This window comes from Podarcis liolepis (genome assembly GCF_965112155.1).
Source record: "Podarcis liolepis genome assembly, chromosome: 8".
NCBI lineage: Eukaryota > Metazoa > Chordata > Lepidosauria > Squamata > Lacertidae > Podarcis > Podarcis liolepis.
The window spans coordinates 36,302,703-36,559,205 of NC_139560.1; the positions used below are offsets into that span (position 1 = coordinate 36,302,703).

At 41.8% G+C, this 256,503-nt stretch overlaps 2 protein-coding genes across 18 annotated transcripts; one reads left to right on the forward strand and one right to left on the reverse strand.

Annotated features, from left to right (window-relative positions):
* Positions 1-26,108: 26,108 nt before the first annotated feature.
* Positions 26,109-126,792, forward strand: ASPH (aspartate beta-hydroxylase). Of its 17 annotated transcripts, none has more exons than XM_083517898.1 (28): positions 26,245-26,449; positions 42,878-43,027; positions 43,495-43,539; positions 45,861-45,929; positions 63,043-63,132; positions 65,669-65,749; positions 66,685-66,831; positions 67,700-67,750; positions 71,137-71,193; positions 73,043-73,087; positions 74,019-74,066; positions 76,106-76,144; positions 77,307-77,348; positions 78,149-78,181; positions 78,996-79,040; positions 80,805-80,855; positions 95,833-95,868; positions 98,043-98,128; positions 99,523-99,609; positions 100,663-100,813; positions 102,342-102,478; positions 106,374-106,472; positions 107,681-107,770; positions 109,515-109,652; positions 115,988-116,123; positions 117,755-117,846; positions 118,750-118,883; positions 124,700-126,792. In XM_083517898.1, exons 1-28 carry the CDS (start codon positions 26,395-26,397, stop codon positions 124,848-124,850), a joined length of 2,385 nt encoding a protein of 794 aa, XP_083374024.1. In that variant the 5' UTR covers positions 26,245-26,394; the 3' UTR covers positions 124,851-126,792. The 17 variants fall into 17 exon arrangements, 16 of the variants coding, with proteins under 16 accessions (XP_083374038.1, XP_083374037.1, XP_083374024.1 ...); XM_083517907.1 differs by lacking the exon at positions 26,245-26,449 and adding an exon at positions 40,443-40,630; XM_083517908.1 differs by lacking the exon at positions 43,495-43,539.
* A 1,391-nt stretch (positions 126,793-128,183) lies between these two features.
* CLVS1 (clavesin 1) lies at positions 128,184-190,849 on the reverse strand. The gene is made up of 6 exons (XM_083518017.1): positions 190,546-190,849; positions 182,295-182,922; positions 168,460-168,634; positions 141,424-141,534; positions 137,294-137,529; positions 128,184-130,385 (listed from the first exon to the last, which is right to left on the reverse strand). Exons 2-6 carry the CDS (start codon positions 182,681-182,683, stop codon positions 130,298-130,300), a joined length of 999 nt encoding a protein of 332 aa, XP_083374143.1. The 5' UTR covers positions 182,684-182,922; positions 190,546-190,849; the 3' UTR covers positions 128,184-130,297.
* Between the last annotated feature and the right edge of the window lie 65,654 nt (positions 190,850-256,503).

A 256,503-nucleotide genomic window follows, 5' to 3' on the forward strand; every position in this document is an offset into this window, starting at 1 on the left:
GCTCTACATTGTCTACATTGACTGACAGCAGCTCTCAGGAGTCCTTCTGAGTCTTCCTTGGAGAGCCAAAACATGAGGTCTACCACTGAGCTACAGCCCTTCCCCAAGAAAGGACTCCTTACCGTGTTTTTCCAATAATGTAAGACTATAAAAGTAATATGAGGAAAATTGGATTGCATCTCTTTTGCACTATTTAGCTCAATGCTAGAAAAAGTTTTGCTTGGTATTTCCCTGGCAACTAAATAAAGCAAAGCAAAGGGGGCAGTAATAGAGAAAAAGCAGTGCAACTCTAAAGGCATATGATTTAATGCTGCTCCTTTCCTTTTCTCAGCAAAGGTGCTAAAAAGATTGCTGTGTGGAACACAGGTGCCATCCCGAGCATGGAAATAAAGGCTGTGTTCTCACCTTTCACTTGTATTCAATATAATTACCCTTCATTCCATTCTTCCATTGCACTCTGTGTTAACTGGCATCACCATGGTACTCTTCCCACACACCTATTGAACAGTAATGTTCCTCTTTGAAAATATGCTTATGAAAACCAGGTCCCAAATTACATGCTATAGGGAGAGGCGTGAGTGCTGCTGACCTGCATTTGTGCCTGCCTGACCCCTGGCACTATGTAGCTGAAAATGTCCTCCTAATTCCATGTTACTGGGGAGATGGAGGTGAGGATGAAGTGCCAGTGTGTATCTTCATAAGGTGTAGCTTGGACTTTAGGAAGCGCTGAAGGAGATATTCCTCCTGAGACAAACTCTGAATAAAAGGACTGCTGGAAGTTATCAAAAGATGATATATATATATATATGTGAGTGCATTGGCTGAACAATGATTTATGCTGGTATGAATAAGCGTTGTCTTCCTAACAGCCAGTTTCCTTATGCTACCATATGCTGCAATCTATTTATAGTTCCATGTTTATGATATCATCATGGATTGATACGAAAATGCAAACGCAAATATTGTGCTGTTAGTGTGAAGCTGTAAGAGAACTATGCTAAGGAACAACAAACTCAAATCAAGGTCACCCCCATTTCCCCTTCTCTTCCCTAATCATAAAGTCTGAAATACTTCTGAGATTCTTCCAGAAAACTATAGCCCTAAAGTTATTTTGCTTGTATTTTATATAGGAACCCATCTGCAGAATATTAGAAGACAGAACTGGGGGGACAGAATACAGATACCCTGTTGGAAAAGATACCCTGTTGCATTTGCAAAATAGCTCCAGTGTTTTGGCGCTAGTGAAAGAGACTCACAGGACTAAACCCTCTATTGGCTAGAGACAGACAATAGTTTTTTCAAACAAATGACAACATCATTTTTCATTGTGTTTATATTTATATTACTATCACCTCTGCTGCTGCCTGTTTGATGATCTATATTTGGAAACCTGAGTCTTTGGCAACAGCAGCAAAACCAGTGTGTGGGAAGGAGAAATGGCAGCTGGATCTCAGCTGCTTACATCTTTGGGGACTCCAGTGGCAGCTGGTGCTCATAGGGACTGGTATGGTGGAAGGCATAGGGACCAACTGCATCATTGGTCAGGGCCAATGATAGGCACAGCCAACTCCTTCTAGTTTTGTCTCAGTCCTTCTCCCTGCTGAATTGTAGAAGGGGAGGGGGAGGAGGAAGCTGTCAGACAGCTCCACCTCCTAGAAGGCTTGTGAATAAAAAGGCAGGCAGGCAGGGTTGGGCAGAGGGCAGACTGAGGTTGGAATGGCAGTCCCTTATTTGCCCAACCAAATAATCCTCCACTGTTCCATTATCTGCTTCTGCCTCTCTGGGTAGGCTGGAAAAGACCCCTTCTTGAAATCTGGGAGAGCTGCTGACAATCACTGTCAACATATTTAGCCTAAACGGACCACTGACCCAACTCAGTGTAAGACAGCTTCCTGTTCTGGTTGGTGGGGAGGGTGGCTGCCTTTTTCTTGGAGGGGATGTTGTCTCCTTTTTCTCTGTGATATTTTTGATGATTTTTAAAAAATCATTTATACCCCAGCCACTCTGATTTGTGTATTTAGGTAGATTGTTTGGGGGGGGGGTTGGAGGGAGGTGGGTTTCTGAGCATTCCCAGATTTTCTTCTGTGAAATTGATATTTTGTAGTGCCCACAGCAGTTTACTAGATTTCCAAATGTGTTCCTGAGCCCCTGCCTTATTCAGTCACCACCCAAGGCAAGCAAATCCCACAATTCAGTGTGAGGGAAAGAAAGGATTATATTTATTTATTGCGTGCATGAGTCACTCTATAGACAAACAAAATCAAACAGCTTAACAAAACCATAAAATACAAACAATAATACAAAGTAATAGCAAAATCAGAACAATAAATATATAATAATACATGCTGACATAAAATTTAAGCATGCAAGAAGCTTCCTTCCTCATATATCTAAGAAATTTCACCAGTTATCCAAAACCTTTAGCTTTCCATTGAAATTCCCCAAACATTTTGAACAAACACACCAGAAGCAATGTGAAGAAAGCTAATTGACAGTACATGGATAGAATACAGTCTGGTGAAATTGTCTAAATACGGTGTTTTTTTACTAAAGTCTACGGCTGAAGAAGTCACCACCCTTTTCTGGGATCAGCTCTATGATTCTTCCAGTGGAATTCTAAATGAATATTGGCAGATTCATTCAGGGTCAGCCCAAGACATTTTGCTGCCTGAGGTGAAGGATACGATGGCACCTCCCTCTGTTATTTCATATATTGAGGCCAACTGGATCTTACTTTAACATTGATGATAGAGAAGAGCTCAACTAAGGACTGGTCCACCTCATACAGTTAAAAACATGAACCCCGCCCCCCTCAAATCCTGGGAACTACATTCCCCCTCCAGATCTACAATTCCTAGTACACTGGGGGAAAGGGCCACAGTCCTCAGCCTACCTCTGATGTTGGGGTGCTGTGTGGCCAGCTGTGCATGCATAAGAACATAAGAGCTTGCTAGATTGGGCAGTGGCCCATTCATTCCAGCATCCTGTTCTCACAGTGGCCAACCAGGTGATTGTGGGAAACTGGCAAGCAGGACCCAAGCACAAGAGCCCTCTCTCTTCCTGTGGTTTCCAGCAAATGATATTCAGAAGCATTGCAGCCTCCAACTGTGTAGTCAGAGCATAGCCATCGATAGCCCTCTCTTCCATGAATTTGTCTAATCCTCTTTGAAAGTCATCTAGGTGGGTGACTATCCCTGCCTCCTGTGGGAGTGAGCACCATAGTTTAACTGTGGACTGCATAGTCATGCAGGCTTTTTCTTTGCAGATGACCACACTAGCACATGGACATGTGGAGGCAGGGTGTCCTGAGCACTCCCAGCCCCCCAGTGAGGACACACAATTGGAAGTCTAGTTTTTTTTATTGACAAAGCACTCAATTGTGTCATCTCCTAAGGGGAAAGAATTGCATGCATCATTGCTGCTAAATGGCTAGTTTTGCAAGCAACTGACAACTTCTCCTGCAAGGCATCTCTAGCTGCTCCTGTACTTTAAGCCCCTTTTCATCCTTGGATACAATGGGGGATGGGACAGAGGAGATCCTAACAGGCCAACTCTCTGGGAGCTTCTCTTTCACCTCTGCACCTCTCTGCGGCTTTTTCCCTGCCTCCCCTTCTCCCATCTCTGACTGCCCAGCCTCTTCCTCTTCCCCCACATAACAGGTGGCACAGAACCCCACAAATCTCTGGCCCCTTCCCTGGATCATCGTCCTGCCTCTTCTGTTCACCCTCTCAACTCCTGCCTGCACCTGACATTGGGTCAGGCAGTGTGTCTGATTCCAGGGGCAGGAGCACAGCGCCACTCCCCAGTACTTGTGGGATGCTGATGAAGTGAACTAGGGAAGAAAACAACAGAGATTACTGTATATACTTGAATGTAGTGCACCATCAAATTGAATGTGCACCCTAATTTGGAAAAAAAGATGTGCATTACATTCGAGTAAATGTGGCAGATTACAATGATCCAGTCTCAGCAATCCTAAACACCTTTTCATCTCCCTGGAATTTACATTTTAATTATGCATTTTTAGGATCAGACTGCTGCACTCAGAACAATAGCAAACCTTGGGGGATCAGGCACAGCTTTCAAACTGAATGTAGAATGGAAATGGTTGTTTATGATGCCTACTTCAGTGCAATACAAAGCAGCAATATATTCCAAGTATTGGCTTTCAAATAAAAGTTCCAGATTGGGGAGATTTTTATTACTTTTCACACAAAACCTGTGTGCAGCTTCAGACTTAAAGAATCATGGCTTTTATGGACAATCCTATGTGGTTTCCAGAGCTGGGCAGAGGAGTCCATTTTCATAAATGATGCCTTTGCAGAATGGAAATGGAAACAGTTTCGAGAAAGCCCAAGTTGTCTATTTATCACAGAGGGAGGCAGCATAAGTGAGCATCTGAGCTTCAAGGTCAGAGATACAGAAAAGCCACAGAGTTTCTGCATTGTTAGTGCAGAAAGTGAGCAGCATTATGCCAACCAATCAGCCAAAGGAACCAAACACTGATGTGACAGTTCAGATGCTGACTAGAATGTGTAGCAGTGAGCACCAGTTTGGAATGTGAGAAGTTGTTTTATACCAAGTTGGTCTAGCTCAGTATTGCCTATGCTAATGGATAGTGGTGCTCTAGGATTTCAGAAAGTGGGTTCTCGCAGTCCTACCTGGAGATGGATGCCAGTCCTTGCTCAAAGGAGCACACCGAAGGAGCAATGGCCGATGGATGGTGTGGAGTAATTCACAATGAATTCGGGCAATGTAGTGTTACAAAGAAAGGCCCCAGCAGCAGAGGTGACACTGAAGAAGGGCAGTGGCTGCTTGCCATGTACTAGGCAGGATATATAAATGTCTTGTTCTGTGATTAGGTTTTGGTATTCTGTAGGGTTTTCAAATTTTATGGGCACTTAGCTGCCTAATTAAAAAGGATCATGGAGCCAACCGAACTGGGAGCGTATATTGTAAGCATGCCTGAGGGGGAAGAGATAATTGTGGCTACTAATGGCTTCTGTGAGATACTCTCATAGGACTGCGCAATATGGTGCAATGTGCTACCATATTCCAAGGTTGTGATGGCCTGGGAATCCGATTCAGAGGCCGAACCGGAGGAACTCCAGCCTGCACAGGAGTCCCCGCCTCCAGGGCCGGCTGAGCTGGGGCAGGGCCTTGATTCTGAAGCGCCTGCACCTGTGCCGGATCCTCAGGAGCAGGCACCAGGTGAATCTACTCTGGCTCTGGAGGTGGTTGAGGACTCAGTGCCTACAGGTGAGTCTCCCCCTGGGTCCAGTAACCCTTCAGCCTCTCCTGAACTGCAGAGGCTCAGGGCAGAGAGGTGGAGGGAACTGGCTTCTCCCAGGAGGAGTGCTCGCCTTAAGGCCAGGAGAGGCGGGTCTCCTGAGGGCCGGGACCGCCCCTGGCCTCAGAGAAGATAAAGGCCAGTCAGCCTGGTCCCAGGTTGCGGGAGCAACGTCATTGAAGAGCTGTTTCGGCCAGCACCCAGTCCAGTTCCTCCAGAGTTCCTGTCCTTGCCCGGCTTCTCGCTGTGGACCCTGCTTCGCCCGTGGAGGACTGTCTGCCGACCCTCGACTCAGGTCCTGGACCTCGCCCCATGGTAACCTCCTCCCCCCCCCCGGACCAGCACAAAGGTTCTGGTCTCATATGGGATTCCTAAAGCTCATTAAAGGGAGAAGTTAATGGCAAAAGCAGTAAACTGTTGCTGAATTCTTTAAATGGCAAGATGGACACATACTATCCTAACTGATTGGTGCAGGAGAACTAAAGTTCAGGACAGGATCTTATTTTAACTTGTCTTTAGCAAAACTCTACTAACTGGACAGAAAGGAGTAGAGAAAATTTTCAGGTATTCTTCCTTCCCCTTCACACAAAATCTGCTCGGAGAGTTCAGAGTCCCTCTGGGGCCACTGTGGGAAGTGACACGGAGAACTGCAGGGAAAAGGAGAGAGAGACAATAACCTATTTCTGCCCGTTCCCATGGGAAGCATCCAGTTGACGGATTTAAAGCCATTGCTGGATGGGAGCTTCATCCATGAATAGAAAGAGTCCTGCTCATGGAGGGAGATGTCTGGATCCAACCAGTGCTATTTTTCTAGAAAAAGAGGTGCTGGAACTCACCATGAGTGCCTCCTTTGCTCTCTTATAATGACAATGGCGCCCATTGCCAGAACTGAGTTCTGGCTGAAAAAAAGCCCTGGATCCAACCCAACATTTTCCCCCCTTTCCCAGTTTTGTAGTGTTGACTACATTTCAAAATGAAAGCATGGGAATATCCTTCAAATCATCCTTTGGGATGAAAACAAACAGAAGCATATTATCCAAATGACAAGACATGCATTTGAAGCTAAGCTAGATATGGGGAAGAGCCATAGCTCAGTGGGAGAGCATCTGCCTAGCATGCACAAGGTCCCGGGTTCAATCCCTAGCATCTCCAGGTAGGGCTGAGAATGGCCCCTGTTGGAAACCCTGGAGAGCCTCTGCCAGTCACTGTAGACAGTTCTGAGCCAGGAGGACCATTGGTCTGACTCAGTGTAAGGCAACTTCCTGTGTGGTGGCAGCAGGTTCATGTCCCCACTTCATTTCAGTCTAATGACTCTCCCCCCCCCCCCCACTTTTTGTACTTAGGGATGAAGAGCAGGAGAGAGAAACGTAGGAATGGTGGCATATACATATAATAAATAAAATGCAACTTGATTTGGGGCACATTTTAACCCCCCAAGTTGCTCTTTCTGAAACAATAGGTGAACTGAAGCTCAGCTTCTTTTGAAACCCACACTTCTCTGAATTTTGTGATGCAGTTCTCCAGCTTGCTCCCCCACACTGTGTGACGCTTGCCCCCTCAATTGGCTTGGGGGTGGTCAAGGGAACCCCTGGGACAGCAAACAAGGGGAGGAGGGCACAGATCATCCCATCAGGCAAGCTTATGCTGATGGAGCAATCTGCTTAGCACTACATTGAATTTCTCCAATAAACTATAGCAAGGTAAGCTATGAACTGGCAAGGAAGAGTTCTGCATTCCTCTTATGCATACTTCCACACCCATTTCCTCTCTGAGGCAATTCTGTCTTTTGTCTGTATCTAGTCTGCCCTTTAGTTCAAGTGTAGGTCCAGGGTCAGCCAAAGACATTTTGCTGCTTGAGGCAAAACAGAAAATGCCCCCACACCACCACCTCCTAAGGCAAATGGCAGTGACCCACGGAAGCCATGGTGCACTGAAGGTAGCAGGGGTGGGAAACAGGCTGGAGAGTAGCAGGCACTGCTTTTCAGAGGAGGCAGTGAGTGGCATGATCCTCAGGGGGTTTCAGAGCTACAAGAAAAGCGGAGGAGGAGGAGGAGAGTCTGGGCGGGCAGGCAGCTGTTGAGGCTCCTTAGATCTGCCCCACCTCCATTGTGTCCCCAGCCTGCTCCCTGAACTGACTGCCTCAGTGGGACTAATGGGCCCGCCTGGCTTGGCTGGTCTTGCTTTATGACTAGCACCATAACTTGTCATTGAGATAATATGGTCCCATGTACACACTCAAATGCTTCTTCTTGTTCTTCTTATTCACAAACAACAACAACCCATCTTTTTCCCTGGCAGGACTCAAGGCAATTTACAGATAAAAATAAGAACTAAAAAAAAAATCATTAAAAGACAATTAAACATTGATAGAACTGAAGCATGATAGTACTTAATGGTGTGTACATTCTTGGCAGCAGATAACCAAACAAACACCTATGCCTGAGATCTTAGAAAATCACAGCACCATTTAAACTGAAGAATCAAAATAGCGTATGATAAGATTTATAGGCATGACCCATTCATCTCATCAAGTAAATATCAAGGAATGGGATTACTTAAAAGCTCCAAAGGATGTGCTTTGAAAACAGGAAAGAATAATGAATTTAGCAAGGCTTTCCCCATGAGCTGAATAATGTGCCACAAACTGTCTGCATTCCCCTTTAGGATTCTGTGGTGATGGTCTGATTCATGAGTCTTCCTAATGGCTCTGCAGTGCTATTTAGAGGCTGAGAACTGCAAAGGAAAGCTAGCGCTGAACATTCAGAAATGGCAGCTGTTGCTAATGCCAGCCAAAGAAGTCACACTGGTACAGAGCTTGTAGATTTCAAAAAGAAGCTAGAACCCCAGTTTTGGTCAGAGAAGAACCCCCAAGTGGTCAAAACTCAGCTCCACTCCCTGAATTCACCCCACATCGCTGTTTAGCAGAATGTTGTTTCTGAGTGCTCAGAAATATTACAGGACATTACTGCTGTGATTGCCTTTAATTGTATTACTTCTCTCCTAGGAAGGAGAGCACTCTCTAAAAGAGAAAAAAAAGACAGATCAATCATGAGCACTGTTTGACTGCTTTTAGCAGTTCTGTCTTGGGCTCCTGCTCCTGAATGCTAGCTTCTTAAAATTAGATTCCCTGCCTTTCACATAATCTTTTGCTGCTCTAGAAAGGGGAAATTAGCAGAAGGAGAAACTACCGATTAGGTTATTGTTTTGTTATTGGACATGAACATTAGAGCAAGATGCAGAAGAGGATCATATCTGATTATTTAAAAATTCTAACAGTTCCATGTGTTCTGATAATGCAGTTACCTAATGACAAGTGTAGAATGAAGCCTAATACAGAATAAATTGGTAGAGTTACATTAGAAAGTAACCCCTCAGTCGTCCAATAGTTTAATTGCACACACTGAAGTAGGGATGAACAACCTGGGCATTCCAGTTGTTGTTGTTGGACTCCAAATCCCATCAGCCTCAGTCAACATAACCAATGGTCAGGGATTATGGGATCTGGAGTCCAACAACATCTGGAGGGTGAGAAGTCAGTCACCCTTGCATTAAAGGAAAATACTTGGCCCACAACAGACTTGAACATCCAAAAAGTTCAATAGTTCTACTTTTGATTAAGACAAAGTGGCCTGACAAGTTAAAACAGCCTACAACCAGGGGTAGCCAACATGGTGTAATCCAGATGTTTCTAGATTACAATTCCCATCAATGGTAGCCCACATGGTCAATGGTCAGGCATGCTGGGGAATGGATTGCTATATTCCCATTCAGTATCAGAGCTCCCATGCCTGCAATTTGCATGGGGCAAACATTTCCATCCACTTCCATTGTATTGAACAACAGTTCATGGTGGGCAAAGGTTAAAGCCTACCAAGACTACACAGTAAGGTCTTGATCAGGGTTGGATCTCTGTGCTGGCAATTTATTGCGGAAATCATCACTTGTAGTTTGGCCCGTAGGACCGGGCAGTCAGTGGGGAAAAGACTATGATGTACTTGCATGCATGGCCTTTCACCTGAGAAACTGATATGCATCCACTCAAATTGGGTGAAAACACATTGTTGTTCCAGAGACTCTTTGTATATTTCAGTGAGACACAGGCTGCAAGGCAACACAACACCAGACCTTGAGCTTATAAGCTGCCACTTCTTCCGCACAATTTAAAATAAAACTCAATTTTTTTACCCTCTGAGTGCTCATAAACAAGTTTTATAGTGCCTTCAACTAGAGTCTATTGTATATTGCTGGTGAATTACAAGTGGCTTGGGTTTAAACCTCTCTCCTAAGTCATCAAACAGAAACAGAAAATGTTGCAGTTTTTATCTTTACTGAAAAGCTTCCCAAACTTCTTAAAACTGAGAGTCAGCCCCCCCCCCACCCATGTAATTCTGTACTTACATATAGGCATACAAACACAACACCTTGTAACGGAGAAAGATTGAGAAGTGCATGTTTTGCCTAATTATCCATCTACCGTACATTCCATTTAGCTCTGATACACAACACAAAATTCAGATCAAATTTTTAGTTTTCAGGGCCCCCCTATCCTTCAGTTAATTCAGTGTTACAGATTAGTAACACTGACTGACAGCAGCTCTCCAGGATTTCAGACAGAGAAGTGTTTCCAGCCCTACCTGGAGATGCAGGGATTAAACCTGAGACCTTCTACATTTTTATTTAGTTATTGAATTTATATACAACCCCGAGGTCTCAGGGAAGTTCACAGAATGCAATACATGCAATACAGTGGTGCCTCGCAAGACGAAAAGAATTCATTCTGCGAGTCTTTTCGTCTTGCGATGTTTTTCGTCTTGCGAAGCACGGTCCGTCGCAACTGCGCCTCTTCAAGCGGCTTTTTAAAAAAGCGCAAGAAGTTTTCGTCTTGCGAAGCAAGTCCATAGGGAAATTCGTCTAGCGAAGCAACGCAAAACCAAAAAACCCTTTCGTCTAGCGAGTTTTTCATCTTGCGGGACACCACTGTACAGATGCTCTACCACTGAACTATAGCCAGTGGCGCAGCGTGGGTTGTCAGCACCCGGGGCAAGGCAAGTAATTTGCGCCCCCTAACCCATGGATTTGCGCCCCCTAACCCATGGATTTGCGCCCCCTAACCCTAACCCCCAAATGTTGCGCCCGGTGCGGCCGGCCCCCCCTGCACCCCCACACTACGCCACTGACTATAGCTTTCTCTGTGGTGTTCCTTTGTTATATTTGCCTCTGTCCTTCATCCCCTCCATCTCCTCTGTTGTCTCCACCCTCAGTTAAAACTGCCCTAGGTCTTTCTGCTTACATTATGTGGGTAATGCTAGAAGCTGCTTGTCTGGTGAGGTGGTTACAATGGTAGCTTCCTGGCAGCGGTGTTGCTGTCACTTACCCAAGAGGAGGAGAACCAAAGTGGTGAGGAGGACAGTATGTCATGGGCATACTGGTGGGGGAACACAATTTTGTTGTGTGATTTAACATTATTTTCTGTTTTTCCACAACAATCTCTATATTATTTGTGCCCCTTAGTTTTGCCATGAAGGTTCAGTACTTTTGCTTATGCTGATATAAATCTTCTGCTCAGGATATGAACAATTACCCTTAGTTAATAAGTAAGTGATTACTACATGACCAGCCCTTTGGATAGCTCAGTTGCTAAGAGCACGAGACTCTTAATCTCAGGATTGTGAGTTTGAGCCCCAATACGGCTACAGATTCCTGCATTGCAGGGAGGTAGACAGGGTGACTCTTGTGGTCCCTTCCAACTCTATGATTCCGTGACCATTTTCTGTTCTACTTTTGTATGGCCAAAGCTTTGTTCAGAAGAAGAAGAGTTTGGATTTGATATCCCACTTTATCACTACCCAAAGGAGTCTCAAAGCGGCTAACATTCTCCTTCCCCTTCCTCCCCCACAACAAACACTCTGTGAGGTGAGTGGGGCTGAGAGACTTCAGAGAAGTGTGACTGGCCCAAGGTCACCCAGCAGCTGCATGTGGAGGAGTGGGGAATCAAACCCGGTTCCCCAGATTACAAGTCTACCGCTCTTAACCACTACACCACACTGGCTCTTTGTGAATGGAACTAGTTAGCTCATCTAAACTGGAATATCAGAAGTAGGAGTTCAAAGATGAGGGGAAAACAACTGATGCTGCAAAGGCTTTTGTAAACACTTGCCTTCCCAAAGCAACCTGAGGATTGGGGGGGGGGGAGCTTCTCTGAACCATTTATCCTGTTTCACAGTTTTAAAAACCAATCTGTTTGTAATCAACTATTTCAGAGGGCTGCCTAATCGATGCTACTTACTTGAGGCCTCACATTTTCTACAATTTTATGCTTACACCATCAGTGCTGCCAGCTCAGACCTTAACATCCCCCCCCCATTCACTTCTGTGATGCCTCATCTAGTGTGGTGTAGTGGTTAAGAGCGGTAGTCTCGTAATCTGGGGAACCGGGTTCGAGTCTCCGCTCCTCCACATGCAGCTGCTGGGTGACCTTGGGCCAGTCACACTTCTTTGAAGTCTCTCAGCCCCACTCACCTCACAGAGTGTTTGTTGTGGGGGAGGAAGGGAAAGGAGAATGTTAGCCGCTTTGAGACTCCTTAAAGGGAGTGAAAGGCGGGATATCAAATCCAAACTCTTCTTCTTCTTCTTCTTCTAAATATAAAAGAGCCTTTCTCAAAGCAGCCTTCCTGACAGGGTTGCCAATGGTAAAACTTTTCCGAGGGAGCAGGTCTTTTTGACTTCACTGCTTCTCCCATATGTACGTTCAGGTTTTGTAGGAGCTTCAGCACGAGGGAGTCTGTGCTTGCAGACAAGAAGCAAAAGGAATCAGAATCAGAGGGTCATGGGGAAAAGCGAAAGAACAGTCAGTTTGTGTCTGCCTGCTGAAAGTCTTATAAGGCATGAAGTGCTAGGAGAAGAGGCAGAGTCAACAACCTTCCAAGCCAAAGAGCTAATTCAAATGTACAAGCATTCATGTGGTATATGCCTGTACAAGCATTCATGTGGTATATGCCTCTGACTGTAATGCTTCTGGGATGTACATAAGAGATCAGAGTGGTGATGTTTTGTTTTGTTTTTTGAATCACAACCTGTTCAAGCTCTCTTCTCTGACATGGACATCCTCCAGACTTCATTTTTATTGTGTATTCATGATGATTTGTGCTTGTGATGGTGTTGGGGTGTGGATACATTTCCAACACAGTTTATTCCTGCAAAGGTTTTGGGGTGGACATACTGCCTCAATTGTTCTTGTTCAGCTTCCTGCTGAAACCCTGACACAGAATGCCACAAGCGTTCTGCTCTTGCTGTTTTTCACCCTCCTCTTGTTAACACAAGTGTCCCCCTTAAGATGGCAGTAATGCAATAACATTGGGGAAATGTCTCAGAACAACTAATAAAGCAGAATGTGGACGGCCCAGTATAAATCCACCACTAATGTACTAGTATTGCATCAATGGCACTTTGTAAAATATATCTGCAAGAAACTCCACTCTGAAGGAGCTGATGTAGGATGAATATTTCCTTCTTAGGTATTTATTTGCTCAAAATCACAGGAAGAGCATCTACTTTGCATACAAAAGGTCCCAAGTTCAATCCTTGATATCTCCTGGTAGGGCTGGGAGAGAAACCTGCCTGAAACCCTAAAGAGGCACAGCCTATAGATCAGAGGTGGCCAACTCCCAAGAGACTGCGATTTACTCACAGAGTTAACAACTGGCAGTGATCTACTCCCTTTCTGGGGGATTCAGGTCAAAGTTGTTGAGCTTTTTTTAGGGGAGCCAAACTTGTTGAGCTTCTTTGGGGGGAGCCAGTGATCTAGCAGTGATCCAACACAGACATCCAGTGATCTACCAGTAGATCACGATCATGTTGAGCTAGATGGACCATTGGTATGACTTTGCATAAGAGAGATTCCTAGGTTCTTGGATTCCCTATTGCATCCCCCACAAGCTGCTTGTCTCCCTAAGAGTTGAAGTATCATTTTCCATTAGGAAAAAAAGCAACTGTGTTTAAAATTGAGTAGAGAAATGGCTGATAAGGATAGGGCTGAACAGGCTCTCCATCTCCTGGAGAGGACAGGACATTGGTCCTGTCCTCAGTGTGATGTCATATGGAGTTGTTTTACCTGATAAAAAGGAACCTTATGGGTATATATGTTGGATCAACCCATCAACCTCTGATGGATGATTGAGAAGGATTGGGTCCAGCATCACTCTTGCTCTGTGTGTATGCCAGTATCCATACCTAGCAGAGTTACATTTCATCACAGCTCCTTCCTTGGAAGTGTATTCAGGGTAACACAGTAGGCAATAAACACTCATGGACACCATAAAGATTCAGTCAAGTGTAGATGTTTACACTTCTACATAAAAGCATAAAAGCATATTGGTAGCAAATATATACAGACATTCAGCACTGCCATGGTCAAGGCATGCTTAGAGTCCAATAAGAGCCCAAGACACTCACTCTCTCTGCTTCTCTCACTGCAACACGCAAGCAAGAGACTCACAAGTTACAACAAGTTACACAGAACCGTTATCAGTACTTCCTGTCACACCGCACATGTCCAAAGAACAGTTCCCACAGAAAATGTCCTTGCATAGACAAAACAATCTCAGCCTGCTGCTGCTGCTGCTTGAAACATCTTCTCTGTTTCTGGAACAAATGATTCTCTCTCACACAGAGAGAATATCCAACAATACACCAAAGCTGGTGAACCTGTGGCCCTCTGGATGCTGTTGGGCTCCAATTCCCATAAGCTCCAGCTAACATGGGCAATGGTCAGAGGTGGTGGAAGTTGTTGTCCTACGTCACCTGGAATGTGATGTGGATTTCCATCCCTGGCATAGACCTCTCGAATCACATGTAGCATGTAGTTCCATTCTCTGAGCCAGTGTGAACCAGTTCTGTTTGCATGTCCCACCTTTTCATGCTTAAAGGAGCCTTGTGAAGTCATCCTGCCCAAGACCTCCAGTATCCCGGAGGAGGCACTGCACATTAGAGGTCAGTAAGAAATCAATGATTTGTTTGTTTCCTGTATTCAGTGCTCATTACAGTGGCTGCATGGAAGCAGCTCGCTTTTAATTATGGCCGAGGCAAATTTATTTTGTAGCATCATTGAGTGATAAGTCAGCCTTTGCCTTTCAAAATGTGAAACTGTTTATTGTTGGCAATGAAACCACTGAACAGAGAAGCAAGTCTGAAAATGGATTTGTGTATTATTTTGCCCAGATCTTTTGTGGGCAGATGATGAAAGAGAAATTAATGTGGACTTCAAAACTTGCTCCGTCTAAAGATGCAGTTCAATAGTTGTGTGATATAACTGGCCACATGCCATTGCTCCATTCAGTTCTACCATCAATCCATAGGGAAGAAGTATATAATAACAATAACAATATAAAGCAGGACATCTGGTGACATGCAGGTAAACAATTTCATTTCACAGTTTTGGTAGTGTGATCCTTGCCCTGTGTAGGTCTCTACACAGATCTGATTTGAATTGTAAGTAGAATAAAAGTACATTTATAAGTATCATGGCTACAAGACCCCCATCAAGCTTCTTCTTCTTTTAATTACAAATTTCACAAGTCCAATAACATTTAACGTTGGCCAGGGCATTTATATCTAATGGCAAACCTAAATTTTGGGGGAAGGACTTTTGTAGGAGGAAAACACTGGCACCCAAAGCACACCCAACCTGTCAATCTGTTCTTCTCAAACAAGGATAACCACCATTTCATTCTCTCATTTCCCAAATACCCTTGGCTGCCATAATCACTGATGAAAGGAAAATAGAGCATATGTTGCTCATGAGGTTTGCTTAAGTTAATGGTGCAATTGGTCATTAGTGTGACTAATGGCAATGGGCCCCCTCTGATGAATTATTTGTTCAAAAGGCTCCAGCTGCTTCAGCTTGGCATTAGTCCATCAGGTGCTTCCTGGTGTTTTAGAAAGTGATATTTGTATAAATGACAAATATTTGAGCTAAGTTGGCCTTGCGGATATTTCAGTGTTCTGAGCTCCCCGCTCCCTGCTCAACAGGGGAGGCAAATGTCTGATAGTTAAGTCTTCACTGACAAAGAAGCACTTACAGCAGTTCCCATGGTGCTCTGGACACACACACACACACACTAGATTCTAGGCAGCTGTCCTCAGATTTGGGCTCAGCTCTGTGGAGCAGTTGCAGCAACTGGAGGACCATGCCCCCCCCCACCAGCTTAAGTACCCTCAACTGATGGAGGGGTTTGTGTGTAACCTGAGGCTCCTCCTACATGGAAACTGTCACTGCTTTTTCCTCTTCAAGCCCCTCCTTTTTCTAGGAGACGGTGGAGTAGGGAGTGGCAGGGAGTCTACTGGTCCATCCCTTGCCTGAACAGTCTCTTTCTCCTCTGACACATCCTGCACGCCTCCTTCCATCTCAGACTGTCCTGCCCCCTCTTCCTCTTCCTCCTCCAGCTCATGCCTTGCAGGCAGCATCAAACCCCATAAAATAAACCACTGACCCATTCTCCTGGGTCACTGTCCTGGCCCCTGCCTCCACCACACATTCTTCCGAGCCTTGCCAATTCCTTACACACAGCTGTTATAAATGTGCTTGTATTCTAGAGGGTATTGGATAGCAGTTACCCCAGGAGCACCCTATAATGTCTACTCCAGGCATAGGCAAACTCGGCCCTCCAGATGTTTTGGGACTACAACTCCCATTATCCCTAGCTAACAGGACCAGTGGTCAGGGATGATGGCAATTGTAGTCCCAAAAACATAGAGTTTGCCTATGCCTGGTCTACTCCCAGGGATGGGCCACAACTCAGTGGTAGATCATCTACCTTGCATGCAGAAGGGTTTTTTTAAGACACCATAGTGCCAGTTATAGTAATATAGTAATATATTTAAATTTTTCCCTCCCCCCCAATAAATTCTAATTGTTATTGATACAAAATTTCATTTATGGTCACCAATCTAAGCAACACACACTATAATGCATCATTTCATAAATGTGATGATTGTAATTATTTTGGAATATACACTTTGACACAACTTTGTTAATATATTCAAAAACATTTGAGCTTTCGTTGTTGTTTTCTTTTCATTTTCATGTGAGTGTTGCATGTCACATGCTCTCATATAAACCAAGATATATTTCAATGCAACCATGTTAAACAGTATAAAGAAGAAAATGAATAAAAAATATGTTACAGACACACATCCCAGTCACAACTGAAATGCTGGAAAGCGGCTGCCAGTAAGTGCAGACAGTATTGTACTAGACAGACCAATGGTTCGACATTGCTTGGAAGCCATTCCCCTTGCATTCAAGTGGGACATACACTATGTTTTTTTGCTTAGGATCACAATCTTAAAGCAATACATCTTAATCCTGTGCACATTTACTTAGGACTCATCCGCACTCCTGCTTGTCTCGTTCCCAGAAAATACAGGTCTGAGCACTTTTCTGCTTGTCCCATGCTTTGTGGGCACAATTCTGAGTGGTTTTGCCTTTGCTTCGCCACTCCCCAATGCCCTCACAGAAAACCTGATCTTTAGTGGTGCCAACTTGGAACAAACAGCAATCTTTGGAAAACTCAGTTGTTGTTTGTTCCAATTAAGCACTAACCACATAGGTAAAGTTAAAGGGACCCCTGACCATTAGGTCCATCATGACCAACTCTGGGGTTGCGGCGCTCATCTCGCTTTATTGGCCGAGGGAGCCGGCGTACAGCTTCCGACCAGAGCAGTGCACGAAAACGCCGTTTACCTTCCTGCTGGAGCGGTACCTATTTATCTACATGCACTTTGACGTGCTTTTGAACTGCTAGGTGGGCAGGAGAAGGGACCAAGCAATGGGAGCTCACCCCGTCATGGGGATTCGAACCGCCAACCTTCTGATTGGCAAGTCCTAGGCTCTGTGGTTTAACCCACAGTGCCACTAACCACATGCAAGCATACAAATGTGATACCACACGTCTCCATTGCAATGGCTGGCAGTGGCAGCAGCTCCTCTTCTTCCTCCTCCTCTCTGCAGCCAGCGAGGCACCCTTTTCCACTAGGAGGGCCCCCATGAAAAGGGTGCCTCACTCCCTGGCTGTGGAGAGCGGAGCTGAACTGCTTCTCTCTCAGAGGCAGCGCTAAATTGTGAGCTCTAAATTGTGGGTTTTTCCAGGGAAAAGAGGCAGAGCAAATGGAGGTGTGGCTAAGCCCTCAGAAGTAAACCTATGTTCAGCAATGCTTGGTCCTAGTTAAGTGGGAACGGGATCCAATTTTAATCTATGTAGTTTAGGGGTTTTTGGGAAAAGGTATTAAATATTTTTTAGGGTGGTCTTCTTATAAAGGCAGAAATAGGTACCATATATTTGGTTCACTGCTTTCTAAATCACAAGGACCACCTAAATTCAGTGACAGTACTATGAACATCGGCTATGTAGCAACAAGGTGGCTGTAAACGTACAATTAATATAACAGTTCAACAACTTGATTGCTTTGAGTTACCAGATCTATTTCATCTTTGTTTGAGAACATAGGAGAGATTATTCTCTCCCACCATCCTTGTTGGGAGTTATTCTTGTATAGAGCTATTTCTGTGAGGAAATACAGAGTAAAACATCAAGAAGTCTCTTTTGCTTAGGAATTAATGATCAGCAGAATCTGCCACTGAGGTTATGAATAAAACACCCACACAACTCTGTAAGAGCTTGGGGCATTGGCATCAAACTGTAAGGTCAAGTTAATCAACCTGACACGCAAAGTCTTCAGAAAAATGAGCTTGATCTGAAAAGAAATGTGTTTGGGGATCTGCACAGTAGCCTTTTGGGCACAAGGCAGTCCCTGAAGCATTCATTTAAAAAAGAAAAGAAAATTACCATTTCTCAAAAGTGAAAGCTGACATTGTTACGCTCTGTAACAATGTGGACATTTTTTTTTATACCAGTGCAAGCCTTTAAACAGGTCACCTAAAACTGTAAGATCTTTAAGTAAGAGAAATGATTTGGTTTCCAAGTTACAATATTTGCCCACAAGAATGCTCTGCAAATAATTCATTGATGAAATAATATACAGTAGGTTGGGATCCAGGAAGCTATTGGTGACTTTATTTCTTGGAACGACAGACCTTCATGCTATGTCACAACTGGCCTTTGAAAGTCCTTTAAAAAAAAGCCATTCAAGAGGCTGCTTTTGTGAACAAGAACTCCAAAGCCTCCTTAGCTGCATAGTACTAGTTGTGCAGTTAGTTGGGTCCCAGCTGTGTGCTCACAAATCAGGTGCACAAACAAGTCCTTTAGGCCCTTGGGTGACTATCATGTAATGTACAATATGCTGTGATACCTCAGGTTACAGATGCTTCAGGTTACAGACGCTTCAAGTTACAGACTCCGCTAACCCAGAAATAGTACCTCGGGTTAAGAACTTTGCTCCTGGTTGAGAACAGAAATCACACGACGGCGGCGTGGTGGCAGTGGGAGGCCCCATTAGCTAAAGTGGTGCTTCAGGTTAAGAACAGTTTCAGGTTAAGAACGGACCTCCTACACCAACCCCTCCTTCCCCATCCCCAGCTTGCCCCAGTGTATCCCAGTCCTGGCTACACCCTTCTCTGGAATTCTCTTACTCCTCTCTGTTGTCCTGCCAGTTAATGACAGGCTATGAATAGAACGAGCACCTCTTTCTGCTTGCATGGCATGGAAAGTAAGCAGTGGTGACAGAGGGTGACAGAGGACGAGGAGGGGATGGGGGTCAGTGCACAGGAGCCAGAGCAGCAGGACCCATCAGCAGATGGGTCATTCAAAAGTGGCATTGATACAGAAACGGACAGCAGTGGTCTAAAATTTATGTCAATCAAAAATAATATCTCGAGTAGAACTACAAGCATACCTTGTCTTAAAGAATAATTTTATAATGCAGAAATTATAATCAGTACTGCCCCAATTACTTTTATTTTGTATGCTTTACAGGAATTTCATATAGTTATTTTCATAGATAATACTTATCAGGTGGCCCTGTGTGCAGTCCTACGCATGTCTTGAATTAATTTTCCCAGTCAGAAATTTATGGAGAGACTCTTGCTAACAGAGTCATATTTGGTATGATCTCATGAGCTTGTCACTTGGTTTTGTACTTGCCCTGTGTCTTCTGCAGTGAAACTGATAAGCAATTAACATCAACTGTGAACATCAACTCCAAGCTAAAATACAAGTTCTAAAAGTGGGGTTTGATAAAGAATGGTCATCTCAGAGAGGGTGACTGTAAACAGCTTCAACTAAAGATGACTGATGGCAACAGAAGACTCGAGATTGTGTTACTTCAGTCTCTAATATGAAATCCTATGTATGTTTACTTAGAGACAACCCATGTTGGATTCAGGGTACTTTGTTCTCTCTCGCTTCCTAAATACAGTATGAAAGCTAGTTTTCTGCTGCAACACTGACCTCTGGTGAGCAGCTTCAATATACTGCAGATTCCAACTGCAATCCAACCTTTCCAAAATGGAAAATCACAGCAGGATTACAATGGCAAACTCTTACAAAAATTTCAATTCAGTGAGCATCAGATTCCCAGTAAATGAGAAGCTATACACAGGGAGCTGGTATCAGTAGCAATCAAAATGTTGATAAAGGCAGCATAATTCTGGACTTCAGACCACTTCCCATATGCAACATTTCCATATAAAGGCAGACTTCCACACAGCCCGGCACATCAAGTATTCTTCACCGCCACCTGCCTATAAAGTTGAATTCTGCTTGTGCTGGATAACCTCCAGCAGACCATATATTTCACAGAATTACAAAAATTGCTACTATATTATTGTGATGGGGGGGAAATGTCATTACCCCCCACTTCAGGACAAAGCTCACCAGCTTCATATTTGATATTTCCCAGATTAATAGACCACCACAACAGATGCTTCAATTTGGTTGAGGCTGCGAGAAGTGAAGCTACAAGGAACCAGGCAGAGGGCCTTCTTGGTGGTGGCGCCCGCCCTGTGGAACACCCTCCCATCAGATGTCAAGGAAATAAACAACTATCTGACTTTTAGAAGACACCTGAAGACAGCCCTGTTTAGGGAAGATTTAATGTTTGACGTTTTATCACTTTACTTATTTATTATTATTTTCTGCTGGAAGCCGCCCAGAGTGGCTGGGTGGGGTATAAATAATAAATTATTATTATTAATACAAGTTCAGTGTGGAAGTAACAAACCTGCACATCTATGGGCCAAACTACCTGTGATACTAAAGCCTGCCCTCAGCCAGTCCCCATCTGTCTGCCTTTCTTACAGCTAGTCCAGCAGGTAGCACTGGCCATCAGCTTCCTCCTTGTGAAAATCAGCAAGGGGGAAGATGGGTTCAACACCAGAAAGAGTTAACTCTGCCTATCATTGGCTCTGGTTCTACCTACTGTTGGCCTCCCTGCCCTACCTGTCTGAATGTGTAATCCATACTTTTGTGTTTGGGTTTTTTGTAAATACAGTTGCAGAGGTTGCAAGACCTGAACAGGAGAGCTAGGCAGAGTACTACCCATATATTTTCCACCATGGATGATGAAAAAACAGCTTGGTGGGGAACAATTAATTTTTAAAAAATGACTGGGACAAAAAGGGTTAAGAAGCTCCCCACTCTAAGTGGATCTTTCACTTCAGTATCAGTGGCTTGTTTGCAAACTGAAAGTCCCCCCCTACAGTTCTGAGAGGAAAACTGCAACCCATTCAGCATCACATGTAGATCGGTCAACACTGTGTGTTTAGTTTCAATATTTGACTATCAATCTGAAAGCGTCTATTAAAATATGTCACTTAAAATAATGAAAATCAATAAAATTTGCAAATGAAATTCATGAGTTACAGTTTATACCTCTTTGGTTGATGAAAAACTTTTTACCCATCATACTTTCTCATATGCGTCGTTTGATATAAACAGTTATTTGCTAGGATTAACAGGACTGTAAACTCTTCCAGAAATGTACAATAATATTCTTGTGGCATCTACAGTACTTCTGATGGTGGCAAATGTTTGCTTTGCACAAAATCCTCTTCACCAAAAAGGAAAAGTTCGTACGTCACAAAGTAGGAAGCAAAGTAATCCATATCACTACCTATTCAAGGTACTATAAAAAAATTCCTTCCAGTAGCACCTTAAAGACCAACTAAGTTAGTTCTTGGTATGAGCTTTCGTGTGCATGCACACTTCTTCAGATACTTTCGTGCATGCACACGAAAGCTCATACCAAGAACTAACTTAGTTGGTCTTTAAGGTGCTACTGGAAGGAATTTTTTTATTTTGACTATGGCAGACCAACACGGCTACCTATCTACTATTCAAGGTACTGTAAAGGTTCTAACAAAATATTTGCATAAGATACAATCTCTTCCTTCTGAGAGTGAGACTAGGCCTAACTGATAGTTTGATGTAACCTTTGACAGGTGGTTATGATATACTGAGTTAGACTTTACAACTGGCCAAACAACCCAAATCTGGACTGTTCAGATCAAATGTCAGTGCCTGATAAGTCAAAGTATTGCAGCATGATGCTGTCAAATGAAGCTTGGGGCAAGGCAAGTGCTATTGCCCATCCTGTTTAAGCAGAGTTAAGCAAACATGTTGACAAGTTACGAAGGTTGCCAAAAATGAAAGAATCTTATAAAATATTGCTGTTACTTAACCAGTAAAGAGGATTTCTGACTTTGAATACTTTAGTAACAAAGCAGGGTTTTTTTTACCATATCTCTCCTTATGACCCAAATGTAAATTAAACTGGTTCCTGCAAAATACTTGCTCACATAATGGGGTGGGGGGTGTCTCATGTACCATAGTAGTTAACAGTAAAAACTGTTCAAGTATACACTTCCATGAAATTCAAATAAATGATTGATCTATCTTTTAAAGGGCTGAAAGATTTTGTGATTATTTAAATGCACCTACAGCAAAGCAAGGTTTGAACATGAGAACAGCTAACTTGCATAAGATTATAAGCTCGAGGGCAGAAGCTGATTACCTAATGAAATCAGGATGGAAATTTCCTTAAAGTTACAGAGATGTCGGAATACATTATAGTTTTCTTTTTGGTTTCAATAACTCTTAAGATCAAAATCCTCACAGCATTTTTCCAGGAACAAATTATTCTGACTATAATGGCTTTGCTGGCTTGTGCTACAAAGCTTAATTTAGGAACTACTGGATATTTCTGCACCCGAGATGCTGGATTTGAAGAAACTATGACCCACGTTTGTATTCCAAAATGTTTTCCCCATAATAATCTAATCTCAGTATACCAGATGTCATGCTTTTAAAAGATCTTTTTACACATCATCAACTTGATCCACCAACTCCAGCTGTTAAAATGGTAGGTTATGATTTATGTTACTCTCACTAAAATCTGTGCTTTTTTTCCCAAGAAAAATTGCTGCTGAAACTCACCATGAAGTTGGTCCAGTAAGTCACTGGGCAACTTGGGACAGCTCTAAACGGATGCTTGTTTAACAACAGCTGCATTCACCACTTGCAGACGTGCTAAAAACTCTGACAAGCTGTTTTCCTAGTTGGTTTGGGGGTCGCCACTGGTTCTGGTGCAGGTCAAATAAATATACCCTCACTTTCCTTAATTCTCTTAGATTCAGGAAGATGTCTAGGGTAGCTTGGAAGGGCCTTTGTGAAAACATGCAACTGTAGAGGCCTGGCCCTGGAGATTGACCAGTTGAAGCTAGGAGTGGCTAGGTGCAATCATACGTGTGTGTGTGTGTGTGTGTGTGTGTGTGTGTAGGCACACGCACGCTGGCCAGCTTTCGCTTTGACTTGAAATGTTCGTTTTGGGCTTCTCAGAAGTACATACATACAAAGAGTGCCAGCCTGCAATGACACCCACTTGAGAGGTGAAGGACCTGTGCGCCAGCATGCTGTGGCTGAAAAGAAGCACTGATTAAAATTCACTTCTGCTGTCAATGCAGTTGCACTGGTTAAAATTCAAATACTCAGGGTTTGACTCTTCAGTCAATAATGCTGAAGATAAAACTTAAAAGTTCCGCAAAGGGTACTTGATTGAATTCCAGCTGTACTTTCCAGCAATCTTCACATATCACTAGATAATTCATTCTTACAGGGGTTTTGAGATCAACCTTTTGTTTAGTTATCAGCAACAGTTTCAGTAGCTTGCGCTAGAAGGTCACAACACTTTATAATTAAGTGTGGGTGAGGCAAATCTATTCCTTCACACTGAAGACAGATGAGGCTTCTTATTGAGTTTGCTATAATTCCTCATTATGCTTTACATTTTAAATATTAATAAGAAGGGTGTCACTGGAGAACAAAATACATTATTCCCATTCATCAAAGTTAATAGTGATGTATATGTGTCGATTTATCAAGGTTAACAGTGATTTATATGCATTGTTTCCAACATATACAACAGTTTATCCTCAGAAAATTAACTTAAGGACATTGTTTTTCTTGTACACTGTAGAACATTTTACAGCAGTGAAGAGCCTATTAAGCTCACTGATAACTGAGGAATGTCATTATCAAAATGAAAGAAAACTATTGTCTTCTAATGGTAGGAAGCCAACTTTGCAAAACAGGCTGAACAAAAATAAACAGAAACAATGGGACTTCAGAATCAAGGTAGCTGATTTGCTCGTTTGGACATTAACTCTAAACCAGCTGCTCCATGGTTTGTTTCCATACTTGGCTAAGGCAGGAGCAAAGCAGAAGCACTAGAGATGTGTGCACTAGCATGTAGCTCAGGCATATTAAGGGGGAAACAAACTGTACTTTGTGGCTTCTCATTATGCTAAAATGCAACCAGTATTAAATAAGTTGATTGAGTTGCAGTGGTCTTCAGTGAGTGTACTGGAATGCTAAACAACAGCCTCCCACTACCTGGGCTCTCCAGATGTTTTGACAACTCCCATCAGTTCAAGGCTGGGAAAGACTGAGATAAAGTCTTGTAAACCTACATACTGCTTTACTGTACTGCAGTTACAAGCAAAACAGCTTTCAAAGGCTGGTGTACAACTAAGTTCTACTCAGAGTAGACTCACTGAATTTAATGAACACAGCTAAGTTGGTCCATTAATTTAAATGGGTTTACTCTGAGTAAAACTTAATTGAAAACCACTAATATGTCTAATGGCCTATAGCCACAGCTGTCTCCCACCTCTTTCTTTTGGGTGACTCAGAGTAGATCAACTAACACTAATGGAATAAATTAAGTCATGGCTAATTTGACTGATTTCAATGGGGTTTCTATTAATGTGGGTCAGCCATAGCCCCACCCCCATTCAAAATTATTTCATTTTTACTGTTTTTCCCTCAGTATTCTAGATAGTGGTAAATTTCCCAGCTTTATATGCTGTAAACATTCCAGAATTCTAAAAGTCACAATTTATTTTGAGAAGTCCCACAATATACACTCTCACAAACTGATTTAATCTCCAAGAACAAGATCAGCATACTTCAAGTTTCCAGAAAATTCACGTTCTCATTTAAACCAATATTGAACAGTTTCTCAGAACATTTTAAACTTTAAAAAATTCAAAATATTCAGGATTTAACTGAAATATTTGCTGTTCAGCTACTGAAAGTTAAGAAGCCTAAGATGCCATTGACGAGTGTATGAGCTAGACACTTGCACAAAATTTTTGTACAAGAATGCACACCCAAGTTTGCTTCTTAGTAAATTATTAACATTATTATTTTTTCTTGTTGAGATTTCACTCTACCCTGTTACTTATCAAACCTTCTTGTTAAGGGAGAGAAATTCTCAAAAGAGTGTGCAAAAAATACATTTATTCCTCTTAGATTTTCAAAGCGTTTACTGTATCCTGGTGGAAAGAAATGTTGCAAAGATATTTCCTGCCTGATTTCAATAACTTTGAAATGTTTATGCAACATTACTGAGTTTTTATTTGTTTATTTATTAAATTTATACAGTAGCCTCCTAAAGGTTCCCAGGTTTGCAATGACCTTGGTCATTCATTAAAACATGTTCAATGAATGTCTCTGGATTATATACAGGAATAGTTAGAAACTTTTAACCCAGCTACATCTTTTTAAAATCAGCAATGACCTGATTGGGGATAATATGCAGTCTTATCTGCATTTCTCAAGAAAAGCTGACTGATTTTTAGCTGAAGGTACATAAGCATGTATGTCATAGTCAATACAAAATATACATGTGTACAAATCAAATGAAACAAATAAGACTTTGATGGTATCAAAGTATCATTAGGATTACAGTGCTATTTTGTAACATGAAACTTGCAGGATCAGACTTGACTGCATTACACCAAAGATATTTCAGAGGAGCAGATATACTGTAATATGCTATGCAATGCACTTCAGCAATGATTGCAAAGGGACCCAGGATGCATTACGGTACACTTTGCCCTACAGTTAAGCTCACTGAACAGAAATGTAGTTCTACAGGCCTAAGTAAATGAGATGCTAGGCATGTGATTTGAGTTTCTGCTCACTAAAACAAAGACACCTGTGGGGCGGGGGAGTGATTCTGATGGGAACCACAGTATGGGAGGCGAACGGATGCAATCTGACCTGAATCTCCACCCTGCAACTGATATATTGACCCAGCGGTTGGGGGGGGGGACCTCGGCAGCAAATCCCGCTGAATGGAATAGGGTGGGAATTAATTCCATCTGGAATGTGCGCAGGGCAATGGGAGCTCCTGCAAGCTGAACAAATGGTTCCGGGGCTGCACTGACGAGACACAGAACCAGAAGCAGTCGCTCCCAGGCAGACTCTCTCCCGCCCTCCACGTGCCCCCTCGCTCTCCCTTCCCTCTCCTCCTGCGTTGCCACGTTCCAATCGATGCGTTCCCAAGCACGGTCCCCGCCGCCGACGCAACGGGCGCGCGCGCGCGAGAACGTCGGGGAGGCGTTCCCCGCGGCCCGTACCTGCCAATCACGTTCGAGCGGCTCCTCCCCCTCCCCCTCGCGATTTGCTAGGAGCAGCTGCCAGTCGGGCAATAGGGGCTCCAGCCCAAGGGTCAGCTCGGCGTGCAGAGAGGAGCCGCGGGCGTCCGCCTAGCCCCGCCCCCCATCGCGAACGAGCTTCCTCCCCCCCCCCGTCGCGCGCTCCCTCCTCTCTCACTCTCCTCGGCGGCGTTACCTGACAGGAGGCGACATGGCCCCGCGCAAGAGCCCCAAGAGCGGCAGCCCCGGCCCCGGAGCCAGGAGAGGTCAGTAGTGGCCGCCCTGTTATGGAGGGCGCGCGGGCGAAGAGGTGCCTTCCTGGGTCTCCGTTCCCGGCGGTCCCCCGGAGGCGGCGTTGCCGGGCGGGGAGGGTGGGGGTGGGAGCGGGGCCTCTCCTCTCCTGTCAGCGCCGCGCTTTTCGAAACTGGCGCCCTGAAGTCCTCTTGCAGCCGCCTCGCTGCCGGTCCCGAGGCGGCCCCTCAGGAATGCCTGCCCTGGTTTCTGAGGAGGAGGCGGCTCCCTCCCGTTGGGGAAGGGAATGAGGGGCCTGGACGGTGCTGCTGGGACCAGGGGCGGCGAGGGGAATAAAATGGAGCCCGGGATTTCCTCAGGCGGTCCTCCTTCTGAATACAGTGGTACCTCGGGTTACATTCGCCTCAGGTTACAGACTCTGCTCACCCAGAAATATTACCTCGGGTTAAGAACTTTGCTTCAGGATGAGAACAGAAATCATTCTCCGGCGGCGCGGCAGCAGCGGGAGGCCCCATTAGCTAAAGTGGTACCACAGGTTAAGAACAGTTTCAGGTTAAGAACGGACCTCCGGAACGAATTAAGTACTTAACCCGAGGTACCACTGTACCAGTCGCTGGCAAAACCGCGGGAGGCGAGAGGGCTCTTGTGTCCGCGAGAGCAAGAGGGGGGACTCAGTGGGCCTTCGGTCCCGATCCAGCCCCGGGCTCTCCTTGCGCTGCTCGGCTGCAGGTTGTGAAAGCGCTCTCGAAATCCCTTCGCTTCTGGGCTCCTCCTTGAGCACACAGACTCCGAGACAAGGAGGCGAGGAGCCTGGCTTCGTTTATTTCCCCTTCCACTTGTGTACACAGGTCACACCTCTCAGCTGGGTAGATCCGATTTAAAGAGGCTGCCATCCTGCGCGCACCTTCGGAGCTGGTGGGCTTTCTTGCTCTTTTGAAAATGTGTGGTTTTATAGAATATAGAATTGTAGAGTTGGAAGGAACCCCGGAGGATTAACCCCCCTTGCAAGGCAGGCATATGCAACCGTCCCATATGGGGATTGAACCTGCAACCTTGGCATTATCAGCATCAAGTTCTAACCAACTAAGTGATCCAGGCCGACTCTTGTGGAAGACAGTGGGCCTCAATTCCATATAGAGAGACATAGGATTGTGTTGCAGGGTTGCAAACCAATGTATTCTGGAGTGAAATGCCACGGCATTCAATGAGGCTTGCTTCTGAGTAAACATGCACCAATTCTTGATGATAAACACTTGGGGCTGAAATAGCTACTTCATGCACAAACTGGCACAGATCAAGTGTTGACTGACTAGGTTCATGTGCAGGCCCCTGTGAAATATCCCTAACTCTGAATTCTTTCTATCCCTTTCCTTTTCCCACCCCAGCTTTTTGTTGTTCAATTGCCATTGCTTTCTGTAATGCCAAAATTTTGTTCCATTCACAGCCCATTTGGGGACCATCTTCAGGACACATGAGGAGAGGCTAGCTAATGTGGCCTTTTCTTGGGGGATTATCATCCTGCAAGGGTATCTGCATTGCCCATAAAGTGCAAGTTACTGTGTGTAAGCAGAATAAAATTCTGTTCCATTCTGTATTGAAACACTGCAAAATATTTCATACAGTTATTTTGAGTGTCTTTCTTTACACAGAAAGATGGCTATCAGGTGCTTCTGATGATTGCTGCCTTGCTGTACGATGGTTTTGTGCTCTATCGTACACTAACTATAGTCCACTGGGGGAAGATCTTGGAAGAATCTATTTCAAAGTGGTATGGTGGCACACCTTTCTCTTGAAGTGGATGTTGTTAACTTTGTTAACTGGTGGTGTTGCATAAACCCACAATAAAGCAAAACTATTGTATCAGAATGGAATCCTTAAGATATTTATCTGAAAGTCCCGTTGATTTTAGTTAGACTTACATGCAAATAAAAGTGCTGGTTTTATACAAAGTTCTGAGGCACTTTTCTAGCACAGTTATCTTTGGGAATCTGTAGTGGATAATCTGATTGTTGGTCAGAGGTTTTTTTGTTTGTTCAACACCTCTGTTCTGCTGGACACTAAACTGAATTACACAGATGAATTTTGCTGTGATTTGTCCAAAACTCTGTGTAATTCAGTTTAGTACAGCTTTGTGATGCTGCTATGGTGGGAAACATAGATTTTTCTACATCATTAAATTAGCTGACTAAGTGCATTTTCTAGGACTTGACATATGGCAGCCTAACCCACAATCTATCTCATTAAATCACCATTGTAGTTTGTTGCCTGTAATCTGGCATCAAGTTTCATGTGTGAGTATAAAATGCTTTCTCTTGATTGTGTGGCAAGACTTGTATCCCTTGCCAGTAAGGTATTTTCACTCCTTCTGTTTGGTTACTCCCTCATCTCTTCCAAAGTGTTTACGTGTCAACTGCCCATTAAAAAAGGGTGAGGTATGACCAGATGGTTTACATTTGCTGCTTGTATTTAAATCAATCTCCCCTCCTTTTCCTTCTCTACTGGCAAGGTTTGAACTCTAGATTGGTATACAGATTTTGTGAAAATTAGGATTTATTTATTTTTACTTAGCTAGTAAAGTGGAGTGTTAGCTGGCAGGTTTTTCTTTTCTTTCATTTTCATTGATTTCATTTCATTTTCTCAACATGGAAAGTGTGCTTTCCTCCACAGATTTTTGTTAAGTAGCTCAGAATTCATAAGGTTAATATCTCTTTCCTTCTGTGACAAGGGAGAATATCCTTACCTAAAGCCCAACCCTAAATGTGTTCCTTCAGAAGCAGGTCCTAAAGGGTTCAGTGGCACTTACTTCCGTGCAAGTAAGTGTAGTTAGAATGCTGGCTACCTCATATGCATGTTTCAGAGTTGGTTCTGTTTAGATCAGGCTTCCTCAACCTCGGCTCTCCAGATGTTTTGGCCTACAACTCCCATGATCCTTAGCTAGCAGGACCAGTGGTCAGGAATGATGGGAATTGTAGTCTCAAAACATCTGGAGGGCCGAGGTTGAAGAAGCCTGCTTTAGATCAATTGTACATATATTTACTTAGAAATAAATCCAACCTGTAGCATTGATGTATAGTTAGCCTAACATGGCCAAGATTTGGTGGCATTCAGGGCATTCAGGCATATTTCACCCATCCATCCTATACCTGCCTTCCTCAGTTTTCCCACATTGATGATACCTTTGTGTGCCTGTATGTGTTGGTAACAAGCTATATTGAAGATTTTAGAATATAATTGAGTAAACTGCTTTATGTCATATTATCATTCTGTTATATAGACACACACACACACACACACACACACACAACTGTTCACTGTCTCTGAAAAATGGCCATGGCTTCCACAAAGATAAGTCCTGTCCCACTAACTTTTTAGTGTTTTTTTGAGTATGTCAACAAGCCAACATGAATAAGGATGATTAAGTAGACATTGGGTTTTATTCAGTGTTAGTCCTACTCAGAGTAAACCCTATCCAGAGTAGACTCATTGAAGTGTATGATAAAGGAAACGTCAATGCTGTATGTTAATTTTAATGAGTCCTCTGAGTAGAACTTAGATACAATCTGTATTTAGAGTTTCAAACACCTAGGTATCCTGAGTAAGTTTAGCAGTCATGGGATAAGAGGACAGGTCTTTATGCACAGAGTAGGGATAAATTGACAGTTTGTACAATGGAGGGACATAAGAAGCAGAAATGCCTGCACTTCTTAATTCTTTGCGCCATCCATTCTCCTCTACTCTCTCTGATCTCCACACCCACCCACCACTTAACTCCTTGCAAGGCTTCTCCTAATTCGGTTCCACCATGTAGTTAGCTAGTAAAGTATATCAAGTTTCTCTGCAATATAATGTGGCATTCTCACAGTTTACTTTGTTAAAGCAAGACTAAGACCAACATTCATTAAATATAATGGTGGCATACAGCTTTATTGTGCTCAGTTTTGCCTTTCCCTTTAGAACAAACATGCTATGCAAGGAGGAAGGGCCGCTTGGAGTTTAGACAAAACATTGTATCTTTTCTTGGCAATTTCTTACACCCCTTGTGAAACAATGTACACTTTGATATTTCTCTGATTTTTCACTTCTGAAGAAATACTATAGAATATACACTATTATTATTTATTATATCTGAACAATGAAGTATATCTCATGCTAATGGTTTATTGGATTCTTCATTATAGGCCATTTGTGCAATGTTTTCCTTGCACCAAGGTGATTGTTCCCTGATGAACATCATATACTGGTAAAGTGTGACGATTGCTGTGACTGATAACACTGTTTATTTTGTAACCACACTCATGGATTGATTTGCTGCATGAGAAGTTTTTGTTTGTGTGCTTTAAAATGCTGTGAAATGAGAGATCTAGGGCTGGGAAATCATTCAAATTCATAAATGCTACCTCCAGAGGCTCTAGCCATGAAAAAGATTCAAATTTCTAATCACCAACACATTTTTTCAAACAACTTTAGGCACATGATGATTGCTTTATTTGATTTTCCAGCCCTGGAGAAAAGAAAAGCATCATTTTATAATTCTTTTTAAACCTATGTTGAAGTAGTTGTATTAGTTTTCCTGAAAATATTACTTGCAGTGTTAAATGCTTGCATTGAAAGAAAACTACTAATGAGTGGTGTGGTTTCGGAATGAACAAGAAAATAATCAACAATAGGATTCTACTTTTAACTTATTTTGAAGATTTATACTCTGCCTTTTAATCAAATGATTTTCAAGGCACTTATTACAATAAACAATCACCATCACCAAAAAGTCACAAATATACACACCGCCCAGCACATAGCTGCCTTCAGTTCTGCAGTCTCAGTACAACTAGCTGTTGAAGCAGAGTGTTCTTTTGTGGTAGAGTGGGGAAGCAAACTCACTACTGCAGCTGCTCCTCCTCTATTTGACAGTTGGGCTCAAACTGTGTCTTCTTGCCATGGTATTCTACTGGTGGGGCTGGGAGGGTGTACTGCCTCCTAGTGGCCCTTGGCTCCCTGACCAGTGACAAAGGTCAGAGTGCTTCCTGTCTGCTCTGCAGTCCCAAGCAACTGGAGATAATCACTGAAATGCAGCATAGTTGGAGGATGGATGGCGGCTAACAGATTGAGGTTGAATCCTGACAAGACAGAAGTACTGTTTTTGGGGGACAGGAGGCGGGCAGGTGTAAAGGATTCCCTGGACCTGAATGGGGTAACTGTGCCCCTGAAGGACCAGGTGCGCAGCCTGGGAGTCATTTTGGACTCACAGCTGTCCATGGAGGCACAGGTCAAATCTGTGTCCAGGGCAGCTGTTTACCAGCTCCATCTGGTAGAATGCGGCAGCTAGACTGGTGACTGGGGGCGGCCGCCGAGACCATATAACACCGGTCTTGAAAGACCTACATTGGCTCCCAGTATGTTTCCGAGCACAATTCAAAGTGTTGGTGCTGACCTTTAAAGCCCTAAACGGCCTCAGTCCAGTATACCTGAAGAAGCGTCTCCACCCCCATCATTCTGCCCGGATGCTGAGGTCCAGCGCTGAGGGCCTTCTGGCGGTTCCCTCATTGCGAGAAGCAAAGCTACAGGGAACCAGGCAGAGGGCCTTCTCGGTAGTGGCGCCCGCCCTGTGGAACGCCCTTCCAGCAGATGTCAAAGCAATAAACAACTACCTGACATTCAGAAGAGCCAGTGTGGTGTAGTGGTTAAGAGCGGTAGTCATGTAATCTGGGAAACCGGGTTCGTGTCTCCGCTCCTCCACATGCAGCTGCTGGGTGACCTTGGGCCAGTCACACTTCTGTGAAGTCTCTCAGCCCCACTGACCTCACAGAGTGTTTGTTGTGGGGGAGGAAGGGAAAGGAGAATGTTAGCCGCTTTGAGACTCCTGAAGGGAAGTGAAAGGCGGGATATCAAATCCAAACTCCTCTTCTTCTTCTTCTTCTTCTTAAGGCAGCCCTGTTCAGGGAAGTTTTTAACGTGTGATATTTTACTGTATTTTTGGTTTTTATGGAAGCTGCCCAGAGTGGCTGGGGAGGCCCAGCCAGATGGGCGGGGTATAAATAATACAGTGGTGCCTCGCAAGACGAAATTAATTCGTTCCGCAAGTTTTTTCTTCTTGCGAGTTTTTCGTCTTGCGAAGCACGGTTTCCCATAGGAATGCATTGAAAATCAATTAATGCGTTCCTAGGGAAACCGCTTGCCAGGCTGGCGGTGCGGAGAAGGGCTTTTCTCCCCACCGCAAGCCTTCAGCACAGGTACGGGAACAGAGGGGAAGGCGCGCAGCGCTTTCCCTCTGTTCCCGGGGCTTGCGTGGGAGGAGGGTTTTTCCTCCCCACCGCCAACATTCAGAACAGCATTCTGAATGTTGGCGGTGGGAAGGAAAACCCTTCTCCCACCCCAAGTCTTCAGGACAGCCATCCGAAGGCTGGCGCGGGGAGAAGGTCTCTCCGCCCCCCCCCCACGCCAGGCTTCGGTGCATCTTTCAGAGGCTGCTGCCATAGTCACGCGTCACTTCTCCAGCTGGGAGAGGGTCGCGGGGCTATGGCTTCTTTAGCCCCGCGCGCGCTCTCCCGGCTGGAGAGGTGACGGGCGCCTATGGAGGCTCCTGCCATAGGCGCGCGTCACCTGGGAGAGGGTCGCGGGGGGCTTCTTTAGCCCCGCGCGTGCTCTCCCGGCTGGAGAGGTGACGGGCGCCTATGGAGGCTCCTGCCATAGGCGCCCGTCACCTCTCCAGCCGGGAGAGCGTGCGCGGGGCTAAAGAAACCCCCCGCGGCCCTCTCCCAGCTGGAGAAGTGATGCGCGCCTATGGCAGGAGCCTCCATAGGCGCCCGTCACCTCTCCAGCCGGGAGAGTGCGCGCGGGGCTAAAGAAACCCCCCGCGACCCTCTCCCGGCTGGAGAAGTGACGCGCGCCTATGGCAGGAACCTCCATAGGCGCCCGTCACCTCTCCAGCCGGGAGAGCGCGCGCGGGGCTAAACCAGCCCCCCGCGACCCTCTCCCGGCTGGAGAAGTGACGCGCGCCTATGGCAGGAGCCTCCATAGGCGCCCGTCACCTCTCCAGCCGGGAGAGCGCGCGCGGGGCTAAAGAAACCCCCCGCGACCCTCTCCCGGCTGGAGAAGTGACGCGCGCCTATGGAGGCTCCTGCCATAGGCGCGCGTCACTTCTCCAGCCGGGAGAGCGCGCGCGGGGCTGGTTTAGCCCCGCGCGCGCTCTCCCGGCTGGAGAGGTGACGGGCGCCTATGGAGGTTCCTGCCATAGGCGCGCGTCACATCTCCAGCCGGGAGAGGGTCGCGGGGGGTTTCTTTAGCCCCGCGCGCGCTCTCCCGGTTGGAGAGGTGACGCGCACCTATGGAGGCTCCTGCCATAGGCGCGCATCACCCGGGAGAGGGTCGCGGGGGGGGCTGCTTTAGCCCCACGCGTGCGCTCTCCCAGCTGGAGAGGTGACGCTCGGCTATGGAGGCTCCTGCCATAGGCGCGCGTCACCTGGGAGAGGGCCGCGGGGCTATGGCTTCTTTAGCCCCGCGCGCGCTCTCCCGGTTGGAGAGGTGACGCTCGGCTATGGAGGCTCCTGCCATAGGCGCGCGTCACCTGGGAGAGATTTCCCTATGGGCTTTCGTCTTGCGAAGCAAGCCCATAGGGAAATTCGTTTTGCGAAGCGCCTCCAAAACGGAAAACCCTTTCGTCTAGCGGGTTTTCCGTCTTGCGAGGCGTTCGTCTTGCGGGGTACCACTGTAAATTATTATTATTATTATTATTATTATTATTATTATTATTATTATTATTATTATTATTTTACTAGGTCAGACAATTTGTTCATCTCACCCATAATTGTCTACTCTGATAGGCCATGGCTTTGGCTTGCCAGAGTCTCATCCCCATTCCTATCACCTGCTACCTGATCCTTTTATCATAGCAGGGAAGGCCTGGGGGAGGGGGTTGAAAAGAGGCAGGTCTTCCCCCCCCCCCCGCCACTCCTGAAACTCCTCCCATGCTCTTGCTTGAGCAGGAGTTCAAAGCTCCTGTTTCAGGTTGTATAAGCACACCTTCGCAACTGAAAATTGCAGAGTGCACACATTTTGTTCTTGTGAAATGAATAGGTTTGAACATATCTGCAGTCTCCTTGTATGCCACGCAATCATGGTGATGTGTTAGAAATAAGGCATTAAAAGCTTTGACCGGATTGAGCAAACTGACAAAAGTCAAACCTATAGGCTGTTTATGCAATTTACCCCTTTTCTCCCTTAAGCAAGGATTTGGAAATATTATTTAATTATGTGATCAGACAGGACTCTTATCTCATAGAGCTATTTAGGATTGCATCTTTTACTCATGTTGCAACAATGGGAAACAGATAGTGAATGCAAAAGAGCATAGAAAGAAAATAATGGTAGTGTTAAAATGCCCTTTTAAGTTTTATGTGTGTCCCTGTCTTTCCCGCTTGGCCTTCTTTTAAGCAGGCTGCCTGAACAGGCTTTCTTGGTGTTCATAGTGTGATAATGATGAATATATCACACCCACACCCACTGTACAGTAGAATGAAATATTGCAGGGATGTCCAACCATTAGATCGCGATCTACCCGTAGATTCCTGGTTGATCCTGGTAGATTGTGGCAATCCACTCACCCCATGCACACTCCTCCTCCCTCCAGTGACAATGGGTAGATCACTGCCAGTTTTTTAATACTGGGAGTATGTTACAGTCTCTTGGGAGTTGGACGTTCTTGAAATATTGGATACAAAAATATCTTATGTATTCTTCCTTGGTGGTGTTGCCATTAGTTGAGGCACAGTATGCAACATGCAGAGGGAAGGCCTTTTATGTGCTGGTGCTTACTCTATAGAGCTCCATCCCATCTGAAAGGAGCTTCCAGTATCTGCTCCAGACCTTCCTATTTACTCAGGCCTTTGCATGTGATTAATTCCTAGCTTGGAATAATATATATTGCTGGCTACAGTGAGTGAAAGTTTACACAGTAGTTTATTGTTTTAAAGTGTTGTTTTATTATATTTTGTATTTTGGTGAACTGCTCTTATATTCTGTCTACCTTTTAAAAAAATATTTATATACCACTCTTCATCTGTAATATATGTGTTTTTGCATTCAATTGGAGGATGAGGCCCATTGTGAACCTAAACTGCTCTAATAACATGAATATATACTAAAACTGGACGACTGAGATCTGATGTCTCAATAAAACTCATCTAGTTATTACCTAGAGATTTTAACTAAAACAAGAATTCTGTAAAGCCATGTGCTGGGGTATTTTTTGAGGCCTACATTGCTCTCCACTTTTAAAGCACGCTATATAGTACTAGGAGTACTTGGATTTCAGTGTTAAGTGCAAATTATTCTTCAGCTCCTTCATAGTCTGTGGTGCCAGTTTTGTCCTGGCATCTTTGTAGAGTATGTGGAGTTTGTGTTGCTGTTTCAGTTCCATTTATAGATAGAATGGGAATCATGGCTTCATAAGAATGGAAGTAGCAGCAGGAGCAGAAAAACTACTTGAATATAGCACCTGTTGCACCCTCAATCTATCTTCTAGACCCACTATCTCACATCTACAAACATAGTCTTGAATCTGCAATCACTTGTATTCCATCCTTTACTCTGTTAATTCTCTTAAAATGAATTGTGTGACTTTGGTTGGTACAGATTATACTTGGCCTTGAATCAATGTTTGGTAGTAGCAGTAGTACTTCTATCCTGCTTGAGACTTGTTTAAATTATCATTATACCATCTCCTTAAAAAAATATGAAATGAAATGTGTTATTACATTTACATCACAGCTTTCCTCCAAAGAGCTCAAGGTGGCTTGCTCACTTCTCCCCGTCCCCATTTTACTCTTACAACAATCCTGCAAGGTACGGTATATTAGATTAAGAGACAGCAATTGGCTCAAGGTAATGTAGTGAGCCTTATGTCTGAGTAGTAATTTGAACCCTGGATTCCTGGCCCTGTTCCAGTACTCTGAATACTATAAACGCCACATTGGCTCTCATCTGATTTTTCTCCCTTGTAATCTATTGACTAAGTACAACTTTTCAAACAAATGTATGTATTTTATGAACTGGAACGAGTGATAAAATTGAGATAAAATGATTTTTAGTGTTGTTACTAATTAATTTTCCAGCCTTTTGCTTGAGTTACTTCTCTGGATTAATTGATGAACAAATACCACAAGAGGTGAGCAGTTATGTGATTAGGGGTTATTGTGTCATTTATTCTCTTCAAAGAGCTGCTTTTATACAACTAATTTGTAATCACTTTGTTCTATTGACAGTGATGCTTTGTCCCATGAAATGCAAGTAGTCTTTGTGACAACATCTATAACCACTTTTAAAGTACTTTTTAAGATGACTCAACGAGGGTGGATAATCTGTGGACCGTACCCTGCCCCCAAGAGTTTTTGTTACTGCCAAGGACCCCTCCCTAAAAATACCAATAAAAAGAATCTGACAATTTCTGTAGGTCCCCTGCTTTTATTCTTTGATGGGCAGATTTCAGTGGAGGATGGGAAGTTTAATTGCATGAGGAAGAGTCATTTCACTAATGCAATGCATGCTTTGGACACAAACCTGTTCTGGAAAATGTCAGGAAATTTAATTTCATTGGGTGACCTTGAGTTCTTTGTCAGTCTTTCTCCATTCTATACTGTTATATGAAGAATTCTCCCTTAGATCTGCTTTTCCCCTAACAAAAAAGGTTCCAAATGCTAGCTACTTCTGGCCAGTTGTTTATTGTGTGAGTTGGGTTATCTTGACAATATTCTAAAATGAAACCTATTCAGAAACTCCTGCCTATTCAGGAACTCTAGGAGTCACAGTTTCTCATAGGAAAACTTGATAATTTTACTTGCTTTGAGACATCTATGGGGGAATGGCTGTTTGACTTTTACGTGCCATGTCTATGGGATCCTCTCTTCCCATATATGAGGGGTGGCTAAAGGTTCAGAGCTGCCTGTAGTATTTGCTTGCTTTAAGTTGTGGCATCTCAGAGAATATATAGAGATCATGTCTTTGTAACCATCCTCATCTTAAATGTTTCATTCCTGTAGAAAGCCAGCATTTAGGATCCTCAATGTTGCAGTAGAAGTTAGAGGTGCTTCAAATGAGGGGTACCACTGTACTTGAACTATCCCCAAGATAACTCCCAAGGTCAAAATGTAATTCTATATTGATTATGAATTGTAAAGGTAGAACCCATAAAATATACAGTGGTACTTCAGGTTAAGTACTTAATTCATTCAGGAGGTCCGTACTTAACCTGAAACTGTTCTTAACCTGAAGCACCACTTTAGCTAATGGGGCCTCCCACTGCTGCCGCACCGCCGGAGCCCGATTTCTGTTCTCATCCTGAAGCAAAGTTCTTAACCCAAGGTACTATTTCTGGGTTAGCAGAGTCTGTAACCTGAAGCGTCTGTAACCTGAAGCATCTGTAACCTGAAGCGTCTGTAACCCGAGGTACAACTGTAGTTGCATGCCCCTAGTTAAGTTTTTGTAGAAAGTGTTAGAGCCATGGAAAACCTTTATGGTTGTTCTCTGTGTAGCAGGTGTAATTTTTGAAAATACTGTACTAATTCTGGTTGCCCAGTTGTATGAGGCATTTTGTATTAGCATTGCACATTCCTAAGTGATGAAGTGCTGCACAATGTGAGCTGACAGATGTGGTAAAGAGTTTTCAGATGTTTTGGATATCATGTAGAACAGCACCATGTTGAAAGTTTCCTGCAGCTTACACAGTGTGGTTATAAAACTTACACTAGCTTCATGTACAGAAACCAGTGAGATTCACATGATATTTTTAAAGCAGTAGTTTGTCTGGATATTCTCCTGTGTAATGACTAGACTAGGGCCATACCTGAATCTAGACTTGCAGGTTGTGCCCTTCTGCTGGGGGGGAGGGGAATCAAAAGCCATCAGCTGGAGCTAAAGTCAGGCAAGTTGGAAGCTGGTTCCCCAAATGCAAAACAAAGGTGTTGACCAGTCAAGAGAGTTTATGCTGTCTTTGAGTTTCAGGGGCCAGTGTTGGTCTTGAATTTTTCCTTCTCTGCCTGAAGAGGGCTTTGAGGCCTGAATAAGGTATGGGAGAGAAATTCAGTTTCGTTCACATTTAATGTGACTCTACCTAATTTCCACTCTCTGAAACAATACGTGAACCTAAATGCAGCTTTCTTTTGAAATTTGCACTTCTCTGGATTCTGCAGCAAAAAAGAAAAGTGTGTAAAAATGTACATATTGTGGGAACATGTGCATAATAATAATTCTGTTAGTAATAGGAAAATTGCTTAGCAAAGTGCATTTTAGGAGAAGTGCACATTAAAATGTTGATTTGCATTTTCATGACTTTAACATAAAAAATGGCAAACTATTACTGAAATGTGGTGAGCTGAACTTAAGATTTAAAAATTGATAGACTCATCCATCCCTAGGCCTGAGTTTAGGAACGAACCATGGAAAACTGGAGTCCCTGATATCCTTGGATGTTTGCTGCTTAGTTCTGCATTGGGAGCACAAATACTAACCTGTTATAAAGGACCTTGTGAAAACTGTATAGCTGCCAGCTAGCTATCTCAATATTTTTTTCTTTACAAGGAGTGGCATTTAATAAATGAAGTTATTTGGCTCACTCTGTGACCTATATTATCGTTAACTACTCTTTTGTACTTAATGATTCAATTAAATTAACTGAGCCATTTATTAACTTATTCATAATAAATTGATTTATTGCCTGTTTCCTTGTGTATGCATAGCCAAATCACACTAGTTAAGGTCTAACGTTTTACTCAGTTCGTACCAAAAAAACATGCTGCAGCCGTATAGTGCAGTTGCTTCAACTGATTTTCTTGCTGTTCCTCCCTATAAAATTGTTCTGAACTTCACATTGATGACGGGTCCAATTTATCTACAGTCAATAAATATATGCATGTATGGATTATAGTTTTATTGTTTAGGTAGATTTGCTAAATGGGATTTTTGTACCTTTTTTCTAACATATTTAGATTTGGCTGTTAGAAAACAAATGCCATAGCTTCCTGAGGAGAGAATTGTTGAGGCATTAGCAGGCAGGTTTTGCCTCAGGGCTATTGCACCCTGCCCTACAGGAAGCTGGGTTGGTCCCATGGTGCTGTCACTTTTGAACTACTCAGCTGTGTACTGGAATGTAGTTTCTTTGAGAATGAAAGGGTTTTTTTATAGGCATTCTTTGGCTGCTCTTTACCATTAGCATGTAGGCAAATTATTCACTCCTTAGTTGTGAAACCCTCTTCTCCTAAAGCACATCGGAATTCAAGCCTGCAAATCTTCCAAAAATGCCAACAGTCTTTATTCAACAAGTTAGCTGGGGGGGGGGGTTGTGTGTGTGTGTGTGTGTAATCTAATGTTTATACAATGCTTTCTAAAAAGCTATCAGAAGGAAGTTTTCGAAAAATTGAAAAGGGGCTATTGACAATATTTCGTGCTTGAGGAGAGCTACAAACTAAAGCATGTTTATAAATATTAGTCTTTCACCAAACGCCATTACCTTCCAGTTCAAAGCTTGGTTTGCAAACGTTGAATCAGAAGGCAGCCTAGCTGCATGTGCCTTTTTTTCTTGCCAGTGACACACCATCCTTAGTAGTACATAATACATGTGTTAGTGCCATTCTGTAATTGTGGACTACAGTTGTGTCAGGTTTATAGCTAGAAATGCACCCAAAAGTCATCCGATGGCTGACTGTCAGCATCATGTAAATGTGTGTGGCTGTTGCCCAAATTGCACAGACAAGCTTTGTGTCCTGACTTTTGTTTGAGTTTGTACAGAAGGTTTAATGCTCTTAGAATTTAGTCAGTGAGGCATGCTTTCCTGCAATCATTTTTTAAAATCTGTTCTGTTTTGCGTCTCTGGTATGTTGGTGTTTAGAGATTAAATGAGACAGAAAAGATCCAGGATGCTTTGTTAGTAGGAGGGGGCAAATTTGATTGTCGTCAGCACTGGGTTTCCATATGGGTACTTAAAAGCATTTGGCTTGCAGATGATTGCACTAAAAATAGCTTTTGAGCAGTTTGCAGCAGGGTCCGATTTCGTGCCTTAGCTGAGTTGGCTGTAAGAAACTTTCTTTGTGGCTGTAGGAAGGCTTACATGAGGGACATTTTTTGCTGATTCTATCTGGACACTTGTTTTTTATATTAAGATTTACTTAATTCATGGATAAAGGACACTGATGCCATGGCTGAAGATTCAGGTATACTTCTAGCAGCTTGGAATACCTACTGTATTTGTGACTCTGGGGGTGAGCAGCAAAACTGTAAATGTATTGTGGTATAACTTTAATCTGATCATTAAATAGTTTAAAAATTATTAATATTTGGAATTTCCTCTTCCTAGCTGTATAGCTTTATGAAATAGATACAATGCAAACAATGAGATTTATTTTTGACTACATATATACAGTATTTATGACTTCATGTCTAATTAGAAGCATATCTCAACTTTGTTCAGTAGGGCTTAATCTCATGTAATAAATGGATTACATTTTGTCTTCAGATTTTGACAGTGGGTGCCATTTTTTCTACTTGAATCTAGAGAATGAACAGAGATCCCTTTATAGAAAATGGGGCATATTAATCCTGAGGTGAATGAATATTCACGAAGACCTAGTTCTTCACATTATTTTATGAGCTTTGAAAGTGCAGCACTGTATTTTACATGACTATGGGATCTGTATAGACATATGGTAGGTGAAAGTAAAGGCTTACCAGATTTGGAAATTGACCTACTTTCTACATGGCTGGCAGTTTTTTGCGTGCAGGGCTGCATCCTTGATTTCGTTTTCTGGAATGAGTTTAAATTGGTATATAAAATATGCTTTTAGCTCTCAATTGGCTCTTAATTATAAAATGTCATATGATAAAACTTAAAGGGAAAAAAAATAAGGTTCTGATTAGCATAGCTCAGAGGAGTCTAGCTGCTGCTTGCAGTAAAAGCTTCACATCATAAATTGTCTCACATTGGTTCTTGAGTGGTATGTGTTTGCATAGCAGTCAACAGTGCTTCACAATTTCAAAAATAAATGTTTATAATGTGGCATTTTCCATGAAACTGAGTTTAAGTTTTTGCTAAATCTCAGGGGGAACTATCTGCTGCTGAGATCATTTTTACTTATATAGACTATGAAATATCAGTTGCTAAATACTATATTTATCTCTGCTTTGGACTCTACATTGTAAGTGGCTTCACTATCCATGAAGCTGCTGGATCCAGTAGTGTGCTATATTATATTCCCATGACTTGTGCTACGGAAATATTTAAATATATTCATCTGTAACATGAGCAACTACTGTATATAATACTTGATGCTGCCCCTAATGACTGTTTAAGGCCAGGCTGAATGTGGAGAAGCTACTTCCTTGATTCAGTGCTAAATTTCTTAGTGTGCTTTAAAGACTGAGAATTTTTTTTGGGTAGTTTTTCTTCTGGACCCAAGATTCTAGAGTAGAGTGCAATCCTATACATTAGTGACAGCCAACCTGTGGCTCTCCAGATGTTGGACCTCAACCTCAGTCATCTCTGGCCATTGGCCAGACTGGCTGGGGCTGAAGTTGGCATCCACAAATAGCTTGAAGGCTTGGCTACTTCTGCTATACATGTTTACACAGAAGTAAGTCTCAATGTGTTAATGAGTCTGATTATTTATTTATTTGTTTGTTTATTCATTTGATTTATATCTCACCATTCCTCACAAAGGAGCCCAGGGCAGCAAATAACTGTACTGAAATTTTAGCTTTATTTCCACAAGTGAGTTAATGACTAACTCTCTTCTGAAACTAATGGACCTATGAAAAATGGGAGCTGATAAAGTAATGATTACGTTTCTTTGCTAAGTAGCCAAACCTAGGGGTCACCAGTTCTTCATTTTTAAACACCCCCCCCCATAGTCCATAAATTTAATAACGTTCTTAGTTGAGTATCTTGACATCTCTGTGATCATACTTATAATATCCAGTTTAAACACCATGAAAATCAATAATCTTGCACATAATAAAGAATTATGAGATCTGTTCTAAACAAAATAATAATATAGTATTTACTATTCTGGGTTGGGTTGGATCCCAAAAAGGTGTGTATTACATTCAAGTTAATATGGTAGTCTTTTCCCCAATACCTTAAAAAAAAAAAGAAAAGATTTAGGGTGACACAGAGCTGCAGAGGGATGGAAGAGGCATGAGCATAATGGAAAACAGTTCAAATAATGAATTACAAAATGGGAAACAGGATTTAAATAAAGGATAAGTTTTATCTTTTTATGTTTGATAATTTTAAATGACTTTGATTTAAATTAACCCACCAGGCTTGAATCAGTAGACAGCCTTTTAAATAATTGCATGAAACCCTTCATTCTGAATTTTGTGTAATCAAATAATATATTTGCAGGAATGTATAATTGTAAGCCTTGCCTTCTAGTAGTAATTTCACTTGCTTTATTTTACAGAAGCAAGACATGGAGGGAACAAGAATGGGAAGAAAGAAGGAATTTCTGGAAGTTCATTTTTTACTTGGTTTATGGTAATTGCACTGCTGGGAGTGTGGACATCAGTCGCTGTGGTTTGGTTTGAACTTGTTGATTACGAGGAAGTGCTAGGTAAGCATTCCAACAGCATTTGAAATGAAGTAATTTTAATATTTCACATTTCCAAATGTCATTCTTTTGCAACTTCAGGATTTTGATTAAGAACCATGGATCATATCCAGCTCTGTGGCTCCACTGGCACAAGGGACTTTTGTAATACACTTGAACTTCCTCTACCTCTCCTGTCTCCTCTAGCACCCCCTTCACAAAATCAGCTGCAAAGAGTTGAGGGACCCTCAAGAGCAAATTTTAAGGGGGCACAGGGGGAGGAGAGGAAACCCAAGTCTCATTTCCTAAGTGAAACCTCACTAGTGCAACATTGGATTTAACCTTTCAACAATTACGGGTGCTTATTCATTGTTCACTATCAAGCACCAGATATTCATGAAAGTGTTGATTTAAAGAGTAAATCATGTAGTTCATCTGTTCAGGTTTTGACAATGTGAATAATGGTTTCTATATTTTTACCACGCATGCAGCCAAAGCAAAGGACTTCCGTTATAACTTGTCAGAGGTACTCCAAGGTAGGATTATAGAGAAATAAACTATGCTTATACTTCTTGGGATTGAAATACCTGACTGTTGGCATACTGCTGGAGTAAACAAAATATGCTTCATTATTTTATCTTCTGCTACACCCTTCAATCTTTGCTTTCTTTAAGTGGTTTTCAGATTTTTAACCTTATTCAGCTGCTACTCTTTCTTTTAGGGTTGAGTGTTGGTACTTCTTTATTAAGCAAATTTATGAACCACTTGATAAATAAACAAATTCTCCAAGTGTACAAATAATAAAAAGCTCAGGAGTAGGAGTTGGATCATGTGAACTCCATGATTTTTGGGGGAAGTGTATGGGCTAAGTTGACTTTCCCATTTTCCTATGAGAGTGGAAAGCTGATATAGGTATCACCTGGCATGCAGCCTGCTCTCTGCTTATCTCTATATGAAGCTGCTTTGGGGCATTTTGCTTCATTTGATTTGATTCTAGAGACTGTTGGAGCTCAGTGCAAATAGAAATGGTGTAACCATTTGCACTTCATGCCAAAATTATCTATAGGATTGAAGTCGGAGGGATGCAGGTGGGTGAGAAGACATTTCAATTGCCTGCCTTTCCCACAACTACCATTAATTTGGTTAAAGTCCACATGTAGTTGTGAAATGGAAGGTAGAGGATTTGGCTATGTGTAAAAGTGTAATCCAGCCAATATCCAGACTACAAATATTTTTAAAGCGGTGAGCCTTAAGAACAAAATGTGACTTTTCAAAGCTCAGAATTGCAGATTTTAGCTGATTTATTACAGTGTTTTGACATCATGTGGAAATGAGTAATTGTTTCCAACTGAAATGTAGCCATGAAAATATTAGTATCTGGGAAGGTTAAATAATTATAAAGATTCCATAATAAATTCATTAAAATAAATTATGCAGGGTTGTGTTTAACCAAGTTATACTTTCAGTATACTCTTTGAAATTTATGGGCCCAAGTTAGATAGGTCCAGTAATTACAGTGGGTCTATGCTGAGTAGGATTAACACTGGCTGCAACCCACAATCACTATCTGTTCTGTTTAGGCAAGATTCCAAATCTTATGGTTTGCATAGCTGAGAGCATAGCATAGCTGAACTCAAAGAATCAATCAAACTGGTTTAGAGCTGTTTGCCTGCTTTTGTCACCTGTCTGCTCTGCTTTCCTGTCTCTGGCTATATTGGCCTTTGGAAGCAGAACAATCTCCTTAATTATGGCTTGTCAACTCAGACATCAAGCCAAACCATAGCTAATTTCCTTTCTTATAGTGCTGGTTTATTATATTGTTTTCAATTCTGAATTGAATTGAATTGAATATTGTTTTCAGTATAACAATTGAATGTGTTGCTAGAATTTTCAGTTTCATTCTGGAATATTTTGATTTTTGTTGTTTGGGATAAAACAAATATGCCCTTTGAGCAACCACCTTGGCAGGACTCTGTTTTAGCTTCTTCTCCGCATGACTGTTGCTTCTGCCTTGTTCAGTAAGCCGTGGCAAAAAATGAGCTCAAACTATGCTCTCCAGTTTTTAGGATTTTCTAGCAATTAATCTGCTGTATCAGCCAGCTTGGCATGCATTTCTCTGATTGAAATTGCTTCTGCCTAAATTTCTTTTGAGTCTTTAGGGCTATGGCTCTGCCAGTATCCCAAATGCAGCAATTGCAAATTTCCATAGCAGCAGGAATATTTCTATGTTGCATGCATCTGCATTATTCCTGAGTACACCAATTTACTGTCTGAAACAGATGCATTGAACGTTGTGTTTGATATGCTGCTTATGAAGTATTGTACCTTTGACATTAGATAGGCAATTTTATTAATAAGCAATCATCATGTAGCACTTAGCAGTAGATTTTTTAGTTCTTTCTTTCTTTTTCTAAAAATACTATTCCAGTAATCTAGACAAATACTATTTAGTGAACTGGTAGGTGCAATTCTGTTCCTATTAAAAGCCAATACCATAACTTCCATTAATGTGAATGGAGCAGGATTACAGCCATTGTGTCACTTGACTTACATAGTCATTTCAGATACAAAATTGTTACAGTTCCTTAAACACAAACAAGTAATGAAGTGCTGATTTAGCAATCCAAAAGGATTTCAGATTTGCAGAAAGGTACGCTATCTTTTAAGGAGTTTGGTTTGTTTATTTGGAAAAAATGTATATCATCTCAAAACAGTTAGTAAGCTTGCATTTGTGTTTTGGAATGACATCTTTTATAAAATGTTGAGGCTCATGATTTCTTGCTACATTCCATCACACATTCAACAGATTAATATAGCAATAGATTACTAAATTAGTTTCTTTCTGTCTCTGCTCTAGGAAAACTTGGGATCTATGATGCTGATGGAGATGGAGATTTTGATGTGGAAGATGCCAAGGCTTTGCTAGGCAAGTAGACACTTCTAAAACTGTCTTAAACGTTACCTTCTGTTGCAGCATTAAAATAATGAATCTGGTTTCCAAAACTTCACAATATCATTATTTATTATATATATATTTAAACAAAAAGTAACCCAAAGTGTTAAAATAATCACAGTAATTGCTTAATATTGGTGAAATTACATTGCACAGCACAGTGTATTCCTGTAGTCCTGTTGTTTTCTTATACAGTATGAAACATTTAATACGATAAATGTTTAAAGTGATAATATATTTTAAACTTTTTAAGGTACCTGTATAAAAGATTCCTGAGAAACATTGGTCAGAAATCCTAAAGTCCTTAAGCCTATTAAGCCGCCTTGAGTTCCATCAGGGAAAAAGGTGTAAAAGAGAACTGGAACCATTTTATATAGAGAAACAGTCATATTATACAATGAAAACGAAAACAGAAGAGAAAAGCATAAGATTTAAGAGGGATGAGAACTGATGTAAAGTGTGAAGTTTGATTGTCAAACATACTGAAGCACATAACCTAAGATACAAGTGAAGTAAAACTGGAAAGAAGACCTATATAAGGCAAATCAAGAGGAAAAAGTAGCAAGACGTACCTAAAAAGCCAGAAGATTGACAAGACAGAAAAGGATGAGGACTTTGCAAAGGCCAGTCTACAGAGTGAGACGTGAGGGAAAAGGGCACTTAGGACAGTGCATCTGATTTGAATAGCTAGGTTGTAAAGGTGAATAGTATAATACTAGATTAGTAAGAGGAATTACATAGGTTGGAAGTGGAATGGGATGTTAAGTCTAGAAGTGGAGAAAAGACTAAAAGAAGAAGAGAACAAGTCCTGGGACCTTTCTCAAATAAAAATAATTATCTATATCTTGGCATTTTTATGCTATATTGACATGCTGTTTAAAGGCTCTGTGTTGCTTCCTTATGTACAGGGATATTGATTTAACATTCAGATGTTCTCTAAGATCTTCAGCTTGTCTGGGAAACTTAATAAATTTAGTTTGTGTTGCTGCACTGGGCAAATATATTCCTGTGTCTTCAGATACCTAATTCATTTGATCATGTACAACCTTTAACCCAAATTGCTTTTATGTATTCTGACTACTTGTGATTTAACAATGTACAGATATCATAGAAATCTACTGTATTTTTTGCTCTATAAGACTCATTTTTTCCCTCCTAAAAAGTAAGGGGAAATGTGTGTGTGTCTTATGGAGCGAATGCAGGCTGCGCAGCTATCCCAGAAACCAGAACAGCAAGAGGGATTGCTGCTTTGCTTTCACTGCACAGCAATCCCTCTTGCTGTTCTGGCTTCTGAGATTCAGAATATTTTTTTTTCTTGTTTTCCTCCTCCAAAAACTAGGTGCGTCTTGTGGTCTGGTGTGTCTTATAGAGCGAAAAATACGGTATATATTCAGGCACACCCCGAATCTCCTCCATTCATGAGTCGACTAATTACCTATACAGCATAAACAACCCCACCCCCAAAAAAAAACCCCTGAGGGGTGATGGAGTGATAATAGGCAGGTGCTATCATTGTTATTTGTGATTAATTCTTTCCCCAGTTTCAAGGTTTACATTGCAGAACTTTGTCTATTAAATATGAATAATATGAACAATACTGATTTAGTCATCCACCAAGATGCTTACCCAATACCTTTACATGCCAAACTTTGGCTTTATGTTAAAAAAAATACATAAACTTTGAGTAGCAGACCTTTGGACAATAAGATGAGCTGTGTGTGTGTGTGTGTGTGTGTGTGTGTGAGAGAGAGAGAGAGAGAGAGAGAGAGAGAGAGAGAGAGAGAGAAGGAGAGAGAGAATGCATATTGATTTGTTTGGGCAGGTGTCAGTAATTTACTGGTTCAGGAGCCTAGTCTTTAGTGGTAACATTATTTTGAAACTGACATAAAAAAGAACTGCACAGTTGTAAAGACAAGATCATGCTACTGTTTCATAGATGTACATGTAATTAGAAATCAGATACTCCCCAGTCCATGACCATGACTGGTTCATATGAGCAGGATAACAAAAGCTTTGCCTCCCTCACAAGGTACGTCTATCTCTTCATCTCCTAAAACAACCTTGCTGGTGTGATTTTAGGGGTGTTACCCTTACTTTATTAATTGCTCATTTTTGTACTAGTAATAATAATAATTTTATTATTTATACCCCGTCCATCTGGCTCGGTTTCCCCAGCCACTCTGGGTGGCTTAAAGTATATATCGAAACATAATAAAACATCAAGCTTTGGGTTACAGACACCCATTTGCTTTCTCCTTTTCTTTCTTCTTCAGTCTGTAGTTCCAAGATAAATGCAATCTGACAGCAGTGTTTTCCCAGTAAAGGGAATAAGCTATAATGGGGATCAAGGTTTTTCTAATTCTCAATCACTGCTTTATATAATTCTGCAAGGAAAAAAACAACAACAAAATCATCCTTTAGAAAGGACTCATTTCTTGGTTACTGAACCAATATGCTTTTGCGCTTAGGATATGTTTCCAGAAATGGGGGATCTTTGGCAGTGCTAGGCTTGCAAATTAAGGGTATGGGGAGAGGAGTTTGTGATGGGTTTGCATCTGCCTGATATGAATGGTTTGCCATATAAATAATGGGTAGAAGATGGCAGTTTTCTACACCAATAACAAACTGTTAAAAGTGGTTATGAGATGCTCTAATAAAACCTAGCTTGCTAGGTAGAATGTTGAAGTGCAGGAACATGGCATTTTCAGAAATGCTACCTGTTTCATGCAGAAGGCCAGCAACATGGAAAGATGGTAGGGGTTTGAATGACACGGTAATGTCAGGAAGAATTATTTAGATTTATTAAACATTGGGGAAAACTTTCGGAGAAGCCATGCATGCAAAAGAGAGGGGCTATATTTGAATTACATTGAAACCAGGCTGCTAGTGTTAGAAGTGGTGCTCATAAAGATTGTAGAATTTCCCCAAATTTCTTAGGGAAATTGGTCAGGCTGGAGCGCATCCAGTTTGGGATAACTCTTACCTTAGAGAGCTGCTATATCAAGAGATCGCAATCTCTTTATATAATTCTGTGGCAATTTATGAACTACTATGTACAGTTCTAGATACTCAGTATCAATAGAATATAATGCTTGAAAAGGTGAGGAAAGGGTTAGAACCAAAATGATACAAGTTGTTGAGGCACCTTTTCTGTGAGGAAAGGCTACAGCTTTTGTTGCTTTTTGCATAAGCATGTGTTTAATCCTCTCCCCATTAGTGGCCTCTAATAATCAGCCATCTTGGCGAGGTCAGTAGTAGGAATATGTCTTGGTCTGTATTTTTTAAATTTCTTCAAATGGTTTGTTTCTTGGGTGCTTATTAAAACTTTCAGATTTCTTTTTTACTAATTTTCTTAACCATACTGTTTTAGATTGCTGATCATGAAACAGGCTCTCTTAAATCCTTCTACTTCAGTTTCTTTTTTTCCACCTAACTGCTACCTTCTCTCTCTCTCTCTTTCCTTTTATTCTTGTGTAGGCTTGACCAAAGATGGCAATAATGAAAATATTGATTCACTTGAGGAAGTCCTTAATATTTTAGCAGAGGAAAGTTCTGATTGGTTTTATGGTTTCCTCTCATTTCTCTATGATGTAATGACTCCTTTTGAAATCATAGAAGAAGAAGAGAGCGATGCTGCAGATGATGTTGATGGTACGTCACAGAATGAAGGGGTTCAGGGAAAAAAGACATGTGTTATTGTGGATTTACAGAACCAATGACTTTAGTTCAGGGATCAAGTTCAATTATAAAAAGCAGCAGGCTACTGGGGTAAAACCTGATGTAACCCCTTACCCTCAATGGACATATCAGCCATGTGATGTAATTCACTTGTCAAAAAGCCTTTTTGAGAGAGAGACTGGGGTAAGACAAAAGTGTCTTCAGTAGTATGATTGGTTTCTGTATGGCTTTGTGTCAGTTTGTGCTTTCTTACACTAACTTGTGCTGTGTATTCTTAGCACTAACCTGCACAAGCTCTATGGTAGTAACCTACACTATTAACCCTTAAATGATTCACCTTTCTAATAAAGTGTTAAATTACTATAGACTATTCTGGCATGATTGACAAATTATGTATATATTTATATTTTATATTTTAAGATTCTGCCTACTATTGCATTAAATAAGAAAACTATTACTGAAATTATTTGAATTTGCTACCGATGAGTATTCCTTAATTTTATAATTTATTACATGCTTTTACAGACTTATACAGCAGAATACTGAGGTTACTCAAATTTGTTATGTTAGTAAATCCATTTACTATATGAAAGAAATAGCATGCAATTGTTGTATATTTTGAAATGAAGCTTTCATTCTTATTTTCTTTATATACTATTTTATCTCTTAAAGGCAGATTTGTTTGTAAAAATTTAGTGGACATTTTTTGAAAGCGAGAACCTGTAAATATGTATTTCTCCTGTAATATTCAACTAATTAAAGCTGATAAATGCAAACTGTCTTTTATGTCTTGCTAAACTGAATGGCTGACTCAGATTTGCTTTTTGATTTTTCTGCTCCGCTGCACCCTCCCCCCATCTCATAGTGAAGGGACTGATTATACAAATGCCTGAGTTCAGCAAGTTTCCATGCCCAGCTTTGTGTGGAGCAAATTAACCTTCTGGAACAGATATGTGTGCAAAATTTTGTGCTGTGTGTGTGTGTGTGTGTGTGTGTGTGTGTGTGTGTGTATGATAAAATCTAGTGCCTGTATTTCATGCACACTGCTGAATAATACTTAGGCTTGTTTGATCTGATATTGCTGATCAAACCTTAGACTGCAGTCCTTTACACACTTTTCTATAAGTAGCAACCATTGAACTCAATGGAGCTTACATCTGAATAAATATGTATAGAATTGCACTGTTTGTCTCAGAATTAGCACATTTGGTAGAAACTTTCATGACTTATAAATGTGAGTGTTTAAGTAAAGTGCTCAAGTAAAGTCTACAGCCTGAGGAAGAATTCTATGGATTTTCAAAGCTTGCCTGACATAATATTGAGCACATAATGTGAAAAAGCTACTTTACATTTTGCACAAACTTCTGCTTTCTTTGCTATGGCAGCAATGTGTAAATAATTTGGAGAAGATGCACTTTGCATTTTATTTGTTCCAAATAAAAATACCTGAGCTGAACCCTGGATTTCTGTGACCATCCTCAACTGTATCTGATGCAAAGCAAGTCCATATCTTGTAAAATGGTTGTTGTAGAAATATATTAAAACAGTGGTTTTTTTATTGATAAATGATATATACTTTCTATGTTTAGCCACAGTGGAATAAATTAATAACTTTTGGATACCACAGTATTGTAAGAAAAGAACTTGAAAATCTTGAAGAGCTTGCAAGGAATGTACCTTCGTTTGTTTGGAGTTATCTTCGCTAAAAATAGTTTTGTATACCTGAGAGTTAGAAGTTATTTAGTTGCGACTGATGAAAAGGACAGTTACTCATAAAATGGCAACCAATAATTCAGGGCTTTGTGGGGCAAAACATAGCCTTTGTCCTTTTGTCACCAGATGTTCAGCAAGAAATTTCATTTTCTTTTCAGTTGCCTTTTCTGTTCTTTGCGGTGGGGTGGGGTACGTAATTTGAACAATTGTTTCAGTTTTGAAGCAAAGGTGAGGAAGTGGAGATTTCATTGGTTTTATTTATTTTGCTAAACTTCAGGCTCTTCTAAAATAATAGATTGCTATAGCTGACCCAAGGCTATAATATAACAGATTTCAGACCCTTTATTATTGGTGGCTAAAATTTAATTCTTATTGGAAATGGGTTTCACAGTTATAAACATCTGAGCAGGACCATATAAATAAATGTTAGACAAAATTTGTATTCTATTATGTAATAACAGCAATAATGGTTCAGCTGTGGAGTTTATTTCAGGGACTAGATTAGTGATTGTCTTTTAAAAAAATGTATTCGTAAGATTTGCTTGTCTGAATGTTTTGTTAACAAGTTTTTTTTTTTATTGCCCAATGTTTTTAAAACTTCTGGACCTTTAATACCACTTCCACATTCCTTTGGTGATGAAATGGTAAAACTTCAATCATGTTTGAGGTAACCTTGTTTATGATCTGATCTAAAGTTCATTTGTTTTTTGCTTTTTGTATAAAAAGGAAATAAAGGGAAATCATATAGGTTTGAATCCAGAGAAATGCTGGTGGAAGAGGATGGGTGAAAGGTGACTTCTCTCTCTCTTTGTCCCTACAAAAGTTTTTCCTGAGGTGTACATTGCTGAATGGAGTAGGCTGTGACACGCCAGATTAAGTGGGAAGAGGGGGGGTTACTGAAAATTGGGAGGAGGCATCTTCTGTGAGGCTATTTTTCCTTTGCACCCAGCATAAAAATAAGCAGGTGGGCAGAGGAGGCTATGTTAGCCTGCTATATTACTAGCCTACATTTATTGCTTGCCTGCTTCTTATTCATAAAAGAGGACTAGAAGAGGTGGGACCAGAGTGCTACTCCTATGAATAAAAAACAGACTTAGTAATTATTTTTGTAGGCTATTAACTTTTATGGGCTTATCTTCACAGCTTGCCAAGGTCTTTGAGAGCATGATATTCAAAAGAAACCAGTAACTTAATAGCATATCACTGGATCTTTTCAGTTTAGATCTACAGTTTATATCTAGTACAGTATTTTGAAATCTTCTTTCAATCACCATGCTTATTATTTTATTTTATCTTTATGCTCCACCTTCCTACCAAAGCACTCAAGATGGTTTTCAGTTTAAAATAATGTCTTCAGTCTCAGGTGCATGTTTCAAAAGGAAGGAAGAAGAAAACAGGCAAACTCAAATATCAACCCATTCACACTCTTGCGCTCTGTAATTTGAGAACTGGTTGAATAATGAAGTTATGCGGTGACAAGGTAGAATGGTCATTGCAGTAGGCACTTTGGGGAAGGAAGGAGCCGAATGGTAGTTCCCAGTCAGCTAAGGCAGGGAGCCAAGCTGCCTCACTTTAGCAACTAAGACAGCCAGGTGGCATGTTTAGGAGTAGACGTTAGTATTCAGAAGTAATAGTTCTTGTTCATTTGGAAAACCAGTCCCAAATCTCCTTTTATATGGTCAGTACCTGCATTTGTTCATGACCCACTTCACTATAGCATTTTGAACTTTTGTCTATCTCAGCAGCAGTTACACATGGCTTTCTGTTGCATCTGAGTTTAGAAAGTTTTAACTAGCTTTAGTTTCCTACCAAGCCAGGATATAAATACATGTTTTAAAGTTTAAATACATGTTTTAAAGTTTGCTCAATATGAGGTTAACCGTTGTTTCTTAGTTTGGACATAATAGAAATCTTCCTAGCTTGCTTCCCCACTTGCACAAAGGAAAGAGTGAAGAGTGATATTCCAAATGCATCAATTGTGGTCGTTTTAGTCAAGTAATATATGCTGAATACAAATATCATTCATAAAATAAGTAAGAGTAAAGGATATTCATACTGGGGGGAAACAAGCTTTCATTTTTGTGATGTATCAATTTTTTAAACATCGTGTTTCTTTTTCTGCAAAGTGAAGTCATTTAAAAAGTTTTGTGACTCAAGTGTTCCTTAATTTAAGTCTTATAGTAACATGGCCACAAAATGTTCCACTAAACTAATGTATGCCATTCTTAGGTACGGAAGATTCTTTCACATGAATCCATATGTTTGGAAACAGATAAAATATTAAAGCATAAGATAGCATCCTTTTAGTTTATGCTTTCCCATACTTGGTGTTACATAATCCAAACAGCACTTTTTCATAATTGATAGTTTAGCTTATGAGCCAATTACCAATGAAAAAATCCTATTTGGAACTCTCTTTGATTTTGCGATACATCTTTCACTTTCTCTTTGAGAACCACCAGTTAGAAAACCCATACAACAGTATTATTGATTTTTTTCCATTAGACACACACACACACAGAGAGAGAGAGAGGGAGAGAGGGAGAGATGCTGTTCTCGGATCAATTGAGATGGTGATGACTAACTGGAGAGCTTTAAAAGCCAGAATAAAAGCAAATAAAATAAGACCATAGATAACAAGATTGCAATACACTAAAAGTCTAATGGAATAAAATGTATTTACCACCCTCTCATCAGAATGGAATTTCGTTACTGGGGTACTGCTATAGAAAAGGTCCTTTCCTGTGACCTTACCAATTACAGCTTTCATATTTGATGAAATGAGAGAGACTGGGCCTATTATACCTGTGTATGGCTTATTTTGAAAGCTTTGTTTAATGGAAAACTTCCAGAAAACAGAACAGTCAGGTATAAGTATTTTTTAAGGTCTGATGTAATTTTGGTGCTGTTTTATACTGGGTCATCTCTCTCTCTCCCCCCCCCCCATGTGTATAGCATCTTAAGACTTAAAATAATGTTTGTAACTTGTTTTCATCTTATGATAATCAGGGGAGCCACCAGGAGGGGTTGCCAAGAGAAAGGCTAAAGTCAAAGGTACTTTGCTACTGGAGCATTAGTGACCTCTTGTGCACACTGATTATGAATGCCTGAAATGCATGTGTTTTACCATCTTGTTAAATGTGTCTACTAATTCTGGATGCAGTTCGTACCAGTGTGATTTCACATTCAAAATGTACTGAACAACAACAACAAAAAAAGCATTAGTTTTGGGTGCTCTTCAGCATCCTACATAATTAGATCTACAGTACTTTAAAAACTTAATTTCTAATCCAGCTGCAGGCTATGTGTGTGTGTGTGGATCTGCATATTTCTCCTGCTGGATGAAGAATCCTGTGTGCAAATTGATGCAGTGCATGCGATTCTGTAGGATTTGGGACAAGGCATGTGCAACCAGGGGCAAATATAAAGATTGGATTCCTACTAGTCAACTGTCTGGGAAGGAAAAATAGGATGCTACATTCAGTCTTTCTTATCAAATATCTAACTAGCAGAATTCTAGCTGAATTTTCCCAGTGATGCATGAGAATTTCTGATCACTGAGTGCACGCCTTTGGATCAAGGCCTTTGGGCAAAGAATTCAATCATTTGGATAGATAAGGCTTCTACAATGTGCATGGCATATGAAATACTATATGGTTTACATATTGTTACCCCAAGCATTCTGCTCAAAATATGCTGGGCCTTTCTTAATTAGAGTTCGTGTCTTCCTGTTGAAGGAGAAATGCTCCCTTTTTATGTCTCATTGTAATATCATAGTCTTTTTATTCTCAGGGCTTTATTTATTTCTAAATTTTATACACTGTGAAATATCTTAAAGCAGTGTACAAAAAGAATAAAAGAATAAAATTATTGGCTAAACCAGTTAACAACAACTATTAAGAAGAACTTTTTTAAAAAGCAAAATCAGCAATAAACTAAAAACATCCACTACAGTCCTCTCTACCACCTTCCTTCAAAAAGGAGGTATTTGCAACTGGTCAGTAGTTGTTCCAGTCTAAGGGGCCCAGAGCCAGTTTCTTTAGGAGCAGTTGTACCACTGCCTCTTTCAAGGCAGGAGAAACCATTTCCTCATGCAATGAAGCATTAACCATGCTCTGAACCCAACAAGTTATTAATGCTAATCTTAAAAGATTTTTATTCCAAATGCATTGCTCCTATTTCCATTCACGGTAGAGGGATTGCAAATCACTCGATATTTTATTGTAATCACCTTTCGCAATTTTTTTTTAAAAAAAACAGGTGTAGAAGAAAAGGCCTTGTTGGGAAGAGTGGACTAAATAACGTTTAGCACATGTTTGTTCTCTATCTCACAATTGCTGGAGAATGTGAGCTGGAGAACATATTGGAAGGAAAGACCAGCTAGAAGGGTGCTTTTACCCCACCTGAACCTCCTGAATCCTCCCTTTCCCCGAAATTACTTCTGACATTAGAGTTTGGCTGCAAGAGGAGAGGTAATTACCTAATGGGGAAATTTTTGGCAGGTTCTTAATTCTTGCCCCAGTCTGCAGATCCTCCCTCCCCCATGTTTCCTCATAATTTCCTGAATATTTAATTCAGAAATGCCTGCATGTGTGTTGGTGGTTTTCTTTTCCATATTAGCTAGTACTTGATTGGATTTGAGTTTTACCTGAAGTGGCATTTTTGTCATGTAATTAAAACACTAATTATGGTATCAGCATTTTTTTTTAATTAAAGGCAGCTACAATACTTCAGATCTATTTCAGTATTAATATATTGAAATAATATTGTCAGTTTTAATTGCAAACTGAATGCACATTTGTGTGACTCAATCATTTTCATAAGTCTCTGCATATATAACTTTTTAACTATTTTAAAACCATTTTATAACGATATAGTATTTTTGGCCTCTAATAAAAAATCGTCTACATGATGGTCATCATTAAAATCAGGTGTTTTCAGTAGGATCTTATTTTTATCTTGTGTTTACAGCACAATGGAAATACTCCATGCAGTGTCTTCTTTACAAATCATGACCTCTGGAGTCAGTTTAACATTTCTAAAATTAGCCTATAAAACGGGTGGGGGAAGCTGTCATCCTTCAAATGTTGATGGATTTTAGTTCCAATCAGCTCCAACCAGCATGTCCCAAGGGTCAGGGATGATGGGAGTTGTGGGCATGTACAAATTCCTCATTCCTGTTTTATGGGGTCACAGCCATTTAACTTCAAATGAGTTACAGTACTCGCCTAGGGGTGCCTAACTTTGTTTTTCACTTATCTTTTTCAAATATATGTAACATCATGCATAGTTTTAGCCAGTGGTTTTTTTTCTGGGGGGACGCAGGGGTATGCATACCCCTAAACATTTTGTGAATCTAAGTTTGGCCTCATTGAGGGGCAGTATTTCAATATGAGTAGGAAAATGAGAATACCCCTAAACATTTTTTTAAAGGAAAAAAAGCACTGGTTTTATCATTTGTGAATTGAGATTAGTCATGTTTTCTGTTAGTTCAATGATCCAGCCCTATGAGTACAGGATAGCAGATAGCACTGCCCTTTGCATAAGGGCAGAGGTCAAGGAGATCTTAAGATAAAAGACCAAGCAGATGTAAAAAGTACAGTAGCAGAATGATTGAAGTAGGGATGGGGAATCTGCGGCCCTCCAGAAATTGTTGAACTACAGCTTCCATCATTCCAGCCACAGCTTCCCCACCCCTGACTTTAAAGTATGCAAATTTAATTCAGCGTATGTTTGAACTGCTTCCTCTCTTTTACGATATCCCCAACCCCTCAAAATCCATGGATTGTATAAAAGCTGAGTGAACACAGTTCTGCTTGCACGGTGGGACTTTTACTTGCCTCTCCTTTCCCTGTGCACCCCCAAAATGTGCTTTGGAGGGTCCCCCAATCCTCTCAAACAGATTTTGAGGGAGCTACAGGAGAGGAAGGGGAAGTTTCACTGTACAAGCCAAAGTCTGTAGCATGAGCAAGATGGCAGTGTTGGATATGCAAATTTTAGATACATTATAAGGAGGTTATGCCAGTTATAGACCTCTTGTAAAATAGGCGAATACATTTTATAGTCATTGATTTCTATTTAACAGTGTGTCTCTTTTCTAATTTTATTTAGTAGCTCATCAGGTAGCATGAAGTTTTTTAAAAAGCTGGCAGCCGAATCATTTTTCAGGCAATTGAAAATTATTTTAACATATTTAATTAAGAAATGTATACGTCAGTTTCTCTAAGGCCACTTACAATACATAAACCCCTTGAAATAGGAGAACTAGTTAAAGTTGGGGAAATAGAACAGTTTTCATCTGATGCTGAAGAATAAGTTTGGGGAAGCCCTATAAAATAGAAAGTTATTTCCCTTGGCACATCCCAAGTAAGGATTGCTACCTGCAATTCTTTTGTCAGTACTAATACTGTGTGATCAAGTTCTTTTGAATTGCAACTATGAATTTGTGATGTGAAGTTGGAATGTGAGTTTGATTTACTAATATCCAGTGTCTTGATGTGTGTTCCTTAATGAACATTTCCCCCTTTTTAAAATGGGAAAATAGAAAAAATAAAAGAAATCAAAGAACCAGCCAAAAAATTGAAAGAGAAGCAAGAAGGAAAGAAGGAAACCAAAGATGAAGAGAGGAAGAAAACCAAGAAGAAAGTTGATGACTTGGAGAGAAAGGATAAGAAAGTTGTTGATGATAAATCCAAAAAAGAATCTGAAAAGGTTAAGCGAGACAGGAGAGGTGAAAAGGAGAGATCAGGGTTAGACAAGAATCTTAAAAATAAAGAGATAAAAGAATCAGCTAGTGGCAAAGAGAAAGAAATTAAAAAAATAGCTAAAGCCCTTTCTAAAGCATCTGATAGCTCAGCAAAGGATGAAGAGAAGAGGAAAAAAGTAAAATGATACTATTTTCATATCTGAATGTTGCTTCAGTTAGAACTGATAGCACGAGAATGTAATATAGCACCACTAAGGCAATTTGTCTTTAGCTTGTTAGAGTAAACAAGATGACAGAATCATTTGCACAAACAGCCTTAGAATATGTATGAAATTGTAAGCATGAAATAAGATAGACTGCTATGAAATTCCAATTTGTACATAGTATGTCTGATAATGTCTTGTACATTCTTATTGTACTGAGATCATTTATATAATGGAATGTTTTTGGTACTCAGTATGTCACACATAAGGCTAATACAAAAATAAAACACTGAAATATTTGTAAGTGTTGTTTTACACTGGGAAGTAGAAGTATTAGGGGGAAATAAGGTAGACTAGTTTTCAATTTTTGTGTGTTCAATGAACATGATCCAATTTATACACTTGGAACGATGGAAAATCTTATCAATATGCATATCACTCTAGAAAGTGCAACAAAACACATCTTTTTCATCTGTTCAGAAAATAAATACATGGAAGAATGAAAGCTCAAATGGAGCAATGAAAAAAAAGTGAAGAACAGGTGTAAAATAAGTAAGAACATTTCCTACAAATTATATCTTCATTGCTACCCGCTCTGTTTGCATTTTACAGATGGCACTGGGTTTTGTTTCCTGTTGGGTAGAAAGTAGAACATACTATTATATATGTTTTTAAATAAACCTTGAATATAATCTTTTCCAAAATGATATTTGGAATAAGTCCATTTGCTGTTTTAATCTTGACATGGAGAATACTGTGTCAAAAAGTATTTGGGGCGAGGGGGAAATCTAGGAAATCTAGGGCTGAACAGACATTGGTATATGTGCTATGATCAGTGCAAGGTTTGAAAATATTGGTTGTGTAGCTCTTTGTGTCTCTGGTCTTACCACAAGAAGTGCTCATATATGGGTGACAAAGTACAATTTTGACACAAAAATAAAAGCAACATATTTTAGCCTTGTTTTTCAGTAATACAACACATTTAGAATTCTCATGAGATATAATGCTTTACTTGATCATGTGAAAAAACCTATGCAATTTAAATTTTAGACATCTGTGTGGGTCTTTCTGGGACCATCTCTTCCATGTTTTCTGAAATGTACATTGGATTATGTATTTGCATCCCATTGTCAAATTTTCACTTTTGTGTGAACTATTGCATAAAATAGTGGATATACGCTATAGTAACATAATTGAATGGCAGAGAGATGAGTGGGGAACAAAGCGTAGAATACAATAATAAAATACCAGCACTTCCCTAATACCAGGGGTTATATATTTGGGTTGATCAGTTTATAGCTAGATATATTTTTTTTAAGGGTGGTGGAAGTTGGAAATTAATCTCCCAATGTAAATGGCTTCTATCCTTTCGTTGTGAGCCAACCCAACCCTATTCTGTCGCTTCTCACCCCTTAGCTTATAATGCTCTGCATGAGTAATCAAATTTAGGTAGAGCCCTTGGGTTTTGCAAATTTCAGGTGCTGCTGTTTTCCCTTCCACCTCCAGCTTACATTTTGGGAAAGCTTTTAGGAAAGAGAAGAGACTGGCAAATGAGCTGGTGATTGGGGAGCTTTTAGATGTTTCCAAGCTTTGAATGATGTTTATGAGAAGCCTGAGTTTTTAAAAAAAGAAAATCCAGAAAAGTGTAGGTGGACTCAGCCCATTCACAATCAAGGCAAGTTTCTCTCCAAACTGATATGAGTGGGTCTAACCATTTCTCACTCAGCTGAGATTGATATTCCGTCAGCAAAGGTCAGACTGTCACTTTTCCGTATAGCAAAGGGGATTTGTGCCTATAGCACACATAGGTAGTACATAAATGCATTGATTAGTGTTACAATTTGTCCACAAAGACAGGTTCCTGCAAAGCAGTATTATAGGGCCTGAGGACCAGGGTGGACATGGAACTTCTGGCTTATTTATATGTTTCTGAGAATGAAAAACTCCATATGGCGTGAGACCTTCCTGCTTACCTCAACATCTGTACATTTGGTACTGCATCTGAATGGTGTGGATGTACAGAATTTATGGTTACAGACATTAAGGGCTGCCTCTCCCCCATATGAACTGACCTGGACCCTGTAATAATCATCTAAGGCCCTTCTTTATGTGCCTTCTCCACAAAAGGTCAGAAGAGTGACAACATGAGAACAGGCCTTTTCCTTGCAGTCTTCCTGTTTGTGGAATGCTCTTTGAGGAAGGCTCATCTGGTGCCTTCATTACATATCTTTAGGTGCTAGGTGAAAACATTTCTCTACAACCAGGCCTCTGGCTGATCAGCATTCCATGGCCTTTTAAATGTGTTTGTGGGAGGGGTTTTGTTTTGTTATTTGGTTTTTGTTTTGTTTTGTTTTGTGCGTGTTGTGAACTGCCCTATGATCTTTGGATGAAAGGTGGTATACCAATTTAATAAATAATAATAATAATTTGATCTTTACCTCTAACAAATGAAGATTCAGCAACATGAAGACTGAGTGTGTACCATTTAGATGCTACATCTAGTTCATGGCAACTTTTAGGGTAGTTCATATTTTATTTTATTTTGGATTGAAATATACAGGTTGAATTTTTTGAGAAACTATTTTGCAATTCTACATACAGAAAATCATCAAAACCATGCACATTCTTGTATGAAATGAGTTTACAGTAATATTCCCTTTCCAATAAAGTTTAATGTACCAGTTTGTTCTGAAAGAAGAATGAAGAAACTGACAGTGCAATTCTATATACATTTACTCAGAAGTAAAGCTCTTTATGCTCAAAGGGAATTACTCTAACATGGGTGTGAGTAGGATTGCAACCTTAGTGTCCATTTAGTAAAATCACAGAGTGCCCTGTTCTCTATGACATAATCCACCAGAAAATTATGGATGTTCTTTTATGCCACTTCTGTTTACTGCAGTAAGGGTTGCACCAAAGGTTTTGGTGGACTATACTAGCAGTTTGTAAACTTATAAATGCTACAGAAGATATGTTAAAAACACTGCTCAGAAATGCTTCCCTTTACTTTAAAATTGCAATGGATAAAAATGAGTCCATCAAATTCCATTTTCTTGAAGTGGACAATGATCACTGTAAATGTGCAGGCCTTTCCTACTGAGCCAACTCATGATTTTCTTTGCTTTGTTGTGCAGTATTGATGGAATATTGCCAATGTGGTCGAGTTCATGCCGAATATGAATTTTGAGGAATTGTCTTGACCAAAGATGCTAAATGATAAGATTGTAGCATGGTATTTGGATTTGACAGGTCAAGTGGCTGGATCTGTAACCTGTCTCCCATTTGAAAAATGTTTACATCCATTATTTAGATCAGGGAAAGGAAACTGTGGTTCCCCCACAACTATTAGCCATATTGATTAGAACTTAAAGGAACTACAATGCAACATTTGGAGAGCCACAGGTTCTCTTATCACTGGTTTAGTCATTTGATGGAAATGCCACTAATTTATACCACTTCTAGCTAGAAAAACATGTTTGTTTTTAGTGGTGCAAAATCTATTAATTGTATGTCAGGAGCATTTTACATGTGGAAGCATTCAAAATATATTGCCTCCTTTTTTTCTGCCTGTAATCTGAAGTAGTACAATCCAGAATTCTATTTGTATGCTGCCTTATTCTGTATAATGTATAGATTAGCTCTTCCTATCTTTCACTCTCAAAAGTGGGCCATGGAGAATGTCCTCAGAAACAGTTTAGGGGAGGTTGAGACATTGTTTTCACTCTTCCCCCTGAGCCCCTCAGTCTAGAATCTTAACCTTGGAAAGATACCTTCCTCCTTCTCTACCCATGAGCTGGCTTTGAGTGGGAGGCAGTATTTTCATTAGACATACATTGCTTCACTTCATTCTTCTTCCCTTTAACCCAAGCCAGTTCTTCTTGTTTCATCAATGGTAATGATCTCTATACTGGATAGGGGAGGTGTTGGTGTGTGGGGTGGGGGTTTAAATAAGGAATGAAGCAAGGGTGAAGGGTTAGGAACAGAGAAGAGCTTCAACCTTCATTTGGAAACAGCTACTATCCCAAATCCACCTTTGGCTTCTGCTTAACAACTAAATACCGTATATATTTTAGAAGAAGTGGCCCTGATGTTTGTAGTACTATCTTTTGATGCTCTAAGTAATTAAAATTTAAGAGTGCCATCCAGAGACACATATAAGTTCACAGCAGCATTTGGAGAGATTTCCTTGAAGCAGCCCATAACCCCATATTTACAGAGCAACTTTGGGTTTTGGTAAAAGGAAACTGATTTAAAGGCAGCTGGAAATGAAACCAGTTCATACAGAGAAGTTTACCTTTAAGAAGATGCTGCAACAGGCTCCAAAAAACTGGTTTTAAAAAATGAAAAAATGTTGGACTTTGAAATACAATGTGGTACTTCTGTAGGCTGTGTGTAGTGTGTACTCTCCTTTTTGGTAGTCTTTAGATTTGTGGGCTTGGATCCAGACTTTGCTCCCCGTGGTGGGAGACTCCTTTGAGCAGAGTTATGATCAGGGGACTCCTTCACAGACAGAAGGGGAAGGTGGCAATTCCTCTTTCCTTCCCTTAAAGCCCTCTGAAAAAATATTATTGTGTGGGGTTACAGGGAAATCAGGGATGAGTGGATGTTTCCTCTTCCCTCTTCCCTCAGCATGATCCCTCCACTGGATCAAAAGCGTAAATGGAAGGAGCCGTTACAGTCTTTCTAAGTTTGGATTCAACCCCTTGTCATTATCTCAGTGATACCTAAGAAAGCCAAAATGTTGAATCAGAAAGGCTAAAGTTAACTTTATAACTAAACAATGCAGGACTTAAAGAAAGATCTGTCCCAGAACAGCAAAAGCCAAGAGATGCTGAAGAGGTTATCCAACCTACAGAGGAGCCACATGGGAGAGCAGGTAGGTTCTCATGCAAACTAAGTCATAGAAAAATAAAGTCCAGTCTTGCCTATCTTTTTGTATGGTAGAAGCTTTACAGCATCTGCTCTACAGCAACTTGTCCTCAATGAGAGGTTTGCAGATCTTGTCGTATTGAAATTCCTCTTCCATAATGTTAACACTATGGGAGTGCTTTCAGAATGGTTCCATTGAGGTAGCGATATGCATAATGTCACATTGAATTTCTTTCTATTTAGATCTTTCATGAAAGATTAGTCAGCAGGACAAACCTAGTTTCATTTCTGGTTCATGAATTGTTGTGTGTACTTCACCAGCACATTTACACAAAATCATTCTGAACTCATCTCTCAGGGAAGTAAACATTATATGAAAATATTCCCCAAATCAGAAAAGATAAAAACAGAGGGTGGCATCCAATGTCATGTGAGTGGACTTCTCCTTCCTTGCTTCTTCCCTGAAGCACCATGCCCATACCCCAACTTCTCTGCAGCCCTTCAGAACAGATTTGGGGGGGGGGGTATAGGAGGAAGGGTGTACATGTTCTACCAGCAGTTTGGGTTCCCCCTGGCAGATGAACACTGTTGGACTGCACCCCAAAATGAAATAGCTATTGAAATCATCTTTGGATGTATATTCATTTGATAGACTAGATTCTCCATATAACCTTTAAATCTTTTCAAATAAAATATTAATTAGCTTAAATAATAAAAGTAGTTTCTTTACTAGAGTTCTTTATATCAGGGATTGAACTGTAGAAACACCCTAAACAGCTATCTGTTACACCGTATACATATGCCAGTGCAATCATTTATTTTGTTTTTGTTTTTTGCCACTCCTAGCATGACAAATATTTTTCTTTGTTTCAGGCACTGAGTACTGTAAAAAGAAATGAGTATTTTCTATAATGGGGTGGGTCCAGGTTAAATATTTTAAAGACACTTAAAACAATATGCAAGTTTCCTAGTATTTGGAAGTCTTCTTGCAATATGTACATACCACTGATTAGTGCTACATTCATTATGTGCAATGTAAAATTGCATCGTTGCATTGGCATACATCTGTGCGGAAAATAGTCAATCACTTTACACGGTTAACTTTACAAACATTCAGGACTTGTAATTAGCTGTTTTCACTTGGTCACTATTCAAAATCACATTATATGAATCTATGTTCCTTTTTTTAGAATTATGGAAACTTTTAACATTTTATTTATTTATATATTTGAGAGATTTCTATACTGCCCAGTATAAAAAATGGCCACAGGGCAATGTGCAACAAAACAATACAATGCAGTACATAGTAAGCAACATAAATATCAAAAATCCCAGATCCATATTAACTTGGCTGTAGATTTGTATTTCTCTGTGTAGGTTTTTCCAATATATTGCTCTTGTGGTACAGTAAGTAATTGGTTCTGCTTCATAAGCTCCCATTGTTGCTCTAATTCCAGGTTGTGGACCTTGGGGTTCTAGTAAAAAACAATGTAGATTCCACAAGCCTAAAGTCTGCCTTAGTACGTATGATAAAACCTTGCAGGCTGTGCTTGCTTATATTCAAACATTTTCATTGTCATGAGGGCTGCCAAAGTGCTTTGTGTAAAAAGGAAAGCTAAGATCCTCAGGAGTCTAGATAGTTCAGCATAGCAGATTCTACCCCATACTCCCAGCTCATGGAAGATGCACTGTTAATCATGATGGATAGTTTCAAATTATTTAAACTTAGAGGTGACTAACCTGTGTCCTTCAGATCTTGGATTCCAACCCACATTCACTCATGGACAGTGATGTGATGCGGAATGCTTCGTCCATCTCTACGATATTTATTTTATTTTACAAAACGTATACACTGACTGTAAAACAGCAACAACCCCCCTCAAAGTTCTGTACTATAGCCTTGTGCTTAACTATAGTCTCATACTGTTAATTTATGGAATCACAGAATCATAGATAACCAATGGTTATCTAGTCCAATGCTCTGCAATGCAGGAATCACAGCTCAAAAAATCCCTGACAGATAGCCATCCAATCTCTGTTTAAAAACCTTCAATGAAGGAGAGTCCACCAGCTTCTGTGGGTACATGTTTGTGAAATGTACAGGCACCACCCCACTTATGCATGTTCACGTCATGTGTGACTGCACATATGCATTGTATCAGGAACCCAGAAGTAGGGGAAGAGACCTGAAGGGCCTCAACAAAGCCCTGCTGTGCTTCCAGCTTGCAGGGAGACGTTCCCCAGAGCCCAAAAAGGATGTCCTCTTTGAGCTCTGGGAGGGTCTCCTGGTGAGCCAGAGGTGCAGTGGGGTGCTTCTCACTTAAGGGCATTTCACTTATGTGTGCAGAGGGCCAGCACAGGCTCCCCTGTGTAAGTGGGGAGTCACCTGTATATGAAAAAAGCCTGACTAAAAATGCCATATATCATGTTTACCAAGTCTATAGGGAAACATGCTCACTTTCCCTAAAAGTATTTGTTTTCTGGTTTTTGAGTTCAGTCTCTTCTTTCTGCTGACCTTTGATGTATTCTCTAAAATAATGTAGAACACAAGAGTGCTGAAGCAGAACCAGAAGAGGAAGATGAAATGGACACTTTGCTACGTCAAGTTCTTGAATCAGAGTTTGGTATGAATGAATACTTTGTCCATGAACTTCTAAAAAGAAATTTTTGAAGTAACCAATTATTTTGAACAGTTAAAAATTGTATGTAGCTAGTTACCAATCTTTCAAAACATTCTTGCTGCTGGTTGGAAATAACTGTTTGCTTTCCAAAATGCAATAATGACTGTAGTGGCTAATGACCTGCCTCCCATGTGTTTGTCCAATGATACCAGTTTATAGAATTATCCCATAATAACAGTAAATGCTTGAGGCGCAATATCAGAGCTAAGCACTCTTAAGATCCACTGATTTCTGTGAAAGGAGTAATTTTAAACTTGTGGGTTGGATGTGGACATTTCCCTCCACAAACAGAAGGGCTCCAGTCCAGCAGAGGCTTTCATTCCACTTTACTGGATGCTCCTGCTGGCAAAAGGGGAAGAAGACGATTTTTGGCAGGACCTAGAAGATCAGGGTTCAAATCCCCACTATGCTATGAAGCTCACTGGAGGATCTCGGACCAGTCACTGTCTCTCAGCCTAGCCTACTACACAGGGTTGTTGTGAGGATAGCATGAAGAGGGGGAGAAATGTGAGCTTTCTTGAGTTCCTTGAAGGAAATAAATGTAATAATAATAATAATAATAATAATAATAATAATAATAATAATAATAAATTACCAAGGAGTCCCCTGTGCAACTTCCCATACGATTCTTCAGGGTCTCCTAATACTCTGGGACAGATTTTCAAGGTGCACAGAGAGCTGTCTGAGGAAGGGGGGGTCTCCAAAAATGGTGTCCCCTTCCTCCAGTGGGAGCATCCAGTTAGCAAAATTCCATCTGGATTCAACCAAGTGGGCCTTAAGTGTGTTTGGATTGTACCAATGATCTGTTTAGAAGGGCGGTGATTACAGAATGCAATTGAGACTGTTTTGTTGATATGCTGCTTTTCTAACATTTTAAGAAAAAATAAATGAAGTGGATGAAGAAACAGATTTTCAGGAGGAGAATAGTGAAATACCTGAAGTTCCCACAGAACAGGATGTCTATGATGGAGACCTTGAAGATAAAGTGCCAGAAGTATTAGAAACACCAGAATCTTTCTATGAAGGTACCTGAAATATTAAGAGTATTCAGCATGTTTTTCTTTTCTTTTTCTTTTTTTGAAAGAGATTAAGAAGGTGGTGAGATATTTTACTTAGACTTTTATGGAATAAATATATGTCTTTGAGTTCATTCAGTTCAGTCAAACATGGTATGTCATCAAGTCTGTTTTAAATGACTTGTATACTGTATTGTGACCCGGTTTGGACGTAATTGGAAGGAGAGTTTAGTGAATGGAAGAAGACTGCAGCACCATGTGTGCCCTTCCTTCTGCCTTCCCCCTCTCATGCATGAATTCCTCCCATGTTCTTGTATTTAGGCATACATCTAACCTGAAGCCTAAGATTCTGAAAATTGTGGTTTTATCAGGATGTTCAAAATATTTAGACGTATGCTTGGATTCATTTTAACCTGAATTGATGATGCTCAAACCAAGATGCAAGGAGGCATGAGGAAATTCACTTGCAATAAAAGAAGTATTGGAAGACAGCACAAATGGTTCTGTGGTCTACTCCAGTCCTTACATTCTAGTTCCAGGATTATGTCTACTCCAAGCATATGTGTCTAAAAACTGTTAGATTAATTGGGCACTTTTCTGAAAATTGACAGTATTTTCACATAGCAGTAGGTGGTATTCAACAAAGTATTTGCAATAGCATAATGGGATTTACTTGCTCTATTCCCCCCCCACCTCCCACAAGCCCTGCCCTGTCCCCCAATGTGCTCTGGAAGGTTGGGGGAAATCCCCGAACAGCTTTTGGAGACATAGAGGAGGAGGAGAAGTGCGCTGACGAAATGTTCTTCCTAGTGCTACACTGAATACAATCTTTTATGTACCTTCAAAAACCAAATATTTCCCTTATTTTTCATTTCAGAACCTGCAAGTGACTATCAACCAGGAGAGTCAGACACAGATGACGGTCATGGTATGTCTGCTTTTCATAATAGCTTTGAGATGTTGTGAAGTGATACATCAGGTGATGAACATGTGAACTGTGAACTGATCCTAAATATTTGCAATGGGAGAGATGGTTTATATGATGGAATTTTCTAAAGTGTTGGTTTTCAACCTCTACCTATTGTATCTGAAGAAGTGTGGATGCACACGAAAACATATACCCAGAACAAACTTAGCTGGTCTCTAAGGTGCTACTGGACAATTTTTTATTTATTTAAACTGCGTCAGACCAACACTTCTACCTACCTGGAACTTTACCTAAGACAGATTGCCATGATTCAATGCCATTTCACATTTTATGTTATTTAAATAATGCATTTTCTAAGCCAGGTGATGATAACTTATGTGTGGAGAAATATTAGTCAGGGCAAAGATGCCATACATAGGCGACTCACTCGACATTTGAGGGAAGCATGGTTCATGTACTTTCACAGTCTATAATCCTAATAAGTCTTAACTAGAAAGACCAATGTTAAAGTGGCTATGGCAAGCTGCCTTTTTTGGATTTGGCAAATCTGAAGATAAGATTCCATCAGGGTTGAGGTCTTTGTAAGGTCCTTTTGGGGAAAAAATGACAGATAAGTGACAGATAAATTTCTGTTTCGGTGCTAACATTTGGGTTTTTTTTATAGAAATTTTTATTGGTTTTTCACCTTTTATAAAGACAAATACACACAAAAAAGACAAAAGACAAAAACATGTATAGTTTCAGAAAATCCTACTTTCTTAACCTTGTTCCCTGACTTCCCCCCACCCCCCTTCATGCATCCCACTTCCCAAAATTGTGTCAGCAAATTGGTATTTCTCTTCTTAATCATCTTAAAGTTTATAAATACAAGTAAAATAAATTTTTCTAAGTTGGACTCAGATTCTCTTCCATTGATTTCCCAATTTGTCTTAAATAAAAATCATATTAACTAAACCCAAAGGTCTTGAGTGTTTTTAAAATTCTATTCTTCCCTCCCTCCCATCCCCGGTTTTCGTCCCTTCCCAATACATGTCCAAAATATCAGTTCTTAGCCTGGGTTCCTCACGTCCGAGGCTTTCAAATCTCTTTCAGTCCCTCTCCGCCGGTCTTGTTGGTAATCCTTTATGTCGGCCATCGAATCTCGAAAAAATTCTGTCACCATCCAACCATTTTCTCTTCCCACAAGGACATTTGAAAGCAGCTGCTGGGAAATTTCCACAAAGTCTGCATCTTCAGAGTCAAAGTCAAAGTGGAGGCCCCCATCATATTTCTTCATTTTAAGTTCCTGTATTCCATAAGCTCCCGGGGCCTCCTCCTTCATCTTTTGCTTCTTTCGCAGATTTGTGGTAGATATAATCCAAAGGTCTCCTTGTTTATATTCCACAGATGCCAACTTCTGGTTGGTGCTTTCCAACTTTACTTTCTCTTTTTCTTGTTTAGTCTCTTCCACTTCTTTAGATATCATTTCCAATTCAGCTGTGGATTCTTTCTCATCCAGGTCCTCAATACATTCAGCAGAGCTGCTTGTTCCAGAAGTCAAGGTCATGAGTTGTTTATTCATAGCCAGACTCTGCTCTTGTAAGATTCCCACCAAATGAAACATTCTTTCGATTTCCACCAGTAACTTTCCATCCACAGCCATTGTAATTTCACAGACTTCCCCCTAGAGGGAATCTGGTTACTTGGTAATCTTTCTCCAACAATCCTCCAACTTATTGTTATTACTTTGTTTCCAACAATTTTAACTCAATTGTAACTCATTTTAGTCCAGAGGGATCTTAAATAGCAATTTTTCCACTTAAGCTGTCCGTTTGACAGCTTTGACAGCTGTCAAACTCCGCACCTCTTCCACAAGCTCAAGGGCAGGACGCTCCCGGGCCCGGGAGGGGGGGGTTGTTTACAACAGAAAGAAAGCCTTCAACACTCCACTCGCCAGCTCAAAGTTTCTTTTTACCAAATCTTGGAAGTTAATGTCTTTTTCAACTCACCCCACAAAGGGTAGGCACTCCAGCTTAGTTCTTATTTCGTTGCTTTAGATCGTCTGCAAGAAGGGGAGGTGCGGACTTCCTTTTAGTACACCCCCCGGTCGTCTCAAATTCACGGGATAATATTCATAAAGTCCAATTTCGTTTTACTCACGGGTTATTCTTTTCAATCCGAATTTCAAGGAAGGGAATCAGCGCTCTCCAGTCATGGCTCGCGGCTGCGCTCAACCAAGGTAGCGATCGACTCTCAGCACCACGCCGCCCTCCGTATCCTCTCCGCAGCCTTTAAAAAGGCTCTTTGTGAATCGGGGGGGCGCTTAAGGTGCCCGACGAGTCTTCAGTCCGCAGGCTTCAGCGCCTGCGGTTTTTGAGGGTCCCCGCGTCGCCGGCGCGGCAAGACCCGTCCTCAGTTGAGCCGATTCCCTCCGCAGCTCGGAGGGAATCCGCCATTTCCAGATCGCGCCAACCCGGAAGTCTTTGGTGCTAACATTTGAGGCAGCAGTTATGTGAAGCTCTGCGCAGAGGAACATGATTATGACGCCTGTCTGTAGTTTGGGTAGAGACAATCCAGTAAAAGGGAGACCCACAAGTGGGGATGAAATGCCCATACATAGAGAATAAAGATCAATAGAGCAAAGGGGAGAAAGGAAAAGAAAGATAGAGAATCAGAGAGAAAATATATAAGTGGGTCCCATGTTAGAGGGGTTTAATGAAATGCCAGATCAAAATATTTGAAGATAGCTGTTCTGATCAAAATATATTGTATTTCATAATACTTGTTGAAATCTATGTGCATTCATTAGTTCATCTACGCTTACATTCTATACACAAACTACACTGGAGTTCAAGTCCCATTAAATGCAAAGGGACTTGCTTCTGAATTGACATGCACAGAATCCTTCTGTTAACTAGTTATTAAATGTTTTGAGGTAATATCTATTATTACTTTCTTTGACAGTCTGTTCCTGGGGGGAAATTTTCTACTCCAAACTTTTCATGGCTAGTGTTGATAAAAGCTGGGCCTTCCCAATTATAGTTGTGTGACTTTCTTTCCCATCAATCTTGAGTTAAAGGTAAAGGGACCCCTGACCATTAGGCCAAGTCATGGACGACTCTGGGGTTGTGGTGCTCATCTCACTTTACTGGCCAAGGGAGCCAGCGTACAGCTTCCGGGTCATGTGGCCAACATGACTAAGCCACTTCTGGCAAACCAGAGCAGTGCACGGAAACGCTGTTTACCTTCCCGCTGGAGCGGTACCTATTTATCTACTTGCACTGCGTGCTTTTGAACTGCTAGGTTGGCAGGAGCAGGGACCAAGCAACTAGTTAGTCTAACTCATTTAAACCCTCCAGCCTTGACAACAGTATTAATAGCTATTTGTGATTTAATGTAATTTTCAGATACATATGAATATCATGCACATACGGAAGAAGCTACATATGAACCAGAAGGCCAAGGTTTGTCTGGTTATTATTCACATAGAAGTAATAGGTTATATAGAATGTGTCTGTTTCTCTATGCTTAACCAACCTTGTGAGCAATGGAAGTGCAAATGTGCACATAGTTTAGATCAAGGAAAGCTTGTCTTTTGTCTTGGTAGGCTGTTGATCTTGCATTCCTGTTATCTTTAAAATAAATGCACAATGTGCATTTAAAATGCCCCATCTGTGAAACAAAAAGGCATTCCAGAAGAGGGTTAAAAATAATGCTTATTGTAATATAGCAGTGAAAGCTCCTTGTGCTCCTATAAATTATTATTTTAATTTGTGTATATATTTATTTGTGAAATACATTGCAGTGCAGCAGTTACAGTTAATACAAAAAGATTAATAAAATACTATAATACATTTTTAATATTTTTATATACTCACATTCTCAAACTGTTAAATATTTTTATAAATGCTAAAGAAAAAGAAAAGTTAGAATCTTATGTTGCTTATTAACTATTTCACCTATACTTCATACCATTAACTTTTCCTCAGCAAATAATATGCATTCACTGAGTCTTATATTTTTACTTTGTTCCAATAAGAAATAAACAAATTCAGTTTCTTCCATAAAAACATTTTCTTCTTGACTCTTTCACTTCAAATCAGATTTGTGAACTTCTATCATGCATGCGATATCCCAGACTTTGACTACCCAAGAATCTTTTTTTGTGCTTTTCCAGTTCTGACATATTGTAATTCTGTCTGTTAGAAAATGAGTAGATATTTATGTATCTTCCCCTAGTATACTATGTTTAAGGAAACCAAATAGTATTACTACTGTATCTTTGGTGAGATCACAGGCAAAAATGTTTTTTAGAGAGCCAGTGTGGTGTAGTGGTTAAGAGCGGTAGTCTCGTAATCTGGGGAACCGGGTTTGCGTCTCCACTCCTCCACATGCAGCTGCTGGGTGACCTTGGGCCAGTCACACTTCTCTGAAGTCTCTCATCCCCACTCACCTCACAGAGTGTTTGTTGTGGGGGAGGAAGGGAAAGGAGAATGTTAGCCGCTTTGAGACTCCTTAAAGGGAGTGAAAGGCGGGATATCAAATCCAAACTCTTCTTCTTCTTCTTTATTTCCATCAGTGACTAAGGACTTTGATTGAAAGACTGACTCCAACTATAAATAATATCCTTAAAATAATAACTGGCAGCCTAATTGCTGTAATAAGAAACAAGGGGAAGAAGGATGATTAATATCTGTTTTAAAAAAGGTTTTTAATTGAAACTAATGAAAAGAGGAAATGGCTTCTGACTGTCAGATGGTCAGGGCATGTGCTTGTCGTAAGTGATGTGTGATGCATGAAGCCTGTTCTCTAATACTCATTTCTGTTTTGCTTTGGAACAATTTGTACAATAAAAATACTGATTTAGTATGCTAAGAAAATGGTGATGTATGGGGGCATAATACAAATTATACACTATGATGCTAAAATGGTATATGCATCAATATATTAATAATAATAATAATAATAATAAGTAGTAGTAGTAGTTGGTTTATATATCACATTTGTATCCTATAATGCCTATATGCAGAGAGCCATATCCAACTAAGTAGTTATAAGTAGAAACTTAGAATGGAACTCTTCCATTGAATTCTGCCGTATGAGGCTAACACGTAGACTCAAACACATAATCCTCAAAACATGAATTTAGAAGTGCAGGCCTCTTTGCAAATATGATCAATATGTTAAATTGACTGTAGGAGACCTAGTGCAGTCCTGATTCCTTCCTCTTTCATCCAATCAGTCAACCAGCTGTATAGAAACATGTACTTTGATTTGCACAAATTAAAACACATTTTTGTCTGTCTTCCACAGATGACACAGAACTAAATCTAGAGGATGCTCTGGATCATAACACAGGTATTACACAGAAGTCTAAATACCTGCATTTTACAGTTGGATTCTACTTAATTTAAAAGTCAGGTTATGTTACCCAACAGAGCAGGGGTTGCCGACATTTTTGGGCCTGTGGCACATCTGGAAAGAGTGCTGTAGGTACTGTCCCTTCTGGTTGCTTTTTCACCCCTCTTCCTGGGTCAGACCTGCCCCCAACAGACAAATTGAAAGAAAGCACATGCATACACACAGCCAAACATACTTTTCTTTTACGTGTGAGTAAAAAAATCAGATCCAGTAGAATTAAAACAGATCCTCTTGAATTTGTATGATTTTACCAAGGGTCCCTGAAAAACCACAATCAAATTAATGCTTACAGTAATACCGCCAACAAATCACATAACACATCTATGTATACAGAGGCAACTTGTGATATGATGGGTACTTTTGAGGTAATCCCTGGTATAAATTATGAGGATCCATAAGTATCAGTGTCTCAGATCCCTGGCAATGCTGGACAGCCCTAGATCCATGTCTTTTCCAGTTCAGTCAATAGAAAAGATGTGATCTCTGATTTGATGGTTGATAGGGGAGGGGAACCAGAAGTGGTGTGGTGATTTTAATGGATTATTCTTCTCTTTCTTTTCTAACGAATGTGGCACACTGCTCTCCTATCTGGCTATTCAATTTTCTTCCTCCCACACTGGTCCCCTTTCCCTACCCGTTCTATTAATACCTCCACCATTGCCTGTACACATGCACCTTGACCTACACAAAGACACATATCCAAGCCCTCTGGGACATTGTGGGCTACTCAGTTTGCCCTTGCCTTCCATGTTGCTTGCTATATCGGCTTCTCAGTTAAATGCTGATTAAATGCCGTAAGATGTGAATTCTTAGGAATAATATGTGACAGTAAATTTATTTCACACATTAACCGTCTCTTTACTTGCAGAACCTTATTCACATGACACAGAAAAGCAGGACTATGTGGATGAACATGGTATGTTGTGTGACTTTATAGTAACTGTGATTAAGAGCAGGACATTTGTTTTTATACTTTTGTTGTAATATCGTTTGAAAGTCCTCACATTTATAACATGTTGCTGTAACAGTATGGCTGTGTTGTTGGGAATACTGCCAGGGAGATATAGTCCATCATGGCCCCAAGCCGGCTGCCGGACGTTCATCGATCTCCCGTAGTCACGCAGATCCAGCAATTAGCGACACGAAGCCTCCGAAATAGACTGCCATCTCAGGCTCGTGCACACACTTTATCGGCAGAAAATCACAGCCAGAAAGCTCGCACCGCAGAAGAGCATATTTACAGACTTTATTTAGCGTTGAACAGAACAAAGGAAAACATGACCGTTCTGAGTCACCGTCTCTGACCGACTGCAAAATTGAAAGGAATAGCAAACATAAACATCCTGTGAACAGGACATGCGCAGACTCTGTGACTTACAAAGCCTGCTCCCTTTTAAGGTGGAACGGAAATATCCTAACATGTACTGTGTGTATAAATATTGCAATTATGGGTTGGAGTTTATCTCATGTCTTTCTCAGCTGATTAATGCCTGCATTTCTGGATTGGGTTGTGGGGAAAGCTTTCTGCTTCCCTACCCACATGTGTGGTATTTATGTGTGACTCAGCCATATTTTACTGTGTATAGTGGCTGAACAGTTTTATATTTATATTATATCATTTTTATGATTATTTTCTATTTCTCACCTCTTGGATATTTTATGATTAAATTATATATGAATGGGTAAATAAGTAAGTAAGTAAGTAAGTAAGTAAATACAATGCACATAGAATGTCACCTCAAAGAAGCAGCAGACAGCTTGGCTTGTGTGAAAGGGCCATAGCTGAATCAGTTTTTCTAGCTGTATTTTAAAGTTTTGAAAAACTGACAACGAAATGCAAATCATTCCTTGTGCCCAAGATTCCTTGTGCCTTACAAAAATGTTAAGCTTTAATCAGCAACAAATAAGTCGTGTGTGTTATCGTGAAATATGTGATTGTTGGGGAACCTTTTCTTTCTCTGTCCCGAACATAAAATTATGCTCAGTGACAGAGAACTACCTTTGCATGCAAAAGGTCACTGATTTGATTACCCTCAGAGGTATGAGTGGAACCACCACAAAACATCTCCCAAGACTCCTAAACCCCAAAGGCAGTCCAGAAAGAAACTGTGACTAATGGTATCAAAAGCTGCTGAGAGGTCAGGGAGAATCAACAGGGTTGAATTTCCCCTACAGATTTCTCCTGACAAAGGTCATTTTTAAAATTTATTTTTATTTATTGACAACATAAATCTCAAAATTGATCTGGACAAGCAAATTTTGATTCCAAAACCAGGTCTGAAACTGGATTGAAATGTGCCTAGTTAATCAGTTTCATTTGATCATGCTTGAAGCTGTCTTACCCTACCTTCTCAAGCAACTTGCCCCCAAAGCAGATACTTTCTTCTTCCTTCTCTCTGTCCATGTTTGCTCAGCAGCAAGGCCTGGTGCCTTCAGTAGCTTTATCTCTAGTAAGTGTGTTTAGGATTGCAATCTTAGTTTCTTTCCCTTTCCTCCATCTGATCCACCTATCTGAAGGGGCCCTCTACAAGCTTTGCCAGCCCATTGAGATCTTCTTGATTCAAGCACCGGGAACTATTTGATGATGTCCCAGTGTTTGAAAACACCAGGCCATAGTTTCTGGAATGGCCAGTGCTGTTTCACACCAGAGAAGGGGGCATTCCAGTCACCATAAATTTGGGAGTGCATCTCTCCCCCTCTCAGTGTGCTTCCAACTTCATTTGAGATCCCTACTCTTATCCAGGCAGCTAGTCCACTTCACTAAAACTTAGATGATTAAGACAAACTGCTTTGCATATCACAGTCCTTTAAAAACTTATGTATTCAAGTCTTTTTCTGGCATATATGCTAATTAATCTGACAAAGGAAATTGTGATTTTGTTACTTTTTTCTTTATTAACTCATAACCATTGTAGCATTCCAGTTTTAAAATTTTAATTATGTATTTTACTTTAGAATTGGAAAATGAAGAATTTATTGAAGCACAGAATACAGGTAAATTGACTGTGACTATGAAAAATAATGACTTGGCAGTAATGGTTTTCCTTAGCTGTTTCTTTGCTGTTTTAGCGCTCACACTGAGCAAGTCATGTCCTGCATGAGTTACGTATAGGCGAACATATCTAATGAGTTATTCTGCACTTTTGAACATATAAATAATAGCAAATTATGTCTTTGCTCTGTAACTGAACTGACAGCAAGGAAAGTTCTCTTCTCAAACAGGCATGGGGAAATGGATCTAAACAGTTCTCTACCTTAGTTGTTGTGGACAAAGTTGCAACAGTGACATTGGGTGACATTTTTGCCCACATGGTCTTGCAGAGCCCCTTGCAAAGCTGAGCCCAGGCTTTTACCTGCTGCATTCCTTATATATAATATCAAGTATAGGGTACATGGGTATGGCTGGGCCATATGGGGAGCTCTGGCAGCCTAATGCAGAGGCTTGGCGAGCATAATTAGGCCTGCAGGCTATATAGAATCATAGAATTGTAGGGTTCCCCAGGCCTGTCCTAGAAGCTGAAAGAATCTGCAATTTCAGGAAAAACTGAATGCTGTCAACACGAGTCTGGTTAGTGATAGACATTGATTCCTTTGATGCAACTCCTATAATAGATACTCTCTAAGGGTCTAGCTACACATTATGTATAAACATGTAGAAAAGAACCCTAATGACAGGTTTTGTATCTTTCCCCCCCTTTTGTTGTTGTTGACAAAATGCAGCCTTGGGTGGCTTCTCTACTCTATCAACCTATTCTGTCCCCAGACCCCTGAGTTCCAACCACATTTTTGTGAAAATCTGGAGTCATTCTCTTTAATTTACATAGCATGGACCTGGATTCTTTTTTTTTTTTTCTTAAGCAGGGAGACCTGCAGCAATATTTTGTTTGTTTCATAAAATTTATTTACCATTTTATTGTAGAAAAAACTCACCTCGAAGTGATTTTAAAAAAAGATAAAACCATAAAATTATCACTTTTTACAACCATAATTTAAAACATACAGAAAGTTAAAACTACAATAAAATAGACTAAAACAAATAAAAACTCATACTAACTTTCTAAACATCTGGTTAGGTTTATCTAAGAATGTTTTCAGCAGTTGCCAAAAAAGAATACATTTTCTTGTGAACTATATTACAACATTGTTCTCTTTTCAGATGGAGAACTGTTATCCGAACATTATTATGAAAACATGCAAGGTAAGCATATATTCATTTTATCATCATTTATCTATAAATGAATATATTCATTTATTAACTAGGGGTGGTGGTGGTGGTGATGAGAAGAATTATGCTGCAAAACTAATGCTTATTGCTGGATTAAATAAACATGCCCATCTTAGCAGCAGCTGCAATATTGGCGTCTCACGTCTGCTTGAAATATGAAAACAATGTTGTAGAAAAAGCACAGCCAAGTAGGAAATGTTTGAAAGAAAATGTGATAAAAATAATGTATAGGTGGTATATTACTCCTGTGAAATTAGCTAAAATGTATAAAATAAGTAATAAATGTTGGAAATGTAAAGAAAAAGAAGGAACTTTTTTATCACATGTGGTGGGAATGTAAGAAAGTGAAAAACTTCTGGGAAGTGATATATAATGAGATGAAAAAGGTGGTTATTGTATTTTTATTATTTGCTGTACATTGTGTACAGTATCTGCATTGTATGGAGGCACAGTCAGTTATGGATTCCTGTATTCATAAACAAAGAGAAATAAAGAAGTGTGCATGTGATGACCAATCCACATCTAACTTTATTGTTTCCTAAATAGCAATACTTTCCACATAAGCATTTTGTCACATTTGAAGGGATTTTCAGTTGTGTTGTCTGAATAGGTATTTTGGAGTCAGAACTAAAGTGTAAGGTTTCTTTCTCCTGCTTATAAAGGCCCTAGCTCTGTCTTAAATTACAATTCTTGTACACATTACTCTTTATATTGTTAGTTTTGGTCTTATAAAGGCTGTGATTTATTTATTATATTTATTATATATCTAACAGAGCCAATTGAGAGCACTGATCAAACACATGGAAGTGAGTATAAAAAATGGTTCATTCCATCTTATTAGGAATCAGTCCTAAGGATCCTTTTTAAATCCAAAGCTTATGATTTCATGTTTTCTATAAATTCCTCATATTTGTGTATAATTACCTTTATAAATTAGCAGCTTCTGCTGTTAATGATAATCATAATCATTTACCACCATTATAATTATTAAAGAACATAAGAAGAGCCTGCTTCTACTGGATCAGGCCAATGGCCCATCTGGTTCAGCATCCTTGTCTCATCATCATCATCATCATCATCAAACCTTTATCGACATCACATACAAACATTCAGAATAAATAGGCCAGTGCGATCTCATCGCCATTTCAACAGTACAGTCATTTGCCAAAGGGAAGAAGATGTGAGCAATCTATTATCCTCTTCTCACAGTGGCCAGTCAGATGCCTTTGGGAAACCCACAAGCATGATTCAAGCACAATAGTCCCATTTTAGGATGTTGCAAATCCACAAGGTATCTTTTAGAGCTAAAAGCTCTTTCAGCAGTACTCAGTTGCCAGGATCCAATTTGTTATAATGTCATTTTGTCTTTGACCTGTTTCTTCTTTTCTCAAAAGTATGTCAGTTTAATAATAAAAGCAAATTCCCATACCTTACCTATCCACTCATTATTAACGGCTGCTACTTAGGCCCTCCATTTCTGTGCAAACATTATTCGTCCTGCAGCTGTCATATAAGGGAATAATTGTGTGTGCTCTTTCTTTGTGAGGTGTTGTTTTTGTTAGTTTAAGTTGGTTGCTACTCTAACAGCATGTTATCTAATTCATTTTTATGTGCCCATAGATGAAGCAGATGTTCCACATTCTGCTACTGAACAAATTCAGTCAGGTACGTTTGCATGAATTAACCAAGGTGGGAGAAATTAATTTGAGTATAACTTTTATTAACATTATTTTTCTCTAATGAATGAAAGCACTTTTTACCTGCTGTTTATGTGTGGAATAAAAGGAATATTGGACAGAGAACTGCTGAGAAACATCATTGTACAAGATGATGGTTTTTAACCACGGAATGTATTGATAAAAATTCAGACCTCTGGATCTTAAAGACTCTGAATGTATTTACATACTAAATATTTGCATGTCACTTTGACATTTGTTTCTGTGAATTCAAATAATCACAAATCAGTGTGGACTCATACGGTGTCCTGTGAGAAGTACTGAGAAATGTATTAAGGCTATTTTTGCTAGTACCTCTTTGCTGTCCTGGGAAAAGTGAATATTAAGTTTCTCTGTCAAGAGGAGATAGAAGAGATCAAACCTGTCCCCCATTTTTAAAGCTACCTGTCTCAAGTGTGGCAAGGAAGGTTACTAGGATGTTTGTGAACCTGATTTCCCTTTGCCTTCTCTTACCATATAACATAGCCATCTAGACTCTGAATTATGCTAATAGCAGGGATTCATACTGGAATTCAAGAATGACCACCTACATAGTGGCTATGGAGGGTGCAATTAAAAGTAGGAAAAGGACTCTTTACCACCTCTCTTTTTACCCTGTAACACACTCCTCTCACCCATTTTTTACCCAGCCATGTTTCTAGATGTGCTTGTATGTCACTGGGGAAAAGCAGCAAGTGGGAAGAAAGTTAATCATTTCATTGTACCCACCATTTTACTGTTTCAAATAACACCTACCCACCCCTGCTGCTTTGCAGCTATTTTGTGGAGACCCAGGTCACTCCTAAATGTGAAGTGCCAGCTGAAGTTGAGGATTCTGTGAACTAATTGGTCAGCTACCTAGCTTTCTTAAGCTTTTTGGTTCCTGGATGTCTGCTGGGCAATCCTCTGTTGTATTTGATATACTCCATAGTTAGGGGAAATCACAGAGTCCACTCTACCAGCCAGCTTAGCAAATTTGTTTTGACATCCTCTGCACTTGAACATGCTTTAGTACAGCCTTTTCTTGTCTTATGGAAGCTCACTATTTCAAAGTTACTTTAAGGAGACATGCATGGATATCACTGGAAGAGGGTATACATCTTTAAGAATGGAGTACACTGCCAAACCATAGCTGTTATGTTGAATCTGCCCTGCCTTTACAACAAACATCTGTTTGTTTTTAAGGACTCAAGTGTTTGTATAGGACTCCATTAAACCACTCATTTTCTTTGGTTTGCTCATTTTGGAAGTCAAAATTATTTTAAAGAAAATACTGTAGCTGAAATATCCAGCTATGATAGCTCAAAGCTCATAAATATTTAGATATTTGGCTTAAAAAATAAGAGAGTATTTTATGATGTATGTGTTAAAAGTAAAATGCTTGGGGAAAACAAGAGGGAAGAGAATGCTGTATTTTATATCTGTGTCACACACTTATGCTGTAATGTACAATTTGACAACCTATGTGCTCTGTATCATCCTTAAAGTTCATACAATCATTGCTGATTTTTAAAAAAGAATTTAAGCGTGTATTTATCTTATTTCTTTAATTATGTCTGCATAACTACAAAATCAGCCTGAATATATTTTGGTTTATATAAAATGTATCAATTTGTTTAGTAGAAATTATTATTAGTAATAATAATAATAATAATAATAGCACAGGCATACACAGTATAAGATAACATAAGTTTTTCCAATTTGTTAACCATAGATGACAGAGAACATACAGAAGATCATGTGACTGCTCAACCCCATGAGACAGGTTTGTACATTATTTTGTCATACTATGCTAAAACCTGTTTATGTAATGGTGCTTATATATGAGTGTGCCCAGCATTGTTCACCAGGGCACATACTTTTTCTGATTACTTCTGTTCCATTATATAACAATATGTCGTGAGCAGAACTATTTTATTAATTCAGTTTCTTAGAAACTGAAATGCACATCATAGTTCATCAGCCTATATTCATTTATCTACTTATTTATTTTATCATAAATTAAAAGCTTTTAAAAATGCTTTTAAAAGCCAGCCCTAACTTGGGGTCACCTGGCTCCTGGTATGATTATAGTGCCAGAGCCCTTGCTACATTCAAAGTTCTACTAGTACCACCCATCCAGGGCAAAGGGCAAAAAGCTCTGGAGTTTGGGGTTGTTTTTTTGCTTTGCTGTGCCAGCTCAAGCTGGCTCCTTACCTGACAGTGGGCTGGCTTAGGTTCTAGCAAATTCTTGGCCAAGCCTTTTTTTTAAAATCCCTACTCTGCCCAGTTTTGAGGCCATACATGGGTTATCAGTGGTGGGAACACTACTCTTGGTAGCTTTCCAGCTGTGCCTACAACAGGCACAGTGGTGACTTCTGTGATGATGGAGCTCTTACTCCAGCAGAGCCAGTGGATGTGGCACCTCCAACTAGTCCTTGGGTTAGGATATCCCCTTAGATATCAGGGCAGTGTACAAAATAGCTTGATACAGTACAGTGTTAACGGATACCCATTTCTATAGCCTAGTCTAGCGGAGTGGTCAGACTATCCCTTTTGAAGTTACCTTTTCAGCAAACCCAACTAACTTTTCCAAGGAAAACCATAATAGTTAAAGAAAGTGAATAAGCAGCAATTTACTAAGAGTGTAGTTATCATTTCTCATACATATGTGTATATAGATAAATATATAGATAGATATAGATAGTTGTACCTTGGTTGCCTTGCGACTCAAATGTTTTGGGTCCTGAACACCGCAAACTCAGAAGTGAGTGTTGTGGTTTGCAAGCATTCTTTGGAACCCAAACGCCCAATGCAGCTTCCGTGGCTTCCGATTGGCTGCAGGAGCTTCCAATAAGATCCAATAAAGGTGTAGAAAACAACAGTGAGTGACTCACATCCACAATAAATGTCTTCTCAAGCCCTGTCTCTGGCATTGTGAGAAGAAAGCTTCAGCTATACATATCTCTGTCACAGAGTTTGTTTATAACCACCAAGGAGATGCATGTGGTGGCTGCTACTGTTTCTGGAAGTCTCTGGCTCACATGGGTAAGGTTCCTTTAACAGCAACACGACAGAAAAGGTCATATGTTGACATTTGACCTTACGAAAGCTTCTGAGTCGGGCTTCTTTTCTGTTTAGGGCAAAAAAGGGACTTTGCAACCACTGCTGTATCTTGCTCATATCACAGACCCACCATGTGTTGCGTCTGCTTTGCCTTCACCTTGCTTTATCTAGTATTGCCTTACTCCCAGAATGTGGTATCATGACTTGGCAGGATCTGGATTCAGGAACACGTTGCAGGCAATAGAGACCTATAGCCTGCAACTTGGAATAAACAGTCAGCTTTCCAGGTACATCTTCAGTCAAATGGAGTTGACACAAAGGCACAAGTCTAAACTTCCTGGCAAAGAGGGACATGATCTTTTGATGTGAAAAGATTGCCAGCAACACAGCTGCAGTGACTGCTTATCAACACCAAATGTGGGAGAAATTTGATTTTGTATTTCATGCCTCTCACACACTAAACTGATACTTTGCATCCCATAAAATGATGGCATTAGATTAGCACCAAAGCATTATTACATGTGCTAACATTTTCATTTCCATCCTCAGTATGTTTTTAGTGAGTCAGAATGAGTAAATACAAAGGGATTTGATCTCAGCTGCAAATTTCCAGATTCTTAAGTGGTAGATGGAAATATTCATAGCTTTGGGCTTCTGTAAAGCACATTGCTTTCTGTTTATTTTTTGTTTTTATTTCAGCGTTTAACCCTACTTTTTGTTTTTTGGGAAATGGAATATTCTAAAAACTATTCCAAGGCACAGTTGAGATAATAAAAGTCTTTGCCTGCAGGGCTCAGGTTAAATTTTAAAAGAGCATTATGGAAAAAATACCTCTGAGTCCCAGTTTTGGGGAATCACAGTGGTGAGAGTGCCTTTGTGTGCAGTTCATGCTTTTGGGCATCCCATAGGCATCTGGTTGGTTACTGCAACAAAAGAATGCTTGGCTACATGAGCTTGATCCATCTGGCATTTCTAAAGAAATGTCAGTGGTGGATTAATGAGTAGCATGTGGTAAATACTCTAGAAATAAATTGTGATGGGATGATTAGCTGCTTGTGCGTAAAATCGTGCTCCCTCAGAGTTTGTGCGGCTCCACAAACCTCTGTGTGAGACAGAGCTCCTCAAACATGTCTGCTCTAATCACTCGTAGAGTCTGACAGTGGCTGTCTGCGGAAGCGCTTCCAGCATAGAAGCTCCTTAACGGAAACGCGTCTCCTGGACTCACGACGTGGCAGTTTCCGGCGAGGAGTGGGTGTCCCTACAGGAGGTCCTGAAACCTCCCCACTGTTTTCGCTGGAAGTGTCTCTGAGCCATCCCTCCTGCTCACTTCCCCTCGGCTCACCTCCTCTCCCCCTGCTGGTTCCCTCTTCAGCTGCTGAGTCTCTCCCAACCTGTGTGAGCCCTTCCACCTCCCTCGGCTCACCTCCTCTCCCCCTGCTGGTTCCCTCTTCAAGCTGCTGAGTCTCTCCCAACCTGTGTGAGCCCTTCCACCTCCCTTCCTTCCGATGTCAGTTCCCTGACATCCACCTCCCCTCCAGGGCCCCCTTCCCCCCCGCCCATACTCTCTCCTCTGGGCGGTGAGGAGTTAAAACCCCGAAAAGAATCCTCTTCATCTTCAGACGTCTCGAACATTTCTCTCCATCGGTCTTCGTTCCGGCTCGCTGAATCCTCCTCCTCCTCGGAATCAACGAACCCCTCCAACTCTTCTTCTTCGTCGGTGGTGGCAAAGTATTCCCTCCGGAACCTCGCCACTGGCTGAGGTTTACGTGGGAATCTCTGATGAAAAGTTTCTATTAAAACCTCGTCATCTACCTCCTCTGCCATGACCCAGGTGTTTTCCGACTCCGGCTCCCCTTCCCACATCACCAAATACTCTACTTGATCTCCCTTCCACCTGGAATCGAGAATCTCCGCTACATGGTAGCTGTGTTCCTTCTCCTCCATTGCTGGTCCCCTATTGACCCTCCCTTCTCTGTCCCCTTTATACGGTGACAGCAACGACCTGTGGAAAACTGGGTGCAGCTTCATGTGGTTCGGTAACCGGAGTCTGAAAGCCACTGGGTTGACCTGCTGCGTGACTTCAAATGGGCCCAGCCTTTTGGGTCTTAACTTCTTACAACCCCCTTTGAATGGTAACCCTTGGGTAGACAGCCACACCTGGTCCCCCACCCTAATGCTTTCACCTTCCCTTCTGTTTTTGTCTGCCTGCCTCTTATATTCCTCCTTAGCCCTGTTTAAGTTAAGTTGGAGCTGGCGATGGATCGCTTCCATTTCTTCCACAAACTGTTCTGCAGCTGGAACGCTCCAGTTCTCCCCTTCCCCCCCTGGGAAGGCTCGGGGATGGCACCCATGATTAGCCAAAAAGGGGCTCATCCCCGTGGACACGTTCTCTGCATTGTTGTAGGCAAATTCTGCCAACGCCAGCTTCTCCACCCAATCATTCTCTCTGTCATTCACATAACACCTCAAATATTGCTGGAGGACACCATTAGCTCTTTCCGCCTGCCCGTTGGTTTCTGGATGCCGGGCAGTTGAGAAATTAACCTCTACATGCAATAAGCTCATGAGCTTCCTCCAGAACCTGGAAGTAAATTGTTTCCCTCGGTCTGAAACCACCCTCAAGGGGGCGCCATGCAACCTAAACACATTTTCTACAAACAATTTAGCGGTTTCTTCTGCTGTGACCGCATGTGAGCAGGCTATAAAGTGGGCCATTTTGGTTAACAGGTCTACCACAACCATTATGGCTGTTTTCCCTCTGGACCTCGGCAGATCAGTCATGAAATCTATTGCCACTGTTTCCCATGGTCTTTCAGGTGTGGGTAGTGGTTCTAATAAACCTGCCGGTGCCCGCCTCTCCCCCTTGGCTCGTTGGCATTGGTCACACCCTCTCACATACTCCCGCACATCTTCCCTGACCTTGGGCCACCAAAATTCCCTGGTAACCAGCCACATGGTTTTGTGTTGCCCAAAATGCCCTGCTGTTGGGCTATCGTGCAGTTGCTTGAGTACCTTCTCCCTCAATTCACCTTCAGGTATATATAACGCTCCCTTGTAGTACAACGCCCCGTTTCTCTCCTCAAAACCCCCGGGTTTGTCTCCCTCCCTCCTGAGACCCCTGAGTTTGTCCTGGGCGTATTCATCATGCACCGTTCCCTCTACCAATTCCCTTTGCCCCACCAATGCCGCCCCACACACCCAGCGGTCCTCTGGAATGACATGGGTCTCTTCGGGTGCTCCCTCCCCCTCCAAATATTCAGGTTTGCGTGAGAGAGCGTCCGCCCTAACGTTCTCTGGGCCTGGCACGTAACAAATCTCAAAGTTAAATTTGGAGAATTCCTGGGCCCATCTCAACTGCCGTTGGTTGAGCACTCGCGCAGTTCTCCAATACTCTAGATTCTTATGGTCCGTGCACACTTGCACCTTATGTTGTGCACCAATTAGCAGGTGCCTCCATCTCCGGAAAGCCTCATGAATGGCAAGAAGTTCCCGGTCGTACACCGTGTAGTTCCTCTCGGATTTGTTCAACTTTCGCGAAAAGAAGGCACACGGTCGCCACTCTGACTCCTCCTTCCCTGGCTGCAGAAGAAGAAGCACCGCCCCTATGGCTCTGTCAGATGCATCTGTTTCGACCCTCAGCTTTTTTTGTAAATCCACATGCAGAAGTTGTCCTTCAGAGGCGAAGGCCCTTTTCAGTTCCTCAAACGCTCGCTCCGCCTCCGCAGTCCAAACAAACTTCTTTTTACTGCTGAGACAGTCCGTAATGGGCGCCGTCAGGTGGGCGAAATTTCGGATGAACTTACGATAAAAGTTTCCAAACCCTAGGAACCTCTGCACGTCCTTCTTGGTTTTGGGTGTTTTCCATTCCAGCACTGCCTGAACCTTGCCGGGATCCATGGCCAATCCCTTGTCTGACAGGAGGTACCCCAGGAATTCCACCTCCTTGGTATGAAACTGACACTTCTCCAGTTTCACCCACAGCCTGTTGGCTTGCAGCCTGCTCAACACTTCTCTGACGTCTCTCACATGTTGCTCCTCATTCTCCGAATACACCAACACATCATCTAGGAAGGCCACGCAATTCTTGTAGAGCAGAGGACCCAGTACGTGGTTCATAAACGATTGAAAGCACGCTGAGCCTGCTTGTAATCCAAAAGGCATAACGAGATATTCAAATGCCCCCAAAGGGGTGAACATGGTGGTTTTCCATTCATCCCCTTTCCTTATACGTATCAGGTTGTACGCCCCCCTTAGATCCAGCTTTGTAAAAATCTTTCCCTTCCGCACCCTGGTCAAAATATCATCAATCCTGGGCATAGGGAAAGCGACTGGTTCTGTCACTGCATTTAACCGCCGGAAATCGCATACAAGTCTCGGCTTGTCCGTGTGCTTTTTATCCACAAAAAACACTGGGCTACCCCCCGCTGCTTTGGACTCTCTGATGAAGCCTCTCTTCAGGTTCTTGTCAATGAACTCTCGCAGCTCCTGCATTTCTCTGTCTGACATGGCATACAACTTGCCTACAGGAAGCTGTGCTCCAGGGAGTAAATTGATCTGGCAATCAAAGGGCCTATGCGGGGGTAGTTGGTCAGCTTCCTTCTCGCTGAACACGTCGCTGAGATCTGCATACTGGGGTGGTACCTTCACCTTCTCCATTACTTCAGTCCCTGCTAGGGAGGCTTGGGCCCCTGCTGAACCCTTTTCCCCTTTGCAGTGTTCTAAGCAATGTGCTGAACCAAAGGAAACCACTCTTTGATGCCAGCCCACCAGCGGATCATGTAGTGCTAGCCAGCTCATTCCCAAAATAATGGGAGCGCCTCCCAAGGTGGCCACATTAAACGCTATCAGTTCTGTGTGCCTTGCCACCCTCATTATCATTGGGACGGTCTGCAAGCTGACTCCTCCTCCCAACAACTCCCTGCCATCGATCGTGGTCACCTGCAGGGGGTTGCTTAAAGGGATCGTCTGTATCTGGTGTTCAGCAGCAAACTCCTTGCTCATAAAATTGCAAGAGCTGCCTGAGTCCAACAGCGCCTTTATTTTTAAGGGGTGTCCATTTTGCAGCTCTAGCGACACTTCAATCACTAGAGCAGGTTGAGGAGCTTCTGGCACGGGCACTTTCACTGCTCTTTGGCCTGGCTGCAGTGCCCCGACTGTGGCAACCAGGCGTTGGCTTTTACCTGCTCCGTTTCCCCCTGCTCTCCTCCCTCAACAGCTCCCACCATCCCTTGCCATTCCTTCCTCTGGGGGCAGACTCTGGCAAAGTGGCCTGGCTGTTGGCAGAGATAGCATTTCCGGGCGCCCTTTCCCTCCTTCTTAGCCCCCTCACTGGGTTTTGAAACTGCGCGCGCTGTTCCAATTTCCATCAGCTCTGCCGGCGGGAAAGCTGGCTCAGGAATGTCTGGAATGCGGAACTCCTTCCAACGTTCCCCTCTCCCTTCCCGCCTCTCCAAGGCTCTTGCCTCCTGGCGCGCTCCTATGGTCAGCGCAGATTTGGTCAGCTGATCCATAGACACCGCCCTGGGGCTCCGGGACAGTTCGTCTTTCACAGCCGAAGAAAGACCTTCTTCAAATAGCATCTGAATGGGTGCCGCCGATAAATCCCACCCCAATCTGTGAACCAGCATGGTAAACTCAGTCCAGTACTCACGGACAGATCGGGTTCCCTGCTTGCAAGCCATTAACTGTCTGCGCACCAACCCTTCCTCAATATCGCTGGAAAACATGATATCCATTGCACGAAAGAATTTCATAGTGTCCTTTAAGACGTCATTGTGCGTTGCCATCAGGGGTCGAACCCAATCCCTCGCGCCCTTCTCAAGATGCCCAATCACGAACGCAACTCGCGATTCCTCATCAGGGAACTCATCAAACTGCACATTAAGGGCATATTGCATCTCTGTCCTAAAGGCATGGTAGTCCTTGGGGTCCCCCCCAAACTTCTGCACCAATCCAGGTACCTTTCTGGGGAACTGGGTGGCTCTCCCCTTCGTGTCTGCATCCTGAGCCCTTCTCTCCTCAAGCCTCGCCGTCTGCAGCGCAAGTTGGACTTCCAACGCTCGGTATCTTTCTTCCAAGCTTGGACCAGCTCCAGCCCCTGCTCCTCTGGTTCCGGCCGGGTCGCTCATGATGCTTTCTCCTGCACAGGCAGCGTACAGAGACTGTCAGACTGCTGTGATGGGATGATTAGCTGCTTGTGCGTAAAATCGTGCTCCCTCAGAGTTTGTGCGGCTCCACAAACCTCTGTGTGAGACAGAGCTCCTCAAACATGTCTGCTCTAATCACTCGTAGAGTCTGACAGTGGCTGTCTGCGGAAGCGCTTCCAGCATAGAAGCTCCTTAACGGAAACGCGTCTCCTGGACTCACGACGTGGCAGTTTCTGGCGAGGAGTGGGTGTCCCTACAGGAGGTCCTGAAACCTCCCCACTGTTTTCGCTGGAAGTGTCTCTGAGCCATCCCTCCTGCTCACTTCCCCTCGGCTCACCTCCTCTCCCCCTGCTGGTTCCCTCTTCAGCTGCTGAGTCTCTCCCAACCTGTGTGAGCCCTTCCACCTCCCTCGGCTCACCTCCTCTCCCCCTGCTGGTTCCCTCTTCAGCTGCTGAGTCTCTCCCAACCTGTGTGAGCCCTTCCACCTCCCTTCCTTCCGATGTCAGTTCCCTGACATAAATGTTGCTGCTGCAAAATAGAGTTGAGATGATCAGGTAACATTAGATTTGCAGATATGGTGAACTCATGGATGACTGCAAGGGAAGTAGGAAAGTCTACAGAAGTGCCATAATCATCAGAGTTCCAGTTTTCATTGACTAAAAAAGAAGGCTACTACTGTTGAACCAGAAATATGAGGCAAAATATGTAAGCACTGTTTTCCTTGTTTTGTAAACTAGCATGATTGCCAGTGAATGAAATCATAGCAATGAGTGGCATTAAGAAAACAGATCTAGCCAATTACACAAAGATATGGCTAGAGCAGGGGGAGCCAGCATGGTATCCCCATATGTTGTTTGACTACAATTCCTATCAGCTGCAGCCAGCATGCCAAATAGTTGAGAATGATGGTAGTTATTGTACAGCAACATCTGGAGGATACTACGTTGACTACTCTGGGCTAGAGTCTAGTGAAGAAACTTGTTGGCTGGTTTTTAAGGCTTTTATGCTGGTCTCCTATGATGTAAAAAATGATTGCTGCTTCATAGAGAGCCATTCATGTATCCAGGATTTTAGTGTAGCTGAGTTTGGGGAGTCAACTCAAAAAAGAAAAGATAGCAACAAAGAGGAGTTCGTGATCTTTCTAACTCAGGTTTTATTTAATACCCAAAAAGTGCCCCTTCCCATTTGTCAGCATTAAATAAGAAATCTTAATGCAGCTAAAACCTATCGTTATTTTATCCTTACTGCAAGCCGGGGGAGGGGACGCAGAACACTGTGGCTGAGTGTATGCACCATGTAATCCAGTGTTTATATCAATATGCTGAAAAGTATGGGGAGTTATAGTACTTTATAACAACCCTGAAATATAGACCTTTGTCGTTACTCTGACGTGCTGGTGTTTGTGTGTGTGTGTGTGTGTGTGTGAGAGAGAGAGAGAGAGAGAGAGAGAGAGAGAGAGAGAATATTAAGGCTTGATGGGGGTTAGTTGAGCCAGGGAAATAATTGTTGGTTTGAGTGGTCATCAAAAGGTGTTTGGGATGCCAGGTCTACCCATCAGAAGCAACAGATGGAATATATGGAATATAAGTTCATCAGATGCAGGCCTAGGTCTTCTAGAAATTGTAGACCTGTTCTCTCATACTAGTTACATTTGTTTGGAGTATTTGCTTTGCTGCTGCCTCGGGGGGGGGATCCTTTGTATGCCCGTGGATGAGCTTAAAGTGAATCAAGAATGGATTGGAAATAAAGGCTTGGCTGTTGAGAAGAGAGTTGAAAAGGAGAGAGAAGCAATAGAGAAGGAAAGGTTGTTTCTGGTAGGAAGGTAGAAATGGAAGGAGAATATGAAGAGGACAAGTTTGAAATATCTAACAGAAAGTGAGAGAGTACAAAAAATTGTGATTGCAGCAAAGTTATGAATGTGTAAGCAGCAGAGAATGCATCTTGAAAATAAAAAGACTTTGGCAACTGGATAGTTGATGGAGTCAAACATAAGGCTAAGATTGTGATGGCGAAGATAAGGGCAACATTAACAGAATAGAGATTCATCCAGTTAAATTTATATTGGGTGTGGTGGTCATGGCACTCTCCTGCAGCATGTGAAGTAGCAGTTCTATAGGCACAGCAAGTCAGATGACCATTTAATTGGGGCAAGCAGCACCTGTTCGTATGCGAGCGGCATTTACTAAGCACACTGTAGCTCCCATTTTGTTATAAGTGGCTAGCGCTGCCTTCAAATTCAGTGCCTTTTCTTTATCCATACTGTTGCGTCTAATCAGTGAAACAGGCCACAACTGTGTGTGTGTTTGGCCCACCCAATGTGCAATAACGGCAATTGATCCCACAGAATTGCACAGGATGTTATATCAGATGCATCAGCATAAATTTTCCTTTGCCCTGTTCCAAATACATACGTATAACAACCCAGGATGGAACCATGTAGGTGAAGAGCTATGCAGACAGATAACGTTTGGTTTAGCCTCCACCCTGGGGTTATCTCCATATTATGTCTTCGCTTTTTCCCATATAAGTGAATGGTTGCCAGTTACCCTTCTTGCAAGGCAGAGAAGTAAAATACTGCAATTGTAGAGTGTTGGGGTGTAAGCAAATCTGCCCTTCCATCCTTAACACTGAATGGCCGAACCCTCATTGTAGAGAGTTCTTACTCTACAAGTATGTTTTCATTATAGTAATGCATTTTTCTCAGAATATGCATGTATGGTCAGAGGCGTACCTAGGCTCCCTTGTACCCTTGGCAAGGAGAGTGGGCAGACTCCTAACCACTCTGAGCCAGAGTGGAGAGGTATGATTTCTGCGCTTCCTTGGACCTGCACCTTTGGCAGGGGCCAATCTGGCCATCCCCTAGGTACATCCTCGTATATGGTGTGCATGTGTGCGTATGTGTGTAGTGGGGGAAGATATTTTTGTTTTCTTGCTCAAAAAGGCTGTCCCTCAAGGTCTGCTGTTGCTTGCCCTCTTGCCCTGTGCCTATAGATAGCAACTTTGTGTCTAAAACTAATACAGTTTTAATAAAAGGTACAACCAAATTCCTTTGCTACAAAGTTGCATATTAGTAATAAAGAATATTTTTAAAAATAATTTGTATCATGGTTGGTCCTCTAATTTAGATCTCCCCTTATTTTTTCAGATACTTAAAGCTTCAAAAAGACTGTCCCTACAGCAGGAGGACCAGCCTAAACCATTCTCTACACAATGGGAACAGATGTTTGTTATAGACTTTATGCCGTAATTAACTAAGCAGTTGAGAAACTTGTGGTGGAGGGAGAAACACTAAAGGTGTTTCACAAGTGATGCTAGGAGACTTTCCCATTTGAGTTGCATCTCATGTAGATGTTGTTAATATGGTATTAGCCAGAAATAGAACACTATTTTTAAAATGAATATATATTCTGGTCAATGCAGACTTTTCATTCAATTTGTAGATGCAAAAAACCACACCTATTTATGCATCACTTGTGAAACTCTCTGAAAATGTGTAGCACTCAGTTCACATTTTAGTATAGCTTTAGCATATATTTAGAACCCCAATATACATTTTTAACATTTTGTAGCTTTTAATATACATTTTTTTATTTTCTCCCTTATTAGTGACCAAGAGGTTGTAGTATCTGAATTTTACATGTGTCGTTCACATAATTGTAATATGCTATTTATAATGTAGCAACAAATGATTTAAGATTTTAATATATATATATCTGTGGATACATTAAAATTTGGAAGCAATCTTAGTTAGCAAAGTTTTAAAATGTGATCAAATAGCATTGTGATATATTTACATTCTTTTATGGCAAACACTACTAAAATAGAGCTGTGAAATTTTGGCTTGGACGTATACTTGTTGGTTAGTAATTATTCTAGCTGAGCTCAGCTCACTTTAATCTATGTTCAGGTGTAGCAAACACCTTAATGATGAACATATCTACAGAATTACTTAAATAATTACACTACACACAAACGTTCTTGTTGTAACCACCACTTCTGATGAACACTGAAGAATTCCATAGCAGTCTGGAAGTTTGCAGAGCTTACATTGAAAATCCACTTGGGGTTAATTGTATTTTTTTTCCCCATTTGCCCTTAGACCTGCCATTGTAATGCACTGTTTGTCAGCAGTTATATCGGCATAAGTACCTAAACTGTATTCCCACAACTGCTTAATCAACAGTAGCCCCTCTGAAATAAATGGGATTATTGTGAGGCAAGGGTTGTAGTTATCTGATGAGTCTATCTAATGAGTCAGAATATGATTGATTTCAACAAATATTCTTTACCAAAAATTGCTTATTATAAATATAAATCAGTATTTATTAATAAAATCCTTATTTTGCTCACAAATGAAGGTAAACTTTTTTTTTTAAAGTTAGGGCTATCGATAACTATTGCATGGTGCTGTTGCATTACAATAGATCCACATTACTTTAATTATTTTATCCTTTTTTGGCTCAGGAATAGTTCTCATTTTAATGCTCTGAGAAAGATAATCTCAGTTTAATCTGAGATATCAGTAGGAAACACTAAGTAGCATTGAAGTCAATAGGAATTCAGTAGGATTATTGTGGAATCTTTGACTTGTGAACTGTAGCCAGCACTTGGAGATAATTAGATTATTATTATTTTAATGTAGAAACATGAGTAAGGAGAAATGTGATGCATTTTTCTTGGGTTGGAATCCAATATATTGAGAGGTCTACATAGTTTGTATGTAGCATATATCCTAGATTTCTGTGAGCATATTCCCTTCGCACATGGGTACTGCTTCTGTGCATGAAAGATTCCCATAAAATATAACAGAGCCTTGTTCTCACCACCACAAGCTGTGCACCCACAGGCATTACACCAGGCCAATGCAGGGAATGGGAGACTGTACAGGAAGGATCATGCCATTCATACTTTTCAAGAAGCAATAGTCCTCTAGTTCTGTTAATACCGATTGAGGCAAAGTATTGTTTTATCATTGATGTGTTTGCCACCCTGGACTCCTCGGGGAGGAAGGGTGGTATATAAATTTAAGTAATAAATAAAATGAAAGTGTTATTCTTCATTGAATGAAAAATTGCATATTTCTAAGTGGAAGAGCAATAATTTTTTATAAAGCCATATTTTTAAGAACATGCAAGAAAAATAGGATTGTGTTTTTGTACAATAGCGACAATATATTTTTAGACTGCTGGAGTGAGAAAATTATTATGCTGTGATCAAGTTCTTAAAATGCTTATAATTACATAATTTTCATGTTTACACAAGTGTGCCATGGGGGCAAGGTAATGGGGACTTTTAAAAGATGAACTTTTTCTTCTGTGTAATGATTGGTTGCAATAAAGTACAAAAGAACCTTTTCACTGGTGCAGTCATTATTTTCCAAAACGCTGACAAAACATCTCTCTTCAATAACACTTTTGTGTCTTCTTTATACCATTTGAAATTACTAGTTATTTTATTATGCAGAACTGGTGGTTAAAACCAGCTTAATGTGAATTCATGTACGTCCTATATCTGCATATAAACTTCTACAGTTTATATGCTTGCAATCTTTTTTTATTCTGAAGTGTTCACCAGTTTTATCATAACCTCTTACCCTTTCACTATGAAACAGAAGCGGGCTAGTATCCTCCTTAGTCTGTAGGTTCACAATGTATGTGCTAAGGCAATATCTGGAGCTGATGGTGGATTTTGTTTCAATACAGCAGCTTGTACCAATAACTGTTCCTAGATGTTCCTAAATGCTTTAGTGATTGGGAGGTTTATAAAGTGGTACCTTGGGTTACATGTGCTTCAAGTTACATACGTTTCAGGTTGCAGACTCTGCTAACCCAGAAATAGTACCTCAGGTTAAGAACTTTGCTTCAGGATGAGAACAGAAATTGCGCTCCGGCAGCATGGCGGCAGCAGGAGGCCCCATTAGCTAAAGTGATGCTTCAGGTTAAGAACAGTTTCAGGTTAAGAACGGCCCTCCGGAACGAATTAAGTACTTAACCCGATGTACCACTGTAGTGAGCCAGGAGGAGAGGAAAACTAGATCTGATTCATGAGCCATCATGAAATCTTTTAAGGCACCATGGTGCTGGTTATATTACTTCCACCACATCCCTGTGTTATACTATGGATAGAACTGAAACAGATAATTTAACATAACCAGAGGAACTTACTTCACATGAGCAACACAGAGTCTTTTGGCATCTTAAAGACTAAAATCTATATTATGACATAGTAAATATGTTAGTTTTTAAGGTACCACAAGGCTCCCTGTTTTTATTGCAGCAAATGAATGTGACTAACCTACTGAATTTGCTTCACAGGATGCTAGATGTTACAATGGAACTGAAAAGCGGTTAGCACCAAAACTCAAAGCAAAAAAGAGGCAAAGTCCCAAAATGTATGGGGGTGGGGGGTGGGACTAAGATTCTTTTGTCACACATGCCATATAATGCAAATTAATTAATAGGCTAAAGGTAGTTGGGAAATAACACATTACATATTTGTCTTGAACATAAAAAGGTTATTGAGTCCTGACAGGATTGGAGTACTCTAAGATACACCTGACCTTAATTTTGCATATATATTTAAAAAAAACTCTAAATAACAACTTTTAGGACCACTTGCTCAGGATTTGAACTGCAATGGATACGGTGCTGGAGTTTAATCCTCACTATGATCCTGAAGAAAATCACTCCATAGAAGCTATTATTAGCATCAGGAAGGGAGTTCCCACTGGTGCTCAAATCACATATGATAGCTCAGATCATGGCAGTTCATACAGTTGGAGACTGCACATGAACTTGACCAAGTATTGCGCACATCAATTGCCCAACATTCTACCAGAAGCAATCACACTGGGGTGGAGGAGACTGGCACCTATTAGTCTTCCCCAACCTGATGTCCGCCTTCCATGTTGGTAGTACCACTTCCATCTTGGACCATTGGCCATACTGGTTAATTGTAGTTCAAAGACACCTGGGAAGGTATAAGGCTAGAGAAGGTTGGCATGCATAAACCAGGTGTAAGGCATAGTGTAAAGGGAGCTGAAATGTTGGGTAAACTGAATTAAACCACCACCACACTGTTGTCTATATATAGAAGTCTGAAAGTTCTATACATAAATTACCAGTATATTCAAGAGAGAACTAGTTATGTTAATCTGAAATGCAGGAAGATGAAAAATATAATTGGTTTATTAAGTTAAGAGTCTAACTTCCATTAGACAGGGCAAAAACTTCCATTCATTTGAATGAAGTGGATTGAGAATGAATAGATATGATCTTTAGTCCTTACCTTTTCCGCCACAACCGAAACAATTATTCTTAACTCTCTGCATATAATAAATTATATTATATTATATTATTATATTATATTATATTATATTATATTATATTATATTATATTATATTAGGACATTGATAGATTAAAAAACCTGACAATGTTGCAAAATTAAGATATACCCATTATTTTGTGGGTATTATTCCAGTTGTATGCATTTTAAAAATAGCACTGCGGTGATGATACAAAACTTTTTTCTTTTTTCTTTACATATTCCAGGACAAAGTGAAAAAGAAACTCAGCAAAAAGAAAAAGGTAAGATAATGTGAATGTTTAGTTTTTGCCTTGGTGCATGGAACAGAGAAAATGTTCAATTATTCTATTGCACAAGTTTTGGAAGTTTCTTTTGGAGACTGTTTGCTTGGAGACCTTTGAGTAGCAAGTGACATATTCACCATCTTCCTTAAGTTAGGACCCAAAGCATTGTGTTTAATTCAAATCAGCAGCCACTAGGCCCTTGACCACCTTCGAAAACCTTCTCCTGACAGGTGAGGGACACAGCAAAGAGATGGAATCCACAATATACAAAATACTGCTCCAAAATCCCACAAACCCCCTTGATGCAATCAAAGAACAATGGGAGGATGACATAGGCTATGAAATTAACCCCACACATTGGACTAGAATGTGGTCTAAACCTCCCTTTAAGTCCATATCAGCCCAAAGAAAGTTTCACTCTGAAACTCACCTCCAGGTGGTACTTAACACCATGGAAACTGGTGCTGATCCGCCCAGGAACCTCACCAAGATGTTGGAGAGGTTGCACCTCCACAGGCACATGCCTCCACATGTGGTGGGAATGCCTTAAAATCCAACCTTCTGGACAGCAGTCCTACAAGAGATATGCAAGATAACTAAACAAGTATTAGAAGTCACGCCAGAACTGGCCCTACTGAACACCTTCCAACATCATAATGACCACTCACATTATACACCTTGCTACATTTTGTGTCCCTATTATACAGCACTAGCAGAAGCAGGGGCCTTTCATTTACTTGGATAGTTCAGGAACATGATACCATATGGTGGACTGCCGACACAGTGTCCTGAAGCATATGGGTGTTCTTGGAAAGAGTCCATGAAAGCATGCCTTCCAGGTCTTGGAAAATAAGATTAAATGATTCTAATGGCCTGTTCTGCACATTTGTTCCTTATGCTGATCATTTGTCATATTGTGGTAATAACCATAAGCCTATGATGTTCATATATTTAGCCAAATCCTTTAAAACAGGGATAAGGAACCCATTGTGCTCCAGATGTTGTTGAACTGCAACTCCTGTCATTCCTGACCATTGGCCATGCTGGATGAAGGTGGTGAGAGTTGGAATCTAACAGCATCTGTGAGGGTGGGTTCCCAAGGTTCCCAATTCCTGCTTTAAAATCAGGTATAGAGGTTCTTTGTTAATTGATCCTTAATCCTACTATCCTGTTACCCCTTCCTCCTGCACCGATACAGGGAAATGGAGTTGCTGACAAACCCAGTGGCTGAATGACTTTGAATAGCTCAATGACTAGCAATGGCTTCAGAGACAGTTGTGATCTTTCAGATAGTTTGTAACTACTCTGGGCTGCGATGAGGGCACCGTTGCCTTTTTGGGTGCTGGCCAGATGCTACTGCAACCTGCAGGAAGCAGGGATAGCCACCATCTTAGATGACTTTAGGCAAATTCATGGAGGAGAAGGCTATCAATGACTACTAGCCATGTTGGCTATATTCTGCTTCCACAGTTGGAGGCAGTAATACCAGTTACCAAAAACCACAGGAGGGGAGATGGCTCTTGTGCCCAGATCTTGTTTGCTGGTTTCCCACCAGCATCTGGTTGGCCACTAAGAAAGCAGAATGCTGACTACATGGACCATTGTCCTGAGTCAGTAGGCTCTAACTATGTTCTTGCATTCTTAACAATTTGGACTGGAAGACAAGAAATTTTAAAAAGAAAAGGAAATGTTTATAATGTATATACAAAAGTAATGCAAACAGATCAAAGCATTAGCAGGATTCTAAATACACTAAATGAAATAGAGAGTATGGATAACTTAGGAAGATGGAATAATTGGAGAAATGTCAATATGCAGTTAAAATAGAATTAAGAGGACTCATGGTTGGGATGGGGGGGAAGTCAAGAGGGTAATCCCAATATGTGGAATTGTAAGATTTTTTGATGTAAGTTGATCTTTCTCTTGTGTTCTTTTCTTCTTTTCATTCTTTTTTCTCCTCCCCCCCCCCGCCTTTATTTTTGGAAATTCAAAAATTTGAATTTGTACTGGTCATAGTATTATTGTAACTGTGTAAATACAAAAACACTAGTTTTGCTCCATATTGTTAGATATCCTTCAGCATGCATTAAGGTGTTAAAGAAGTTCACAAATAGTCAATTCTGAATTCTGGGAAGAATTCTGCATTTCTTTTTAATCTCTTTTTTTTCTAGTGAAGAAAAAGAAACCAAAATTGCTCAATAAATTTGATAAACAGATTAAAGCTGAACTTGATGCTGCAGAGAAGCTGCGCAAAAAGGTAACAATGAAATTCAACTGAGCTTAAATTGGCTGTTGCTGGAGAGAACATAAAGATGGGCAGTAGCACCATGCATAAAATTCTAGACATAGAGAACCTTAGAAGGTGCTGATAAACACTGCAAATGGTTGTGAACCCATCTATTGGCAATGCTAGTGAATCACAGTATAGGCTTATGTCTGTTGTAAGGGATGGATGGACAAAGACAGCGATTCAGTACTTTTAAAATGTATAGACTGTAGCTCAGTGGTAGAGCATCTGCTTTGAATGCAGAAGGTCCCAGGTTCAGTCCTCAGCAACTCCAGGTAAGGCTAGGAAAAGACTTGTCTGAAATCCTGGAGAACTGCTGTCAGTCAGTGTAGACAAAACTGAGCTTGGTGGAATAATGGTCTGATTCAGTGTATGGTTGCTTCCTGTGACATTTTATGCAACTGAACCTGGGAAGTAGGCCAGCCCAATAAAGTAAAACTTGCAGTTCTTCCAGATGTGATGGCAGCCTTGAGTTTTAAAATCTATATATTTTTCTCATATTTGCATACCTCTTCATAACCGATGCTTTCAAGGATTTCACAGCTGTGAAATAGCCCATAAGAAGGTACCTAAATAATTTCACTTTGATGCCTTAAATTGTGTATTTAATTTCAGTAGGATTACTCTGAGTAAAACTCAAATGAATACCACCCATCATATTCAATCAATTTTTTTCTTATGTGTTTTAATAGCCCCCAATATGCTTTCATTTCTCCCCCTCAAGATGTTCACTTTAAGGCATTTCATAACAAAAAGGGAAATTTCAGGGATGGCCCCAGATGTTTCCCTCCCTGAGAAAGAGCAGTAAATACCACCTTCTCCCTCTCCCTCTCTTCTGTTTCCTCTCTCCCCCCCCCTACCCCACCCTGAGCCCAAACCTAGCTGGTTTATTTTAGCATCTAAGACATAAAATCCCACAAGCACTTTTCCCTGGGTACAAAAATATAATAACTTGTTGCTCTTCCATGACACTCAAAATCCACTGCCTGTGGTCATCAACCCACTCTAGTGCTGATATTTTAGATTCCCCTGCCATTCCCTTCCACAATCATTTAATAATGTTAATATTTTATTTTTATTTAAGCAACAACAATCCCGACCTCATACACTGTGTTTATTTAAAAGGTGTATTATACATTACCAAACTATAACAGATAGCTTCCCTAGCTGTCACTGTAAGTGTTGTGTGCCTACTTCCTTTTCCCACAAAAAAAGTTTTATAAATGACCGAATTATTTTTAGCCGCTTTGTTAGCTGGTGACTTCTCAGCATTTTTATTGGAAATGTAAATAATAATGAATGCTAATATTTTTCCTACGCATGATATTTTGCAAATTACTTCAGATAACAATGGCTTTCTTTAGGGAAAAGCTGAGGAAGCTTTGAAGGCATTTGAAGCATTAGTCAACAAGTATCCCCAAAGCCCACGGGCAAGATATGGAAAAGCGCAGGTAAAAAATGAGCAAGCAATGTATGGAAAGACAAATTGTCTAGTTGTGTGTGTCTCTATTTGTCCTAGACTATAAATCCAGTCATCTCCAGGATGAACACAATGGGAAATGTGAATGATCTTGCAAAAGGCGGCTCTTATTCAGTGAGGCCAGGACATTTCCCCCAGAGCTGTGAAACTTGCAGGTGGTTTACTGAATGTTCCTTAATCCTAGCACTGGGTTGTTGTTTTCATGCTCCTGTAACTGCCAATTTCTTCTGAAAGAAGGGAGCAGGTGACACTTCCTTTCATGAATAGAAGAGGCTTGGTAGCTCCTGTCTTTTCTCCTTTGGATGTCTCTCAGCTTCTTGTGTTACATACAATTAAGCAATGGCATTCCCAGTGATTTGTGCTTATACCCCATATTTTGTAGCCTTAAAATAACTTGCACAACACTATAATCAGCTTGCTTGACATTACACGATGGAAATATGAAGGTCTTAACTGTGTCAGTTCTTCAATTGACAGCCATCTTAAAATAAATAAATAAATAAGCCAAAGCCAGAAAAGCCAGCAAAGTTCACCATATTAACCCTTTGTTAAAACAACTTTCTATTACAACTTTACATTCAGCAAAGTCATTCTGAAGTGAAAATAGATTTATAACTACCTTTGAACAAATACTCATGATTTGGTGAATGAATTCCAGAATAAAACAGAACAAAGCTGCAGGCATTTCAAAAGATGAGCACGGAAACAAAATACCTGTTTGTTTTTTCAAGTCAGTGTTGTGGTTGGCTATGTAGAGGCTGTTCGCCAGCTATTAAAATACCTTTTTTCCATTTTCCTTGCTGCACATTTTGGTGTATGTAGCCACCAAAATTCTTGAAGGTGTTTGTCCATTTGTACAATCAGGAATTCTTCTTCTTCTTTAAAATGAAAGCAGTTTGTCTCCTTTTCCCAATGACATTTACCAATCTCAAACAACTACCAATTGAGTAAAAACATGTTTTTAACAAACAAAAAAGTTAAGTGGTGACTTGGGCACTGATGAATGATTTATGGTCACACACAGAGTGAGGATGACTTGGCAGAGAAAGCGAGAAGCAATGAAATACTACAGCGATCCATCAGTACCTATGGTGAAGTTGCTAGTCTACCAAATGTCCCTGATGATCTGGTAAAACTCACATTGAAAAGAAGGGCAGATCGGCAACAATTTCTTGGTAAGGATCTTAAATCTGTACTTACTGCAGGTCAAATGTTCAAAAATGCCCAGGGGTTTTTTAAAGACTTTGTTGTTTTATTAAATGGATGATACATACAGCATATGTTTGTAAAGTTACATGAACGATAAACAACAAAAGAACTGTTTGTGCAATGTAGCTTAAAGGGTAAGTACACACTAGAGATGTATATCATATAATGTCAAGAAGATTTTGAAGGAGACAAGTTTTGTTTACTGCAACTGAAACCTATTTGGTCTCAAAAAATCCTCCTTGTGAATTTTAACATCATTTTTTCTACAGATACTGCTCAGTTGCTTGAATATTCTTCCAAATGATTTCTATCTGGATTTGACATTGATACTTGGTTTTAATATCCTGATAGGGGTGGGGGTGGGGGTTGCCAGTATTTGATAATGCATATTCAACAGTATACAGCTGTGTTACCTCTACAGTGGTACCTCAGGTTAAGTACTTAATTCATTCTGGAGGTCCGTTCTTAACCTTAAACTGTTCTTAACCTGAAGCACCACTTTAGCTAATGGGGCTTCCCACTGATTCTGTGCCGCCGGAGCACGATTTCTGTTCTCATCCTGAAGCAAAGTTCTTAACCTGAAGCACTATTTCTGGGTTAGCGGAGTCTGTAACCTGAAACGTATGTAACCCGAGGTACCACTGTATACAGCTTCACAGAGTCAAATCATATTGTACAGACCACAGATATGCTTGTACAAAAAAACCCAAAACCCTGTGTACATCACTGCATTTGTGTTTTAAACTGTTGGTCTCTTTCCAGTGGCATTAAATAACAGGCATGACTTGAAATGAACAGAAGTAGATAGAAACAGGTGTCTCCCAGATTCAAGGAAAGGACAAATGTTAAGCAAATATTGTGAGCAACTGTCTTCCTGTGAGCCAGGAAGTCTGAACATCCCCCCCCCCACTTGAATTAATTGCAGTTTATTTATACCCTTAATTAATGTAGTTGAAAAATAGCAGCAACTTTAAACGTGCACTTTAAAGAACTGGAGATTAATTGCTGGCATATCTATCCACGCTGTGAACCCCCTTATTACCACTGTCCAATGAAAGCTGTGATATGAGGAATGCCACAGTTGTCCACAAGAGGTCTCCATAAGACTGACTGATACAACCCACCAGCTTGCTTTCCTAAGGCATAACTGTTAAAATTAGTAGTAAAAGAGATCAGTGGGAAAAATACTCATATATTTTTACGTGCATATTTACATTTTGTGTTATCGGTCTTTAGTAATGTACACTTTTTATATATTTAATCACTTGAGCCCATTTAACAGCTGAACATACTGTATTGCAGGCATGAGCAACATGATGCTCTCCAGATGTGGCTGGACTCCCATCAACCTCAGTCAGGATGGCCAATAGGCAGAGATGATGGGAGTCCAACCACATCTGGATGGCACTAGATTGGCTACCTCCTCTGCTATATCCCAGACTACTCCTACTTGTAACCAAGCTGTTGTTGTTGTTTTTTGTCCAATTCAATTAGGTCGCATGAGAGGCTCCTTGGTTACACTGCAAAAACTTGTTAGCCTGTTTCCCAATGATACTTCATTCAAGAACAATCTAGGAGTGGGTTACCTTTTGATTGGCGACAACAGCAATGCCAAGAGGGTTTATGAGGAGGTGAGCTTCTATTAAGAATATGTAAACTTTTTTTTTAAAGTACCACAGGTTGATCAAGGCTTAAGAACATTACAATTTTGAAAACAATAAAAGTATGCATCTGTCTCTTTATAGCATAGGTGGTGAACCAGTGGGCTGAAAGGTGATTGCCGCAGCCCCGCCATCCCACAGCAAAATCAGACACATCTCCCTCTGCAAAGGCTCCATTGCTGGGTGGTCTTACCAGACAGGAACCAGGAAGGAGCATTCTGTGCTGTTTCCTCATAGTAACGATTCCTGGCAAGAGGGAGTATGACTTTGCAAATTATGCAGATGGGGGCTTTCTTTTCCATTGTGCCAGTTGGGCCTGAACTTCTCTTCATTACCCAGGGCTGCAGTGGCAAAATCTGTACATCACAGTCCTGGGCTGAGAGGAAAGGGTTAAACCTCTTCATGCTGCCCAATACTGTGATGCCCAATACTGCCCATGACAGGGATGAGCTGAGGAGAGTGGTTTAAACTTCCCTGCCCGGCCTAGTGATGAAATTTCAAAGCCCTGTGGTGAGGATGAGTGTGTGTGCAGAGTGTGTGTGTTTTGTATGTGGTGCATGTGTGATAAATATGTGTTGGCAACACCTACCACAGGCAGGCAGTCCTTGGATTAGTTGACTATCAGGGTAGCCCTTCAGCTGAAAAAGGGTAGCCACCCCTGCCTTTTAGGCCATGGTACCCTCATTTTGACCAGTCCAAACACTGCAAATGTTTCCTCTTACGGTTGCGCTAAAGTGTGCATAGGCTATGTGTGGTTTCCCTGTTGTGTAGCTTCTTGTTCAAACTACAAGATACTTGCCTTTTCCTCTTCTAACTCTTCATTCCTTCGCATGGGAAAACTTGGCCTACTAAAAAGCATGTGAACAGGATTGTACCATGACTCTAGGTCCTGCTTGGACTTCTGCAATGTGCTACCTTTGAAGGTGACCCAGAAACTGCAATTAATCTAGAATGCGGCAGCTAGCCTGGTTTCTGGGAGTGGCCGCCGGGACACATAACACCGGTCCTGAGAGATCTGCATTGGCTCCCAGTATGTTTCCGAGCACAATTCAGAGTGTTGGTGCTGACCTTTAAAGCCCTAAATGGCCTCAGTCTTGTATACTGAAGGAGCGTTTCCACCCCCATTGTTCAGCCCGGACACTGAGATCCAGCGCTGAGGGCCTTCTGGCAGTTCCCTCATTGCGAGAAGTGAGGTTACAGGGAACCAGGCAGAGGGCCTTCTCGGTAGCGGCACCCACCCTGTGGAACACCCTCCCTTCATATGTGAAGGAAATAAGCAGCTATCCTATCTTTAAAAGACATCTGAAGGCAGCCCTGTTTAGGGAAGTTTTTAATATTTAATGCTGTATTGTTTTTAACACTCGAATGGGAGCCGCCCAGAGTGGCTGGGGAAACTCAGCCAGATGGGCAAGGTATAAATAATAAATAATAATAATTGTTGTTGTTGTTGTTGTTGTTGTTATTGGTAGACATTCAAATCTGACTGTATGATAATGCCACTGAAGGCAACTGAACCTCATTGAAAGTGAGGGCATTGCTTCCTGAAGCAGTCATGTACATAATTCCAGCCAGCTGCAGTTGTACATCAATTTAAAAGCATATCTCATTTACAAAATGCTGAAAGATGTTACATTTTAAAAGTTAAAGAATACATGTGAAATGGACTGATGAAGAAACAAAGTTAGGTATTCCAGGCGGAGTATCATAACTCATTTCAAGTTTAAATATAAAGTATAAAGTAGCTAGTTCTGTACCCTATAAAATAGGGATGAGGAATGTGTGGTGCTTTGGATGTTGTTCACTACAACTCCTGTCATTTTCTTTGCCATGCTGATTGGGGCTGATGGGTCTTGGCACCAAACAACCTCTGAAGGACCTCAGGTTCTCCACTGCTGTTATGAATAGAGTCTTGAAATCTGACTAGAGGCATTGCAATGTGGTTGAAGACCCATGAAGCACCGTCTGCTGATGCCCAACGAGAATCAGAAAATCCCTGCACCCTCTCTTCACCTCCCTTCTGTTGGCAAAAGGGTAGCACTAGAATGAGAAGTTGTGGGTCAGCAGTAGGAATAACTTCTAGGAAATCTCTGTGTTCACGGTTGACCTAAATTCTGTTTTCAGCAGTTTGGTCATGTTGAATCTTTTTTCCTATTTCTCCTGCCACACACACCTTCAGCAATGAACCTAAACCGTGAACTTTGAATCAAAGAATTTTATTCCTATAGTTGGAATTCAACCCGATGGGAAACTTGTCCATTCTTGGCGAACAATTTTTTTAAGATCTTCCATTGTATCACAGCTTGAAGGCAGTGTCAAGAAAGTGATAGCATTTCATTTTTCTCCGATTAGCTATTTCCCCTTTGAATCTAGTAGTCTGGCACTGAGACACAATACATTAAATATAGGCTTTGTAAAAAATCAAAGCTGCTTTTGTTTTCAAAGCGCAATAGATCTTAGTTTAACTTTCTTCAAGGGATTTCTCTAGTTCAAGAAATTTGAAGGCAAACGCTCTGTCTCCCAATTTGTGCCACAGATAGACGAGTGTTTTGAGGTCAGTCCTGAACTCTGCATTAATTATAGTTAAATGGCTGAAGGAGACACAGTAGCAGGAAGAATTCCCTTCCTTCTCTGCTCCCACAGTTCTGTGTACAGTGGTACCTCAGGTTAAGTACTTAATTCGTTCCGGAGGTCCGTTCTTAACCTTAAACTGTTCTTAACCTGAAGCACCACTTTAGCTAATGGGGCCTCCTGCTGCTGCTGCTGCGCCGCCGCACGATTTCTGTTCTCATCTTGAAGCAAAGTTCTTAACCCGAGGTACTATTTCTGGGTTAACGGAGTCTGTAACCTGAAGCATATGTAACCTGAGGTACCACTGTACTAATTAAACATTCTTTTCATAAAAATCCATTGTGCAAATGTCAAAGCTGATGTTTGGTATGTTGTTTAAAAATGAAGGCCATACCATGAATATCAGCACAGCTTCTCGTCCATGGCTGAGGATGGAACGGCACCTTACATGCAGCATGGAAGTATTGCTAAAAAGGGCTCCCCTCCTGTTTGAGTTCTCCCCCTCTGTTTCATAACATTTAGACTCACTTAACCCAGCAGGTGCCCGCCACATTTTTTTTTTAACTACAACTCCCATCCGCCTTGGCTATTGACCATGTTGTCTGGGACTGATGGGAGTTCTAGTCCAAAATATCAAGGGGGGGCACCAAATTGGGGAAGCCTGATTCAGTCTATATCGTGATATCACCAAGTTGTGAGTTTCCCTGCCTTTAGCAATGGGAGCCAATAATATGGAGTGAGACATGAAGTCTCATGACTTGATAAAATCACATCACAGGGTATGTTCCTTATTTTCTTATTTCTTTCTTTCCTTCATTATTTCATCTTTCTCTTCTCCTGTCTCCTAATTTATCCCTTCTCTATCTCCTTTTCTCTTTCTCTTTTCTTTTTAGTTTTTGGTTTTATTTAGATTAACATTTTAATGTTGATAAAAAATATAATAAATAATATTTGTGTTCCTTTTTCCAAACTCTAATAATTTTTTTTAATGCAATTTTGAAGCATCTCCATGTGACACACAATATGTAATTCCAGCCTATATGACTGTGCTGAATTAATCCAAGAAGTCTGCTGCATGACCTTGCAGGCAAGAGAAAAGGCAGGGACAATTCCAATTAGACATACATGTTCAATAATGCATAGTCAAAACCCTTAGCCAGTGGTCTGCTTGTGGACTACTAATGGAAATAAATCCTTATTTTGAGCCAAGAACTAATATATAGCTATGTCTCTGTAAACAATTCAAAATCACTGCAGAGGTAAAGCCCTAATTATTTTTTGTTTTGCTTTTTCACAGGTTTTGAGCCTGGCTCCTAATGACGGCTTTGCTAAAGTGCATTATGGCTTCATCCTGAAGGCAGAGAACAAGATTGCAGAAAGCATTCCCTATTTAAAAGTAATATTTACATTAGGTTCTCCTTCTTTTGGAAAGCACAATAAATGGAGGAAATTATATGTGAAGGGTCAAAATTGTACTATTTAATATTAGAGGGTCGTGAAAACCTCCTTTCCCCATATGAACTGACCCAGATCCTGTGATCACCATCTTAGACCCTTTTTCCACGAGAGGTTCAGAAGGTGGCAACACGAGAATGGGCCTTTTTTGCAGTGACTCTCCAGTTGCAAAATGCTTTCCCCAGGGCACCAGGTGCCTTTGCTACTTATCTTTAGGCACAAGGCATACCTTTGGCTAATTAAACAATCAATGGAGTTTTTAACTGTGGGGGGTCTTGGGGTTTTTTGTTACAAAAATGGTATACATTTTTGTGTTTTTATATTGTAAACTGCCCTGTGATCCTTGGATGAATGGTGGTATAGGATGATGATGGTTATTGTTATTACTACTGCTGCTGCTATCACTACTATGTTGATCCATCCCCTGGAAGAAAGATCTCTTTTCCAGGATGGGGCTTCAGGTCAGTTATTTAGCACTGCAACTTACTCCCTGCCCTCTAAGAGCCAGTTCACACAACCACGTTTGAGATGGTTCTTCTGAAGCAAGTTCCCATGTAGAGACATTTTCACAAGTCCATATAATCATGTGAACATTTGTGGGGGAAACACACCATGGCCACTCTCCACCTCCATTAGAAATAGTAGAGTTGACACACAATAGCAGAGAAGACATGGGGAAAAGAGAGTGATAGATAATTTATTATGCATCCTTTGAAGGAACAGAAAGCGTGTACACTATAATACATTATAGGAATTTTAAGATAATATATCTTTGAGAAAGAATTATATAAATACAAGTATACAAGTATACTATATAGTAGTAGTAATTGACTTACTGTCTGCATGTGGGTCTTTAGGCAGCCCAAATGACAGTACAATTTAATGTATAAGCAGCCTTGGGGGATCCTTAAAGTTTTCAGAAGTACAAGAAATCTTTATGGTGGGGAGACTCAAAACAACTTGATGGACATGGAATGATGGAAAAATTGAAAGCTGAGGAAATGGAATAGAGTTTCCTAGTAAAGGGCATAGCTGGCTCAAATCCTGAATAGCAGCTATCCACACTGCTACATTTTGTTAGCTGTGGAACTGAAAAGCTTTTTTAAAACACAAAAATGAATAACTGGCATTCTTTTCTGATCCCTCTAGGAAGGTCTAGAATCAGGAGACCCAGGCACTGACGATGGGCGCTTTTATTTCCATTTGGGTGATGCCATGCAGAGAGTTGGAAACAAAGAGGTAGAGTTTAATGGAGGTTCAATGAGTTTCATCTGAAAAGGCAAATAAGATCTGAGTTGACTTTGGCCCTAATGTGTCCAGAGTGTGAGATTGGTCAGGAACCTGAAGCAGGAAGCACAGCAAAGAGCCAAACTCCAAATGTCATCAGAGGCTATGATGAAATTGCAGGTTGTTAAGCACACAGAAGGGTTCAAGGGAAGACTTGGAAATAAATAGGGCTGTGGTCTTAGTCAAACCAATTAGAAGAAGCTGACTCTACCTAGCGAGCAAGAGCTGGGTATAAATCCAATTCAGTTTTTGCATTAATTCACACAGTCAAAATTCCTAAAGCTTTTTACGTGGACGATAACAAAAGGCTGAATGGTCAGAAGCACCCTGCATAAAGAAGTGGGAAATTCCCAGTGCAGTAGTGTCTGAGATGGCATTGCAGTGGGTGAAATCTAATATAAGCTACGTTTATTTATGAATACACTTAGCTGGATCACACCAAACTGCTTCCTAGTTACTGATGTTTAAGTAGGATTCCCCCACCTCATTTCTTCTGTAAGGAAGTGCATAGAAATGGCTACAGAGAAGAAGCTTAGTTAATTGCCTTTTTTAAAAAAAAATATTCTAGCAGCATTGCTGCAAAGACAGCTTAAAACCTATTTCTCTGTACCTCTGTGTCTTTAGAGTCCAGTATATTGAGTTCCTTTCTTTGTGATGTAGTTGAGCGGCTTACTGGTTATAGGATTGTGGATTGACATTAGGGACAAAATTTTAAAGAAAACTTTCAGCATATACTTTTTGATTAATTTCTGCACTTCTGGTTATTTACTGAAGTAAGGATGAGTAATCAGATTCAGCTGCAAGGCCAGACCCTGGCATCCCACAACTCTCGTGGGCCACTGTGGGTGTGGTTTTGCAAAATGGCCTCACCACTTAACTGCCAATACTGGTAGCTTCCCTGCAGATATTATCCATGGAAGGCAGATAGATTATTATTTTTTTACAGGAGGTGACAAGAGAACACTGTATGCTGGTAGAGAAGCTGTCTTTGTTTTTTGTGTTTTATTACAAGATGGGCAGAACTGGAGCAGCATCCTAGTAGGAATTTCTATAGGCACATCCATATTCCACGTGGATGGTGGGTATGCTTGAGTGCCCCTGAATTCTTTGGTGCTGCAGATTTTCGTGGAAAAGATCTTAAATTGTTTGTACAGTGGTGCCCCGCAAGATGAATGCCTCGCAAGACGGAAAACCCGCTAGACGAAAGGGTTTTCCATTTTTGAGCTGCTTCGCAAGACGATTTTCCCTATGGGCTTGCTTTGCAAGACGAAAACGTCTTGCGAGTGTTCCGATTTCCCCCCGCTTTCCCCCCTTTTTCTAAGCCGCTAAACCGCTAATAGCCTTTTAGCCGCTAAGCCTTTAATAGCCGCTAATCCGCTAAACCGCTAATAGCGCTAAGCTGCTAATAGGGTTGCTTCGCAAGACGAAAAAACCACTAGACAAAGAGACTCACGGAACGGATTATTTTCGTCTTGCGAGGCACCACTGTATCCACCTCTGTTCTCTTTTCCCAAATCACTGCATCTCAGCTGGTTATTTGTGATGATGCTATAGGGGAACAATCACTAAGCAGGCTGATAGCATAATTAGCATGCACAGAGGAATTTGCTAGCATATGATATTTGTTATTGATTTATCCTTTTCTGCTGAAGTGTAACTAATGTAAATGAGCTGTTAACAAATTAAAATCTTCTAGGCATACAAGTGGTATGAACTTGGGCACCAGCGGGGTCACTTTGCATCTGTCTGGCAGCGCTCTCTCTACAATGTCAAGGGTTTAAAGGCTCAGCCATGGTGGACAGCAAAGGAAACAGGTTATACAGACCTGGTCAAGGTGAGCAGTATTACTTTATAGATTGTTATCAGCAGAAATTTCTGCATATTGCATGATGCCAAAAAGAAAACTGAAATTATTTGCAAGCACAATGCATACATAGAAAAATGCAAGAGGGAAAATATAGGAGATAAAAATACAAAATAATAATAATCAGGATAAAAATCTACATTTCATTAATTCTCCTATATAGATTTTTGTCTGAAGTAGATTCCACAGCTGCAGTTCTCTGAATACATACCTGGAATTAAATCTCATTAAACACAGTGGAACTTACTTCTCAGTAAGCATGCATAAGATCAGACTTCAGCAGATAGAACAATATGCTGCTTTATTCCTTGTGACTGACACCTAAGCTTGGTTCCAGACTTGAGTCATACTTAGAGTAGACCAACTGAAATCAGCAGGACCTAAGTAAGTCATGTGACTAACTTGATTTCAGTGGGAGCCATAGTCCATTGTGTGACATTCCTTCTTCTGCTAAGGGAATGAGTTGTGGAAGTGAGCGAACACAAAAAAATGTACATGCTGGACCACTTGAGTTTTTATGGCCATAGTAAGTCTGTAATTTACACTAATTACTGGGAGGCAAGCCTTAAATTGCTGAATGTTGTAATTAGTGGATAACATGCCGGTTTGTTTTCCCTTGTGCTCTCATAACTCTTAGAGGCTTCACTGGGACGTTTAATTGCAGAAGGTAGACAACATCAGGCCAACTGAATAAATACAAAACTCAGACAACAGAGAAGAAATTCATCACTGTTTGTAGCCCTTGAGATAGACAGCTAAATTATTTATAATCACTATTCTCTGCTATTGTTAAAATACAATTTAGACTCTGTTATTAAATCATCAATTATTGTTCTTTTTTCAAAACGTCAGTGAGATTTCCATTTCTAGAACAGATTATAGAGGAACGTTAGAGGCTGCCATCTATTTTACTTGTTTGCTTTTTTTCATAATGCTCCATGTTAATAAGAAGAAGACTTATACTCCCTCCCCATTTTAACAGGATCACACACATTATTAAATTTTGTTGTCCCTGTAATAGGCTAAAACATCTGGTTTTACTGAACATGCTTTAATGTTAGCATGGATAATGTTCCCTTACAAGAAATGTTCTCTAGCATGAATATCCTCATTCATTTTGACCATCACCATGCTTTCTTATAGGAAAGCCCTGTTGAAATCAAAGGTCCGTAGGGTAAGTTTGCACACTCAAAGCTTAGGTGGGCTTCTTAAATCTGCATCCCATGATGGAATAGTCTGGCTGTTTTGGAGACTAAATGAACCTTGATTTATTTGTTTTTGTTCCCCCTGAGTGAGCTAATGCTTGTGTTTGGCCATAAGGTGCTACATTTAGTTGCACCTAGTGGCACAATGTAATCATGACTAGTTACAGGACGCCAGTCAGAAAAGGGGAAAGACACCCACATGTTCTCATTCAGACACAGATCATGAAACAGAACCCATGGGTGCCTGCTTCCAAGCTGTAGGCTCATAAGCATGTATATTCCAAGATGCTCATTATCAACCTTTTCTTTCCCAAGAAATATTTATAAGACTAAGGCACCTGCCTTATTCAAGAAGTAGCACACAGACCTGAAAATAACTCAGTTTCAGAGCAGCAGACATAATCCTATTTCTTTGGAAGTGATTCATTTTTGTTCACTTGTACCCACATATATTTATAGGTACATACAGAGAGAATGAAATTCTTGCCCTGTCTGGAAAAGATTTGAGCTACCTTAAAATACTTGTTGCTTTGAATCTTCACAGGTTTTTTTTTTATTTGCTAACAAATATATCCACAAAAGCCCAAAACTTCTAGAAGCAGAAATCCCCACAGAGGTAACAAAAACATTGTCTTGGATCAAGGAAACTTTAAAGAGCCATTTTCCACTCCCACCTGCTCCCTTTTGCTCCCATTGTGGGTATGTTAACTTTTTGTAGACATACTTTTGAACACTTGGGTCCATTACATACAAAACTTACATAGACAAAGACGCAAAGCATTGGAGTACTTGGAAATTTTTTTTAAAAAAATATATCAGTATATCATTTTCACAAAGACAGACCAACTGCGTTTGGGGGCACTTTCTTCTTTCGTTGCTGATTTTGGTAACTTAGTTTGAGCCAGGTGGGGTCTCATTGTCCAAATTCAGTCTCCCCAAGTCTTCATGATTGTAATTTTCTATTAATTTGTATATGCACCCCCAAAAAATCTTTCTGGAGAAAGTACCAAATAATACCTTACATCTCCCAGCTCAGATTTTATTTTAAATGAGGGAATTGGACATTATCTTCAGGTATCCTGGTATTCTTTGCAATGTTGCATATTTCATGTTGTTCTATTTTTAGTCAGAAGAGCGAAAAGCCTTTCTCCATGTGGAATCACAGCCTTGTAATCATTCTAGCTAATATTTGCTAACTATAAAAAAGAGAAATCTGAGTGAGATGCATGAAGCATCATGATGAAGCAGTGCAATGATATAGTACTAGAGGGGCTGTTCCTTGGGTAATACTATCAACTGATGTTTATCTGTGCTGTTTTGTATGCATAACAGCCTATGCTTCTGCTGATGCACGTATATATTTTGCTCTAATTGGTGTTATGTTTTAGATGCCTGAAGTAGCTTGCACAGTTGGAAGTTTGCCTAAGGAATTAGAAATATAAGTTGCGAAGACATATGAGAAGAACATTTGTAGTCCTCATGCTTCCATGTTAATGCTGTATAAAATTATTTCAATATTTGAAAAAAGGTAATTCTAGTAATGAGCTGTGTTTTTGCTGCAAGCGAAAAGTGCCATAACGTTCTCAGGAGAGTAGTAACAAGCTTAATAAAGACAGCTGTTTCAGTCATTTGTGCTTCTATTCCTTCTTATTTATTAAAACTGAGAAATCCAGACAAGTTTTCTCTCTGAAGCCCATGCAATCCAAATTTGTGAATTTGTTTGCAGAAAAGGTGCTCAAAACAAACTGACTTGGCGGCCTTTGACCTTATGTACAGTGCAAAGTATTTGTCTTATTCATATTCAGTCTATTCAGTGTTGAGCCCGGTTTATAGACTAATGTTAAAAATGTATTTTAATGTGTGTCTGTCCTATTTGTATGTAAATCTGGCTGTGGAGTGTAAGATGCAAAGCATTGAAGAGGCATAACAGTGCTGACCCTTCCTTGAAGCTCCCACACTCACTTCCAATTGCTTTCTTCCCAGCTGGCCCTACTTCCAGTATCAAAGCCCACTTTGGAGCAAAGCGATTCAAAGGATGGACTTTGAGAGTAGCAGTGGTGGATTCATCACTCCATGATCATGTGCTTGTTTGGTCTTCTGAATCAAACTCTCCATGCTAGCTTTCCATCTAAATAGGGTGGGTCTGTGTCTGGAAACACAGTTTTGCTCACATCACATGCTTTTTGTGCCTCCGTTTAACATCATGGAAGTTAATATTGCTTAATAGGGGATTAGGCACAGACTAGATGCCATGGTTTGCACATGATGTGCCCTTATGTGCTTGATTTCTGTTCATTAAATAGTAGTTGCAGAGGGACCAGGATTATTCCTTTCATGGTCCTAAGACAGATCACTCCTCCCAAGCTATTTAGTAAAAAAAAAAAAAAAAAAAAACCCAAAATGCAAGGGAGAAGCATGGGCATACTGTGCTGTCTAGTTTGGCTTTTGACTATGGTTACTGTTTAGCCAAGACTAAACCATTTCACCTGTGCTTCAGTTCAGGTGTATCTGACAGTACTGGGGAGTGTGTTCTGAGAATAATCAACTTGAACCCACTTTGCCCCACATCCAGCCCTTCAAGGGATACATGTCCCAGCCCCAGTGTGCTGTGTATGCCTGCTCCACTCCTGACCAAGCCCCACTGATGTGCTGATGTGAAAAGAAATGCTGCCTTTTACCTTGCCCAAAATGATATGTAAAAAGCAAAGTTTTCAGCCACCCCTCATGGCAGCACTGGAGTGGGGAGAGCTGGAAATGCTGGGTGTGTGTGTATTTGTAATATATTTGTATACACACATACCTAGGCCACACCCACCGCTATCATGCAGCGCTCAGAAAGGTAGCTGACCATCAGTGAGGCTCTCAGGCTGAAAAAGTTCAGCCACCCTTTGTCTGCACAGACTGGCAGCAGCTCCCCAAATTTCTCTGCGAGTGCTGTCTGGAGGTGGTTCCTGAGAGCTTTTGCAAGTGAAGTATGTGCATTTTGTTTTCATATGTTCAGGCTAAATACTTGAAGACGGCTAGCTATTTCATTTATTTTTCTTAAATTCCTTAGAAGTTCAAAGTGCCAACGATTCAAAAAAACAGTAATATAAAACAATCACACCTAATAATGAAATATTAGCATGAGAAACTAGGACCACAATAACAATTACAAGGCAGCCATCAGAATTAAAACATCAGCATACCAAACATACCCCAAAGGAGGAAGTCTTCAGCCAAAGGCCACCCAAAACAGTTACACCCGAGGGAACCTGGCACAACACGCTTGGCAAGGCAGTCCAGGATTCATCCTTATTGAATCGCAGCACTGCACAGGCCATAAGAAAATCACCATCCTTATCTGTGTTTCAGATAAGGAAAGCTTGCGTTTAACTTGAGTAAAGCTGTTCCCTGTGTTGGTGAATTGATCTTCCCTTACCTGATCCTTTCAGCTTCTGTTCTGACATCCTATAGTACATTATTATTGATTCAAGCAAATCAAGTGGTACCTTTGTCAGTCCTCAGTATATTGTTTAGATTACATACAGATCATTAAAAGTACCGTCAGTTTATTCTAGTGTCATCAGAAATATTGTTGGCAGCAAAAAGAAAGAAATAAGGCAGGTAACTTTGTACATTTTCCTAATAATGCTGCTTTGACATTTAGGAAGGATCACAGCAGTGCCATTCTTAGATAATAACCAAGTAACTGGAAATGATTGATTAAACAATGTCCTATATTGTCAGTTTGCAAAGCAATCTGGAATGTCTTTGACCTGTGTGATTGAGTTAGTTACCATGCAGATTTCTTTCTACACTTGAGGAAGGCTCAATAATGGTGCACATATTTCACACAAATGAGGATACCTGAGCTTTCCCCAAGCTTTTCAGGGAATGAATCTCAAGTGACTGAAGAACTAGTATCCATGTAGAACTGAAATTCATATCTGTTGACCACCAGAGTTGACCATTCTGCAAAAGAGAGACCATGATTCAGTTCCCTTTTCTCCTGCACCTTGTTACATTGGGCATTGCCAGGTGCTGGTATCAGTCATTAACCACAATATATTTGCATTGCTCTTTGGAAATGAAAGCAGTGCCCAATTAATTGCATGGCGCATAATCTGGCTTTGCAAGTGCCTCTGTGATGTTAAATAGCAAAAGAATTGCTTGGCAGACTGAAGCACGAATTAAATCATTTAGGCAACAGAAGATAAAGATTCTGTTTTGCTGATGAAATTAAGTTGTAAATTAAGAGGATTAACTCTGCTTAACATCAATAAGTACATAGAGAATCTGTGGAAAGCTTTGTCTGGGAAAATGTGATGATGGCAAGTGCTATTGGTTGCTTGAGTTAAGTTTGTGGACTAAAAACAATGCCATTACCCTTTCTTTAGGGAATTCCTGTAATGCCATTAAACAGTATGTGGGTGAGATAGAGGTGGGAAGGCCTTGGGATCTCAACATTTGTTGAAGTCATATTGCTGTAGGAGTTACTCCTTCTTGATGCTTTAGCAGCAAATCAGAAATTTGAAGGAAGTGCTCTGGAAAAGAGGTGCTCCTCTAACTTTGCACCTTGGGCTATGGGAATATTCTGCTCTCTCAACTTGTCTGGGGCCAACTCTTGCAACAGAGTGAAGTGGGGGGAGCACTGAGGATTTCACATGTCATTACAGACTTAAAAGACATGTGTACATTGTGCTGCATTTATTTCTGGAATTCAAAGTATTGTTCCCAATGCTCTGTTAGCTCTCTTGGTATTGAAAACTCTGGTGCGCTGTGACTGTGAAGATCAATACTCTTGTTAGCGCACAGTATAAAATGATCTGCTGAACACCCCCCTCGGCTAATCAAAAGCAAATTAAAGTGGAGGCCACTTTGGTAGGTGGCTGGGGATTATTGAAATTTTTATGATGCGAAGGTAATTGAAACTAAGAAACTACATGGATCGTTTTGTTTTAAACCCTTAACTGAATGGAAAATGGAAAATGGAAAGCTTGTTAACGATGCTAAATGCTTTCTTACTGCTGCTGTGTATTTTTAAGGTAAAAATAAATAAATCAGAATGCTCTTTAAATACTAAATTAATGTATTATTTGGTATTTTTTGCCTTTTCAGTCCTTAGAGAGAAACTGGAAGGTGATTCGAGATGAAGGACTTGCTGTGATGGATAAAGGAAAGGGGCTCTTTCTGCCTGAAGATGAGAACTTGCGGGAGAAAGGTGACTGGAGCCAGTTTACTCTCTGGCAGCAAGGTTTGTAAGCGCTAATTTCCCCCTCTCTCCGGTCACTCAGTTTCCATTCTGCAATTTTAATAAAAGCTGTCATTTTAATGGAATGGGTTTGTTCCTGTGAAGTCAGACTGCAATAAAATGAAAATGCATGGCTGTTCTACAGCAAGTGCTGGATCCAATCTATTTGGACAAGGTGGCCTCAGTGGGCCCACATCCCCCTTGACACTATCACCACTTTTGGTTCACCTGTCCTTTCTCTCTGTGGCCAATACATTCAGCCTCACAAAGGGAGGGGATGAGGCAAGTGGAAGCTGCTTACCCTTCTCATTCCTGCCATTGCCCACTTTTGTGCAAGGACTGGGGGAAAGGGACTGACAGCAAAAAAGAGGAATAGCAAGTCCAATAGGCACTCGAGACTTCCTGATACGAGGATCATGCTTGTCCACATGGCAGTAAAAAGTTAGAAATTGTCCTATGCATGTGACTGTTGTGACATATTTTATAGAGACATAAGAAACAGTCTTCTTTTTCCCTTGATCACTTCCTTTCCAGCAGAGTGAGGCACTGTCAGGCTCGAGGGATTCTCTCCTCCCCCAGTAGCATCAAGGATCAAAGAAGAAGCAAGAAAGTTCATATTTGTGGTTTTATTCCGTAATCGTGGAGCAAGGAAAGCAATCCAGTCCTTAACTCCATGGTGACGTTGCTCACTCTGAGCCCGTCCCCTTCTTTCTCCAGCAACAGCCCGTGGCTCTATGGGAGGCTTCAGGAGTCAAATGTCGTTGAGCCCCTTGCTCTTGAATTCTAAGTGAGCGACGAGTTCGCGGTGGTGGAGGAGCTTCTGTTCTCTCCAAGGAAGTCTCTGCTGGCATTTCTCCAACTCCCCCTCCTTCTCCTAAGATCTCATACCTTGGAAGCTCTGCATTCTGCTGTAATATAATCCTGTATCCCTCTTCTCTTGAAACTACTGGAAAAGGAGGGGCGATCCCCCCACTACCTACCCCTCCTCCTCCAAGGGAAGCAGAGGAGAAGGAGGAGGCAATTTCCAAACCTCTTCTTCAGTCCAGTCCCTGACATGTACATAAGAACATTAGAAGATTGGGCCCGAGGCCCATCTAGTCCAACAACCTGCTGTTTGCACAGTAGCCAACCAGCCACCTGTGGGATGCCTGCAAGCAAGATATGAGTGCAACAGAACTCTGCCCACCAGTCTTCCTGGTGTTCACACACACACACACACACACACACACACACACTCTCATGTAACTGAATCAGCTGCAAACTTTGTATACCAAGCTATTTAGATTTATAAGAAACTTGTACAGAATTTACAGAGATATTATGTTTTTGTCCTACTATGTTTTTTTGTTCAAATTATTAACAATGAAAAATGTACTGTGGATGGGCTTTCTCATAATTTGGAAGGCTTTTCCCATTAATCCCTCTTTGCATAGAATCAATATTTGTTTTTGGAATTAGAAGGTCTGTGGACTTGTAATAGACTTAAATAAACTTACGAATTTTACAGAGAGAGAATTTTCAAGTGTTTGAATAACTTTGAAGGTTAACGAAGGAGAATTTAAAGGTTGATTAATCTTTTGTTTTAAGAATTCAGATTCCTGGTGCTTAAGTTGTGTTTTCCCCCCTCCTTCTAGGAAGAAAAAATGAAAATGCATGCAAGAGTGTTCCCAAAACATGTGCCTTATTGGAACGATTTCCAGAGGCCACTGGATGCAGAAGAGGACAGGTACTAACTGATATAGAGGGGAAGAGAGAGGTGGAGTGTTATAGGGAATGTTGAGTGTTTAATGTGCATAACAGGCCATTGTGCATATTCCCCAGGCCTCATTGAGAATGTGCACATTATACTTCAGTGAAGAGGGGATTGTGCACATTTCCTGGTTATTATGCATCTTGGGAAATGTGCATATTGTGGCTTAATTTTTAACATTCTTTTGCCATTATGCATAATCCCCAACAGGCCTTGGGGAATGTACATATATTGACTGCATTTTGTACGTTCCCAGGACAATATGCACATTATCTGATCTGTATGCATAGGCTCCAAGAAACCTGCCTTTTTTCTATTTCTTGTTCAGAAGTGTGCAATCTACACTCCCCAGGTTGCTTCTGGCCCACTGCGTGGCATCTACCTGGGTCACAACACTACTGATCACCTAAGTTCCCCCTCCCCCATGTAGTTCTCCTTTCCACCACTCTCAGCTGTTTCTCAGTCAGCTGAGCAGCACAAGGGGGGGGGTCATATAGAGATGCAAGTTTTAAACTTTCCTTCCCACTCCTACAATTCTGATAGAAATACAATCCCCCCACCCCTTATTAAGTGTGCTCCTGCACACTGCAACAAACCATTTTTGGTGTGACCTGAGGGTGGGATTGTATTGGAGCTCTAAAGTAACTCTAGGAGATTCAGCTCTAATTAAAGCTCCTATCATGTGCTTTGGAGAAGTTAAAGAACCTTTATATCAAGGTTCCTGGACATAGTCATGAACAGGCTTGCTAACACAAGATGACATAGCAGTGCTGGCTTGTCAGCCTGAATTGGTTTGAACACAGTCCTATACTCTCTGCAAGTTAGAGTAATTGAACTGATATATTTTTTTTAAACCACAAATTATGCCTCTCTCTGCAGATCAAATATTCTGTCATGCACCCAGGGACTCATGTCTGGCCTCACACAGGGCCTACAAATTGTAGGCTGAGGATGCATCTAGGCTTGGTGATTCCAAAAGAAGGGTGCCAGATTCGGTGTGCTGAAGAAACAAGGTATAGCCCTCCTCCCTTATCCTCCGGTCTGGGGTTTATGGTGGGCACGTTCATGTACTATAAGAGTGGGGACAGGAGCCAAAGGGGAAGAGCTCCCTAGCAAACAGAGTCAGTACTCTGTTTAGGGAAGCTTTTAATGTTTAATAGATTATTGTATTTTAATATTCTGTTGGAAGCCACCCAGAGTGCCTGGGGAAACCAAGCCAGATGGGCAGGGTATTAATAATAATAATAATAATAATAATAATAATAATAATAATAATAATAATAATAATTAGTATTATTATTATACAGAACCTGGTGAGTCAGGGCAGAACCAGGTTTTTTTGGGGGGGGGCTGGATTAAATCTGGAAGACAAATCTGGGCAAAGTTGGCAGCATTTGGTTACTAGACAGAACACACACAAGTTAAAAGCACTGGCTGGTTGACATGCCCTATCATCTATCTATCTATCTATCTATCTATCTATCTATCATCTATCTATCTATCTATCTATCTATCTATCTATCTATCTATCTATCATTTACCTATCATCTAGCTAGGTCGGGATAGCATGGGGATGAGGGACCAACTCCCTTCTCTTGCGGGGGCCCAATTAGTGCCATTGCCTTCCGTTAAGAGTTTGGGTGTAATCCTTGACGCCTCCCTTTCCATGGAGGCCCAAGTCACAGCAACAGCCAAGGCGACATTTTTCCACCTTCGCCGCATCAAGCAGTTGGTCCCTTACCTTTCCCGCCCCGACCTGGCCACAGTGATCCATGCGACAGTCATTTCCAGGCTTGACTACTGTAATTCGCTCTACGCGGGGCTGCCCTTGAAGCTGTCCCAGAAACTCCAGCGGGTACAGAATGCTGCAGCGAGGCTCCTCACAGGGTCTCTGCCATGGGAGCATATTCATCCAGTGCTTTTCAAGCTGCACTGGCTCCCGGTGGAGTACAGGGTCAGATTTAAGGTGCTGCTTTTGACCTTTAAAGCCCTTCACGGCCTAGGACCCTCGTACATACGGGACCGCCTCGCCTGGTATGCCCCACGGAGAGCCTCAAGGTCCATAAATAACAACACCCTAGTGGTCCCAGGCCCTAAGGAAGTTAGATTGGCTTCAACCAGAGCCAGGGCCTTTTCAGCACTGGCCCCAACTTGGTGGAACGCTCTGTCTCATGAGACCAGGGCCCTGCAGGATCTGATTTCTTTCCGCAGGGCCTGTAAGACAGAGTTGTTCCGCCTGGCCTTTGGATTGGAGCCAATTTGATTCCCTCCCCCCCTTTTTTCTTTTTTCTTTTCCTTCTCCTGCAATGAGGCTTCATTTTAATATTTTAATGTTCCATTATTTTAATGTTGTATTTTATTTTTGTTTTTAAGTTGTAATCACTCATCTTGTTTTTATTATTGCTTGTAAGCCGCTCTGAGCCCGGCCTTGGCTGGGGAGGGCGGGGTATAAATAAAAAATTATTATTATTATTATCTACCTATCTCTATCATCTATCTATCATCTCTTTATTGCTATCAATGACCTCTTTTTTCAATTTTCTCTCCCTCCCTCCTTTCCAAAACCAGCACGTGTATAATTATCATTCATTTATAAATATCAGTCAGCAAATAAACCTTTTGAGGCCTCTCATTCCAGAGACATTTCTAAACAATGTCACAGTTATGTCTCTAGGCACTGAAGGAGTCCTGAGAGGTGGTAAATATAATACTAACTCATATGATACAAAGAAGTTATAAAAGCATACAGGTGAGAGCACCAAGAGAAACTGGACCTTTCTTTTGAGGTTTTTCCAGCTGCAGCTCCTAATGCCCCCAAAGGTAATCAAGTGGCCATTAAACCTTAAAAATGGCTTCCCTCCTCAGCTCTTGGAAATGCTGATCCAGTTGTGTGTATGATTCTGAACTGCTGACCCGGTGAATGGAAATTGTGAAAAAGGCAAATTCCATCCTAGGGATTATTAGAAAAGGACTTGAAAACAAAGTTGCCGACATCATAATGCCATCACACAAATCTATGGTGCAACCACTTTTGGAATACCATGTACAGTTCTGATCACCTCACCTCAAAAATTATATGCTAGAGTTGGAAAAGGTTCAGAAAAGGACAACCAAAGTGATCAATAGGAAGGAGTAGGACCTCAGCGGGATTTGTTCCATGGAAAGTGAGCCTAGGATTGCAATTTAAGGCAGTATACAGGGGAAAATCTGAAAAAGCTAGTGTTGTTTTCCAGTCTGCCAATCATGTTTTGGAACTGTTACTATTGTAGAAACCCAGTTAGTGGTTTTTGTGGGGTGGGATGGGGAGGGAATCACATGTGCCAATCATCTTCCTAACATGTAAAAATAAAAATACATTTTCTGGGGGAAATGTATTTTGAAGGCAGGATTTTTTTTCATCAATTAATAATGTGATTGCAGCTACTTCCACCAGAAATTTGGGACACTTGCCAGCATATACCTAATTTAAATACTGCGCCACACATGTCAGTTTGTGGCAGCCGTTAGCTCCTATTGACTAGTCATTGACAATAATATTTCTTTCCAGGAGTTTGAGCTGAGTTAGGTGCAAAGGGATGTTGCTCAGAAATTTGATAATGAGAAATTTAATGAATGTTTAGCTTCTCCTAGTCATTGTTTGTCATTTCCATTCCAAGTTTTTACTTATTACAAAAGAGAAAGCCATTACACAATCATAATATATTACTGCAGAAAAGCCCTCCAAAAACCTTACCCAGCCCTTTTACAGGGATAAACATGATCTAGATCAGATGCTGCAATTCAAAATGTAATATGAAATATGACAATACAAATAATTTAAACTTAATAAGCTGTCAAAGGAGAGTTCCGTATAATACAGGAGTGTCTAGTGCTAAGAGATGGGCATTAGTTGATGCAACCAACATAGCCCAGTGTTGACATAATTCTAATTGTTGTGATGATCACATTATGGTACTTTTCATTCACAATATAGTGTGGCATACAAACACAAAAACCCACATTTATTTGCATTTCAGTGGTAGGTCCAATTAACGGCCCTGGCAATTCTGTAGCTGTTTTGTTTTGTTTGTGTGTATAGCAATCTCTTTCAAGGCTATGTAAATGACAGAATCCTCTTCAAATTTTCGACAGCAACACTTCCCTTGCACTAGTGTTTTTCTCAAGAATCAGAACTTTTGGTGGCTAATTAATGCATTTTTAAAAATAAAAACAAACAAACCTCCCCCCCCTTAAAATAGAGTCACTTTCGTACGCAAGTTTGTCTCTTGCTTTCCACCAGAATTAGACAGAAGCTAAATTTAAGACCTGGCATGGTGTTGCCTATAATCCTGCAAACCAGTTTACAGGACTGACTATTTTAATCCTTGGGTTTCGTATATCTGCATTAGAATTAACATTTATTCCCACTTTTCTATTAAAACAACACTTGAAGCAGCTATCCAAAGTTCTGGTGTGTAAATTTAGGATCAGGGTTCCTCATAGCCATCACTTTTTAAAATCAGTTTAAATAAATGAGTTTTCTTTCTTGATTATGACACTTCCACTGTATTGTATTTTCCATAAGTCAAAGTATTAGCCAAAATGTTCAGTGCTATGAATTTAGTTGAAAGAAGGTCCCTTTTAAGTAGGGTGAACAAAACACTTCTGAACATCTTTCCAATTGTGAAGCTTAAATCCTTTCCTCTAATTGCTTCCTCTGTTTATTGCTCTCTCTTGAATTTTCTTCTCTTTAAATCTTTATGGTAATGTGATGTCCAGGGCTGTTTGCAGTATTTAAAGCTCAGTCTTGTTCTCATCAGAGATTAATTATGAAAAGACTGTGGCCTGCTCTCATTGTAGAACTAGGGCAATGTTGGAGTGAGGTGAGCGATGGATATTCTTGCCTATTGCTCTCTGCTTCCGTAGGATAATCCTGAAGTTGAGAGCTGGGGTACAAACTCTACTTTCAGAGTATTAATCAGAGACTTTGCCAGTCGCAGACTTTGGAGGAATTAAGAGATCGTCAGGATGCTCCTAAGGTTTCCTGTTCACAGAATCATGAAAAAAGGAGGAAATGGTGGTTAGAAATATAATGTGTTCTGCAGTGGCGTAGCGTGGGTTGTCAGCACCCGGGGCAAGGCAAGTATTTTGCGCCCCCTAACCCGTGGATTTGCGCCCCCTAACCCCCAGATGTTGCGCCCGGTGCGGCCGGGCCCCCCTGCACCCCCCACGCTACGCCACTGGTGTTCTGTGTAAACTTGAACCTTATGGGGGAAGCCTTGCAGTGTCCCATCAAGAGGCCAAATTAATGGTGTGAATCAGGTATCAAAGAGAAAACTCATCTGACCCAAAAAGGTCTGTCATTCTTGTGTATGGTAGAACCAGCGAGGCAAGGCAGCATCTCTTTCCAAGAAGGTCGGTATCACTGGAGAATTATTATTTCAAAGAGGTCCAAGGTTGTCACGTCCTGCAAACTGAAACTGGGGGATGGGGGAAAGGAAAAGTGGGCCTCAGTGGCAGCTAGATTAGACAACACTGGGCCAAGCTCAGGAAATATGCTATGAACTGATATAATGCAACTCTGCAAAGGGCACGATGAGACCTCTGCAAATACTAAAAAGCCGGTCATATTTGCACTGATCTTCACCATGGTGTAAGAAACTGTTTTCAGAAATAGTGCTTCTTGAATGACTCAATCAACATATATCTCACAGACTGAACACATGTCATAAGCCAAGTTTCTAGGTTTCTAGTTGATTTAAAAAAATAGGTAGATGATGACCGTATTTTTGTCACATAGAGGTGACAGACTTTTCTTGGAAGTTTTTAAGTAGAAGTTGGATATGATTTAGTTGAAATTCCTGTGTAGCAGAGGGTTGGACAAGATGGCCCTTGGGATACCTTCCAACTCTACAGTTCGATGATTCTATGAAATAATAGCTTCATTGCTCCATTATAGCCCCATCTTGATATTTCCATGAGCCAACTGGAAACAAAGTTAGGATAGAAGCCACATTCCCATTTGAACACTTTTCACTCTAGCTCTGCCCATCATTGACTCTGGCTCCTGTGACACCTGGCATGCAGCCTATGACAGATTACCTTTGAGGACATGTGACCCTCATCATAGAAAAGGAAAATTATTCATTGATGGATTATAAGTTTATTAACTTCTGCTTCGGGTTTTTGCTAGTAAGATGGTTTCATAAAAGTGAGACAAAGTGAATCTTGTGTGTTCATTTGCTCTTCTAAGAATTAATTTGTACATATTGCTTTATTAGACTAGATTTGCTTTGGAAAATTACCATACTTGTTTTCTTTTTCCTTGATATTGATCTTTCCTCTCAATGTTTTTCACTATGATGCTTAACCAGATGAACAGTTCTTCAGACTTACCGAACTTGGTTGCTGAATATATTACATTTGCACCCTACCTTTTCTCAGCATATATGACACTATCTCCATTTCATCCTACCCAAACCCCTGTGTAGTAGGTTAGCTTGAAAGACGGGGGCAGATTTGTGAGGGGCACAGCAGAAGAAAGGGGAGATTTTGTGAAGAGCCTTAAGTTAGAATCTAACCCAATCAAACAATAGGTAAACACAATGTAGAGAATCTGTTACAGATTCTGGATCAATGTGGATGTGCATTCTACCACATATTTTATATCATACATCTGCCTTTATGGAGTAGTGCAATTCTCCTTTTTGTATGGAAGAGCTAATATCAAGCTATTCCAGAGTAAAGCTACTAGCTCCAGGGTAGTTTGGTCATCTGTGCACGGTTTTCATCTAGAATGGAGATGTGGTTCTTGAGGCAGCAAATAAAGGATGGCTTCTCTGTCTTTCAGGTTCTGGGAAGAAGGGAAAATCCTTATCTTTGATGACTCTTTTGAACATGAAGTGTGGCAGGATGCTGATGCTTATCGCCTGATATTCATTGTGGATGTTTGGCATCCAGAGTTAACATCGCAACAGCGGCGCTCCCTTCCAGCCATTTGAAGGATGCTTGAGGCCTTCCCTGTTGAGGTCTACATTTTATGTTTGGAAGTGCTGGTCTCATTAAAAAAGAAAGAAACCTGAATTTGTATGTATGAAGTAACCTGGGCATGGACTTTAAAGCATCCTATTCTGTACTTTATAAGGCACTGATCTGATAGCTCTGTATTCATGCTGCAAGTACAGATTCCTATTCTTTTGTCAGCCAAAGAATATCCTGTGCCATATATCAAAATAAGACCTATGCTAATATTTGTTATGCCAGCATTATGTTTACCACTGCTAAGCACACACTTGGTGTACTAGTCACGTAACTACTAATGCTTGTGTGTAAACATAAAGGACACAGATTTTCAGACACTGTGAGTATGCAATTTCTGTTCACATGAAGGAAAGTTGTGCAGCGAAAGTACTTGGTGAATTGCATCTCACATCAGTGCTTCTATATCCTTCTAAGGACACTCATAACCAGTTACTCGCAAGCATCTTGGAAATTTGTCATACTAGAATGTGTAGAAATGAATTTAGATTTAAGTGAATGAACTGATAGTGTGAGCTGTAGATAATGTGAGTGGATGATTTGGTATTGTATTTTTTAAAAGATCATAGTATTTTTGTATCATATATGGATACCATTTTCCTGCTCTTTATGAACCACTTTCCTTTTGTAATTTTCTTTTGTAATAATGTCAATCCATGTTAATTTTGCAGAGATGACGCCTTATGGAGCCGCTCTTCATTTTATTGAGTTCGGCCTTTGTCTTTCAAGTGAGAAGGCACAATATGCATTTGCCTTGCTCAGTTTCTGCTGAGCAGTACTTATAACCCAGCTCTGATATGTCTGTGTCTTCCTCATAAAAAAGGTTTGGTGGCCCTTTCCAATACAGCAAAAAGAATTTCACTTAAATGGGAAGCACATTTTCTTATTAAGGGACTGTGCAGGTTGTGAGGAGGATCACATTTGGAACCAATTTGCTTCCAGTCTATTGTTATGGCATTTCTATTCTCAAGTGCGGTCAGTTTCTTAGTGTACAGTGGCGTATGTAGTAGAGGAAGCATTCAGTTTGGATACAGGTATTGTCACATGAAGTGACACCCACATTGTTGTTTCAATCCACCTGAGGGGGGGGAGTGGGGGCTGACCTCCCTTTCATATTCACTTCTCAGTTTTGCCTTTGAATTAGTGAAGTGCGGTGCACAGGATCAGCACCAAAGCAGCTTTGGTTAGACTTTTTACAATTACGACCAACAACAAGACAGTTCACACTCTCTGACCAAAATATACATTACAGTTTTAATTTTATGAGCAGAAACGTGCCAATGTATACATGTGCTGGGTTTTATAGTGCTATACTTTTGAAATTATAGAAGCCGAAGTTCTGAGATGTTACCTAAACTGATGACATGAAAATAAATATTTGCTACAGCCTTGACGGAGTAATATTTTCAAATAGAATGGTCAGTATTTTGTACAGATTGAATCCAGGGCCCTGTTGTTGTCATTTGTTTCATTGAATGGGAAGATTCCTATGTATAATGTTTATAAATAGCTGCCTTTTCTTTCCTAAGTGCAGGTGGAAGGCCTAAAATGAAAGTGTGAACAAGTATGTGTTGTTCCATCTGGGAAACCACAGGCTACATTTTTCTGTAGCCCTCATTATCTCAGCATTGTTCAGTGTTACCTTATCTCAGTTTTGCCTGAAAACAATTACTGCACATGGAAGGCAAATGGAATATAGCAATCTACTCTAAATGTGCACCTACAAGCTAATGGTTGCCCATTACGTGCTGTGGTATATTGTGCATTAAACAAGTGCCTTCTTTGTGGCAGTGTGGATTTTTTTTATATATGTTAGTAGCTTCAGCCCTGAAAGTTTCTAATTTTTGCATTGATGGCAAAAATTGCTGTTGCTGCTGGAATAAATGAAGCTTACATAAAAACAAATATTGTGTTGGCCTTCTTCTGTGTTTTTTCTACCATTACTCACCAGTGAGAAAAGGAACTGCATTAAAAAAAATTATCAAAGGAGAGAGGAAATTTTGTTTAAATTCTCATGGGTAGAGTTGGTGGGGGGTGTTCTCACACTTATTTACTTTTGAAGTAGCAGGAGGTTTTCTGAGTCATTTGTTTCATTCTACATGTCATCTTTCTACAGGTCTGCACTGTACAGACTTGCAAGGGGCCCACACTTCCTGAAAACCTCATGAGGAGTTGTTGCTTTTAAAAATTATTTTTGCTTTGAAAGAAATCAGTGTGCTAAGTTTGTGCTTAATAATAATATAGCAAAAATAAGGAATTTACTTAAAAACAAAACCAGCAAGTACTCCCATCTCAGGTGCTTGGCAGCCACCCTCTCAAGCTTCCTGTACTTCATTTAAACTTCAGGGGAAGGTGCCATGCGGTAACTTCTCCCATGGGCCTTTTTTCAAATCAGGAAACACTGGCAGCCAAGGAGGCTGAGGAACACAGGTGAAATGTTTTAATGGAGGGGGGACCTCCCCCACTGCCATCTGCCATTCAGTGGTGTGCAGTCAGTGGACTAGGGGGACTAGACTAGTCCGCTAAATGCTCCTGGTAAATTAGAATATTAAATTATTAAAGCCTGGCACCTCCTTCCCAAAGCCCGGGAAACCTCTGCCCAGTTTAGGGAGGGAGGTGCAATGCTCATGCGCACGATGTCAGGACATTCCGACATCACGAGCACAGCGTCAGTCCCCCCATTGTCCTCGCAAGCTGGCGCCTCTGGCCCTAAGTCTTCTCCTATGAAATAATCACTGCATGCCACTACTGCCATTGTACAATGAGCACTGTGCAAGTTCACCTCCAGCTGAAATTATCCAACATGCTGTCAGTGAGGCAGGAAAATGAAAGCTTTCACGGGAGGGGGGAAACGTTTGAAATTTTAGAGGACAGGTTTTGGCACTATACTAAAAAAACACCAAATAAAGCCCTGCAGAACACACAAATATACAGTGTATACATGAGTCAACCTTGACCTTTCCTTGTTACCATTGTACGCTTCCTAGAGTTCTGCATCATGCTGCTAATGGAAGAAGCACTTTCAAAAGCCACATGTCCAACTAACACTGCCAGAAATAACCTTTTAAGCACTATCCTTATGCTAACCTTGGCAGTTGCAAAAAACTTCCTGTCCTGGAAAATGTTCTGTCCTGGCCTTTTGGGTACATTTACAATCCACACAAAGGTCTACTTATTTATTTTTCCATTTTAAGGTTTATTATCTGAGTTGAAATTGCTTGTTTGGGTACCCATGGATGCTATTCCATAATGCTTCTTTTAATACTCTTGGGCTATAAAAATAAATTACATGGATCTTTAGCTAAGATTTTAATACTTGTTGCAACCTTCCCCAAATTTGACAATGCATTTGGTCATCATTTCCAGAGGGTACAAAGTCCATGGTGGTAAGAGTGAGAGTTAAGTACAGCAAACTTTTCTGAAAACAGATACAGTGGTAAAAACTCAGTTTTTCTGTTATGAATGATAAGCAGCTTTTTTATGTTGGCCCCTGTGACAAAGGATTAGTAAACAATCTGGACTTTACCAGCAGAAGCAACAGTCCAAAGTAAACCTGTAATAAAGGTGGAGACCCTGTATTTCAATGAGAAACAATGAAAGGCTGACTTGATAATTACTGATTTGATAGAACTTTGATTTTACCAGAGAGACCAAGTTCATTTTTTTATTTGGCCCTCTGGAGCAATAGAATCTGCAACTAAATTATATCTGCTGCAACTCTGTACAAGCATCTTAGCTCTACACAATAGATAAAACAGTTTCTGAATGATATCCCTAACAATGAAACATTATGCCAGTAACATATCATGGCTTTATTCATTACATGTGACTTCTACTAAATGACTGCAATTGTTTCTCAGCTTCACCGAAGGCAGGGATGAAGGATGTGGCCCTCCAGATGTTGTTGTACTCCAGTTCCCATCATCCTTGGCTATTAGCTATGGTGACTGAGGCTTCTGGGACTTGGAGTCTAATGACACCTAGAAGGTCACAGGTTCCCCATCCTTGACTTTAGAGTTACTTGGCCATCCTTGAGATAGCGAGCAAATCCTTCAGGGCATATGGCATAAATGTACTGTTTGGCTAAGGATTGCTAACTGGCTGTTACATACTATTGCAAAATGTCAACAAACATGTTTCCAGCTCTTTGAGGAAATAAAGCCACAGAGCATATATATATATATATATATATATATATATATATATATATATATATATGGTGGAGTCCCCCCCCTTTACTATTTTCAATGCAAGAATGGGATTTGCTTTTGCAAGTAGAGCAAAGATGGGAATAGCAAAATGATCTTTGGCATTTCAGTTCTACGTTTTTCTGTTCTTCCATGGTTCCTTCTAATGGAGGCATATTGAATAATTCATTCCAAGTTTTCCCTTTCCATTATAAGCATAGCGTATATCTGCAGTCAGCCAGGCCCTCTGGCTACACCTTTAACTGATTGCTGGAGAAAAGATGGTTAAACAGCTCTGCTGAGCTTTCATTTGCCGGAATGACCTAAATGAAAGGACCTGGAGTGGAACATTAATCACCAGTAAGTGTTCTCATTGAGCTCAGACACCTCCTTCCCCCCCCCAACCAACATATCTACCCCACATACTGTAGTTACCTTGGGGGGGTGGATCCCACACTGTTAAAATTAAATTGCCTGTGTCTGTTTCCAACTCCAGTCATTACACTGAGCTGACAGGTTTATAAGGACTTTTAAAAGTTAATAATTTATTTTCCAGGGGACTGTAATAAGTGACCCCTGCAAATAGCTGAGGTGATGAGATCACATATTGCAGAGTTGAACAATTTTCTGCTGGTGATTGCTTAGTGTGTGCGTGTATGTGTGTTGTGTGTAGATAAAATGCAGAGGAGGCAGCTTTGTAAGGACTTACGGGTTTCAAGGTGTTCTCTCCATGCTGCAAACTAAATTATGCCTGTTGCTGCAATATTTAAACTTAATACACCTTTACTTGAAATGTATGTATATATATATATATTTGTGTGTGTACTGCATCTAAATTTCATTTTAATAAAACTGGAGAATATCCCTGCTTAAACAGTATGGGAAAACCTCAACTGATGTATCTTTGAGTGCATGAACATACAAAGTCATCCCTAACATTTCAACCATTGTTAATATCATAAACCATAAAATTACAAAGGGGGGGCCTCTGCTTTGCAATCAGGCTCATTAGCTTAGAACTTGGGCTGCAGGGCATCTCCCCATTGGCTTTGGCCACACATACAGATGGCTGGTGATGATCATTTACTTGCTCTGCAAAGACCGAGAGCCTTGTTTCAAGCTGAATGTGTGTTAATGTGTATTAAACCTGTCTTTTGCTTCATGGGTATCTTGTACCATTGAAGTCTGATGGTGCAGTTGTGCGCTTTGCGGTGAATTCAGACTCAGTCCAGAGCCAGCAGTGGCTGGGTGTTCTCATTCTCATGCTGATCCTCGTGTTTCAATGTTCCAGATTCCACCACAGACTGAGACCTGAAAACAAAGAACAGCTGTTAGCATTGCTTAGGCTTTAAGGCTTCAGCTGCCATTTGTCTTTCCAAGAATGTACCGAGTCTTAGTATTTTATTGACTTTCTCAATATAATCTCAAGGTAATTAACATTTCCAAAAACATCTGGCTTGGTATAAAAAAAGTAGTGGGCTTTGTGTTGATGATTGTGAAATTATTTTGCAAATTCCAACATTTGCAAAGTGCACATTGGTGGGGGTCAGACTGGAGGAGGTCATAGGCAAAATTGAGATGTTCCAATTAACACTAAGCCTCTGAGTTTATATGCTATTTTAAGATGAAGTGGACTCTTACTTTGGGGGTATGACAGGTGGGTGTTCCTGCCCACCTGTTAAAATTGACCTGCAGGGACTGGAAACAAGGATCTGACCCACTTGTCAGATCCAGTTTCCAATCCCGGCTTTAAACATACAAGCTGGTGCCCACATGTGCAGCACTGGATTTATTTGTTTATTTTAGACAGTTGTTGACTGCCCATTAGCAACATATTCTGGTCAGTTCACACAAAATTTAAAACAATAATATTGATTTTGAAATATCAAAAAATGTGAAAACACTAAAATCAATACAATTCCTCCAGCAGCAGCAGCATGAAATAATTCTATAACAGGATTTAAAGCTCAGCTAAAAATAATTTCTCCCAGGTACTAAAATACACTATAACATGGTTCTAAATGGCAAGTGGCACTAAAAAGGACTTTGAGTGAAAGTCCTTAACTCAAGCACCAGGCAAGCCCCTCTGGGGAGGACATTCCGTAATTGGAGCAACAACTCTGAAAAGGCCCCTCCCTAGTGCCTCACCCATCAAATCTCGCAAGATGAAAAAACCTGAGAATATCTTCCAGCAAAGATCTTTAGGTCTGGGCAGGTACGTACAGGAAGATGCTATCCTTTAAGTAACCTAGCCCCAAGTTATTTAGGGCTTTAAAGATTTAATGCAGTACTGATTTCCCCCCTCCCCCCTCATCCTCCAGAATCTCCAAACTGTGCTTAAATTTCTCTCAAATCCAGGAGGAGTTCAAAGACATGGTTTGTGAATTTTTGAGAAAGGAAACATTGGAGCGCAAATGCACCGTCTGCTACCCTCATCCCATTCAATATCTAAAGCATTTGAAGCAGCCTGAGTCACCAAAGAACAAAAGAATTGATGGATGAACGTTACGGAAGAGTAATATTTTAAATGTAGCCCTTTAGATTTCAGGTATCGTCTGTCGCAGGAGCTGAGCACCATGTTCCAGCTTCACTGTGGGATTTGGAACATGCCTTTGAGTTAATATTAGTTAGTGATTCATTCAGACTGGATGCCATCTAAGCATTAGCTGGATTTAGAAAGTACAAATTATGTTCCTCATAAAAATCACCAGCAGTTCCTTCAGCAACACTGCAGTGTAAAAATAGAACAGCTAACCAGAACACTAATGGGAATAGTGTTCTCTCTTCCTGAAACCCCTAATCTAAAAGAGATTAGTATTCGGAATTGAGTTCTAGCTGGCGGTTCCTTTCCAAGGGCAAGTATATGCTTCAGTGAGAGAAAACAAAAAGCTTTTTTTTTTTTCATTCTGGAAGGTTCTGTCTCTCAAAGTAAGCTTGTACCATATGCCATGACCTGAGGGCGCCTTTAGCTGGTTTATAAAAGTATCAGGCTTAAACCTGAGTTAGTGGCATTCCAGTAAAAACATGATGGTTGGACAGGAGAACTGGGCTTGCATCCATTGCAGAGCTAACTAGCTGTCTCGACATACAAGGATTTACACTTGCATAACAGGATTTTACCCCGTTCTGCATCCCCATAACAATTCTAGGCCCCTGCATCCTTCTGGAGCAGATTTGGGGAGGGCTAGCGACATGCAGGGGAGGAGAGTTGGGGAAGTCCCATTGCACCAGCGTAAATCCTTACAGGAAAGTTACTTGGAACTGCATTGGATAGAAGCCCTGAGCAATGGAGCTCCACCCCTATTTGAATCACTCTTCAACTTGCAGAAGGGTACTGTTTAAAAAAGGGAGTCTCTTGCATCCCACAAGTGATATGTTTGGAACCCCGAGGTTCCAAACAAATACTTGAAGAGGGCTCGGGCCGCGTGTGATTTGTTGGTCCACTATAAATCAAAGGAAACAGTTTCCCTGTAATGGTGAAACTCATTTCAGCAGCAGCAAGGCACCTACCCCTCTTGTACAGCCAGTTCACAGATGCCCCGGGCAAATCCAAAACATTTTCCTGCCTATGGCAACGAGGAAAATAGTGCATTTTCCCACTTATTTCAAAGTGCATTTCACCCAGGGTCAGTTGAGTGCTTTTGGCACCTGAGAATGAAAATCCCATGAGTGTCATGTCGTCTCCTTGGCAGCAGGCCAAATGACTGACAGTTTGCTGCCTTTTCAAAATCAGCTGCCTCAGGTGGCTTCCTCACACTATCTAATGGTAGGGCCAGACCTGGGTTGCCATTTTGTAATCCTGGCCAATCATTTGTATGCCTTAACGGAACATCTAAAACTGCTCCTGATACTTTAGAATCTCTTCCTCTATATTTAGACCAAATATATCCTTTAGGCTCTCTCCTTCTTCACTATTTTTAACAATGTAAACCACAATTATGGGGTTTATGTGATCCAGAAGCAGCAAGGTGTTAGCTCTCTGTTCCATTTGATCCTCAGAATGGAACACAGGATTGGTATTTTGGAGGCTAAGGAAATGCGGCTGCAGGCAAAAGTACACATAGGTCAGCATGCCAGGGGTGGCTGAGGCCAGAGGTAAAAAGGGGCAGAACAGTATATGCAAATTTTACCTTTGTACTGTAGGTTAGTTTCTAAAAACACTCACATACCCCCAGTGGGCATAGCATGGGTTGCTGGTGTCTGGAGCAGGGCAAGTATTACGCTCCCTGGAGAACAGGGCAGCTGGGGTAGAGGCGCACACCGGGGGGGGGGCACACAGAGCCTGTGAGACACATGGCTACCAATGCTGCCACTGATGGCGGTGGTGGCCATATGCCTTCTCGGCTTGGTGGCTATCCCTCCTGGCTTGGCCAGCCCTGAGGCTGGGCGTGTGGGTGTTTTTTGCCAGCCATGAGTAGAAGGAGCTCCAAAGGCCCAGCCAGGTCACGGCTTGCCTCCCCACAGATCCAGAAGGCAGCAGGAGCTCAGCCATGAGGCCTAGATGAGCGTGTCTGTCATGGAGGCACCTGGTTGCGCCCCCTCAGAATTTTGTGCCTGGGGCTGCTGCTCCTCTGCCCTCTGCACTCTATTCTACTACATACCCTTCTCAACCCTTCACCCAAATAAGCAAGCAGCATTACTGGAGTTCAAGGACACAATCCAGTCAGTCAAAAATACTTCACAGACAGGGGTGTGAAGCAAGGCCCAGTGAGGGGTGTTTCCTGGGGAGATTTCTGAGAGGCAGATGGAGAGGCCTGGATGAGGCATTTGGCTCCCAGGCCTGTCCTCCATCTCTGGTAAAACCATGATGATGGCATCTGCTCTGCAGATGTGTTTCGGGGGCAGGGAGCATTTCACACCAAATATTCTGCAACACACACACCATCTATCTTTATCTCCATCTTTCTATATATACATCTGTACAGACTCAGCCATCACACCCACATTCCCCTTCCAGTGCACTCCTATAGGGAACATGAAGGTGCCTTAAGGCTCTGATTTAACCTGTCAGCTGTAGTCTTGAACTATGAGCCACATTTTTTTTCTTACCTGTGAAAGCTTATAAAAAGATCTATTCAAACATGAAACAATCCCAACTCCACTTTAAGATTAGGCTGTATTGGGGGGGGGGGGACAACACAATGAAAGCAACCCACATGCTCTCATTCCCAGTCTTTTACTTCTCGTCTTTTATTCTTCCTTTGCGTTATTAACAACCTTATTTGCTGAAATCCATGTGTGGGTGGGGGAAACCCATGACTATCCTGCTGAGCTTTCCCCCTTGAGCTGAGCTTTGTGCCTTTCAAATTGGTGCACTGTAACCAATCAATCCAGCCACACTGCAAAAGATCTATTCACTGGGGCCTCACCTCCCATCTGCACATTTCCCTCTAATTCTTTGCCCATTACACCGGCTCCTCTAGGCTATTATCTTCCAATGATTCATTCCTGCTGCAGAAAATAATAAGGGAAAATGTTTCCTTCCAACAAGCCGCTATTGATTTACTTATTGATAACACGCAAAGCCTTTTTGGTTTCAGTAGCATTCTGGGTTTGTTGCTTTTCAGTATTCAAGCCCTGTCACCTCCACCAGGTGGAGAGGAGGGACTGTAGCTCAGGGGCAAAGCATCTGCTTTGGATGCACAAGGTCCCGTCTTCAACCCCCAGCAACTCCAGGCAGGGCTGGGAGAGAAATCCTGAAGAGCTGCTGCCAGCCAGTGTAAGACAAAATGGAGCAATGGTCTGAGTCGATAAAAGGCAGAGACCTGTGTGCCTGTCCATGCGGTAGCAAAGAGCTGGATCACCACTTCAGTCCTCAACATTTCTAGGTAGGGCTGGGGAAGACTGCCTGCCTGAAACCCTGGAGAGCCGCTGCCAATTCAGAGTTGACAGCACAAGGCTTTCGTCGATTGGGAGAGAGCTGCATTAGACTTGCTTCTGCTCTTTTATACATAGAATCATAGAATTGCAGAGTTGGAAGGGACCCTGGGGATCATCTAGTCGAGGCATAGGCAAACTCAGCCCTCCAGATGTTTTGAGACTACAATTCCCATCATCCCTGACCACTGGTCCTGTTAGCTAGGAATGATGGGAGTTGTAGTACCAAAACATCTGGAGGGCTGAGTTTGCCTATGCCTGATCTAGTCCTGTGGTTCCCACAAGGGGGAAAATTGATTTTTAAGGGGGGCAATTCAAGCTTGTTTAGACCAAGTTAACGGCCTTTTAGGCTTCCTCCACGTGAATAGTAGTTCACTTTTTGAATAATAAGAATTATATGTCATGGGGGGGGGAGAGGGGATCAGGATTTTAGAGATGCTTGGGTGGGGCATGGCCAAAAAAAGGTTGGAACCACTCATCTAGTCCCACCCACCTGCAATGCAGGAAAATGCAGCTGTCCCATAGGGAGATTGAACCTGCAACCTTGGCGTTATTGGCACCATGCTTTAGCCAGCTGAGCTACCCAGACTCATACAGGAGCCTTTAAAGTTGTTTTTACTCATGCTTCTATACTTGTTTTTGATGTTTGTTTTTGTAGGTTGCTTTGAGCTCACCTTTCTGTGGGGAAAGTGACTAATAATAATAATAATGTTCATCTTGCTGTTTTCAGCTTTCTAGTGTGACTAGCTTCCCTTGCATTTTCCATATGTGTGGCATACACAGAAGGAAATGGTGTCGCCATAGTAACTTGCATCCATTTCTCGAGCTGCAAAGCATATCTCCTTGAGACAGAATAGAAATGCAGAGCGCATTTTCCCATTGCTTTAGAATGCATTTTGTCTTCTCGTAACAAACTTATCTTATTGGGCCAAACTCCCAGTGTCCTAAATCTCTAATTCTGTGATTGGAATCCCACTCCATTTACATGTTCTATCAGAGACAAACCACAGTACATGATTTGGTATGTGCTTAAAACTACATGCCAAACTGCAGTCATATCTATTCTGTATCACCAACTATACAGCTATAATACCAGACCTGTGTTTATTATGAAGGGGTGGGGGGAGGAGAGCAACCACACAATACAGGCAACATAAAATATGTGTAAATAATGTGTATTGGGTTGTTACTCAACTACAGATTTTTCAATAATATTCATATGTATTTATGGTTACAGGTAAAAAAATACCCCATAGAGTGCAATATTTACTCAAAAGTAATTCTCACTGAGTTCAGGCTAGCTTCCTTCCATGTAAATGTGCATAGGATTGCAACCTAAATCTACTCAAGATTGTGTTTGTGAGTCTGCATGGACCAGTATATAGATTTAGTCAACTTTACCTTTCATAAGCTCATTAGTTTGTGTGAACTGTTTTCCAGACCTGTGAAAAGAGACGACAAAGTGGGGATGGCAGCCACTGGATCAGCTGGCCTCAGTTCTTGAAAAATAGCCAAATTTGACGTGACATTTTCCCCACAATGGGTCCTTGGCCTCATTTGTTTGTAAGGGTAACCCAAACTATGACTTACCATGATGTATGAACCAGGCTCTGGTTTGTCTTCCCAAACAAACCATTAGCGATAAACCAAGAAAAAACCTTGGTTGCAGTTCATGTGTTGGATGAGACAAACTGCATGCCTGGGCTCACCTGTAATGCTTAGTATAAGGTAGCAAGGCAGCAGTAGGATGTGGGGGGGGGGGTAAAGGAGCCACAATTTTCTCTCCAGGCACACTTGCTTGTTCATGGCAAACCATAACTTGGTAATGTTACATGCAAACCGGCCCCATATTTTGCTCTTTTCTTTGTACAGGTTATTCTTTTTCCATTTTGCTGAACAAGTGTGACAGGATGTGCCAAAATCAGCGATCATTAATGAGGCCCTGAACAGCCATAATCCTGTTACTGCCTCATGAAAGAGCATTTTACTATGAAGCATTTTCATTTAATACACTGGTGAGACATCTTTCTTTTCAACTTGCTCATCTTCATCAGGCCAGTAACTGCTATTATTATTTATAGGGATCCTGTGCCTCTAGATATTGTTGGCCACCGGTTCCCATCACCCCTGGTCATTAGGCATGCTGGCTGGGGCTGATGGGAGTTGGAGTCTAACCACAAGTTCCTCATCCTTTGTATATAGATGCTGTTCTTCCGTTGTCATTATCCTCTCTTGAAGGCAAAGCAATCCTTGCATTTCCAGTTAGGCGTTATTTCCTTTTCCTGTTTAAAGCAGATAATTTTTCATTTCCTCTAAACAGGTGCTCCGAGGCTGAACCTTACCTTTTCATGAGTTTGGGTGAGCATTGTCTCTCCAAGTTGGACGATGAGTGCTTCACATGCATGGTGTTGTAGGAAGTGTGCGTGTATTCGTTTTCATCATTGTAGTCTGGACCAAGTAAAGTCCGAGCCCAAGTGCCCATGTCATAAGGAGGAAGTGTCCCTCCAAACTCTGAGGGCAAGCAGTCAGGGTGTATAAGCTGGTGAAGGCTATTCAGATTGTTACCATGAAGAAAGATCTTTGAAAAAAGAAAAACAGACAAGAACACAGTTCATTGGCTCTCAGTTTTTCATGGCTGTTAAAATATTAAGGATGCTTAATATTTAAACTTTTTCAAGGTTTGCCGAAGTACAAAAAATATTAGGGGGAGGGAATCTTTGAGGTGGGAGTGGAAAGTCCAAAGCTGTGAGTTTGGAGCATGCTACATGTTCATGGAATGCTGAGTGATTGATAGAGTAGCAGAAATGGAAAACCCGGCTGTGTTGAGGGAGGAATGGCAGGGTCAGTCAGCTACAATGGCCAGTCAGTCAGCTACAAACAGGAGCGATCCATACTCCAACATTTTGCTGCAGGTCTGTTGTAGACACTAACACAGCAAAAATAAGGTGATGAGCAGCAACTGTGTTGGCTTTTGGCGGTAATTTTCTAGGTTATTCAAAGCTACTGGTTTTGATATCTGAAGGTTTTCACTTCCTATGAACTTTATCAGAGCATAGGGCTTCGCATAGGATAAATCCCTTCATGTCTTAAGATGGGAAGGAGAATCTCTGATGAAAATTCTGTTTTGAAGGCTATGAAAACTGCTGCCTGCTGATGTGTGGTCTTCACACAGCCATTGCCCCCAACACTATGGCATGGGCTTTCTGGCTGCTGAGATCATAAAGCACACCTTGCTAGCTCTTTTGATTAAAAAAAGGCAAGCCTTTTCTGTTTCAACATGCTGATGGGGCATTCATTTATTTTATTATTTATCATGTATACTTATTAAGGGTGTGCATCTGCTCTGCATGAACATAGCAAGGGGAACAGGGGGGATTTGAGGGTCTCCCCCCTGAGTTGAAGCATAATGTCAATTATTCCAGCTCCCCGCTGAGTCAGATTGGGATTCTCACAAAAGCTTCATGTCTGTCACTCTGTTTCTATCCTTTTCAACAATCAATGTTTCCCATATATCTCTGTGTTTCTCTAGCTCCAAGGCTTTGCAAGAAGTGGGGCTGCCCAAAATTGAAAGAGCTCTTGGTTGTTGTTTTTTGTTAAAACCCACTCTGGAGGGACTCCTGTGCCTATAAATTTCATTTACTTTGGCCAAAAGGCTAAAAAACCTGTAGTCGTTTTTAGGTTCCCCGTTGTACTAAGTGGAGAAGCACAGGATTTTGTTTTATACAGATCTGTTGAGAACTCGAAAATAGATCAAAGTAGAAAGTGCACAGAGCAACTCAGAAACACACTGCAATTGAAAACACACAGACACACAAATGCAGATCTGAGATGACACTTGGGGCTTGTGCATACCACTCACATTTATATCCTTCAATAGAATTCCAAGGGGAGGGGGAGCACTAAAAACATTGGGAAAGCACATTTAAGATGGATAGGAGGATGGATGGAATAGAAATTTTAATTGAGGATGATGATGACAATAATGCCTGCAGGAGATGCATTTAAATGCATCTAAGGGAGACTGGTACATTCAAATGCCATAACTTGCTTTGAGCCCCTTATCAATATTCTTTAGCGGTCTGTTATTGCTCATTTTGTAATCCATGTAAATGATTCCCTTACTACTGTCTGGGCTTTTTATGTCAGTGTCCTTTCCTGTCCTTTCACTTTTATTCTTTTCCCTACATCTATAGTTTTTTGCAACATCAACCCTGCTATGTGGGAATCCCATGCTGATGACTACAGTGTAGATCATGTCATGTATCCACAGCATTGACAGTCAGGTCATGTATCCACAGCATTGACCAGAGGAGGAATGACCACTAGGAAGAGTGCAGAGAAGAGAAATGCCTAATTCAGCACCAGTGCCGGATTTACATATAAGCTAAACAAGCTACAGCTTAGGGCCCCACTCTCTTGGGCTCCCCAAAAAATGTAAAGGAAAAAACCCACTGGATGTACATTTCCAAAATATAAGATAAAAAACAAATAAAATAAAACCTACATACAGCAACAGTGTTTTGTGTTGTGTAGGCTCCTATGATGTAAGTAATGGGCCCCGCCTGCTAGCCTGTTTCCTAAAATATCACTGGTTTGCTCATTTCTATATATAGGATGCCTACATTCTGCATGTGCAAATGGCTTTCGATACCTATTAGGTCCATAAATGACCATATAGCATATATTCAACACAAAAAACAGCGACAATTTGTTGTTGACAAAGGACAGCTGGACATATAAAGGGCCCCATTACTTTCAGTAGTTTATGGCCTCATCAAACCTAAATCCAGCCCTGATCAGCACAACAGGATGTCTTCATTTTCCCCAGCTGCAATAAAACATATCTCTCCCTTATTGGTCTCTACAGCCACAGCAAGTGCTGTAACTCCAACAGCTTGACTTTACCCCTGATGGTGCACTCTTCCCTTTTCTCTTGAGACAGACAGATGCCAAGGATGATGGTTGTTTGGGTGTATTCTATCAATTACATTTCTCCACTTATCTCACTGTAAAAAAACAGTTTTTTTTGGGAGGGGGTGGAGTGTCAATTTGGGAAGCTTCTCTTTGCATTCCTGTTTGGTACCAAAAGTGTTGCTCTTTGCAGTTTTTCTCCTGGATTGGGAGTATGAAGCTCTGTCTGTAGAGACTTTCTTTGACTCCATCCACACTCCTTTCCTACGTCAATCAAGCATGCCTCTTCAGCTAGTTTTCTAGCCATTAGAGGAGTTGCATAGAAAAGTACCTTCTTCAAGCATAGTTTTATGAAGGCTGTAGTAAAAATGGTATATAGTAGGAATCGATATTCCCAAGTCCTTTGCCATAATAAAGTCCTGCTTCTTCTCCAGCAGTGCTTGGAATTTGAATTATTTGGGTGACATCAGTTATTCCCCCACTCACCCTTTTACAAGAAAAGCAATCTGCTGAGGAAGCAAAATGGGAGACTTCTCTCAAGATGTCTGTAATACAGGGATGAAATGCCTTGTGGGGAAACATCTGGGAGCAGAGGCAGCACATGTCAGGAAGGGGCAGAAGGAGAGACAAAAATGGGTGCAGCAATGTGTGTGACTCTAACAATTGTATGGGAGGCTTTGTGCCAGCCACGTAAAAAACAGAGGTTTCCTTACATACCTTCCCATCCTCTGTCCAGGCAAGCAAGAGGCATCATCACAGTTCAAAGACACATTCCAGCCAGACAAATTCACTTGAGGAAGGTACAGAGCACAGCTAGTTAAGGATGTGGTCTGAGGAGCTGGGGAGGAGAAACGTCCACATTCACACCATACATTTAAAGTGCTATGGCAGCACTTTAAACAGTCATGTCTCCCCCCAGGAATTATGGGAGCTGTAGTTTTGTTACGGGTGCTGAAAGTTGTAAGGAGACCCCGTTCCCTTCAGAGAGCAACAATTCACAGGGTGGTTTAAGAATCAATCTCTCTTCCCAGGGAACTCTAGGAACTGTAGCTTGGGGGGGGTAGGGGGTCTCCTAACAGCTCCTAGTGCCCTTAGTAAACTACAGCTCACAGAATTCTTCGTAAGAAGCCATGACTATGGCACATTAAATGTATTGGGTGAATGTGGCCAGAGAGCCCCCATAGCATGAGGTTCCTCTGCTCATCTGTAATGGGTAGGGCTCTTCAAACAGTTTCTGTGGGTTCCTCACCCCCAGTACTCTACCGTAGCTGTGTGTGTTTATACTATAAAATTGTGTCTTTTTTTGTACACAATGAAAGGTGTATTTCCCCCCCTTCTGGTGCCTGGCTTAGATTCTGAAAATAACTGTCTCCTGCTGAAATATTGATTGCATACGGGCTGTTGGCAAACTCCAACCGAGGCGTCAGCTTGCGCTGCCATCCTGAGGCCATGCAAAGCAAAACCACACAAAGACAAAAGGAGGAGGCGCAGAAAGCAGGGACCCCCTTGTGCCACTGGGGGTGGGGGGGTGGGCTTGGGGCTTGCTTCGTTTTCTAATTACCCTTTTCCTTGTCTTGTCTTTGAGGAAGGGCTTGATGAGCGTGTACAGGGCATGGATGTACCAAGGCTGGTTCACAAAATGGACTCCTCCAAAGCGAGCAGGAAAGCTGTCCTGTGAAGAAGAAAGAAACGGAAGCCAATTAACAGAGGCAGCCAGTTAGGTAGGCAAGGAGCGGGTCTACAGGCTGGGCTGTTAATTGATGCATTAGGATCGACTACTTTGCAGCACAAACACACACACAAAGCTTCTGCCTTAACAATCTCTTAGCACTTGCACAGTGGGGCAGCTGCAGGGATGTGGGTGTGTGGTTTAAAGTCTCAGACTCATCCCTAGTTCTGTGTGTGTGTGTGTGTGTGTGCGCGCGCGCGCATGTGTGTGCATGTGCATGTATCTTTCTTTGCAAGCAGCACAGCATGAATGCGGGAGAGAGTGTGTTTTCTAATTCCCCATTGTGTCACAGAGCCAAGTTCCCATACACCTCTGTGAACACGGCTCACCTCTTCACCCCGGATGCCTTCCCTTCCCCCCTCTGCCCTCCCCCCAAGCCATCATTACAATAGCTGAACTTTCTGGGTGAATGAACTGCACATTATGAAGAAGAAGACGGGTGGAAAATGTTGATAAGTGAAGCTGTTGAGAGGGAGCGGCGTGACAGCACCATGGAAACTGACGCAGACAAGTGCTTGCTTTTGGAGGTTTTGTACAGATACCCAGCAAATTAGCATGCAGGTAGAGTCCTTTCTCCCAGAGTTGTCTGCAGTGGTGGATCCTATTTCAGGTATGCAGCATAACATGGATGAAAGACAGGGCAGACTTTTTCCGGGGTCATTTTCTATCATGAATTCTATTTAATCTCAACATTAGATTCATACAGAATAGACAGGGAATAGACTGGCGTCCTCTGTCATTTTGAAACACTGATGCCTAAGTATATGTTGTAATTACATCCACACACAAAAAAGAAGTTGCCTGCTGTTGGAGAGCATTAGAGGAGCCTTTTTAGTGTTGTTGTTGTTGTTGTTGTCGTCATTGTTTTTTTAAAAAAAGCTGACTGGCAAGGAACTGCCCCTAAAGCATGTTGTCAACTAAAACGCAACAGTGTTGTGACAATGGAGGAGCTGTGCATCAGGGCAAAGTGCGATGAGGGTGAGTTTAAAAGGTTTTTAAATTGCAGCATTCTTTGTGAATATTCCCATCATTACCCCTGAGGGAAGAGGAGAGTATTTCTACGTAAATTACTGTGGCATCTCTCATTGGCAGGAACAGGGCTTTGCTAGAGTCCCAGTGGGAGTAAATCAGCACAGTTTTGCAAAGAGTCAACGGTAAGTTACATTTTGCTTGGAAGGCTGCAGCTCTCTATCACCTGAGAGCCAGGGACAGAGAAACTGCCACACACATTCATTTGTGTATCCCAAGCATAGGCAAACTCCGGCCCTCCAGATGTTTGGGACTACAATTCCCATCACCCCTAGCTAACAGGATCAGTGGTCAGGGATGATGGGAATTGTAGTCCCAAACATCCCGAACCAGAGCAGCTATAGAGAGGTTTTCAGCTGCCTTCTGCTCTTCCTACCACTGCTGGCAGCCAGGGGCTGCCTCCCTGCTCCTTCCCTTCCATAGCAGCAGCAGGAGGAGCTGGTCACAGAAGCTATACTGTGCTTGGCTCTGGGCTTGGTCTCCTCTGCCTCCTTTTTTTTTAACATTGGGGGCAGCCCCCCCCCAAAAAAAATATATTCGGGGGGGGGAGCTTGGCTCCCAGGAGTTGGCACCCATACAGGGATTGAATCTGGGACCCTATACATGCAAACCATGTGACTTACCTGAAGGAGCATCTCCACACCCATCATTCAGCCCAGACACTGAGGTCCAGCTCCAAGGGCCTTCTGGTGGTTTCCTCCCTTCGAGAAGTGAGGTTACAGGGAAACAAGCAGAAGGCCTTCTTGGTAGCCGTGTCTACCCTTTGGAACACCCTTCTGTCAGATGTCAAGGAAATAATAATAAACAACTATTGACTTTTCTAAAAGTCATCTGGAGGCAGCCCTGTATAGGGAAGTTTTTAATGTTTGATGTCTTACTGTGCTTTTATATTTGATGGAAGCTGCCTGGAATGTCTGAGGCAACCCAGTCAGATGGGTACGGCAGAAATAATAAAATTATTATTATTACCATGTGAGTAACAGGCCCCTTCTGCAGCTGGATGCCCAATGGGCAGCTTACAGGCAATTTCACATGGATTCCAAGAGTTTCATAACACTACAGTAAAAGCCAACAGGGTGCTCTGGATACCTTACAACAATTTTAAAACACTCCCAAACTCCAGACATACTTCTGCTATCTCTCTCCTCACATAGGCTATCATACAAGGAAACCAAGGCAGTCTCAGTGCCTAAAATGTGCCTGAACCACAACTGGATCCAGAAAAGAAGACTTATTAAAGAGTGCCTGGAATTGGTCAGTCACCTCTCTCTCTAGAAACTTGCACAGGAAAGGGACATGTGCAACCAGCCTACAGTTGTTAAGATCTTCTGGGTCCAAAGAAAGTTTCTTAAGGAATGGTCCCACTACTGCCTCAGAGGGACATTTATTATCTCATTGGCCCAGCTGGTGGTCCCATCCCTACAAAATGTTATCAGCCACAAGGGAAAAGATCAAGAACACAACGGTTCCCTGCACTTATCAAAGTACCTTATCCACATTCTTGAGTCTTATCAATTGAAATTCATCTACCAGCACTTGACCAGGCAGCACCCTGCACACTACTGGAAACTGGCCTGCTAGGTTCTTATAGATATAAGCAATTTCATCCTGAAAATGCCTTGCAAATCAATCCACCTCCAATATGTAAAAAGTCCTGTACCAGAATGGAGAGATTCTTCACTGCCATCACCACTGAATAATAGACTTTCCTTTTAATAAAACCTGCAGACATGTTACACCACTGTTAGACTAAAACACAGCAAAAAAAGGTAAAGGTAAAGGGACCCCTGACCATTAGGTCCAGTCATGACCGACTCTGGGGTTGCGGCGCTCATGTCGCTTTATTGGCCAAGGAGCCGGCTTACAGCTTCTGGGTCACGTGGCCAGCATGACTAAGCGAACCAGAGCAGCGCACGGAAACGCCGTTTACCTTCCCGCCGGAGCGGCACCTATTTATCTACTTGCACTTTGATATGCTTTTGAACTGCTAGATTGGCAGGAGAAAACACAGCAAATCATTTCCCAAATAACACAGTAAAAATGGAGAAATCTTTACAGAAATGCCACCCCAGTAAAGTCTGTGGAAATATTTCTAACTATAAGCCTTAGAACAGGCATGGGCAAACTCTGGCCCTCCAGATGTTTGGGACTACAATTCCCACCATCCCTGACCACTGGTCCTGTTAGCTAGGAATGATTGGAATTGTAGTCCCAAACATCTGGAGGGCTGGAGTTTGTCTATGCCTGCCTTAGAACCTACACCTCCCCTTCCTAGTTTCTCATTATAATGGCATAATGTGATTTAGCCAACTCACCATTAACAGGTGTAATTAATTTTCTTGCCTGATTGTTTTGAAAAAAACTTTGAACTTGTGTCTTGTTCTATCATGGAGGTTCAGGGCAAGAAACAACAGGTTCAATTAATTAAGTAAGTAAAATGTATTCATCGAAAAGAGTTACTCCACCTTTATTGAAAAGGCGAGTAGCAACACCAGCATTAAAAACATCAAAGCATTAGCTAAACAAAAAAAACCCCTAAACAGTTAAAAAAATGGCAGGATAAAACCTAACCTATAAAAGTATAATTATAAAGGCAACAGCTGAAAACCAAACATTAACTTCTGGTGGATATTTTAGTAGATATTTAACTAAGTGGATCTTTAGAGGAGGAGAAATATAATGTGGTCACCAACTAGGTTTTATCTCAACTAAACCTACTGAAATTAATAGACCAAAACTTGGTAAATCACCAATCAAAAAGTGGCTAAATTATACTCAAGAGTTAAACCCATTGACTTCAATGCTTCTATCCTGAGAATGACTTGGTCAGATACTAGCTAATTAAAATAAGCATTTGTTTGAAGTAGACCTAGATATAATTTTTGGATGGCAGTATGGGGTTCTGATTCTGCAGTGGTATATAGAATACATCGACAAATTAGTTGAAGGCAAAAAAGCTTTTGCTTCATGTGTGTGAACTATGTAGACCTTTCTTTGTGATTTGAGCCTGCCCCACTCTCTCCCTCTTCTCAGAGAGAATGTGAGATGGGCACATTGTATCTCAGTAGGGGGAAAAAGAATTAAGGCACAGGGAGGAGGATGGTGGGGAGGAAGGACCCTGCAAACGCAGTAATTTGTTATTTCACTGTCTAGGAGCCATGGAGGTTTGCTGCTCACATTACTCATTTGTTTTCTGATTTCCCCAAGGTTCTTTTTGTTAACTTGGGAAGTAAAGCCATTACGTGTCAGTATTTCTCTATTCTCCCCACTGCCTCCAGCAGCACATTCTCCTTTCTTGTAGAAGCATGCCGCAGAAACCTAATGCATCTTTGCTGCCAAATGCTAAATATACTACCATGCAAAGCAAGAAAGGTATTTCTTAAAAGCTGCATCAGAGCCACTATACGTATTGCATCTTCAGATGGTCCCTGAACAAAATCTACAATAGTATAGCTGAACCAAAACTATTTAGGGCCAAGCAACAGATTGGGTTAAGCGTACTGTTTGGTGCTCTCTGTTTGGTGATGTTGTTCAATTTTTAATTAGCAGCTGAAGGTGGGCCTGACCCCAAGCAGATGGCAGTCCACATGGAGGGGGCATTTAACCTTTTCTTCCTGTGCTGTAGCCTTTGCAAAGCAAAATTGCTAACTGAAGCGTTAATGATTGAAGCATATTCCCAGGAAATGCCGCAGTGCAATACCGCTGATAAAAGTACCATCCTCCAAGATCCAATGCAATTGAAACAATAACTTTTAAAGATTAAAGTTCTTCTATATTTAGGAAGGCATTAAAATCACAAATTAAAATATTTAAATCCCAAAAGATCGTCTTGCTCAACACAAAAAACATGAAAGGCAAAGCTTCTTGCCTTTAAACACAACATGCAATCTTTTCATTTTAAGGATTTATAGCTTTCTAAGGCTAGTAAGTATTATATCAGGCATAGGCAAACTTGGCCCTCCAGATGTTTTGGGACTACAACTCCCATCATCCGTAGCTAACAGGACCAGTGGTCAGGAACAATGGGCGTTGTAGTCCCATAACATCTGGAGGGCTGAGTTTCCCTATGCCTGTATTATATCTATACAGTTTCTCAAAAAGTTCCTCTTGGTTAGTGGATTCACTTGCCGCCATATGATTCCAGTGCATGCTGACTGCCTTGGTTCCAGCTGATTTATTTCCAGGACATGTGGTGATAAAACATTTCTAGATTGTTCCTCCTTGGCCCAGTAAATCCCCATGCCATTCTTTATGTGCATGAAGTCCATTTGTGTAAAGAACAGCACAAGAATCACTTGCAGTAATGTGAGCAATTGCCCCAGACCCAAACTTTTTCTGTCAGCAGATTTATTTTCAGGCTCCAGTTTGCTGCCAAACAATGCAGGCTGGAGCTTTGCTCTACAGGGGCAGGACCTGGTAGTGCAATTGAGCTGGTACCTTGCCATTTAAAAGGGCAAATCCAGGATACAAATGAATTTGTTTATAGGTGTCACCAGATTGCCATTTTGAACAGGATACTTGGGTGAACGTTCATGTTTTTGTTTTAAATATATCTGCACTTTGGGGTGTTTTTCTAAATTGTTTTTCTTGCACATCACCTTGAGACGTGTGTGTAGGAGGTGATTAATAATAATAAACAGTAATAAACAATAATATGACTAATTTTAGCTTAAAATTGCTGCAGAGAGCTGGATTCCCTCCCCTTTAAAAACTTAACATTGCACACCATGCCTTGTCCTTTTAAAAATATAGCGTGACTCCAGTGTAAACCTACATACCTTGGCTTGCACCCAAAGTGAGGCAGCAAGTAGGAAACGTTCAGACCAAGAGTGAAATCTAGCTGTCGAATATATCCCTCTGTATCCCTATATGAACCAGTATATACAGTCTCTGTATCTCTATATGAACCAGTGCTGCAGATGTAATAGTAACAGCTTCTAATTACACTGAGAAAAGAATCCTACACCATTTTGAGCCCGGGTTCATTTTTGAGACCCTAGGTTAGTTGGTTAGGTGATTGTAGCTGGTATAGTTCAGTGCTGACAATCTGGAAGCATCTGTCCATTAAAAAAAAATGTAGTAGTCAGAACTAAAATCAGTACTCAGAACTGAATTTTCACTTTGCTAGTCTCCAAGCATAACCACTATCTTCAATCTCCCTCCTTGCTTAGAAAACAGATTAAATAATAGAGAGCTATAGCAGAATCTGTGTTAAGTTATTTTTCTACTTCACAAACTCCGCTGGAATACGTTGGCCCGCACCAGGGAATTATCATATTTAATCCTTTAGCAGACACACCCTATAGATTTTTCCAATGTGTTTGTTTTCTTGTAGTGTTCAGTACATAATAAACTGAGCAATTAACAATTGTTTCCCATAATCATTCTTGCAATATAATGAGATGTCCATGCCTTCTGTTTATTTTGCAGTTGACAGATGAGTTAAATAAAGTGAGTTGCAGAGCCAAAGTACTTGCTCAGGAAGTTTTGATCTGCCTTTGCAAAATAACAGTGTCCTATTTTATGATCCATCAAAATAAATCATAGCCTTGAGATTTCTATAGCTGTCTCTAGAAATCATAAATACTGTGTGTGTGTGTGTGTGTGTGTGTGTGTGTGTGTGTGTGTGTATAATGCTAAGTGTGCCACTTTGGAGCTCTCTACATCAGGGGTGGAGAAAATGTAGGCCTTGACCTAATTTCAGGGTTGGGGGGGAGCCTAGAGGGAGAAGCAGGGAATGTCAGGGAGATAATGGGAGGAGGAATGGAAGGAGGAAAAGGGAGAAGTGTTTGCCAATAAAGCCCTAAATGACTTAAGTTAGGATATCTGGAAGACTGACTCCTCTGTACAACCCTGCCCAGAGGTTGGGGGGGGGTCATTTACAGAGATCCTGTTAAATCCCCTACCAGCAAAATAAGTTTTGTTGGTGGGAATGTGAGGTGTGGCTTTTTCCGTGTCAGCCCCCTGCTGGTGGTTCATCCAGTTGAAGGAGATGAGCCTAGCCCTGCCCCAATGCCTGGTGCCATTTTGGCAGGCAGTGAAAACTTTCTTATTCTGTGTGACTATTTAATGGCTTTTAATATATATGAGAAGGCTGAACTCTGCCACTTTTGGTTTTCAAGGTTTTGGTTTTAATTTTTGTAACTAGGTGGTGTTTGGTTTGGTTCTTTCATTCTTGTGGGCCTTTGTTAGGCCCCAAAGTGGTATTAAAATCTCAGAAATAAAATACTGTATATCAGAAAGGCGTCTGCAAGCGATCAGTTCAGATCTTTAGCGAAAGGGATATTTCCTGGCAGCCCAGTGAGTGGAGAAGAAAAGGGGGAGGGGAGAGAGAGCGAGAGAGAACATCAGAAGAGCTTGCTAGATGGGACAGTGGCCCATCTAGTCCAGCAACCTGTTTTCACAGTGGCCAGTCGGATGCCTGTGGGAAACGGGCAAGCAAGACCTGAACACAAGAGCATTCTCCCCTCCTGAGCTTTCCAGAAACTGGTATTCAGAAAAGAGTGTGACTCCACCAACGTTTAGGTTCTGTTTCAGCAGTGCATTTTTTTAAAACCTCCACAGTCAGAGGCAGTATGCTTCTGAGCACCAGATGTAGCAGTTACAATCACACAGATCCTCCGGTACATATCCTTGTATTCAAGGACACATAGACCAAGGCCAATATACAAAACAATGTCAAAGGCACTCCTTTAGAAGTAAGGCTCAGGCTTGAGAGATGCACAACCTGAAATGGTGTTGCAGGAAAAAAATCCATTCTGAATATTCTCCACTGTTGCCTTCACTAACGGCCACCAACCTGAATGGTTTTAAAAGGGTTACTCTGTGTGCTGCCAACAGCAATGGAGGAGATATTTCTCTCAACATCAGCTGCTGGGGAACAGAAGTCCTGATGCACTTAGGTCCTGCTTCTGGTGGCCACTGCAAGAACAGGAAGCTGAACCAGATAGGTTGATCCAGCAGGTCTCTTCTTCTTAGGCTTCCTAACAGAATTATAGAACTGGGAACCACATCATCTTGGAATGATGGCTATCCACATTGTCCTCATTCAGACAAGGCTGTGAAATGAATGCTACTGTTGATTCAGGATCTCGAGTCTTCTTTTAATTTTAACCTCACAATGTCTGCAAGCTAGTAAGCTTCAGGGTCATTGTAACCTATTAGCTTTCCATTGCTCATTTAAAGTCATCAGACCAGCAGCAGATAATTATCTCGGAGAAGTGACGTTTCTAAGCCAAATCAGACTATCCAGGGAATACCAACAACCCTGGAGCGGATTTTGCTTTTCTAATTTACTCCTTGTTTGCGCTGTCATCTTGTATTGTGCAGCATTAAGGACAAGGAGAAAAGTATTAGTGTGGAAAGGGAAGAGACAGTTCCACAGCTACCATGTATCTTGTTCTCTGTTAAATTAATAGGAAGAGTGCAATCAATAGACCGAATCTCTTGGGGCTGATTTGATGCCCAAATTAAGTTTTGGTTGTTGTTGTTCTAAAAAAAATTCATTTTAGTTCAATCCACTGTTCATGCATTCACATTTCAATCCTACTTTTATACTCATTTATGTTGCCACATAACCAGCAATGGCTGGCACCAAATACCCCCTCCACCCCAAAGAAAAGCAGTGTTACTGCTGTTCCCTGGAATGATCCAAAGGTAGGGACAGGTGGTTCTGAGGTCAGGGCTGCACAAGCACACCGACAGAGCCAATCCAATTCTTACCTGATGGTAATAGCATTTTGGTACATGAGTGATTAACAACCCCAAGATACAAAGTAGCTGACAGGGAGTACTCCAGATGTTCTTGGACTCCAACTGACACCACCCCAGACCACCGGCCACTTTGCCTGGGGCTGATGGGAGCTGTAGTCCAATAACATCTGGGGTGCACCAGCCTTGAGACCCTGGTGCAAAGGGTAGCAGCCAGGTTGAGTCAGAGAGAATGAAGGTGTGCAACCAACTAGGGGTCACATTTTGCATGCAACTGGAAGGATAAAAGCAAAAGCTGTGTTTAAAATGCTTTCTTGATCATTTGCGAGTCTCTTTCAAAATGCACTGTGCCCTTGAGGCATCTTATCAAGGGGATCCATGCCATTTCTATGCCATTTCTACACCACTTCTATTGTGCATTTTCATGACCCTGGGCCTGGCAGTATCTGTACATCCAAGCATGGGAAAGTGAGCAGCCAGGGACTTCTCCCAAAATGTCACAGAGAGGATAAATGCCCCCAGCTTTGGTTAACATGGATAAGTACAACAAAACAGAACATAATTATGGAAGGCCTAGTGGCACTTGCCTTTCATTTCACAAAAGCCGGCTGACTTAAAAGCAACAGTCTCTCTCCTCCTCTTCTTGGTTCGTGCACACGCATTATACAGTATTGACTGATGGAATGGGGCTTGTGTAGTAATCCATTACATTCAGAATTAATTGAACTACATACTCATGGGCAAATTGATTCAAGTTAAATAGAAATTCATCTCAACCATTCTGTGCCAACCAAACTGGGGGGGGGGGAGGACAGAGCAAAAAAAATCAGCAGCTCTAAATGATTGCTGCAAGAAACTTGGGTGGTAAATAGGAAATATGCAGATACCCTACATACGTGCACACAATTTTCGAACACCCAGTTACATGTATATGGGGAAGCTGGCTAGATCAGGTGTCCAGATGTGCAAACGCTGCTATTTACATGGTATTTACATTTATATGCACACAGGGAAGTGTTTGCCCTACTAAGCAGTGGTGGCTTCAATCTTTAAACTACTGCCTAATATGCAAGACCCTTCCAAACCTCTTCCTCCCCAGAGAGCTGAAAGTATCCATCTTGAAGATACGAGAGTAAGGACAGGAAGCATCGTTTCTTAGGGAATGGCTCTAACTCCATGGTAGAGCACATGCTTTTATTCTGTTTGAAGCCCAGATGAGCTGCCAGTCCCTGAAGATACTGGGCTGAATGGTCCAATAATCAGACTTATACCAAGCTTCCCATTTACTAAATTCTGCTCTCATTCCAACTTGGCTTCAATATGGACAGCATCAGAGCTTGGTCTCAGCAAATCCTAGGAGTGCTTAGTTTACTATCCACCTTTGGTGTGTATACTATTGAACTTTCTATGCCAATTCATCACCAGTGGCCACTAGCTGGAAATAGGCCACGCCCTGGCAGATTAGATCATCTATTGATTGGACTGGATTCTGTCTTTGTGTGCTGCAGAATTTTATGACACCTACAGCTATCTGTTTCTATTGCATGACCACCTTGTCTCATTATTTAAAAAATATTGTTCTTTCTCTCTAGTAAGGGTAGATCTGCTCACCCATGTAGGAAAAACTTCAAGCATATGATATATTGGAGTCTGATGCATGATATCTTAACCCTGTCAGGGCCAGCTCTACCATTAGGCAGAGAAGGACAACTAATTTTGAATGTCATGAAAGAGCAGCCAATTGTGATCTATTTGTAGTTGTATTGGTGTTGGTGGTAGTTGCATTTACAAGAAGGAAGAGAGGTGCATGTAAGATTTTCTGCCCCACTTCCCCAAATAACTTGGCGAGCCTGGGGTACTATGTACATTGACATGGGCATAGGCGAATGCTGTTCTGCTTTAAGCAGCAAAAGTCTTCAGCTAAGCCTTTTGTCTCACAATAACTTTGTTATATGTTAAGATGCCCCAGGATTCCTTGTTGTCTTGCTGAAACTGACAGAGGGAGCCTCCTGATTTTGTGGGAAGATTCAAGTGCATACCTGGAAATTGAGGCTCACACCACAAAAGTAGGTTAAAGTGTTTTGTTGCCCTGGTGCTTCAGAAAAGAAAGAGCCTTTTGGAAGATAGAAAAGTCATGGGAAAATGCCCTGAAAATGAACGAATGATTAACAGGAAGACATCTAAACACCCCAAAGCAAATCAGGATGAATGCTGGTTGTCATATAAACTCCCCACAAACAAATCAGAATAAAAACCAAACATAATTCAACCTTCGTACAAGTGATGAGTGCTCAATAAATAGGTCATCTATTCTAAAGGAACTCTAACACCATCACCCCTCTGTAATTTACAACAGAAAGAGGTACACTGAACAGTGATGCCTGAAATTCTGTCTTTCTGAAATGTAGAAAGCTATGCTTTTAGCAAAAGAAATCCCTGTGGTAATAAGCAATATCCTGGGTTCTTTCATATTGCAAAGATAGGAACATTCTTCTGAGCCCTTTGACTCCTCTGAGAGGCAGAGGACAGCAAGCTGTGTTCCATCATTATAACAAAATTCACCTTCATAACCCAAGGGCGTGACTTGTGTTTGGATACTAGAAGAACAACCTGTCCCTTTGCACTGAAGATTTCAGGCAGAGATTTAGAACCTGCTTGAAATGTCTGCAAGGAGAGGCTCACTGTGACTAGTGTGATTCCATATGATTCCATTTCCACCCTTTGCTATGATGTTTAATATGGATGTATAAACTTGACAGCTCCTTACTGTGCTTGTAGTTGCAGTTACAATGCTGGCCAGTGAGTTCATTCAACTGATGAGACTTCCAGTGGTGATGGCATAGCAATAGACAGAGGGAAGGTGCCTTCCTATACCTTCCTTTCAGTACTGGAAGGGGAGGGCCTCACAACATATCCCTCAGGGAAGACTTCCCCTGCTGATGACCTTCAAATGTTTTGGACTGCAAGTCCCTTCATCCCTGGCCATGGGCTGTACTAGTTGAGACTGATGGAAGCTGTAACCCAAAATCTGAAAGTAACCAGGTTGGAGAAGGGACTCAGTGAATTCCACCTCACACATCTTGGTTCACACTATTCCACAGTGTGAAGGTTCTACATGGGGGGGGGGGTAAGATAGTAGGCTGGTGTTAGTCTATCTTCAAGAAATCCCCCCCCCCAATGAATTTTCATCATAGAAAGTTTAGAAGAGAAAACTGCAGCAAATCTGCCAATATACACACCATCCTTACTGCTTTTGTGACATCAGTATCCCTCCCCTTCCTCTTCTCACACCTCTTTGCATGATTGCAGATGGCTCACTGGCAAGCTGCTGATATGCACTCCATGCTGGTAAATCATACACTGTTTGACCATTCCCTCTGATTGCCGTATTCATGTACCACAACCTTTGAGCATTTGTTTAGAACTCAGAGAACTACGTGCTCCTTTTCACTGACATTTGCAGAACAATATCAAATCAGCATCTACTATATATTTTGACTGTTCGCTATGCATTTGGACACTTTTAAAGATATGGTAACCAAATCAAGGAGCAGGTTTTTGTCTGTGTTTGGATACAACTGGACACCATTTTGAATCAAGATTGTGGACTGAGCCTTTGAAAACTGCAATGGTTTTTTTCATTTCTTAGAATTCCTGAGCAGCAGCAGGCACAATTTTGTGGTGGCTGGTCAAAAAATAAATGGTTATACATGATTGTTAATCAATATTCCAAGAGGTCATGGAGGTGGAAACAGGAGAGCAAGCACCCATGCTTTGATTGGGCCTCAGCAAAAGACAGCAACTGCCAGGAAATAAACTGGGGGGAATGGAGAGCATTAAATATATTTATAACTTTTTGCCTTTTTAGTTTAAGCTGAACATTACCTCTGTTGTCATTGTTCATTTTTGATTCCCTGGTTCTTGTCTACCCCGAAGTTCCTGGACATGTCATTTTTGTGGTCAACTTTGTTTTGAACAAATAAACATGACATATTAACACATGAAGGGCATCTGGTATTTGGACTTTTGACAAACACCCTTTTGCCCATTCAAAATGCCAGTGAGTAACTATGCCACCTTTGCAATCACATTTCCAATGTTCATATCAGCATTCAGGTTGATGAACAAAACTACTGGTCAAAGAACCCAGCTCTTTCTCTTAGCTTAAAAGTTGAAGGCAAAAATACAAAGAACAAATGCATCAGATAAGTATGCAGTGGGTACTTTCTGGTTGTTTGGTCTTAAAATCACTTTGGAGCTGTTGGCAACCATATGCAGTGACCTTAATCTTTCACCAAAGTAACTGTGCATACTCAAAGAACCATGTAGCTGATGCAATTGAACAGTATGACTCATTCCCTTTTCTGACTCAGAAATGACTTTGCAATGAATTAGATAAACTTTTTTTTAAGGACACTTAATAGAACAAGAACCTACTGTAACAGGGGTTATTAATATGGTGCCTGCAGGCACACATGTGCCCCACAGAGGTCTTCTCTAGTATCCTGAGTGTCCAGGTCTATCGCCCAAAATTAGGTTTGACAGATACATCCCATTGTAGCAGGGTATGCTTGGTTGCTGAGTGTGTGTGGTGCCCACAAAAGTTAGGAGCATAGAATTGTAGAGTTACAAGGGACTTCAAGGCTCATTAAGCCCAATCCCCTGCAATGTAGGAATCACAGTTAAAGAATCTTGACAGATGGCCATCCAATCTGTTTTAAAACCTCCAATGTAGAAGAGTCACCACCTGAAGGAGTCTGTTCCACCATCCAATGATTTCTTTCTCCATCTTGCAAATGTGTTGTGGATTTGCATCTCCTTCTGTCCTCAATTTCTGCCTTGTAATTCCTGCTGGGTTCTGGCATTCCAATTGCCTCTGATCCTTTAACCCTCATCTGCTTGATTCGTTGCCTCACCTCCAGTCCATCTACGACTATCTCTATTGCCCTTCTGATCCTTGGATCCCAACAGCAATCTGAAAGCTAGGCCAAGGCTGCACGACTACTCCGACAAGGTGTCATTTCAGACATGAAGTCTCTATAGTCTTTCCTAGGAAGGTCCAATAGCCAGCCAAAGGAAATAGTCCGTAGCCTGAAATGGTCCACTGACAAGAAGACGTTCCAAGCTGAAATTCAGATAGTTCACTACACAGACCTGATATTTCCTGCTCCCTGCAATCCTCATGTAGTTGGACTGCTTGGGGAAAGAAAATTTGTGAATTTTTGATCTGATCTGATCTGCACCTCTCAGACTAATGTGCAGATCAGAACTTAGTTTCCACCAGCAACAGAAACACAGTACTTTAAGAAATAGGTCTTTGGGGAGAAAATAGGTTGAGATATAAGTATTGAAATATATATTTATGAACTCATGTGATAGTGGCATGGACCTGATCTGTCTATCCCTGACAATCATCTCCACCACCAGTAGAAGCCTGTGCAAGAGGAATCTGGTAAGTCAGCAATTCCATGCTTCCTTGGTACTGAGACAAACCAGGCATCCATCACTGCCTCCTAATAGGAACAGATCAGGGTGGTAATTCTTCTTTCCTTTCAGCTTGCCACCACTTCCCACTAGCAAATTATTTCACTGGTTGTGGCTTTAATACCCATTTATTTTGTAGCTATGGAATTTCCTTTCCCAAAGAGTAAGTGTGGGGGAAAGCTGAGGCCTTTCAGGTGTTGGGATAGAAGTCCCATCACCATGCTGGTTGGGGCTGATTGGAGTCAAACAACATTTAAACCATTTTATTTGTTGGGCGATATGATTGGCATCAGCTTGGCTGCAGGAGTTGCCAGAAGGAGGCATACAAGATGCCATCCAACTGCCTTAGGGACTCCACTCCAAATTTGTGTGGGGTTTACTCCTTAGCCCTTTCTTCTCCCAAAGATATCCTGCAATGCAGCAGAATTTTCCTTCTCCTAGATGGGCTATCTTTCCAGGTTCCCACCTGCCCCTCACGTTCCTCTTCAGGACATTCAGAAACCACCTTATTGACCTTTGGACCCACTGCTGGTCTTGTCTGCTCAATCCACCTGAGCCTGTCTTCGCATGAAGAGGAAGCCCCTTATCTGCCAGATTATTAATGTTAAATATAACGGACCAAACGACCCTGTTGTTTGTGTGACATAATTTTCTTTCTATTTTCTGCTTCTGCAGTAGAGTTTGTATTGTTGTGGAGCTTTTCCTTTATCTTTAAATTGAACCAATTTTATCCGAAAGTTATTTGAGAAGGAAGAAACAATTATGGTTACGCTACCATTTGGGGAGTTCCTTTTCAAGGTGCCATCGCAGCAGAACAATTGCAGGCTGCTCTTTGCCGCCCACACACTGCAACCCCTTCTCAAGTACATCTTTAAAAAGAGAAGGCCTTGTTGTTTTGTATGGGGAAATGCGGCATTATTAGAGCATTTTAATGTACTGCCTGTGCAGTATCTTGATGAAAAGAGAGTAGCAAATGCTCTTGAAGAACTTTACCCCTTTTTTGATTTCTGTTTTTGAGCTCTGTCTCTAGGGAAACAAATGTAGCATCCAGAAAGTATATTATAAATGCCACCTACACTCTGTTTCAGCCTTGGGAAGAACAAAATAATCATCCATTGAAATGGAAATGACACTGAAGGCTGATCTTGTATTGCCTGAAGTCCACAAGAGAGGATTGTGCAGGCAGGGAGACCACCAGAGTCAGATACTACAGTGAACCGTACAACAGCTGAAGCCAGCAAGCTCTTTCTAGTCTGGGTGAACTCAATTAAACTAGGACCCTAAGAACTAAGAATATGCCCTGTTTTTACATTTCTTCTTCTTCTTCTTCTTCTTCTTCTTCTTCTTCTTGCAAATATACTGCTTTTCCCTGTGGTACCTTGGTTTACGAACTTAATCCATTCCGGAAGTCCGTTCTTAAACCAAAGCATTCTTAAACCAAGGTGTGCTTTCCCATAGCAGTGGGGTACTCAATTTACAAATGGAACACACTCAACAGGAAGCGGAATATGTTCTGCTTCCAAGGCAAAGTTCACAAATCAAAACACCTACTTCTGGGTTTGCAGCGTTCTTAATCCAAGTTGTTCGTAAACTAAGCTGTTCTTAAACCAAGGTACCACTCTATACAAAAATGCGCAGATTTACCCAGTGACATAGTCTAGGGTCCTAGGAACAAATATACACTGAAGATATTAGTGATTTCTCACAAAACTAATAGTCTGTGTATGACTTGGCTATCTAATATACAATTTTCTTTTATATCTACTTTATTACTGCAGTGAGCACTGTAGCTTCATTTTCCTCAGTGGTGATCAGAATGCCTCAGAAGATCCAGTGGTACTTAGAAGAAGAAAGGTTTTCCTCACTACCTCCTTTTAAGCATTAAAAGCACACAATTTCCCTTAGGAACTAAATTACTTCAGGCTATTTACTTTGTGTGTCCATTCTACAGCACCCCCACTCAGCCATGAAGTTCACTGGGAGATCTTGGGCCAGTCACTGCTGGCACTGTTGTGAGGGGAAAAATGAGGAGGAGAACCATGTATGTCACACTGAGCTCCTGAGAGGAAAGGTGGGTTATAAATGCAATAATTCATTTATTACAAATATTTTGGAGATCCACTTTTACCTCACTCTGATTTAGGAACATTTCTCCTTATTAGCCTTTCTGTCTTTTTGCCCATCAAATACAGAAGTTTCATATTTCTATCGTGTATGACGCATACTAACCTTCAAAGCAAAGGGAAAGGACACTGAGAACAACAAATGTCCCGTGGCAAACAGATCTATCCTCACTGGATCAATGGTAAAAAGAAGCTATTATCCATTTAGAACAAATGTCAAAGCTAAGCAATTCTGTGGCCACCCATTCATAAATTATAAGGAAAATTCAATCCACTCTTGAAACCAACAGCGCAGAGGGCATGGTCATGAATATGGTTCTCCCAGGCAAAAGAGGGTGAACATTTTCCCACCACAGTCGTCTTATCCCATCTTCCAATTTTATTAGGAATTCTGCTTCAGGACTTTGATCCATGTGGCCTCAATTTAATCATGGCATCTGTGGGTCATGAGTTGTAAGTAGCAGCAGTTGCGCGCACAGAGGCAGACAGTGCAGGCAGACTAGAAGTGCACATAAATAGACAAATTTGTGAAGGAGAAGGCACTGGACCTCTCTCTTGTTGCACCCTTTCTTCACCACACATCAAAGCCTCAACGAGGTGGGAAACAAGTCAAGGCCTCAGCAAGGTTAGGGCTAGGCATCTGGTGAGACTGAAGAGGATGCCCTCTGGTCATAGTGATGTCCTGCTGGTTCAGAACAAGGCTTATGTAGTCACGGCAACCTATACCCTGTAGCAGCCAACCAGATGCCTCCAGGAAGCCCACTAACAAGACAGAAGGAAAATGGTGCTCTCATGCTATTGATCCCCAGGCCAGCCATTGGCATTCAGAGGCTACTATACCTCCATGATCAGGATAACTCCGACCATGGAGGTATAATTTAGTCATCAGTAGTAGTCACTGACAGCCTTATCCTGAAGGCTATTTAGTGCAAACTTGTCTATCTGAACACCTGGGTGCTGTCACTTGTACAAAGGTTTCCTCCATGTTTGCCTCTCACCACACCCACGTCTGGAAGGCTGCCCACAGGGAAATGTGGTCCTCAGGCTGATAAAAGCCTCCCCTCCCCTCGCTCTCCAATAATATAAGTCAGTTGTTGGGCAACGGATGGGGAAATGTTTAAAATATGCAGGCATGAAATGAAATCCAGGCTGCGAGGGAGTGGAGGAGTGAATGAAACAAATGCCTTATGGCCTGAAGAAGTTTCAGTGTAATCCTTAGCTTTAGCAAACATAAAACACAAAGCTGTTCTTATTCAACGACAATAATGTTGACTAATCTGGAAACTGATTGGAGTGACATTTGGAAAATGTTATGCGAATGTCTGCTACCCCATTAGCATTAGAAATCCCATTAGCATTTCATCTCATCTCAGGAGCAAAATTCTGGAATTCTGACTCAAGCAAAGATTTCATTAGACATATAGGAGGCTTTCATAGAATCACAGAACTGTAGAGTTGGAAGAGACCTTGAGGGCCATCTATACCAACCCCCTGCAATGCAGGAATCTTTTGCCCATAGTGGGGCTCAAACCCACGACCCAGATTAAAAGCCTCATGCTCTACTGACTGAGCTATCAGTAGTTAGGATCAGTAAAACATGGTCCATGAGGATACACTTTCCCCTGACCTGGGCTGAGTGGGGTTGACAGGGATGGTTTCCCTAATGGCTGCTTGCCATATGGTTTCCACAAGCATTGTAGAATATTAGATTATTAGCAGCCATTGATAAGGGGGTGTAGGCTGAGCTATAATTTTTTTTTAATCGTCTTAATTTGTGTGCACCTTTATTTTCCCTTTGTCATTTAAAAATTATAACTTTTCAACATTCAAATGTCCTCTCTCCCAACAGTTTATATGTAAAGAGAAGCCCTTGGAAGGTGTCAACCTTTTAGAAAGGAACACTTAAGAGTAGTACTTAAGCACTGAAATATTATGTCGAGAAAGTGACAGGTACAGCAATAAAATACACAAAACAGTATGTTTTCCTGGGCCTTTAGCAAAGCAAACTACCATAAATTTCCTTCAAGTGCTGTCTCCTGACAGGAAGCTTATTAATATTTAACACCTCAATAGGAGGAAATCTGCATAATTTGATGGTTGAAAGAAATAGTGGTGCCACGAACCGTTCTGCTCCATGACGCTTTTGCCTTTAAAGGGTGTGTTCGCAAGACTGCTCATTTTGTGTCATGTGAGAAATGCAAGACTTTTACGCCTTCTTCAAAACAGTGATTCCAAAACTTCCTATCGCTCAAGCACAGGGTTCCCCACCACCCCACTTCCAGAATTTAAATTGAGGCATGGTTCACCCTTACACCTGAAAACGTTTATCTGGCAGCATAAAGCTGAGCCAACATATGTATCAGAATGAAGTGAAGTGGTAAAATGGGATATGTCACTTTTGAATGCTTCCTTGGGGGACAAGAGTTCCCGGCAAGTAGAAAGTCAGCATAGCGGTCACATGACTCCCAATGTATTCATTTCATATTTGCACATTCAAAAGCACGGGACTGTATGCAACTCAAAAGACACCCACTGAAATCAATGGACCTATGATAATCATGTTCGTTCAATTCAACAGGTGTAGTCTGAGAATGATGAACACTGGATGTGCTCAGCAGAGCAAAGGATTCCGATGCTGCTACTATGGAATAAGCTGGTGTGTTTTGGGGTGCTGAGGCTCACGTTGTATATACGTGTAAATAAAACCATATATCTTAAAGACACTACAGTCTCTGTTGTGCCTGGTTTTCTGAAGATAGCACAAACCCTGAGTGAGCACCAGGAACTCCTGAAGTCTCATGTACTGCTCTGTGGAGATTGGTGTGGTGTGTAACAATATATTTGCTTGATGGTTGTTGCTGTAGGAGGAAGGAAGATTCCTCTCCTTTTGGGTGCCTGGAACACTAAGGATGCCACATACTCTTGGGAGTTGTAGCTTGCCTCCAGGGCTTCTGTGGATCCCAGTACAGATGCCAAATCTCGTTAAAACAAATGTCTGTGCTACAAACACACAAGTTGCTCAAAGGGGATCGTGAGCTCAGGTCTGGATATTTTCAGGGCTTTTTGTCAGCTGGAACTTGCAGGAACTCAGTTCTGGCACCTCTCAGGGGGGTGCTATTACCATTATAAGAGAACAAGGGAGGGTGTTCACAGTGAGTTCCAGCACCTCCTTACCTAGAAAAATAGCACTTAATATTTTTATGGGATTTGTCATTGAATGAGTTAAGTGTGTGCCTGATATCAGCAACACACTTTCATGTGTAAGCATTTTTATTTTTGACATGAATGCACTCCAGCCATGTTCCAGAGTCGACTCCCAGTAAACATGCATGTTACAAATTAATGCTGAGATTCACTTCTACATGGTAGAGTTGCAAGCTTGAAAATGACCTCTGATTTTTGCAGGTTGATTGATATTGTTAAGTTAACAAATGCCCTTGCAAAAGTAACCAAATCATACCTTTCTGATTCTTGAAAACTGCAAAAGAAATTGTTGTTCTTTCTGTTCAAAGACCTCAGGACTCTCATTAATAGTCATACAGCATTTCTAATAGACTGGAAGCATTAGATTTATGTAATAAGCTAATCAGGTTAGACCACAGGTATTAATCTGAATTGGGCTTCATTAAACCATTTATTCTTTTATATTAACAGTTCTCTTGTATAATTCTATACAATTGTGCCAATGGGCATTTTCAAATACAGCTTTGGAAGAAAGTGATAAAGTAGGAAAGAGGGAAATGAAAGTTTGACCATATAAACATCAGGAAAAAGCTTTTCACAGGAAAAACTGTTTGAATGGACTTCCTAGGTGCTTCTGAGGTCCCTCTGCTGCCCCCAATAAAATATTTTGGGGGGTTGCCCCTCCAATGGGCATTGCCATTCAAATGGTGTGCATGTGCTTTCTCAAGTAAAGGAGCCAGCAGCAGAGATACTGTTGGTGTCCACTAACTTGCCAAGCACCTAAGCTGGGGAAAGAGGATGGGTGGAATTTTGTTAAAATTCAGCAATTAAATTTGTGGTCCTGAATTATGTTCCACACATATTCAGCCTAGGATCAGGGCTGTGTGTTTGAGAGTGTGTGCAAATTTTCTAAGTAGTTTGCCCCAATCTCCAAGGAACAAAAGCGAATCTATTGTCTGAAATCTTTTCTTTTTTTCTTCGTTTCATCTTGGTTCCATGCAGTGGCAGATGGATAACCAACATGGACTTTCTCTTGGTGAAAACAAAGTCTGTTCCTACTCCTTTATTCTCTACATAAAGAGTAGATCCTTAGTTTCCTTTCAAAGGTCACTTTGACTGACAGCTCAGAGAGAGCTCCACTCTAACTTACAATACAACAGCTGCTGGAAACAGACGGCTCAAGTGTCTGGGGAATATGTCAAACTGACCTTGTTTCAGCTGGTACCACAACACTCTCCACAATAGCTTTAACTAGTTTCAAGTCTACGTTTATCTCTTCAATACAATTGGCTTCAGAAATGCTTTGAAACAATGCTGACATAGCAAACAAATATTTCAGAATACTTAGGATATCTTCTTGGAACTTATGCATGCAAAAGATATATATCTGTATAGAATGGACTCTGTAGGCCATGGGTAGGGAAACTAAGGCCTGGGGGCTGGATGTGGCCCAATAGCCTTCTAAATCTGGCCCATGGATTGTCCGAGAATCAGCGTGTTTTTACATGAGTAGAAGGTGTCCTTTTATTTAAAATGCATATCTGGGTTATTCATTGGGCCTGCCTGGTGTTTTTGCATGAGTAGAATGTGTGCTTTTATTCAAAATGCATCTCTGGGTTATTTGTGGGGCATAGGAATTTGTTCATTCCCCCCCCCCAAAAAAAATATAGTCCGGCCCCCCACAAGGTCTGAGGGACAGTGGATCGGCCCCCTGCTGAAAAAGTTTGCTGACCCCTGCTGTAGGCAGAGAAATGGATTGCAATGAGCAACATTGTGACTGATTAGATATATTTGTCTGATTGCCTGGCGTGCTCTGGTCCATGGGGTCACGAAGAGTCGGACACGACTAAACAACAACAAAGTTTCAAATAGTTTGCTTTCAAACCAGCTAACCAAGTTGCTCTAATAATTAACCTAGTAATGTGAGGTTCATATGGAACATCTTGAGAGCCAGCATGGTGTAGTGGTTCAGAGCAGTAGACTCGTAATCTGGTGGACTGGGTTTGATTCCCTGCTCCTCCACATGCAGCTGCTGGGTGACCTTGGGCCAGTCACACTTCTCTGAAGTCTCTCAGCCTCACTCACCTCACAGCTTGACTACCCTACGTTCTCCTACAAATGGACCTTGAGCTTGTTTGGAGGTTCTAGCAGGGGAGCGCAGCTATCGTATACCCTTGACCGAAGAACGGTACACTCCTTCTATCTGGGATGGTCGTCCTCTTCCACCGAGCGCGCAGCTTCGGGAGGGACGCACATGGAGCGGTGAGGGAGGAAGGGGACACCCGCCTAGCCAGCCAGATCAGCCGAATCAACCCTGGCAATCAATGGGGTGACAGATGTCGCAGCCAGATCGCCCTCACATCAGCATGTTTGTTGTGGGGGAGGAAGGGAAAGGAGAATGTTAGCCACTTCGAGACTCCTTCGGGTAGTGATAAAGCGGGATATCAAATCCAAATCCAAACTCTGAAAAGTATAGAATTCTCTGAACACAGCCAGCTTTTTTAAAAAAGACATAGGCATGTTATATTCCAGAAACAAGAGCAGGGAGGACCAAATGGCCACATTCCAATACCTAAAATATTATCTCACTCCTTATGTACAGCACAGCTAAGGGCTTCCTTCAGATACTATCAGGATGTCCATTTTACAAAATGTAAGAATCAAGCCTTTTGTGTGGTGGCACCCATCCTTTGGAACTGCCTCCCCTTGAACAGTACATTGAATTGCATTTGCCATTTTACCAACCATTCACTCAGGGGTCCTTTTGGAGCTCTTCACACAATCTCTTTTTGTTTCGATTATCCTGAACAATTTAGTACCATCAGCAAACTTGGCCACCTCACTGCTCACTCCAAACTGTAGATCATTTGTGACCGATCCTTGAGGGATTCCACTTTCTACATCTCTCCATTCAGAGAATGGCCTGATCCTGTCTAGAGTCTATGTCATTCCTAGTAGCTATGTTGAACACTGAATGGAATGATCCAGATTTGGTGTGTGGTATTAGTAGTATGTGGATGCCACCAAACTCAGTTTCTCTTTTTCATCAAAGCCAGTTGAGGAAGTGGAAATGCTAGTCTTTTACTAGCTGCAGGAACAGACTCAATGAGGGCCCAAAACCTGAAGCTCAGTCCAAGCAAGAATGTGGTCGTGTTAATGGGAGGTTTATCTACCTAGATGAATGGTGTTCAACCAGGCCTTTGGCTATTTAATATTCTATGGCCTTTTAAATGTGTTTGTGGGAGGGGGGTGTTATTGTTTCATTTTGTGTTTGTTCTATCTATTTATTTATCTTGTATTTTTATCTTGCAAACCTTCCTGAGATGTTTGGATGAAGGGCAAGTTAATAAATAAAACAAATAAATCCTGTTCTGGAGGCGATGCAGGTTCGTAATTTGAGGGTACTCAATGATCCATCTCTGCCAGTCGAGACACAAGTGACCTCTGTGGCTTGAATTGCATTTTACCAGTCTAGTTTGTGAGGCCAGGTGAACTATGCCTCTCACAACCCATTGCACATGCAGTTGCATTTGAAAATAGTCCAAAAATTTCAGTTGGTTGCAAACTTGTATAAACACATTATGCCAGTATTTTGCCATCTTCACTGACTACCAGTTCATTTACAGGCCCAATTAAAAGTGCTGTTCAGTCTTTTCCCCTTGAAAGCCCTTCCTTGTTGGGACCTCAGTACCTGAAGAGTTGCCACTTCCCATCTGTAGCTTGACATAATCATCTATGGCCCTTGGTGGCTATGAGTAAAAGGACCTTTTCAGTAGTGGCTCCCATTTGTGGAATGCCACCCGGGGGTGGAGAGCAGGCGGGGGCGGGGCTGGCATCCTGGGGGCATGGCGCCCAGCGTGGGTGGGGGCCCCCCATGATGGCACCCCACCAGGATCACCCAAGAGCCTTGTCTGGCATCTACTCTGATGCCTTTTTGGCCCCAGGAAAACCCTTTTTGTTCTCCATTTTAATTTAAATTTTGGCTGTTATTATTGTTTATGGCCTGTAGATTTTACTCATTGACTCTCTGCTTTGAATTTATCTGCTTTGATCCTAATCAGTGTCTTATTGTTCCCTACATTTTGTCTACTGTGGTCTTTAATAATTTTCTTGTTTTATTTTGTAAAAAAAACTGCGGGGATTTCCTGTTATGGGACTGCCTATAAATAGTTGAAAATGTAATGAATAAATAAGCATTTTGTTGACTTCTATAAACAGCTAGGAAAAGTTATTCTGGAGACATGGAATTCTAAACATCAAAAGAAAGTGAATTTCTTAGTGTAAAGGTCTTGAATAGTAGCACTTCCAGGTAATTGCCTATTATGATGTGAGAGCACTTAACCAATAAAGCAGAGTCTTAGCTATTCCATTGTCTGAAGCCAAGAGAGGTTGTAATAATAAATTTAAACCCATCGCTTGCTATTACATCTTGAGTTATCTTCAAAGCTCAATTCAAGCATTGCGAACAGTTAGGGGTGGACAAATATGTTAGCTTTGTTTTCTCATTGGCTCGTTTTTCTAATGCCAAGTTCAGTTTGCAACACTTCTGGATCAGTTTACATTTTTAGAAGTAAAACATATTTCTGCAACGTTTTAATACCCAGTAATTTTTCCCCAAGCAATCTTCCATAATATAGTGCATTTGTATATGTCATTTTCTACTAGTATATCCATTTTGAAGCACATTTCCCTCTAATATATGCATTTACATGCATATTTTGGGCTTGAAGAGCACTGCAGAATTCAAAGCAGTGTGCATTTTGGAGGATGGCTACATTTCAGGAAGTGTGCATTACCTAAGTTCACATTAACATGCATCTTGAACCAATATCACCTCTATGGGTAGTGGGGTTGGCATATACTTTGGAACTTCCTTCCTACTGACATTTAGCAGGTGCCTTCACTGCCCTCTTTTTGGTGCCTGCTAAAAACATTTATTTATTGTTTAAACAAGCCTACCCAGATATGTGCTGATGTGTGTTTTAATCTCTTGTTAGATTATAGCTGATTTTAATCTTTTCAGATATTACAAATGGTTGTTTTAAACTGTTTTTGCCAGTAATTTTACTCTTTTATTCTTTGTGTAAGCGGGTTTTTACAATCAAGCAGTGTACACAGGAGAGGACCTGGTGTGCTTCACTTCCTTAGCCCTTGAAAGGCCTCCACATTCCAAAATACAATCAATCCTGGAATTTAGTCTTTGTTCCCAGGCTGAGTAAATAGCTCTACATCAGAGGTGGCAGCCTGTACCCTTCCAGATATTGGTCTACAACTCCCATCATTCCTGGCCATGTTGTTTGTGGCTGATGGGAGCTGGAGTTCAACAACATCTGGAGGGCAATGGGTGCTGACCTTTAAAGCCCTAAATGGCCTCGTCCCAGTATACCTGAAGGAGCGTCTCCACCCCCATCGTTCAGCTTGGACACTGAGGTCCAGGGCCTTATAGCTATTCCCTCACTGTGTGAAATGAGGCTACAGGAAACCAGGCAGAGGGCCTTCTCGGTAGTGGTGCCCAGTGGCGTAGCGTGGGGGGTGCAGGGGTGGCCAGCCGCACCGGGCGCAACATCTGGGGGTTAGGGTTAGGGGGCGCAAATCCACGGGTTAGGGGGCGCAAATCCACGGGTTAGGGGGCACAAATTACTTGCCTTGCCCCGGGTGCTGACAACCCACGCTACGCCACTGGTGGTGCCCGCCCTGTGAAATGCCCTGCCATCAGATGTCAAGGAAATAAACAACTATCTGACTTTTAGAAGACATCTGAAGGCAACTCTGTTTAGGGAAGTTTTTAATGTTGTTTTAAAGTGTTTTTAATATTCTGTTGCGAGCCGCTCAGATTAGCTGGGGAAACCCAGCCAGATAGGCAGGTTATAAATAATCCATAAAATAATAATAATAATAATAATAATAATAATAATAATAATAATAATAATAATAGTAGTAGTAGTAGTAGTAGTAGTAGTTGTTGTTGTTGTTGTTGTTGTTGTTATTTATTATTACCATCCCCATGGGTAAGCAGAGCTCATTGGGTCATACTTTGCTCTGGAAAACTTACAGAACATTTCTGTTCATGCCTGTTCAGAAGCAAATGTACACATTCAAACTTAAATTCCACACTGAGAGAAATTGCCTACAAAAAACAAATAACTACAGTAGTGGAACCCATTTTAGAGTTCAAACCTGAGGTGAGGTATAAACCACAAGATCTATTCCCAGTATTTTCAGTTTGCCCATAAATCTCCCACTTCTGACATTAGCAACATACCCTATTCTGCTCTGATTTTAATAGTCTGTATTAACTAACACACAAACACACACACAACTGGGCTTTTGGCTATGCAGGCAAAGTGCCTGGTGCTCGGCTATGTCTCTGTGGGCTTATTAATCCACATTCAGTACATATGCATAGGCCCCGCATGTGCTTGGCGTGTGTTTCATCAGGCAGATGTTGCAAGTTTTTAATCTCCAGGAAGTATCATGTGGATTAAATCACAAATCTCTAAACATTATTCTTAATTGCTGCAGTAAGTAGGACAGGCCTGTGGTAAGAATAGCTCACCATTTAAATGAAAGCAATAAACAAACATTTGAAATTCTGACTGGCTTTAAGCTCATTTACTCAAATGATTATTCTTTTCTTACTGATTTTTCCTTCTTCTCTCCATGCTATATAAAACACAGTATGCCTCCGGCAATCAGCATATCCACATGTCATAGACTGGCAAGGGAACCCCCAGGGGAAGAAGGCTCAGAGCCTGGGGAGTGGTGGTGGGATGATGCTGAGTGTTCAGCGAGAGAAGAGGGAGCAGACTGGGAGGAGGAAATTTTGGAAGCTGAAGACATAACAGGGTTTAGTGAGCAGGAAGTGGCTGTGGCAGAGAGCAGTCCAGAATTAAAGGCAGAAGCAGAGGGTGGAGAGGAGGGGTGGGGCCAAGAGGCAGAGATCAGACAAGCTGTTGAAGAAGCCAGGGGGTCTCCCCATCTGCTGCAACCAGATCCCCCACCTTTTGGTCTCCCAGGATCTGAAGAGGTGTGAAGAGGATGGAGCAGAGACACATTGTTGGAGTCTCAGATTGCTTGGAAAGGACCTGGGGGAGGAGGAGGCTTAGGCAACTGTGGAAAGGTGGGGACCTTCAGTCCTCCCAACTGCCTCATTGGGGCAAGATCTACTGGGAAGAGTTGCCTTGCTCACTAGGTCTGTCCACCTGAGCTGTTTGTTTCTTTGAATAAGGAGTCAACGTCACTGACACCGTGTGTGTTATTACTGACCAGTTCCTGGTACCCACCCTGATGCTACATTATTCACAGGACATTGTGTACACAATATCCCCATTCCACATACCTGTAACCCTTCAATGGCCAGTTTGAGGATAGAAGGTGTTAATTTGGAAGCTTGCTTGAAGGAGAAATTACTCCAGTCTATAATTAGAACGAAGCCATTTATCTGAAGCTCTTGGTCTTCAATGAGAACTTCTAAGGACAGCAGAATAGCCCGTAAAATGTCTATGAAAGAATTCCTAGGGATGGAATAAAAGAGAGGAGAAAATAATTGTAGTTATCAACAAATCACAAGCAATGAATGAATGAATGAATGAATAAAATTATTAATATTTTTCTGGTGAAAGAAGCAACATTTCATGATTTGGATTAATGTTTTCTGAAACGGCAGATATTTCAAAATATTCCAATAAACATTTCTCAAAGAAAATGGTGCTGGTTCCCTGTGGCGTGTTCTGCTTCACCACCTGAGATGAGGAAGGAACTGCCCCCACCAACTTGCTGCCCCCACCACCTCACTCTTACTGAAGCACCCACAAAGCAATGGAGTTAGTGACGGGTTCTAGTGTGAACTTGCGAGATCTTACAGAGCTTGGTAAGATCTCACTGGAAGCCAGCACTGCTTCTCTACCAGCAGGGGAGGTAGAGAGGTGAGCAGGGCACCCACAGAGGCACTGCCTCCTGGGTTTCTGCCATCTGAAGCACTACCTTAGCCCACCTTATGGGCAGGTCAGCCCTCTTGGTTCCTTCTCTGGTTATGAAACATAATCCATCTTGTGTTTCCAAATTCTGGCTTCTTTCCACAAAACAAGAGTCCTCTGTGGGACAGCTGGAGCTGATCAACTTATCCAGACTTTTAGAAATTCACTAAAGAACTGACAAATTTAAGAGATTTCTAAATCACAACATTACTCCTAAGTCATTTCTGGAGAACAAAAGTCTGCACCTATCCTTGAAAATCTTCCAGCAAATAGATTACTTGGCAGTTTATCTCACTGAAGAAATTCTTTTGCTGTGCAGCATTGCTTTCCTAATGATGAAGATAAATCTATGTTTTGTAATGTAATCCTATTGTTGCATTTATTATCCACAAAGGGGATAGTGACCAATTGTTCTCTGCCTTCTTTTCACAAGCTCTTTTCATTTGAGCTAAGCACCCACCCTATTCTCACCCCATATTATATTGCTTCTGTATGATTTCCAATTTGTTCGTCTTTTCACTTCCCTCTATCTGGAACAAATTAGTTTATTTGAGCTTCTTTGGATATTTCTGTTTCTTTTTGGCTTTTGGCTTTTCCAGATCAGATATTGAAAATATGAAGTATTAAAAGTGATAATAATATATCAGTGTGCATAATTGCTCTCATGTTCTCTTTTTCACACTTTGAATTGTTCTTTCTTAATTCAGCCTTGTATCTTATTAACTTCTCTGACCACCATTGTACATTGAGTACAATTCTTAATTGTCTGGCTGACAATGCCTAGACCTTTCCTTTCCTTGTGAGGTTGCAAGTATACAAAACTGACTGATGCTTATAAGTATGTGGAAACTGTAGCTCTGTATCGCTAATATGATTAGATAAATAACCTAGCGTTTTTCATTGCTGATAACTGTAATACTCTGTTTTAGGACTCCCTGCATTTTATCCTGAAGACCTTGGCCTTTCTTCTTAATACTCTACTGTATCAATCTTTAGTTAAGGCATATTTTACCAATTTTCAAAGCACAGAAATTAGTCCTTCTAGGGTAGTCCAATATGAACCTCTACTGAAGTTTTTAAAGGTTGATGTTTTATTGGTTTTTTATCATTATTATTAATATTCTGCTGGGAACTGCCCATAGTGGCTGGGGAGACGCAGCCAGATGGGTGGGGTATTATATATATATAGTCCAGTAGCCCTTTAGAGACCAACTAAGTTTGTTCTTGGTATGGGCTTTCGTGTGCATGCAAGAATCTCGTCTTTAAGGTGCTACTGGACAATATATATATATAAAATTTCTACTGCATCCGACCAACACAGCTACCTACATGAAATAATAATAATAATTATACCTGATTATGTGCAGCTATAATAATAATAATAATAATAATAATTTATTATTTATACCCCGCCCATCTGGCTGGGTTTCCCCAGCCACTCTGGGCGGCTTCCAAAAGAATATTAAAATACAATGATACATCAAACATTAAAAGCTTCCCTAAACAGGGCTGCCTTCAGATGTCTTCTAAAAGTCTGGTAGTTGTTGTTCTCTTTGACATCTGGTGGGAGGGCGTTCCACAGGGAGGGCGCCACTACCGAGAAGGCCCTCTGCCTGGTTCCCTGTAACTTGGCTTCTCGTAGTGAGGGAACCGCCAGAAGGCCCTCGGTGCTGGACCTAGACTTACAGCTATGACTTTGCTATTTCTGTTTCTTTCCTACATTTATAGAATTGTAGAGCTCGAAAGTGACTGCATATGGATGCAACACTAAACCACAGTCGGAGTCTTAACAAGACTTACACATCCCCCCCATCACACATCCCCCCCATCCCTGCTTAAACTGTATCACAGCTGCAAGAAGATCAAAGTTTTCACATCTGTTTTCAACTAACACCATTTACTCATTATGTCCAAACCTTGGTTGGTGTTCAAACAATCGTTAGTGATCCTGGTTTGTTACTCTAATCCAGGAATTAGTAACTTTTTTCAATGCAAGGGCCACATGCCCTCATATATACCCTTCCTGGGGCCACCCGTCAGTGGTCAGTGAATGTGGCAAATATGGATGATGGGGCAAAGTATATGACTCTTACCATAGGCGATAGTGCAGCCACACAAAAGTCACTGGTTCCTAACTACCACCATCCCACAAAATCTTTCATCCTCCATCAAGGTAAAGTATTATCAGAGTTCAAGGCACATTCCAGACTGGCAAATGCATTCAAGGAGGGCACAGAGCAAAGCTAATGAAGAGTGTGAGCTGGAACAGTTCTGAGATCCAGCAATGCTCTCCCTGCCTGCCATGAAACATAGTTGACACTAACCACAGTTTACAGTTCAGGCAAACAAATTCTGTGGTTAGTTGAAAGCTTTTGCTTCTAATCTTGTCCTAAAGGCCACACCAAAGAATGGGAAGGGAAAGGGGAGAACATGAACCTGAAGCTTGTATATGCAATACAAAACTACCAGACAAGGCCACTTTTTAGCCCAGCACCTGTCCTGATATCCTCCATACATAACAAGATTGAAAGTTTATGTTAATGCCACAAGCAGATTGCACGAGTAGCCAAGGCATACTGTGATAGGATTATTTTAACATACGAAATAATATTCAAGATGATGATTTAAGTAAGGAAGGGGAAAGAGAGAAAACACTGGGATTCATGTGCAAGTATGGGAGAATTTATGTCTCATCCCCATTAACCAATTGTATCTGCAAAACCCATCAGAAGAGTTCCCCCCCTTTGTGCTATAACACAATTCCAATATTTCTGTCTTTTATTGCACTAAAGACTGCTATCATAGATATTTCTGTCTTTGTTAAAGTAAATGCTGCAATCTAAAATATTCATATTCTTATTCTTGATCTTTGTGGAACTTACTTTATTATTATTATTATTATTAATTGAATTTATATACCGTCCCATACCCACAGGTCTCAGGGCAGTTCACAGAATAAAATCAGAATATAAAACCACAAAATACATAATCAAAATAAAAACAAGAACCCAATAAGCCCCCCCAACCCCCATTTTAAAAGGGCATGGGATGTCAATCAAATCAACCAAAGGCCTAGTTAAAAGGGAACGTTTTTGCCTGGTGCCTAAAGGTGTATAATGAAGGTGCCAGGCAAACTTCCCTGGGGAGAGCATTCCACAGATGGGGAGCCACTGCAGAAAAGGCCTATTCTTGTGTTGCCACCCTTCAGATCTCTCAAGGAGGAGGCACACAAAGAAGTGCCTCAGAAGATGATCTCAGGGTCTGGGTAGCTTCATATGGAAAGAGGCGGTCCTTGAGGTATTGTGGTCCTGAGCTGTTTAAGGCTTTATAGGTCAAAACCAACACTTTGAATTGGGCCCGGAAACTAATTGGTAGCCAGTGCAATCTGACCAGGATCGGTGTAATATGCTCAAACCATCTTGCTCAGGTGAGCAACCTGGCTGCTGAATTCTGCACTAGCTGAATTCAGATAGGGGTGTAGCTGGGCCACCAGCCGAAGCTGATTAAAGGTACTTCATGCCACTGAGGCCACCTGAGCCTCAAGCGACAGCAAGGGATCCAGGAGCACTCCCAAGCTACAAACCTGCTCCTTCAGAGGAAGTGTAACCCCATCAAAAGCAGGCGATCTCCCACCCATCCTGTCTAGGGAACCACCCACTAAAAGTGCCTCAGTCTTATCTGGTTTGAGCTTCAGTTTGTTGGCTCTCATCCAGTCCATTACCAAGGCAAGACACTGGTCTAGCACTTCCACTGCCTCACCTGCAGATGTAAAGGAGAAATAGAGCTGAGTGTCATCAGCATACTGCTGACAATGTACTCCAAACCTCCGGATGACCCCAACCAGTGATTTCATGTAGATGTTAAACACATTGAAGCTTCCATAGGGCTGAAAAGCTTTCCCCAAGCAACACCCTCTGGGAATGACCATTCAAGTAGGACTGGAACCACTGCAAAGCGATGCCACCCACCCCTAGTTCAGACAGTTGCTCCAGAAGGATACCATGGTCGATGGTATCGAAAACCGCTGAGAGGTTGAGGAGAATTGACAGGGACATGTTTCCCCTGTGTCTCTCTCGACAGAGGTCATCATACAGGGTGACCAAAGCAGTTTCTGTGCCAAAACCAGGCCTAAACCCCAGTTGAATTCACACATTTAGGACCCAGCAGCAGAAGCAATATAAGCAACCACACCTAATGTTGATATAATTTAACATACATGTTATACATTAAGGACGCATAACTGGGAATGCCTTAGAGAAAGGGAGAAAACATTTCCCTTTTATGGATCAGAGTGTCTTGATGACAGAAAATGATTGTTGTTTGTTGCTTTGATCAGAGGGACTTGGTGCCACTTTTTATTGCAAAGCTGTCAAGGCTGTATTGCTTTGGAAGCTATATTTTGTACAATCAGGGCAAAGTACTGGCAAAAAATATAGAACAAGCACAGGACCCTTCAGTTACAACGAAATGAACCAGATCTTCACAAGACTTAATTTACAAAGACTGTAATTTGACTTCAAGATGCTCTTGATCAAATTGGAGGATAGTAATGGTACTATTTTTCCCTGTTCCTGACCTGTCAATACCATTCGGTTGAAATTTTAAAATGACACTTGGGGATTTTATTGCTACTGAATTTAGGACCTGCTAATTTCACATCAAAGCAGAGGTTAAAAATTTCAGAGCAACCACGATATCAACTAGTTTTCACCACTTCAAGAAATTGCAACTTCTCTGAGATACTGTTAAGGTGGAGGGGCAAATTTCAAGCCTAGGGTATCATTGGGAAATGAATTGAAGACAAAATTGACAATACGATAATACAAACCTATGGGCTACATTGGGAATACTACATACAGCTCTGGTTGCCAGATCTCAAAAGGGATACTGTAGAACTGGGAAAGGTACAGGAATTATCAGAATTATCAACTGGCTGTGGCAATTCCTGATGAGGAAAAGTTGCAGTATTGTGTTACCTGGCTTCACAATGTGAAGGGAGGCAGATAAGGGTGATGATGTCAGAGCAGCGGCTGCAGTGGCATAGCCAATCTACTACCCACCCTGAAATCCCCACTGCTTCACCTCTCTCCATCTTGGTTCATGGAAGTGAGCACTGCATTAGGAAACCAGGTAAGCAATGCCACCGTGCCCCACCCCTCCCCACTGGCTGCTACTGGGCTGTGTACTCTCTCCAGTATTTGAGATCTCCAGTTGCTGGGGAACAATGCTGGGAGATGACTACTGCATTGTGGGTTTCCCATGGACTGGTCACTGTAGGAAACAGGACACTGGACTAGATAGGCCTTTGGTCTACTCCATCAGGGCTCTATTTACATTTTCATGCAGTGGTTCCCAACTTTGTTTAACCATGGATGATTTAAACATTGCTGATGGTTTTTGTAGATCCTGCTGTAGCAATCGCAATATGTGTGCTATATGCTGTAGGCTTTCCAACTGTATCCCCCCCGCCCGCCCCTTTCCTTTCTTTTTCATTATTACAGTTAACCTTGCTTATAATTCAAACAGCACTACAATATAAGAAACAAAGGAAGCAATAAAAACACTATCATTACCCAAACCAGCAGCAGGAATGCTATGCTTACACATTTCTGTTTACTGTGCATCCATTGCATTCCTGCTGCTGGTTTGGGAAGCAGCGTATACAAGATGTTAGTAAAATCCACATCTACCCTGTCATTTCTTATGAATTACTGAGTTTTGATGCATTTCCCCCCAAAGCAGCTTTGATCCAAATTGAGGGGAAAAACAATTTAGCTCTGTTCGCAGGTGGCGATCTATACGCAGCCATGGGGAGCTGAACTCCTAGGGGCTGAGACCTTTTAGGGGCCCCAATATTTTGGAAGGAAGGGGCCACCCTGTGATGGCCTGGGATTCCAATTCAGAGGCTGAACCGGAGGAATCCCAGCCTGCACAGGAGTCCCCGCCTCCAGGGCCGGGTGAACTGGGGCAGGGCCTTGAGTCTGAAGCGCCTGCACCTGTGCCGGATCCTCAGGAGCAGGCACCAGGTGAATCCACTCTGGCTCCGGAGGTGGTTGAGGACTCAGTGCCTACAGGTGAGTCTCCCCCTGGGTCCAGTAACCCTTCAGCCTCTCCTGAACTGCAGAGGCGAAGGGCAGAGAGGCGAAGGGAACTGGTTTCTCCCAGGAGGAGTGCTCGCCTTAAGGCCAGGGGAGGCGGGTCTCCTGGGGGCCAGGACAGCCCCAGGCCTCATAGAAGATAAAGGCCAGTCAGCCCGGTCCCAGGTTGCGGGAGCAACGTCGTCGTTGAGTACCTGCTCCTACCCGGAACCAGACCTGACCTTCCAGTGTTCCTGTCCCCGCCCAGCTTCCTGCTTCGGACCTCGCCTCGCTCCTTGTGAACTGTTTCCAGGCTAGTGACTCAGGACTGATTGTTGACTACGATAACGGTAACCTTCCCCCCGGGACCAGCACACACACCCTGCAATGTTCAAAGCAGGCAGAGGAGGCCAAGCGCAGAGCCAAGTACAGTGTGGCTTCTTGCCATGGAGAGGAAGGAGCAGGGAAGCAGCCCCCAGCCAGTGGCGGTGTCAGGAGAAGTAGCAGTCACCGGCCATTGAAGCTGCGCTGCTCAACTCCCTGGCTCCTCCTGATGTCCTGACATTATACACATGACTTCGGGATGTCACTGTTAAGAGCTCATCCTACACTCGAGCTCATCCTACACTAGCAGAGACACATGCCCGACTGGTATGTTCTCTCCCTCCTGGTCGATTGTTCAGGGGCTTCTTTCTTCTGCCCGAACATCACAGCGACCGATGCCAACAGACACCGGCACACTTAGGGATCTGCAGAGTCTTTGCAGCTTGCATAACAGACCTCAGCAACTCAACTTAGTATTTTGGCTAATCTACTTTATTTACATATAAACACACACGGAGCACTGCAACATGGCTCCCTCTCTCTCTAGCATCAGACAGCAAAGAGAAAAAGAACAAAGGACAATAGTCCCACTTTACAGAACACAGTAACACAAACATCCTGTCTCCGTCACTTCCCACTCTGTGGAGTCAAAACATATACTGTCATGTGATAGACAAAAATCCCATGACTGCAATCATGGAGCAGGAATTCTAACAGTCACACGGATGTCAGCCACCCCTTTCTCCCTTAGAAGTTGGTGCCTCTGACACAGCCGCTATCTCTCATCCTAACCAACTCCACAGAGGCGTTGTGAGTATCCCTGGAAGGGCTTCTCATATCCTGCCCAGAGCAACTTGGATGAAGAGTGGGATAAAATGGAATTGTTGGGAGCTGCTGGGGCTCCAACCAGTGCAGCTCCCTCATGCGGTGAGCCACTGAACTGCAAGATGGAAGTTGCAACATCTGCCTAAGCAGTGAAGTACTCTTGGGCCCTAGATTGACTTCACCCACCCATGCCAGTCACTGGATCCTTCTGGACAGGAAGGAACACATGAGAGGATTTCCTGCTCCATTTGAGACTTGTTTGAGCAACATGATCTGCTTGAATTTTGGTGTGCTCTAAAATTGGGCTGAAGTATTCAGAGAACAAGGAGCGAGTAAGGAAGGACTGTGAGCTGATGATTCCAAGAAAGGAATGGGGTATACAATTGCTCTCTGTATTTAATTGACCTGCTGCTTAGTAAAAGTGCATATGCAATTTGCCTCTACTAATACTTGCATACTGGTAAATAAACCAAATATTACAAATGTGCTGTGAGTCTCCAGTGTCTCCTCTCCTTAAGAAAGCCAAAACTCAGGTAGTGCTTCCCCTAAAACTTCTCACGGCTCTGGAAGGTGGGAGCATGTGAAAATGCAACAGCTTTAAATACGAACCAGACATATTAAGCTAATGTTTTCTCATTTCAGTTATCCTGTCATGTGTGATGTCTTCTGTTATTGCTCTCCTAGGATATAAACAGAAGCCATCGAAACCAACTTCTGATAGCCACAAATGTCTTTAATAATTTATTCTTTGCGGTTAAACCCTCCATGAGTTAACACCTCGTGTTATTTATAGCTTAAACCAAGCACTGGGTTTGTACCGCAAAAGAAACAAAGGAGACTGCTGATTGATCTGAACGGTAATGAACCAAGTTCATTTAGTTACACAGCCAGAGTTCTTCAGATTGCAGCTTTGACTGGAAGTCTGAAGGAGGCAGAGAAGTGCAGAGGAGAGGATGCAAGACAGGCTGCGAAACTGAACAAACGGGAAAAACTGTTGTAGAAAGTGTTTTTCCCCTCATCTTGGGAATTGTTCTCTTAATCAGGTATTCTTTGTGCAAATATCACTATTCATGTTCATGCAAAAGGGCAATCATTTATTTATTTTTAACCTTTGGCGCAATATTGAATTTTTCAGGGCTTTCGGGCAGAGTAGAACCTTGATTCTTCCAAACTGTCCCAGGTGTTGTTTTTTTAACATTTGATCTTTCACACTTTTAGCCTTGGTTTGTCCATTTCCAGGAACAGTTTGGATTCAAATCATGCTGCAAACTGACTTCAGAGAGGATCTCTGTAAAAAACCTTTTGAACCAAATTGACTCACAGGTGGAGGAAGTAGATCAGTTTCTAGTCCAAATGTCAGTTCCACATATATACTGATACACAGCTATCATGACTGGTAGCAATTGATAGCCTTGTCCTCCAAGAATTTGCCTAATCCTCTTTTAAAGTTGCTATCACTGCCTCTTGTGGGAGCAAGTTCCATAATTCCATAGGTCACAGTCTTCTTCACTATACTGAGATGATGCAACTTTTATGTCTCCTTCCCTTTCACCGATGTGTAAGTGGCCTCCATAGAAGTATGAAAGCAGGGTTGGTAGAATACACTTTGTGTTTGAAAATGAATAATAGAAATATGCTGGCCTACATAGAAAACACCATTTCCCATCTCATTTCAACAATCTAGGGCAATCTCAAACCACTTTTTCTTTCCCTTATACAATTTCAGCATGTGTAAAGAATTAGTTATGTCATCATGATAAAATTGATTTGAGATTGCAGCAGAGAGCTAGAAATGCTTAGCATCAAAATGTGGACTCAAAATCCAGAGGTTTGTTCAGAGCTTTTCTATTAAATTAGAAGTTGTTCCCTCTGTTACACTGAGTTGCATTTTATTGACCACATCCTAAATATTTCTGATTTGCTTCTGTAACTTAAAAAAAATCTACAGTAAAGCCATCCATCAATAGGAGCAGCAAAATATCAGTTTCCTAAAAGCCTGGCTTGCAGAGGTTCCTAAATATAAGCCAAGATAGGCTAAACCAGATTTCTTTAGGTGAATGGGGCCACAACCAAACAGTCCCTGCTTTGAATCTTAGCAATAACAGTAAGTCAAGGAACAATCAAAAATAGCTGTTCAGAACTGGAAGAAAGACTGTCCCAAGCCAAGAGCTGTGGCCTTGGTAACAGTAAAACTACCATTTGTTTCAATACAGATGGCATATGGGAAGGATACATTTGGTCAAAGTATTATCCATAAATCCAGCTTTTTCTGTCATCCATTGGCCCATTTCTCAGGAACACGAATATGAGCCCATTTTACAGTATGTTTCCACTGAAGTCACTACACTACATCAGTCAAAAGGTGTAGAATTGCCATGTTCACAGGCAGCACACCACTGACTTCCCCAAATGCTTGCTTGGGTTGCTTGTGCAATCATTCAGTTTATTAATTAAATGTATTTATAACCTGCCTTTATCCAAAGTTGGTACTCAGCTGTTGCCATACTATATTCAATCCAAAAGGTTGTTTGCAGCTTTTCTCATGCATTTCTCCTGGTGCACAGTATTTAGGGGGATGAATTTGAACCTAATACAATGGTACCTTGGTTCTCGAACGTAATCCATTCTGGAAGTCTGTCCAACTGCCAAAACGTTAGAAAACCAAGGTGCAGCTACCAATTGGCACAGGCACCCCAGAAACAATAGCTGACAGCCACATTGGATGTTCGATTTCCAAAAAAAGTTCGAAACACTTCTGGGTTTTTGGTGTTCAGGAGCCAAAATGTTTGAATACCAAGGCATTCAAGAACCAAGGTTTCACTGTATAGTAAAAGTTGGGACATCTGCTCTAGGGGAGGAATTCAATGCCATGCTCTTCTGCTCATTCTGTCAGAGCAAGCATTTCAGTTTGTCGGATAAAACAATCCCTGTTCTCCTCTCCCCACATGCTATTTGATGTGTTATCCCGACCCTCCAGAGTGGATTTGGGAGAGGCGGGGGAAGGAGGTACACATTATGCTTGTGGGAGTCCTTGCACTGGATTCCACTAGTGTGCCAGATTTGTTGAATTGGTGTTCCATTTTTTTTAAAAAAAAAGGAATTCTTATTGGATCCATTTAAAACTGTAATGTAAGTGGTCAGATGACAGCTCATTTAGATTTGTAGCTCTCACACAGGGAGAAAGTCTATAAAATGATTTTTGGATCTTTGCAGGCCATATGATTCATAAGCTTGTGAACGTAGTGCAAATGACACTAAGAATGAACTCCTTCCATTCATTTAAGACTGGAACTTTTGTCATCATAAGATAGGAATGGAAGAATAGTCTGTTCCAAGACATGACTGACCCCTCTTGACCTGTATGAAGGAAGAACCTTGAATGAATGTTCATGATCTGAAAGTCACCATAGGGTAAGAACAAAAAAATAGTTATAAGCATTTGTTTTTACCAAAAAATAAAATAAAATAGAAACTTGTCCTATGAGCATTCCCTTATAGGTATTTTCAGTAAGTAAATCTAAAGATACCCCTGCCCGTACGGGCCAGTCGTGTCCGACTCTAGGGTTGTGCGCTCATCTCACTTAAGAGGCCGGGGGCCAGCGCTGTCCGAAGACACTTCCGGGTCACGTGGCCAGCATGACGAAGCTGCTCTGGCAAGCCAGCACCAGCGCAGCACATGGAAATGCCATTTAGCTTCCCGCTATTAAGCGGTATCTATTTATCTACTTGCACTTAGGGGTGCTTTCGAACTGCTAGGTGGGCAGGAGCTGGGACCGAAAGACGGGAGCTCACCCCACCACGGGGATTCAAACCGCCGACCATGCGATTGGCAAGTCCTAGGCGCTGAGGTTTTACCCACAGTGCCACCCGCGTCCCTTTTCAGTAGTGCTCAGCAATTTCCTTATCCTGGTACTTGTCAGTTAAGAAGTGATACACTGATTTTCTAATACTTACAAAATGCAGGGCTCAGGTACATGCTAGGTTTCTCTTTTTGTTGTTTAAAAGTTTTCTGGTTGAAATCCACAAAACAGTTACCAGGGAATAAGTCTCATTGAACTCAGCAAGGCTTACTTCTGAACAGACATGTGTAGAATTATAAATTAGCTTTCTTTCCTCCCCATTCTGAACACAGAACTTCCCTTTTCAGAATACTTCAAGACTATCTACAACACATGAGCAACCATTTTAGAAAACTGAATTTCCTTGTTGAATACAGGTGGCCATTCCAGTCATTGTCGGACTCCAACTCCCATCAGCCCCATCTGGAGGACCACAGGTTCTGCGTTACAGAACAAGGCTTGGCTCACTTGCCTGAGCCAAGCAATGCACTCTGTTGGAATTTGCCAGGATGGTGTTTAGCAGTTTGCTCCTGAATTCCCTTGTACTGGATTATGTGGGGAAACATTACAGAGGATTGTTTACAGGTACATCAGGGTACAATCCTAACCCCACTTACATGAAAGTAAGCGCCACTGAACTCAGTGGGACTTACTTTTCAGTATACATTATTAGGATTGTGCTGTTGGCTTCTGAGATCTTTTAGTCTTTCCCTCTCTCCTAGTTTAGTGAGATACCTCTTTGTCACAGCTGTCTGGTAGGGGGGAGCATAAGGAGCCATCTGTCTGTCTATGCCATTGAGGACTGTACAAAAGCAGGACAGCAGCATCTGTCTTAAGGGACCAACGACAACTGTCACAACTTGGGCCAAAGGCCCCTACAGGCAGGGAAAGACAAGAGATTATAAGCATATTGCATGCTCCCTTAAACTGCTTTCTCCATATGCTTCTGCCGCTGGCCTGTTAGAACTACCTGTGATTCATAAAGCAGGACAGGGACGGGTTTAATTTGGATTGAATCAAGTGCATTATCTCATATCTCCTACATTATCCACCTGCACCCCTTCACATGTCATTGCACCAGTCTATTGTTCAGCTTAAAGCTCTCTTTTCTAACCCACAAGAAATTAATATGATGAACTGAAAAATGTAATTGTTTGAAGTGTAATTGGTCTGAACTAATGACTTCAATCTGTCATATGTAACTTCTGCACTGATGCTGCCGACAACAGTCTTGGCAGCCCTGCATTTAATAGCATATTGCAGAAATAAAAGATGGTCAATGAGGGTTTGCAAAGCTCTTTTACCACTAACATGCCGGAAGCTGGAAAGGAATGGCAATTATTTCTTGGCAGTGCCTTGTAACTTCATTTTACCAGCCATTTACTGGCCTGTATTAAACGCCAAAGATTGTCGCAGAAATGCATGGGAACATTTAAAAATATCCTTCTATTTTGACAGAAGGATGTGCTGGCAATCACACTTTCCAAATTAGAACATCTTGGCAAGCATGTGCGTTTGTCTTGATCAATATCTTTTAAAAGAATTTACACTGATTTTTGTAATCTCACATAGCAGTAATGCTCTGCCCTTTAAATCTGAGTCTCTGTACACTTGCAGTTAAGTGTCTGACATTTACAACTCTTGGGTTAATAAAGCAGAATTTATGGGCACCAGCTGGTATGGAAAGATTGGTTGTGAGCAAAGAAACATTCATCCCCCCTGATTCTTTAGATTATTCAGTTTAAAAGTCTCCGCTTTTGTGATCACATTGCATTTACCAGCATTATGGCATTAAAAACAACAACACACACACGGTCTTGTAACTGTGGCCACAGTTATCATATCACATATCAAGATATGGCCAACTGTGTAATATAATAGGCACTGAAGCACTTCCGGCAAATATTTTTGTTTGAAGCCTGCTGTATGTATGGGAAAATGGGAACTCCATATCTGAAGGAAAAAGGAAGGAAATTCTTAACACACATCTTTGACTATCAGATTCATCAGATCAACTCAAGATTTGAAAACAATTCAAAATAATTATTTCCCCATGTGTGTTGCTATTAACAATCAGTTAATGGTTTGTGTATTATTATTTTAAAAAAAGATAAGTACACTATCTACATTTACCTACTCTGATCCCAGTTGGCTGCAAAAAGCAAAAGTATCTTCCTGCCGTAGTGATCACGGTTTTCCAGCACTCCTGGGAATCCATCAGTCAGAGCTCGTTTGATCCCAGGATCATCAGCCTTAAAATTTTTGAACATATCCAGGTTCAGCTGACGGTACTGGAAGTACTGAGCCAATAATCTGAAGGCATCTGCTTGGTGAAACTTTCTGGCTCGGAGAAATCTCAGGATGAAGGCATCATCTGTACGTAAAAACCCAATGTCAGGCCTTGTGATGATCATGTCCCTGACCTGCTGGATGTCCTGGTGCAAAACATCTGGGTTTTCATTGAGTTCAAGGCGGGCTTTCTCTATCGTCTCTGGGCTGAGACCAGCATGTAAATGGGTCATCTTTGCAAAAGTCTCTTTTCCAAATCCTTAACTTCAGCAATTTCCTTAGAAGATATTCTGGTCCCATTCAACTAACAGTCTGTGGTGATCCATCCAAGGGCAATTTGTATTATATTTTGTAATATATTGAAGAATACAACAATGAGGAGTTTTCCATACCCATCCAAGGACTCTCACATTCAGTTCATATCCTTAGATATCCATCCGTAGAAATGAATCACTCGTATCACCATCATTCTCTGAAAAATACATATATAACAACCACAGATTATATTTGTTTGTAAACAGACTGTACACATTTCCAAGCATGTGTATTTCCCCCCTTTTTCTTTAAATTGCTACTGCAGATCTGATTAAAATTTAAAGACCCAAACAGTTTTAGAATGAGCTACTTAGTACAATGTTATCATTATATATCTTGCATACATAATATAGAAGCCTCATGAACACAGCTTGATGAATTTATAATTGAACCGAGCCTTTAGCAATGCTGAAATTGCACTGATTTAACATTATATTACAATTCCTTATTTAATTAGAATACAAATAACAATGGCACTGAGAGCTCAGTCAATGTCTTCCCAGATAGAGTTATACCAGTTTCCCTTAAGGAAGGCCCCTTCTAGGCCAACCTCAAGAAATGATGCCCCAAATAGTGGCTGTTCCTTACTTATTAGTTGGAGCTCCATTCCAGATGAGCCCACCATTTCCAAGTAGCCTCAGGGCAGCTTCACATATTAAAAAGGAGTTGCCACCAGTCAATGATATGGTAGTAGACTAGTGGTGCTTCTTTGTAGCATATAAAGACATGTGCAGGGTGAACATACATCCGCTGCAGGAGCTGGGAACCTTTTCTAGGTCAAGGCCCATATTCCCTCAGGGCCAATTTTTCTGAGACACATGCCAGTGGTGGGTGGGGTCAGAGGCAGCAAGAGTCCAGAGTGGGCAGAGCAATAGATGTGAATCTTGCTATTATATATTAAGCTCCTTTTCAGCCACGAGAAAGCCAGAGGTTTTGACACACATCTACACATCTCCCCATTCCCCTGTCCTTCATTCAGGCAAGCAAAAAAGCATGATTGTAGTTCAAGGATACAGTCCAGTGAGGCAAAAGCACTCCAGCAGGGCCTGGGAGAGTCTTGAGGGCCCTACCCCTGATCTACAAATTGCACATGTCATCTGTACAAATGTCACCAGCTGAAGATGCAAGAGCCCTTGCACACCTGGCTTAACTTCTTTGCCCAATTACTGCTCCTAATTTTTTTAACCAACCTACCACTGTTACACTGGTGCCTGCTGTGGCAAACATGCAAAATACAAAAAGCAGACCACCTTTTCTAGTCACACAGTGCGCATGCATGCCCCAACAATGGCTTCTCAGAGCATCAACCTGCAACAGGTCTACAGTTTGTATGTAGATGTGCACCTCTCTTTCATAACATACACATTCATTGCAGAAAGCAAAGGTATAACCTTACTAAAGATAACTACCATGCCGTTTGAAGCATCAGCCTTATAGGTTATTCCAGTTCCCTGTGCTGGCCTAGATACTAAAATTGATGGAGAGGTTTGGTTTGGTAAAGCCGAGAACTAGTTTTGTGCTGCATCCTTTACTGTATGGATGGAGGAGCATTTTTCAGCCTGATGGCAACCTTCTCTCAGGGACTGGGAGGACCAGAGGTAAAAGTGGGCAGAAGAATGGATCTGACTCTTCCTTTGTACAGAAGGCTACATTCCAGCCACAGAAAAATGTGCTTCTACACATATGCTCCAGCACACATTTCATCCTCTGTCCAGGCAAGCAAGCAGTTCAAGGGCACATGCCAGCCCGGAAAAACACTTGAGAAGGGCATGGGGCAGGACCAGTGAGTGGGGTGAATGGCCTGCAAGAAATCCTTTGGCAGGATAGAGAGGTGTGGAGGACCCCACTTGGCCACCAGGTGTGAGGTCTCACTCCCTGGTATAATGCATGGATCAGGAGACTGTCTTGCTCCAATGAGAGTGTTTTTGCCACTTTTATAAAGTAATGGGAGATGTGTGCTCCAGCACTGGAGACTGGTGCCCCAAAATAAAGACTGCAAAATTGCCAAGACTTCCTGCAATGGGCACATGGTGTGGTAGCTGTGCATTTCGGCTTGCAAGAGGGAACGACCCCCTCTCTGCTCCCCCTGCATGCTTCCACCCACAAGTCTGTTTAGGGGGTGGGACACATGAGGGGGAGGAGAGGGGAGAAACTCCATTGCACATGTGGAAGTCCTAGTGCAGGACTTCTGCTGATGGGACTCACTAGTTGAATCTGGCCCAGTGGACTATGCACATGGTATATACTATTTCTGACAGTGCCAGCCTTCTTAGGGGTGAATATATAGTGGTGCATTGCTGAATGAGAGCCTTGGTGGGTTTTTCTTTAAGTAAGTCTCAAGGGAAGACTTCAGTAGAATTTATCTGCAGATCATGGTTGTTGAGGTTTACAGTTTCTGTGAAATATCCCACATTACATGTGCATACTGTGGTAACTAGACCACAATGAGTATTAGAAAGAGATTCTATTGTACACACTGGTGCATAATTCATTTTTATAAGCCTTCTTTCATTCTAACATCTGGCTTTAAAGCAATATGCAGGCAGCCAGAATAATCAATATTGCTTTGAACAGCAGGGCTGTTTCCTGGAAGCATTACCAGGTGTTAACTACTATTGCTCCATTGAGATATTCTTACCTAGTGGCTGAAGACTTGCCTGTCATGGTGTTTTCATTTATAAAAATGTTTCCATGCCCAGTAGACCATTTCTCACACAACCTCCCCCAGTTAATCCTTTAATTCTATTTTCAAAAAGCTTGTTCAGTACACTAAGGGGCACATTGCCAAGGTATGGAAGGATTTCCAGGGATAGCCCTCCAGATGTTGTTGCTTGCTTGCTACCATCAGCCCCAAGCAGGATTGTCAGTGGCCAGGGATTATGGGAGTTGTAGTCTGGCACCATCTGGAGGGCACCACTTTAGGTGGAGCCTTCTAGGTAAAGGATGGTGTAGTTTCAGGGGGCATCTCCAGCTGCCCTGTAAACTGATGTACATTCATAGACTTGGAACAAACTCCAGAAGTGCTTCAGAAGTTTGCACAAAAAGGAAAGTCTCTCCACTTCCCAGTCATCATAGAGCAGCCTACATAATCCAAATCAAAGTGCCCTAGAAATAATATTCCCAGGACAAGTAACTCCAAGGTTGTAAACCTATTTATAGGTTGCTTCCAGACTGTTGTGGGATGCCATTGGTTGTCCCCAGCACCCACACAATATCACTGTCATCAAAATGTATTTTTCCCCTCAGATTTAATCTGGATTTAACTTTTGCAGGGGAAAGCCAGGTAATTTATTTTATTTTATTTTATTTTATTTTAATTGCCAATGATTGCAGTATTAAACTGTTGTCTGGAAGCATCCACAGTTATCTAGGATTAATGTCACTGAACTCAATGGAACTTGCTTTTGAGTTTACATCCATAGGTTTGCACTATCAATGACTTAATAAAAAAACAAAAATTATATTTTAAAAGTCTTTGATCCAGCATCATGCTTCTAATTTCAATTTATTTTGGAACTATTTATGAAGTGCAGACTGTCTTAGGATACTTGGAATATTGAAACAGTCTGGGCCTCTTTACCAGAGGCAGGTTGTAATTGCAGGCATAAGGTGATATTGGAGGATCATTTTTTAAAAAAACCCAACCCATGTTTGCTTGGCCAAGAAACATCTTGGTGGCACCATCTTAAAATGTCTTCTGGACCATTGGTACTACTTTCCTCTCTTTGGATTATGATCCCACATGTGCTGCTGCTTCCCTGCTGCCCTTCCCACCTGATCATTTTCATTTCTTTTCTGGTTTCCTCTGCCAGAGCTAACAACACGACACAATGCTCTTCCTTTTCTCTGTGGTGTGAGCAATGCATTGAATCATTTTAAACTTCTAGTTGTGGTATGAGCAAGACATTGGGTGTGTGTTTTTTTTAAAAAAAACCCACTAGTCTGCAATGCTACCTGGAATAATAAGTACAGTGGATTATATTAATTAATTAATTAATTTTTTAAAAATAGCATAGACCATAGGTGGCCAATTTAATTCCTTCCCTTTGTTGTAGACTACAACTCCAATCACCTCTGAGCATTGGTCATGCCAGGCATGGCCATGTACCACATCACTGGGCTTACTGGGAAGAAGAGGGGGAGGGCTAGGTTTCAGGTAGGCTAGTGCAGTGCAGGTGCAGGAGCAAGAACAGAAGAGTGTCTCCACCACTGCATACATGCACACTTACAACATTTTCTTAGCATGCAGCATTTCCATAGTTAAAACCATGCTCAAGACAGCTTACAACATGAAGAAAACCGCACAATTAAAAATATAACAAAAGTCACAAATGATAAATAAAATGCATCAAAAAGTACACAGCCAAACTGAGCAATGTCCACCCCATGCCACCCAGCCCACTATCCCTCCCCATCTCCCGCCCAGAAAGCAGAGAAATATGGCTGATGGGAGGCCAGGTGCATAGCACTGGCTGCCCCTAGGGCATGCTGGCTGGGGCTGATGGGAGCTGGAGTCAAACAATACCTGGAGAGATGGATTTCCCTGATATATATGGTGGTGGTGGTGCTTAATGGAAGGAGCATAGCCAAAGAGGCAAGGAAAAAGCATTAAATGACTCTGGTCCTTGGCCCAGCTGAAGCCCAGCGCCAAGGGCCTCCTGGCGTTTTCCACACTGTGAGAAGCAAAGCTACAGGGAACCAGGCAGAGGGCCTTCTTGGTGGTGGCGCCCGCCCTGTGGAACGCCCTCCCATCAGATGTCAAGGAAATAAACAACTACCTGACATTTAGAAGACTTCTGAAGGCAGCCCTGTTCAGGGAAGTTTTTAATGTGTGACATTTTAATGTATTTTAAATCTGTGTTGGGAGCCGCCCAGAATGGCTGGGGAAACCCAGCCAGATCAGTAATTTTGGAGCAATAATATACTGTAGTTTTCAACAGTGAACAACCATTCACACTACATAAAAGAGCAAGCAACACACAGAGAGAGAATGATCTTTTTACCCAAGTCCGAAACAAAAACTCAGGGCAGCTTCTTAGGAGATAATTTTGTAATGAGCTTCAATATTTGAATCCTAAAGATAAGATTGCTGCATAAGAGGTGAAATGCACACATACTGGTATGTTTTATTTGGTGCTTGCTTAAAGCTTAAAATTTAAAGCGCATGTGAGAAGGCAAGGTATGTCCTCACCTTTGCTTTAAAGGTTGCCAACCAAAAAGAACATACGTACACACCCTGTACATGGGGTACAGCATGCATATCCATTTGTTAGGGTATTGTGTCCCCATTTAGAATTTGTCATATGATAAATGTGATGACCCACAACTAGTGTAAGTTCAGGTGACTCCAATTAATATAATGAAATTTCATCACTGAGTAGCGCCAGCCAAGCACTTGCAAGTGTGGTTGTTCAACAGGACGTTGCCAGAAAGGAAGTGTGTGGGCACGAAGGAAAACCAGACGGTACTGTAGGATGACTCAGTATCACAGTATATAGTTCCAGCAGTGGGGGCATTATGTTAATAAATTACTTTTAAGCTCTTTTAATGTGAATTGTATGAAGTATGCAAGACAAAAAGCATCTGTAATTACTTTGCAAAGGAATATGTATGTTATTCTCTGTGGTTAAGAGACTACAAATACTACAAACACTAGAGAGAAAAGCCAGAAAATTCTAACACATGCAGAGCACAAAACAAATTTTGCACATGTTTCCATACTTAACTAGTGAATTGTTTAGTGGTAAATGTCTGAAACAAGCCATGATGCAAACATTTCTAACATTTACTGGTAAATCTCTAGGCCAACAATCAAAGATCATCGTCATGTCCATCCTTAACCTGCACATGTGGTATTTACCAAGGTACAACTCAAAATCTCTCAAATGAATTTTGCAATACAGCCATGTCTAACATTTACCAGTGAATTTCAAGAACTACCAAGCAAATGCTATGACTTCACCCTCAGTTCCTCAGTTGTCTCTTCTTTTCCATAGTAAGCATGTGTCTTGTGAAAAATTAACAATTGCATACACAAAATAAAGACTTTGCAGTGGCTGACATGGCTAATATTTCAGTCTTTATTTACATGGAAGTAATGACTACTGATTTCAGGATAACTTACTTTCATTAAGTGCTTTAAAGAAAAAAATGTACTATGTTTCTTTGTGATGCGGATAAACTACTTATCAACAAAGCAAACAAACCTTTCTGTATTAAAGAAATAACTTCAAATTACATTTGGAATTTTCCCGAATATGTATCATTGTGTGAACCACTGATCTGCAGGCCTAATTCTGCACTTTCTAGTTACTGAACACAATACTTAATTAGAGTACATAGATGAGCACTGCAAATAAGTGAAGGCTGGAGAGCAAAGACTCTTTGAAAAGTGAAAACAATGTTTTGTGATCACACATCCAACCATCCTAATGCCTATTTGAGAGTAGCAAAGAGCTTTATCATTCCTTTGAAAGCTCTGGTTCCTATAAATTATCTGTGATTTTTAGAGCAGGGATGAGTCAACAAAATTGGGAGGATTATAAACGAAACTGTCTAAAATGACTAATTTCTTTCTTTTCTTTTTTAATAAAAACTTACTAAACTGTGACTTAGGCCTCTGCAAGCAAGTCAGCAAAAGATTTTCAAAATGATAAACAACCTACTACCAGCTGAAAGAGAAAAGTCATACCTTTGCTGTTTGGTGCATGACATCATGCTGTTACATAACGTCATTTTACTTGTTGGCACTGCACTAACTTTTAATGTACCAGACCAGAAAAATCTGTGTTATCATCTGATTAGACCACGAAAGCCCAGGAAATCTCTCTCTGATCTGCCCTTTCCTTCCAAATATAAACCAATCACTGTCTACTTATGAACAAAGAACAGCCATCTGTTCTTTAACTTTAATAATATTTTCTCTCCACCCCCCCCCCAACCGCCCCCATTCCCAGTGATATATCGAGCCACTGGCAGTGGCCATTAGAAAATATTTTCAGCAGCAGAAATTGCTTGTGAAACAATGCCAATATAACACTTAGATGTGTTGGGAATGGGTGTGTATGTTAAAATCCTTCCATTTGCTTCGTAGATAGATGATAGAAGCACTTCCTTACTTTCTGCAGTAAATGCTACTGAGAGGAATGGGTGGAAGTGATTCACTCTCCCTCCTCCCTGTCCCATATTAATAGGGATGCTTTCTCGTCGAGAAGGAAATTCTATTGACTGTCCCTGTTTTTCTATTTCCCCAGTACATCCTTCAGCTTCTGTTTTAATATGCCTGAAGGAAGCAGACGACGATTTGCTTAGGAGCAGGCGGCATCTCTGCAACTACCCCGGGGAGGCACCGCGCTATCCTACCCCTCGCAACTCTCTCAGGCTTTGCTTTCCCTTCTCTAAATGGGTAACCTTCACCTGAACTTCCCCTCCTCAACTTGTGCCTTCTCTGAGGTTTGGGGGTGGGAGGTCGGCCGATAAGGATTCTTCATCCCCTCCAGCCCTGTTTTTCAGTTGATCCCTTGAGAATTGCGGGAATGCTCAGTTTAAGCAGATTTTTTTTTTTTTTTTTTTGCTGGGGGGGGCGTTAAAAAGCAGAAAAGGGTAGCCGAAAGGCAGGGAAGAAAAATGGGTGGGGGGAAGGGACGTTAAGCGCAGATGGGTTGCAGGCGAGCGCTGTCCACGCAGGATAGTGCTGAAACGCCGCAGCCATAGTATTGCAACAAAAAAGAAGGGAGAAAACAGAAGCTACTGCAGACACAAGAAAGATCGTCCCAAATACCTTTAGAGAGCCGTAAGGAAAAACGAAGCCCCGCCTTGAGTGAGGTTGTCTGCAGGAACCCTTGCCTCCAAGATGGGTGGGTGAGAAGGTAGCTGACTGTCCGCCTCAGCCTAGGATCTCTCTCCAAAGAACTGTGAATGAGTGAGCTCCGGCTCCACGGGGCGATGCATTTTTGGGTAGCATGCGCGCGTGTGCGCCTTCTCCACGCAGTGGCCTGCCGTCCCCCTGGGTCCTAAAGACCTTCTCCGTTCAACCCAATATTGTAACGAGGGAGCACAATGTGGGAACACTCACATAGACGCAGAGACCCCCTTTTGTGACAGATGCTTCCACGAATGTTCTTCACAAAGCGTTGACTGCAGATTTGACCAAATCAAAAACAGGCTCCCTAAGGGGGGGGGGCGGTAAGCCACCTGATGCATCGCCCGGGGCAGAGCTCCTGAAAAACCCACCATTTCCAGGTGTTTATAGTTAAAGCGGTGGCGGGGGGGGGGTGGAAACGGCAACCGAAAACCCACCTTTGTTTTCCTGTGCTTTCATGGAAGAAACCGCACACACACCTCCTAAACCTTGAATGTAAAAAGAAAGGAGGGAAATAAAGAATGTCAGCCTGCATAGGAGCTGTAAGAGATGATTGCTGCTCCGCACCAGCAGCTTAAGATGTTGTCACTATTAAGCACTGTTGTTGGAACATAAAATCTTCATTGAACATCTTCCCTGTTTTCCAGTCAGCAGGGACTTAGAGGCCTTCTAGTTATAATTTCTGTGCACATATGGACTGGGGAGCTGCTGCCTGTTAAGTGTTTTCTGATCTGTGCTATGCACAGATGCAAATAGATGGAATCCTGAGGTTTTGAGACATACATGGAGCTTGCAAGCTACAAAGAGCCTTGGGTCTGCTTTTCATTGCTGGGGAGTAGTGCTGTGTCATCATTTTCTCTTCTTTGTGTGTGTGTGTTTTATTATTCTCCACCAGTTATTGAGAAAATAAATTGCATTTGAAAATTATTAAAGGAGAGAACATTTGAGCTAAATTCTCGTGCCCAGGGTGCAAGGGTTTTGTTGTGTTTGCCTTGCTTTCAAGGTAATCGAGGGGTCTTTGTGGGTGCCCTTTCCTTCATTCTACAAATAAGCCCAACTGTTAGTTGCAGCCTTGCCAGGTGCCTACACTTCAGCTAAAACCCAGGAGAGAAGATCATGAGATACCTTCTGCCATAGAGCTTTTTCAGAACAGGAAGGATGGGCAGTCAGGGAAGCTATGGGCTACTGGATGAACATTTACTCAAATAAAACACACACAATGCTTCCAGCCATTTCACAATACTAAAGTAAGCACAAACCCCACACCAACATACTTTTTAAAAAACCAAAAACCCAAGGGTCCTGAGAATGAGATTTCTTAAAAAAGAAGCTCATTTCATGGGGAAAGATAATGTCTGAAAAACTGGAGGATAGATTTCAGGACAGCGCTGTTTGGAAATCTAGACTAGGGCTCACTTGCAATTAGGGATGTGCCCCCAGAACCTTTATCCAGTGCTAGATCTCAACTCGTTAATGTGGAATAATAACCACAGAAGAAAGCAGGTTTCATGAATGTCATGAGGTTCCATTACAAGGAGTAACCACAGCATTCCTAAATATCTGGGGTGGAGAATCTATAAGTTAGTGTTGTTGGACTCCCACCTTCCGTCATCCCTGATCATTGGCCATACTGACTGGGGATGTTGAGTCCAACATCTTGAGACCCACAGGTTCCCAATTGCTGCTCTATGACATAATGTGTGAAACTGAGTGAATTTGAGCCTCGGTGACATCAGGCCTTTTAGAAACAGACAATATATGTACATATATATCAAGCATCAGAAGGCCTTTGATTTAACCACAGCACCTGAGCGAAATGCAGTGGTGCCTTTTTTTAACCAATGCATACTACTGAGAGCCAAAATACAATAGGCCTTGCCAAGTAGGAAACCAAGGCAGCATCCGCATTCCTTTCTTTCTTTTCAATACAAGAATCTGCATAAGAGCTGGGAAACGTATGTTTTCCCAAAATGATTCCTTTCCATAGATTATAAAAACTGATATTGACTCTGTTCAGCCATTGTCTTGTAGATTGTACAACACAGGCAAAACCTGTACCAGTCCTCAATACTCTGGGTTCAACACTTTACTTTTTTTTACAAAATGTATATACTAATTGATTATAATAAAATCTCTAGGCAGTTTGCAATAAATATTACAATTATCAATAAAAAATATTATTAAACAATTTAAAACATCTACGATGACACTTTGCATGACTGACCACACCAATGGAAGAGTTTATTTGTCCATTTCTGTCCCTAATCTCCAATAATGCAAGGGGGTGTTACAATACTTGAAACAATAAACAACAATAACAGCAAGTCTCACATGACACAACTATCCTTTCCTTTTCCACCCTCCCATATACTCCTTCCATTGATCCATATTATCCTTGTTATATATGAAGATATGAGTGGGCTTCATAAGTATACACCATGTGTATATACTGAAATACTCCATTTACAGAAATAATTTTTTTAAAATTTCCAAATCCTGAACAACCCTTAATTACTCCAAGTAACCCAGGCCTACACAACCATCTTGAACAGACTCATCCTGATCTGAAATATAAATTGATATAATTTAATATATAAATTAAAAGTCAATGCAACGTTTATTTCTTATTACATATCATTTCATTGGGCAGCTTCATAGCCACTGATGTCTTGTGAAAGAAAGTAACTTTAACTTACAATTGTAACTATACTACTAATTTTATTGATTTTCTTAATACTGATGTTATATGTCAAATTCTGCTCTCATGTGGCTATTTCACAGCATGGATGAGGCACTAGAAACTCACAATGTCTTTAAAATATCCACTTGGCAGACACCACCCTATTCCATGAGCATACACAGAAGATACAAAGCAGCAACTCAGAAACTTGCAAAAAGTTAGTGTTACACACTATATGATACACACCACTATATCATACACCCCTTTAGATCAGGGATAGGGCACCTCTAGCTCACAGGTTGAATGCAGCCCCAAGACTTCTCCAAATAGCCCACCTCCCTCTATCCAGCCTACATCCTCACCAACTCTTCTCTGTGGTCTCCCTGAGTGCCCTGTGATCAGCCTGGTGAAGCAGGGTATCCAGCATTGTCCTGTGAACCAAAAGATACTCCCAATCTTTCTTTTCCTTTACTGAAGTGATGCTAGGGCAGTTTTAAAAGGAGATCTGCAACAGAGTTGAGTGTGTGTGCACAGAGGGGAAACTACAGCAATAAATACCAATCTACCATCCTCCTGTATCTTTCAGTGTTTGTTCACAAATGATGAGCAGTGAGAATCTGAAACTAATGACTGCATGCTATTAATTAACTAGAGAATTCTTCTTCCCTAATGTACAGTTGTCACTTGGAATAATTTCCTTTCCAATTAACTCCTTTGAAGGGTTAGATTTAAAAGGACACTCACAAGTGTTTAGGAATCAATAACCGATTCTTCTTCAAAGAAGTAAGACTTCCAGCCACCTTTTACAGTTCCAAATCCCTACTGGTTTTTCATTATTGAAAAAAATAGTCTTTCGTATAATGGGGAAAATACATGTTAATGTCAGGATGCACTGATTAAATTTAAAAGCAGAGGACCTTATTCTTCCATTTTTACTCAAGATGAAACAGGCTGGACAATGGCAAATGTGCAGTTGGTGAAAGACACACTACAGAGCCAACCAAACACAAGTGAGAGCACATAATTATGGCAGGGAGGGTGTCAAAGAAGGCCAACTTCTCTGCTTCCATTGTATCACCAAGTAACCATCTAACCATCCAACATTTTTTGTTTTGTCTGGGGTCTGTTAACATCAACTCCAGGAAATGTAGCTTGGGTCTCTTCAAAAGCCCTGCATGAAATTTTGAATGCACTTTAAAGGAATAGTCACTCACCTCCACAGCTGACATTAGGCCACATCCACATTCACTGCAGCCTTTAGTGAGGTATCCAGCACAATGTCTTCTACAAAATGGTGGCATCAGTTTCTGCTGATGTGGCCCAATGATGTGGACAAGGTATTTGTGATGATGTGGCCAATAATATGTTCCCTTGCTCTTCTTGGTTTATTAAAGTATGCTTTATTATTGTTATCATTATTATTGATTAAATTTATATAGTGTCCTTCATCCAAAGATCACAAGGCAGTTCACAACATAAAAATACAACATGACCACACAAAATGCATAATAAAAGGAAGAACAAAAGCAAATCAATACACACATGTAAAAGGACATAGAATGTTAATCAGTCAAAGGCCTGGTTAAAGAAAAATGTTTTCACCTGGTATCTAAAGATATGCAATGAAGGCATCAGGTGAGCCTCCCTCACAAATGGGGACCCAGTGCAGAAAAGGCCCGTTCTCATGTTGCCACCCTCCAGACCTCTCATGAAGGCAGCACAGAAAGAAGGGCTTCAGTTGATGATTGCAGGGTCAGTTCATATGGGAAGAGGCCATACTTGAGGTATTGTGGCCATTTACAGCTGATAAGGGATGCCTGGCAGATCCAGGGTATGGTTAATGCATCCTTGCAGGTGAGACTGGTCCTGGCCATCTTGAAAGAGGCAGTGATCCAATCACTCGTGGAAAAGCCCACCTTGACCCACTGGTTTGTGACAACTACCACCTGGTTGCAAATACCCTCTTTGGGGGGAAAGGAGATGAAGACTATTTCATCAGGAAATTCCTCACAGTAGAAATGAAAGTGTCTCAGAAGAACTGTACCTACCAAAGTGGTACCGTATATTTGTATGGTGGTGTGTCTAGCTCAACCCCAAGAGGAACATGATTGCTTTTTCAGAGCCAATGCATTTCCCCAACATCCCACCCACATTTTGAATTTCAATAGTTGCAAGAAAGCTGTACCACGTCTTTCTGAATGCATACACATGCTTTTCATCAAAAATAATATTCACAAATAACCAGCTGGTTGTGGATTTCTTGCAGGGCAGAGATTCTTAGGGGATGTTTCCTAGAATTTTGTATGCCTTGTAAAATTCATGAAGCTTTGGCTGGAAACATCATAACTGCATGATGCTTACTCCACAAAGATCTTGTGTGTACATGCAATGTAACTTCAATTTCTGTGAATGCCCTTGAGGATACTAAATAATTTTGCCTATTTGAGGAACTGCATTGAGGAATTATGTCACTGAAATAAGCAGATGGAGGACATGATCCTATTTGAGAAAGCTGTAGTTTGTGTAATTGAGGTTGTACAGCCTGTTTGCTGTACTCCAGCACCAGTTTTTAACATGTGAATCATAGAAAATCAATACAGCTCTACTGATTTACCCCTCCCAAGGACTGATTTATTTTGCTTGCCCTCCTCTGGGGAGAAATAAAGTCACCACTACAGCAGCTCATACGATAGGAGCTGAAGGGGACAGCAAACTATTCAAACTAATTATTTTCATTCTTCAAGTATACAAATTAGAAGCAAAGCATATAAGACATTAAGAGCAGCACTGTGTTCATGAAGCTGAATGGCTTTCAAGAACCCCCTTGTGTTCCCTCCATACAGTATAGGAGATATAAAACCTGGTCGCCTGCACAAGTACATCTCATTGATTTTGATTGTATTAACTTCCAGGCAAGTGCACTTAGGATCATGGCCTCAGGGGCCAACAAAACGGCAAGGGTCTCTTTATGCTCCCCCCGGTTGTAGAAGGGACATTTCCACATTTGACAAGCCTGGCAAGTCCCTCTAGAGCTCAGGCTACAGCCATTCCTGATTCAGGTTCATGCTGATTCAGCCATTAAAATGGGCATTCATCTTCCTTGCGGCAGACATAATGCTGCACAGTGGCTTTAACTAAATTGCCAAAAAGAAACTGACTTAAATCATCTGGAGTCCTGACTTGCAGCACTGCCAAGCCACACACTAGTAGATCCCAAGCCATATGGGCTGTGGGTGGAAGGGGGATTATTAAGCGACACAATGGGCTTTATATCGTTTGTAAAACAACAGACATCACCGCCCACCCCCATTATAGATAAGCAAACAGGGAACTAAGGGAGACTAGGGAGCTGTCAAAACAGATCTAAAAGCATTATGAGTCTGCAGGAAAATATCTGACTGCTTAGTTCAACTCCATATGTGAAATTTTCCTTTAAATTCTGTGTCTTTTGCTTCCTTGGCCCACAGTCCTTGAACCCCAAAACTCAGTTCCCATCCACTCATATCCAGGGAGCAAAACAAAGCCCTTTTAACCACACCATCCAAACTGGCTTCTCCCACTGGTTCCTCTGACCATTGGCCATTGTAGCTGGGGCTGATGGGAGGTGGAGTCCAACAGCAGCTGGAGGGTGCCATGTTGGCTACCCCTGATCATCTGTCCTGTAACGCAAGCAAACGATACAAGCACAGCCTGACACTTTGATCTGGAAATGCACCTTATTGACTCAAACACCAGCACTTTGATCAGAATTTACTTGTTAATTTGCTTTATGGATCAGGTTGCTTCCCTTTATGCATAAACTACAACAAAATAAGGGAAAATCCAATAACAGCATATTTCCCGAAAACCTCTAATTATATGCTTAGATGCCTCTAACGTATTATTTACCAAGCTCGCTCATTGTTGGCTTGTTCCTGTGGGCTGTGATTTTCCCTCTGGATTACCTTGCCACCTGTCTGACTAGCTGTTGGCATAAGAGACCGCAGTCATTGAAAGGTATTGGGTGTCGGTGAGTTTTAATTCATTCTTTAGAAAATTCATCAGGAGAGATTTGCTTTTATTCACAAAGGCCAATGAATTGGGGTTGGGGTGAACAAACAGATCCAGAGATGACAGATCTTGAAAGCTGGAATAGGCAACATGTTTTGCATAGAATGTGCATTTCTGCAGCGCATTGCCACAATGCTGAGTGTTCATGCTATAGATGGACAGAAGTTCTACAGCAGAACTTTCATTCCCAGCAGTTAGGAAGGAGGCTGGTGATACATGGTATTAGTACACAGCCATAGAGCAATGCTAGGAAGATCAACTAGAAGTATATATACAGGTACATCTTAATATCACTTCTGATGTTACGGGCTTACAATAAAATCCCATACATGTCTATGCAGAAGCACCATTAAGTCAGTGGGGCTGAGTCCCATGTAGGGAAAGGTGCATCTTTCAGTTTTGGTTCTCTAAGTTCCTCATCCCCCCCCCCCCCGTTTTTTTTCAATTCTCCACATTTCTTCAGAAATCTTTGATTTCACACACCACAAATTAAAACCCTCATTAAAATTATTCAGTAGTAGATAGGTAGCCGTGTTGGTCTGCCATAGTCAAAATAAAAAAAATTCCTTCCAGTAGCACCTTAAAGACCAACTAAGTTAGTTCTTGGTATGAGCTTTCGTGTGCATGCACACTTGTGTATCTGAAGAAGTGTGCATGCACACGAAAGCTCATACCAAGAACTAACTTAGTTGGTCTTTAAGGTGCTACTGGAAGGAATTTTTTTTATTTTAAAATTATTCAGCATCTGAGTGCATATTTCTCCTAATAAACACATTTTTGTATGCAATGTTGCCTCATATGCACAAACATTTAATACATTTTATTAAATATGAGACATTTTTGCATATTATTTCCAAAAATACATGTGGTTTTATGCATACGTTACCATAGAATGTGCATTTTTGAATGGCGGCTGTGTTTTGGTCTGTGTATTGTTTTAGAAAATGTGGACTTGGTAGGTTCACCTTTAAATGTGAACTCAATAAAACATTTCTCTTCCATCCCTATCCAGAGATAGGTGGGTACAGGATTGCTGAATACTTAAACACACACATACCCAGATTCCATCATGTTTCCTGGGGTTTTTAGCACCTTCCAGCAGTTGCATCAAGTGTTCCTATAAGTGAAAACAGGCTGCAATCACCTTTTGAAATTTCAAAATGAGTTGGCTCTTTAAAGCAGTAAAGCAATTATTTCCTGTACTCATTAATCTACTTATCATGAAAAGGATCGGTTTTCCTTTCATAATTGTGACAAGACTGCTTAGTGGCCAACAACTACCCAAGAACATTAATCAATTATTACTGTAGTGTGGAAGCTGCTGTAATTTACAATTTAAAGCAGCTGGAAAGAGAATACACTAAAGGCCAGATTCATTGCTGTATTAGTACAGGAGATATTAATTCCAGTGGAGGAACATCATCCTAAAATGTTAATGGTAATGGTGGGTAGGTAGACATATGTGGGAACGCACAAATCAGCCCTTTAGCTTTATTTTAACCTTGAATTATTTCCCTGGCAGATTCACAATTGTGGAACTGGTCAAAGGGAAACCAAAACTCTGCTGCCCAAAAGCAAAATATATCTAGAACTGGGAAAATGTTAAAGGAAAAGTCACTAGCTTGGATTCCCAGCAGTAAAACTCACATGTGAATTTGAGCTTAATAGCTTGGTTTGCATTTCTACAATGCTGTATTTCCCCCCAGGTTTTCCAAGAGGAGTTTCCAAAATTCTTGAAATACAGTGCCTCATTTAAAAGATCTGTAATGCCCAAATGCTTGCATGTACCAAACTAGTCTGAATAAATACTGATGATTTTGAAAGGGATAGCCAAAAATAAGCTCTCTTTCCGTGTGTGTGTGTGTGTGTGTGTGTGTGCGCCCCACACTTGTGCGTGGGGGTAGGGTGGTGGGAATGCCAGAGTTTGTGTGACAGTAATTCAGAGGCAAGATATGGGCCAGCAGAGTTTTCAATAGAGGGCAGATGCAGCCTCTCAATTAATGTTATTTTTGTTTTCAGCCCAGGAGCTATTCTTGGATAAATGTCAGGGACTGGTCAATATTCAAGGGTGAACAATTCTTAGTAAGTACTATTAGTTTATGTCTTTGTTCATGTGCATTATAATTTTCGTCCATCATCCATGCTCCTGGAGAGCTAATATCCTCTCCTTTGTGATAGGCTGGAGGAGAAGGGCTCTAGACGGTGTGAAGGGCAGTTTTTGACAAATACCTCCCAATCAGTGTCGGGGAGGGGCAGGCATTGATTTCAGTGTGAGGAAATTCATTTTGAAAATGATAATCAAGATTTTGAGAGGGGAAAGCAGCGCAAGCAAACATTTCAAAAGCAGTGGAGTTTCTTTTGTAGGAAACGTCACACCGCATTAAGCTCACTTTGAAACTTATATGAAGAGGAGATGCTTTAGATCATGAACAGCCAAGCCTTTGGCTAATTAAGCCATCTATGGCCTTTTAAACTGGGGGGGGCATTGTTTCTGTTTGTTACTATGTGATGTATTTTGTGTTTTGTAAACAGCCATGTGATCGTCGGATGAAGGGTAGTATAGAAATTTAAGAAAATAAATGAACGAATAATTCTACAGTGATTTCTACAAGATCTACAGTGATCTTGTAGAACAGAATATATGAAACATCTGTTTGTAAAAGCAATTTTGAAAAGAAAATAGGGTGAAAGTTTTTTTAAAAAACACTACTAATCGACTCGATCTTAATCGACTCAGTTATTTATTACTGTGATTTTATAAGGTCAAAAGGTGAACATGCATATTTCCCATTGATTTTTCTCTCCCCACTTTCAAGGATTTATTGATAGCACATTGCCTGGTCACTTCACCATGGAAGCTAAGTAGCAATCTAGCATGACGGTGTTGGCCTGCTTATTGTTCCATAGGTTACATGCCTATGATAAGGCTACGTCCATAAATATTGAATCACACGTTCTTCATTGTTATCAGTGTACATGATACATCAGTAGAAGAAACTGCCTTTGTCAATGGGTGTGATAATTTAGAAGGACATGGTGATATAGCCTATCTCCTGTTAAACTAATTAAGGAATCGCCTCATTGCCGCCATCCAGTGGTTTGTATCCCTATTGTGTGTTTGTCTGCTTTTAAAAATTTTAATTAATACAGTGGTACCTCAGGTTACATACGCTTCAGGTTACATACACTTCAGGTTACAGACTCCGCTAACCCAGAAATAGTGCTTCAGGTTAAGAACTTTGCTTCAGGATGAGAACAGAAATCATGTCCCAGCAGTGCGGCGACAGCAGGAGGCCCCATTAGCTAAAGTGGTGCTTCAGGTTAAGAACAGTTTCAGGCTAAGAACGGACCTCTGGAACGAATTAAGTACTTAACCCGAGGTACCACTGTACCACATTTTATTGTGTTCAGAGTTCAGAGCACAGGTGTTATATGCTTACAAGGCCTCACTGCTGTCAGCAATTGTGCTGCAGCATATTATATTAACTGCACCTTCCTGATCAAGCACAGAGTGCATTGCAGTAATCTAGTATTGAAGTAACCAATGCATGAACTTACTGTGGCATCTAAGATGGTCGGCTTCACACCAGCAGCATGGGAAACACTCTGTAAAAAAGACAAAAGGGAATTTTGTCTCTCCGATCACTTCATCTTCTTTTCCGTGGGGGAGAAGGGGGAATTAATCTAAGGTAAATATCTGGAAAGGGTGAAAGAAGTAACGCAGAACAAGTGACATATCTAAGAAGAAGAACAATGTAATATATTTTATTGCATCTTTAAAAAAAGCTTTAAAATTTTGTGCTAAGTGAAAATGCTTGATCCTTTACCAGATGCAGTTGTGCTTAATATTGTACTGTGACCTTGTGCAACCTTTGTCTTTCTGTTAGCTGTCCTTTCAAAAACTGTAAAGAAGGTGATGCACCATAATGCGGTTAGCTTTTTCCATGTCTATTTGAGCTGGCCACCTTCATGTATCCGTAGACATATCTGAAATCATCTTAGCAATCTCCTGTGGAGAAATACAGTCCTTTGAGAGCTTTATGATGTACAAATGCCATTTTGGAACTACTCAAAGCAAGCTTGCCATGTTGCTCTCATTCACAGCCATCTGCCTCTTGAATCATACATGCTGCTGCAATTTAGCATTAACAGGCATGGGTTGCGTCTTCTAAGAAGTGAATAAATTTGCTTCATAGGCCTTTGTTCCATACGGGAGATGGAGCTTTTACTGCCATTTTCCATTTGTATGGCCTTCTGCTGCTCTCTTTGCATCTTCCCACGTCATTTTGATGAAGTTCATTTTGTTTCATGTCACTGCTTGATCTCTTTGACTTTCCTCGTCCCTTCTCATCTTTGGGTTTTCTTTGAAAGCTTGCTCTGTTATAGAAGTCATGGTTTGCCACTGCTTTCGTGTCTTTGACATTTCTCTTTACATCCTATAGGGATTCTCTTGGTGTTAAATTTTTGCACGATTAATGTATATTCACCATAGATGCTCCAGACATCATTCTGTAAGGGATGGCTTCTATTGTGAACATTAGCATTCAAATATTCTCTCTCTTCCTTTCCTCCTTCCTTTTTTTATGAGAAAATGTGAATTTTTCGGCAGCTCACACATCCATTATGGCTGCTAATGCATGAGTATCACAGGAAGGCACAGATTGGTTAGTGCATGTGACGCTGCTGATTAATGAAAAATCTGTACCTTCATGGATTTGTGATTTATTTGTTTGTTTTCTTGCTGGTTTAGATGCTGAGCAAGACCTTGCTGTACTACTTCAGGATGGGAGCACTCATTATATGAGCAAACGGAAGATTTTAGTTTAACTTGCCCATTCAGTATTTCATTTGTTTATAGCATGGTATCTTCCTTGAACATTGGAATGCAGCAAGTGAAATGAAAGTAAGCGCGCATATTCAGGACATAATTCCAGGATTCATGTTTGAACACTTCACAGCTTCACCACTTTTCCAGAGGGGACTTGAGTGATGTGATACACACTGTAATGAGATATAGATGGATTGCGTCTAAATACCAGTTATAGTTACAAGTTGTAAAACTATTCTAGATACTGCAGATAATTACTCAGTTACTTTTCACATTCTGTAAATTTAAATTAGAAATTCCATATTCTGTTTCAAGGAGCTGTCTTTAAACTCACTAGCTAGTTTCAGTTTTACACAGCTGCTGCATTGCTGACTTGTCTCTGTGTTGAACTTATTTCCCCCTGTCCTCCATGGTTGATATAGTTTATTCCCTCTAACACCTCCTCCCAAACTATTGACTAAACAAGTGCATTGATGTATTCAGTAATCTTCTGCATGCACAATTAATTAATTAAATCACCTAACAAAGATCCCTTGTAAATTATTTATTGATTTAATCTTTTTCTTCTTCGCTGTATCCACCCCAAAAACTGCTGTAGTTCACCCCCTTTAAATATATATGTATATTATTGTATCATGATTTAACTCCAATAGATTTCAGCTGCTGTGGTTTCTACTGGCTCCCATTCTATAATTATGTAGCAAGTTTCTCTATTAAAGGGAAAGGAAAGGAAGACACCAATAACCGTCATAAAAAGAAGTCACAGACTGATTAAAAAGGATCACGACATACAAAGGTAAGCATTAAGACCAGTGTTGCGGGGTGGGGGGGAGTTTAGTTCTAACCCTTTCTGATCAAATGTCCCAGCAGACTGACATTGACAGCCAGCCAATATAACTCCCCCACCCACCCAACCTTCTTGGACCAATTCAGACCACCCCAGGCTGGTGGGCTGACAAATGTATCTGTCCTCTTGCAAGGTAGAGATAGTTGTGAGGTAGGTTCTCCATTAGACCTATTGACAAACCTTGCTGGTGGCCACCTGCATTATGACCACATTCAGCTGTTTCAGTCCTAAAACCTTCCAGATTTATGAACATCCAGCTGTACTTCTTCTAAGGTGATATGAGCACAATTTGGTTTTGATGAGATGGTTGCAAATATTGCTCCTGTTTGGTGTGCTCCTTTAGGTTATATTAGTTCTTGTTTAATGTTTGGTGTTTTGCTTTAATCTAAATTGGATCCAGGCAGCTGTGAAGCAGAGCCAAGCCCTGCAACCTCACACAGGTCAGAGCAGAAGGTCGGGAAATGGACTTTTTAGTTTTTTGCCATGCCAGCTCCAGGCTGACACAACTGAAGGCACCAGAAATTGGGCTCCTTGGAGAATCTGGGGGCATTTGATCCAGTGGATCAAAAACTACTGGTACTCCACCTCTACATCCCTCAAATACCAAATTCCAGGGATTTTGACTGGCTACCACTGGCAGAAGAATCATCACCAGTATATTTCTGTCTGACTGGACAATGCTCCACTACACACCATCCAACCTGCCCAAGTCATCAGTGTGTGTACGGTGGGGGGGGGTAGGGTTGTGCTGTGGGTTTTTCTCGTGTTGCTTTTTAATTGACTTTTAAATTCTATTCATGTATGCTGCTTAGGAGGGACAGAAAAGATGCCAGGAAATTTCAGTATAAATGAATAAACATTGACTTTTCAATTTTGTGGAACGAGAACGCGCTGTGAACATTTGAGCTGCAAGGCAAAAATCAGCATCAGTTTCGCTTTCATGGCACACCAGTGATAGAAGCAAAGGGGAACTGAATGGGGGGTTAGAAGGCTGTTCCTAATCTTTACCTCTCCCTTTGCAGCAGAGGCCACAAACCAGCACAGTATTAGGTGTGCTTGTGCCTTTTGATATCAGTGTACTTATGGCTCTAATCTGTGGCAACAGCAGTGTTATGTGTTCACAATAGTTTGTGAATTCTTGGCCAAGGGGGAAAGACGTTTTCCATTGCCTTTGTTACCTGCATTACAAGTAGGGATGTCAGAGAATTCAGACAGAAACTGAAACAGGAGCAGGAAATCCTGGTGTTCGTTTATTTGTCCCATGTCCGGAACAGAAATTAATCTGCTGTTGTGCCTTTCCACCTACAAACAACAGGTAATGGTGGCTTCCCCTCTCCCATTCGTACCATGTTTCCTTTGTGTTGGAATGCATGGTGTTGAAAAAACATAACAATACTGCAATTAATTGCATAATCAATTGTGTAAAATTCTGCCACAGCAGAATGCAAGTGGAATAACATAGATTTTGTTGGAAGTCAAACGTCAGCACTGAAGGCGACCAACATGGGTGGTAATGGAAATCAATGCTTCCTTACACCTCTGAGTACAAACAGAAATTCAGCAGGTGCTCAGCTTAATATGATGCCATAGTAATTTCAAGGCTAGTGTCTTTATCATCCTAGCCCTGGTTTATATACTTCTTTGGTGATAGATTGCCAGGCCAAAAAGGTTTCCTATGAATTTAATTGCTTTCTACATGCAGCCCACCACAATCTTTCCCTCACCTGCCCAGCATCCTGATTCAGTATATTACAAACGCAGGCTGAATGTGCAAAAAAAGCCACAGCACACAACAAAGGAAAATGATGCTGCAGTGTTATTAACACCCTGCTGGTTACGAACAAAATAAGCAAGTCAGAGCCAATGTCTGGATGCCCTGATGGGCTGGATGAAGGCCAATAAACAGAGGCTGGATCCTGGCAAGATGAAGGCCCTATGGGCGACGAGCTTGACTGTCTGAGATAGTAAGATGGTCAAATGGCCTAACTGAATGCCCCCCAGAAAAAACAGTGCCAAAAGACTGTCCACAGAAAAGTCCACAGATGAGGATGGAGGAGTACCTGGAACAGGGCTTGAGAAAATGACCTGGATTTGTCTTTTCACATGAGTCAGTTCACATAACCAACAGTTGTGACAAAGTGATAAGTCTTTGAGCAATGCCAAGTATGGTTTATGTATATGTGAATCTGTCCTCAAAGAAGTTAGAACTGTTACAGAGAGCAGTGGGGAGGTATGTAATAAAAACATAGCCACTTTCTGTTGTGTATCTTAAGCTGGAGTGTTTTTGTCTGTTTTATGCTAATTGTGCTCAGCTGTCTATAGTTTTGTGCTGGGAGGTTGCATTGGGACCATTTTTTCTCTCTTGTGTTGTATGCATATTTTGAGCCTCTTTGATACAGAATGCCATCTAATTAAATCAATTAAATCAATAGTAGCATTTCCCACCTTATAACACAAAACCTTCACTGTTTCAGTGGAGTGTAGCACTGGATTAATTCTAATGGAAGAACATACTGGTGGAGGAAGGAAAAAATGGAACCAGCACAATGTAGTCTACAGTTGTGGAAAGGAATAGAAAATCAAGTCTGACATTTCACACCCCTAGAGGTCTTTGTCAGAGATATGAGTATGGTTTTCCTTCTGCTGTATCCTTGAGAAGAGTGAAATAGAGGTCATTCGCTGTTCTCCCATAAATTAAGCATGTGAAAATTTGTCTTGTTTTTAACTGATGTCTGCATTGCTGGTACTTGGAGTCCTTAGGGTTTTTTTAATTTTTGATAAAATTCTTGGGTAGATTTAAATATTAAGCATCATTTCCTTCTCTGAGGCCTTCTTCCCTCTTATTTCTTTTTTTAAAGCCGCTGATTCTAAAAGTGGAAAGTTTAAATTTAGGCCATGGATTAAATCCAGTTGAAGTGCCATCCTGTTAAACTGGAGACAGCCGAGGATGTAATCTCTCTATTGTTATGATGATGACATACCCTCCAACATTTCTCCGATGAAAATAGGGATGTCCAATTCCATAATAATAATAATTATACCTCACACATCTGACTGGGTTGCCCCAGCCGCTCTGGGCAGCTTGCAACATATATAAAACATAATAAAACAATAAACATTAAGAAACTTCCCTATACTTTTAGATGGCTTGGGGGGGGGGTTAGATAACCCCATGCCCTCCAACATTTCTCTGATGGAAGTAGGGATGCAGAAATGTGTGGTTTTTCCAAGACTGTATTTGTATTCAGAATCATCCCGTCAGCTGCTTTCCCCTCATGGAAGGAAAAGTAGCTGAGCAGAAAAAAATGGCCGATCAAGGAAAAGGTTAAGCTTCTTTTCTGCCACTACTCCTTCCACCAACCTACTGAGACAACTTTGTATTTTAAAATGTTGCAAGTGGCCCCGGGACTCTCCACCATACCTTCTCCAGTTCTAGTAGTCATTTAGCCCTCTGCACCATGAATTCTTCTCTTGAATTCCTCTCTGTGAATTTTGTTCTTGAAAGATGATGCCACTCCCATCTGTCATTTTTCTTGATATCAGAAATTCAAAATTGTTGATACCTAAGATATTTGCATTGTTTTGTAATTTTAAAAATGCAGGGTTATGTTCTGAGGGGAGACATAGGCATGGCGAAACCACAAGAATGAGCCCAAGGCATGTAAACTCTGCCCTGATGCTGACTGGTGGGTGAGCATCCTTCCTCAATAATTTCCGTTTCTCAGTGCCAAACATTGTTCATCGGGGATGCATTTTGTAATATTTGAAGCTGACATTTATGGTGATTGACATTCTCCAAACAGTTGTTTTAAATGAAAAAATATGAGGGCAGCAAGAGAAAGCAATCAATTTCACTTGCAGTGACATCAAGAATCAGAAAGAACTCCTCAAGAAAGAAATTTCATGATCACTCACCTACAGTAGCAGCCAGCAGCATATTCAGTGCTACTAGGATGATATACCTGTACCATGTTACTCTAGTTTGGAGATCTTAAAGCCTGCAACATGAGGCATGCTGGTCTTGAAAGGGAAGGTAGGAAAACGTCATTGCAAAATATTGCAAGCCTAAAACTGTGAAATAAGAAGATAATAAGAGCCTGCTGGATCAGGGTGAGGGGCCATGTAGTCCACCATCCTGCTTGCACAGTGGGTAATAGGATGGTTGCGGGGAACCCAGTAAGCAGGATTCAGGCATCATAGCACCTCCCCTCCTGTAGTTTCCAGCAACTGGTATTCGGAAGCATTACTACCCCTGAATATGGAAGCAGAGCACAGGTATCAAGGCTAGTAACCTTTAGTAGCTCTTTCCTCCATCACTGCCTCCTGTGGGAGAGAGTTCCAGAGTTTAACTATGCACTGGGTGGAGAAAGACTTTCTTTTGTCTGTCCCGAATCCTCCAAAATTCAGCTTTCTTGGAAGTCCACAAGTTTTAGTGTTATGATGTGGGAGGCTCTTTTCTACATCCACTTTCTCCATGCATAATTTTATAGACCTCTATCATGTTGCCTCTTCCTCACTTTTCCTATAAATTAAGAAGTCCCAAATGCTGCAACATGGGAGCCATTCCATCCCCTGGATTGTTTTTGTTACCCTTTTCTGAACTTTTTCCAACCCGACAATATCCTTTTTGAGGCGAGGCAGCCAGAACTGTACACAGCATTCCAAATGTGGTAAGACGTCATTATACTATAGATTTGTATAATGGCATTATAAATCTATTACTGCTACCTTGTTAAAGCAGGGGGGTGTACCTCTTTCAGCCCATGAGCTCCATTTTCTTATGGACAACATATAACATTTGGGGACCAGGTGGGTGGGGTGAGAGACAGCAGTGGGTGGGGTCAGAGGCAAAGCTGGGCAGGCCTGAGACTTATCTTATCTCCAGTGGCTGCAACCCCCACCCCCCACTGGCCACACCCACCCTTGGCATAATGTTCACAAGGAAATGTGGACATGGGGCTGAAAAACAGACCCTGTTTTACACAAATCTTCTTGGCATTCCCTACAGACCTGTATTTGTTTTATGCTTTGTTTTACAGTGGTACCTCTGGTTGTGAACTGGATCCATTCCCGAGGCCCGTTCGCAACCTGAAAGGAACGCAACCCTTGTCTGCGCACGCTTGGGTTGCGATTCACCGCTTCTACACATGCGTGTGACGTCATTTTGCGTGTCTGCGCATGCGCGAGCTGCGAAACCCGGAAGTAACCTTTTCCGGTACTTCCAGGTCGCCATGGGACGCAACCTGAAAACGCGCAACCTGAAGCAAACGTAACATGAGGTATGACTGTAATTAGATTGACACTTTAAGTTGTGTTGCATTAGAAGAGGGTTTTTTACAAAAACAAAAACAAGCTCCATTAAAGTATATTTTTAATTAAAGCATCTGCTTTGCTGCAGTGGAAAATATAAATCTAGCTTACTTTTCCTTAATGTGCAAGTGATGGGTGGGATTATCTCATTGGTGGATGAAACTTCAAAGGCATCTGTGCTGTTTCTGATTACCGGTAATCATGTGCTGGGTCAGCACTTCTGCTTCCATTTCCCTTCTAGAAGGAAGAGAGAGAGAGAGAGAAAGAAAGAGAGAGCGCGTGCAAAGCATGAAAATAACATTCGACAAGATATTTAAAAATAACACCTTTTGGGGTCCATAAGATGAGGCGATTTGCATTTCATTGCAACATTTAGATTAAAAACTGGCTATTCTCTTTATGCAGTTTTTAATCTAACTGCAGCATCCCCCCCCCCCATCTGTGTGAAATGATGTGGACTGTTTCTCTTTCCGAGATACCAGCAGAAGCATGAGGCAGCTTTCCTTTGGTGTGAAGCATGCCTGTGTTCCCTGAGGTTAAATGATTTATTATACCAGGCATACTTTCTGCAAAATGATGCATGAGGCCAGGTTTCCTTAATGAAAAGTGATGCCTGAAGCAAAGGGTCCCTGGTGAAAAGCCTATAGGATGCTACTCGGGGTTTTCACTATCTGCATTGATGCATGAAGCACAGTTCCTCCAATATCTAGTGATGCATGGAGCTGTGTTCCCCCAAAGTAAAGGTTTTCGTTTTCTTTCGTTTTCTTCCCTATTGATAACATCAGGATATTTGTCTTTTTCTAAAAAAAAGGTTTTAAAAGGCAGAGAAACTATCTTGATAAAACAGCAATACATGATGGTAGCTTTAAGAAGGCGGGTCCCAGGAGTGATTAATTCTTCATTGGAGAAGGAGGAAAAACCATCTAACTTTTTTCATAATATTTTATTAAAGCTTTTTCATAATACAAGCTCAAATAAACTAATCTGAACAAAAACAAAGAGAAAGAGAAAAGAAAACACAAAGTCCTCTCTTAAACATAGCTCTGAACCCTTGTCACACACAAAGTGGTGTACACTCCCAGCTATCACCTGAAAGCTATCCTTTCATCTCCTGGTCTCTTACCCTGGGAGACCTTCCCTTCCCTGCCTCAAGGTACCATCTAACTTGAATAAGGTAGAGGTGTGGGCCCCATCCTTAAGAAGACCTCCCTGGACCTAGAAGTTTTAAACAGCTATCATACAGTAGCAAATATCCCCATTCTGGGCAAGGTGCTTGTGAATGTGGTGGCCGTTCAACTTCAGGTATGCTTGGAGGAAGCGGATTGCTTGGAGCCATTCCAATCTGGCTTCAGGCCTGGTCATGGCACTGGAACTGCTTTGATAAGAGATGAGCCTGAGACCCTGCTCATTCATATATATATATATGAAGACTCTGGGATCTGTCCTCAGGAGATTTGGAGTGAAGTTTCATTGATATGCAGTTGACACCCAGGTCTGTCTCTCCATTCCATCTAACACCACAGAAACAGTTGAGGTGTTAGACCAGTGCTTGGAGGTGGTGATGGGCTGGATGTGGGCAAATACATTGAAGCTGAATCCTGAAAAGACTGAGATGTTCTGTATCCCAAGTTCTTGCATCCAGGGGGTGAGGAGGCAGCCTGTTCTGAAGGGGTTTGCACTCCTCTAGAAGGAGCAAGTTGAAGGTGTTCCTGGGTTGAACACTGTCATTGGAGGCTCAGGTGACCTCCATGGTGCACCAGCTATGGTCCCTTTTAGATGGAGATGACTTGGCCACTATACTCCCTGCTCTGGTAACTTCCAGGCTGGATTATTGCAACATGCTTCAAAAAGGGTTGCCCTTGAAGACAACTCAGAAACTTCAGTTGGCCCCAAATGCAGTAGCTAGGGTTCCATTTAGATCTCATACAACCCCTGTTTTGAAACAGCTGCTCTGGAGTCAAGCTTATTTCCAGGCCCAATTCAAGGTTCTCGTGTTAGTGTTCAAAGCCCCAAATACCTGGAAGACCACCCTCTTTCCATCAACCCACCTTGGGTGATAAGATTGGCAGGCAGTCCTCCTGGTAGGTCTTCTACCTTACAAACCTTGGATGGAGGCCTCCAGGGAGAAATCTTTGTGGCAGCCCCTAAGCTGTGGAACTTCCCACAGAGATACATCTGGCACCTTCATTACACAGCAGCCAACAAATACCGAAGATGCACTTTACCCTGGCTTGTGACACCTGAAGTGTATATTTTCAGGAACCATCTTATCTGTGGATTGTTTTAAACAGTTTCTAATATTGTAATGTTGTATTTTAATTTGGTAAAGCACCTTATAGTGAATGAAGAAGTAGAAGACTCAAGCCATGGGGGGAGTGGGTGCAAGCTCCTTGTTTGTGAAGGGTGCTTGTTCTCCTGGACCCCCCCCCCGAAACCACCCCTGCCTCTCATCTATCTTTAGCAGCAAGTCAAGTTTCTTTCTGATCATATAGGAGGACACTTGGGAGGGTCCTCAGTTGAAGGGGCCTGGGGCCACCCAGCACATGGCAACTTAGATGGATGCCTCGCCAGGTCAAGCTCTAAAATCGTACCTCTTTAATTACCCGACTTTTATCCCTTTATATCAGACAAACCTAGCTATTTTTATTATAGTCAATGTTTCTTGCATCCTACTTTATATACCCTTTAACATCTGTTCTGTTTAGTCATTTGTGCCAATGAAATTCAACAACAAGCATCACTTTGGTTTGATGATCAACCACAATCAAATCCTATACATCATTTACATCCTAAAAATGCCACTTTATGTTTTCTAAAATGTATATATCCTACTCTAAACAGATTTAAAAGGGAAAGTGCTGCTGATTAAACCCAATTAATGATGTTGTGTATAATGTAATTGTAAATGTAAGGCAAGGCAAATTACTATATCTCGGGAAAGCAGATGGGACTGTGTTTCTTACACACCAGCATATGATGGATGTGGTGCTGGTTGTATTGTTTTATTCACATCTTCATTTTTCTTGGATATAAGGCACAGCCGGATCTTAGATGGATGTGTATCCTATGTTGTGGTTTATTGGTGCATGCATCTTAAGGAAATGGATGCAGAATGTGAAATATCAATTGGCAAGGGTTTCTATCTGGGTTGAATGGGTTTTTGTATTTTGAACTGAGTTTTGTATTTAACTCATTTACCTGAAAAATACTGACCTCTGGTGGTTTTGTAGCATGTTCAATTTCTAAATTATTATTAACTCATGGATTACATTAACATGGATTACAAGCCAGTATATTACTTTTTACAGCCATTCTCTCCCACCTGTTAAATTATTTGCAGGAAAATAAGCACTGCATTAAAAGGGGGGGGGGAATGGAAATGACAGCTTTTTTCAGTGTTTAACAGCCTCCCCATGTCAATCAAATCTCCCTGCTGGTTTATCAGATATAAATTCTTGGAATTTTAGAATCATCACTATTATCACTGTTTCTTTGTATGCCGCCATTCCACAGTTAAACCAGGTACATGGCACTTTACAACATGAAAAGGTTGTCCCAAAATCCAACTCTTCTGGACATCAATCATACAAGAAATATGCAAAATAACTAAGCAAGTATTAGAAGTCACCCTACTAAACATCTTCCAAGATAATAATGCCCACTCACATTATAAAGAGCTCATAGGCCAACTACTCTAAGCAGCCAGAAGCATCATAGCCAGACACTGGAGAGACCTGTCAGGAGTAAGCATGGACCAACGATATCAAATAGTCTGGTTGTCAGAGCTGCCCTAGGTCCCAGCTCACAAAGGACCAACGCCAGTTCGTTGTTATATACAAAAGTCTTTATTGAAGTTCATTTTCGTTTTTACAGCCGCAGCGTGCAGCTCTACGTCTGAAACTCTAGACCGCTGAAGCTCCGTCTGAGTCTCCTCCCCCCAGACACCAGTTTAAGACTCTAGCCTTGCTCCACCTCTTCCTCTGCTCTTTCCTCCTCTGGGTCCGCCTGTCAGCTGGGGTCTCGCCCTTCCTAGACTCTTCTGACGCTGAGTCCCCTGAGTCTTCCCCCTGCCTCCGGCGGGCTTTAGGACCCGGTTCCCAATCCGGGCTTTCTGCTGTCCCGCGCGCCTGTACATTTGAACTTGGCGCGCGCGCCCAGCCGGCAACCTTCCTCCTGACCGTTACACTGCTCCTGTCACTGCTTCCCCCTTCGGGGAGGCTAGCTGGACTTGACCTCCCCTCCGTTCCCCCACTCTCTGATAGAGGCGTGGTCAGTCTCGACTCATCTTCTCTCCCTGCTGGAGGAGACGCTGGCCCTGACACCTGGGACTCTTCCCCCCCACTACGCTCTGGTGGGGAAGCTGGTCCTGATCTCCAGCTGCTGCTTTGGGAGTCCCCGCTGGCCCCCCTTGCCCTGACCATCGGCGCCTCCTTCTGGGAATCTTCTGATTCGCTGGAGAAGCTCATGGAATCTCTCGGGTCACTGCTATACCCCCCTACGCTGCCCTCCGATTCTTCCCCTTCGCTCTCCATTTCCTTTCTCCCCTGTGCCTCTGTTCCTGAGGCCCTGACACTGGTGTATGGGAAATGCATCCGGAAAACAAAATGTATTGAGGAGCTAGTGATCTGACATGGAGCCCTTCCTGCCTTCTCTGTTCCTTCCCCCTCTTTTGCTTTTGTTAAGTTTTTTGATGGTTTGAGAAAGTATTTAATGTGCTGAGAACGTTGGGAGGAGGTGAAGCCCCATGCACAGCTGCCTTAATCAGTTGTGGAGGATATTGCCTTCTTTGATGTTGGACATTGTTCTGAGAAAGTGAGGCATTGGGAGGAGGTAGCTAATGGATGATCTACATGTAGCCAGTCTTGAAAGCATCACAGGCTATCTATAAAATCGGACTGTTTGGGCAGAGTTTCTTTGAAGCTTGTGCATGGACTGATCGGCTGCAGGGCTGTGCAAACTGAGGCTACCTGGGAGAGTCACTTTGCCACTTCTTGAGGGCTTCCAAGTGGCAGACTGAAGTGCTTGATTGGTGTGTATACATTGCTTGCTGTTTTAGAATAAAATCTTTAATCTTCTCACTCACTTGTGTATTTTGTATCGCTTCTGAATCTCATTTTAGAAGAACCACCTTGCCTTTGGCAAGACGTAAGGGAAACAGCCTTATTAGAAAAACTAACTAATAAACTGAAACTGACACAGGGACAATTAGAAGAAGATGCCTTCACCCTGATATGGTTCCCCTTTATTACATACATAGCCAAACAAGACAACAACAAGAATCCACCGACAGCATACGAATCAATCTGGCTAAACTGATCCAAAAACACACATACCCCACTCTCACACAAAAACAAATCTCACTACAGCCAACCAAATACAACCAACCACATCTTAGGCCACCCTCTACCTCTCTCACTACCAAGAAAATACAACAAGCAAATAGTAAGAGAACCCATACAAGTGACGTTGCCCTGCATTTTCTAGACACAGGTCCATGCTTTCATGGAATAATAGAGTCATAGACTCATAGAATTGTAGAGTTGCAGGAATCTCAGCTAACAAATCCATGGGGTTTTTGCAACAATGGAGATTTATTAATAGAAGAAGAAGAAGAAGAAGAAGAAGAAGAAGAAGAAGAAGAGTAGTAGTAGTAGTAGTAGTAGTAGTAGTAGTAGTAGTAGTAGTAGTTTGGATTTGATATCCCGCTTTATCACTACCCAAAGGAGTCTCAAAGCGGCTAACATTCTCCTTTCCCGTCCTCCCCCACAACAAACACTCTGTGAGGTGAGTGGGGCTGAGAGACTTCAGAGAAGTGTGACTAGCCCAAGGTCACCCAGCAGCTGCATGTGGAGGAGCAGGGAATCAAACCCAGTTCACCAGATTGCAAGACTACCGCTCTTAACCACTACACTACACTGGCTCTGTATAAGGCAATGGGAGGAGCCAGATAAAGGCCAGTGGAGTGAATTGCTACTTGCCTACCTCTTACGATTTAACACCCTTTCTTCGTGGATTCTCCTGTATTTGACTTGTAACTAAAGAACAGGGAGGCTTTTCCTGGAGTCGTGGGTATGAACTTACTCCTTCTCTAGAATTGCCTCCCCACCCTAGGGAGGCATCCCTCACACAGTTTGACTCCTGATCCTAAAATCTGGCTTTTAATGAAATACTCATGACTCCTAATTATCCATAATCTAATTAACACAGGCTGCTTTTGCAAGCAGTGCTAAAACACTGATTTGCCTCTAATGTGTCTTTTTAATTAACTTATTTCTACGGTTCATGCAGCATGTAACAAGAGAACCCACAAAGTTTAATTTGGGCGATATCCGCTGGAAATGTAGCTCCTGAAAGGAATCGCATGGGTCAGAAGCAGTTTGCCCAGCGGGGCTGCACCACAACAAGGGCTAGGAAGGAGAGGGTAAGCTGGTGGCAAGATCAAGACTGCATGGGCCCAACAGGGGTGTTGCTCCTGGCTCTGTATTAGTGCAGCTCCCATTCTAGCCCCACTGCATCCCTCCCTGGAAGCTTCAGCAATCCTGCTGCTGGGAGGCTATTGCTCCAAGCTGTCCCTGGCATGGGTTTATATACCTTTTCCTATTCCTTTGAACAGAGGAGGTTTTAGGAAGTGTGTGCACCAATGTGTCCCGACTCAGAAAGAGTTGGTGCAAGCTGTACCACATCCCCAGATGGCAGGAGAGCCAGTTTGTCACCCAAGAGGCAGCAGCATTTGTAAGATGTTCCTGAAGATGATATCTGAACACCACCTACTCATGGAATTCTACTCAGTATTGATCCGGAGTAGATTCCAATGTATAGTTAGCAGAGTAACAACTTAAACACGTTGCAGGATCCCCCCCAAAATAGACCAGAGGCAATTGTATTTCATCCAGCTGAGCTTTACTGCTACTGAACGCAAATGAGCATAATGGTCACAAATCCAATACATTCAGGATTGGCATGTCCATAAGAAATCCAGTTGTGGCAGATTTAACTTAAACTTACAATAACTCATAATAAGTCTAAACCTTAATACTAAGCATACTATGTACAGAACACCACACCAGAAAGAAAGAGATAGAAAGAGAAAGGTGAAACTCAGGCTCCTTCTGGCCCTACTTTTATAGTCAACATGACCTTGACAGAAAGAGATAAGAGAAGCAGTTTAAGCCAACTGTACTCAGCTTCTCTGAAGGAATAACCCAAACATCATGAAACTTCTGCTTGTTTCTTTCACACAGAGAAGCTTCCAGAACCCTCTTGAATTAATTAGAATAGGAAAGATCTCTGCACATCAGATCAAGACTTTCTGCACCAAGAAATGCAAACTGACACATCTCTGAAAGTTTTCTGTGCAAAGATCCTGGCTTACATTAGGCTAGTTCTCAGTTTCATCCCCCAACCCCAGAAATAGACTTTTTGGCATTTCACAAAGCTGAAGCTCAAGCAAGAGGAACCTATGACCCTCCAGAGGTTGAACTACAACTTGCACCATGTTTGACTGTTGGCCATGTTCTGTGGGGACAGTGGAGGCTTGCATTCAACAACATCAGGAGAGCCAGAGGTTTCCCATCCCTGCTGTACTCTGTTCCATTCACAAAGCCTCTGAACCTCCTTTCCCAGCTTGGTCTACCCACTGCCTCCTTTGTCATGAGGGCTCAATGGGGGCTGCATAGAGATGAAGAGGGAAGTATGAAGAGTGGTGCTCTCTCCAACTTCCAGCTCTGTGTGCCCCTGAGCCGCTGATCTGAATCTTGAAAAGTACATCAACGCAAAAGAGGAAGTGGGAAGAGTGTCATTCTCACCCACTTCCTCTTTTACCTCTGTGCTTTTTAAGACTGGTCCGCCTGAGCAGCAGAGCAGAAAGTGAGCTGTAAGACTGGGGGGAGGAAGGCAGAGTACCTGGGGGAGGGGAGGAGGGTGTCATAGGAGTCGGAAGAAAGAAAATGGACAGCCAGAGAGAGAGAGAAGGTGCCTGTGTGTGTGCGCGCGCACATGCACACATGTGCACACACACACAGCAACACATGTTGGATCCAGAAAAACAGATCCTCTTGCATCTGCAGCTGTGATTCGTCGATGGCTATTTTGCCATCCCATCTAAAAAACACAAAGATCCATAAGGATCCATGGTTTGGATCCATGCTTATGTGGTGTCAATAAACACCAGATCTGTGGTTTTTCATTATGTGGTCTATACAAATACTCTGGTTTCTCTTTCAGCTTTTCATTGTGTGGTGTACCACTGTAAGTTTTAATTTGATGGTGATTTGGGGCGGGGAGCCCATGCAAAATCATGCAAATTAAAGAGTATCTGTTTTATTTCTATTGGATCAAACATTTACCCTGATCCCTTTGAGAGCCAGTGTGGTGTAGTGGTTAAGAGTGGTAGTCTTGTAATCTGGGGAACTAGGTTCACTTCCCTGCTCCTCCACATGCAGCTGCTGGGTGACCTTGGGCTAGTCACACTTCTCTGAAGTCTCTCAGCCCCACTCACCTCACAGAGTGTTTGTTGTGGGGGAGGAAGGGAAAGGAGAATGTTAGCCGCTTTGAGACTCCTTCAGGTAGTGATAAAGCAGGATATCAAATCCAAATCCAAACTCTTTGAAAAGCAAAGGAAGTGTGTTTGGGTCACTGTGATCCAATGTGTGTTATCTTTTTGCATCTTCAGGCAGCGGGGCTGATCTGGGAGAAGAGAGAAAGGATTGTGTCCACGACAGCCTCTCAAAATTCCAAATGTGCCCACAAACCTAAACAAAAAGTTGGATGCATAAAAGCATAATAGTGAACGATAGTTTTGTTACTTTGTTTTTGTGTGCTATACTGGGAGAACAACAGTCACAGAGAATTGTAAGCAACAGGAAGAAACGATAGAAGAATAGAATGAGGAAAATATAAAACACATAACTGTTCATTGCTCTTAAGTCTCAGGGAACCAAGATGACTTATTAATGTTTGCATTATTTCCAGCTGATTCCTACCTAAAATACATACCTGTCCTGAAATTTTCTGAAATGTGCCAGATAATGAAATGGCAAGCCAATTCTTTATGATTAATTATCATAAGAAGCAACTCATTATTTGGGTCTCCAGAGAGAACACATTATTTGATTAGTTGTTTGCCATTAAACACCAACAAGAATTAGTTTTACCAACATCATTCTAAAGTGATCCTGTTTCAGTCTGTAAACATATGCAATCCTTTTATTTAACATTGCCTGCTGATTATATTATTGACATCCTGTTGTCTAAAACAAAATAAAAATAGACAAATAAATGATTACAGTGCCTTCAATACTCCAAATATTTTAATATATAAACATTTGTTTAGGTTTGAAGGTATCGGGATCATAAGAAAATGAACAATTTATCAAATATGAGACAACATTGGCACCCAGTGGCTGAACAGATTAATCACAGATGATATTCCCTTGAGTTGTATGACAATTTTTGTAGAGACGATGTTTTGTATTTTTCTCTATTTGTGTTCTGCTTGCTTAGAATTGAACCGATGAATCTAAAATAGAATAAATAGCTGAGACCTCTGGGAGGGAGGGAGAGAGAGAACTTATACACATAGAAGTAAAATCACAGTATAGTGGCATGCAATGGGTGACAGACATAATCATTTACAGATCACCTGTTTTCATTTGGTAGAATCAGTTTAGCTATAGTAGGTTGCCATAATTCTCTGCGATTTTATGGATAATTGCACAGAGGTAAACTGAACTGAACTTCAGTGAACTCACTCCCTTACTTGGTACGTTTAGGATGGCATACTTTACGTTTAACAAGAACTGAAGTATGTGAGCGAATTTTTAAATTAATCCTTCATTCAGTCACATAAAAAGCTCTGCAGAATGATACAATCTTAGCTAATGTGAAGATGTGCCTTTCCCACCAGTCTTTGGAAGTGAGGAGGTAGAAGTTGTTGAAGTCAGTTTGTATTTCACCTGTGGCCATCTCATGTTACTTCTTGTTATTTCAGTGAATGCTGTGTTTAATCTGCATCAATGTTTTATAAATATGTATTGGTGTGTTTTAATATGTTGCACACTGGGCTGTGTACTGTATGGCAAATAAAATAAGATTTTTGTTTTTAGATATAGACCTGGGAAGAAAAGTACAGATCCTGGCAAAGTTCAGCACTTTTATATCCCATCCATTTTATTGGGAGTCATTTAATACCTGTTGTGGACCAGGTGCTGTCTCCCTGCCCCCCTACATGTTTGAGAGGAGACTTTCTTTCCAGACCCTTTGTTATTTTGGCCATCGTCCTCTGCAGGAAGTAAAGGTGGGGGCAGTGTGTGTGTGTGTGTGTGTGTGTGTGTGTGTGTGTGTGCACTTGCTACCCTCAGTGCATTGGACTGGTTTGCAAGGTCTGTGTTTCTGTATTTTTTGTGCATCTGATTTAGATGGCTTATGCTTATCTATTAGGTTCTGTGCAGGTGTGCCTGTTTTAGTGCCATGAACATAAGCAGTGATGTCACCAGAGCAAAAGTTTGGCGCAGAAATCCAGAGCCCTGCTCAGAATAACGAGCAAGAGGCCCACCAAACCAAAGAGGGCTGGCTTGCCACACTTAGAAGAAAGTGAAGTAATACACTGCCTTGGCAACACGGAAAATTCTTTGGGAAACTGTGCAGAACAAGCATAGCTGCAGCATCACAAATATGAAAGGAGGACCCGAGCATTTTTGGGCTGGCGATTCCCCTTATTTCCTTTAGGTGGCAGTATGTGTTTGTGGCTTTTATATCACAGAAAGCAAGAGAGAGAAAGTGAGGAGGAGAAATATTAAAAAGTGTGTGGGATGATTGCATGCTAATACTTAGTTGCAGCAGCTTCAGTTTCCCAGAAAACAACCGCGTAAGCAATTAAAAGATAATATTTTATAAGGGAAATGCCTCTGTTGCCAAAGCAAGTGTGCACTTGTTGGAAGAGGATGCAGTCTAATGATTCTGAACAATGCGGCTGATTGGACTGTTGCCTAATCTGGCCTAGATGCTGCCCGCTCCAGTTTCCCCTCTGCACTGTCTTAAAGAGAAAGGGCCGAGGTGGGGAGAGGGGCTACAACACTGGCCTTCAGTGCTAAGCAACAGTTAACTGTGCAGGCTTTTGAATAGCAGCATAGAAGAAGGCCCACAGCCTCCCCACCCCTTTACTGTCTTAGAGAGGTGGCTAGCTACTAGTATCATAGGGTGATTTCAGATGCCCAATAAAAGCATTCTGAATGAGCTGCCGCTAACCATAAACTCAGTGTTGCCTCCCCACCCCCCACAAACTGCCTCTTGTGACTGAGGCTATTCAAACGAAGGAGCTGAGTTAGCTCAACTGACTTGTTTCCAGGCCTCACAAGCTTCTAAACCACAGATCTGCGGGGAGAGTATTCGCATTTACATTGCCTTCCCACCTCCCACAGAGTCTTCTTGTCCCCTCCAGCTGTTTCTTCTTGTTGCTCCAGCTGTAGAGGGGAAACCATCTCTGGCGGCCTATTTCTCCTACAAATGTTCTGTCTGGGTTATTATGGATAGCCTTTATGAACCGAGCAGTGGCGTAGCATGGGTTGCCAGGCCCTGGGGCAAAGCAAGTATTGCACCCCCTCCGTGGCGGAAAAACAACCCCAAACCCAAACATACTCCTTGCATCCCTCCATATGGGGAGGTGGGTATTCAGAGAGCCAGGCTCTCTTAAGAGAGCGCACAAAATTCCAGACTTGTGGTGCTTCCCTGGCAAAAGTGCTGAGGGCCTTTTTCTAGGCACAGTGCAGGGCGATGGCTGGAGGATAGGGGGAGAGGAGGGGCTGGGCTGAGTGGCGACCCACCTCAAGGCAAGAGGGTGTGAGAAGAGAAGAGGAAGTTCAGAAGGGAGATTATTTCTGTGTCAGCTTAAATGCCACGCAGACACTGCCACTGCCACTCCAAGGCTTCAGTTCTGATGCAGAAGCTGTTCCCCATGGCCAGGGTGGAACATTGGGGAAGGGTATCCTTCACCCAGAAAGGAAGGTGTTGAGTGGCTTTTCTTTCCCCTCAACCTCTGTCCAGTCCACTAACTTCCCCCTGCAAGGTGGCTGAGGGGACAACTCCCACACCCTGCACCCCTTCAGCTAACAGACTCGACGCCGCAGCCTCATCCGTCTCTTAGGGATGGCTGTTTCAAGTGGGAGAAGGGCCATCTCAGCTCTCACCAGTCATTACAACCTCCAATTGCTATTATTTCCCCCACTCTCCTCCCCACTTTTATGTAAATGCAAGGTGAGGAGGACAGAATGAGAGAAAATGAGTTGGCTGTGGTGGCCGAGGGCACAGCTCCACTCCACATCTTGGTCTGCTTCACTCTTGTTGCAATCCTTCTTGCCTATCGCTCCCTGGTTTTGTTCTGTCCATGCCCTTTCTGAGCCTAACTGACAGTTGCTTCCATTCTGGGAGAACCCATGGGCCTTTGTTTAGAACTACAAGCCCAGCTCTAGGCATTGTCCCATTGGCTGGCAGAGCCGGCGCTCTGTAGCCCTGGCCAAAGGTGCTGCTGAGGAAATTTCTGAGGTGCAGCTGTGGCTCAGCGACTTTGAGGGCTCGGTTGAGTAAGGAGTGGAAATTTTGCGCCCCTAAGAATTTTGCACCTGGCACAACCACCCCTGCTACATCACTCCCCATCTGTAATCACTTTTATGAGTAAACTCAGCCTCTTTCTTTGCCCAAGGAGTATGTTCACCCAAGAAAGCCTTCTTGTGTCTGTTTATCTCTGACCACCTGTGTACCTCTCTCCTTTTTATCTGTGCCCTCCTCATCCGGAAAGAAATAACAGCATGAAGCCTCTAAAGGCAGTATTCTATCATCTTTATTTACAATGAGTGAGTAGGGCCCAGCTATTGTTACATGGAAACCTGCAAGACTATTTGTGTGCAAGGTGTTATTCACAAAGAATAACCGAGCCCAAACTGTAACCAAAAGTCATATAGACTTGGCATTACTGTCACATCTTGCTGTAACCCCTTTCACTCCTGCCTTTATCATTGCTTCATGACAACCATTTTGCGTCTTATTGTTATTGAGCGTGTTCTTTTAAAAATCAATGGCAAATAGAAACATAAAAAGCAGTGAGGAACAGGAGACAGTTGGGGTCCCTTCTAAGCGCCAAGATGTGTTTTCAAAGGAGAGTATTGTTGAAAGTACTGGGGGTGTGAGGGAGGAAAGAACTCTTTGATGCCATGGATTCATAAACACATCAGAACATTAATTCTTTTTGTGGTTTCATTTGATTTCTCGTTGTTGTTGTCCATAAGCCCGTCAAATTCACACCCTTAGTATGTTTGGTTTTTGTTTCGTTGCCCTCTAAAACTCTTCAGAGATCTGTTTGGTTTGTGACCATTTACTGCAGTGGACAAACTGCGAGATTCTAGAGAGCCGTGACCCATGTTTTGTTTTTTTTAAAAAATAAAGCAACCACAGGAGGTTCTGGTTTGGATTTTATTAGGTCTGACGTTCCTACCCACCCCAACAACAGCAGGACTAACAGCAGGACTGGGGAGCATAATTTAGATCTAGAAAATGGCATGGATGATTCAAAGGAGACATGGATTTGTGGGCAAAGAGGAATTTAAGCATGAACTTGTGGGCAAATTTTGTGGAAGTGTTTTTCCAATGTGAGCAAATTAAATCTGCAGTGTTGCTCACTTTGCAATGTAAAGTTCAGATTCTGCCCAAAAACAAAACGAAGAGGCCATCACCTAATCCTAAATCTGCATGGGATTGCAGTCCATAGCTATAAAGATCCGCTGCGTGGAATATTCAGCAATGCATTGCATATTGAGAGTGAAATTTGTAGCTGTCTTGCAAAGTTCATTTTGGATCTCTTAAAGCAGGTTAAATGCAAAGTGTAATATGAAAACAGGAATAATAAAGCTGGAATAGTGCGATTAGACTGGATCTAGCCAATACAAACTTCCTTTTCAGAGGGAAGACAATGCCCGGCTTGTCTCTTCTTGAGTGCCCACCAAAGGCATAGTTGTGTTCAAGTTAAATAGTTCACTGTCAGCAATGAAGGATGCTCTTTAGACCACAGCAACTAAGACTGTTTTACTGTGGAAACATAAATATGAAACAAAGATCCAACCTTTGTGGAGTAATGGTTATGACTTTCCCTCTCACTAGAAAAAGAAGATAATTTGGCATTAGAAATGTGTGTTTTTTAAAGGGACAAAACTGTGTGGAATCTAGACCCATCAAGTGATAAGTGTTGCGATCTACTTAATCCTTTAATTTTACCTTCTTTCGCAAAGTGGCTTTCTATCTAGCACTTAAAATTTATAACATGTAGTTACTAAAGGGACTTAATACTGACATTTACCTCCCATAGTAATCCTTTGAATCCCATTTATTGTACATTTCTGCTGAATGACATAAAAAATAATGATTTGATTTCATTAGCAGGCATCTTATAATGAGGTACATTTTCTCTGCCATTCAGAAAATGCCTGAATTAGCTGAGGCGCCTTTGCAAAGGAATAAGCTTTAATGGAGAGGGGAACACATCACTGAGCAGTACGGCGAATAGTATGCATTAAGTTATCCTGCAGGAATACAGTTCTCATCATTCCTGATGGAGGCCTAATGGGAGTTGGAGTTCAACAATGTCCAAAGGGTTACAGGTTAGCTACTCTAGGCTATGTTCAGCACGCCTCCAGATTTCCTCTGGTACCCTCTTGAAATGCAGAAGATCCTAACTTTCTAAGCACTGTACATAAGAACTTTCTTCTGCTACATTTCCTATAGAATCTGATTCCTGGCCTATTGAGTGCAAATCAGTGTAGCTATGAAGGGGCCAAAACTGCCATATATTAATACCTTTCAGCCTGCATGCTTGGAGCTATCATCAGAGAATGATCTGTGGATTCAAGTGTCTTGCTATTGTTTCATTTTATTGGACATAAGTAGTGCCTGGGTTACCTTATTCTATTTCCCTGTGTACTAACCCTCAAGCAATCCTAACACGTTGTAAAGATGCAGGTTATAGGGCTCTAGGTAGCACTTTTCTGTTATAAATATAACCTTGCCCATTAGCTACTGACAGTTGCATCGCATAATCTAAACACTTCTTTTGATCAAATGCCTCTAGAATAAACAGGACAGACAGTGCACTCAATAATAATAAGAAGAAAAACAGGCACCACACACACTCATAAATATGATTCCAAGGCCCTTTAGCCAGGGTTCTATATCTGACCTAGCGTTATTATAATTCAAAAGAAAATACAAGGCAGTCACTACAGCTTTGGTTGTATAAAATGCATTGTTTTGTTACAACAGGGAAGATGGACCTGCAAAAGAGACAGAGTTCTAGGGATAATTTCATGATTCATAAAGGCGGGACACAAAAACAAGTTGTAAAGAAGAGGTCATGATAGAAAATTATATCTGATTTTTCATTTTTCCTCTAGAGTTAATTTGCCTACATCGTTATACAGACAACTCTCCATCCGAGGCATGCACAACCGCTGGTGCGCATGCCATTTTTTACACCAGAAGGAGGTGGAATGGGGGCAGAATGAGCAGTGTGGTCTTACACATGTCCCACTGACATGTGGGGTGCCTCGGAATGCAATGCCTGCATAAATGGGGAGTTGCCCATATATGTTGTTGTTTAGTCATTCAGTCGTGTCCGACTCTTCGTGACCCCATAGACCAGAGCACGCCAGGCACTCCTGTCTTCCACTGCCTCCCGCAGTTTGGTCAAACTCATGCTGGTAGCTTCGAGAACACTGTCCAACCATCTCATCCTCTGTCATCCCCTTCTCCTTGTGCCCTCCATCTTTCCCAACATCAGGGTCTTTTCCAGGGAGTCTTCTCTTCTCATGAGGTGGCCAAAGTACTGGAGCCTCAACTTCACGATCTGTCCTTCCAGTGAGCACTCAGGGCTGATTTCCTTCAGAATGGATAGGCTTGGTCTTCTTGCAGTCCATGGGACTCTCAAGAGTCTCCTACAGCACCTTAATTCAAAAGCATCAATTCTTCGGCAATCAGCCGCCTTTATGGTCCAGCTCTCACTTCCATACATCACTACTGGGAAAACCATAGCTTTGTGTGTCTTTTCATTTCCTTTCTCCTTTTTTTGTATTTCTGTTTAAATCATTTTATTATTTTTATAAACTGATTTGGGAATATGAATAAGGGTGATATAAAAATAATTAAAGTCATTATCGATCAATCAGTCAGTCAATAAGGTCATTTTCCTGGGTGCTTGACTTTTGCAAGATTAGTCCCCACTGTCTCCACTTTCGACTGATTCTGTGATGCACTTGGGGGACTGATTTCTGAATTAAGGTGCAAGGCTTCCACACAGCACACTCCGTCTCCTCTGTTCCCACAGAGCAGGAACCATGTTCTGCTCCTCCACACGACCAAGCCATTCCAAGATGGCTGCTGCTTCAGACCAAAACATGGTGGGTTGGTGGAAGGGCTAATGGCAGGACTGGATCAGAGAGCAAGGTAAGAGTCTAGATTTAACTAAAGACTTGCAGCTGGTGTACCCCTGAGCATTTAAGAGGCTGTGCATATGTTACAGAGACCCTTCACCAGAAGCTTCGCCCACTTTTCATGTCCCTTTCTCCTGCCTTGTGACCTGCACAGTGCCAAAAATAAAACCTTGTGCTGACCGCAGCTGCAAAGATGAAGCATGACCAGAAGGAGCAGAGTGTGGCCTCTGCAAAGGGAGCTGACTCTCCAATACTTCTTGACTATGCTGGCAGAGATGAGAGTACTCTGTCTAAAGATAGATCCGACCTAGTCCAATAACCTTTAATTTGTCCCTGGCTGTGAAATTTATGTTCCCTTGCTCATTACGGATACCCATATGAAATACTGAGCTTCAGCTTACCCCTTCCACAAACATCCCTTTAATAACAGCTGCATTTCAATAGCTTTTCCATTTGAGCCCTGTTTGGATATAACATTAGGAACGATTCCTTCTTATTTCTTCCAGTGAGTGGGACAGAAGTGTTGTCATATGGAATGCAATAAATGTCCGTTTGTCTTAGAGGACACTGAACAGCCGTTTAGATTCATTCCCCGCAAACAGCATTATCTTCGAAACTCTAATAAACCTGGAGGAGGAAGGAGATACCCACGACCTTTGGCATTTTAAAAGAAGCCAAGGTCCACAATTAAAATATCCATAACTTACCAGAAGTGGAAGGACTTTAAGCACTATTACCAGCTGTCAGCACCTGGGGGAAAAACCTAAACTGAAAAGCTAGAGAAATGAGATATGAAAACTAATGGAGGGGGGGATTATATGTGTCCCTGTGGTTTATTGCCACAGTGTCATAGGTTATATGTTCTACCAAATTAAGCAACCCAGAGGAAACAATAGCTCTGAGATAAAATGTAACACAACTGGGGCGCTGAAGAAAGGACTAACTCATAAGAAGATGGTGTATAAAAAGCACTGGTTTGCCACAAATCAGAATCAATGTAGCCTGTGCAACTGGTTGCTTTTTGAGTCAGACTGCTCTGCTTTTCATGCTTTGTAAACCACTAAATCTGCTATACATAACCACCCAAGTGCAAATAACAAAGGGTCTTGAAGCACCTTAAAAACTAACAAACGTACAACAGCATATGGTTTTGTGGACTTAGATATCCAGTCCCACTCCATACACCAGACAGGGGTGGAATGAACAGAGATATTCTCCCATCCAGGTCTCCCAGCAAAGCTGGCCTTCTACTGGACTCCATCAATGAAGAGTGTCAGTGCTGACCTTCTACTCTTGCCTGCCGGCTGGACAAACCACTAGCATGTTCTCTGTTGGCAGAGCCCTCAAATGTGTCCTTCAGTTCTCATGATACCTCTTGCTTCCTGGATGAAGGGTAGGGGTGTGTGGGTGTGTAGTGACTAGCCAGCTGTACAAAGGTGCAATTTATCTTCATTGCTCCACCCACTTTTACCTTTAGCCCCTCCCACCACTGGCATGTGGCCCCTGGAAAATTGGCCAGCAGGAAATGTGGCCCTTGGGTTGAAAAAGATTCTCCAGCCCTCTTCTAAGAGTCTGAACCTGAGTCGTCGTACTTTCTACCCACCGAACCATGCCACTTTCCCATGGCTCATACTTCCTTGGGCCTAACCAATTCAGACATGCAGAACCACACCTTGACGTATGTTTGCGCCCCATTGTTTTTCCATTCATAGATTATGCAGATGGAGCATTATTTATCGTCTGCGGGAAAGTTCCTTTTGAAGTCAAACTTGTCCGACGTGCTTCTCTCTTGCACAAAACCCCCAGGGCCCTTTCCTGTATGCTTGTCACGCTGACTCAGCAGAACATCAACACTGCAAAGCTGTCCTCTTGCTAGTACAGACTGCCTATTTTTTTCCCATGGCTGCCCATAACATTAAATGAAGAACTGAACATACTTGCCGCACTTGTGCCGCTTTCCCACAGCTGGGACAAATTAATATTGAGTGCATTTTTCCCTAGACTTCTGCCAGGGAAGAAATGGTCTCTGAGAAGCAGCGATCGGGAAGGAAGGAAAACTCGGAACATCTTGTTTCTGCGTGGTTCCTGATGTACAAAAAGGCATTAATCTTCCCATCACACCTAAGTTGCCTCCTCCCTATTACTCACCCGAGGAGTGTGAAACCACAAAAGGGTGTAGAGGCTTAGCAGGGTAGGGGATTTTTTTATGTCTCACAGAATTTTCATCATTCAGTTCGTTCATTCAGGAACTGGGTTGTTGATTTTAATACTATAAGCACAGTCAGACCTCCCTGAACACTCTACAATTCATATATAGCATTTGCTTTTTCTGCATAAATCTTCAAGAATTTGCCTGTATTGAAAACCCTGCTCTTTCGAGGCAGGGGGGAAACTGCTTTCTTTTCTTTTTCTTTTTTTGGTTTTGACACATCTTCATTCTTCATTAGCCTTTTTCATACATTAAAAACACGGGGAAGAGCAAGATTGTGCACATTGTCCCCACTCTACACACCCACATGTTCAACTTAACTGTGTGGGTAGATCCCACGAACATGCATAGAGGTCCTGCTGTGCGTGTGCATGATTATTTCCATATACAATCAAGAATTCTTCAAGTGTCCTATACAGTGGTACCTCGGGTTACAGACGCTTCAGGTTACAGACTCCACTAATCCAGAAATAGTACCTCAGGTTAAGAACTTTGCTTCAGGATGAGAACAGAAATTGCGCGGCAGCAGCAGAAGGCCCCATTAGCTAAAGTGGTGCTTCAGGTTAAGAACAGTTTCAGGTTAAGAACGGACCTCCGGAACGAATTAAGTTCTTAACCCGAGTTACCACTGTATGTGCATAGCTGCATCCTTGTATGTGTGTTAAGCTGAACACAGGCGATCAAGATTCAGGCCTGGCATCAGTGCCTGGCTTCTGAGGGCAACAACCACAGCTCTAGTAGGCTCCACCAGCAGTCATCTTTTTGTGGGTTGGGTAAGTCTTGGTCCTGATTAATTTATTGTTTGATGGGCATTTTCTGTATCTCGAATTGCTGGTGTTCTATTTTCTCTGGTTTTAATTTGTTGTCCAATTGCTTTGAAACCTTTACTGTAAAAAGTGACTGATAAATGAAATAAATAATTAAAGGTCCTTTCCAAGTCATGTAGATTTGGGATTTCTACATTCCTTAGTAGGGATGCGGGTGGCGCTGTGGGTTAAACCACAGAGCCTAGGACTTGCCGATCAGAAGGTCGGCGGTTCGAATCCCGGCAATAGGGTGAGCTCCAGTTGCTCGGTCCCTGCTCCTGCCAACCTAGCAGTTCAAAAGCACATCAATGTGCAAGTAGATAAATAGGTACTGCTCCGGCGGGAAGGTAAACGGCATTTCCGTGCGCTGCTCTGGTTCGCCAGAAGCGGCTTAGTCATGCTGGCCACATGACCTGGAAGCTGTATGCCAGTTTCCTTGGCCAATAAAGCAAGATGAGCGCCGCAACCCCAGAGTCGGTCACAAGTGGACCTAATGGTCAGGGGTCCCTTTACCTTTACCTTTACATTCCTTAGTCCGCACCTGAATATTTATTCACAAACATTTTTTATTTGGTGTAAATAAGGGGATACGTCTTTCTTGAATGACTTCTCTTTGAAGAGCAGCTCTCTCACACTTATGTACTGTAAAACCAATTTCTGTCTGACAAATGCTGGGGAGAGACTGCTAATATGCAAAGCCTATAGCAATCAAATATGGAAAAGCCTTCCAAGCCTTTCTTCTTAATGCTACTTTATAATAATAAATCATTACACATGCAATAGCAAACTTTTCTTCTTGTTGTTTTGCAGCTTACGTCTCAAAATGCTCAAGAATACACTGAAAGTTAAAATATAATGAGAGAACACAGAGGAAACTGCAGGTCCCTTCCCCATAAATAGCTTGCCACTGCCCATCTATAAACTCCACCTGCTGCCACATTTTCATGGGTAGACATGACGACATAGTAATATCACCCCAGGGACAAAGGAGGAAATCAACTGTGGGACAAGAAGATGCAAAGGCTTGACAAAATAGGAGTGTGTAGGAAGCAATACAAGTGCATAGAGATGAAGGAAGTCCAGCATGTGTCTGGCTCATATTTTAGGATTCTTTTTAAACTAAGGACTGCCGGAGTGCTAGTTTTGGGAGACTTCAACAGCCATGCCGAGGCAGCTGGCTCTGGGGTAGCTCAGGACTTCATGGCAGCCATGACAACCATGGGGCTGTCCCAACATGTCACATGTGGCAGGCCACTCTCCTGACCTTGTTTTCTCAAGTGGGCAGGAAGAGGGTGATTTCAAGGCAGAGGATGTTGACATCAGTCCCACATCATGGACAGATCACTCTCTGTTGAGATTTAGGCTTTCAGTACCTTTTCCCCAATGCAGAGGAACCTATGAGATTGGTCTGTCCTCAGAGGCTGATGGATCCACTGAATTTCCAGATGGCCCTAGGGGACTATCCAGCCCTGGTCAATCTCTGGAACATCCAAATGGCTCAGGACCTTGACACGATCATTCCTGAGTTCCCTCTCCCAATTCATGGAGCCCATTTGGCTCCCTGGTATACTCCAGGGCTTAGGACAAGGAAACAAGCTGAGAGACAGTTCAAACAAGAGTGGAGAAAAACGCTAGTCGAATGCAATTGAACCCTGGTGAGGGCTCATAATCAAGCCTACCTAGTGGCAGTGAAGGCAACAAAGAAGGCATGTTTTGCTGCCTCCATTACATCCTCACCAGCAGAGCTTTCCTGAGTAGTGTGGAACCTTTTAAAGCCTGGCTCGAAGGAGGTGGCAGAACCAAGAGCAGCTTGCTGTGACTTGTTTGCAAAGCATTTTGAGGATAAAATCACATACATCTGCCGGGACCTTGACTCCACTATTACAGCAGATAAATCTGGAGAGGTGTCCAGAGCACTGTCTAGCCCTGTTATGTTGAATGTGTTTCAGTTAGTAAGGCTCGAGGATATGGACAAGGTGCTTGGATCGGTCCGGGCAACCACTTCCACTCTGGACCATTGCCCCCTTGGCTGTTAAAACTAGCAGGGAGGGGACAGCTGGCCAAGCCAGAGAGGTGATTAATGCCTCCTTGCGAGAAAGGGTGGCTCCTGCCTGCTTAAAGGAGGAAGTGGTAAAACCACTTCTCAATAAAGCCTTCCTGGATTTGGAAATTAATAACCAGCCAATCTCCTCTTCTTGGGCAAGGTTCTTCAGTGGATAATTGCGGACCACATACATTCCTCCTGGAGGAAACTGATTTTCTAGATCCATTTCAATAGCTGTTTAGGCCTGGTTTTGGCACAGAAACTGCTTTTGTCACCCTGTATCTGTTGGGAGAGAAACAGGGAAAATATGCCCCTATTAATTCTCCTCAACCTTTCAGCAGCTTTCAATACCATCAACCATGGCTTCCTTCTAGAATGGCTGTCTGAGTTAGGGGTGTGTGGCACCACTTTGGTTTTGACTTATAAAGCCTTAAACATCTCAGGACCGCAATACCTCAAGGACTGCCTCTCCCCATGTGAACCAACCTGAACCCTGCCATCATCAGCTAAAGCCCTTCTTCGTGTGCTTCCTCCATGAAAAGGCCAGTGGGTGACAACATGAGGGCAGGCCTTTTCTTCAGTGGCTCCCCAGTTGTGGAATGCCTAGTGCCTCTGTTGCATATCTTTAGGCGCCAGGCAAAAATATTCCTCTTCTCCCAGGCCTTTGGCTAATTAAATAATTTATGGCCTTTTAAACTGTGGGTGGGTGTGGTTATTGTTTTGTCTATTATTATGGTATGTATTTTTGTGTTTTTATATTGTAGGTTGTCCTGCGATCTTCGGGTGAAGGGTTGTATACAAATAACAGCAACAACAACTTTAAACACAAGCTACTTACAGGATGTGTATATGTGAGAACGTTGCTGCTCGCTTCTGTAAGATTTAGGGTGCTTCCAGAGTGGTGGTGGTTTTTGCGGTACAGATGCTGCTCATGCACACAAGTTTGCTGCGGTGCCCACACAACTGTTGTTGGCAGCAGGATGCTTGTTCTCTTTTAATCTCTATTTACTCTTCCCTTGGAAAACCTGTTGCCAATGACCCCTTTGTGGTATCTGGAAGATCTGCTTGCCATATTGTCTGTGACCACCCATATTCAGACATATGCCAGTTTTCACTTTACGCTCATTTCCAGTTGGTATAAACACACACACACACACAGAGAGAGAGAGAGAGAGAGAGAGAGAGAGAGAGAGAGAGAGAGAGAGATTTATAGTATCTCTGACAAATAGGAGCTATGATATAAGGGAAGGGTCCTGTAATCTCTTTTCAGTTGTGGTTTCATAAAATTGAATTAGGCCTAATTTGTTCTTTCAGCTCTTGCCCATAGCAAGCTTTGGCAGACAGATGGTGTTTGTGTGCTGTAGGGCTGGGCTGATTCTTTGGGTGAGGCCTTACAGATGCCTGGGCTTGTAGGAGTTACCTGTCCAAACCCAAATCCAAGATATATGTTTTTCATTTAAATAGAGCAAGCAAAAATGGGAAGAAGACATAAAGGGTTTGTTTTTTAAGCATGCATTTGGAGGCCAGCCTAGCACATGGATCAGAAATCAAGGCCAGGCACATCTTTGATGGCAGGGATCGATGTATTGAAAACCAGGTCCCAAAAGACAACCGGAAGCAAATGCATAAAATTCTCATATGCCTTACATCCATGATCTGTGAAGAATGTGACTGTATTTACTGGCCAGCAGCCAACATTTCCATGGCAGGTAAAACATCTTGCTGGTGGCAGGCCTTTGCAAAACATACAGGGAAAGTATGCAGAACCACAGTGTTCCTTTCAAATTTCTCAGTCTATAATAGATAAATGTATGCTACCCAATCCATGGAAGAGTTTATACCAGGATTTGGATCCAGACCTGGTCATATTTTAGAGCAGATGCATTGAAATGAAATGAATTGATACAAATCTACAGTGAAACCACAACCTGAATATTGTGTACAGTTCTGGTCACCTGACTTCAAACAGAATATTGTAATGCTGGGGGGTAGACTCAGCAAAGGGCAAACAAAATGATCATGGTGTTGACATAATTCCCCTATAAGTAGGGGTGGGGAAAGATTTCAATTCAGTTCACTTTTGAAAGGTGAGTCACACCTTTCGAAACAATACAATAAACTATTATTTGAAAATTGCACTTCTCCAGCCAACTAATGCGTACAAAAATGTGGTGGGCCAGCCCTGCTCATTCTGCTGGACATAGAATCATAAAAGCATAGAATCATAGAACTGTAGAGTTTGTAGATGACCCTCAGGGTCATCTAGTCCAACCCCCTCCAATGCACATCTGCCTCAGATTTCTACAATGAATGCACAAATGCTCGAAAGGACCTCTCTAGATGCCATGGCCAGTATTGGCAGCTGGAAATAAGGTGAACTGCCTTATTATTCCTTCTGGAGGCTAATCCATGCAACTGGGACTTGTTTACCTATTTTCCTTCATGAAGAGAGCAATGTGTAGATTAAGATTTCAAAAAGTAAAATCAGAGGGGAAATTGGTTTTTCAGTTGACTTGCCAAAGATCCAGGACAAAGTACCACATTTCTGAAATTCCCCCCGGACGTCAATTCCACCTTTGAAATCCCAATAATGTCTGGGAAAATCCAAACGTATGGCAGCCCTAGTGTAGATCACTACACTTTCTTTAAATCCCTGCCATTTTCCATCAGCCCAAGGAAAATATTACATATTTGATAGACTTGGTGGATCGTGTGAATGCACTGCATTTTCATTCAATGGCTCAACTAGAGAGAAGATAACAGTTAATGGAAGCATTGCCTGTATTCTGATTCTTCTTTAATGTTGCAGAATTACCAGGATAGAAAGGGGAAATTATCACCAATAAGAGAATTCAACACAACAGCAGCAGCAACAGCAACAGCAACAACAACAGTCAGGGTATGAATCCAAGCACGTGTGTTCCTTGCGCGAGGAGGGGGGAACTGAAGGCTGCAATCCTATATGCACACAGAGACTGCTTAAATCTCACTGAAGTCTAAGTAGCCCTAACAGTGCATAGGATAGCAGCCAAAGTCTTTGTTGAGGCAAGATTATACAGGCCAGACAACGAAACTGTGGCAATTTGAACAAATGAGATATCAAGGCCTGATGGAAACGCACAGCAAATGTTTCATTGCAAAGGGTGCACTTTTAAAACTGCTTTAATGAATATAAAATGAGGAAGCAATCCACCAAGTGAGACATGCTTTTACAGGACTGGAGAAAGGGAGAGAAGGGAAAAGGTGGGGGCGGAGGAGGCTGCAGCCAGGAGTATGTGGTGGGGGATGGGGAAGAGAAAGGGAGGGAGGGAGGGAGAGGGGGAATGTGTGTGCTTTGGGAATGACCCAATAGGAATGCTGGAGCGAGATTAACGGCCACAGCAATAGACTAGGAGACAAAAGGTTTGATTTCAATTGATGCAACTTGGTTTCGTGACAGAAAGAAGGGACAGATGGCTAAATTCTGCTCTCTGTCACACCCTTGTAAATTTGGGGTGCCTTCACTGATTTCTTTTCCACACTTGCTCTTGTCAAAGATTGAAAAGAACTGAGTTTGAATACCAAAACCACCACACCGTCCCACTGCCATACTCCACCATGGTGCAAACTGTAATAGCAGAAATTATACGCGCTGGGGATATGGCTACTAATCATTATTTAGTCCCTCTTGAAATTTAAACATTGATCTTATTGTTGATTTGGGTAGAAAATTGGTCTTTCAGAAATGTTGGGTTGAAGTTCATTTCCATATGCATGAGTTTTCTATAAATAATCATTAGCAACGCCGTTTATTTGCTAACAGCTGGAAATAGAGGGATCAGTGTTTATCTTTCCATGAGCCCCGCTCGGTTTTCAATGGCCTCTGTTCATTTCAGCTGGTAAAAAGGAAGACGCCTCCGATGCATGGCTGAGCGGCCTCCGTAGGCCTCTCTTCCCCTGAATGCATTGCAGGAGCTTCCCAACCACACCGGCTGCATAGCTTGATTTCAGATCGGGGAGGGGGATAAGGAAGTGTTAGGCTAAACACTAATAATACAGATACATAAGAAAACACAAAGAAAACTCTGTGAGGAGGGAGAAAAAGGATGAATGGAGCGGTATTGCATACCCTCGAATATCTGACAAAGAAAAATAGGCACATTTGTTTCAGTGCCGAGTGAACAAGGAGTTCATAGTATGGAAGTGAACAAGCTGCTTCCATAGGGTCTGGTGACATGCCCCACCAATGAATTCGTGAAATATAAGCGCATGCACACACACACATCCCTACAATGCTCATTTTCATGGTTGGAAAGCATAGACCTGAGCACTTTTATTGCCACTCACCATCACACTCCCCATACGGTAAAATAAAAAAATTAAAAATCCAGGATTTTCAATGGTACTACACCCAACTAAGTTGACGAATCCAGATGTTAGGTATAGCACAGAGGCACAAGATACTCCAGATTATTGGGTTCTCCCAATACAACGTTTCACAATGTCCTCTGAACATGGAAGGAGCCCAACCCCTAAAAAAAAAAGGTTGGGGGAGAACTGACTTGACCCCTAGGAGTCTGCACCCATGGTACAGCCAAAATAGGTACCAGTGGCAGCAATCTTCACCATCAGAAGCAAATTCAGCAGATGCCTAAAAGGGGTAAAACTAACCATTTCACTCATTAATTTTAAATCTTTTTTGGCTGTCTTTATGGACAAAGTTCCCTTTATCATAAGACAGGTAAAGCTGAGTGTGAAGGTAGTAAAGGCGCAAACGTAGTATGTGACTCCAGCAGTCTCTCATATCCTGGTGCCCTCCCAATGTTATGGACTATAACTGCCATTATCCTTGGCCAAGCTGCTTGGGGATGATTGGTGTTGTAGTCCAAAATTTCCGGAGAGCACCACATTGGGGTGGCTGATCTACACTACACATTTAAGCCAGCTTTAAACATACCGTATTTTTCGCCCTATAGGGTGCACCGGCCCATAGGGCGCACCTAGTTTTTTGGGGGGGAAATAAAGGGAAAAATTATTTTTCCCCCCCCAGCCATGGGGCTGGGGAAGCCTGAGCTTCCCCCGACCCCAGCCCCCAGAACAGGCTGCTATCCGCAAGCCTTGGGCTTCGGGCTGCAGGTTGCTGTCCGCAAGCCTTGGGAGCCCGGCGGGAACTCCCACCAGGCTCCCAAGGCTTGCGGATAGCTTCCTGAAGCCTGGAGAGTGAGATGGGTCAGTGCGCACCGACCCCTCTCGCTCTCCAGGCTTCAGCGAAAGCCTGCATTCGCCCCATAGGACGCACACACATTTCCCCTTCATTTTTGGAGGGGGGGAAATATGTCCTATAGGGCAAAAAATACGGTACTTAATGTCAGTATTTTCTAACTGAGAACTCTGGATATCAGTGTGCTATGAAGGTTCTGTGATGTTCTCATTGTAACCTCATACAATATACTTCCAAAATTGCCTAGAAGGAAGTTATGGCAGTTTATGTTTTTCTGCTGCTGCTGCTCTGTTGATTTTCAGTCTGGATATGGCCCTTCAGACAATAGAAAAAGGACTTGCCTGAGCAAGTTCCATTTATAGAATAGTTATATTGGCTCAGTTGTATTAGATCATGTTGAGGCTATCCAACTATACTATACCTCCTTTCTTCTTTCAGAAGGCACATGTGACTCCTGTACTCCATGTTTTCAATAGGGCATAATAAGGAGGATGAGCAAACCTTCAATGAAAAGGGAAAAAATCTAATATTCCTAGATGCATATTTGGGGATGCAGATGTAGATAGTGTCCTGAGTTAAAATATCCTGTATTAATTCTAACAACCAGGCTGATATTCCTGCATGAACCTTCCCGATGTATTGATGGCTTCCAAGGCTCTCTGCCATTGGAAGTGAAACTGGTGATAACAACAGAGTACGATGGGGAAATCTGTCAATTTCAATTTATTTCAGTTTCTTGTTTTTCTTAATCTTAAATGCAGTTCTCCATATTTCCACTTCAGTTTGTGATTCTTTTTAAGTCCTTATGAAAATTCAAAAGCAATTTAGTGTGTATTTCTCGTTGTACTTTTTTGTATGCTATTTTGCCTAATATACATATTTTTGGAGGCAATTCCCCCATATATTGTGCACATTATTTGGCTGACGAACTTCTTTGCAAAGTATGGAAAAGTCTGGATTCTGAAGTAGGGCTGTGTTTCAGTTTGCCTTTTCCTGGTCACATGTTTAATTCCCTGATTAAACAGTGGTCAGTAATGAAAAAAGAAGGGGTCGTTCTTTCCCCCATTGCCTGACTGCCTCTCCTTTTGAAAACCCTGAAAGCTGTCTCAACCTGAATTGTCTGAAGCTCAGAATAGCTGAAATCAAGTTGATTTGGTTCAGGATCTGGGTTTGGGCTGGATTGTTTTCACAGCCCTAGGTAAATATAAAGGGACCCCTGACCATTAGGTCCAGTCATGGACAACTCTGGGGTTGCGGAGTTCATCTCGCTTTACTGGCTGAGGGAGCTGGCGTACAGCTTCCAGGTCATGTGGCCAGCATGACTAAGCCGCTTCTGGTGAACCAGAGCAGCGCATGGAAACGCCGTTTACCTTCCCACCGGAGCAGTTCCTATTTATCTACTTCCACTTTGACATGCTTTTGAACTGCTAGGTTGGCAGGAGCAGGGACCAAGCAATGGAAGCTCACCCCATTGTGGGGATTCGAACCGCTGACCTTCTGATCGGCAAGCCCTAGGCTCTGTGGTTTAGAACACAGCGCCACCCACATCCCTGTTCACAGCCCTAGTGTCTAGTGAAAGGTGTGTCAAAAAGAATCCCAAGGGCCACACAGAGAGGACCAGAGGCCTGGTCCCCAAGCCCACCTATGACTTACAGAATGGTATCTCAACCAGCAGTTATATATACAACTTATCAAGTCTCACCTGGTAGGGTTGCCATATGTCTGGTAATTCCTGGACATGTCCCCTTTTGGGTGTCTTACATGCCCATCTGGGGGGAATTTTACATTTTAAAGCAAATGTCCTGGATTTTGGGTTGTTGTTTTTTAATAAAAAGTGTGCGGGTGGCTCAAACTCAGGGGTGGTGGAGAGGCTATTAGATGATTGCCCTTAAAAAACTCAACAACTTTTTTTGTGCTGATTTTTACCTCTTGAAATATCACCTGGGCTTCATTTCTGACATCTACCGTATTTACGTGAATCTAATGCTCACCTTTTCTGGCCAAATTACATTGCGAGAATTAAGGTACGCATTAGATTCGATGGCACATTTACATTCACCAGCAAATACTTTTTGGGTTTCAAGGTTCTGAAATTTGAGGTGCGCATTAGATTTGATGCCACATTAGACTTGAGGAAATATGGTAATTCTTGCCTAAAGTAACTAATTTTAGAAGACCAACAGATTTGCCCATATCTTATTCCTTTGTGGTGTGATAGGGTACTATTGTAAACAGCCAGCAAATTGGTTATTCTACAATATTTGTATGCATGAAATGCTAAATGCTCTGTCATTATTAATTCATTAGGCATTCATTGTAATTATCCTTCTTGTAATGAATTCATTTAGAATTATTTGGATGTCATATGTACTGTACGGCTATAAGAACTGCCATACCATTCAGCATTAATTAATGGGTAGCTTTAAAGTGAAATGTTAATAATCAATTCACATTATTGGGATGCTTAAACTTCTGGCAGCATTTTTATTATGATGGTGATGATTATTTATGAACTGCAGGAAGTAGAATATTACACAATTGCCACTCTCTTTTCCCCCTCTCCCTGCTTGAGGTAGTATTCTTGGCCTGTATCTCCATAAATCCACATGGCCTTGCCAACCTGATTTGTCTAATCAATACCCAATGTCCTTATTTCTAAAGAAGTTATCTTGTATTTACAGTTATTGGCAAACCATTAGACATGAAGAGATATCTGAGCCAATTCTTTATTTTTTATGATTGCAATATATATAATTAGCATCAAATTTACCATGAAGATTTGCCATTTGCTAGAGTTGTTCCAGAATCTGTGGAAATAGTAAGTGCTTGGATAGTGCTTTAACTTATTTAAGTACCTATATTCATTGACAGAATTCATTTGGCTAATAAAACATCAATTCATACAGGGCTTGGGTTTCATTGAGAAAAAAATGTTTGACTTTTTTTGCTTCTGCAACAGATAGTTCTACATTTGAAGATGCTACTGCAAAACAAAACGAAAAAGACTCTTAGCTATTCTACTATGACATATGAAGAAGCAGACACCGAAACGTATGAAAACTCATGGTGTATTAAAAACTAGGGAAAGGTGCCACTGAAATCATATTTTGTGTACTGCAATCTAAGACTCACACAAGGATCTGAGTAATCCATGGACATGGGCAATGTTTCCTGTTCTTATAAAGGTAGAGGTACCCCTGACCGTTAGGTCCAGTTGCGGACGACTCTGGCGTTGCACGCTCATCTTACTCTATAGGCCAAGGGAGCCGGCGTTTGTCCCAAGACAGCTTCCGGGTCATGTGGCCAGCATGACTAAGCCACTTCTGGCGAACCAGGGCAGCGCATGGAAACGCCGTTTACCTTCCCGCCGGAGCGGTACCTATTTATCTCCTTGCACTTTGACATGCTTTGGAACAGTGTGGTGGGCAGGAGCTGGGACCGAACAACGGGATCTCACCCCATCACAGGGAATTGAACCGCCAACTTTCTGATCGGCAAGCCCAAGAGGCTCAGTGGTTTAGACCATAGCGCCACCCACGTCCCTCTTCTGTTCCTATAAACAGCATCATATCCTCACTTTGCAAGAACCAAAATGTAGTTATCCAAATGATATCCTGTTTTAGAATACATGGGAATCATTTTAAGTTATACATGTAATAAGCAGTGTTTTTTTCTATTTTTTAAAAATGTGTAGGGGTACTCTCATTTTCCTACTCATATTGAAATACTGCCCCTCAATGAGGCCAAAATTAGATTAAAAAAATGTTTAGGGTATACATACCCCTGTGTGCCCTCAGAATAAGTAATGTTGTTAGAACAGAAATCTTTACTGTGGATAAAACTAATATGGGCCTTGATCCAGTGAAAGGTAGTGACACTTAAGTGAGTCCCATTAAACTATATGAGAATGTTCATTCCATAACTAATCAAAATCCAACTGATTGCAATGGGACATTAAGTGCCATTAACATTCTGTGGATCAGTACTGTAGAAAGTATGCACAGACCAGAATGGAACATTTCCCACTATTTTTGCAGCCATCACACTGCTTGATTTTTGAATCCTAGGGCTGGACTTTCTGACACTGAGATCTTTTGTGTTCACGGGGAGGGAAGTCTTTGATGACAACTATCAGTTTGCATATGATGAGTCCCAGCAAAACATCCAGTGTTGTGCATATGGAAAAATACAGGATTAATATTAATGCACATTTTTAGCAGCTTTTATCAGGACTACAGTGTGAGCCTCCTTGAAAGATTCTCTTTTTGTGTGTGTCCTATTCTTGGGATATGACAGTATGATGTATATGACCTATCGCGCTCATTTCCTTCACGCATTCTTAGCCCTACAGGAGCAGCCTTAGACTGATGGTAATCTTATGAAAACACAAAATGATTTGTTTATTACTGGAGGTTTATTTAAGACTGTCACCATGACCTATATCCATTAGTAACCTCTGGAATTCTTAAAGGGACATTGGTCCCATTACCTGCTGTTTTCAGCTCTGCCCTATCACTGCAGAGAACTAAGGTGATTGCTTCTAAGAGCCTCTTATAAATTTTATCTATGAAGTACATTCTCACCATCAGCATTCGTTGCTAGATGAGAAATCTTTGCTGGGAACAGTTCAAAAGCTTTGGCGTGCTATTCAATCCCCATCTATGTGAGTGCATCAAAATTAAGGAAACTGCCTATAGCTAAGTACATTTCATTTACACTTTCCTTCTTCCTCCTCTTCCCAGTTTCACATTGCCCACATGAGGGGCAATCTAAGTCTAATGTTGCAATCTTTTGGTACAGCCAGTTCAAAAAGGTTTCACTTAATGGTGTGTGCCTGTCTAGCAGTTATGCAGCTTGGCAACCCAAACCCAAGATCTGCCAGGATAACAGGATTCGGCAGATCTTGGGTTTTCCTGGCTAAGACCAATGTAGGTCCCTCAGCCCAACTCAGCTGGGACTCTGTGCTTCAGCCAGTGTAACTTAAGCCCCCAAAAGGGGTATTCTGGGATGCGGCATGGCAGGAGCAGGTCAGAGCAAGAAGAGATTTACACCTATTGCAAACCCCTTCCTTCTAAGTCACATGACCTCACAACCAAGTGGACTTTAGCCACAAAAAGGGTGGTGTGAGTCAAACTCCTTCAAATTCCTTCTGAACAGAGTTTGGAATACGGCTTACTTATACCAGCTACCTATAGTTACTGTTTGCTTTTCAGGAGACCCATGGGTGAGCATGTCCCTTCTTTCTAAAGGATACCCTCACACGCCACCTATGCTCCCAACATTATGTGAGTCACATAATGGCAGCTCATTTTGTATTGTCATCAAAGTTGGCTTAAAGTACTTTGTCAGCCTAGATGAGGGCACATAAATTTTCTTCCCTCTTTGATGTGTTTTCATGTGCTAGTCAACAAAGCATGCATTTGTATAGCTCAGGGGTGGTAACCAATGTAAGTTCTACTCAGAGTAGACCCACTGAAATTTGTAGACATGACTAACTTACATGACTAACTGACTTGGTGGAGAGTGGACAAGGAGTGCCATTTGCTGCTCTGGCTTAGGTAGATACTGTAAAAGGTATTGGGCTAGATATTCTTGCAGCCACACACAGTAACACAGAAGGGGTGCACAACACATTGCACACAAAACACACTCTTTTCTTTCCTCCAGTCCCTGACAAAGAGGATTGGAGAGCATCCATCTCTCTTCCACTTCCAGCTTTTAGAATTTTCCAGCTTTTCCCACCTATCCTGTTTTTTGCATCCTCCCATGGCTGCCATCTTTGCTTAACTTGGAGGATAGGGAGAGTGAAGGGGCTACCTACATCAAAGAAAATAATCCTACGTGTTGTGCCTGACCATCATTGAAGGTATCTCCTTCAGGTACTACAGCCAGGCTCCTTCACCTCTTTCGCCCTTCTCAGGAGACATCAAGGTATATTGAGTTTTCACCCTGCCTACAGTGTCCCTTAGATGCTGGCAAACTGGTTAGCTCCTTGTGCTGCCTGCATTGTAGAGCAGGGACAGGCAAAAGGTGGGTTGGAATCTACTTGTAGATGATTTGCAGTAGATCAGTTTCTGACTCCCTGTTGTTCAATAGGGAGAAAAATGCTTTCCTTCAAGATGTGACTTTTGGAATCTCTGATCTGTAGTAACTCAAATACTGATTTGCACTTGTGGGTCATCCCAGTGTATTTCTCAAAAGATGAGGTAGGTAACTAGATGCATGCCCTGAGGCACCATTTGTCATCTGCCCCATCTAGTGGCTCTCAAGCTGGGGTCAGCAACCTTTTTCAGCCGTGGGCCAGTCCACCATCCCTCAGACCATGTGGTGGGCCAGACTATATTTGGGCGGGGGGGGGGGGGAATGAATGAATTCCTATGCCCCACAAATAACCCAGAGATGCATTTTAAATAAAAGCACACATTCTACTAATGTAAAAGCATGTTGATTCCTGGACTGTCCGTGGGCCGGATCCAGCCCACGGGCCTTAGGTTGCCTACCCTGCTCTCAAGGTTCTAGCACACAAAAAAGCAAAGTAGATATTGCAAAGCTGAAGTCCATCCACAACTTGTAGAGCCATCTTAGCTAGATACCTTCAACTAGAAGAAAAAAGCAGAAAATATGCCAGTGGATGCAATTCACAAAGCACTGCTGCTCTGCAGCCTCCAAACACTTGCTCCTACACAAGTCCCACTGAAATAGAGAGATACTGTGCGACAGATTTCTAGCTGCATGGGTCCCCCTGAGCAGGGATGGTCTTTCTTAAATTCCTTAAGAGGAGAAGGCTGTCCTCAAAACAGAACAGGTATAGCTGTCTCTCTCTCTTTTCTTTTTCTTTTGGCTCTGTTTTCATTCACTCAAGCTGAACAGGATATGCTTGTACACAGAGCAGCCAAAAATGGCACTAAAAGCAAGCAGGTTGAGTTTTCAACCCAGCAGCTTATTTTCCTTTCCTTCCTTCCTTCCTTTCTTTTTCTCTCTTCTTCTTTCGAGGCAGTGTGATACTTGCAAAGGGAAGCAACACTCGTTTTGAGCTACCCTTAGCTCTCCTCAGTGGTGCCACCATTTGAGTCACAGCAAATGGCCTGCAAGAGCCATCTGTTGCTCTGTTGAAATCTTTGAATGAGAGGGAGAAAGAGGAGGAGATGGCTGATAAATCAGAGCTCTCCTGAAACATTTATATGCATAAATATTACATCTGAAATGGCTCCATGCGACCGAAGAGAACAAGGGGTTCTTTTTATACAGTGGGTGGCAGGAAACAGCCAATAGAATGCCCCCTATCTCCAGAACAATGGGGGATCCTAGGCCTGTAGTGTATTGATACCTTTCTGAAAGAAACATTCACAAGTGTCCTGTCTGCAAAAAGGAGAAGTTTGGTGCTGTTACAGAGAAAGCTGCCTTAGGCAGAGACAGACCGTTGGTTCACGTAGTTTAGGGATGTCCAACAGGTCGATCGCGATCTACTGGTAGATCCCTGCAAGGTTTGGTAGATTGCAGTTGATCTCTGGCTCCCTTTCCTTAGTGCCCCTAAAACTGACTCCTGCCACACAAACCCCTTGCCCTCCCCCTCCATAGTTGAATGATCTCTGGAAGACAGAGCTTTCCCTGTGCTGTTGTTTTGATCCATAGACTTTACCCTTTTGTCTGTCCCGAGCCTCCCCCCCCCCCAAAAAAAGCTTTTTTAAAAAAAAAACCTTAAAAAAGCTCAACAACTTGTAGGGGTGTGGGGAAGAGATGGGTCAAAATTCCCCCCTCCCCTAGCATGAATGTCATTGGACAGCACTGGCCAGATCACTGTCTCTAATCTAAATGTACCTCGTATGACTAGCGTGAGGATTAAAGTGAGGAAAATGTTAAAGCACAATGTATATGTCATATTTGGAAGTATATTGCCTCTAAACACATTTATCTAAGAGAGTGGACAGGCACCAAGATTCACCTTGCATCTACATCTATGTATTTTTTAAAAAAAATCCTGATTTGTTTCTGAGTCACTCTGCGCTCCCTCTGGCTTGATCTGTAATTCAGTTTCTGAGCCACATAAAACAAAGCTGCCATTCAGTGTGATGGGGAATCTAGAGATGGCTATAACTTTCCCTACCTTTTGGTCAAAGTGAATGAAATTTGCAAGTGAGATATCTGCTCAGAATGGATTAAGTCTGCCAAATTGCAAACAATTAAGTCTAGGGACCTTTTGTGGGGGGGATTCACTTTCCTTCATAATCTCTTATGGAGGAGCAGGGGTTTCTCTCTTTCTTATCTTAAAATAATTAAGAGGTGGCTGTCTAGAACCCTGCCTGAAAAGTTCTGAAGCAGCAGCAGTTGGTGGGGCAGTGTTGCTCACCTGCCTTTCAGACCATGAGCATCACTGCTGGTTCCTGAGAGGAGAGCAGAGGCATGAGGAGCAAGGCATGGAACAGGGATATTGCAAGAATATCAGATTGGCTCCACTGATACACCCGTGCTGTGCCTTGCTGCTCCTGCTCTCAGGAATTGGCAGAGAAACTTGTGGTTTGGAAGGCAGATGAGCAACGCCACCCTGCTTATATCACCCCACTGACCACTACTGTTTTTGAAAACTTCCATTTTTAAAATAGTTGTTAAAGCAGCTGAAAATAGGGGATTTTTATCCTCCACTGTTCTACTTTAAGAGAAACATAATCCAGAGCTCTTCTTGAAAAGCCCGTGAAAGTGTGTGTGTGTGTGTGTGAGTGAGAGAGAGAGAGAGAGAGAGAGAGAGAGAGAGAGAGATACAGCATAGAAAAGTACAGAAACAGAGCAAAAGAGCGACATGAGGTTTTGCAGGGGCCCCGATCTTACTTGGTTTGTGTGTCGTTGACATCACACTTTAACTCAGGAGGAGAGAGTCCCTCAAATCACCCCAGATCACCTCATTATTTAGCCCTCACACAGAGCCAGTGCACACCACTTTGTTTAGCTGCTACAGCTCATAGCTGTTGAAAGACAGACCTATCCTGCACGAATTTGCCTTCCTAACGGTCCTTTTAAAATGCCATCTAAAGTAGTAGTCACATCTTCCGGTAATGAATTCCTTAAGTTAATAATGAATTCCATAAGTTTGCTCACTCCACTTGCCTCTCTGCATACCCTCCCCTCCCTCGCAGTGATCTGCCAGCACAAAGCAAGCTGCATCAGCAGAAGGCAGGAAGAAACAGGTTGCTATGAGGAGCTTGAGGATGTGGCACAATCTACTGGCTGCATTCTTGCCTCCCCTTTCTGCAGAAGCACCCTGAGCTGTTCTACTCCGGTGCATTGGTGCTTCCCCAGAGGGCTGCTGTAGCAGAGTGGATGGCAGCTGCTGCTGTCTCAGCAATGGAGCTGGGTCTGAGAGCTGGACCAAGAGAATGAGCTGTCCATTTGCCATTGCGCAGCAGAGCACAGAGCAGGGCAGAGAAGCATTTATTTACTCAGCATAAATAAATGGATATGGATTACATGGGCAATTCGACAACAATGCCATTGTTCTGAGCCACAAAAGGTCGATTGTTTTAAATGCTGCATTTGTTTTAGCTATCAAAAGACAGACAATTACTTCTGAGATTTAATTCCCCCCCCCCTTCACCCTAGAAACACATGAATGGTAACATAAATGGCATTGTCATGGAGAGACCTTTTCAAACTTGCAGCCTCTGCCTCTGAAATAAATGGCCTTTCACCAACTCACAGGAAAGATTGGCACCTGGTAATGAAAGTATTGCTTCCTGGATATGTTGGGTAAACATCATTTTGATTAAATCATTTGGGGTTTAATAAAGAAGAATTGAGGCTGCCGCTACACAACAAAATTGGCTGGCTCCATGTCAGCAGCAGGGTAGCTCTTCCATTTGTGAATTTTTGCCAACACCATCTCAGTGTTTTCCGAGTTCTAGGATAATTTTTAAAATCTACCTCAAGAAAGCTCTTACTATAAACTTGATCAAAAAGAGCTTTAACCTACGAATCACTTCCTTATAAAATTGTTGTCCAGGATTGTACAAGCCACTTTCTGTGCCATGTGACTCATCCATTGGATGGAAGAAAGTGAGTTCACACACAGTGCTATATAGTTGCTGTGAGTGCTAGAGGACCTGTTCCAGGGGTGTAAATTTGAATAAAATATTGGGTGGGGGAGGTAAGCCCCACCCTGCATAATTGATCACAATATGCAGTGCACAATCACCATATGAATGGCAATACCCATCAACTTTGGAGAGGCCCGGCCCCCTCAAATATTTTATGGGGGGCTGAAGGGACCTCAGCCCCTAGCAGGTGGCTCCTATGACCTACTCCCTGCCTTGCCTTTTCCACTTGGCCTGGGATGGCTGGGCCCAGACTTGACTCCAGCTACAAAAGCTGAAGTGGCTGAACAGATTCTTGGGTTGACATATTGTTTAGGGAGCTTTGTTGAGGAGCTCTGGTGCTGTTTTAATTGCCCTAACTGTTTTGAATTGTTTTTAACTGCTTTTAACTTGTGTGTTTTAAAATTCACACAGGATGCCTGGGAAGAGAGGAGCTTCAAGACCCCAGTCACAGTGGTTCTGGGCAAGAGGAGGTATGATGTAGGGGTTTCAGCAGGCCAGGTAAGGGGCACAGGGCACAAGCAGTTAGGGACTGTGCCATGTGCCAGCTCCTCCTCCAACCTGGGAAATTACGGTTGTCCCTCAGGTCTGTGGTTGCTGTTCCAGGTCAGCACTGAGTAATATGTCCCTCATCCATGAGATTCCAGGTTCTCATCCATGAGACTCTCTCCATGTTTTCTGTCCAGTTGTGAAGGTATCTAGAGTGTGTGTTCCTTACATTTTTTTGCAAAGCATATTTTCCCTAATATAATGCATTTTTGTACTTATTTCTTGGCTGGAGAATTATGTTGAAAAAGTCAAAGTAGAGCGAACTTTGAAGGATTATTGTGCTTTAGTTTGCATAATGTTTCAGGAGGTGTGAATGAAGTGAAAACGGGCCTGAAGCAGAGCTGTGATCCACCCTAGATGGATTTACATCAAGCCCTTATCATTGTCCACGTGAACTTTTCCCCTTCTGACTGGTTTTTTAAGATTAAAAGCGGCCACACAAACTGAAATGGAGAGTAAATGATCAGTTCCTTCCCCCTGTGGGTATGAAATCCGCTAAGGAGGGAGGTGATTTTGAGTAGACAAGTGGCAGGAAGGGAAAGGGTTAAGAGGCCTCTCCCCTGTTGCTGCCCTTCTGCTCTTGATCTTACATCTGTGTTTCATTTTTTTAAAAAACACCAGGAAGATGAATCACAGTACTGCACCACCAGGCATTGTTTTAGCTCTTTTAATTTCACAAAAGAGGTGGGGTTGATCAGGGCAAGCTCAACACATTTTGTGGCAAATTAGATGGCCAAAAACCCATTCCATCTATGGAAGCCAACCAAACTAGAAATCAACTCTTGCTTCAAATGTGGAAATGGGGCAGCCTCCTCCACAACACCTGAGGGAAGCAGGGTAGGATATCACCACAGTGCCACTCCCTGCCCTCCAGAATCTGCTGTCTGAGGCAGCCGCCTCACTCCGCCTATTGTTAAGGCCAACTCTGGATTTGATTTTTGAGATGCTTTCAAAAGCTATCACACAAACAGGAGCAGGTAAGATCTCAAAAGCTTTGTAATTACTATTTGGGGTTTTGTACGAATTCAAGAACTTATGTTATGTGTTGTGGATCAATTCCTAAATGAGATGGGCTGAGGTTCATCTTCACCTGAAAATTGTACTAATGCCCTTTCACATGGGTGTGCGGCATACAGCTGCTGTTTCTCAGTAGGAAGATGCTGGCATTCTGCACATGTTTAAGGGCATTCCTTCATTTGTGACAGCTGTAAGTGTTTGGTGTGGGGAAAAGAGAGGGTTTAACATTGCAGCCCCACCAGCTCCAAAAGGCACCAGTCACACGACTCACTGCCCCAGAAGCATACTCATTCATTCTGTCCATGAATCCTCCACTGTGTTAAATGTCACCAGTAGATGGTGCTGAAGGCTATAATTCAACTAGCTCGCTGAGCTAGTATCAGGCAGCACAATAACATGGTATTTTGATTCATAAAAAACAAAAAGCCTACAGGATGAATAATAACAGGAAAATGAAGTGAATGCTCCTTTTCCCACACACGTATACACACACACACACACACACTCAGAAGAATGAATTCTGCAAAGGAGGGAGGAGATGTTGCAGCAAGTCATCTGATTTACTTAACTGAAATGCACACAGTTCCACTCCCCCTATTATTTTCATGAAGGTTGCTTATTTAGATATTATAGCTTCCAACGGGATACTGTACATTGTGACTTCTGTTCAAAAAAACAATCACTTAGCCAGCATATATAGATAGATGTTAAAAACGAAAGGCAAACTGTAGAAAACATGTACCACAGGAAATGTTATCCTACGTGTCGTATACAAAGGAGAGAAAAGTATAGAGAACTGAGATGGGCTGCTTATTCAGGAAGCAGATATTCATTTAAAAAAAAAAACTTTAAAAGGTAGATGAGAGAAAACGTGAGCCCTTGTGACCAAAATCATATCAAAGATGGAGCATCACACTTTTCAAATCTGTAAAATTATCTTAGCTTTTTTATAAAAAAAAGGTGAACTTCATCCAAATCATTTTATTGGTTAAAAATTGTGTGCTGCACAGCAAGAGTGTAGCGTCAAACCAGCACGTATCAGTAAAAGACCGTGTCCAAAAGAGGGACAGAAATAAATTCAACACAGTTCTTTTTGTAATAACATTATTGGATGTGTGGCCAGATCCAACACCTGTTTCCTCAGAAGTAAGTGTGGCTGTGCTCTGCAGGGCTTACTCCCAACTCCCAAGGTAAGGATGGCTACCTGAGCCTTCTTTATCCTGTATAAGAGCTGGGGTGCCTATGCTTCCATTAGCTTCATTTTCCATATATTTCAGTGCAGAGAAACGTGGAGTTGAGCCTTTTTTGTTCCTTTTCCTCCTGCACCTCAAGGCAAAGGGACAACAATCCCATTTGCAAGGGCTCTTTCCCTGCACACAGGGGCACACACTTGCTAGCTCTCTCTCACACACGCTTGCACGCACACACACACTGCATCTGCTGTCTGTGCACCACTCCCCTATTGTTTTCACTATAACCGATTTTGGCAACAGCTCTTTAGCACTTTGGAAGGGCCTTCATTAGCACTGGGACAGTGTCCAAAAGGAATCCAGAAAAAAAAAATCAACACATGGCTGCTCTTGTTCTCATGATAAATGACAGCTTTGGCTGAAAAACAACAACACTAAAGGAAGCAAAATGCAAACCCCAAAAAGCAACAAGGATAGCCAAAATGTGAATAGAGGAAGTCAGACATAACTAACTCTGCTGAGATAGGGAATGAGCTCGAGGAGTGGTGGGGGAGGGGCCAGAAAGGTGTCAAATTGGCAGTGTGTGTATGTGTGTGTGTGTGTGCCTTTTTAAGAAAGGTGGCTTGTATTTTTATTCTGTAGAGATTAGCTGGGGTGATGGGTGAACAGTCACCAAACCGGACAGACGATATGGAATGCAGTGTTTCCCTTTAAAAGAAATTGGGTCACCTTATAAAGAGAGAAAAATGAAAATAATAAGGGTTAGGCTACCACATTGACACATCCAACATACAGGGAAGGGGGGGAGGTGGAGTCATTGTGCTCCTAATGAGCCCAATCCCAGAATTCATTGCATCACTCATTGCAAAGGAAACATGCTTGCATCATGCCATGGAACAAGGTGTTAAAGGTGAGATTGTGGGGACATAACATTTGCAACATAAGCAGCTGTGCTTATATTTTAGATTTTTGCATGGTAGTGTGACAAGATTCTCGCCCTCCTAGTTCTAGAGGCTTTCTAATTCTTTGCATACAGATGTGGAAGAGCTGCTTTAAAACTAAAAACTGGGGGTGATTGAAATAGTTTCCACCACAGGTTCCTATACCTGTGGAGGGGCGTGTATTCAACTATTCGTGCACTTGAACGTGTTTGTTTTAGATATAGATATAGATATAGATATAGATATAGATATAGATATAGATATAGATATAGATATAGATATAGATATAGATATAGATATAGATATAGATATAGATATAGATATAGATATAGATATAGATTGCTGTAAGGTCCAGAATGTATAGAAAACATTGTCTTGTATTCCTCGTGTCAGTGTGGATTTGTTATTTTTGTAGAAGTCTTTTAGACAGTGTAGGCCTTTGGCTTGCCAGGTTTTTACCTGGAGCTTTCGTGCTGCGTGGTGGAATTGTGGGTAGTGAGCCAGGGGGATTAGTGGGGATGGGGTTGGGGACAATTGAACTGCTTTCTTCCATGCTTTAAGCACCGTCTATGTGAACCTGTTTGGGACACGGGTGGCGCTGTGGGTTAAACCACAGAGCCTAGGACTTACCGATCAGAAGGTCGTGGTTCGAATCCCCGCGACGGGGTTAGCTCCTGTTGCTCAGTCCCTGCTCCTGCCAACCTAGCAGTTCGAAAGCATGCCAAAGTGTAAGTAGATAAATAGGTACTGATCCGGCGGGAAGGTAAACGGCGTTTCCGTGTGCTGCTCTGGTTCGCCAGAAGCAGCTTAGTCATGCTGGCCACATGACTTGGAAGCTGTACGCCGGCTCCCTCGGCCAGTAAAGCGAGATGTGTGCCGCAACCCCAGAGTTGGCCACAACTGGACCTAATGGTCAGGGGTCACTTTACCTTTACCTTTATGTGAACCTGTTTAGTGTTGTGGGGATTTTCCATCGTTTGTCTGGGAAGAATGGTTATGCTGTGGTGGAGGTATTTTTGAATATGTCTCTCTCCTGGTGTACCCGTTTTGTCTCGTCTTTTAGAATGTATGGGATTATGTGGCGCACTTGGTTGGCGATGTAGTATAGTTCTTTGTTGGGAATTCCCACCCACCTACTGAGGAGGAGAGGTGTAGGTATTTGGGATTTATTCTTGGGTTTTCGTGTGAAAAGATAAGCGAGTGTAATTCTTTCTGCCACTTCTGGAGTTGGGTTGGGGGAATCCAGATTGGGAGAGATTGAAATAGGCAGGTTAATTTTGGGAGGGTGATCATTCTGATCATGGCTATTTTGTCTGAGAGTGTGAAGTTGATATTGTTCCATCTCCCCAAGTCTTTGTTGATTTGTCACCACAAAGGGTTGTAATTGTGGAGGTATAGTTTGTTGAGGTTTCTGGTTATTTGTACCCCCTAGGTATCTGAACTTGGTGCAGCAAAGTTTTATCTTGGTGATGTTGGTGAAATCTTTTTGGATATGGGGGGGGGTGTTGAAACACATAGCCTCAGATTTTGCAAAATTTAAACCATTGCAAATGTGTTGAGTTCTTTGGTTAGGGTGGTTGCTGTGTTTATGGGGTCTGGTGTTGTGACCATCAGATCATCTGCAAAGACCCCTGATTTATAGGTTATGCCTTTTATTTCCACTCTCCTAATGTTTGTGGCTGCTCGGATTCGGATTGCTAGAGGTTCCAGAGCCAGGATGAATAGGAAGGGAGACAGTGAGCATCCTTGTTTTGTGCCTCTTTGGATAGCTATGGTATTAGAGTAGCTATGGTATTTGCTGAGGCTTGGGAGTAGATTTGTTTGAAGATTTGTAAGAAGTTGGGACCAATTTTCATGTTAGTTATTACTACTAATAGGTATATCCATTCTAAGCAATCAAAAGCTTTGAGAATGTCTAGGGACATAATCATCAGTGGGAATTTAGTTGCCTTGCTGAGTTCAATTAGATTCAGTAGTTTCCTGATCAGGTCTCTTATATTGTGACCAGGGATGAAGCTAGTCTGGTCTGGGCCTATTAATTTGTGTAGGAATTTTTTTTAGGTAGTTAGCCAAGATTTATGTGAATATCTTGTAGTCTTGGTTTATTAATGAGATCGGGTGGTATGATTCTACTTTGAGGCTGTCTTTGAATGGTTTGGGGATAGAGACTATCTTGGAGAAGGTCCAGATTTTAGGAATGGGGCCCCATTTTATGATGTCGTTTAATAGGCGGGGCATGTAGGGCATCAGAGGTTCTCTTATGTGTTTTCTTTTGATAGGGTTTCCCAACCCCCACGCGTTTAATGCAATTGCTTTTAAGCTAGCCATTCTGCTTATCTACTTTATAGGATGGTTCCCTGCCAACCCGTCTGGTTTGTCCTGTCTCTCACCTTATATTGTCTATCAAAACTATTAAGTTGCGCTGACATAAAGTGCGATGGGTGGGGGAAGAGTGGGGTTAGAATTAAATTTTGTTAAAGAGTGGGGGGTAGGTTACAGAAAGTAGCATATATGTAGTTATATAGGTGTTTATTTGGGGTAATTTGGACCATCTGGCTTCCAGCCGGTTGGTCCTGCATCTCAGCTGGCATGGAGGGCCTTGTTTAAGAAGAGGCTGTCCTCCCTGTCGTTTGTGATATGGAATGGTCAGTGAGACAGTGTTAAGCGCCTTTGTGATGCCTGTGTTGGGTAAAAGGTTTATAAGCAATGCTGTCAGTGTTATTAATAGCATTATTGGTTTGCTGGGGTAGGGATACGAGTATTGGCATGCTCTGGCACCACCACTGTGTTGGTTGTGTGTCAGATTTTAGCCTGTTTGTTGATTGTTTTATTGAGGTTTGGGGTATTGTTTTAGTTGGTATGGGTTTCTTTCTTTGTTTTCCTTTTCTTTTAACTGCTCATTTTGTTTGTTGCATTTGTGAGGCCCACATTTCCTTGAACAATTGCATAGCCTTTAGGTGTGCGCCCTATTAAATGTTTGTGTGGGTTGTCACAGCAATATGAGACAAACTCATGAATCATCATTGTAGTCACCATTAAAGCAAGCAGCTAGCAAAACTGATGCATGAGGGAAAGCTATTGTTCCACCAAGTCAGTGATGGTAGCTACAAACCCACTGAAGAGGAAGTACCTGTCTGCTACCATTACCATATGCTAATTAGAGTGACATCTGGAAGCACCCTAGCTGGCTGGCCACCAATTAAATGTGCAACAAACTCTCAAACACCCACTGCAATACAGTTCTGTACATTCAGTTCCCTTAAGTATTTTGAAACAGACAACTAGAATAACACCACTGTTATTTCTTCTTAAGAGATGTATTTGTCCCAAAATCACAGACGTGCCATGTTGATTATGGCTGCAAGCCAATTTCCACGTATCTGGGGATAAGTCCCATTGAACGCATCAGACTTACTTCTAAGTAGCTCTGCATAGAATTGCACTGAAATGTTATTACAACTCAGAAGGACTATAATTGCAAACCATGATCAGGGAACCAGTAAACAGCCTGTATCCACCATTGTTTCCAGCTCAATTCTACATAAGAGTCCAAGGCAATGGTTAGGATGACATGACAGGCAAATCTGAATTGAGTCTAACTCCTTGGAGGGGTTAAGACATGGGGTTAAGAGTGTGCACAAGCAGGCCAGCTCTCTGCCTCATCACACCCTCTGTAGTTTGAAGGGTGACAAGTCTGCAGTGGGGAAGGTCTTCTCTACTCTACTCTGCCATAGGAAGGCACTGGACATAGTAAAAGATCCATCGCATCCTGGTCACTGTCTCTTCGAGCTCTTGCCATCGGGACGGAGATACAGGACGATGAAGACAAGAACGAGCCGTCTTAAGAACAGCTTCTTCTCCAGAGCGATCTCGGCCCTGAATGGGAAGCCCGGACTTTGAAAGTCATCTAATCTCCCTTGCTGTATTATACTGTATTGTTTAATTAGTGTTTTTATGGAGCAGTCAAGTAATTTTGTTGTCCCCGAAGGGGGCAATGACAATAAAATTATTATTATTATTATTATTATTATTATTATTATTATTATTACTTTGGACCCCGGATTTCCCAGGGATCCAAAACACATGGGAGCCTCCAAGAGCACAATAGGCTTCCCTGAAGCAGGCTGCCACCCTTTCAATATGTGGAAAGCGATGGGTGTGGAGACTTTAGCACATTCACACACTCTCTCGCCTCTCTCTGCGTTAAATTAACACCCCATAGGGTTTCTCTTTTTCATTAAACCACAAAATCAGGAAGTTATTGTTGAGTTGGCATACGTTACATTTATATATCCAGTTTTTCCAAGTTAAAAATCAAAGGTGACTGCATTGGCTAGGACTGCTCCCTTCTGTAATGCTGAATTGCTAAGAACAATCAGCCAATATATATATACTCCTAGATCCCCCTTCACATCCAACCAATTAAATTTTCATCAAATTGGTACATCCAGTGATATGAAACAGGAGTCTTCCCTAATGCAATCTGAAGTTGTGGGCTGCCTCCTGGGAGAAGGACAGATGCCTGATGGGCCTTAACACAAAAGGAGTGGTTGCTGTTTTCCCTGCGTTATGCCATTAGTACACTTGTTCGCTGACTTCCCCCACCACTGAGCCATCAGGAAGGCTTATGCTTGGCAGCAGGCTGGGATCCCTGCCTCTAAGCATGAAAGAGGGTCCAGCTATTTGCAGAAATAATGCCTTCCAGACGCACTAAACAGCACTCTTCTTTCCAGATGGAGATGCATCTCTGGTTTTTCCCCGCCAGTCATTTATTCACCTTCTGTTCTAACTTGTCTGCCTCTCTCCCCTCATTCACCCCCTTATGGCCCGCCTGTCTTGTGTTTTGCAGACTGGAATTCTTCACTCTGGAATTCACAGAGTTTGGTATGAAACAAACCCATAGGAAGAGTATGCCACAGACGGTTGGAAGAGGACCCCCTACACACAGAGAGAGAGAGAGAGAACACACAGCAGACTGCAAGCCAAAGGAAACAGGAATTGTGAACTGGGAAAGCCCTTCCTGTATCAACATCTGATGTTCTTCTCTCTGACACACTTAAGAATGGAAAGGGTTTTGGCACATGCACAGCCTGCTGAAAGAAAAGTCGGCTTCCAGAGAGGAAAAAGAGACAGAGAAAAAGGAAAAGGAGCCAGGCGTTGTAGAGTAGCAACTTTTCACCGTCCCACGAGGTCTGTAGACTGTCTTGTCCAATGAGTTCAGGGCTAAGAGCCAAGCCTTGAACTTGATATTCTCCTGTAGATAAGCACACCATGTTAGATTGACCCTGACTGGGTCACCTGAGTCACATGAATGCTTCAAGTCAACCTGCCAATTCTTATTACTTTCATGGCGTACGGGAAATGGACTAAACGTGGACTTTGATTTGGCCACAAGAGCATAAACAGTGACACTGATCCAGAGGTAATCTGACAAGTGTAAATTTAGAGGTTCCCTTTTCAGTTAATTAAATATTTAGGAACATTTCCCTTTCCCAAGCTCTCAGTGGATGGCCTGGGAGAAAGAGTTATATGGGTAGGGTTGTGTATTGGTAGACCCACCGAGGGGGCCAGTGCACAGGAATCCCACACATGGAGCAGCTGTTTAATGTGACTATGTGGCCAAGCACAGACACAGATTCATTTTCCTCCCTTTCACAAAGGTGACTTTTCTTTACAGGACATTCCCTTCACACACACACAACTGCAAGTTGCTGCTCAGTCCAGAAACCATTCTTGTGGTTCACAAATATCAAGAAAAGGACTGGAAGTTATTTGTTATGGTATGACATGAAGTCATACTGAAGGAATAGAAAGAAACATGATATTTGGTTGAAGCAAGGTTATATTTATCTGGGGGGGGGAACCAATAATTTCTGCAGTATCAACAGAGGCTTATCAGCTAAACCCGAAAGATACTTCAGGATCTTCTAATGGGGCTACTGTATTAGTCTCTTGAGAAGAGAAGAGAAGAGAAGAGAAGAGAAGAGAAGAGAAGAGAAGAGAAGAGAAGAGAAGACACAGTCTTGTGGCACCTCAGACACTAACAAATTAGGGCACAAACTTTTGTGGATTGCTGTTCATTTCATCAGGTGCATGAAATACTGTCCTGAGTTACAGGTATATATATAAATGGCTGGGAAGGGTAGGAACATTTTGTGGGACATTATTATGTATATACCATCAATGGGATTGGGTTGTAGTCAACTAACATTTACTCTCATCTAAATTAATGACCATGTCTAACTTAAGTCCATTAATTTCATTGGGTTTCTTCTGAATAAAAGTTAGTTGAATACAACCATTATGCTTTACAGACTAGATAAGTCTCCTCCCCCCGCCCCGAAAAGCAGGGGTCCTCTCTCATCAATGTTACAATCTATATTTCAGACAATGAGAGAAAGAAAAGTAGCTGAGTAAAGAGACAAGGAAACAGGTGAGCTTTACGTGATGTGATCTCACGTGATGAAATGAAATGAAATTTCTGCATCAAAAACATAGTTGTCACTGCCTCTCAACATTACAAGGAATGTGCAATTAGTTTTAAAAACAAGCCACTCATAATGACATTGTATAGTCAAATGTCTTATGCCTGAAGCTAAAGTAAGATTGGTGGAGAAAATCCTAGAAAGAATGTTTCCTCTGCGTAAAAAGGCACTCAAAGACACCTCTGAACGTTGCAACAGTTTTAGAATCACTGCATAGAGCAAAAGGGTGTGTGTGTGTGTGTGTGTGTGTGTGTGTGTGTGTGTGTGTGTGCATGCATGTGCACTCACAAGCACATTTCTGATATGTATATAAGTCTTCTTTTACTTGGTGAAATTAGCTACCTTCTGATAGCTTTGGCAGTAGAATGAAGAAGGGTGAACTGCAACACAATTACGTAGTGTGAAGCACTCGTGTTTAGGGTAGGTACTATAATTGTGGCAGACCTAGGATGAGGGCACATTTATTAGAGTGGTGGTCAGGAGCAGCATTTTCTTCAAAAGAAGGCATGTGGGCATAAAGTGGGGAGGGGTGTGCCTACAACTCCACCCACAGTATCGCCATGCTCACCTGAACATTCTGTGCATTTGGTGTTCATGCCACTAGAATCTTAGATCAGGACAACCTGGCCCCTGAGGTTCATACGCTGGTGACCTGGAGACTGGACTACTGCAACATGCTGTATGTAGGACTGCCCTTGGGTCTGATCCAGAAGTGCTGGCTCGTGCATAATGCAGTCGCTAGGCTGCTGATGGGGGCAGATAGCCAACTGCATGTGACACGTCTGCTAAAACATCTGCACTGGCTGTCCATATGCTACAGAGCCAGGTTCAAGGTCTTTGTGTTAATATACAAAGCCCTGAACAGCTTGCACCCTGGATACTTTAAGGTATAAATATGGTGCCACCTTAGCCATTGTGTGACAAGAATCAGGCTGCACAAGCAGCACAACCTCCGATTCCCTATACCAAGTTGGTATAAAATCATTAAAATTCCTTAGAAACAGTTTCCTCTAAAATGAATCCTTTTGAAATGTCACTCCATAGCCTAAGCCCTAATTACCTTTTGTGAACCAGGATCAGGTCATTTCAGTGAGCACTTAAGGGCTGATTCCCATGTGTATATGGACCACTTGTCTCATGGCTCAGCACTCTAGCCTTCTTCACCTGTAAGAA

Bases quoted from the DNA above. Each gene is read 5' to 3' on its own strand.
- ASPH (XM_083517898.1), top strand. From the start codon at position 26,395: ATGGCCCCGCGCAAGAGCCCCAAGAGCGGCAGCCCCGGCCCCGGAGCC. The intron at 74,067-76,105 runs GTATGTTGTGTG...ATTTTACTTTAG, and splicing joins GGACTATGTGGATGAACATG to AATTGGAAAATGAAGAATTT. The intron at 117,847-118,749 runs GTACTAACTGAT...CTCTCTCTGCAG, and splicing joins CTGGATGCAGAAGAGGACAG to ATCAAATATTCTGTCATGCA.
- CLVS1 (XM_083518017.1), bottom strand. From the start codon at position 182,683: ATGACCCATTTACATGCTGGTCTCAGCCCAGAGACGATAGAGAAAGCC. The intron at 137,530-141,423 runs GTAATTAGAAAA...CTTTTTTCAAAG, and splicing joins AAGACAAGACAAGGAAAAGG to ATCTTTCTTCATGGTAACAA. The intron at 130,386-137,293 runs GTAAGGTTCAGC...CTTTGTTTTCAG, and splicing joins TCACCCAAACTCATGAAAAG to GTCTCAGTCTGTGGTGGAAT.